This window comes from Carassius carassius, chromosome 12, assembly GCF_963082965.1.
Source record: "Carassius carassius chromosome 12, fCarCar2.1, whole genome shotgun sequence".
NCBI lineage: Eukaryota > Metazoa > Chordata > Actinopteri > Cypriniformes > Cyprinidae > Carassius > Carassius carassius.
In genome coordinates, this window is record NC_081766.1 from 7,652,708 (window position 1) to 7,941,065 (window position 288,358).

The 288,358-nt window shown below is 37.9% G+C and overlaps 9 protein-coding genes and 2 long non-coding RNA genes across 19 annotated transcripts; 8 read left to right on the forward strand and 3 right to left on the reverse strand.

Annotated features, from left to right (window-relative positions):
* Nucleotides 1–249: 249 nt before the first annotated feature.
* Nucleotides 250–19,786, forward strand: LOC132154665 (helicase with zinc finger domain 2-like). 4 transcript variants are annotated; one of them, XM_059563308.1, is made up of 19 exons: nucleotides 250–353; nucleotides 1,940–2,527; nucleotides 2,992–3,099; nucleotides 3,213–3,733; nucleotides 7,705–8,349; nucleotides 8,827–9,619; nucleotides 11,476–11,548; nucleotides 11,751–15,834; nucleotides 16,081–16,166; nucleotides 16,672–16,809; nucleotides 16,967–17,122; nucleotides 17,197–17,341; nucleotides 17,569–17,688; nucleotides 17,831–18,023; nucleotides 18,396–18,530; nucleotides 18,607–18,828; nucleotides 18,983–19,148; nucleotides 19,264–19,431; nucleotides 19,600–19,786. In XM_059563308.1, the coding sequence occupies exons 2-19, from the start codon at nucleotides 2,030–2,032 to the stop codon at nucleotides 19,710–19,712; spliced, it is 8,364 nt and encodes a 2,787-aa protein (XP_059419291.1). In that variant the 5' UTR covers nucleotides 250–353; nucleotides 1,940–2,029; the 3' UTR covers nucleotides 19,713–19,786. The 4 variants fall into 4 exon arrangements, 3 of the variants coding, with proteins under 3 accessions (XP_059419291.1, XP_059419292.1, XP_059419293.1); XM_059563309.1 differs by lacking the exons at nucleotides 18,396–18,530; nucleotides 18,607–18,828; XR_009437181.1 differs by lacking the exons at nucleotides 17,831–18,023; nucleotides 18,983–19,148; nucleotides 19,264–19,431; nucleotides 19,600–19,786 and having other exon boundaries at nucleotides 18,607–18,735.
* Nucleotides 19,787–35,383: 15,597 nt separating this feature from the next.
* Nucleotides 35,384–35,956, forward strand: LOC132155390 (interleukin-27 subunit beta-like). Its single transcript, XM_059564252.1, has 2 exons — nucleotides 35,384–35,542; nucleotides 35,714–35,956. Exons 1-2 carry the CDS (start codon nucleotides 35,384–35,386, stop codon nucleotides 35,867–35,869), a joined length of 315 nt encoding a protein of 104 aa, XP_059420235.1. The 3' UTR covers nucleotides 35,870–35,956.
* A 933-nt stretch (nucleotides 35,957–36,889) lies between these two features.
* LOC132155391 (outer dense fiber protein 3-like) lies at nucleotides 36,890–37,536 on the reverse strand. Its single transcript, XM_059564253.1, has 2 exons — nucleotides 37,521–37,536; nucleotides 36,890–37,410 (listed from the first exon to the last, which is right to left on the reverse strand). The coding sequence occupies exons 1-2, from the start codon at nucleotides 37,534–37,536 to the stop codon at nucleotides 36,890–36,892; spliced, it is 537 nt and encodes a 178-aa protein (XP_059420236.1).
* A 4,764-nt stretch (nucleotides 37,537–42,300) lies between these two features.
* On the reverse strand, nucleotides 42,301–60,797 carry LOC132154668 (cytokine receptor-like factor 1). Of its 2 annotated transcripts, XM_059563312.1 has the most exons (9): nucleotides 60,709–60,797; nucleotides 54,642–55,165; nucleotides 51,553–51,831; nucleotides 49,426–49,555; nucleotides 48,543–48,712; nucleotides 46,757–46,914; nucleotides 45,283–45,451; nucleotides 43,810–43,991; nucleotides 42,301–43,030 (listed from the first exon to the last, which is right to left on the reverse strand). In XM_059563312.1, exons 2-9 carry the CDS (start codon nucleotides 54,781–54,783, stop codon nucleotides 43,007–43,009), a joined length of 1,254 nt encoding a protein of 417 aa, XP_059419295.1. In that variant the 5' UTR covers nucleotides 54,784–55,165; nucleotides 60,709–60,797; the 3' UTR covers nucleotides 42,301–43,006. The 2 variants fall into 2 exon arrangements, with proteins under 2 accessions (XP_059419295.1, XP_059419296.1); XM_059563313.1 differs by lacking the exon at nucleotides 60,709–60,797 and having other exon boundaries at nucleotides 43,806–43,991; nucleotides 54,642–55,304.
* Nucleotides 59,889–73,465, forward strand: LOC132154667 (kelch-like ECH-associated protein 1A). Its single transcript, XM_059563311.1, has 7 exons — nucleotides 59,889–60,295; nucleotides 66,976–67,591; nucleotides 68,769–69,125; nucleotides 69,993–70,669; nucleotides 72,428–72,633; nucleotides 72,866–73,042; nucleotides 73,162–73,465. Exons 2-7 carry the CDS (start codon nucleotides 67,382–67,384, stop codon nucleotides 73,335–73,337), a joined length of 1,803 nt encoding a protein of 600 aa, XP_059419294.1. The 5' UTR covers nucleotides 59,889–60,295; nucleotides 66,976–67,381; the 3' UTR covers nucleotides 73,338–73,465.
* Nucleotides 73,466–73,488: 23 nt separating this feature from the next.
* Nucleotides 73,489–75,624, forward strand: LOC132154669 (uncharacterized). The gene is made up of 2 exons (XR_009437182.1): nucleotides 73,489–73,935; nucleotides 73,978–75,624. It is a non-coding gene; the product is annotated as an uncharacterized LOC132154669 (long non-coding RNA).
* An 18,436-nt stretch (nucleotides 75,625–94,060) lies between these two features.
* Nucleotides 94,061–165,222, forward strand: LOC132154670 (single-stranded DNA-binding protein 3-like). Of its 4 annotated transcripts, none has more exons than XM_059563317.1 (18): nucleotides 94,061–94,292; nucleotides 108,631–108,703; nucleotides 110,723–110,784; nucleotides 114,223–114,307; nucleotides 145,561–145,650; nucleotides 156,410–156,493; nucleotides 158,642–158,701; nucleotides 159,028–159,094; nucleotides 159,190–159,257; nucleotides 160,082–160,146; nucleotides 160,277–160,322; nucleotides 160,567–160,602; nucleotides 161,176–161,230; nucleotides 161,727–161,797; nucleotides 162,732–162,810; nucleotides 162,922–162,950; nucleotides 163,047–163,148; nucleotides 164,208–165,222. In XM_059563317.1, the coding sequence occupies exons 1-18, from the start codon at nucleotides 94,237–94,239 to the stop codon at nucleotides 164,367–164,369; spliced, it is 1,290 nt and encodes a 429-aa protein (XP_059419300.1). In that variant the 5' UTR covers nucleotides 94,061–94,236; the 3' UTR covers nucleotides 164,370–165,222. The 4 variants fall into 4 exon arrangements, with proteins under 4 accessions (XP_059419300.1, XP_059419298.1, XP_059419297.1 ...); XM_059563314.1 differs by having other exon boundaries at nucleotides 94,063–94,292; nucleotides 164,029–165,222; XM_059563315.1 differs by lacking the exon at nucleotides 156,410–156,493 and having other exon boundaries at nucleotides 94,062–94,292; nucleotides 164,029–165,222.
* Nucleotides 165,223–169,160: 3,938 nt separating this feature from the next.
* On the forward strand, nucleotides 169,161–173,059 carry LOC132154671 (cytoplasmic 60S subunit biogenesis factor ZNF622-like). 2 transcript variants are annotated; one of them, XM_059563318.1, is made up of 7 exons: nucleotides 169,161–169,280; nucleotides 170,342–170,896; nucleotides 171,143–171,397; nucleotides 171,473–171,635; nucleotides 171,897–172,012; nucleotides 172,243–172,386; nucleotides 172,596–173,059. In XM_059563318.1, exons 2-7 carry the CDS (start codon nucleotides 170,344–170,346, stop codon nucleotides 172,727–172,729), a joined length of 1,365 nt encoding a protein of 454 aa, XP_059419301.1. In that variant the 5' UTR covers nucleotides 169,161–169,280; nucleotides 170,342–170,343; the 3' UTR covers nucleotides 172,730–173,059. The 2 variants fall into 2 exon arrangements, with proteins under 2 accessions (XP_059419301.1, XP_059419302.1); XM_059563319.1 differs by having other exon boundaries at nucleotides 170,342–170,889; nucleotides 171,142–171,397.
* Nucleotides 173,060–173,696: 637 nt separating this feature from the next.
* Nucleotides 173,697–175,800, forward strand: LOC132154142 (uncharacterized). The gene is made up of 3 exons (XR_009437080.1): nucleotides 173,697–174,207; nucleotides 174,932–175,056; nucleotides 175,198–175,800. It is a non-coding gene; the product is annotated as an uncharacterized LOC132154142 (long non-coding RNA).
* A 5,217-nt stretch (nucleotides 175,801–181,017) lies between these two features.
* Nucleotides 181,018–188,389, reverse strand: LOC132154673 (activin receptor type-1-like). The gene is made up of 11 exons (XM_059563320.1): nucleotides 188,235–188,389; nucleotides 187,069–187,144; nucleotides 186,406–186,485; nucleotides 185,182–185,433; nucleotides 184,675–184,889; nucleotides 184,006–184,105; nucleotides 183,476–183,622; nucleotides 183,089–183,364; nucleotides 182,465–182,662; nucleotides 182,188–182,318; nucleotides 181,018–181,537 (listed from the first exon to the last, which is right to left on the reverse strand). Exons 3-11 carry the CDS (start codon nucleotides 186,470–186,472, stop codon nucleotides 181,403–181,405), a joined length of 1,521 nt encoding a protein of 506 aa, XP_059419303.1. The 5' UTR covers nucleotides 186,473–186,485; nucleotides 187,069–187,144; nucleotides 188,235–188,389; the 3' UTR covers nucleotides 181,018–181,402.
* A 1,353-nt stretch (nucleotides 188,390–189,742) lies between these two features.
* Nucleotides 189,743–199,252, forward strand: LOC132154674 (otolith matrix protein 1-like). Its single transcript, XM_059563321.1, has 9 exons — nucleotides 189,743–190,466; nucleotides 192,827–192,963; nucleotides 193,203–193,305; nucleotides 193,436–193,621; nucleotides 193,843–194,017; nucleotides 194,712–194,779; nucleotides 195,301–195,485; nucleotides 197,579–197,750; nucleotides 198,644–199,252. The coding sequence occupies exons 1-9, from the start codon at nucleotides 190,388–190,390 to the stop codon at nucleotides 198,652–198,654; spliced, it is 1,116 nt and encodes a 371-aa protein (XP_059419304.1). The 5' UTR covers nucleotides 189,743–190,387; the 3' UTR covers nucleotides 198,655–199,252.
* The last annotated feature ends 89,106 nt before the right edge of the window (nucleotides 199,253–288,358 follow it).

Consider the following 288,358-nt stretch of genomic DNA (forward strand, 5'->3'; position numbering starts at 1 on the left):
CAAAACGTACTGTAGGCTATATCTAAATATTTGTTTAAAAGTATTCCACACTGATCTTAAGGGGCGTGTCTTTCACTATCGTATACTATAAACAAGTGAATGAGAAAGACAGTCATGTAGATGGAAGGACACCCATTTGTTTTTACATTCGCTCTCTCGTTATGCAAATAGAAAAGGGGAAGGGCAAACATGATCCATGACGATCACCTCTCACTCCAAGGAAAACGAAACTCAAGCGTATACGGTATCACGGTAATGATGAGTACAGGATGATGAAGTTGGTTTTGCGTGCACTTGATGGAGATGTTTTCGAGCGCAGATGACCTCACTTTTCTCTACTCAAAAATGTAAAGGTATGTTAAAAATGAATTAAGCGTTTTATTTGTGTGGAAACGATGAGTAGCGTTCTGTTTCAGGCGTGCCTTCTACGTCAGGCATCTAATTGCACAGCGCGCGCTAATGCAATATTGTCGTTTCTTTGCATCAGCCGTTGGGTGCGACACTCCAACAGCAAGTGCAAGTTTAATTTACAACAGTATCATGCAGAATAATAAGCAATAAGCCTAACTGTTGTTATTTTGTCGTAATAAGCCAACCCAACGTCTGAAAACTTAGTAAATCCAATCGAAAAAGGAACTAAAACGAGGACAACGGCTCCCCGACTGTTCTTTATTACGCTTTAACAGAGGCTACATAAAAGTAGCCTACTACAAAACGTTTTACAACGTGCAAAGTGCAGGTTCAAAATTTCACTGCACATTTATTGGGAAAACTTTCCCTTCATTGGTGAACAGAATCAGGAAATAGTAGCTGTTCCTCCTATAAACACCCTCTCTCTCATCTCTGAATGTGTGGAATGTGATGTGTGATAAGATGTGTATTTATTTTTAGTGTCTGAAGTGGTAAACCTTGTTATTCAATGATGAACTGCCTTTAACTGTCATTTTGCATTAGTGACACACTGTTCTTCTAATGAATGTTGTTCAGTTGCTTTGACACAATGTATTTTGTTTAAAGCGCTATATAAATAATGGTGACTTGACTTGACTTGACTTTAATTGGGACCTGACTATTCAAAAGTAATCAAACTGGTAGAATTTCCTGGTGCCAGCACAAAACCTTCTGCATACTTGTGACATGAGGATATATGATGGTAGTATTAGTGTTGGGCACTAATAAAAAATATGTATTTTCTCTAGGCTGAAGCAATGGCCTCATAATTAGACAGAGCTGCCCAACAATAAACAATGTGCTTTGATATCTGACCCCTGTGTGTGTACCAGAATATAAATATGCAATGAAATTAATCCTTATGTGTATGCATTTTTTTTGTGTAATGCATATGTGCAATATTTACAAAGGTACTGTACTTTGCATAGTTTTTCTGGAGAGTTTTTCATTACACACTGACCTGAAATAGTCCTTACATGATCTAAAGCCATTTTTATACACTGTCATATTGACGTGAAATAATCCTAACATGTCCTAAAACTCTATTTATCCACCCTGAGAAATATTTGTATTGTCATTCAGGCTACAGACTAAAGAGGTTTTAACTAGAGTAATATCAGTTTAAATGCCTGACATAAAAAAAACAGTTCTGTGGAGTTAAATTCCCTTGTTTTCATGTTTTTTCATGCCATTTAAATCTGGTTGCTAGACGTTGTGAGCACTTGTCAAATGGGAAAATAAGTCGTTTTGTCTTCTGTGCATGATAATCTTGACCTTGCATTGTACACCCCCACATTTTCTTTCTCACAGGACCAGAACAACTCTGTCTGACAATTACAGAATGCTTGTCTTTCTGCTTTCCTATAGCTATTCAAAGGTCAAAATATAGCATTATTTTTTATAAGCTTGAATTATATTTGCATACTCTCTAATGTGAGCACTACAAGGGTCATCTGATGAGCTGTGTTCTTCTCTTTCCTCACCTTAGGCTGAATCTACAGCAGTATTTGAAGCTGTGAGTGCCAGCTGAAGGCGTTCATGTCAGACTGTATATGTGTTATGGCTTGAATCTGTGAAAATGTCTACAGTACAGTCTAGAGATGCTCAGCTGCAGGAGTTTATGCAGATGTATGAGCTGAGAGCTGCTTGTAACGTCTGTACTCATAAAAAGTCACACGTTTCTTACTCCATCATTGCAACACCTCACCGTTGTTCTCACAATCTTTTGCTAGTCAGAGCAAAGGTCAGAGGTCACAAATGGAGCCCTGTGTCTGTGCGGCCAGCTTACCCACAACCTAGTCGATATGAAGTGTGTTGGTACTTTGAGGAGGATGCCGGGTGCTATATGCATCATAACCGTTGCACTTTTGCCAGTAGCCCAGAAGAAGCCGCAGTGTGGAACTTACAAAAACACACAAACTTTGATCACAAAACACTGATTCATCTAATAACTCAGAGAAAGCGATTGGTTGAACAGAGCAGGCAAGAAGATGTTCAGTCGAGCTCTCATGAACCTTCATCTTACCAGGAGAAACTCCTGGAAGAATACAGATGCAGCAGCAATGAGATTCTTATTGTAAGTAAAATAAAAAAAATCTACACAAGAAAATTGCACTTAATGCAACACTGTACAACTAATGTTTTAAATATACAATTTAGTTATTTTTCAAGTTAGTAGCCAAGTAAAATAATTCAACAAATAGTTCACACAAAAATTGTATATATTTTTATAATATTATAATATATATTATATATATTATAGTATTTTTTAAGTATATTGATAATCAAACAATTGACAGCAGCCATTGACTTTCACAGTATAATATGGAAGTCAATGGCTGTGAGTTCTGTTACTCTTCTTTTGTGTTCAACAGAAGAAAGACACTTATACAGGTTTTTGAACTTGAGGGTAAGTGATGACAGAATTTCCATTTTGGGGTAAACTATCACTTGAATTATTTTGCTTACCTACTAACTTAAAATGGAACAAAATCCACAATAAAATGTGTACACCTAGACACATATATGTATATTTTGCAGATCTCTGAGCAGGTGGATGATGTGTGTGTTACACATGATGATAATCTCTGTATGGACTGTTTACAAGAAGATGGTGAAATCAGATGGAAATTCACAATCACCACTGAGGTCAGAAATCAGAACCTGCCTTAACCAACATCATCTTACACTCAGCCGTATTGCACACTGGTTACTGATTACCTTCGTTTTCTTGTGTGTATTTGTGTTTTATGTTTGTGTAGAGGTCTTTGGCTCATGTAGCTCTACTGAAAGCAGAAAATGGTGCTGTTTTCTCTTTGAGTGACAGTTTAAAGAACACCTTCCCCCCAATCACATACATCGCAGGCCACCACCTTCACTCCTCTCACTCCTACCAGCTGAGTGTGTCTTTTCTCTCATTCCGGCCCGGTGTGTATGAGCAGTGGTTGGTATTTGATTTTGATATGCGACCGGTTCTGCTCAGGAAGCTGAAGGTGAGAGTCGGTCAGCAGTTCCATGTCCAGCCAGATGAGGCAGAAGAGAGCGAATGTGCTGAGATTCTATTGGATGAGCGCTGGAACAGTGGAAACAGGGTTATCGTGCCCTTCTTTGCCAGAAAGGAGAAGGATGAGCAGTTACTTAGTAAATACAAACCACCCCAGATTAACCTACAGTTCAATCCCTATGCAGATCACAGTTCCCCACTTCATCGTGACAATTACAGAGAGAGAGCACACCACTTCCTTTTCAAAGAGGAAATTGCAGAGGAAGAGCTCATTAGCAGGTACAGATAGTTTGTAGAAATAATACACCACTTGAAACACCCTTGGGTTATGGGTTAGTGCTTGTTTCAGAATTTTTTATTCCAGGAATGCCCAGTCCTGTTCTTGGAGATCTACCCTCCTGCAAAGTTCAGCTCCAACCCTGATCAATCACAGCTGAATAAGCTACTTAAGATCATCAGAAACACGTGATAATTACAAATAGGAGTGTTGGAGCAAGGCTGGAACTGAAGTCTGAAGGTAGATCTCCAGGAATAGGATTGACCATCCCTGGTTTAGGAAATCAACAATGCTGAAAACAATTAAATCTTCAGAATCAGCTGCAGTGAATGGTAAGGCTATATACACTACTAACCAGTATGTTTATGCTTGCAATAATAAGTTCAAACTAGATAAAAAAGTTTGTCAAGACAAACTTTAAGTTGGCTTGAGAAAGCCTGACCAGAAAGTTTGAAAAGTTTACAAAGTTTGAAAATGTGAAAAGTTTGAAAATGTGAAAAGTTTGAAAATGTGAAAAGTTTAAAAAGATTTAAAAGTTTAAGAAGTTTAAAAAAGAAAGTGATTAACATATTGCTAGCATAACAAGCAAGAGACTACCATGTCATTAGCATGATTAGCAAAGTTGCTAGCATGTTGCTAGCATGATTAGCAAGTGACTACCATGTACTTAGCATGATTAGCAAGGTATCTAACATGTCGCTAGCATAATTAGCAAGTGACTAGCCATGTCATTAGCATGATTAGGAAGTTACTAGCATGTTTCCAGCATGATTAGTATGCGACTAACAAGTTTGCTAACATGATTAGCATGTTTCTAGCATGATTAGCATGTTGCTAGCATGTCGCTAACATAATTAGCAAGTGACTAGCCATGTCGTTAGCATGATTAGCAAGTTAGTAGCATGTCGCTAGCATGTTGTTAGCATGATTATCATGTTTCTAGCATGATTAGCAAGTTAGTAGCATGTCGCTAGCATGTTGTTAACATGATTAGCATGTTTCTAGCATGACTAGCATGCGACTAGCATTTTGCTAGCATGATTTTAGCATGATTAGCATGTTGCTACCATGTTTCTAGCATGATTAGCATGCGACTAGCATGCTTCTAGCATGATTTTAGCAATATTAGAATGTTGCTATCATGTTTCTAGCATGATTAGCATTCGACTAGCATGATTAGCATGTTGCTAGAATGTTTATAGCATGATTAGCATGCGACTAGCATGTTGCTAGCATGATTTTAGCATGATTAGCTAAAATGGTTAGCATGGTTAGCATATGCTAACATATGCTAACATAACATATGCTAACATATGGTTAGCATGTTTCTAGCATGTGACTAACATGTTGCTAGCATTATTTTAGCATGATTAACATGATGCTAGCATGTTTCTATCATGGTTAGCATACGACTAGCATGTTGCTAGCATGTTTCTAGCATGATTAGCATGTTGCTAGCATGTTTCTAACATGATTATCATGTTGCTAGCATGTCGCTAGCATGTTTCTAGCATGATTAACATGTTGCTAGGATGTTGTTAACATGTTTCTAGCATGATTAGCATGCAACTAGCATGTTGCTAGCATTATTAGCATGTAGCTAGCATGTCGCTAGCATGTTTCTAGCATGATTAGCATGCAAATAGCATGTTGCTAGCATTACTACCATGTTGCTAGCATGTCGCTAGCATGTTTCTAGCATGAATAACATATAGTTACCATGTTGCTAACATGTTTCTAGAATGATTAGCATGCGACTAGCATGTTGCTAGCATGATTTTAACATGATTAGCATGTTGTTAGCATGTTTCTAGCATGACTAGCATGCGACTAGCATGTTGCTAGCATGATTTTAGCATGATTAGCATGTTGCTAGCATGTCGCTAGCATGTCTCTAGCGCGATTAACATGTTGCTAGCATGTTTCTAGCATGATTAGCATGCGACTAGCATGTTGCTAGCATGTTTCTAACATGATTAGCATGTTGCTAGCATGTTTCTAGCTTGATAAGCATGCGACTAACATGTTGCTAGCATGACTAGCATGCGACTAGCATTTTGTTAGCATGTTTCTAGCATGTTTCTAGCATGATTAGCATGTGACTAGCATGTTGCTAGCATGTTTCTAGCATGACTAGCATGCGACTAGCATGTTGCTAGCATGATTTTAGCATGATTAGCATGTTGCTAGCATGTTTCTAGCATGATTAGCATGTTGTTAGCATGTTTCTAGTATGACTAGCATGCGACTAGCATGTTGCTAGCATGTTTCTAGCATGATTAGCATTGTTGCTAGCATGTTTCTACCATGACTAGCATGCGACTAGCATGTTGCTAACATGATTTTAGCATGATTAGCATGTTGCTAGCATGATTAGCACGTGACTAGCATGTTTCTAGCATGATTCGCATGTTTCTAGCATGACTAGCATTTGACTAGCATGTTGTTAGCATGTTCCTAGCATGATTAGCATGCGACTAGCATGTTGCTAGCATGATTAGCATGTTGCTAGCATGTTTCTAGCATGACTAGCATGTGACTAGCATGTTGCTAGCATGATTTTACCATGATTAGCATGTTGCTAGCATGTTGCTAGCTTGTTTCTAGCATGACTAGCATTCGACTAGCAAGTTGCTAGTTTGATTAGCATGTTGCTAGAATGATTTTAGCATGATTAACATGTTCTTAGCATGTTTCTAGCATGACTAGCATGCGACTAGCATGTTGCTAGCATTATTTTAGTATGATTAGCATGTTGCTAGCATGTTTCTAGCATGATTAGCATGTTGCTAGCATGTTTCTAGCATGACTCGCATGCGACTAGCATGTTGCTAGCATGATTTTAGCATGATTAGCATATTATTAGGATAGATAGATAGATAGATAGATAGATAGATAGATAGATAGATAGATAGATAGATAGATAGATAGAAATAGTCAGATTGATGGATAGATGTATGTAGCTTGAACGGTCTAGGAGGAATTAGTGTCCAAAAATTTTGCGGCCAGAAAAATAAGAAGAATAATAATAAGTTTAAATAGGATTTCAGTAAGTTGGCTTTCTCAAGCCAACTTAATAAAATAACAACAAATACCAGTTAGTAACATCAAGCAGCATAACCCACTGTTTTTGCACCTTTATTTTGGCTGTGCCGGTTAAAAATAAGGTGGATCTTTTTATAATTTTTATTCAAGGACACATTGTTTGCCCATATTTACTTCTTTTTAAATGCAAATTCAATCCTGTTCTAATTATAGTATAAAATGTGGCCAAAGTTCAACACTAGATAAGACGGAGATGTGTATAAACAGATTCAGGTTTGGGTTCACTGATAGATTCTATTATAACTATTGGTTTTGTTCTTCCTAGAGATGTTATATCCTTATGGAAACAAATATCCAATATGTAATTGTAAATATTACCACATGCTTATCTAAGTCCAATAACGTATTTTATATCATATTGTCATCCACAACCACAGACATTTTTTCCTTGGTCCCTCATGATCATTTGCATAGAGAGGAGTCAAAGACTACTTAGTATGGGTCACATGTAAACACTGTAAACAAATTAATCATAGAGATTTTACTTATTGAATAGAATCTCTACATCTGAAATTGTGTATTGTAATGTTACTTATTCCTCATCACATGAATTTGAGCTCATTCAGGGATCAGAGACACTGATATCACAGAATGTAATGGCCTCTGAGTTCGATAATACTAGGCAGTTATATAGTCTTCACCCAAATTGGTTCTGTGACCTTCAAACCAAGCCAAAAATAAATAAATTGTTTATCAGTAGAGATACACTGAATATCTGCTTCATATTGGGTTATAGTCCTTATTAGTGATTTAAAATTGATCAATATTGGATATTTAATTGTGCATGCTCATTTCCTCTGTTTTTACCTTTAGATTACATATGCAATATATTAATGGTTGGTCCTGTTTTCTTTTCCCACACTGGTAGATTAAATGTTTGTGGGAGAGTGTTTCTCTCTGACCAGTTGGGTGATGGTAAGTTTTACGCTGCTGCAGGGAAGCTCTTTGCCACTCTGAAGGTATCCTGCTCTCTCACACCAGACTCTCCTGAAGGGCTGATGCTTAAACGAGGGGTGCAGATGGCTATGGTGAACTGCATACCAGCAAAGGCCAGTGTGCCTGTAGATCGCAGAAACCATGTGTACGAGGCATTGGTGCTCAAACAAGCTGCTGGTGAGGGTCACATCGGTCTTCATCTGTGTGCACAGTGTGTGTCTGAGCTACAGCTGAGGAAAGAAACCTGGTGTAAAATGGAGGTTCAGTTTCAGTTGGACAGACTGACATTCTGTCAGATACACCAGGCTATTGACCACCTACCAGACTTGCACAATGTTCTGCCTGACTTCAGTAACTGTTGTGTCCCTGTGAACATAACCAAACAGTGTGAATTGAACAACAAGCAGCAAGTCGCCCTGAACTTCATCCTTGGCAAGTGCGAGGTCAATAAATTGGCTCCTCCCTTGCTGATATATGGGCCATTTGGCACTGGAAAGACACTCTGTCTTGCCTCAGCAGCAGTAAAGCTGGCCCTACATTCTCAAAACAAAGTGCTCATCTGTACATATACTAACAGGTAAGTTTCTATGTTATAAATACGTTTGAGATATGTTCATTTTACATCATTATTAGATGATGAAAGAAACTGGAAAAGGAAAAATCAAGCGTAGCATTAATTCTGGCAGGTCATGTGAAGCTTCATCGACTGACTCTCAGCTGATCCACATCTATATAGAAATACAACACCAGTCATGGCATTCCTGTATAGTCTATTCAGTATTATACTGCAACAGAATTATAATTTAGTGGTCATTATACAAAAGTATTTGACTACAGAACTGACAAGATCAGAATTCATTTTTCAGAAGAATGGCATAAACAAGTTACTTATGTGTTCTTAAAATACAATATTATCAGTTTTTTATTTAAATTGAGATAGCAACACTTAATTTGTATAGATATGCTTTGCAATATTTCCCTTGTGAATATAAAAGCTCCTGTCTATTAAAATGTACATTTAAGAAATCAAATTTTTTAACTTTGTTTCCTGTAGTTCTGCAGATTTATATGTCAGAGAGCACTTCCATCCATACATTGCAAATGGACACCCAAACCTAAAAATACTCAGGATAAAGGCAAACAGAGGTGGGGCCTCCATCAGGGCAACTGATGACATCACTCAGAAATATTGTCTTTGCTCTCCAGATAGACAGTCCTTCATCCACCCAGCACGCTCTGATCTAGAGTCACACCGCATCATTATAACCACCACATCGATGACAAGGCATCTCCGTGAGCTGAGGCTTCCTGAAGATTTCTTTAGTCATATTCTGATCGATGAGGCATCTCAGATGCTGGAGGGTGAAGCACTTATGGCTCTGGGCTTAGCAGACAAACGCACTCGAGTGGTTTTGGCAGGAGACCACATGCAGATGGCTCCAAAACTTTTTTCTGTAATTGATGACAAACGATCAGAGCACACATTGCTCAATCGTCTATTCCACTACTATCAGGATGAGAGCAGCAACATTGCCAAGAAAAGCAGGGTCATCTTTAACGAAAACTATCGTTCCACTGCAGAAATAGTGGACTTTGTATCCACTCACTTCTATGTAAGTGATGGGATCAAGGCCAAAGGAGAGGTCCCTCCCCACCCAAGGTTACACCCCCTGATGTTTCAGCATGTCAGAGGAGAATGCCATCTAAATTCCACCTCCATGTCTTGGTTCAATCTTGCTGAGGTCAACAGTGTGATAAACATGGTGCAAGAGCTTCTGACAGACTGGCCAAAGGAATGGGGTGATAAAGAGCCAAGGCAAATCTGTGTTCTTAGTGAAGGCCAACAGGTACAATTCAAAGCATTTATACATTGGACATATGGCAAATGAGTTATGAATAAAATTATTAATGCCATACTGTAAGTGGTTGTTCACACAGAATGCATATTTGCATCTAAAATAATTGTTTTAAAAAAGCACAGTGCAGAATGCGAGGGTCTCGAGATGCACTTTTGAGATATAATCCAGTAACGGATATAATAGCTGTGTCTCATTTAGAAGGACACATCCTCTGGAGGTTGAATCCTCTAGGATGCGTATACGGTGTCCTTAACCCTGGGATTAAACGAGACAGCCTTCGTAGGACGGACGGAAAAGGAAACAGGAAGTATCACGTTGCTATGCCAACACATAGCGTCGTTGGGCTCTCACACTTGTTAAAGAAAAAAAATAATAAGTATTTCTCGCCTTGCTAGCAAAGTACTGTTAAACTGTAAAAAAAAAAAAGAACACTAAACACTTGTAATCATGTTTACCACACTTGTAATTCAACTTTTAAAAAATGAAGAACTTTAAAATACTAACATTTAAACACCACATCTCCACTTGTGTGTAGATCCATACATCAAATGTGATGTCTAGATCTGTTGCCGCCATTTTTTCAAATAAACAATGGTTATTTATGGGCGACGCAAAGAATTGTGAGTTATCTGTAGCAACAAAGGATGCACCTCATGTATCCTTCGAATTCTTGAGAAAAAAGGTCTCTTTCGGAGTGTGCTACTTGCTTTTCTGAAATGAGACAACCTCGATGACATATGCAGCCTTCGAATGCGACCTTTGGAGGGCGCAGCCTTCCAAATGAGACACAGCTAATAGTGTCTCCTCCAACATGTTTCCAGGGAGTAAAACAGTTGCTAGCCAACTTTCTGTTGTAAACAAAAGCTCGCAATGCTTGTTCCTCCTCCAGGATCTTCTGATTGGTCCACTGTATTGGAACTAACATTGATGAGCAGCACTGTGTGTAAAAAGTTGAACTTCTCTTAAGTCTTAAAGGGGTCATATGATGCGATTAAAATTTTTCCTTTCTCTTTGGAGTGTTACAAGCTCTTGGTGCATAAAGAAGATCTGTAAAGTAGCAAATACTAAAGTCTCAAACCCAAAGAGATATTCTTTATAAAAGTTAAGTCAACCACACACCCCTAAAATGGCTCATTCTAACATGCCCCCACATCTCTACGTCATGGTCTGGGAAGATTTACATAATGCTGCTAAATGTTCACTCAAAGAAAGAAGGTGTAAATTTGATTCTCGTTGTTGCCACCAGCGCCATGTTGTGGAGATGCTGTTTCGTTGTGAAAGCAAAAATACTTTGTTTGGCCTTCCAAAAGAGGACACAACTAGAAATCAGTGGTAAAGTTTTATTTACATCACTGTTCCAGAACAGTTCATCCAAATATTTAGTGTGCAGCACATTTTATGGATGACTGTTTAGCAGCATCATATGACCCCTTTAAAAATGTGGTGCTCATGTCCAACGATTATATGCGTCTGTCTAGCATGTTTACATAAAAGAACACAGGAAAAGTTGCGCATTGGAATGGAAAAACGCATTCTGTGTGAATTCTAAGTGCTGTATGATGACATGCTCCATGAACAATAATTAAATACCCACTGTTAATCTCATCATGCAGGGATGAGAAATCTCAGGAATTTAACAATTCTGCTTCCTCTTAATGATTATAATTCCTTAACAGTTTGATTTAAATTTCTTTTTCAATTTGAGGAAAAAAATATTTTAAAAACACTGCAAAATTATAGTATACTGATAATATAAAAGTTTTTAAAGGCTTTAATTTGGTTAAAGTCACAATACTGATCATCAAATACATCATCAAAACATCCTTTCTCTTTCATTTCTTCAGCTTGAGGTCATCAAAAATCATCTCCGCCAGAAAGGAGCTCATGTTTCTGTTCAAAATTTAGCAAACATTCAAGGTACTGTTTGGTTCAAAACAATACTATCTGCTGAAGCTCAGGAAACATGTTTGATTAATCAAGAAAAAAGTGAAATAATCTCAGTATTATCTTTTATTTCACAATAATGTCACAATTTGTGTCTGTTCATACATTATTTAATGTTTTATAATTGTAATTATTTCTAAATTATAACTTTCCCATTAAATTTCTGTGTCCTTAGGGAAACAGTTCAGGGTCATCATAATAACAACAGTTCAGACAAGAGACAGGCTTCTTCAGTCAGAGTTAAGCTGCCCAGACTTTTTTGATGACATTCGTGCATTGAACACTGCCTTGACCAGAGCCCAATCACTGGTGATTGTAGTTGGAGATGCTGGTGCTCTTTGTTGTTTTGGAAAGTGCTCAATAATCTGGAGGTCTTACATAAAACACTGCATCAGCAAAGACAGCATGAAACCAGAAAATTTTACCTATGACATCCTACAACAGGAAGTATTGGAAATTTCTAAATTTCAGAAGACAGAAAAGGTAGACATGTCTGAGACTTTTGTACCTCTCCAGGCTGAAACTGATGCTATTTTGAAAGAGATGGATGACTATGGTTCCGATGTACAGGACTCAGATGAAGAGAATGAACAAAAGAGACCTTTATTCTCTTCCTCTGAAAAAGAAAACTTATTGGAGCTGGTCAGGAAACACCCTGCTAAATACAAGCACGGAGAATTGGTGATGAAGGCCCACCAGTCAGGTTATGTACTACCCTATGACAATCCATCTGAACACATTCATGTTAAAGGAAGGAAAAACATTGGCATGACTTTCCCTGGGGATGAAGTTGTGGTTGAGACTGGACGAGATGATGAAGGCTGTCTTACTGGGAAAGTTTTAGGTTTCACAAACAGACAACGTACATCCTCTGAATTTGTGTGTTTTTTAGAGGATGAAAATTATCACAAACGAACACAGAACACTGCCAAAAATTTGGTGCCAAAAATGATGATACCCCTCAATAATAACACCACCAAAATACGCATCTTGACAAAGAAAGAGACTTGCGATTTGATTCCAGTATGGAAGTATGCCAATGGCAATTGGACAATAAGAAGACATTTTCTTGTTGATGAACAAATAAAACAGGAGTATGTTTTTGTTGTTCAGATTTTGGGCTGGAAAGAACACTGTTCATTTCCGCTAGGCAAAGTTATTGATATTCTACCAATTGGGACATCTTTAGAGGAGGGACTTGAGATTTTAAAATCAGAGTTTAAATTAACACCTCCTCTACTGCAAGAAGATACATGTCTAGAGATGAAAGCTGATGGAACTGATGACGAGAAAAGAAGAGATTTCAGAGGTTTACAAACCTTTACCGTTGATCCACCCACAGCTAGAGACTTGGATGATGCCATTAGTGTTAACAATCTGGGAAGCTGTTATGAAATAGGCGTTCATGTTGCAGATGTGGCTAGTTTCGTGTCTAAGGACAGTTCACTTGATAGCTTCGCAAAAGAGATGGGAGAAACTTTTTATGATCCTGGAAAAGAACCTGCATTCATGTTCCCAAAACATTTTGCCACCACGTATTGGAGTCTTCTCCCAGATGAAGATCGCAAAGCCATTTCATTAATTGTCACAGTGGAAAAGGAAACAGGCCTTATCAAAAAAAGGACCTTTTACATCTCTAAGGTCAAATCTAAAAAGCAACTGACCTACAAGGAGGCTGAGTATATAGTAAGTCAGTGTGATGGCGAGCTAAGATTTGATACTTTAGAGGACTGTGTCAGAGTGGCATACCGTTTTGCCAGAAGCCATCAAAAAGCACGACTTAAAGAAGACTGGAACTATGCCCAACCTGATAAACACCGGAAGCCAGGGGAGAGAGAAGCAAATCTAATGGTTGAAGAGTTAAACATAATGTTTAACCATGAAGTGTCAAAATTTCTGACAGAACACACAGACACTAAACTCTGCACCCCTCTGAGGTGTCAGGCTCCTCCTATGGCAGAACAATTAAAGATGATCAGTGATCGACATATGGAAGTTCCTTTGTCCTCGCACTTGACATTCCATATCGACAGAAATCGAGTGGACCTGAATAACATGATCACATTCACTGTGTATTCTCCAGGGTCTATAGATGTTTACCCTAACAATCATCCTTACCCTGATGGTGACTCCAGCCACCTACGAGATGCAATCTCTGTCAGTGACTCTGAATGTCACTTTGAAATTGGTGTTCACAAAGTAGATTTTTTTAGCTATGTGTCTCAGGACAATATTCAGAACTTGACTGCACAATCAAACATGTGGAGTTTTATGCCAGGCAAAAATCGTCGTGCTATCTCCTTAATTCTGACAATGGATAAAAAAAAAGGCAAACTAGTCGAGCAAAAGTTAGTGCTTTCCCGCATAAAGTCAAGCAGGGCATTGTCCTACAATGAAACTGACAGCATCATCATCCAGCCAGGTGAAAATGAAATGAAGTGTGATTCTCTAGAAAGCTGCATCCTTGTGGCTTATAGATTTGCACTTGATCACAAGCAAAAGAGACTCTCTGGACACGTGGGCAGCTACAGTCCTGCTGATCTCAGATCATCAGAAGACAGCAAGTGTAGGTTAATGATGGAGGAGCTGATGCTGATGTTTCAAAAAGCTAGTGATCAGCTGATTAATCAAGAAACTCCATTACCGAACACTTTTAGCTATCCAGTGACAGCTTCGCCTGAACTGGTGGGGAGACTGAAGAGAGAAAATGAGGAGTTTGGGTCCCTCCATGCATTGGAGGAACGTCTGGATTCAGATATTGGGCAGAACTCTGGCAGTTTCATCATTCTTACATCTGTGTGGCAAAAGATTGAATCAGCAGCAATTACATGTGACTTTTACAGAATGGCTGATCTAATTTCTACAGATGACATTCATCCACAGTTAGCTCCAGCAATTGTTCAATTAAGGGCCATTACCAATAAAGCGTTCTTCATTCGTTCACTCTCCTGCAAAGATGCTTTACTTGGGCACTATTCGTTAAATCTGGAATCATACACACATGCATCCTCACCCATTCGCCGGTACATAGATGTGGTTCTTCAGAGGCTCATGCATGCCGTTATCAGTGATTGTCCTGTTGAGTACTCTCAGATAGACATTGAGCTGATGTGTGACAAATGTAAAACAGGAGAAATGAGGGCACGGGAGTATGAAAGCAAAGCAGAGTCACTATATCTCGCAGTCAACCTACAAAAACAAACCTCATACAAAGTGGCTTTTGTCACCATTGTTCGACGTGACAGTAAAAGTTTCAAACTATCATTTCCATTTGACAAAGGAACTTTCCCGGACAAGCTTCCTGTTAAGTACAGCAATTTACAACTTGAGGATCAACCAGTATTTGACAAGAATCAAGTGACACTTACTTGGAAAAAACGGATGTACTCTCTGAGCATGACCCAGACACCACTGCAGAACTTGAAATTCTGTTCAGAGATACAGCAAAACACCTGGCATGCCATTGTTGAGGCAGTACGAGATGAACAGTGGGAAGAGGCAAAGTCTCTTGTACTGAAAGCAGATGTGAGAGATCACAGTGATACAAGTGAAGTGCATATCTCTGGATTTGATCCTGATTGCACTTTTATGTCTGAAGCGGATCATTACAGGGACTTCGCACTCTGTCTGAAGGCTGGAGACACTGTGCAGGTCCAGCTGACCTCAGAAAGGGACAGGGGCTACTGGGTGCCTACTGTACAGTTATTGAGTGTGAGTTCAACCTTTGAGATCTGTGTGGAACATACTGACAATCCTATTAAGTGCTTTTCCAAACGTGCAAACTGCCCATCCAAAGGTTACTATAAGGATGTAAACGAATATGTGGAGATATGGAAGCCCCTATGTGACATGGAGTCTGCAGCAACTGCTGTAGATGACAGTGATTGTGTTGTCATAGAGAATGTGCACATAACTTGGATTCCATCTTCTGATGGTTCCAGACTCTCTGGAACTTTCTCTCTGCCTGTGGAATATGTCAAGAAGTGGGCAATTGAATTTAACCTGGCCAGGTGTTTGCTCTGTATCCGAAAAAGAGAAAGCAGACAGCAGAACCAAGCAGATCAGTCAGAGCTGGATCCAGAAATCTTCACTTGGGTGGCCCATGGTGTGACAACTAAGTGTTTGGATCCTTCGGAAAACAGTGTGAATAAGTCCAAAATTATTCACTTTATCATAAAATATGCATCCATAAACATTCCAAAGTTCAAGAGGGATGCCACATTTACAGTGGAGATGATCCCAAAACTCATTCCAGATATGTAAGCATGAGACTCATCACACCACAACCACCATATTATAAGTTTTCAATACTCTACAACTAAACCCTTTACATTACAAGATACTGGATTATACCAAATCTCATTATTCAATTTTTGTATATTTATTTATCGGTTCTTAAAAATATTTTGTTCAATATATAGATGCAAAGTTACGACAACCATGATATGTAATGATGCCTATTTTTTTGTTGTTGTTCTGTTTTGTTTTTTGCTTGATTCATCCAGACGGAAGGAAAGTGCAGTGAATAATTTAACAGCAGCTAATGAACTTGTTAAGAACATTGCACTAAGACACCGGATTCGGAAAGAAAGTATGCATTAAATTCATATACTGTCATATGTTGAGTGAGAGCATGAACAGCAAGATCCTTAAGCAATGCCAAGTGTGCATCATCAAAACCAGTTCAAACACATAAAACCCCTATAATATAGACCCAGATTACAGACCTCTCATTAGCTGTACATATATTTAAGTGAATCAATAGCTAATGTGAAAGTATTAAAATGCTGATTTCATACATACTGTATGTGAACGAGACCCACTGTTCTTTTTCAATTAATTAACTACTTTATCTTTTGTACAGTGCAGTATATTCATCATCATTTTGACTTCATAAGAAACAGTACAATTTTAGATTGATATAGTATGCTTCTGTTTATTTTTTTATAATATACCTAGACAGGATGTTAGTGTCTTATTAGCTTCTCTTTTTTATGTACATTTGAACACCACAGTGTGAGTGAAAATGTATACAATTACACTGGTTTCATTAGTCCCTTGGTTTTTAAGGTACTTTCGGTTCTATCAATCCACAGGCTCTAATCCAGCTGTATATCTATATGTGCTTATGAGAGAGGAACCACCAGCAGGTCTGCCTCGACTGAATGAAAGTCAGTTTAAAGCTTTGGAGCAAGCTCTGAACAGCAAATTCACCGTCATTCAAGGGCCTCCAGGTTACCCATTAACCATATACAGTTTTTAAAATTTATTTTAATCTTAAAGATCCCAGATAGACTCTTAAGTTTATGGACTTAGGAAGGGAATTTTACTATAATTTTTCTAAATGTTTCTTAATGTGATTGAAAAGTGCCTTTTGTTTATTCTTAATAGGAACAGGAAAGACAGTTGTAGGAGCGTACATAGTGTACTGGTTCTCACAGCTGAACACTAAGAATCCCTGGAAGCTGAAGGATGTGAAAGACAAAGAGAAAAGAGAAGTTATTCTTTACTGTGGACCGTCAAACAAGTCTGTGGATGTAGTTGCAGGTAAGTATTTTTTTTTAAACTAGAATTTGTGTACAGGAAAAACTTGTATTTATTTGATTGTGTTGTGTGTGCAGAATTCCTGCTCAAGTTTGGACGTAAGCTGAAGCAACTACGCGTGTACAGCAGACAGATGGAGATGCAGGAGTTTCCCTACCCCGGCAGCAACCTTCAGTTATCACAGAAATCACTGCGCCAAGAGCGATCAAAACCTGAGCTCAAGTACTACCAATTACCTAAATATTGCCATATTGTGATCACCTAACATCATATTTGATATTGTACAGTTATTTAATCTATAATGAAAGAGTTAAAAAAAGAACAAACTGTCACTAACTGAATTTTTAAGTACAGAGGGTCAAAACTGAATGAAATACTTTTTCAGTGTGGAATAATGTTTTTGCATAGTTTATCTGTACAGTACTCAATTTTTACATCCTTTTGTCTAGGGAAATATCACTTCATCACAGAATTCGAATGAGTCATAACCCTTGCTCTCAAGAAATAAAGAAATTTGATGAAAGAATTGCTCATAACCCCCATTCACTGACAGATGCAGACATAGAAGAGTAAGTTCTAATGCGTCTTCCCCCTTTCTTCCTTTACTTTTAGCATAATCTCCATTGTCCATCCATCCTCAATCTCCATTCTCATCAGCACATCTCCGTATTTAACAATATGTGTGTTATGTAAATGCATGTGTATCCTCAGATATAAAAAGCTGCTAAATTCTGCACGTTTGCATGAACTGGAAAGGCATGATATTATTCTATGCACTTGCACGGCTGCTGCCTCCCCAAACCTCACCAAGACACTCAGTGCACGACAGATCCTCATTGATGAGTGTGCCATGGCAACAGAACCCCAGACGCTTGTCCCATTGGTCAGCTTTAAACCTGAGAAGGTCAGTGTGACTCTTGACCTATAACAAACAAGCCAGTCAAAAACAATATGAATTATACAGACTGGACATAAAACTTGCCTGCACAGCCTAAATTATTCATTAAAGTATTTCAACTGGGCTTCGGAAGAAAGCTAACCTTAAAACACACCCTTTATAGCACACTACACAAAGACTTCAAATGAAGCTGCTGGACACAAATAACTCTTTACCAGCTCACCTTTAAAAACAGTACACTAGAAACTTAGAAGCAGAATAAACAAAGTTTGAAAATCACACACTGCACAGCATTATGCTTAGTTATTCATTCAGAACCTTCCATGAGGGTTTTCAGTTCCTGACCTTGTCATACAATAATATATACTTGTCTTGCAGGTCGTGCTGTTGGGGGACCACAAGCAATTGCGTCCGATAGTGAAGAATGAGCATGTGCGGAGACTGGGAATGACACGCTCTCTCTTTGAACGTTACATGGATAGAGCACTACTGCTTGACACCCAATACAGAATGGTACAAGACAAACACATACATGCTTCAAATTCATGCTTACATACTGTACACATTTAATTTGGGATTCTTTCTTCAGCATGAAGAGATCTGCAAATTCCCATCAGAGGCATACTATCTGGGTAGGCTGATAACTAAAGTGGATGAACGGACCAGCGTGCTACAGATTAAAACTGAAAGAACAAGACAAAGCAAACACATTCTTTTTGGAGACATACAAGGTGACGAGATTAGTTTGGTTGTTCCAACTGCACGGGGGAACGAGAACTCAAAAGCCAACATTGAAGAGGTTAAAAAAGCTGTAAGTAAAAGATAAGATATGAAACCTATAAAAAAAAGTACCCTGAATAGAACTTACAGTATTTGCAGCTACCTTATAAAATACTTCAAATAAAGTTTAGAAATTAGAAGTTAGAATTAGAAGCCCAGATGTGTTTGAATGTGTTCTTATGCAGGTTGAGATTTGTCATCAGCTGGTGTCAGTGGGCCGTGTGAGGCAGGAGGACATTGCCATTCTGTCACCATACAATGCACAGGTGGCCCAGATCAGAGATGGACTCAGAAAGTCCAATGACCCCCAGATGGAGAGAGTCACAGTCACCACCATTACAAAGAGCCAAGGTGACGCTTTTTATTGAAGACTATTGTATTTGGTCTGTTACATAAAATTGTATTAATGTTTGTGGTCATATTCAACCTTCATTATAAATAAGAGAGCATGATAATGTGATTGCAGGCAGTGAGTGGCGGTATGTGATTCTGTCAATGGTTCGCTCCTGCCCCAGCAACAAGATTGAACCTGTACCTTCAAGGGAATGGCTCTCCAATCACATTGGCTTTGTGGGCGATGAAAACCAGATCAATGTGGGGATAACAAGAGCACAGGATGGGCTATGCATTCTGGGTATTCCATATATTACATTCATCTAGTTTTTTAACAAATGACTAAATACATATACAAATATCTAAAAAAAAAAAAAATTTAAATTCAGTTTTATGGAAAATAATTATAGAATCCTTGCTACTACCATTTCTTTTTTAAGATATTAATATATTTAATTCTGTGCTTTAGGCAATCAGGAGGTACTGAACTGCAGCACAGCGTGGAAGAAACTACTGAAACATTATTCAGGTCAAGGCTGTGTGGTCACTGCAGACCAGATTACAGTACACAATGTCCGTTAAATCAGTTTTAAAGTTGAATCTTGAAGCATATTACACTTAGTGTTTTTTAAGACTTTATTTTTACCCATACAGTCTAAATTTCTAGTATCATTCCACCACATTTTTTAATGGTTATGGTCATCTTGATGAACTAACAAATGTAAAAAATCTAGCCATTCCTCACATTTTAATTAATGTAAAATATTGGCAGCTTGAGAGAAGAAATTACATATATTTTGTTGCTTATAACTATACCAACTCTTGTTGATTTATTGTTTAAAAAAAAAAAAAAAAAAAATTATTCATACATTTTCACAAAAAAAAACATTTGTTTTTAAAATTTTGAAATATTGTAACTGTTGATCTGCTGAGCCATTTCTTGGTCTATCATTGCCGTATCTGCATTTTTGTTATTTTTATTTTTGCTTTAAATATAATAGTAAACCAGTCCTCTGCAGTGGGAAAAAAAACTTTCAGAATCTTTCTATAATTTTATTATTATTATTTTTTTTACATTGCTGCTAATGACAATTTACCACAGTCCTACTGTAGTACAAAATGCAACAATGTAAGTTCAGCAGCTATATTTGTATGAGTGCTATATCATATTCACTAATGAAAAGAATATCTTACAAATCACAGATTTATAAATGGCTTGTATGTTTTACATTTTTGAGTAGATGAAGAAAGTGATTTTTAAAAAGTTATTTAACATTTAAGCTGCAAAATGTCAAGCACCTGCGTTAAAGGTCCCATTATGTTTATTTTTTAGGATTTTTTTTTTTTTTTATGCTTTTTTTAATGTTTCCTGAGGTGTACTTATATTGTTAGTATGATTTTTACATTTTAAATTTAGAAATAAAAGGCATTTTCATATCCTGATTTTAGTCCTCTGGTTTGAATGCTCTGTTTGAATGGGCGTGTCTGCTGTGAGACTCTTGTTGTGATTGGCTGACATCTTTGCATTCGAAATACGTATTACATGTGGAACCCCTCTCAAATACTTTTACTACGTTTTTTTTTTACTATTACAGCTGTCGAGATTAACGAATCGTGGAAGTGTTGATTATAGCATTATTTTTTTTTAGCTTTTCACATCACATGAAAGGCTCCGGTGATGAGCATTGAGTAGACAGTCTTTTTATTGCGTGAATGCAGTGATCTCGTCATTGCAACGCATTTGCAATGCATAAACAGTATTAAACTATTTAGAAAGAAAGTCTGTGTGAACTTGAATAATTTTCTACACATTATAAATCACTGATCACAGATCAGGCATTAATGAACACTTTTACTCACTGTTTGTTGCGGTGCTGTCGAATCCAAATAGTAAAAGTCTGTTTGTAACGCCTGTGCTGACATTGCGACCGTAACGTAAATGTTTGGGCGGGCAAAGCAGAGAAAGGGGAGATAACCTTTCCCGTTATGACAACATATGACGACATAAAGGGAAGATTCCAGATCAGCCAGTCTGAGCTCTCATTTTCTCAAAGGCCGAGCAGGCACCCAGAGCTTGGTTTACACCTATTGAAATTTCTAGCCACTGGGGGACCATAGACAGGCTAGGGAAACTCATATTAATGTTAAAAACCTCATAAAGTGAGATTTTCACATCATGGGACCTTTAACATTCTCTGGTATTAGACTGATCACTGTATTACAGGTGTTTGTTGCACTGATGTAACTTGTGCTGGATACCTTGATGAAAATACCAAATTTGTCAACATAGGGCTTATGAATGTTGTATAGAGAAAAAAGTACGGTGGCCGAGAGAGCTCAACATGCTGCAACTTAAGAAAACACATGCAAACTGAAAAAACACCAGCAAATGAAAAAAACATCTTCATTACTTTTACAACACAAGTGTTGCAAATCATCACAATACATGCATATAGCGAAACGCGCTGCAAATCATCACAACACATGCATATAACGAAACGCACTGCAAATCATCACAACACATGCATATAGCGAAACGTGCTGCAAATCATCACAACACATGCATATAGCGAAACGCGCTGCAAATCATCACAACACATGCATATAACGAAACGCACTGCAAATCATCACAACACATGCATATAGCGAAACGTGCTGCAAATCATCACAACACATGCATATAGCGAAACGCGCTGCAAATCATCACAACACATGCATATAGCGAAACGTGCTGCAAATCATCACAACACATGCATATAGCGAAACGTGCTGCAAATCATCACAACACATGCATATAGCGAAACGCGCTGCAAATCATTACAACACATGCATATAACGAAACGCGCTGCAAATCATCACAACACATGCATATAATGAAACGTGCTGCAAATCATCACAACAGATGCATATAATGAAACGCGCTGCAAATCATCACAACACATGCATATAATGAAATGTGCTGCAAATCATCACAACACATGCATATAACGAAACGCACTGCAAATCCTCACAACACATGCACATTAAGAAACAATTAATGAAGCATTGCAAATTTATGTTCATTAACCTTGAAATTATGTTTAGCTGAGGATATTAAAGTTAGCCATCTTAAGTAACGTTTTACATTTAATCATGTAATTATTCAGCTTATTTAGGCTAATAATATCCAAAAGATAAAGGAATCATGCAATCAGGGTGTTTAAAAAAAAACTTACCTTTCAGTTCACCAACAACTCCACTGACCAGTAGCCACTGCATGATAAGCAAATCCCAGCCGGGTCCGACATTTTTTGTGGTCAGTGCTATTTGCAGCAGGATTTGCAGTGTTTCTTAATTTACGTGTGAAGGATTTGCAGCGTGTTTCGTTATATGCATGTGTTGTGATGGATTTGCAGCGCGTTTTGTTATATGCATGTGTTGTGATGATTTGCAACACTTGTGTTGTCAAATTGTTGAAGATGTTTTTTTTTATTTGCCAGTGTTTTTTCAATTTGCATGTGTTTTCTTAAATTGCAGCGCGCTGAGCTCTCTCAGCCACCGTAAAAAAGTGGATTCCTTAATTCCCACAACTAACCACCAGGGGTTAGCACAAACAGAGAAGAGTACTAGAATTAAGTTATTATTCTGCTTATACCAGCTACCTACCACATATTAATATATTTTACAGATTTTGTGGCAAGAAATTAAGATATCTGTCACTAAAACACTCTTTTTACTACTCTCTTATGCTACAAATTCAGAATCCTGATTATTCGAAACCAGCATTCCTATATTAAATTACTCACCCAAGCTTCCTATACTGATTTGAAGTAGTTTTTTTTTTTTACTGCTATTTACTTTATGCGCAACTGAAAAACTTTGACATATGTTCTATTGTATGTCAGTTATATGGCAATGAACGCACACTTGAATTGAAGCTCAATCTGATGGCATGGGGTAGTGTAACCTGTTTGAGACTTTATTTATTGGGCATTGGGGGAACACTGAAGGATTCTTTTCCTTGTGTAGATTGGTGAAATGTTATGAGTATGGTAAGGCTTAACATTGTGTTGTACCACTCACAAAGCTATTACATTAGCAGATAACTCTAAATGGCCATCACATTACATCCATTACCATATTATAAACAAGAAACAGATTTAAAATTGTGACGAAACCAAAGTTAAGTTTTTTCTTCCATTCTGTGATGTAAATTGAGTGTAACATATCAAAAATATTATGCCCTTCTGTGGAGGCAGGTAAACATGAACATGAAGGGGCGGGGTTTAACCAGACTGAATGATGTCCTATATACAATTCACTCTGGTGTTGTCTAAACTCCTCTGTTTCATACCTCAAAAAGCATTTTGACCTAATGGGAACAGCAGCTAATATACAGCAGGGTCACCAAATTTGAAAAGAGAGCAATGCAGGTTTACCGAACTGTACCGATCGGTTACTCCTTTCGATTTCTCACAGTATGGCTTTAAAGTTACCCAATTTACTCTGGTCATTTTCAATCTTCTCTGTTATATACCTCAAAAACATTTTGGCCTGATAGGAACAGCTGCAGATATACAGGTGTCACCAAAAGCAACAAGGCAGCATTACAGGTTCCCAAAATCTGTTACTCCTCTCTATAGGGAGGGCAATAGGCTACCACTTATTTTGTTTTTGATACGATACATATACTTTTAAAGTATCGTTGATATCAATACTGATACTTCAAAGCGGAACTTTTAAATTAAAGAAATGTATTAAATTACTAAGAGTAAAATGGGTAATGATGCCCACTTTATATTAAAAGCAGCCCTTTTTGAATGCACTGTCAGATGTGAGTGAACGAATAGCCTCTGTGATTGATTGATAGTGGCTTTCAGCATTTGTGTGTTCAGATGAGCAGGAAAATAGTTCTGTCACAGTAATTCATTAATATGTTATTTGTCCAATTAAATTCATATTGTATTTATTTCTAAATAAAATCACTTGTAAAAGACACACTAGAGTACATTTTTATTCGTAATTGATACTTTCGATACTCGCATCGGTAACATTATTGATATATCGATACTTAAAGGTACAATTTGTAAGATATTTGCAGTAAAATATCCAAAAACCATTATATATATATTATATTTTGTCCAGCTGATTACTAACAATATCTCTAATGTTTTCAACTACTTGTAAATCATGAGAAAATTCCCATTCTAAACAGTGACACGGGGCAGTGGAGTCGCCTGTCAATGACGTTAGTTATCCTTTGTTACCGCCTTTACTGACGTAGAAACCACATGACAACAGTTTCGTGGACAAATGCGGAAGTAGCTTCGCGACAAACTTCAACTAGAAAGAAATGCCGATCTCACTTGTGTTTTACTCGATAGGTTAGTTAGTTGTTTTGATTTGTATCATTACAGAAAACGTATGCTATTATAACGATCAACAAGATTAGTATTATGGGGCATACACGCCAAATGAGGAGCATCGCGTCTCTAGACCCGCGCGAGGACGCATCTGATCCATAGTCTGATCACGTCTTTGCATTGACTTTGTATGTAATCTACTCGTGCAAATCGTTGAACTCGCGTTAAATCCATGATTTATCTCTTCGTCTGGTTGATAGCCGTCAGCGGTTGGGTAGAAGACAACAAATACCATCATTCCACGCTCCTTTTTAGCGTCATCAAACCACGGGATTGTTATTGTTTTGGTAGTGCGCCCTCTAGTGGCAGGTCCTACAACCTGTACCTTTAAGGATCGATACACCCATCTATAATTACAGACAATATTTTAAATATTTCAATCCACACAGGTTGACTGAAGATTATAAATAAATAGTGGCCTACATCAGGGGCCATTCTAGGGTCAGAGCTTTAGGGGTGCTGAGCACCCAATGAGCCCCACTGCCACCACCCACCCTCTTTTCACACAAAAACAAAAAATATGTCTATTGAAAAATAACTTTATCATTATAACATTGATTCAACTAACTCCAAAATCCAGATTTTTTTTGAGACCTTTTCAGAACAACAGCTTAATTGTGAGAGTACACACAGACAGCCCCCTGTAACAAACACAAAACCTTCTTCACTCAGCTGGTTTTACTGACCGTTTACTCCATGTGCCTCCTTTTGTATCAACAGTCATCAGATTGGTTACATTAGATTCAACTTTATTGTCATTGAACAAAGTAACAGGTACTTAGACAACAAAATGTAATTCATCTTCTGTAAATTATTTACAAATGGCCATCTCTAACATATCTGGATGCACGCCTGTCTGAACTTTCATAAACCAATATCAATAAATAATAATAAAACAAGCTTCATATCAAGAGCAAAAAAAAAAGAAAAGAAAAAAAAGAAGGTAAAACCAAAAAGTCCAAAATATCCAGATTATTTACAGAGGTCTTGAAAATACTTAGAAAGTAAAGATATAAAAAAAGAAAGAGAGGGAAATCTTTGAAGAACTTCCCCTGAATCCCCATTTGGCTCTACTTTGGGAGAGTTAATCTATGTCGCCGCACTTTGAGGGTGGCAAACCTGTCAATGACCCTTTGGTGTTCAATTTTTTCAAGCAACTCCTTCTCAATAGACATCACAGCTAGGTGCTGGAGTCTGCTTTGGCCTGTGGTCCTCCTGAGCCAAGTATGGAGCCGACGCAAGGCACTAAAAGACCGCTCACATGTACAGCTGCTAACTGGTATTGTCAAGGCAACCTGCATAACAGCTTTCAGTGAAGGGAACATTTTCGAATCTAGGAGTTTGTACACTGCTAACATTTCCTGAACTGTACCAGCCTCACTCTTGCGCTTCAGAAAGTTTTTTGCAACTATCACTTCCTCTGACTTAAGTTCAATATGGTAATGCAGAGCCAGTGCTGTCAGATGAGGCTCAGACAAGAAATGGCGTGAGGTTGGACTGCATGCCTGAATTCCATTGACCACATCCTCATTCACACCAGAAAAACGCCTCTCAAGTTCACAGATCATTCTGTCCAGACAAGGAAACAAAAGTTTCCTCTTTAGATCTTCAGACTCTGAAGAGCCACAGGTTTCACTGCCTGCCCCACAAGCTGACTCAACAACATATTCATCCATTCTCTTTGTCTTACGCCTCTGTCCTGAGGATGATTCTACTGCTATCTGGTTTGCCTCACACATAGCTATTGTTCTGGAGTACAGATCTGCAGAAGTGGTATCACTGCGTTTCTGCTTCATGGTGTCAGTTACTGCATTTTTGTATGTCACTGCTTGGGCAATGTCAATGGTCTCCTTCTGTAGGTATCTGTGTAAACCTGCTGTTACAGACAGGAGAGTGTGGAAAAACCATCAGCAAATACACTGAGGTGAATTTACTGAGTTTTGCCCTCAATCCAACTGCTGTAGGTGTCTTGATTGTGGTGAGGCACTCAATGATAGCAGGGAAATTATCAATCACTGCAGTCACTGAATGAAGCTGGCATGCCCAGCGTGTAGTTGACAACTGCACAAGTTCTCTTGGCTGCAACCCTAACTTCTTTTGAGTGTCCACAAACTTATGGTGGTTTACAAGGGAGACACTAAAGAAAGAATGGAGACTTTCCAGCATGTTGAAGAACTCTGTGGCTTCAGAGACAGCTTTGCATGTGTGACATAAAACAAGATTTAACTCATGTGCATAGCAATGCACATAAATTGCCTCAGGGTGCATTTTTTTAAAATGGGCTTGTACACCCCCAACATCCCCACTCATGACAGCTGCCCCATCGTAGGTCTGTGCCACACATTTCAACTGATCAATTCCCTTCTTTACCAACTGATCTTCAATCCTCAACAGACACGTATCTAATACAGAGTGCCAACTGTTCTGTCTTTCCATCCCTGGCCTCATCAGCCATAATGGCATACATATTTGCTCCCTTTATCTCACTGATGATATTTTCTGTTAGTTCTTGTGAACAGCACTCTATCATCTCATTTTGGCTATCAGATGAGAGGTACGTGGTGTTTGAAGGGGCTGTGTATCTCTGCAAGAAGGGATCAAATTTGGTCAAAAGTGACATGCACTCTAGGAAATTGCCTTTGTTGTAACTCTCATCCATTTCATCATGACCTCTGAATGCTATGCCTTGCTTCCCCAAGAAGCAGGTTACTGCCATAATACGCTCTAGGTACTGCCTTCTTTCACTAATTTCAGTGGTACTTGCTGCCTCTATCTGCTCTACAACATTCCCTTTTGACAGGCTTGCTTTGTAGCTATTCCAACAAACCACACTGTCCTTATGTGACTGTGTTGTTTCATGTTTTTGAAACTTGCTAAGTGCCTTTTGCCAGTTATTAACTCCATCATTAACAAGTGCATCCCTTCTAACATTTTTGCCAAATACCCTACAAGGAAAGCAGAAAGCAGCATTTTGTCTAGCTGAGAATTCCAGCCATCTGAAACTTTTGAACCACTGTTCTTGAAAGGCTCTTTTTTGTGTGCCAAACTGAGTATGAGGGTATTGAGACAGCTTTAACTGTTTATGACCAGTGTCCTTATCCCCTAAGTCTGAACAGCTCTCTTCTGTCTCTGCTGCTTTGGCTTGGTGGTCTCTATGTTGCACTCCCTCTGTCTCTTCATTTCTTTCACTAGTCAATTCCCTCTCATCCCTTATGGACTCTCCCTGTTGTTTTCCTCCTCCTTTATTATGAAAAAATGTGGTGTAAAATAATGTTACAAAAAAAAAAAGTAATATAGGCTACTTAATGCCAATAAGTTTGTATAGGAGTACGAGTAGTTACTGTTTTGCTTGCCACTATTCACTATATGTCAATTTATTGCTGTTGTTTCCTCACCTGGTTGTTCCTGCATGCTCTCCCTTTCCCCTTCGCCATCTCCCTCTCTTTCCCTTGGTACTGACAATCATACACAAATATATTGTAGGCAGGAGAGTTGAGGTCAGTTTGTCATGTCACAAAAATGAGACCATGAGACCATTTACAGATTCTAAGGATATGATCAAAAGGCACACAGAGGCGTGTCATTTTAAATGTCTTTTTTAATTATTATTATTATTGGGCTTATAAACTTTTTTAAATGACAAATTCCTTTCACAAGAGAGGCTTGTGAGTTTGAAATAAATAAATAAAAAATAGAAGCAGGGGACCATTGCCTAGATAAGTAATTTGATACAAAAACAGCGGGTTTGCTTTATCTGTTACTTTAGCTTAACTCTTTTCAGCAGAAAACAACAAAACAAAAAACAAGACAGAGGTCATTATGGACTGTCCCTAGTCTCTCACCTGAATCTGTCTTTTTTCTTTTAAAGAATTGTCGTATGTCCATTGCTCACTGCCAGGCCACAGACACAGACACACACACACACACACACACAGAGAGAGAGAGAGAGAGAGAGAGAGAGAGAGAGAGTAATGCTAGGAGTTCAGGAGTTAAGCCTGGTTCAGGTTAAATCCTGTGTGTGATGAATGAATAAATACAGCAAAAGAAAAACATGAAACTTTCTTTTATTGTCTAGTTTGATAGTCAGCCACAACTGAAAAATAACAGATATAAATCTAGGAATTAATAACAATTCATTTAAAAAGCCACAGTGAGTGTTTTCAGTGATATGTCGTTTTATGTAGCCTACGTTTTAAATATGTTTTCACTTCAAACGCCAGGGCTTCATGTTTCCATGACGACTGACCAGAAAAGACGCACGTGACATCATGTTTACATGACTCCCGATTGTTAAAATGAGTATTAAATTAACGATAAACTTTAACAACAGAGACACACGTACGCACTACACAGGTACGCAGGTTATTTGTCGCGCTTCTGTTTTTGTTTCACGCTCTAGCAGTTAATACACAGAACTGCATGCGTCTAGCGGAAAAACATTAACCGGCGTTACTTCTCTCCGTTTATGACTATGGACGAGTCACCCAGGTCCTGTGCTACTCCACAGCGGTGGCGACCGGCCGGACTAAAATAGTCCGAAAATAAACACTTATAATAGATGTACCACCATGGTGACTCCAGTACTCACCGATATGGTTTCGGAATCGGTGAATTCGCAACTTAGTTGCATCACAACCGATCACAACACTACATCCCGGGTTCTCACTCTGTTTGTGTTTCGCGCTGGATGACGGTCGTGCTGAGCGGTGCAGGTACAGAGGAGAAGAAGAGAAGAGGATGACACCATTTGCTATGCGGAGATGTTTTCATTTTCCTCCTTAACACATACATTTTAAACCACAAACTACGGAGTATGTTTTGGACATTATTTAACCGTGTAAAAGACAGCACCCCTAAAAAGGGGCTAGCCTCGCCCATGGCCTACATTTTTGTGTGTTCCTCAAAAAAACCCTTAGAATAACTGTCTCACCAGTCGTGTGGACAACCTTATTGTTTTTTAAATGGATAAAGGCTCCCCTCGCGGGTGGACTTCTGAAAATGGTAAGTTCCCAACAAAATGCAATAATGTCCATTAACCACTAGATGGTGCCTAAAGACCCAAGTTTGTTAGGTCTTTGTTTCTTTCTTTCTGTCTTCAATGTTTAGGTTCAAAGGTCTCAGCCGACTTTGAAAATCTAATTTAAACCATATTCTAATCATGCTGGAGAGCATGCTCATCAGGTTTATGCAGACTTCTGGAGTTCAGGCAGCTTGAGCACTGCTGTCATTAAAGCAAATGCTCTTCCACAGAAGAGCCAGAAGCTTCTGTTTTTAATCATTTAAAGGTTCTGTTGTGATGTCATAAGGCTCATAGATAACATCTTATCCTTTACAACAATAATAATCAAAATTAAACTGATTGTTTGCTGGCAGCTGATACCTCTTACCTCATCTGAGATTCGGAAAGACACAGCAAGTAACATACATAAAGCCTTAAAAAAATAAAGGGCTGGTAGAGTTTGATCTTCCAAATTTTCTCATCAAATTCTTCCAAGACCAGATTATCTGGTCTATGCTATCATTAATTTTAAAGTTCTTACTTTAAGAATTTAGGGTCTACTTTAATTAAGCAATTTTTTTCTGCTTATTTTCCCTGAATAATTTTTTAAGTAAACAGCTACCTAAAAGATGATTATTAAATTAAACATATCCAAAAACTCAGTTAATCCTCTTGAGGCATGAAAGTGCAATTTTAAGCAATAAATTTTACTTTGATAGCATATTTTGGTATCTGTTGGAGACTTCATAAACTTGTCAAACAACAAATCCTGCATTTAGTCTCCAAAATGTGTAAAGAAGTGACAGCAGGCCTCAGTCTGTAACAGCATAATATTAAAACACATCAGAAAACAACTCCGTTCTGTTCATCTTATGAATCCCTCAAACATTTAAAAATGGCCTTAATACCATCTGTCAATGTATTTTAGTCCTCGGTTCTCAGTGATACTAATCTCAGTCTCCTTTAATTCTCAGTCTTAGCCAAAAATCTCAAATGCAAAACATGTTTTCATTTAAAGTTGTTGCACTTTCAAGGCTTATGAGAATTAAGTCTTCACTGAGGGTTGTGAATATACATGGAAGAATGAGAACAGTCCCACACACTCAATAAACAAGCACATTGTGCTGTTTACAAAAGTATTCTGACCTCATTATATCACAGTTCACATGGTAGCCGAAAACCACTCACTGAATCCTGCAGTGTGTATTTTCTAAGTTTAAATTATAATTGATGGGCTGGATAAAATCTTTTATGAATTATAAGGCATTATATAAAACACTTTGTTCACTTTGCAGTATCAATTGTTTGAGGAAACTGTGATTTTAATATTTCATAACCCTTTATCAGTGGTTATTTGTAAGCTATGCACTGACCCGGTAGGTAGTAGTAGTAAACATTATTTTAAAGGAATAATTCACCCAAAAGTTTACATTTGTTGAAAACTTACCCACTGGCCATCCAAGATGTAGATAAGTTTGTTTCTTCATCTTAACAGAGAAATTTATCATTACATCACTGGAACAGGCTCTTTACTTCAGGACATATTTCAATACAAGGACTGGAGTATGTTTGCTTCTCAGGCTGCCTGTGGCTCACACACGGACATTGATATCTATACCTCCTCTGTACTGGATTACATCAACACCACCATTGACAGTGTTACAACAGAAAAACAGATCACAACATACCCTAATCAGAAGCCACGGATGAACAAGGAGGTGCGACTTCTGCTGAAAGCCCACAACACTGCCTTCAGGTCAGATGACGCTCAGGCCTACAGCTAATCCAGGGCTAACCTGAAAAGGGGCATCAAAAAGGCCAAGTACTGCTGTAAGCTGAAGGTACAGTAGAGGAACACTTTTCCAACTCTGACCCCCGACACATGTGGCAGGGCATACAGATCATCAGCGACTACAAGTCGAGCAACTCCACTCCAATGGTCACAGACGTCTCCTTCCTTAACGAGCTAAATTACTTTTATGCTCGCTTCAACAGCAACAGCAAGGAGACGGCCAACAAAATCACACACTCAGCAGACCACCAACCCCTCAAACTCACCTCCACAGATGTCCACACTGCATTTAGCTGGATTAACGCACGCAAGGCTGCAGGCCCGGATGGCATTCCTGGTCATGTGCTTAGGGCATGTGCAGAGCAGCTTGCAGGGGTCTTCACAGACATTTTCAACCTGTCCCTCACCCAAGCAACTGTGCCAACATGTTTTAGGTCCACATCCATTGTGCCAGTACCGAAACACTCCTCCCTGATGTGCTTAAATGACTACCGCCCCGTAGCACTCACACCCATCATAATGAAGTGCTTTGAGCGACTGGTTCTAGCACACCTCAAGGACTGCCTGCCACCCACACTGGACCCAGACCAATTTGCCTTGGTGTGGGTCCAGACTTGGAGACCTGAACATTAGCCTTTAGGTGACCTGGACATTAGGTGTTAGGTCAGGCCAAACCTGGTCCACCACCATCACACTCAACACCGGCGTACCACAGAGCTTTGTGCTGAGCCCATTCGTTTACTCCCTTTACACCCACGACTGCAAGCTTGTGCATGGATCCAGCTCCATCATTAAGTTTGCAGATGACACCACTGTGATTGGCCTCATCAAAGACAACTTTGAGACTGCCTACAGGGAGGAAGTACAGCACCTGGCCGCATGGTGCACTGACAACAACCTGCTCCTTAACACCAGTAAGACAAAGGAGCTCATTGTGGATTTCAGGAAGAAGAAAGGAAGCACGCGCGACCCCATCCACATTAACAGGATGGTTGTTGAAATTGTCTCGAGCTTCAAGCTCCTGGGGACCACCATCTCAGAGGACCTGTCCTGGACCACAAACACCTCCATCCTGGTCAAGAAGACTCACCAGCGCCTCTTCTTCCTCAGGACACTGAAGAAGAACCAGCTGTCTTCAGCCATCCTGGTGAACTTCTACCGGTGTGCGGTTTAGAGCATCCTGACCAGTTGCATCACAGTCTGGTATGGGAATTGCTCAGTTGCTGACCGCAAAGCACTGCAGAGGGTGGTGATAACCGCCCAACACATCACAGGGACAACACTTCCTGCTTTGGGGTCATCCAGAGAAAACGCTGTCTACGTCAAGCTCGCAGCATTCTCAAGGACTCCTCTCACCCTGACCACAGACTGTTTAACCTCCTGCCCTCTGTGAGGTGCTCCAGGAGCCTCCGGACAAGGACCGGCAGATTCAGGAACAGCTGTTTCCCTACAGCTGTCTCCTTACTGCCCTCTGACACCACCCAACGGCCCCCCACACCATACACACAGACTCCTCACTCCTCCTCATCACTACATCTGATTTATTTATTTATTTATTTACAACAAGCAAAAAACAGTAAACTTGTTATTACTTGCACTACTGTCTGTTCATCCAGAATATTGAGTAATCCATTTGCACACTGAAATATTTTCTATGCACTTTACTGTCCATTGCACTAGTGTAAATGATGTTCATATGTTCATAGTTTCTGCCTATAGTGTACATACACTTTTACATAATCCATCTGTTCTGATAAAGAAACAAACTCATCTGTGAGTACATTTTAAGTAAATTTTCGTTTTTGGGCAAGCTATTCCTTTATTATCAATTCATCATGTAATACAGAGGGTTATTAAACGCATGCTTTTTGGCTTCAGTTTTGCCTTTGGTTTTGGAATACTCATTTTTGTCTTTGTTTAGATATATTAATTTATTCAAGAAATAATTAGAATTTGCACATGATTTAAAAACTAAATTGTTAAAAACAAATAGTTTTGTTGTCTTTTCCATTTTTAGCATCTCATATGTTTTGATGTGTTACTGAACCTCATAAACGTATACATAATTTTTTTAAATTTCATGTATTTTTACACTGGTACCCAACAGTAGAGGGTTTATGTTTTTGTGAGCATAAAACACCAAAAATGTGCTTGATATACAGTACAGACCAAAAGTTTGGACACACCTTCTCATTCAAGGAGTTTTCTTTATTTTCATGACTATGAAAATTGTAGAGTCACACTGAAGGCATCAAGGGCTATTTGACCAAGAAGGAGAGTGATGGGGTGCTGCGCCAGATGACCTGGCCTCCACAGTCACCGGACCTGAACCCAATCGAGATGGTTTAGGGGTGAGCTGGACCGCAGACAGAAGGCAAAGGGGCCAACAAGTGCTAAGCATCTCTCCGGGAACTCCTTCAAGACTGTTGGAAGACCATTTCAGGTGACTACCTCTTGAAGCTCATCAAGAGAATGCCAAGAGTGTGCAAAGCAGTAATCAAAGCAAAAGGTGGCTACTTGGAAGAACCTAGAATATGACATATTTTCAGTTGTTTTACACTATTTTGTTATGTATATAATTCCACATGTGTTAATTCATAGTTTTGATGCCTTCAGTGTGAATCTACAATTTTCATAGTCATGAAAATAAAGAAAACTCTTTGAATGAGAAGGTGTGTCCAAACTTTTGGTCCGTACTGTATGTTTTTGGAGCACTAGCTATAACAAGTGGAGTTTTAGCCAAGACTTGACAAACTTACAGCCAGAGATTCGAGGTATGCTTTATTTGTTCAGAAAACACGCTGTTACTCTCTCATGCACAGACACCTCTACACACACACACACACACAGAGTGTTGGATCTGTCCAAGCCTGTTTCTTTTCCTCCTCACCTCCCTCAATAGACCTGTTTGTAGCTGTGGGTTCATCTGTGAAGATACCATGCAGTGACGGAGAAGAAAAAGGGGTGGAGATTCAACAGTTCAGTGCTTGTCTCAAGCACTGTTCTTTCCATACAGAACACCAGTTTGAAGGACCAAGGCATCTACACCTGCCACCAACCGAATGGAGATGTAGGATTATGCATATTTTCCTTTAATGCTGTATATACTCAACATTTTAGTCTGGTAAAATGTCTCACAATTTTCTCATGACACCGAGAGCTTGAAATGAAATTTCACTGCGTGTAATGTTTGCTCTATTCAGATCCCCCCTCTCCTCCGGATGTGCATTTTTGGTCTCCAAGTTACCCTAAAAGATGCTCTTGGACACTGACTTCAGACCCAATACTTCTAACAGATTATATACAGTAGCTACATACAGGTATCCTACACTCTTAAAAATATAGGTTCTTTAATGGCATTGATGGTTCCAAGAACTTGTAACATCCATGGCACGTTTCCATTGCACAAAATTATCTTTATTGTGGAAAAAAAGGTACTTTAGATTATTAAAATGTTTTTCAGACACACACAAAAAAAGGTTCTTTTTAAGAACTGTTCACTTGAAGTAATGTTCACTTGTATACAGTATGTTAAATGCTTTGTTAAAACAAGCTTATTTTAAAAGTTTGAATTATAAATGGTTGCTTTTTTTAAATGCTATTTTTATGCTTTAAAAAGAATGTGAAGGCACTATAAAATATCAGTAAATTGTCCATTTGACTAGTGCTCTATATTCCAAGTATTCTGAAGAATCTGCGATAGCGAATCATTCAGACTGGTTTTGTGACCCAAATAAACTGATTTATTGAAAAGATCCAATTCAAAAGAATGATTTGTTCATCAATCGGACATCATTTTTATAAATGGGTTTGGATTATCATGACCATTTTGAGTTCTTGAATGAACTCTTCCTTTAAACGTAATGTTAGAGATTGTGTATTTATATATTGCTTTGTTTTGAATATTGTGCTGTACTTGAAATTGTACACCTGTTGTAATAGCTCTAATTGTATAATTCTGCTTTTGCAGTATTTTAAAGATTTTATCAGTGTTTCATCTTGATGCGTATGCCATGAGCTCATATCGAGTGTTTAAATTCTTGTCCTTTGTTGGTCTGTAATGAAACCTGATCCTCCGGTGAATGTGAGCGTGATGGTAATGCCAGACAGGAAGTTGTCTGTGGAGTGGGGTCCACCACCCACTTGGCCGGATCCTTTCAACTTTCTCCTTAAATACACAATGAAATTCCACTGGGGCAGACCTGAGACTACAAGAACTGTGAGTTTCCTGTGAAGCATGTTCAACTGTGTTAAAAAACAACTAAATTCCTAGCTGTTAAATACTGAAACAAAAGGCACCAAACAGAACTGTTTGAAAAGTCACTTCATGCTAAAGGAAGGACATACTGTATGAAGGTCATTTAATTATTTAACATTCTTTGTTTTCTAGCTGGGCCCTTACGGGTCTAATAAAATGGTTTTGAGTGGACTGTTGGCAGGAAGGACTTACTACATCCAAATATCTGCAAAGGACTCCCTGGATGATGTACAGAGCAGTGAGTGGAGTACACCGATAAATGCCACCATGTATCAACTCATGTGGTGAATCATCATTACACTTCGTTAACCAGAAGTGTTAGAATCGCAGTGTTTATTGTGTCACAAAAGGATAAATTTGTTTGACAGGCTCAATGTGCAGAATCTTCTAAATTAAAAAAATAATGAACACACAGCATGGCTCCATGTTAAAAAAATTGTATAGCTTTATGTAATGTAATCTTTATTATCTTACTGATTTTAACTAGTCTGTGAGTAAAAAACATAATAATTATCATAAATAAATATAAATCACACATTTTCTAGCAGCCCAAGAAATAATGTAAAAAAGTAACAAAGCTGTACAGAAAAATGTATTATTCTGATTTCACTGGAAAATCACTTGAATTTTGAATAAAACGTTTTTTAAAAGAGGTATGTTGGTGTTTTTTTTTATTATATTATAAACAGTGGTAAATAGAATTTAATAATATTTTAAATTAGCTCTAATTTCTATATTTTCAGTTTTCATTTTCATTTTAGTTTAGGTTTAAGTAAGTTTGGTACATACTTTGCTCATTTTTTTCTTAGTTTTTTTAGTTAATTTTTTATTTAAGTTTTAGCTATTTTTGAATTAAAAAAATCATTTAAGTTAAAGGTTCTTTGCCTAATATTTATACTTCATTTTATTTATTTACTTTTTAAATATGATTTATATAGTTTTATGATTTCATAATTTTAATGATTTAATAGTGTTTGATTTTGTAATATTTCTCTTTAGCTTTAATTCATTTTTAAGCTTTGTAATTGGTAATTTAACTTAAAATGTATTTATTTCTGTTAACTGCAACTTATTTAAGTTAGTTGCCAAAGCAACATTTATAATTTTCATTCAAGTTAAAGTTAGGGTCTTTGATATTCATATTTTATTCGATTTTTATTTCAGCTTTATTTCATTTAACAATTTTAAAATGTTCGATTTAAAAAATTTTTTTTTAAATAATAACCATGTTTATAAACCCATTCAGAAAAGAATTAAAGAAAATGTTCCAGATGTCAGGTAAGGGAAATTGTAACTGTTCCTATATCTTTATTTTTCCCTTAACAAATCCTTTTTTGTAGGTGCCAACAAAACGTCAACAATCAGAGGTGTTACAAACTCTGAGTGACGAACACCCATGGAGAAAGATGGTGCACGATGCAGGTATGCCGTCACCTTTTCTGGGCTGTGTGTGCCTGGGCCAGGTTTCCGAGTGGCATCGGTGGGAATATTAAAACGGCTGTGCATAGAGAAAGAAGGCTGTCTGTTCAGGTAGATGCTCGGATCTGTGTTGTTGTAACGGCCGGGCCCCGGGGTCATGGATAAGTCCTCCGATGGGCCGCCTGCTTTCCTGCGTGCTGACATGGTGAAGCTGGCGCTGGAGGGTTTGTGGGGAACGTGAGAGCTGAAGAGGTTGGGTAAGGTGTAGCGGTTGGGGGCCGGTACAGGATCCACACTGCGGTAGCGTGTACGGAAGGCCATGGTGTAAGACGGAGGTCTGTGGTGAAGGTTCAAAGGTGGAGCTTTCTCAGGACTGTAGGCTCCGGGTCCCGGAGTCTGGAATGTATCACCTGTTCAAAAACAGAGAATCAGCAACTTCTGTATGATTATGCATCCCCTCTTAAAAGTTAAAGGGAATATGACATAAAATGATGCTATTTACTTTCTGAATACACATTACCATTCGTATTGTGCATGATTTATCGAAAAAGTGCATGTGCATATTATTCCAAAAATACAAATATTGTAGGGAGAGGGATATTTGCAATGATTCATGGGAGTAGGTGGGCACTAATGTTTGCTTGTTTCAAATTTCTTTGAGGAATCATGAGAACTTTGAAATAAAAAGGTGAACATCTAGAGTCAGATATGAAAAAACCCCACCTGTCTTCTTTTTGCCCAGCATGGAGTACGATGGGGTACCGTCTCTGCCAAAGCGTGTCATTTTGGCATCTACATGATACTGCGGTCCTGGGCTGGAATCCACGGACACCACTGTTCAAAAGCAACATTAAGAGAAAACGCATCAGAATTTATTGAATTGCAGTTGGCAGAAACATGCAAATCAACATCCTAGAAAGAAACTGGTAGAAAAGCTGTCACTGAGATGGAAAATGTATGCTTTAAAAGGTTTTAATATGTACCATTTAGGTACTAATAGGTAATAGTATGTACCTTTAAAGTATTAAAATGCACGCTTTGAGGGTAATTAAGGTAGCCTACAAAAGTGTGCCTTTTTGAAAGGGTGCCATCCCAGTGGCAGATTCTGCATCAATTTTTGGATTAAAATCAAACGTGGATTTTATTATCTTAATATGCTAGTGAAATAACATTAATCATTATATTGCATGCTGTTGTTTGTGATATAAAGTCCAGATGTGCAAGGTTTTTAGTATGAATGATCAGACTGGTTGTTCTCAGTTCCTTTTTTTTTGACTGTGTATGTAAATCCACCTAAAATTTTAATACTGCATAATAGAAACTAATTAATCTAAGAAATTATCAGTTCATATAAGTGCCATGTTTATGTATATGCATTTTATGCATGAACATGCATGTTAAAAGCGTTCTCAGATGATTGAACCCAGCATTAGTTAAGTGGATCATGTCATGTGTCAGTGTGAGAAGTGTTAGATTTCATCTCATGTCACTCACTGTTGCTGCTCATGCGGCTGTGGAAGGAATAGGCTGGGCTGCTGGGTTTGGTGTAGTCATGGTTTATGTAACCGATAGTGGGCGGAAGAGAATAACGCCCCGGTCCGGGCCCTGCGGTCATAAACAACAACATAGAGTGTGCATTTAATTAATGTAATTAATGGGAAATAATTAGTAAATACATTATTTGTTAACTTTATGGAGTAAAAAAAAATGCTATACTATGATTGTACATACATGTAGAATTATTATCATTAACTAAAACTGAACTATTAAAAGAAATTCTGTTAACTGGAATAAAGCTAAAATAAAATAAAAAATAAACGAAATGAAAAAAGTTAAATAGAAAATTTGAAGCACAAAAATTACTGACTGAAAATAAATAAAAGCTGAACTTAACTAAAACTGAAATAGATTTTTTTTACCTAAATAAGAAGAAAAATGAAAAAAACATAATAAATTGACTAAAAATGAAAGGCTTCATACTGTAATTATTTATACGTAAATGACCATATATTAGCTATTAGCTAAAATAAAATACAAATAAATAAATATGAGAAAATATAAATTAAACAAAAATTCTAAATGTTTCCTTTCCAAATAAATGAAATGACGAGCAACCAACTGAAATAACTATAACAAACAAATGTAACCTAAATAGTAATTTTAACAAAATAATAATAATAAAAATGGAAAAACAAAATGACTAAATTTGAAAGTAGCGTGTATTCTGCAGGTAAGGTTATTATCATGAACTAAAACTAGAACTATTAAAAACATTGTTTTTAAATTGCAATAAAGCTATTAATTAAATATGAATATCAGATGAAAAACTTGAAACTGAAAATAAATTAAACCTAAATAATATTAAAACAAACAAATAAAAACTAATAAAAATTACAAAAGCACATGACAAAATGACAAATAAATTTAATAAAATTAATTATAAAATTATAATAAAAATGTATCAAATAAATGAAAATTATAAATATAAGAACTCTAATAAAAATACAAAAATCAGGTCAGTCTGCTTAGATGGATTCATTTTGTTAGTCAATGTAAGGTATACATCTGCTAATTGTGTTCCTCAGAGTAATTTCCTTTTTTATGAAATCTAAAATAAAACTATGGAATGTGATTCATGTGAGACATAAAATCTCACACATGCTGTGCACATTTCTAAAATGCAGGAGAACCTTGGCTGTAAACTTTCATTCGAAATCATTTAAATTTTGCTACATAGTTAAATATTGTTTTCAAAGCTTTGGCCAAAACAAGAAAAGAACAGACAAAAGATGTTTTATTATCAGAATGATATAAGCAGGTGTTGCAATAAAAAACTTAACTGACACTTTCTTTCATCAAACTACCATTCCAGACTCAAGAGCCAAATAGGAGCATGCAGTGCATGTTTGAAGTACTTACAGAGCCTTGTGCTAAAATAAATCATCTGATCTCCTCACTTTGCTGAATAATTCTTTCGACGCAATCATTTGCACAAATTAATCCACTGAAATGTGCTATCACAAACTCACCTCTTTCCCTGCCAGCAATGATGGGGCGCCGTCTCACCACTTCCCCCATGCCGCATATGTTTTCTGGTTAGCTTAAAGAGCTGACAGCAAAATCAGCAGCAAGAGTACTCAAGGAGGTCCAGGAAAGGTTGAAGTTTCAGTTTAGACACACTGGAGAGATACAACTGCGGTCTGAATTATGAATGACTCTTACAAGCACAAGAAACCTTATCCTTGTCCAGGCTACAAGAACATCCATCTCAATAACTTAACGCATTACAGATTTCCAAACATCCATCACTGACTACAAAGGAAGAACTACAGTTACACCTTGGCAACTTGTCTGTAAACGACAGCTAATGAACTAATTACATATTGTGAAATAGACAGTCAACAACTATTTCATTCTTTTGAGATAAGATTTTATATTAATAGCCACCTCAAATGTAAATACTGAGAGATATTCTGTAATTAATTTCATCAACTTGTGATATATACCGTGAGAAAATAAAAAATATTTAAAATAAATTTTTCTGAGTGTGTAAAAATTCCTGAGTGTGGATACTCTTTCAAATATAAGTTATTCAAGGTATTTAAGTATGAAATGAAACTTCTGGAAAGCTGTTCTTGTTTCTGTGGCATAGTTTTACAATAGGATGTTCCATATCATGTTTCTCTGTAACATTAATTACTTTGATTTAACAGTCTGAAGCTACTTCCAACAAACATGGCATCACTTTAAAACAATCTGCTTCTCTTTGGCAGCTCTAAACTGCAGCTTTACTTGGAAATGTAATTAGCATGCTAAGAAAGTGTGTCTTGTGAAAGCTGAGATGTCATCCCTGACCAGTGAGCAGACATTAAACATTAACCTGCTCTATCTTCAGACTGGGTGACTCGTGTAGAAGCAGGTAACACTACAGATGACCTCTGGCAGAAGGCCAGAGAAGACTATAAGGAGGTGTAGGTCAAGTTACACTGGAATATGAATTTGTATTTAAACATATCCGTCACCTGGTTTCCATAACGGTGGTACATTAACTCAAAATCAACATATGTTTCAAGAGCTGGATACCTTAAGAGCTTTGAATTAAAGCAGGGAATGTTATTCTGCAATTTGATATCGAGCATATTATTGATCTCTGTAGCATGAAAGTGCCTGAGGACTCACTTTACACACACTTATTTGTGAAACAATACTCAAATAAGTAGTAGAGGGATTACAGTTACAGTAAGGCCCATTGTTACAACCCTTAGAAGAGCATTGGCCGTATTTTGTTTTAAGTCACATGTTATGAAATCACAGGGCTAAAATGTTAAGGACTCTAAACTCAGTGGCCTAAAGCTTTTTATTTTTTGTTCTTTGTGGGTGTCACTTAGGGAAAAGTGAAATACTGACCGTGGAAGAGGCCAGTGTAAGAGCACTAATTAAACCAGACAAAATGCTCGTACACACATTCATCTTTTTCCCTGTAGAGAATCATGCTCTGGCAAAAACACTTCTGCTTTGTGCAATTGTTTTTTTTTTCCTGCCATTTCTGGATCTGTTTGTAATTGTTTTCTTGTACTGTACTTCTTAAAAAGTTAGAAAATACAAACAATCCAAAAATAAGTTCAAAATCAGTAGTTTTCTTGTTTTCATAAGTAATTAAAGATAAATGACTGGATTTATTTTTAAACTTGAAAAACATTGTTTTCAGAGAATATACCTAAATGTTGTAAATTACACAATGTAATATTAAAACAAAACAAGAAAAACTGAAATTCCAATGTGATTTTTTAAAAAAAGGATAATCTCGGAAAACTAGTAAATTTATCTTTCTTTAGCGAATGTCGAGATATTTTTACAAAGCAAAAATACAGATTCAGAGCCTGTTGTTTTTTTTTTGTGCTTGTTTTTGGTCAAAAAGGACTAAGTTCATAAGTTTTATCTTAAAGAAGGATTTTATGAACAATATTAGGGTTTAACAATTCAGTCAATAATAATATAATCTACCTACACATAACTTAAGAGTCAAAACATAACTTTAAATTTAAATATGCGGATACAATTCAGTACAAAAATAAAAGCAGTAAAATGTCTCAATATATAAAATTATTTCCAAACAGTTCAATGCTACAAACACAGTTACAGTTTTGTAACTGCAACACACATATATAAACATGAGAAACAACATTAAATGGCCATTTTCTGAGTCCACTCTACATGTTTACTTTGTTGTAGTGTTGATCCTGAATATAGTGAATTTCTGTAGGTCCTCCTTTACGACGGCAGCGGGACTTATTTTAGTGAGAGGTTTATTTCTATGTATTGATATGTTCAGCATTGCATTGCATGTACCAGTTATTTAAAAAAAACTAGGAGACTTAAAAGTGGCAAGATGTTCTGTGAGGTATACCTGTCAGATTTTTAGGTAAACGGCTGTAAGTGTAGTCACCATTGTAACTCAAACATTCATCAAAGTTACCTTTGGTAAAACTGGATGGTCTTGATATTCTTCCAGTTGTCTTGAATTTGCACAAAACTCTGGCTGAAAAAACATTCGGACATTTTCCATTTGTCCATGAGGAACCTCTTTAACCTACAGGTCGGCTAAAGTTTGCAAGGTCACGGGTCCACATTTAGACCATGTGTCACGCCGGCTAAGCATGGCTTGTGCATAGTCATCAGTAAATGTGCAAATTATGACCTTTAATTAATTGCTCCCCGACACAATCAAGAACTTGTCTCCATGGATAGCGAGTTGCGAGGATATGGTCCATGTGATCTCCATGGCTATTATCAAACACAGTTTGTTTTCCTGTATAATAAGGCATTTTAGAGAACTGCACAACCGAGGTACCGAATGCCCGACACCCTTTGTTGTTTGAACATCCCGTTTTGAGTCCAGCTGTACTTTATCTTTTCGGATCTGAGCCAAGCAGCAGTCTGGAAAATGTGAATTCTTCCACAGTGTGCTGTTGTTGTTTAATGTTTCTGCCTGCCAGGAGCGACGTGCTATGATTTATCTCCTTGAAGAACCTGAAAACAGACAATATTACAGTAATCAGATAAACGCCCACAGAACATGAAAGGCTTCAAATAGCCATTCAAAAACAATCCGAGGCCACGGTTTCGGCAGGGATAGTGATGGCCAAAAATGATAGTTAAAAAGTGTTTGCATATATGCGGTTTAGAGATTTGGATATTCTTAGTGTAATTGCTACGGGTTTATCTCTTGTTGGTCTTGTCATGACGTAGCAGAGGGTCATCCAATGTGAAGTCAGATCTTTCCACGAGCATTTGGGTCATGTTTTTTCATACAACACTGATCACAACACACTAGGGACACATGAAAGTTGGGTATATTCTCTCGAGGTAAGGACTATCCCTGTCATTTCCAAAACAAGATTACTGTGGACTCTGAAAGATGTGAGCTCCGAACCGAATTCATATGTTGAATGATACTCGGCGTGCAGAACTTCATTACTCAAGTTTATTTAAATAGTCTGGTTTACTACGGTGGTTTATGAAAAGTTACCTGAAATCATATGAGTCGCCTCATGTTATTTACTTCTGTGGTTACCGAGCAAAACACAGGAAACTCGGTACAATAACACCAGAAGCACTTTAATTCAATTAACCCAGGCAACTCCAATTACTCAAGGGCTTGGATCCAGTCTCACAGAGTTAGGAGAGCTAATACTCTTGGCATAACAGCTGAAGAAACTAAAGCTGAAGAAAACCAGACACCTAAATGGTGATTAACGGGGTTTGGGGTCAAAAACAACTAGAATGCGAATAAAAAGCTCCTTACCTACCTGGTTGCGTGTTTTGTGAGATTTCTGCAGCCAGACCCGCCACTGATCATAAAGTTTGATACTCATACCGCTGCAACCGTAGGCGTGTTTGCGCACCCAGCCAAAGAACTGCTTCAAATCCCGCCGCAACGTGGAGTTCTGCTGCCCCACCTTCGAGTCACATGACCCTGTCAGCAGTCGCTCTGCAGGGGAAAGACAAAAATCAACACGTATCCATCCTGGGAGACAAGCACCTATCGTACACGCATCAAGCTTATCACAGATACAGAGCACAGTTTACACAGCCAACAAACACAAGTTGGGATAAAAATAAATCCTTTTTCCATTTTAAATAAACAACAGGTTTCTGAGCTCCAGATGTGGGCTGCCCCAGAAGAGTTAATGTGCAGAGGAGTTAATCTGTTAATCTTCAGAAACAATCCTCTGAAAAAATATATCCAACACCCCCCGTGGCTCTCTGGCAAGCCACAAAATGAGGAGATGTATGACTAAAGTAATGCGTTGCATCTGCTAGTTGGTGTCTGCTGGACTGAGCACAGTCTTGGAAATATGTATCTGATTATAGGATGGACTGCACGACACATTCAAAATGTGAAAATATGATGAAGGACAGCGAAAGCAACATCTCAATCCAACTATTCCTGCTACCATTTAACTAGTGTCACTGGTTATATATTTTTTATTTTCTATGTTGCTTTTTGGCCTTTATGTCATTTTTAATAAGAAAAAGATGGGAAATAACTATGCGCCGGATTTATATGTAAGATGAGATGTCTCCCACATGAGACCTGTTGCGCAAAAAGACTTCTAGGCTATGAGTCTACAAGTCCAAGTTTAAAATAATTATAATTTCATGAACTGCATGACTCGATATTCAAATGTGTTGGCAGACTTTACTTAGCATGAGTTAATAAAAATCTAACCGTTCATTGTTCATGTTATTCCATTAAATTTTATTATCAGACACAACTTTTGATTTTAATCATGTTAAAATAAATAAATATATAAAATATTATAAGATTAAAAATGCTTTAGAAGTATTTTTCATTGTTCACTAATGTAGCTAACTAAGGTTTAGCTAACTAAGGCTTGGTTGATTAACTTAACATTTTGGCCTTGTGTGGTTGCCAAGCACAAGCAAAAAAAAGGCACATTATCAGAATTTGTGATTATTTGTGTGTATTTACTTTTATCTGCATTTAACAATGGTTTTGAACATGGATCATCCATCCATCCATAATCAATCAAGAGGTCAAATTTTGGATGTATTATTATTTTTATTTTGAGTTCAAAACTCAGAAATAGTATTCTCTACATGTAATTATAAACTATGCAAACTTATTTAAAAAAAAGCAAAGTGAAATCCCTGTATTTACAAAGTACTTGAAAAAATACCACGGTAAACTTCCAAAAAAAATTGTTTCCACTAAGTACCTTCTTTTGCAAGGATCTCTTAAATGATATTTCTCTTACCACTGTGCGGTGTTGAGGCTGCAGTTGGGTGACTCCAGTCACTCCAAATGCCAGCTTTCCTAGATCCCAGAATCCCTACCGGATTACAGCGCACCTGCACAAAATACACTGTGCCTGGCCGCAACCCAGCCAGCCTGCAGGAAGTTTGGTTTCCAACATCATCCACCACCTGCAGAGAAAGACACCCAAAACAGTCTATTAGATCAAACACCTACAGTGACCACATACCACACACACACTGTTACCCTAACGGGCATATTTAATGTTCTCTATAAGAAGGAAACAAAGCCATTCACTTTCAAAATCCTTAAGCAAGTTCACACAAGCTCATCTACAAAGACGTAGAACAAAGAAATTTCCCTATTTTGTGTTCCTAGGGGATATACCAACATATATCAGAGACAAAGACAGGAGGTAAATAACAGGGACACACACATAAATAATTGGCCTGCCTTCTGGCTCTACATATACGCAGAGAGCACTAACACTGAGAGAAAATCTGATTAAGTAATTGCACGGGTGCAGACAGCATCATTAACATGTAAGGCAAGGCCATTCCAGCCTCAGTTCTTCCTCCTTCCTGTGTGTTAAAGCAGAGGTATATGGGATTCAAATGCAGGAATGTCGAAACGGCCTGGGCCCCCTGTAATTATTTACAATCCCAGTACCCCTGAATCAGTCCCTTTCCACGGTCCATTTCCAGACTCACATTTCAAAAACTACAAACACGGTTAATATGCATGGCTCCGTAATCCGAGGACCATCATTACTATTGGAACGTGATGAGTGGCAGAATGTTAACATCATCAGGTTGCCGTGTAACAGGCACGCTGGGTAATTATTTCCCTTCGCACAGGCTATGTAAGCAATCTGTGGGGTTGAGAATGGCCCAGGCGATAATACACCCCACGCTTTGAAAACAATAGTTCGGCTTCTGTCATGCGTTTTTGATGGTCACTGTCATATTTTGACTTGGTTAACTATGTAAGACTGTGCAACTGACAGCACAATGATGGGTAAGTAAAGAAAAAATAAATTATGTAACCCAACTCTGTCCAGCTTCAGAAGGAAACCTGCCAACTGATTGGATCCATATGAGTGAAATGGGGACAGCGAAAGCTTAAGTTTATTTGAAGCCCTAAAGTTTAGCCGGACTCTTCCGTGGCCAGAGGACTGGAAACCATGTGCTGTTCTGCTACAGCTGGAAATGACGTTTTGGACAAAGTAATACAAACACGGCAAATTCTACTGAAACATGGTTATCTTTTGAACCACTCTAATTAATCATTGCGCCACTCTACAAATGCTTTAAAATTGAGAAACTGACACTAACTCACAAGCATACACAGTTTGCATGACAAAACAAGTGGGTGTAGAAGTGAGAAGATGGTAATAGTAATCAGAATAATGGGCATCATAGAGAGTAAGGAGCGAGCCGATGATGTGTGCTCATTGATCGAGTGTGCTACTGTACCTTCCAGTCACTGCTTTCCTCCAGTCTGTATCTGATCTGGTATTTGGCCTGAAAGAGGAAGTCTTTTAGTGCAGGTGGTGTCCCCCAGCGCACGGTCAGCTGATCCTCCAGGTCGCCCACTCGGCTCACAGTCACATCAGTCGGTGGGTCTGTCGTCACTGAGAGGAAACGACACAAACAACATGTGATAAGGTTGGAGTAGCTGCAACAAAAGACTTATATTTTTAACTTATTCTTGAAATCTTGATATGAATTTGAATTGAAATTACAAAGAAAAGCAGTTTATTGAACTGCAATTTGACAATTCTAAAGTTTTCTTCCACCCTGATCCACAAGCAGTACATTCATTTACATTCAAATATTATGAAAAATCTATCTATCATCCACTCGTGCAACCATTCATCCATTACTGAAATTCTTTTAAATTTGTACTCAGTTTCATTATTTTACATTGAATTTACAATTAAAATTCTGCATCTTATGAACTTTAGGTTTGTATGAAATAAAGAGGTTAAAATAGTGTAATGCTTCAATTCTTGACCTGGAATTTGAATTGGAATGACAGAAAGGAATTTATTAATCAGCAATTTAAATGAAGAGATAAAGAAATTTCCACTCTGTTCCACAAATGTTAATTTCTTAAATATTGTGGTCATCAAAATATACATATGTCTGTCTAAAATGACTGAATAATATATAGTTCTGATCTCGTGGATATCTAGTTTACTCGCTACAAATTTGTATGAAGTCTGTTTTTAAGAAAAAAAGTTTTGTAAGTTTTGTAAAACTAGCCAATCACAAACTTTTGCCATTTTTTGTGTGCAAAATGCACCAGCTTGGGCGGTCTGCAAGCTGAGACTAGAGACTTTTGATCTTGTGATTCAACTAAGATGAAACAAAGGCTGCTTCTCGATATTCAAGCTGACTAATTTTTTCTGTATTTTTCCGCTTTGCCTGCATTTTGTTCAGGCTGCTATAAAATGACATAGCACTGATAGTGCTTCAAATTCCAAGTAATTGGAGTTTTCTTGGAACTCAAAGCTGTTGTTTAATTAACTGGTAACTAAGATGAGCATGGTCTCTTTTGCTATGGAGGTGGAGGCACTAGGTGTGGTGGCTGTGTCATAACTATGGCATGTTTCGAGGAGCACCCACCTTCCTCTTAATGCACTTTCCATTGAAAAATCACCCTGCCTCCCCCGTCAGGTACAGTTACACTGATTTACACTCACAAGATATAAAAGTTTATAACCTTTCTCATCAACTTTTTAAGGATGGAGGCTTAAGTGTGTGTTCAGGCTATTTAAGTTTAATTGCAAATACTTTCTAATGTCTTGCCAAGACAAAATGCCCCCCAACTTAGGTCCTAAAAATTCTAATTCCATTTTTATGAAGATGTTTGTTGTATAAAATGTCTGTTTGAAGAGATTATGTGCAAGCTTGGCTTGCACTCAAAGCACATAAGATCTTAAGAATTCAACAAAACAGACTTCAACCTATTCCTAAACAGTAGCCCCAGGCAGGTCACGGTACTGGGATTAGCGAAAAACTTCATAAAAATTCCATTCGTCTGTAAAGGAAGGCTTTGCAGGTATGTGTGAGTAGGTGGGTAGATACTGAATAAGGCAAAGGGATAGTGACGCTGCGATGGACCGCTGCAATTCGTCATGCCTCCACCCAGTTTTTACAAGGAGTGGCGCTCTCACGTTGCACGCGGTCTCCTCGTATTGTGTGCTGCCCATGAGGAGAACACCTGGGGCTGGGGTCAAAGGTCACGCACACTCACCCACATCTAAGATATCCAAGTAGATGATATCAGACGTTGCGGTTCCTAGTTGGTTGGAGGCCTCCACCCATATCTCGTAGGGTGTGAAGAGGGCGAGGTCGCGGGGGATGTAGCATGTGTACGGCTCTCCAGCGCTGTAGTCCTCACACTCCTTCTCTCGTCCATACCATCTATAGGTGCACAAACATGGTTTATTTTCTGATGCGTACCGACAACTGCATGGACACAATATATCTGTAGTCTGTGCGGGTTCCCTGTATGGAGGCTTTTAATGTTAAGAGCCAATGGACAAGCCAATCATATAGCCTCAAATGTGGGGATGATTATTTAATTATGGCTTATTCCTTCTGGTATGAGGACAATGGAAGCAATCAAAATCAACAAAAGAGCAATGATATACAAGTGCTTTAACAAGTCTCAGTTAGCTTTACACAGTTCACATAGCAAGGGCTATTAAATAATATAATTAAAAAAAAATACAAATAAAATAGAAAAAGAATAAAGCAAGCCAGTGTTAGAGGTCTATTTTTGCTTTTGTTAATTGTATAATAAATGAAAAAAAAAACAGATAGAATACAAAAAGATTAGAAAGCTAGTTTTATATATATATAAATAAAATGCAAAAGATAATGCTAAAACACACAAAAAATACTAATTTAGACCAATTTTAATATTAATTTGAACTTCCCTGTCACAGAAAAAAAGTGTATGGCATGTGCTTATCAGGAGGAATTAGCAAAGATGGTTGGTTTGAGACATCCTTAAACATCCTTCCACTGTCCTCCAGTGAAGGGGCATGTAAGAACATAACATATACAAACAAGATAAGGTGTGAATTTGGGAAGAGGCATTGACATGAGTGTGAATGACCTGTAGCACTGACCTGAGCTTATATTTGAGTGTGTATCGTGTCTTGATGAATGTTTCTCCCTGGCCCCCAGGGGCCCATTTACAGGTAAGGTCTTTGGTGTTCCTGGACCAGCAGGTAAGATCCATGGGTTTCTCAGGAGGCACTAAAAAACAGAAAAGGACAAGGAGTTTTCACTTAGCTGTCAAAGTGAGTTAGTGGAAAGTGACTCATGCCTCTCATAACACCTCATTTCACGAGTACACGCTTACATATAATTAGCTGAAGTATGATAATGCGTATTTGCCATGCTGTCTGGGGAAGGCCTCAAAGTACAGGAATGGCCCGAACCTAAAATACCCACCTCCCCATATAAGTGTAAAATGAACTCGAAGTGAGGAGATGGGGCAGGGGAGGGATGCTGATAAAACGTCAATGGATAGAGGCAAGTCAGCTGTATTTATACTATGGTGTTTCTCCACCGGTGTTTAATGCGCTCCTACCGAACCTTGTTAATAAAACATCATTAAAGGTACATGCTATAAATGTTGGTAAATGCTGAGGTAGTACAGAAAATCTGTCAAAAACAGTTGCTTGTTTTGAAGTCAACATGAAACAAAATACAAAAATGAAGGAAGAGACTTGATTTTACTGAACTTAAAATATATATTTATATTTTATTTAAATATTATATAAATATAATTTTGTATAATTTAATTCTATATAGTATAATTTTTTTTTTTAATTTAATAATTCTAGGTAGATGATAGAAAGATAGATACACAGACAGACACCATAGATACATTAAACTGAAAATATATATATTATATATATATATTTCTTTATTCTATTATATAATTACTCATAAATATAATAAATTATATAAATAATAATAATAACAACATTTAAGATAATACAAAAATATACCAAGAATACATTAAACTGATTCGAAATTACAGAAAAACTTTTTTACCACTGTTTTTTTATTCTTTACATTAAAACAAAATAATCAAGAAATGTATAAGCAACACAACCATTTTCAACTGTTTTATATTTCAAAATAATACTAAATGTTCCTGGGGAACCAAATCAACATTTTGAAATGAATGATTTGTGAATGATCATGTGATATGAGTACATTTTAAAATACATAAAACATTTTTTAAATTGTAATTAAAATATTTCACAATATAACAGTCTTTTACCGTACTGTATTTTGATAAAAAAAAAAAAGTAATAAAAAAAAAAGAAACGTTAAATTTTGATGAAAGGTTATGAATACTATCTTTTTTGGAATAATGTGCACAGATGAATCATTCACAATGAGATGAGGAGCATGTATTAAGAAAGTAAATAGGGTCCGTTTTGACTTTGTGTTGACTTTAAGTATTTTCAATAATGGATGAGTGTCTTCAGCTGTCATCCTCATTTAAATTCAGGAATGGGGCCAAGATTCCATTCAGATGAGAACAAAAGACACTGCGTCTAAGTGTAAGACTGTGATTATGTGAACCAAACCTTACAGAGAAGACCTCAGAGACATAGAGAGCTTGAGTCAACACAGCACTTCACTCTCACACACACACACACACACACACACACACACACACACACACACACACACACACACTTATCGTAACCACATCTCTCCATTTCTGGTTTTCAATCTTTTTTCCAAATGACCAGACACTCGCTTCCTTGACTTTGTCTCGCTCTTGTGTGTGTGTGTGTGTGTGTGTGTGTGTGTGTGTGTGTCTGTGTTTGTAATTTTCCATACTGCCACAATTCCATGTAACTTGACAAATGCGGTACATTTGTTCTGCCATACATGTCAGTCGAGGAAAGCGCCTATAATGGACCACACAGGTGCTAAAAGCATAACAGTAGAACAGATAGCTATCTTAAGAGGCTTAAACAACTGTCTAGTTCATTGGTGGACAGGCAGAAAACATTAAATACTGCAACAACTGTGGCTCAGTGGCAGGGGGTCAATTCATAAAGACTGTCTAATACTTCCACGTCTGACCCATATTCCCCAAGGCTCCAGGCTTAACCACAAAATCCATTTAACTGTATTTAAGTTGGATGCGTGCACATTCGCCAATTAAACACTCTTGGTAGTTATACAGGAGTAAATACAAACAATATGGTAGACATACTCACTACCAACATAGATGCAGGAGCCAGCAAGCACATGACCCCCACTGTTATGGCACACAAGGTTGTCTCCGGAGTGTTGGCGGGACCCTGAGAGACGCGGGAGGGTGACACTGAGCACGGTGGGGCTCAGTATGCTGTAGGTGCTGCTGGGAAGACGCTTTCCGTTCAGTGTCCAGTAGAGTGAGCCTGCGTGAACGCCATGGTCTGGATTCACTGAGCATGTGGCTGTCAGGCTGGAGCCGATTGGAAGGGCCGGATCTTGAGGGTAGATTGTAGCCACCTCTGAGGGAGGGTGAGATAAAGCAGGTTAGAGCTGGAAAGAGGCAGCATGGTTATTACAGGCTGTCTGGATATGGGTGAGCTCACATGATATATGACATTAAAGGAGGAGACAGACAGACCTCATGACTAACACATCAAAAAAAGTTGAGAATGACAGCCTAAATCAAAGCAATGTGGGATACGCAAGATGATTACAAAAGAAAATAATAGGGAACACATACAGTCAGATGGTCCGTCTTCATCTGAATGTACATTATCCCCCTTATTAGATGCTGTTTACTAAATAAATAAATGAATTAATATTAAATAAATATATGCACAAGAAATATTGGCTTGAGGTTATTTTGTGAGAAAAAGTTAAGTGTTCATTAAAAAAGTATTTTATCATTAAATGCACGAAAAAAAATCATAATAAATGAACATTATATATATATATACACACATGAAATATTGGTTTGAGATTATTTTGTTGAGAAAAATACATTCTGCCGGGGTCAGTGTTTAAATACATCTTTGGTTTAGTGTCCATTCAAAATAATATTTTACTATAGAATGCACATACAATAAATAAACTAACATTAAATACATATACAGTATGCACATGAAATATTGGTTTGAGATTTTTTTTTTGTTATGTGAGAGAGAAAAAAAGATATAAAGCTGGCAAAGTGTAAAAAATATTGTTTACCAGGGTCAATGTTTGAATACACGCATGGTTTAGTGTTCTTTAAAAAAATAAAAGACCACAGAATGCACATCGAATCATTAAATCAACATTAAAGAAATACATAAACATGGAATATGGAACATTACACACTGTTAGATTTGACATCAATCACTGCCCTGAACAATCCCAGATAATTAGTATAACACGTACTCACATACATTTATTATTTTGTAAACCCTTTTGGAGTTCATTATCACCCTTGTAATATGAAAATGTGGAATCCCTCAAAATAAATGTGTCAGTGCAGCACAACTGAGTAATAGAGGTGATGAGAGAACTGTCATGTGATTACGTGTAATTACATCAAGATATATAGATAGACATTTCACTTCAAACCCTTTAATGACAGGGGAAATTACAAGTATCTAGGAAATAGTAAATGAGCAGTAAGATATTTGGTTTCAGATCAGAAGGTCTCGTGAAGTAAGCCTGCATCCTGTCATCAATAATGCAATAATGCAATGCAAACTCAGTAAGGCCTGGATGCACATCTTACCGCTGAGACGGTGAACAACGGGACCACCCTTTGGACATTCACACCGTGTTGTCAAACCGCAATTACCTTTTAAAGGGTTACTTCTGTCTACACAGTTTTTTTTCTTTTAACTCTGTTTATATCAAACTGGGGCTTTTGCATTTAATGTTACCTAGAGAAGAGGGGAGTGTATTCTGTCAGTGGCTGTATTGCACTTCACTTTCTAAATCCCCTGCCTGGCACTGAGGGTGTGAATGAGGCAATACTTAATTAGATGTAATTAGTCTCAATCTTCCCTTCCACCAACACCTGCGAATGTCACGTAAGGGGAATGTGCTAAATGCTTGCATTGTAAATGTATTTCACAATAGCTATTAATAATTTAGCCTTGTTATTTACAGCTCAATTATGCCCATTGATCCGGTTACATTGTTCTCTGCAATTCATTAAAAGTAAATTAAACTTTCACAAACACCTATATTTGACCAATACTGAAAGTAGCTATGAATAGAATCCATCGTCTCTGTGATAGAGTTGACTTGACCTCAACTTTTCATTCAGTCACATATGCATAACAGAAATAAGCTTTAAGAAACATGATGTCAGGGTTTGTTGTGGTGCATAAGGCTGAACCCTCCACATGTTAAATTAACAATGCTCTGACCTTTTGACATTTTAACCCTTAGTATGCTTTTTCAATACAGTGCCATATATTCCACCGATATAGATATCATCAGTTGTTCAATTCGTTAAACCAGGCAATTTACTACAACAGCATTGCAATGTAAATAAAACACTGAATGCTGTTGTCTTAAAATCTTGTTTACAGGTCAATGGCATTCAGATCTATTAAATTTATTAAATAAAATACATTAAAATAATAGATTAGAAATTTCAGTTAAATGATTAACTTTTTCAAAAGCTCAAGCTTTCGATATTACAGCATAAACAAAACAACTTAATAAATAATAATATTACTAAGAATTTTTGATTACTTTGAAATGTTGTGGGGCTTAATTTAGACTGTAAAAAAAGAAAGAATTTTTTTCTTAAAATGTTGGAAAAACCTAACCACCAGATTAAGGTCCGGGTTAACCAACATGTAAATATCCAATTTCATTTTTAATGTGCGAACAAAATCATTAAAAAAAATAAATTATATCACAGAAGATCGATCTAAACCATCATGCCTATGTGTAAAGATTATTAAATTTTTAAAATATTTTATTATATTTGTTTATAAAAACAGATGTTTTCTTTAGGTAAAAATGAGAACCATTGTATTGCTGTAAAAATAAAACCTACCAGTCCATAAACATTACAAGAACATGGCACGTTATTGACCTATATATAAAAATACTCTGTTTTGCAGATGCTGTATAGTTAAAAATTGACTTAGATGATTTTGTTTCATTATCACTGTAAATAACTTAATTTACATCGTATTAGAGTTTTAACTTTTTACCTATTCTATTTACTAATTTAAATTCAATAGCCTGCTGAGCGCGTCAAGTTCTGAAACGAACCCCATTCGATGAAGAAGGTACGTAAGAACACATGTAACACACAGACACACACATGTAGAGAGGGGGCTATAAATGTACTCACGGGTGGAAGACGACAACACGCCGGCAGCACAGTGGAGCAAAAACAGTAACCAGATCATCTTACGAAATAAGTTCGCTTTCTTTCTTTTAGTACAAGAGAGTGTATTTGGACTATGCAGGAATAGTCTATTTGATCCACGCATGCCACACCGAGTCCAGCTTCCACTGCACCAGAAGAGTTGATCCCAGCGTCAGTTCCTGAGCTGCTGGCGTCTCGCGGATGTTCCAGAAGACTGAACTTTACAGAATATCCGTCAAATGTTCAGTTGATGTCAGGGTGCATTCGTCCTCTTCATTTACTTTTGGCATCGTTTACCGTGCTGAGGATCTCCACTGCCAGGAAACATCCAAGTTTATACTTTGCAAGCTCCTCCCATGTCTACTCACATAGTTCCAAGTCATTTTTGCCTCTTTCGTTTTATTCCTCCCTTCCTTCTGTCTGTGCCCTCCTCTTGTCTCGAGCAGGTCTTGTATCTAGAAGAGTGTAATATCTGTTTCCTGGTGAATCCCGAAGATTTGGCCTACCTGTGGGCCAGAAGAATCTCTTAATGGGAAATCTTACCTTTAGCCTTATTATGGACAGTCATTTAAGGCTGAGCAGTTAAATTCTTTGGCAACGGACTGGAAGAAGTAACAACTTAACTCACCTTCTGTACCCCTTATCTCTGAAATGTCTCTTATACATATTATTATATTTGAACAGAATGGAATAAAGGGAGATAATGTGACTCTAATAATAATGTATTCTCTTCTGTATTCCAAATTTTCTATGCAATATAAAAAGAAAATAAATGTTATTTTGATTATATTGTATAGCATTTTGCCAATTGTTTTGATATGAAAAAGGTGTGATAAAAATTATGGAAATATTTAATATAAATATAGATTAGGTATGAATGTTAATTAAACTATAATTATATAGAATTATGCAGAGAAAGAATTATATTGACAGTAAGTCAGAATAAAAAAAACATCTCAACAATCATACTGCTAAAATAAAATAAATTGCATTAAATAGAATTATTTAAAATAAAAAAATACAAGAGAATAGATTTCCAAAAACATGAAAAGCTTAACACTTTTTATTATTTATTTATTTGCTGTAAACGGTTTAAATCGTTGGAAAATGATCAATTCAATACAAACATCTCAAAGTTGTCATGACTAATGTTTGACTAATGGTGGTAATGAGCAGTTGGAGACGTGGTCCTAGTCATTGAGTCACCCACTCAGTAAGAAAATATAATTTTAAACAATAACCATGACAGTCAGTTTGCCTGTGGGTCAGCAAGCCACAAAGCAGCACTTTATCTGTTGTACAAAAAATGCTTGTTAATGCCCGGTTTACCGTTAGTTCCTCGCTGGTTCTGTCTCGTAAATGAGTTAGCAGACTTTCTTTCCAGTTATCACCATACAATGCTATAACAAGAGGGATGTCATCCAAAGTCTTTGAATGGGGACAAAGGCCATTCATCTCACAGAGCCCTCAAGGGAAGGGAGAGCACATTCATTAATTCTGCCTTTATTCTATACTTTTATGCCTATGTCTTCTAAACAGCCGGTCTGCACTTCTAAACACCTTGTTCCTAAATATATTCTACACTTCTAAATAGTTTACTCATGCATATGTATCATGTCTGAGTCAATGCATTCGTAAGAACGTTATATCATATAAATAGCGCACCTCGGGAACTTTACATTTACAAATCAAGATGTTGTAATCACAACAACCTCAGCAGGCTTCAGATGAATGAAAGCCATACAAACGGATTAACAAGGTATATAATTATTTGTGAATGAAGTAGCTGTTCCTGGGAAACAAACGACTGTAGGAACTGACATGCGTGGTCATTTTACACAGAAATAAGCTCCAGATTTCAGAGGAAATGGTCTTACTATCATCTGCCTCAGATCTTTAAGTCTTTAGGAATATAATCCAGTCCATTAAATGACTTTGGATCAACTTGAAGGGGCGAGAGTGATTATACTTTTCGCTAAATCCTAAAAGATGGGAAAATAATCCAAAACATTAGCTATGCAGATCAACTAGAGGAGAGGAAGGAAAGGAGTTCCTCCAGTATTACGGTATCTGAGTGATGTGTTGAAAGAGTTCTGCTTTGGAGACAGAACAACAAAGATAGTTAGAAACAGAAAAGCAAACAAGAACTTCCTCTCAGCAAATTAATTACAACGTAAATCTCTCGGCCAATTCACTGACCGCATCTGATTGGACACATACTCAGCTAGGTGATGCCTATCCAGAACATGACTTAGACTTCAAGGAATTGTCTGTATCTAAGAGGACATTTATCCTCCAGAAGCCTTCTCTGAGACAGCACAACACACCATAATGAGACAGGGAAGCATTGATTACCGGGACCCTGTGATTTAGAGGGTAAGCTCTGGCATGTGGAACAAATTATCCCACCATAAAGATTTCAGGGGGAATTCTCTTCGGGACGGAGGCTTGGACTCCGAGCATTCAAGCCGAGTGTGAAAGTATTGGCTGCTATGTTTTGAAGCACTCCAAGGACCCCAAATTGGACATGCAGTAATATAATGATGATTACCCAAAGGGGATTAAACCTTAGTCCAACCCACCTCAGCATTTTATGTCCAACACAGAGACCCTCTCAAAAATGTCTGGAAAGCTGGGAGAGGATCCAGTTCTGCGAAACATGTGCTGAAATCACTGTAAATCAAGCAATTTCCTCTTAATACACAGAGACAGTCACTGACCCCAGCAATACAATCCACACTGATTGGGAGAAAATGTTTGTTTGAAGTAGGGTCAAAGCATTTCCAGATTCAGTTAAGCTTTGTTTATATTGTAACGTATGTTACAATGCATTATTTCTTTAAAGAATGGATAAATGTGAATTAACATGGAATGAAAAGTCAAAGAAATATAAATCAGATCATCGTTTCTGACGGATACCCCTGACATAGTTTCTAAAGCCAGAGAAGCACCTTTGGCATCCCTCCCAATAATGCATGACAGATGTACAGTATATCAACCATACACTCGGTGTTGGCAAGATCTTGCAAATGTGAACCCAAAATTCCCAAGAGTCTTAGAGTTGTTAACTTGCTCTTTCTACTCATTCCATCTGGATTCAATGTGCTGGGTGAAATGCGTCGACAATCGAACAAGAAATGGGTTGAGAATGTATATTTCACCATTCATTCTCTACCTTTGCCAATTCTTTATTCATTCCCAAATGCTGTACTTACTTCCTCTATACTCTTTAGGTTAAGCAAATCTTGCAATATTTCATGCACTCCTGGCATGTGTATAGTCATATCTGTGCTATACAATCTTTGAGAAAATGAAAATATTTGGAAAATGTACTTTTCAATTCAAATTCATGACTCAAAGTCCTAAATATCCAAACATGCCCCTAAAGTAAAATGATATTTTAAAGTCAATGCATACTAATATGAACATATATGTATGGAAGTCGGAATAATAATACATAAATATAAACAAACCAGTGGTCTTTTTCATGCTCTAATTGTTATGATGCTGCTCAGATTTTTAATTTAACACAATGATACTCAAAGCTTTTATTCTGCACTTTCTTCAATATTACAATCAGCTATTTGAAAGTATAACAACAGATACAAAACCACTAGTCGCAGTGCACAATAAAATTAAATATAGGCAAATGAGCTGCATGTCATTCAAAAACAACCATTAGAGGGAGCACAAACACAATGTATTTAATTCAATTTGAGAATTATTTTCAGGATTGAGAATTATAAAAATTAGAATTTTACAACAACTGGTAATACAATCTCTAAAGTTGTGAGGCTATCCAAATCATCTTAAGTGCATATAAAAAACTAACATGTTATTAAGCACATTTTCAATTGCTAAAAAAATTAAGAGTTTAATTTGGTTACTCTTTTTTGTGCTAACTAATCAATATGGAAATTATTTTGATACACATTACAAAATAATTTGTGAAGCAATCAAACTCAGTGGGTTTCAAATAATAAAAAATATCAAATAAGAAACAAGTAGGGAGGGTCGCATAATGGGGGGAGTGGGTGTCTAAAAAAAAAGTGTTGTGCATGCAGGTTGTGCATTAGTAAGGTCTCATGTTCTGCTGTGTCACTGTGCGCTTTTTTATTCTCTTGGCACTAACTGTGTAAGTGAAAGAGCAAACCTAATGACCTGCACACATTGCAAAGAAACAGTTGGCATATTATACAAAGGACAAAGTCCATTATCTTCTTGTGCAATAAGAAAGAACACTAAATAACAAACAAATTATGATATTTGATTGTGGTTCTAAATGGTTTTACTGTACCAAAGTGTGCATAGTAAGCATTGATAGGTGTTATGTTAAAGATGAGTAGATTATTATAATCATATCATAATTAGCATTATCAATAAATGCTAATTGATTCAATGTTATAAATGCTTCGGCAGAACTAAGAATGACTAATTCAGTGCAAACACTGCCATAAGAAAACGCTTTGCATATGCACCTGATCTTTGTAACATTAAACTTTGCTGTCCTTTGTTGGAACATATTTGCTCTTGCACCTCAAGCTCTAGGTGGAAAACACTGTTTTACATGGAAAACAATGTTTGTGCTTCAATAACTTCCTTAAGATCATGACAAGGCAAGAATCAGTAAAACAATCCTCACAAATGCCACTAAGGTCAAAGACCTGGGTGTAACCCAACAAGAACTACGATTCAGCCTTGGAGGAATCCTTACAGTAAAATGATTTGCTATCTTCCAGAAATCCATAAAATCTGATATTCTATATCTGTATATAGCTTTGTGTCAACACTGTTAATGACTATGTTTGAAGGGGCAAATGTGAGGCTGAAGTTCCCCTGTTTGAAATGTGGATTAGCTTGTTTTATTGTGGAATGCCACTCACATTATATTCTGACTCACTAAAGCCTCAGTGACAATTAAAATCTCAACAAGCCAAAACATATACAAATTTCATCTAGGATTAAGAAGAGGGTTTCCCAGTGGGTGTCTGTTTGCCTCTTACATAACAACCTGAAGGATTTTTGGCAAAGAACATGTCAAATTCTCTGGACTGCGAAGCATTCAGAGATGGGTTATCTGAGATGTATATTTAAATAACAAATGAGATTAACTGACAGTCCTCGATATCTTTGCTTTCGGTTTGTCAGTCAGCCTGTGATAGGTCCCACTGGCGTTCAGCTGAACAGAGGAGTTGCACAGTCATGCTGATGTCAATGGCACTCAGTGTTTGGAACGCTGCCAGCGGGAACGCGCGCTAGTGAGTGTGCACGAGCCTCCTTCACACAGTCATACTGCGCTGTGTGTTTGGAACTTGGAAGGCTGCTTACGGGCGCGCAAGCGTTAGTGAAAGCGTGTGCGCGCGTTTCCCATCGCAGTCAATTGACAGCTGGAAGGCAGTCGAGCTTTGCCTCACAGCAAACTTTCGATTTTTTTCCTCCCTTCTGTTTTTCTTTGACGTTTTACGCGCCAACTACTGGAACGTTCTGTTCGTGAAAGCGTTCGGAGGGCATTCCCTTCTTCATTTATTCATCTCTTATTTGAATTTTAACAGCATTGTTCTTTATATAAAGCACATATGACAGCACGTAACTTAAGTGGAAGTAAGTGAAGAACTGTCGCCGGTTCCTGAAACAAGGTGAGTGCTTTTAGCGGGTGTAGATAGAAAACTGCGTTACATTTGTGTCGATGGACACCAGAACGCTCTAGAAAACGCGCGCTTGACAATTGTCTAAACTAATATGTTATTTTGATTCTTGCATGATCAGCACAATGTTATCAGGGGTGCGACAGCCAGCCCACGGTGTGATGTCACAGTTCCTAAAATCATGAATGAGCGCTTCATGTTTTTTTTTTCTCCCCAAACTAAAATACTGACAGAGTAGGCTAGTTTGGTTCTTTATAATCCTTAAGCAATATCACACGAGCAGTGCTACTGTAGTAGCATTGCACAGATTCAGCAGTAACGTTAGGTAAATACAAATAAAAACTAGCATGATAGCTAGTGTAATATTATGCAGTAACGTTAATTATAAATATCGTGTAACTTACGTTTCACACAAAGATTGGTGAGTTAGTTTGTATATTTCTTCTTAGTCAACGAAAATTGTTCCGAACGTGCCAAAGTTGAAAGCTTTGGGTGTCACCAAGCAACGCTCATGCTAAAAGCCGGAGTGGAACAACGTGTATTAGTGGAGCGGAACGGCCCCTCCCTCGCTCAATGCTTTCTGTAATCACTTACTGTAGGTCTACTCCAGAGTTTCTATGTTCTGGGCTCTGTACAAGAAACCCGTTCCTGACGATCGTGGACTGAGAACTCCCCGTGCTGCATGCAGTAATACATCTCTGAAGTAGTGTTATGTCTGACACCGAAACTTATACATTTGACTGAAACTGAAAATTGCAAATTTTATGATTTTTTTAAAGTGTCAATACACCCAAACAACTTATAATCACCTTTGATAAAAATGTTCTGAAAGAATAATTTGCAGAGATAATTTGCTGTTCCTTGCGTAGCAATGTGATAAAAAAACAAAAACCTTTGAGTAAAAATTTTCAATTTTTACGTTTGCTAAATTTTGACTTCAGAAATGATAAATTAATTCTAAACGTTTTTTCTTTTTACTTTTTTTTTCTTTTTCTTTTTTGCAATTTGCACAGTGGGCTCTACCCCTAAAACAGTAACATTGAAGGTCCAAATTCAGTACACAACTTATTAATAAAGCATATTTATAGACAAGCAGAATAGCCCAGAATATGGAAGCAATAGCTTACATTACACGTAAAGGGTTACTCCACCCCAAAATAAAAATGTGTCATTAATCACTTACCCCCATGTCGTTCCAAACCTGTAAAAGCTTTGTTAATCTTCGGAACACAATTTAAGATATTTTGGATGAAAAGAGGGGGGCTTGTTACTGTCCCATAGACTGCCAAGTAAATTACACTGTCAAGGTCTAGAAAAGTATGAAAGACATCGTCAGAATGGTCCATCTGCCATTAGTGGTTAACCGTAATGTTATGAAGCGGCGAGAATACTTTTTGTATCCGAAGAAAACAAAAATAATTACTTTATTCAACAATTTGTCTCCTCTGTGTCTCTCCGCATCACCGTGGTGCCATTTTGAGGAATATCCGCTGAACGCAAACTGTGTATGCTCTTCTGTGTCAGCCGTGACACAAGGATATGTTTTCTATGTGTATTTACACTTTGATTTAAACAAAAACAGCACATTTGTGCAGGGAAAACAGTGGTGTAAAAAGGCCAAATTTAAACATTGTTTATGTTGCAGACTATATACAGGCAAGCATACGTGGCTGGAATATGAACGCAGCAGAGTCTCATATTAAGCATTTTCCTCCCATAAAAAAAACATGGTTTGAAAATGCTTATGCATTAAAAGAGTGATATTAAAATCCAAAACTCAGCATATACACCTTATCATACTATAGACTACTGAAAATCCGAAGAGCCCAGAATATGAATGCAACTCGCAAAGTTACACGTTAAGTGTCTGAATAAATATTCAGCAGATACAAAGCACAGCATTTAAAAAAAAACGGCAGCTGAGCATATAGTAAATGTTTATAAATTATTTGCATATAAAGTAGTTTTTACAGCAAGCTACATACCACAAATTATGTAAATGGTCAGCAGCTGATACAAGCTGCCGCTGCAGACACTGCCAAATGAAGTCTGTGGCAGCTGGCAGCAGGAAAGTGGAAAGCGTGGAAAGTGGCAGCTAAGCATAGCATAGCAGATGTTATAAATTACTAGGTCTACATGTATAATGTTTTTCAAATATAGCTTTAACAGTTCAAACATTACCTCAGATTATATAACTGGTAGCTGATACAAACTGTGGAAAGTCTGTGGCAGCTGAGCATATAAATGAGTATAAAGTACAGTCCTGTGAAAATGCTTATAGTTATACAGTATATCCACCGAAGATATATCTATGTAGACAGATTTCCATTTATGAATAAAGCTTAATGTTTTCACATATCTCTGGTGGTTATATGTGTGTGTAAGGCAGATGTGTATAAATAGGGCCATGTTTCGACTTAATGTGCAACTTAGCGTGTTGCATTCATATTAATATTCATATTCTGGGCTATTCTGCTTGTCTGTAAACAGTAGCCTATGCTTTATTAATGAAGTGTCACTGTTTTTTTAAGCAGGATACACATTAAGACACATGAAGCGTTTGTGGCACTGTCCGCGGCCACACACTTGCACTAGTGGTACAGCCCACACTGCAAATTGCAAGGGAAATAAAATTGGCAAAATAGACAATCGTTTAGATTTCATTTATTCAAACGATCATTTCTGAAGTCACAATTTAGCAAAAGTAAAATAGAAAAAAAGGAAAGAAAATGGTAACTACTAATTTATGAATAACTGATTTTTCTTTTTTAAATGAGCGTATGGTTTAAATTTTTTTATTTTCGCATTTGCAGCATATGGCATAAAATTGTATTGTAAAGTATTACACGGATCTTGATTGTGCTGTGGCTTTAACCCCAACTGTTTTCATTGACAAAGTAAAAATAGACAAAGTATATGGCAATATTGTGTCTAAAATGTAAGATCCTCAGCCTTAACTGATTGTTGAAGTTCAGAACAACAGCACTCTTGCTTGTGTGATATTGCCTAACTATATGATTCTATTCTCCTTTTTAATTATGTGTATCCCTGCTGATTTGAGAGGTTAAAGTGCTTCATTGCTTCATGCAGAAATGATTGAAGTCGTGGGAAGGGGAAGTCGTGGCCTAATGGTTAGAGAGTTGGACTCACAATCGAAGGGTTATGAGTTCGAGTCTTGGGCCGGCAGGAATTGTGGGTGGGGGGAGTGCATGTACAGTGCTCTCTACACCCTCAATACCACGACTTAGGTGCCCTTGAGCAAGGCATCGAACCCCCAACTGCTCCCCGGGCGCCGCAGCATAAATGGCTGCCCACTGCTCCGGGTGTGTGTTCACTGTGTGTGTGTGTTCACTGCTCTGTGTGTGTGTGCACTTCGGATGGGTTAAATGCAGAGCAAGAATTCTGAGTATGGGTCACCATACTTGGCTGAATGTCACGTCACTTTCATTGTGTTCATCTCTGTTACAGTCCTCGCACCCCCCCCCCCCCCAGCTCTGCATATTCTGCACGTCTCTCTTTGATAATCAGCTAGTTAGAAGTGAGCTCCGTGCATGAACTATACTCCCATTGACATGGTCCTTATAGTGCTCATTTCTCCCTACTCCCTGAGCAGGGGAAATCTGTTGAATTTTCCCTCACTTCGGAGCATTCATTCACAGATTTGCGCTGTGCAACGTCTTCACACACGGACATATGTGGCATCATATACCTCGGTAAATAAATACAATTTAAATTCATATCTCGAACACTTCAATGCACTTTGATTGGAACATATACGTTTGCTTCGAACTGGAATCATGTAATGCCTCCGTCTATGTGCAGTAGTTTACTTTTTATTTAATGTTATTTACTCACCAGTAATAACAAGAACTTATGTAAGGGATAAAGCACAATTAGCTGGTTGTTATTGTGAAATAAACCTCAGACTGGGTGACCAGGACCTCATAAGACATAGTGGCAATGCAGCACTGATCTGACTCTTTAGTCAACTGTCCTGAAACTCTCACAAACTGGCCCAGGGCCATCAGGTGATTCATATTGTTGAGTCCTTAGCTAATTGAACTATCGTTAGTCATCTCTGTGAGTCACACTGCAGTACATTCCTAAAGTGTGTGTGTGTGTGTGTCTGTGTGATAAAGAGATAAAGAGAAAGAGAGCGAGAGAGAGAGAGCACATCTGACTCTTTCTAAGTTAACTAGTAGATTATGAGAATTGTGCAAGGATTTCAGTGTACTTTATCGGATCAAAGGATTTCCCATCAGTGATCACCGCCCTGCCATGTACCCAGTGTCTTTATGATTCAGTTTTCCTCATAGTCATGAACACTTTCCAGAGTGCCCTTAAACTGACTCACTCTTTTATCAGGACAATGGTAATGTGTCATGGTGCAGTTATCAAGATGTGTTTTGTACTCTTGCTGACACAGTGGAACTGCGCTCTCCCTCGCTCTGTCTCTCTCTCTCTCTCTCTCTCCCTGGAGTGGTGAGGACTTTGTTTTATTAAAGGCATAGCCCACCCCAAATTGAAAAATTTGTCATTATTTACTTACCTCATGCCATTGTCAACTTGTTTGTTCTGCAGAGCACAAAAGTAAAAAATTTCAAGATAGTTTTTATCAGTTCATGTGACCATGTCTGTAAAGCTCCATACAGTACAAAAACACTGCAAAGTAAAGTGGACACATAATAATTTTTTTTTCAATCTATGCATGAGCAGAGGCTATAGACAATTTTTTATTGAAAAGGAATGTCAATAAATAATAACTAAATACGTCTCCGAAAGACTTGGATTACTGAACACGAATCGCATTACTACTTTTATGTGTTTTTCCCTTTTTGGAGCTTGTCAGATGTGGCCTCTATGAACTGGAGTTTACATGCACTCTTATAATGCCCTTAGAGCAGTACCCCAGTCAAGTTAAGAGCTCATGTAAACAGGGTACTGTATGTTAATGTGATTATGCTTATAATCTGAGTAACCATAATTGCAGCAAATTGCACATTTTAATTATACTATATGCTTTAATTACATTTATTGCACTTTTGCCAAAGTGTGCTTTTTATTAAACAAACAGAAATGATACTGTACAGACACTTTCAAAGTACAATATAGAGCATCTACAGGAAATGTCACATCTATCAAATAAAAGGAAAACACACACACAAAAGGGCAAACATAAGCAAAATGAATGAATACAAAAAATACATATAAAATACATAAATGTTTAGATATGGTGTGAAAAATTATAATGAAAGGCTCCAAAAATGTTTTAACATGCTATCACACAAAAACGAGATAAACAATAAATTAATAAACAAATAGATAAAATAAAATGGAAACATTGATAAGAAGAGGAAAGCAAGCTATACCTTACCAACTGGATCATCAAAACATTGTTTCAAGAATGTATCACATTTATTTATTACAACAAGCATGCATCTGCTAGTGCTGCATAAGAATGAGGATGGCTTGGAACCCTAGAACATTTTGCATTTGACAAATGAAATCAGCAACAAACAGCATTTGAATAAAACATTTCATGTTGTAGGTTGGGATACAGATAAAACCACATTTATTAGGGAGTATTCAAAGTAGCATTGAAAATTAGGATTGAAAATTTATCTTAATCCGAGTAATTCCTCACTCTGACTAATGGTGTTCATATTAGCAATGTATAGAAACTGCTGTGTAATGGTTCTTTAAAAATATCAACTGATTTGTTCCACAGACACAGCATGTGTGTTTCGAATAACATGAGGGTGGGCAAATAATAACTATTCATGTAACTGCATCATTTTCCAAAGTGGTAGTTAACAAGGACAAAAGTTCCAGCTTGTCACGTTCTGTTCTATAATTTATCAAATAACCTGACACTCAGTGTGTTAATGATTAATCCCACCAGAGCCATGGTGCTAATGTGCACAGCACGTTAATGTTCTCTTTAAAGTCCAGCTTAGCTATATGGTATGTGGGAGCATGACACAATGAGCCTTTATGAGGGATGGAGGCAACAACTGAAGGAGCTTTCTTAAGAAGCCGTGGCTGGCAGCGTTGTCTTGTGATAAAACCTGCTTTAAGACAAATAAGTGTGTCCTCGGCACTCTGGATTGTGCAATAATAGCAGCAGAGATGACCTACAAGTATGGGATGTTACATAACCTTTGAAAAAAATTTGCCTCTGATGAACTACAGCATCAAGACTGATCACCAACAGAGACTTTGGCCTTCTCTCGAAAACCATGTTAGTGTACACAAAGGTCTTTTGATACAGAACTATCCCAGCATGGTTTTCAAAGTATTGTCAGTATTATGCAGGAAATCACATGTTGCGTCTGTGAATAAGGGTGGGGCTTGGCTTTTTTTCTTTTTTTTTGACATCCGTCAAGGAATAGGGAAGTGAAACATGATTCAGCCAAGTCTGTGCAGCTGCCTACATAGACTGTAATTAAAGACAGTTTCTTGTACTTATTGTTAGAGTAGAAATGGCCTCTTCCGGATTTGTGTAATGCTGCCTTTGTATTCCTTGTATATTGCCTTTTCCATGTAGTGTTTGTTTAGTTTTATCATCCACGATCATATTGGCTATATTGAATTATGCATTTGGTAAATAATGACAGCACTGGAGGGGATAAACAAAACATTTCTCAAAGTTGTTTCTCTGTTTTTTACAGGGTGAAAAGAACACAAACCATCTCAGAGGACAATAACTTTTTTGGAAGAAAAGAATATTGCCTTTTTAATGCGTGTGCTTAAAATACTTTTTTAGATAAGATAACTTCGTTTGTACATCCTCTAGTATAAAAATGACCTTTTCCCTCATCTGTACAAGCCAAAGAGCAACATTTGTCTGATTTAAAAGAAACAACAGAGTAATATTTTAACAATGCCAACTTGGCTTGATACAGAAATTTGGTATGGTGGACTTCTAACCAGGCAGAAGAAACATGGCTCTCTATCCCCAAGCGATCATCAGTTGTGCCTGTATTTCTTCATGACACGTGGATGGATATAGACATTGTTCCACTGCAGTCGCCGTCCATTTCCTATTTATATCAGTGACATTCTAGGTCTCAGAGAATGATATGTCCAAGAAAGAAGAGGCCCATCAAAGATGAGGATTTCTCTGCCATCGTGGTGCCCTCCATGAGGGGTCATGGTTACTTGGATTACACGGTTGAAAGTCATCCCTATAGAGCCATGGAAATCATGGACGAGTTCCGCCATCATGAGTTGCTCTGTGACCTGGTTCTACATGTGACTTACAAAGACAAGATAGTGGATTTTAAGGTAAGAGATATGGAAGTCAGTTCTTAAAAGTGCAAAGGTCCAAGTAAGCTTGAATAGCAAGTTTGACTAATATGTTTAAAAAAAGAATTAATGCCATAGAAAATATTTTTGATTGAAACCACAGTGCAGTGAAATAATGTTCTCACAATTAACAACTTATGCATAATGGAGAACAATGTTATCAGGCAGTATTTATTTTTATTTTTTTTCAGGGGCTATTTTGGTTGGCTGGGTTTGAGTCAACCTCATGCACTATACAGTTCTCGTCTACATCAGTATCTCAGTTATTCATAAGACAGTGAGAATACACTGTCTCATAATTATTCATACATGACTGACAGCTTTGAAATATTTTGCAAAAAATATTACGTGAAGGTTTCTCAATTTGTAGAGGGGAGGATAAGAACACATTAAAGTTCAGTGTGAACAGATTAAACTACTTATATTTGTGAATTAGTGTACTCAAAGGTTATTAAAAATATAAAACAACATTCAGATACAGTAAGGTTCATAAGTGTGAGGCTAGTAAGATTTTTTTGTTGTTGTTGAAGGAAATCTCTTCAAACTCACCAAGGTTGCATTTATTCAAAAATACAGTAAAAACAGTAATGCTGTATAATATGATTACAATTTAAAATAACTATTTTAATATTTTGTAAATGTAATTTATTCCAGTGGTGGTAAATCTGAATTTTGAATTTTTACCGACTTGCTGACCATAAACCTCTGAATGTTAGTATATATTATCTATGCAGAGTACAAAAGCAAACATTATTTTAAAAATGAAATATTACACAAAAGCATTACATTATTGCTATAAAAGGGTCTGAGTGTATGCATGTAATTTATTATGTGCTTTAAAAATATGTTTGTGCATTCTTCATTTTGTACATTCAAATTTTGTGATGCCTAAATTCAAGTGTAGCTTTTAGGTTTTAGCTTAAGAAACAGGTCCAGCATGTTTTATTTTTTAATATGGTATATCCTTGGCACTGCAAATTACAGTGCACAAAGATAAATTGTCCTCATTACAAGTGCAGAATTATGTTTGTACATGTTAAGGCATTTGATTTTAATTACGAGAACACAGCACATACAGCTCTCATGATTTAGTTTCAGGTGTGTCCTGTCTGCTTTCTTTTAATGCCAGTCATAAACAAGTGTCTTCATTTCCCAGGTGCATAAACTGGTGCTGGCTGCCTGCAGTCCTTACTTCAAAGCTATGTTCACCAGTAATTTCAAGGAATGCAACGCCTCGGAGGTCACCCTGCGAGACGTGTGTCCTCAGGTTATCAGCCGCCTCATTGACTTTGCCTACACCTCCCGCATAACAGTGGGCGAGAAGTGCGTTCTTCACGTCCTCTTGACGGCAATGCGCTATCAGATGGAAGAGGTGGCCAAAGCGTGCTGCGATTTCCTCATGAAGAACCTGGAGCCGTCAAATGTCATAGGTATCTCGAGATTTGCAGAAGAGATCGGCTGCACTGAGCTGCATCTTCGCACAAGAGAGTATATCAACACTCACTTCAATGAGGTGCGTGCCCTGTGGACTCCATTCACCGAATTGTCAGTTAGCAGCGATCGATAGTTGCCACCTGCTGTGCCCTCTTGAGTAACTGTACTGAGCCATTGACCTGCAGCAGTTAGTCTTTGAATGAATGAAGCCTATAGAGAATGGCACTGTGTAGCTAATTGATTTGTCAATGGAACTCTGGTCTGTCTTGCAGATGGATATTGATTTGTATAAATTATCCAGCTGTCAAATGAATCAGGCATTACAGAAAGAGTTACAGGACCCAAAACTATAATTTTATCATCATATGCTCAGCTTCATGTCACTACAACCTGCAATATTTTCTTTCTTCCTTCTTAAACTAAAAAAACAGATGTCATTTAGAATGTGCAAGCTGCTCTTTTCCATACAAGGAAATTGGATGGTGATTAAGACCGAGGTAAAAGTGGTCCACATGACTCCAAGCAATGGAAGCAGTGTACCAATTTAGCAGACTGCGATTCCTCTGTTATTAACATATCAAATCTAGCATTGAATGTTTTTTTGTTTTTTTTTCACTTTTTCAAAGTTTGGTCACATTAGAAACTTTTCAGTGACATTTTACGGACAAAAAAGGTCCATTGTCTTTAACCAATAGTGTAGCAATATATAAAGTCACTTTCGAACCAAAAATCCTTGTCTTGGACAATGTGGCAAATCTGCATGACCCACTTGAACCCATTGCGAAGTCTGTGTTAGGAAATCTTTTGCCTATCAAAATGACATAATTTTACCCCCAATAACTGGACGATCAATAATTAATGTGAACGCGCTTTTATACTGACATTTATTTTTGGATTTGTAATTTACATATGTCCATATATACATGTATACTTTTCTTTATCACAGGTAACCAAAGAGGAAGAATTCTTCAGTTTGTCCCATTGTCAGCTGCTGGAACTGATCAGTCAGGACAGTCTAAAGGTGCTCTGCGAATCCGAGGTGTACAAGGCCTGCATCGACTGGGTCCGCTGGGATGCGGAGAGCCGAGCACAGTACTTCCATGCCCTCCTCAACGCGGTCCACATCTATGCCCTGCCGCCCACATTCCTCAAAAGGCAACTGCAGTCCTGCCCCATCCTCAGCAAGGCCAACTCCTGCAAGGACTTCTTGTCCAAGATATTCCAAGACATGACTCTTCGAAAACCCCTGCCGCCTGCTCCTCATCGTGGGACACAGCTCATCTACATAGCGGGAGGTTACAAGCAACATTCTCTGGACTGTCTGGAAGCCTTCGACCCACGGAAGAATGTCTGGATAAATCTAGCTGACATGGGATCTCCTTGTAGCGGGCTTGGGGCGTGCGTGTTGTTCGGGCTCCTTTATACGGTCGGCGGGCGGAATCTCTCTCTGCAGAACAACACAGAGTCTGGATCTTTGTCCTGCTACAACCCCATGACTAACCAGTGGACCCAGCTGGCTCCGCTCAACACACCGAGAAACCGAGTGGGTGTCGGGGTCATTGACGGCAGCATTTATGCCGTAGGGGGTTCACATGCCTCTACACATCACAACAGCGTTGAGAGGTGAGTCTGAGACAGGAAGAAAACTCGAAAAGGTTTTGTGTTGTTTCTTTTCGCTGTGGGGTTTTCCCCCTTTATACTGTATTTCCTTTCCTTTATATGTATGCTAGCGGAAACAAAACATTAGCACAGTGCAGATTGACAGATTAAATGTTGGTTGAAGGAGTTTGTATGACACCGAAGACTGCGTTTGCACACCTGTCCAACAGAAGAACATTTACACAAAATGTTCTTGTACGAGATAAAAATGAAAAATTATGCAGAAAGGTTAAACGTTGCACTTGTGATACATCCCTCATCGGTTACAGAAAGTGTTTTATTTTGATTTAAAACAAACACTGTCTATCAGGGTGTAGAGATCATTTTGCTCAGTTCTTTTCAGAGCAGTCACTCTTGACTAAAAAGCTCCAGGCAAATCCGTTTCATAACATTCATTCCACAGCACAATAAGTGTCCCAATTTGAATATTTTATATGTATTAAATAGTAAGCATGGTGACAGATCAGGGAAGAAGATATGCATGAACTCTAAAGTATTTATAGAGTTTCATCGGTGACAAAACAAAAGTGCAGTGTTGTTTGTCAAGTACTGGATGACAGTGCATCTAAATGTCACAACTGAAAGGAGGGACTCTATAGTATTGTGAGAACTACATTGGTTGCTATATTTACCTTGAACAGGTTATTGGAACATCAAAACATTTACATAAGGAAGCATTGTCTAAACCTACTAGATTAATGCTCTTGCCAATAATGATAAACGAATGAATTAGGTTGAATTAGTCTTGTTTATAAAGGGGTTAAAATTACTTTGCTACAAATGAGTGGATATTTCCATTTTTTCAAAAGTGTTGTACAGAATGAAAAATTACATGAATAACCAAAGGCTGGAAAACAAAATTAAGACTCTGAACTTACAATAATCAAAAGTACAGTAAAAACAGTAATATTGTGAAATATCGCTATTATTTAAAATACTTATTTTCATATTCCTGTGATGGAAAGCTGTATTTTCAGCAGCCATTACTCTTCAGTGTCACATGATCTTTTAGAAATCATTCTAATATTCTGATATATTTGTTTTTGTAACATTCTGTACTTTATGATCAGTTTAATGCATCCTTTCTGAATAAATATATTTAAATATATAAAAATCTTACTTACCCCAAAACTTTAAAAGGTAGTATGTGAATATATAGACATCCCAAAAACAAGATACATTTATGCCACAAACAGAATATGTAAGTGGCATAAACCTCATTAACTTTGAGTTTTTGAAAAGCTTTCTAGTAGATGAGCACAAGTTCAGATTCATAACAGAGCCGCGTGAATCTTATTGAGGATCATTTATGACTGAGTGAGCAGCTCAAAATCGCAAAGTTAATCTGTCCAGGAATGCAGAGAGAGGGCGTGTATATTCTATTTCCATCTATAATTTCAAAGATGTGTGAAATTCAAGCCTCAGTATGTGCCTCTGTTGTGCTGGGAGACAGAAACTCTTGGGACAGTAACAGCCTTTTTAATTGTGACATTCTGTTGGTTACATATCCACTAATGAGAATTGCTTGCAGTTATGATTGGTATTTGGCACTAGATATCATTGTTAGAAACAAAGGACAACAAATTCTTGGAGTCATGAGCCTGAGGCATTTAAAGAGACAGATTGAAATGTGTTTTGTGTTGACATCCTCATTGCTGTTTGTTGGAAATCATATTCCTTGACAGCTGGTTTGTAAGGACTTCCTGCTTGTTGTTTTCACAGGTATGACCCAGAGACAAACCGCTGGACATTTGTGGCCCCTATGTCAGTAGCTCGGCTGGGGGCCGGTGTCGTCGCGTGTGGGGGAAGTCTGTATGTGGTTGGAGGATTCGACGGGGACAACCGATGGAACACGGCTGAGCGCTATCAACCAGACACGAACACCTGGCAGCACGTGGCACCTATGAACACAGTTCGGAGCGGTGTCGGTAAATGTTCTATATCATTTATCAAATTAATGAGTCTCTGGGAATAAAGGTGTCTGCTTAATAAATAAATGGAATAATAAACCTGAATCAAACATAAACTTTCTAAGTAAATAAAAAATACATTGTATTTTCATTCATAAGTTAATAAATTAGGTTTATTGTATTAGTGAAATAAACACTTGTGATTTTGAGCTAAGCTGTCTGGTTTTTGTTTTTTGGTTTCTGTTTGTAGGGGTGGTGTGTATGGATAACTACCTCTATGCAGTGGGTGGCTATGATGGTCAAACTCAGCTCAAAACGATGGAGAGATATAACGTCACTCGAGATGTGTGGGAACCCTTGGCCTCTATGAACCACTGCCGCAGTGCACATGGAGTAACGGTCTACCAATGCAAGATTTATGTGTTAGGTGAGCTGGATTGGTGGAAGGGAATGCAACTGATAAAATGTATACCTTAAAGGCACTGTAAGTTGCTTTGGATGAAAGCGTCTGCTAAATGCATAAATGTAAATATTATTCCATTTCAGGTGGATTTAATCAAGGGGGTTTCTTGTCTAGTGTGGAGTACTACTGCCCAGACAGTAATGTATGGACGTATGTAACAGATATGCCTGTTGGGCGCAGTGGAATGGGTGTTGCTGTAACCATGGAACCCTGTCCTGTAATCCTGCTAGAGGAGGATGAGGACGAGGAGGAGATGTAATGTTGAAGTTTGACATGTGAACTTTGAACATGTGCCATCTTGAAGACAGCAAGTGCTGCATTTCCTTCAAACTTCTTAATGCATGTGATGCCAATAAGGAAATGTCCTGTAATTTAGGTTAATTATAATGATTTACCTAATGATTTGTGTGATTTAAAGAGAGGTGCGTTGCTAATCACTGGACTAATGAACCTCTGATCACTTTATCAGGGCTAAATGAATATTCTGTAACAGAGACGCACACAATCGTTTTGTCGAACTGCTGAACATGTCATTTTGTGAACTTGTTCTATAATAATTTTTAATGTTTAATGTACACACCTGATAAAAACACTGAAATCTTATGAAGGTTTGGCTTTCATTTCTGACAACTTTAGGATCTCTGCTGTTTGTCAGGAGTGTTTGCAGTAACATTTTCTTTGAAGCCATGATATATATATAATGCATTTAAAAAGCTATTAAATATTCTGAAATTAATTTGTGAAGTCTTATAATACACTTAATAATCAGTTGAATGTTCTTCTAAATAATTAAAGAGTATACTGATAATTTCATGTTATAATACTTAAAATTCTTCATAGGGTTTAATGATAAATAGGTAAATATTATATTACATATAATTTTGAAGTGTAATATAAAGCGTTATCATGATTACTATTCACCACTAGGTGGCGGACTTCTACTTGCAAACGCAATGGGAGCACCTAGGGCAAGCCTCAATACTTGGGGCCTTTACACTTGACCGCTTGTGTACTTACATGATGTATTTTCTATATTTGGCCCAAGGGGGTGTGAAGACCCCAAGTCTTTGTAGAACTTTTGATTAGCCAATCAGAAATACATATAACACTGTGTTGTAAAAATGCAAGTAAAGGTTTGCAGAACTTCCACATTTGGATTTTCTTTACTTTGCACTTTAAAATAAGATTCTAAAAGTCTGTATATCAGTAACAGATGACAGTACAACAGTTAAATTGTGGTGCTTCTAATTAAGTAGTTAAAAGTGGTTACTAACATTTTACAAAATACACAGATTCCTCTTTGCATCAATAAACTACTTTTACTGCCAAATTATATATAATATCTATGCAATTTAACTTGTATATGTAATTATATGTAATATCTATGCAATTTAAATTGTATATGTAATTATATGTAATATCTAATTAATTTTCAATTTAAATTTTCATTTGCTTAGACTATGCTTAGTCTAGAGATTTAGTGTGCATTAAAGGAACTGAGCTTTGCCATTATTCAGACTTGGAACAGTCTTGTGCACTATGTAGTGGCCAAGACAACAAGTGTGGGTATTGGAACAGGCCCTTAGTACTGAATGAAGAGATGTAGCTGTATAGTAAATTGACATGATGTTTATTTATTGAATAAACTGTTAATTCATGAGTATATATTCTGATTAAATCTTTCACAGATTAATACAGAAAAAAATATAAAAGACAGTTTATGTACAATTTATTTATAATAGAGACAATTATTGTTGCGATTTCACAATATTAGTCATGCGTTATAGGCTTGTTTACAGAAACTGGCAAGCCTCTCTTTGCTTTGTCTCATTCACAGGTTTTAGTGCTTTTATTTCTGGATGTCTCAGGAAAACCAGCAGAAATGGAAACTTTTTTTAGAAATCATAATAATGTTAAACATTTGTATTGTTATGGACAGGTTTGTAGCTGCTGTGTTAGAGAAGGTTTTGTGTTTAATACTGTCTCCACATGTTATAGTTTAGTTACATTTCCACGGCGAGACACAATGGTTTGTTTACCTATAACTGTTTAATCCACAAACGCAGGGGCTCCACTTTATTTCTGTAGGTTCCTGGCTTTATCCGTATCAAATCATGAGGTGTCATGTCAACACTGGCATACTGGGCAAACAGATTCCAAACCTTGGGCGGCTGGCTGGCAAATCCTCACCATGTGGCAGGATGTAAGATGTGTGATCAGCGGGCAGTGGATTTGTCACACACAAACACATGCTGAGAGACACATACGAGTGTGAGTAAGAACCCAAGGCCTTGTTTTGGCTCATCCTGAACTCTGATTGGATGGAGAGCAGGGGCCTTCTCTTCCCGAGCCTAACAAAATATCTAATGACTCACATAGCAAAGTATGACACATTCTTCAGTATGCAGACACATCCACATCCACGCTGACATGTGCAACAGCCCCTAAATTAATGCTCTGGTTGGACACACAGCTGCCTTCTATAGAGTGTAAGGGACTTGAGACAGCATCATAATGCTCAATGCATGAATGTACTGACTGGTCAAGCAAAGCAAAGAAAGCTCAAGAGTGTCTGAAGTCAATGTGAAAGATGCAACATATTATTGCTACAGTGTGAAATGGCTGGATGTTGCACCACACAATATATATATGTATCATTTAATGCACTTTTTCTATAGGCTAAACTCATTTACAGTAAAAAATCTTACTTCCGTGTTGCAAATAAAGCTTGGTATTTTAAATGACAGTGTTCATTAATGTGTTAGTCTTTACATCCATACATAGGAGGCGCTAGGATCCTTGCCTTCTTGGGAGACGGCAATGGCAAAATTCTTGGTTCTTGTCCTCGTGGGGGAAAAACAGCCATTAATGTCACCCCTTCGTTTACTAAAGAAAAAATATCAGCTATATATCAGTCCTGCTTAGACCTCTCATACACCAATTTTGTCATAAAACTGCATATTTAAGTTTGAAACTACTTTTTAAGGCTTATAAATAATGTGTATTTTTCGTTGTCATCTTAAGTTGTGGACTACAAATCCAAATGACCTTGAAAAATGTAATATTTCTGTACACTTCAGAAACGTGAAATCCTTAACTGTAGCCTAACATGTAAATGGATACTAATAATAATTGGTTTGAGGTTATGTGTGGGTCTTAGGATATATATATATATATATATATATATATATATATATATATATATATATATATATATATATATAGGGCTGGACTGGAGCTATAATTTTTATTATGTCTATGCAACAGCCCAATCGCTGTCTGTATCTCAGCTGACAAAAATAGTCATTATTTCCCCCTTTTTTATTTTTATAAATGTACACATAACAAATCTATCCTTTAAATAATCCTATATTCCTTTTAGAAAGCTGCTCCCTGAAAGTCACTGAATAATTCGCACACTCAATCTGGCGTTCCACCGCTCTGCATATTTCGCACGTCTCTCTTTTTAACACACCCTCGGATTACCAGCTCGTTAGAAGGGAGCACCATACATGAACTGTGTTCATTGAAGTGTTTATTGCTCCCCACAAGGGAAATCCGAAGTTTACTTCACTTCGGGAACATTCATTCACGGATTCGCGCTATGCCAGGGCCTGCAGCGTCTTCACACGCAGATGAAACTTACTAGAGAAGTGTGACATTATGTGTCTGCAAATAAATACATTTTAAATTCACATCTTGCACACTTTAATGCTGCCTTCATTTACATTTCATTCATGGTGGATCAAGTGGTAGAGCATTGCGTTAACAGCGCAAGGTTGTGGGTTCGATTCCCAGGGAACACAGGTTAGGAAAAGACTGTTAGCCTGAATATATTGTAAGTGACTTTGGATAAAAGCATAAATTTATTTATTTTATTTTAATTTATTTACGCTCCCTTCGAACTGGAATCATGTCGGAATATCCTGTGATGTCCACTTTGCAGGGTACTTACTTGTCGAATAGAAAACGCCTGAAGCTAAGCGATTAGGGATGCATACAAAATGTGCATTAGTAGTACACGAGGACTGGAACTGACATCCATAGTAAAGCATGCTAGTTTTAAAATGCAACACTCGATTTTACGTAACGTGATCTTTTGTCTGCATGTCCTTGGCCTGGTTGAAGACCCCTGACTTTCGGATAAAATCTACGTTTTAATGTCTGAGGTTTTATATAAGTGGTCCACAACATTTTTTATCATATCAATTATTATAACAGATAAGAGCATATTTTTTGTATATTTTACTAAATATTTTAATTACATTCTGAACATGACTTTGAGTGCAAATACAGACGCCCGTCCAGCCGAGGATGACCGAAGTCACCTCATGTCAACCATATCTTAACTCGGAGAAACACCAGCTGCATAAGCACGAAGAAAGATGGTTATCTCGTTGGCAACGTGCGATACGTGATTCACGAACAGCATCTACTCTACTCAGTCTAATAAACGCTAACTCGTTTCATCATACACGACATCATCATCTCTAAACGGTATTAATATGGAGGCCGTGTGAAGTGGCGAATGATTGAAATGCTGCAAGCACGTCGCAATCTTCTCTCGCAAACCACATCGTACAAGTTTGAAATCCAAACTGTGTTCAAGACTTATTTTTCCAAACTAAGCTGAGAAGCATGAGTGGACGGTTTCAAGCTCCCCACTGTGTGAATTGATTCTACTATGGGTCTGCTTGAAAGAGAGCTTCCGGAGCCGGGAGAAAATATAGACATTATTCCTGGTGACGCATTCAGATATTCAAACTATATTCGATAAATAATTGAATTGATCACTAAATTGGTTATTTAAATAAGTTCCGTCTTTAATCATACACATTACAGAAGGTTACGATCTTATTCATGGCATACATAACCTTAAGCGTCCCTGCCTGAGAAAAATGGAACATTCCACAATTTATTCCAGGGAAAGACTGACAGTTTTTTGGGTCATGAAGCAGCTGTTTAAATCAGTGTATTACCCTCCCTCCGCGGAAATAAGAAATTAGTACATTTGAAATTAGATAACCAGGATTTAAACTTACAAGCAAATACAAATTTCGGAATGTTACATACGGATGATAATAATAATAATAATAACAGTAACAAGAACAACATTAATAATAATAATAATAATAATAATAATAGGGCATATGTGGAAAGCAATGTTTATTTATATTTTATAAATTGACAGTATATATAATAATCGATTTTAACCCGAATTTACTTCTTGGTCAATATTTGTAAGTTATAATTACCGGTAATACTAAAATATTTTATAAAACCACAATTTGTATTTTCTTTGGAAAAAATAATTGTTTGTTTTAAAATGTGTTATTTACATTGCATGGCCAGTCGTTTTGTCATTTATGATGCAATGACCATTACTTAACATCTTCGTTGAAATGGCAATGGGTACATGCCACCTCTTATGCCAATAATTTCTCATCAATTATTCAGATGGGAATGACTTCCACTTGCAAGATTACAGTTCCTTTGCCTATGGGACATGCAGTGAGTATCAGCCACAAGATATGCATATTTCACTCAGGACGATGGGACAATTTTATGCATATTAGCGTATCTGTGCAGCTAGTACTTGACGGTGAGAACTGTATAAGGCACTGTTGCATGCTGATAGAGTTTGGCATGAGAATAAATGAATAGTGCACAAGAATCTAAAAGGATGAGGGAAAGATATGGTAAAGATGTGTATTAATGTGAGAAGAACTTTATGTATTAATGTGAAAATCCAAGGCATTTATTTAATATTATAATACACAATACAGCAACATTATGAGTCACAGTGAAACAAATGCTAAATAAATTTGGAGTCCTGCCTAATTCTCTCTCTGTCTCTTGCTCTCACTCCCTGCCACTGTCTCTGCATGAGAACAGCTGCAGATGCCCACTCTGCGTAAGTGGATAAAAACTATAAAGCAATCCCTAGAGACATGAGGACATTGGTCAATTGGAGTTAGTTCAGATAAAGATTTAACCTGGATAATCGCTGCTGCTGTCCCTGTTAACATCTTCTCTCATGATTTCTCTCTCTTTGCTTTTTACTAGAAAATCAATTTAGTTATATCAGAAAAGAGAACGCAGATGTTGGTTTTATATAACCCAGGTTTGTGATGTGAAATCATCTAACATATATGACATAAAGTAGAAAAAAATGCAAAACAAAAAAAGAAAACGAAATCTTTCCCTTAATCTTTCATTTAATTCAAAGCCTTTTCACACCAAGGCACCGAACCCCCAACTGCTACCTGGGCGCCGCAGCAAAAAATGGCTGCCCACTGCTCTGGGTGTGTGTTCACGGTGTGTGTGTGTTCACTGCTGTGTGTGTGTGTGCACTTAGGATGGGATAAATGCAGAGCACTAATTCCGAGTATGGGTCACCATATTGGCCACATGTCACAATCACTTTCAATTAAATTTGCAGATCATCAATATTACAGATAGAATTTGACATAAATCAAAGCACAAAAGAAATGACCTTGACTAATTTATGCTCACCTTGGTCATTTCATAGATATATGTGCATCTACACTCTGCCGCCACCTGTTAACACTTACATCGCCCTCAGTCAGTGCAAACCTGCTCTGTTAGACAGTGAGGGGCGCAGGGTCCCGCAAGGCCCTGATAGAGATCATATGTAGAGTCAGCATGTAGACAGAATCCAAGACCTCTGGCCGTGCAGAAAAAAAAATCCTGTCAGCAGCGGATCCTGGCCAGCCAAACGGCTAAAAGGCTGAGATTTGATTTGATGACTTTGCACCTCTGCCTCCTCTTTGCACTTAATCTTTTTTTCTCCTCTATCTAACCTGTGGTGCCGAGGTGGTCGAAGATGAGCTGTCTGCTGCAGGGTCCTAATCTAATATAATTATGGCTTCTCACCAAATCATCTCTCACGTCTTTGGTTTCTCTGTGTGAGATATGGTAATGGTGAGTGCTCGGACGAGGAGGCTACAGAATTGGTTTTGAATGTCCACATTAAGTGTCTGGGCTCTTTACAATAGAGACAACACACTCAAGATTCATGCGACACAAAGTCCAGCTTCAGATATTGTTTTAGAACGGCGTAACTAACTTACTTCCTTTCTTGCTTTTGATTGGCTGCTCTTTCTAAAGCATCATGACAGTATTATGTGATATAGTAATAGACATTTTAAAGGCTATTGTTAAGATTCATAAATCAATACATACAGACATGTTGTGCTCACCAGCAGCTTTGTTGTTGTGTTTTGCAATACTCTACAAAGTAAGATTGTCACACATGACAGGCCTACTGTAATGCTATGGGTCTGCTTTTCTGTGTTAAACATCCAAAATATTAGTTATTACAAAAATGTCAGTTGTAATCACAAGAAGCCTAGAGTTATTGTAACTAACTGTATTGTAACTAACTAACTATATATATATATATATATATATATATATATATATATGTATATGTTTGTTAGTGTGTGTACATGCCACCCCTGACTGCGTATACCTTTAATAAGACATGTCATTCATCAAATCTTCCCAAATGGATGCCAATGAGATGATGGGTGCAGAAAGGATAAACAGTGGCTGAGACTTTAATCTAGTGCCGAAAGAGTAGGACATGTGTGGATTACTGTCTCTCTATCCCTCTCTGTATCTCTCCTCTGCTCTCTCGGCACCTTATGCCATTTCTAATTGAGTTAAATCTCATTATTCACGGCAGGCTTTGGGTCTGACACCGCATGCATCCGTGTGTCTCAAAACAGATCACCGTTACTTGCCACTGTGGTTAGCACTCTGCCTGTTGGTTGGAAGAAGAGAGGGATTGGTTACTCCGTTGAGAGTGCTTCCTTTATTTTCCCAGACTTCTCTCCCTCAACATTCCATTGAGAATGTGTCCTCGAGTGTGTTTTAGCAAACACTAGAATTGCTCTGAATAGATGAAGGTTTTATTCAGAGAAATCTGTGAATGAAATACTGTAATATACTTCTCCGTTAGGAGAAAAAATATATAGACAAAAATGACAAATGGTACAAATAGTGATGTCAAATTATTGTAGAAAGCATAGTGCAGGTAAATTGGCCTTGAACAAATTAATTGAGAGAATTATTTTTAGTTTCTGTTTAAATCTGGCACTTTTTGGATTACATACTTCGGTGTCTTGACTTTACTTGTAATTATGATTTTATGTCTCACATTTGTGACTTTACTCTCATAATTGCAGGTTTATGAGATTTCCTCATCATCGCAAGTTTACTTTTATGTAATTTCAACTTTATTTTAAAATGTAAAAAAAAATTTTTTGTTGCAATTTGAATTGTTTTTTTTGTTTTTTTACAATTAGATTTTTTTTCTCTGAAATCTAAATGGACACATTCTTTTGTTTTTTGTTTCTCAGACAGAATAAAAATAAAAAAGGTAATTCCGACTTTTCTTTTTCTTAGAACTGATACCAAGACAATTTTTAATTGCGAGAAAAAAGTCAGAATTGTGAGATATAAAAACCTTTTTTATTTTTTATCCTGTTGTGGAAATGGGCTTCTGTGTCTTACATTTGCATCTCTATATCACACAAATGCAGCTTACGTTCTCATAATTGGGGCTTTATGTCTCACAATGTAACTTTCTTGCTTCATTTCTCTTCAATTTTGATTTGATATCTCCTAATGAGTTTTTTCAATTTAAAGTTCATCTAACAAATACTTGTTTTAGTATTTACTCCGAGTCTGAAACAGGCTTGGAGTGTTTATAAGTTTAAACCACACAGGCAAACAGACACCATTTCTTTCATTAGGCTTACGCTGCTGTTTGTTTTAACATACGGCTTAAGTGTGAACGATGAAGACTCCTGTTTGTGAGGAAAGAGCGTATTGTAGGGTTTTTGTGAAGTGCTGTCAGGAGTACTCCAGTGTTAATGGCTGAAGAGACAAGACCTGGCCCTTTGTACCTCTCGCTGTCTGTAGTTTGTACTGTACACATGCTGTGTGTGTAAGGGAATGGAGGCGGGGGGGGGGGGGGGGCATGGAGGCCCTGAAAAGGGTGGATAAGAAACTCTACAGTACTGACTCAGGGAAGATTGCCAACAATATCAAGATGAAACACACAGGCCTACAGCAGGGAACTTCATTCAGATCACTTCAGAGACATCTGCTTGTAATGTTTGTCAATGCGTGAACATGTCACACCAAGGACTCATGGAAAATAGTCTAATGTTTCCTTAAGATATAGGATGAAAGTTGGTTTGAATTTTTCATTTATGCTACTCAATAGGATATATTGTTATTGCATTAAATATTTGATGTTAATGTAAAAAGTATTCAGAGAAAAATAGTAAAAACTATTTTAATGGATTTGGTTTTAAATGAATGGAAGTCAATGCAATTTCATTAAGGAAAAAAAAAATCACAGCATGTTACAGGAAAAATGTCTAAATTTATTTAACCCAGCGTTATTATTGTTAACTAAAACCATAAACATTTTTTATATAATAAACTGCAAGGCAACATTTCTCCTCTTCATTTAGTTTAAGTGAAATAATGAAATAAAAATAAATAAAAAATACATGCGCATTAAAAAAATTACAATAAATTGATAAAAATAGCAAAATTACTACAATTTTAAGAATAAAATGAAAACAGAAAATATCAAATAAAAACTAATTCAAAATAATATCTATGAATAGCATAATGTATAATGAATAACATGTATAATGATACTAAATAATAAATAATAATAAAAGATTAATTAAATTAAAAGCTATAATGATATTTGTGCATTTTACAGAGCTGAAACATTGGTAAATAAAATGACTACTGTCATCTCCTTTGAAATGCAGTGACTCTCCTAAATCTGTCATTTCTAGGTCTGAGTGGAGGAAAGGCCACAGTCAGAAATAGGCCAGGTTAGGTCAGGCTTTGTTTTATAATCTCACACTGACCTCTTTACTCAGTACTCTCTCTCTCTCTCTCTCTCTCTCTCTCTCTCAATCTCTCCTTCCAACCCCCAACTCTCTTTTTCCCTCTAATTCTCTTTTCCTCTTCCATCATTTTCCCCACTCTGTTCTCTCCACTGCTTCTAACGGATGTTTATTTCAATCGTAGTTGAAAAAATATATAAATATTTTTTTTTTCTAAATGCACAAAAACAGATACCGGTACCTATTTTTATCACAGCCAACTTAAGTCCCTCCACCACCGACTCATAACACCGATAACTAAGATGCAAGGCATTTTCTGGCCAGCTAGTCAACATACAGATTCACTGATCTCATAGAAAGTAAGTAAAGTGGATGCATGGAATTGTAAGTTGGATTGTCCATTGAAACACAGACCATAACCTCTGGAAAAAAAAAATGCTTTTTTTATAGGTCTATTCCAACAAGAGCCATTTTTTTGATGTCAGCATCCAAATTCCGTCTGTTGCAGGCCTACAGTTTTTATGAGGTCCTAGGAACTGGCAAGCATAGAAGTTAAGACGAGCCAACAGGAAAGACCGGCAGTGCAAACATGTTCATGTGCTGCAGAGGAAAGAGAAAAATATCTGTAAACATATACAACACACACACACAAGTTTATTTTGGTAGGGACTTTCCACTGAATATTTTGTTCGAACTGTTCTTATACTTTTTACTCTAGTCAATTATTTTAAGTTTTTTTTTTAGTTATATAACTGTTGTTTTTGTTTACAACATTTATACATTTAGGTCATTTAAAAATATCTATATTATAATATTTAAAGTCAAAGTCAAAGGAAACTGGACCAAAGATACAATTCATTATGTAAATCCATTATGTAAATGTACTGGCCCTTTTTATGTATTTCAGCTAAGAAAAAAAAAGTTTGGGGGGGCAGAATTTACAAATACTGTTTGTTTCTGTTTTATGTTTTTAGCTGTTGAAATCACATTTGTGTAACCAGACTTTTGAATGAAAAACCTAAAGACTAAAAATGTCCCCGTATTATAAAAGGTTTTCTAAATTATTTTACTTCCCCCTAGAGACAGATCTGTTCTTTAAACCGCTTTGAAGGTCAGCAGCGATGCATTTAATTTTTTTTTTTTTTGTATGTGTAACTGTGAATGCATCCTCTGGAAAGAAATCACAAATAAGCTGATTGGCATGCAAACAAGTCTATTCAATTAGCATGAAATCTTAATAAAAGCACTTTGAAAATGCAGTATTGGAGCTGATGAGAGATGCAGGTCTGTAATTGAGCATGACCTATGAGGAAGTGCTGATGAGGGTCTTGACCTAATGATGCTGGAGGGCTTTTTTTTCTTCTGGCATCTGGGCAGGAGCAATTACAGCGTTGCCATTTAAATAAATAAATCTAGAGAGAGCAACAGATCAACCTCCGTTTAATGCCTAATTACAAAGGCTCCTCCTCCAGAATACAGGCCCCAGTTAACTATGCAAATAAACCGGCTCCTAATGGTACTCCCACCTAACATTTAAAAATGCCTATGTATGGTAACATCTGGTTTTACTCAAGTCAAAAATTTTATTTTCATCAAGAACCAACCTATATGCATTACATCATACTAACAAAATAAATGTTTATGGGTTAAACCAGGTAGAAATAGCTCTCTATGGTAACACCTTCTCATCATTTAGAATAAAACATATTTATATATATATTTTTGGGGCTCTTTTTTATTAGCACTACATGAAGTGTGTGTGTGTGTGTGTGTGTGTGTGTGTATAGATCTTTCTAGATTTTAAAATTATATACAATTTGAAAATTATTTAATATAATACTTTTTTAATTAATTAAAAAACTACAAATGATCTTTTTATACATTAAACTGCCTGTCACCTTAGCATTATAAAGTTGCTTTCCTCTTGCTTTTGCATCTTTTTTTTTTTATTATTATTAAGCATTGATTTCAATATTTATATCCCTGATAAAACATGTAAGATATGTTGTCTGTTTATCTCACAGGGCATAAGTAGAAACTTGCTGGATGTTTAAGGGTCATAAACTCTCCCTGATCTCTGTCATTGCTGTTACACCCAACCTCCACCAGCCCCCTCCTCCCACCTGTAATGGGATGCAACAGAAAGGGTGTCATTATTCTACTAGGTGCCTGGGACCACATTCAGTTAAAATGAGCTTGGGAGATGGGGGTGATAGTGCTACGTTGAGTTCAGCCTAACAGAAGTTTCAGCACTGCTGGTGTTAGTGGACTGGTGATGGTGTGTGTGTGTGTGTTTGGTGCAAGGGTATGAATTTCTGAAGTTAAAAGTGGTAGACTCCTTGATGAACAGATGCATCCTTTGAAATAAAAAAAACAAACATAGCTGATTGTGTGTAGCAATCGATTCCGTCTAGTTACACGTCCTCATAAAGCATCAGCACGTTTTCGCCTGTAATCATGACTGATTCTGATTACAGAGCTGTGAAGTTCACACACTTTTAGGAATATACTACTGATTTTCAATGGTAATTCACTAGTTGTTTTTACATCACTTTACTAGTTTCTGAGTATACAGCACATTTTGGTCTCATAAAATGCATTAGAATTGTGTGTTTATTGTGGAATATTGTGGAATATTGTGATCAGTTCTCATATATACAGTTATGAGGATAAGAATGATTCACTTACAAATCATTTGTTTAATGTGTGTAAATATGTCAAATAGCTGAATCAGCACAGTACCAAATAAAAAATGACATTTGTATGATGATTTTTACAATTTAGTACTGCTCTGATGCAACTATTTGACATATTTTCATACATTTTAAACAAAAGATTTGTAAATTAATCATTCTTTTTAGTAAAATTATTTTCAGTGAATTGGTTGATCAGTTCCTAAAACTAGTTTTAATGAGTCATTCACAAATTGAACCAATCGATTTCTTAAACTCACTAAGTTAGTGATTCACGCCCTTGGTATTTTGTACTGTGGAATATATTTAAATATCTGTTTTGCCAGGACAGTGCTATAACACACACAGAATACTTCCTTTAGGCTCAGCAACAAGGCTCACTAAACAGCAGACTGTCCTGACTCTCTCAGACACACACACACACACACACACACACACTATTTTCTTTCTTTCTTTCTTTTTCTAGAATAAAGCTAAATAGACTAAGCTAAATAGACTCTGCCAAGGGTGGTTTACGAGAATGCATTATTTGTGTGTGTTTGTGTGTTTTAGATGTTTTGTGCAGAACAGTGTATTATAGTGTGTATGTCTGTCCACAGAAAATCTGGAGAGAGATAAAATGTTTATGTGTCCTCCTTGAGCCAGCACAGCAGGTTATTTCTGCATGCATGGTGCATCCACTTATTCTATGAAGAACATCTATCATTTTATCCTGTGATTAATGGCTGGCCTGAGCCCGGCTGCTACTAACACAAATGCACTGAGAGGGAAATGACGGAGAGAAATACCACCAGCAGCATAACGCACACACACATGCGCTCTCTTTGAGACCTGTAGACTTCAGAACAGTATCATTCATTCGAACCATGAAATTCTGCATATTTTAATCAGGTTTTCCAGACAGTGAAAACTCTGCCATGGAATTAAAAGTAGAGAGATGTAGTTTAGGCATCATTAGAGATCCTTAACCATTGGTCTCCATCACGTGAAGCTAGTTTCTCAGGTTCTGTTACCTGCTCATAGCCCCATCAGTGAAAAAAACAACAACGTGAGTGGTCCCGCTGCTCTTGGCCCCTGAGAGCGGCACAAGAGGCCCACCCATCTCCAGTTTAATTAAATATTTCCCTCCTGAGTCTGTGAGTTGATGCCATGAGCATTATAAATCAAGAAAAGGGCATCTGCTGATAGGCAAATGAAAACAGACTCGCTGAATAGACAGCACGGGATGAGCGCAGCAGATTAAAATAAACAAAGAGCGTGACGTAAAAAGATCTTCATCTTCTCTTTGTCTCAAGTCACTGCCGCTTATTTGTCGTATACACAAATATGAGTAATGTTAATGAGATACTGGCAGTGTGTGTCTGTGTGTTTGTCTAAGGTATGTAGTTCACGTTTCCCTGTTATACCTCCACCTCTCCTCAACCTCAGCTGGGGTTGTTATGATCTGGATTGCCCTCACCAGACATACACGAATGATATCTATTGAACGCTTGCACACTCGTTAGAATGCACAAGTACATGCAAATAAGCACCCATTTGCATGCGTAGATCCACACATGTAAACTATCGCTGGTGTCATTTATCAAAATCTTTATATATATATATATATATATATATATATATATATATATATATATTAAATTGATGTTGTACAATAACTACACAAATAATTATATAAATAAATTATAAAATACAATAAAAAAACAACACTAATAAAAATTATATAGACATATTAAAAACTATAAAAAAAATTACAAAAATACAACAAACAAAAACTTTTAATGGACAATGTAAAATATACAACTTAAAACTAGATATAAAAAATAACTAATTAAAAATATTAATAAAAAGAAAGAAAATCATATGTGTTTGCAATGGCATGAACGTGAGTAACTGATGTCTACTATGATCTTATTTTGGCCACATGGTATATCCACATTGTGAATTTAGTCCCATAATGCAGTTCAATGAGCTATGAATTTTTTTTTCTTTTATGTCTTATTACGATTCGTCAGAAATAGTAAGAGTAATATGCTATTTCCTATTCAGTTATTGCTTATAAATATACTTTATTCAGTATTGGAAAGCAGTGTTTAAAATGCTTAAATCTGACAAACAATGAATTATTTTAGCTAATGTGTGGTATGTATTCTTACTAGCACATCACACTGATAACTCAGCATCATGCATATAGATGCTTTTATCCAAAGCAACTTACAGAGCATTTCTGATACACATATATATATATAATTTTTTTTACCAGTATGTGTGTTCCCTGGGAATTGAACCCACAAGCTTTTGCACTGCCAACACAATGCTCTACCACTGAGCCACAGGAACACATTATAGCATCAAAGTAGTGTTCCAAATAATTTATTCATGAGGCTCTAAGATGGTTAGTGTGCTGCTTTAGAAGCCACCTAAGTATAGGCAGGTCGCACTAGGTTTTGGAACTGTGCTACTGTGTCTGGCGTCATTTAGTGCAATACAGTCAACATACTGTATACTGCATTCCTAGCTCACAATGTGTTAGCTTACTTGTCTAACTCACTTAAACTCTCTTTCTCCCTTTTTCTTTTTCTCAGCCACGCACACACTCACACAGAAACATTCATGCCCCCCTCCTACTCGTCCAACACCCACAACATGCAACCGAGAGCAAGAAAGCTATCTCACTGGCACTAATAATGAGATCCTTTTCTCAAAGACTACCCCGACCAATCCAATTCAATATGGAAAGCACAAACACATTATGCACAACTGTCGTGACGAGAATCTGGCTACTGTGCCCACACTGCGGATGTCAAAAATGAGGCACATTTCACAGAGCACTGAAACTACTTTGTGCAGCTTAGCATTATAACTTCAGGGTACATTTAGTTTTAATTCTTAATTTTCTTCATTACAGTGCTCCCAAGGCAGTGCATTGATAATTCTCAAACTTTCTAGTTCGGGGTTGTTCTAAATCGTTAACCTTAAGTGAACTTATGTGAATAACTCATCCTGAACTGCATAACATTAAACACTCAAGTCTTAAAGGGATAGTTCATATTCTTTTATGTATCACAGAAGAAAGAAAGTAATGTAGGTTTGGAGCGATATGAAGGTGAGTAAATGTCAAGTTGTTTAATATTTGGTAAACTCTACCTTTAAGTGTAGCAATTTTGGGACTTTGGAAACTTTATACTTATAAAGAAATGTAAGATTACATATGGCAAATCTCCCATTTACACTGATAGAATAACATTCTAAAGGTAACTACATCAGTGATGTTATTATAGCATTTGCATACTACGTTCATTGTGATTGCTCTTCTATTATTTGTATACTGTTTTTTACAATACACGTTATTTTTTTAAGTAGCTACTGTATACAGAAATTTGTGATGATAATATTTATGATATCTTAATATCTTCATGCCTTTCACTGTTAATAAAACAAATTATTGGAGTATGTTTTAAAAGAAAATACTCAGTCTTTCTACTTTTAAAATTTCATGTTTAATCAATGTATTGCATCCAGATTCTTTGAAATTATTTGTGAAATTTACTAGCAGTTTCTGAGGGAAAACCTCTACACTAAATTTAGCATTTACCAGATTAGAGCTGCATACTAGTATTTGCATACTACATTTGACTGGTCATGCAATGATGCATACATTTACCTATTTGTAGATGCCTTTAAGTTCCATGCACATGGCCAGTTGGAATGGAAACTAGCGTTTACATGAGATTCTTTGATTACTTTTCACATCAGGAATATTAAATACTACAAAAATACTTATATAAGCCACCCTGGAGGTTTAGCATTTAGCTCAATGAACACTTATGGGATTCAGCAGCTGATTACATAGCGAAGTATATGTCCTACCCACCTCACTTCCATGTATCTTGTGGCAGGGTTGTTTACAGGGGAAAGGGGGAAATCATGTTACTGTTTATTGACTGCAACAGTGCATTACAGCAGACTCATAATGACATATTCCCAAAAATGGTGTTAACATTGATCATTAGATTCATATTGAGTAATTTTTCCACTTTAACAGAGAGAAAGTATGTTTGTTCTGGAAGGAGAATTGTGTGGATTGGGTGATGAGACAGAAATTAAGTCTGTGTGTTTGTGTATTATCTTCTTTACTTATGAGTCTGAACAAATCCCTATGACACCTGGAGAAAGCTTTCCATTAGCATTCACATTCATCTCAATGGCATTTGCTCACTGGTGCATGACAGTCTTTGCTGAGCATTTAGTTCTGGACTCATTACTAAGCCAGTCACCTGAACTGTAAATGCCATGTGACTATATAGTCTAGAGTTTTTGATTGGCAGATGATGCCATAAAAATTCACACGGTCCCAAGTCTTTCATTTGCAACTACCATGATAAATAAATGCTGTTAAATTAACTTTCTGTTCAACAAAGAACCATGAATCTTTTTAAACATTAATTCACACAATTGTTTTCAACATTGATAAGAAGAATTGTTACTTGAGCAGTAAATCAGCATATTAAGAATGATTACTGTAGTATAATGTGACACCCAAGGACTGAGATAATGGCTGCTGAAAATTCAGCGGTGCCATCACAGGAATCAATATATATTTTTAAATTCAATTCAATTCAATTCAATTCAAGTTTATTTGTATAGCGCTTTTTACAATACAAATCATTACAAAGCAACTTTACAGAAAATTATGTTTCCACAATATTTAGTAGTAGCTAGTAGTTTGTGCACGTTTGACAGGATTTTAGAAAAATAAAAAAAATAATATTAATACAAGACGTAGTCAGCTAGATAATGGACTATCAATATTATTAATTAATAGTAATTATAGGATGCAGTCACACATGTAGCAATAATTGTTAGTTCTGTTTGTTGATTCAAGGTTAGGATCATCTGGGGTCCTCTGAGGGTCAGCATCATCTCTTCTCAGGTGTTCTGGATCCAGACTGGAGCTTGTGTAAATCCTAGTTACCACGGGATGTAAATCCTGTGGCAAAACATAGAAACAAAATAGAGACATCATTAGCATAGCTGCTGATCCAACAAAGTAAAATTAGTTTAACCCAAGCTAAAGAATAAAAATGCAGATGCAACTACACTCACAATTTAAGAGATACATTATTCGAATGCTTGGCGAAAGAGATGCGTTTTTAATCTAGATTTAAACAGAGAGAGTGTGTCTGAACCCTGAACATTATCAGGAAGGCTATTCCAGAGTTTGGGAGCCAAATGTGAAAAAGCTCTACCTCCTTTAGTGGACTTTGCTATCCTAGGAACTACCAAAATTCCAGCGTTTTTCATTATAATAATGTTTTACAATATTCCTGTTTTTATAGTTTTTAATCAAATAAATGCAGCCTTGGTGAGCATAAGTGACTTTTGTAATGCTAGTGTTAAATACATATATTTGTGCTAAACAAAACATTTGGTCAGAATAGGCTACATGGCTTCTTCTGAAAGGCCATCGATGGAGAAAGATACATTTTCCAGCATCTAGCTCACCTGCCCATGCTAACCAGCCAAACTTAAACTTGGTACATTCAAGGAATGCTAAAGAGAATAAGATAGAAGAATGAGGAACAGAGAATACTGTCAGGCATTTTTTAATCTCATTCCTAGTGACTTTGCCATGGTCATAAAATACTGAGCCTCTGAGGTTTGGTGCGTTTCCATGCAATGATGCCATTCACCACACTTGTTCACAGCGCAGCATTTTTCCACAGTCACTTCTGCACGATCTGCCTTTACTCCCCAGGCAATTCATAAGCAGAGACCCTTTCTCAGCGGTCAACAGTCAATGTTGTGTCAGAAATGCAATTGCACCCCTGATTGCCATTTAACTGGGTGTGTCTGTTTATACTTTTCATCACATTGCATGATTAGGAACAGAACTCCATTTGACATGCCATTTGATGCTGAAATACACTTCCTCATATCGGCGTTCATTTGAGCTTTTTTTATACAGTATATATAAAACATTCAAGGATAGAAGAGGATAACATTTTGCTTGATTTTTTAAAATGTTGGATGTTTTGGTCTGATTGTTGTGGCACTGCTTCAGAGGTGGAGAATACAGGTATTTGCTATTCTCAGAGTGTCTCGCCGAGTCGCTCTCTCCATCTCCCTCGCCCTCCATCTTTTGCGCTCTCTCTATCTTCGCATTGCCCTCCATCTCTCTTTATATCTTTTCTTTTCTCTTTCTTTCTCTCTTCATCTCTCTCCCTTGCCCTCTTTCTCTCTCTAGCTCTCTCTCATCGGGAGACGCCTGAGGAATATACTCATCAACATGAATTTTTTCCCCGCTCTCTGGAAGAGGAAAACCCTAACAAACATGTAGTCAGCTGCGCAGTGGCTCTGCCTTTCCCACAATCAAAAACAGCATGAAACATCACCTCGGCTTCGGCATCCTGCTCTTAACTCTTAAAGAGACACTTAACAATCAGTCACGACTCTGCTTATTTTCAGATGAAGCAAGTGACCTGTTTTGTAACAGGTAGATAAGGTGTACATTATCCAACATGTCGCCTGGCTTACATGTATTGGTATTTACAAGATTTTGCCAGAGCTATTGCCATAAACATGACTCAGCCAGGCCTCATGAACCACAGGAGGAGGCTGGAGAGTGTGGAGGAACATTGGGTAAACATAATTTGTGTAAACTGAGATGATATGATTAACTGTCCTAAATAGGCCTCCACTGGTGTCCTTATTGACCTACAGTAGTATCATAATGCACCCTATACATGCTGTCAATCAGAGCCTGACAAATGCATTTCAAAACACACGTCAGTTTTTCAACTCAGATTGCTCTATTCTGAATAAACGTTTAACACTTAGAATAAATGTGTAAATTAAAATACCCGTGTGTATAGGGGAGAAAATGGTTGATTTAAATTAATTCATTTTGCCAGTAAAATAATATCAATATGAAGCCTATGCATCATTAATTAATTTGTTTATCATTTTTATCCTGACATTGAATCAGTGTAATATTATGACTTATACTTTATATTAGAATGGCCAAAATTAGACAAGAAAAAAATATTTACATTTTTATGAATAAAAATAGTTGCTATGATAAAGTATTACATTTGTTATTCTAGACTGAACCAAATGGTGGGATAAAGCTTGGGAATGAGCTCTGTCTGGTAACGTTTAACAATCTAAACACAAGTGATCGGTTTTTGAGTGTTTAAATATCTAGTGCATTTGCTTGATGGGCATTTTTTTCCCTTTATTGATATATTTCCTTTTGAAACAGGAAGTTTGGGTGGGATATATTAAAGTTACAATGAAACAGAAGTAGCGGGAGATCTTTTCTTCCATATTGTGACATACATCCGAGTGTAACTGTAGGCTGGGGACTTTAATTCATCGATTGTTGATCGGATTCTGAGATGCACTGCACTCAAATATTGATGTGAGATTAGCTGTGTCTCATTTCAAAGGCTGCGTCAACATGAAGGTCACATTTTTCTGTCATCAGTCAACAAGGATTATAAATGTAAAAATTACAGAAAAACTTCCATGAAATGATACAGCCTCAATCATAAATGGCTGACAAATGTGGAATCCGGAGGGCGCAGGCTTTGAAATGAGACTAAGTGTCGTTTTCACAGGAAACTCACCAGAAAGTTCTAAAATTTTAACAACATGGGGCTAAAAACCCCCCCAAAAACACAAGTTCTACAAACTGCATTTACAAAAGATTTGATTTTATGCAGACTTTAAAGGGCTTGTGTCTCCCTTTTATTTAAAGAGCCAACAGGCTTTAGTTGCATCACAACCACAAACTACGATTTATGGCTGCAGTGTTTTGGGGTGAGGGAAATTTTTATTTTAGAAACCATTTAACTAGACATAAATCTGTATAGTACAAGAATTTAAAAAATCTAAATTTTTATCTGTATTCTTTCTAAAAATGAATGACTAAAACTCTAGATTTGATACTGCGTAGTCTTTAAAATTGTCACAATGAATTTCAGAGAGAAAAAAAAGATAAACAAAGTATGGAAAATTATGGAAAATTTTTCATAAATTTGCTTCTTCAAGCATTACAAATAAAGAACCTTGAAAAACAAATCATATGCACACTTGTTTCAACATGAGATGGTAGATGGGACTCTGTCTTCTTTTGATAAACAAATATATTTATTGCTGAATCATTTTTACAATTACTTTTTAATTCTACTGAGAGTCTAAATATTAAGATCTATTAACACTGTTTTTCAGTTAAGTTTGTTACATAATTTACACAAGTCTAGACAGCACAACAATCCAACGACTAGAGCGTGCCTTCCCCTTTAAGGAGCCCCCCCTTTTCTCCGCAGCAGCGGGAGGGTGAGCATAATCCTGGAACAGCGATTGAAAAAAAAAATCCACCAGTAGACTGTTTCAAGTTCCCCCAGCAGAAGCTGTGCCTGATTTGTGGCCAATGCTGGAGATGTACGAAAAGGGAGGAAAACACTAAGCGGGTAGCTATGGAGATAGACCGTTTTCCTGGCCGCTTTCTTTGACAGGTGTTGAGTAGGTTAAAAGTCTTCAAACAGAGTCCACCATGTACGCCAAAGGGAAAGGAGCTGTCGTTCCATCCGATAGTCAAGCCAGAGAGAAGTAAGTAATTTTGTGCATTGTCACATACAGAGCAAAAACCTGCACGTTCTCTGATGCCTTCACTGCACTGCACGAAAAGGCTAACGAACACTTTGCTAAGTAGTTTCTTTGCAGATTCTGTGCAGTGTTCATCTAGATGTGCTGCACATCTCTTTTGAGGTGTTTTTGTTAATGCATGCCGCTTGTGCTTGCTTTGGATCAACTTTGTCATTGCTTTCAGGTAGTAGACGTTACATGAAGGATTGTACCATGTAGATGCAGATGAAAATTTGAGGATCAATGCGTGATGTTGATGCTCAGATGCTTCTTGTGCATGAGACATACAGATCCCAAGATCTCATCTTTGATGCACGTAATCATGTTAGAGCAGCTGTACAAATGTAAAAAAAAATAATTTGATTTGATGAGTGAGTTTGTGACAGTTGAAGATTTTAACGTTAAGTTACTTGGTTTAAAACAACCAGACTTGCGCGATACTGTTATTCATTGATCTTAGTTCCTCTTTAAGTTGCTATAAGTTCTCAATTTCTTACGTTTTGTGTTGACTTTTTAGGTTTGTTGTTTTAAATACATAAGCCTTTGTTTATGTTTTGTGCTAAATCAAGCGGAGTTGCAAGAAATACAGGTAAACAATTAATTCATAGTATGTGGACAGTGTAGTTTAAACAAGGTTTCCATAAGCACTGAAAACCTGGAAATATCAGGTGACATTAAAAGTATGATTTTTCACACAGAGTCATAGAGATTTCTATAGGTATATTTAAGCTCTGCCATGTTTAAGCAACCAGATATTGGTCTTAGGGAGTCAAACTTGCCAGAGGATGTTGAGGTCTTGTTGAAAACATGTACACTAATAAGTTTAATTGTTTAATTTATTCATTCAAAAGCTTGATGCCTCTGAATGGGAAAGTTGTTCTAGAAATCTCAATGAAATTATTTTTAAAACCCTCATCTGGCAATTCTGAACGACTGGAAAGGTCATGGGTCGAAAAATGCATGAACTCAATAAAAAAAATGTAAATCTCAACTAAATCTAATACCAAATGACAGCATATACCTGTGGGAGTAAAACTTTGATTTGTTTGTAAGGCTGTCTAAAAGCTTCTTTTTTTTTGACTGTCTTTAACTCTAATAGCTGGTAAGTGTCCATATAGCTAGTTTAAGACATTGCTGTTCTCATAATCTATATAATTGTTTTAATAGTTGCTTTGTTCTGATTGGCTGCACCTGTGATCAGCTTCAGTTGTTCTTTTAAAACCTCTGAATTCAGGTTGTGTTGATAGTGACCACTCAAAATGATGAGGATCAGAGTCCCACAACACACTTTAAGAGGCTTAAATGGAAAGTACGAGATGCTCCGTTTAAGATAATGAGCTAAAATCACATCCACGGTTTTATAATGCTCATTTTCATTTGTGTTATACTGAATGTTCCATGACGTTTTTATGTCCAAAAATGGCTTGAAAGAATGATGCACCTTAGTAAACGCAATTCCTGCTGATCTCAGATTTGTTATTCAGTTTGTATTCTCAGTAGTCAGGAGTTTTTATATCTAGTTTACATTTTTAATTACAACTTGTGGAAGGGCATTAAAGCACTATAAAAACTGATTTATGAAAAATGGATCCATTGGATGTACTACACCGTCTCTGGCCAAAAGAGCAGATGGATTTTCAGTTTGGCAGCTTTGATGCAAGGTTGCGGCGCTTTGTTTATTTTTTTTGTCAAGAAAACTTTTTAGGAAGTTGTCATTTTCACCCTTTTCCTTTGTCTTGTACATCTGTGCTGGGTGAATAATTAATAGGAGGGATGAAAACATGATTTCCTAACGGTGCCTTTGTAGGACGGTTATGTGTGATTCATTCATGTTTAAAGATGGTTTTATCTGAGAGCCTCGGGCGAGATGTCAGGTGTGCTCAAGGCATACATTTGGCAGATTTCTTTGATGTGAGGACTCCGTGTGGGCTGTGTTGTGACGAGATCGGAACGTGGGGACCTGTTTATCTCTGGCGATACATTTTAGACATTTTCCTTTGGAGCTGTATTGAACTGTCATCTGATTTGTCCTCGCCTTGGTTCATGTCTAATGAAAAATGTCACATCCCTGAGCGAACTCTTCCAAATCGAGGTTTCATCCAAAACATACTTATTTACCCCCATGTCCTTTCAAACTGTTACGTTGTTTATTACATGGAACACACAATGAATAAAACATTTAGAATAATTCCAATCCCTGTTTTGTCATACAGTGACATAATGACTAGTCTGTGAAGCTTCAAAAAGTTTGTAAATGCACCATGAAACTAGTCCATATATATAGTCCAGGGTTTATTATATTTTGATTTTTATGTTATGTTAAGTTTTTTAATTTTTTGTTCAAAACATTCAAGACTTTGTGGTTGGTAAGATTGTTTTTAAAAAAAAGTCTCTTATGGTCAACAGCAAAATTACAAATGCATAGTACAGTAAAGATACATACTGTTATTCCATTGATAATTATCAATGATGTCAAGTATCAGATGCTAATATTTTTGTGGAAACCATGTTACATTGTTTCTTCTTTTTTTAATGAATAGAAAATTCAAAAGAACAGAATTGATTTGAAATAGAAACTTTTGTAACATTTTATGTTTTTACTGTCACTTTTGATCAATTTAACGTGCTGTTGGACTTGCCAAATTTTTTAAAGATATTGTACAATTTATCAGAAACTAAAACTATTTTTTTATATTACTATTTTACAATTTTTTTCCTTCTATTGTTTTTAGTTCGGTTAATGGAAACCACTTATTTCTGAATCCATATGATAACTTAATTTTTTCAAATTGAATAATTCATGAAACTCTGTGTAGGGGAATTTACAGTTAAAACCCAAGGACCAGATATGTCGCAATGAAGACCAGGAGTCAGAGATGAGTTCAATTAATAATAATAATTTTACTTGAAGAAAATAGTTTGCAATTTCATCAGCAGAAGTCAGCTTCAGTACTCTCGACGGAGTTCGTAGGCCGCCCCCGTACAACTCAAAATCAACCACAGTTATACCCTGACAGAGGATACTAATTGCGTCAATACATAAGTCAACAAAATTCTGATTGGTTCCAAAACCTAGATAAACTCTCCAAAGAAGTATATCTGATACGCTGGACACTGGCAGTTGATCGTTTGTCCTGGGACTGTCTGAGCTTCTCCCTGTACAGACAGATACTAACACACATACACAGAGAACTTATCTAAAATTCAAGGCTTTCTAGCACTGGCGAGTGTCTTATCATTATGGTTGGATACACACACATAATATGTGGACATTAATCTTGAGGAAAAGAAATACAGGGTAGAACAGGATTCTTTAATATCTCATAAGCGCACATAAGGTTACACATTTCACTCTTGCCATAACTTGATTAATAGTCAAACAAGAAATCATGTAATTAATATCAGTATGAAGGATATGGCAACCCGGCATCCACTCCTTCATCTGTATGTCTCAAATCATATTTTTCACATTATAATGTCAGGTCGCAAGACATGAAACCAATTATTCTTGATGTTATTGACATCCAGCCTGTGCCGTATTTGATCTAAGATAAATCTATTTTTTTAACTATTCTTTTAACGGGCCTTTTGCTTCTCTGAAAATAAGGGGGAAAGTGCTATGAAAATAGTGTTTCGCACCTGGTTTATATTGTAGGCCAAGCAATCTGACCTGTGTTTAATATTCCCAGTGCGCACAAGACTCCCCACAGTGCTACAAGGAGTCATGGTGAGGCTATTTTGCAGTAAGACCTTATGTTCCAGCAGCACGGTAACATCAGCTCTTTTTACCTCACTGACCTCAAAACAAACCCACCTATACTGAACTATTCTAACACCACTGGACTTAGCTCTTCTGAGCACCTCTGATTGGCAGAGCTTTCTCCAAAGGGAGACTGTAGATCTGCAGAAAACTGGGAGGGAACGGGCTGAGAGACTCGTGAGTTGTCCCCCTGAGCATTCCCTCCAGCAGTCCAATTTTTGGGGCTTTTGAACAAGGAGGCTGAGCTTTAAGATGGCATGCTGCAGGCTCCAGAGGCCCCAACGGGTGACAAGGTCTCCACCACCCCCTCCCCATCTCCACAATATAGCTCTTTATATGTCTTGTGCTCCTCTGGAGAGAGCGCACCATTTAAATTTTGCTGATCAGGTTTGCATACATTAACACCACCATTTGGATATGAGAGAGCCTGGCATATAATGACCGATGGATTTGAATGGTGTGTTTCAAAATAAAATAGAATGTTTTGCTTTTTTTGTTTTTAGCAGTACCTGATAGACCAAGAATCACTATTACTATTGCTTGCACGTTTCATATTCAGTTTGTAGCCTTTCTAACACTGTTTGTGCTATAAGCAAGAACAGTATCTACAACATAACAATTATGTTGCTAAATTAGCAAATGTAGGCATTGCTTTTCTAACTGAATTAGTTTAAAATTAATATTTTTACTTAGTTGGTCACGTACAAGTGGAAAAATTGCATAGATGGAAAGGCAACAGCGAAAATTGAATGCAGCCAGGGTTGCCAGGTCTACTTAAAAAAAATTTAATAAATCAGCCCAACTGGTATTCAAAACTAGGTCCTGTTTGGAAGCCCAAACACTTAGAGACATCACAAAGGAATGGGAACAGGGAACTACAGCTGATGGGATGAGACCATGAGAAGCGGGCAAGAAGAAGTGTCTGGCCTGGCTGCATGGCTTTCCGGGGGAAAATGGCTCCAATTGCTCCGAATTTGTGTTCCGGGTGTCAGAACCTCCTTCCACAGAGTTCCATCTCAGTCAACCCATGACTCAGACTCCATCTATCCATAGACTAAAGCAGCATTATAAAAGTAGCCCAGTTCTGTGTGAAAACCATGTAATGTAATGTAATTTTTTATTGTTAATATTATTATTATTTTATTACAATGTAAGTCAAAACCTAATCTTTTTATCTCAGCATTGCTTATATTGTCTGGTCTTGCAGCCAGGCTTGACACTTCTTCTTGCCCACACCTCATTGTCTCGTTCCATCAGCTGTAGTTCCCTGTTCCCATCCCTCTGTGATGTCTCTAAGTGTTTGGGCTTCCAGACAGGACTGTAGGAATCCATAGGCCCTGTTCTTGGCTCTCGCACTCAATGTTTCTGACAACTACACAAGGTGCTCCTTGAAGGCGCAATTGAATGAACGGTGTTCAATAATGCATCAGGGCCAGGTGATGGTACCCTGTACCAAAGCACACAGTACACCCCTCCACCCAGATCACATGGGCCTCCCTGCCATGAAATTTTTATAAGCCAACTCCTGGGAATCCACTGTGTGATCCAGATCATCTCGTGCTTCCCTCATATTTATGCAGATGGCAGCTGCTAGATGTTTTCTTCAAGCCCAGAGGTCGAACCCCTTTGGTGTTCCTAAACCTTTTGTTAATGGTAAGACAGGTAGTGAGCTTAGTCACTAGCAAATCACGAAGTGAACAGTTGACTTGACTAAATTGGTCATGCCAGTCAGAGACATGTAACTGTGGTTTTTACTTCTTCAGAACCAGTGTTAGGCAGTAACTAGTAGTTACTAGTGACTAGTTACTGTAATAATATTACTTTTTGCACTAACTAGTAGTGTAACTCATTACTAATAAGATTTCAGTAATAATATTAGTTACCATCCATAAAACAAATACATAGTTACTTTTGATCCCTTACCCCCTATTAATTTGAAATCCAACAATCCAATAATTGAAACTTCCTTGATATTTGTGTTTTAAAAATGTTTTTGAATGACATTTGGACTCTTATCCATTTTTATAATTTTTTTTTATCTGGGATAGTTAAAATTATTTCACACTACCAAAATCTGAATAGTGCCTGGCCGAAGGGCTACCAGAGATAATTTTGAGAAATTTTGTGACACCTAAATATAATGAGGTACTGTGTGACTATACACTAACAGCCTCATTTTCATTCATGTAAAATTAAATATTTTTCCTGACTAAGCTCTTTACCAAAGCTTGAATGAGTGTCGTGGGTGCAGTTCAAATGTAAGGCTTTGAAATGTATAATGATATTCACTGAAATGGCCTTTGCTAAATAAATAATTATGCGAGGATTCCAAAAAACGAAAACAAATAAAAGGATTTCGTAATGTGAGTCCATATGAATCATGCAGCTTAATACAAGTCTTGTAAAAAAAAGGTATGATAGCTTAAGATACAGAAAATATTTTATTTAGGCTGTTATTTACATTATTTACATTGAAAGGTTGATAGGAGGGTGCATTAACAATCACAGCATTTCGATTTTTTGGTGAACTAGCCCTTTAAAAGCCAACATAAAAAATTAACTGTGATAAGATTGGAAATCATGATATGACATTTTTGCCATATTGCCCACCCCTGCTTCTGTTTGTCACGGTAAACCGAAATGTAGCTTAAGTTTATTGCTGACATGTTAATTCTGTAGATCCTTTGTGGCAGTAGGACCTTTAACTGGACTTTGTTTGAACCTCTCTTCCACAGTTTTACTGTTGTCGTTGACTCCCCCTCCATCGCTGTCTCTCGGTGGGAGGCATTGTCATTCTGGTCACTCTCGCGCATCAGTGTTTGTGCAGTGATGGAGCACTGGATCTCCTCCCTGTCTTTCATACAACTTTATCACAGTCATTGACTGGCTGATCAGAGGGAGCTCTCCTCTGCTATTTATGAGCCTGCCACCCTGGGCGCCTCCTTCCACTGACTCATTCACCTCCTCGCTGATGCCTGGGAAAGCTTCCTGCTCACACACAAATACACGCTTCTGCCCACTGGATGTGCGTTGGAGAGAAGGCTCCATCAAAAAAGTGCTATCTTAGTATCATATATCATATATCTTAGTAATCATATATACTATTATAGTTTTTATTACAATTTGAAATGTTTATATTTTCAGTTTTATGAAATTTATTTTTTTATGATGATTTTTTTTATTTTTTTTATAGTACTATTTAGGTTTGAAATAGTTTCAGATGTGTTTGATCTTAAAGGGATACTCCACCCCAAAATAAAATTTTTGTCATTAATCACTTACCCCCATGTCATTCCAAACCTGTACAAGCTTAGTTCATCTTCGGGAACACAATTTAAGATATTTTGGATGAAAACCGGGAGGCTTGTGACTGTCCCATAGACTGCCTAGTAAATTACACTGTCAAGATCCAGAAAAGTATGAAAGACATCGTCAAAATAGCCCATCTGCCATCAGTGGTTCAACCGTAACGTTTATGAAGCAACGACATACTGTTTGTAAGCGAAGAAGACTTCAAGGATGCACTGTTTTCTTTCAAATCAAAGCATAAATAGACGAAGAAACAGCACATCTTTGTGGCGCGGCTGACACAGAAGAGAGTAGGCAGTTTAAGTGATGTGGAGAGACACCGAGGAGACTGTTGACAAAGGAATTGTTGAATAAAGTCTTTTTGTTTTATTTGCGTAAAAAAAAATATTCTCATTGCTTCATAATGTTACGGTTGAACCAATGATGGCAGATGGACTATTCTGACGACGTCTTTCATACTTTTCTGGACCTTGACAGTGTAAATTACTTGGCAGTCTTTGGGACAGTCACAAGCCCTCCCGGTTTTGTCCAAAATATCTTAAATTGGGTTCCCAAAGACGAACAAAGCTTTTGCGGGTTTGGAACAATATGGGGGTAAGTGATAAATGACAAAATTTTCATTTTGGGGAGGAGTATCCCTTTAAACTTTTTTTCAGTTAGTTGCCAAGGCAACTTTTCTAATTTTAGTTTAGTTTAAGTTTTCCTTCGAATATATATATATATATATATATATATATATATATATATATATATATACAGTACAGACCAAAAGTTTGGAAACATTACTATTTTTAATGTTTTTGAAAGAAGTTTCTTCTGCTCTTCAAGCCTGCATTTATTTTATCAAAAATACAGAAAAAAAATGTAATATTGTGATATATTATTACAATTTAAAATAATTGTTTTTAAATTTATTATACTTTAAATTATCATTTATTTCTGTGATGCAAAGCTGAATTTTTAGGATCATTATCACATGATCCTTTAGAAATTATTCTAATATGATGATTCATTATCAAAGTTGGAAACAGTTCTGCTGCTTAATATTTTTTCTGAACATGTGATACTTTTTTAGGATACTTTGATGAATAAAAAGAAAAAAAAAAGAAGCTATGTTTTTTTAAATATAAATATTTTGTAATAACAATATAAACTACTGCTCAGTAATTTGGGGTCAGTATTTTTTTTTTTTAAATAAAATCAATACTTTTATTCAGCAAGGATGTGTTAAATTGATAAAGTGATAGTAAAGAAAATATATTATTAGAATTAGGGCTGCAACTAACGATTATTTTGATAATCGATTAATCTGTCGATTATTTTTTACGATTAATCGATTAATCGGTTTATGTACTTATATTTTAGTTTTTTCCATTTTTTCCCCAAGTAAATTATTAATAAATGGTCTTTATCCTTCAGCATAGATTTTTAAGAGATTTTAACCATTTTGCACTGTCATATCCTCATCAAAAATATACCTGGAGTTGTTTTATTGTGTTAGTAATCCTTTGTCGAACTCTTCTGCAATCAGAACACTGACCTATACTCTAGGAAATTTCACAAGTAGATTTCAAATAATGTTTTCACCATGGCAGTCCTTAGAGCTCCTAAAGTAGTTTAACATCCCGAACAAAGCTTATTAAGGAATCTTTCAGAACATATTTTCACGAAGAATAAGGATAAAACAGAATAAAATTGCAGTGCATTGTATTTTATTATTTACTGGGAAACAGCTTTAAAGCTTTTGCTGTGAAATTGTAAACAATCCTTCGAAAAAAGTGCCAATGGCATGAAACCTGAATGGAACTCACAATTTAAAGTAAAATCCATCAGAAGGTTGTCCAGAAAAAAAAATTGGACACAATTTAGAAAAAAAGTGCATTTCAAATATCTTTAAACATTTACCTCTCTCATTCAGTCATAATTAGGCTGCACAACTGAATTTTGAACTGGTAAACGACAAACTGATCACAGAACATGTTTGTAAAGCTTTAAATGTTAACTGTTAAAAAGCAATGTTATCAGCTTTTACGACTAAACATTTGCAAACAACATTGTACTGGAGAATCTGCACAAATGAAAGTCTTAGGGGCCGTTCACAAATCGCGCCTAAAAACGCGTGGAAAACGCTAGGCGCACCGCTTTCTCCTTCTTTCCAAAGCGCTCGGGCAGAAGCGCCCCTGAGGCGTCTGCCTTTGCTAAGCAACCATGACGTGCTCTCTCCTTGAAGACGCGGAAATTTCAGCAAAGGATAAATGGATTTGCAGCTCAAAAAATCGGTTGCAGTAGCTCTGCTACTAAATTTATTTCAAAATGGAAATCCATATACAACTATGATCAGCTGTTCCTTTCATCTTGACTGAGCTTTTAACATTGTTACGGGAAAGGATGAAGCTGATTGGTTAGTTCTTTGTGGCTTTGTGGATTGGTGGCTCATTACTGCCACACTTTGGTCACCGCAGATTTGAAATATGCACGAAATGAGCCGCTTACGACAAATAAAAGTTATCTAGCAACGAATCGATGACTAAATTAGTTGACAACTATTTTAATAATCTATTTTAATCGATTAAATCGATTCGTTGTTTCAGCTCTAATTAGAATATATATTATTAGATTTTTTTGTTGTTGAATAAATGCAGTTCTTTTTAACCTTTTATTCATCAAATATATTAGACAGCAGAACTGTTTCCAACACTCATAATAAATCAGAATATTAGAATGATTTCTAAATGATCATGTGATGATCTGATCATGTGATGTGAGACTGGATGTTACATGTGACACTGAAGGGTGGAGTAATGATGCTGAAAATTCTGCTTTGCATCACAGGAATAATTTTTTTTTTTAAGTATATTCAAATAGGAAACTATCATTTTAAGTTGTAATAATATTTCACAATATTACTGTTTTTTCTGTATTTTTGATCAAATAATTGCAGGCTTGATGAGCAGAAGAAACTTCTTTCAAAAACATTAAAAATAGTAATGTTACCAAACTTTTGGTCTGTACTGTATATATATATTAGGGGTGTCCCCGACTAAGGATTTTCATAGTCGAATCGGATTTTTGAATTTTGCCGATATTTGACTGACAGTCGAATCATATGTTTGGGGGCGGGGCAAAATACATTAACAAGAGTCAAGTCAGGCATTCGACTAACATAATTACTGATTTTAACACACAGGGAATGAACACCTTGCAGATATAAATGGGGTAAATAATGTTTTATGTTCTGATGAACAGATAGCTAACACTTAACATCGGCGAAACCATAACAATTAACATTTTTTTTTTTTTTTTTTACACAAAAGTGCTCTTGCCATAATGTTAGCCTAAAACATTAGCAGTTAATGTTCTGCATTTTTTGTTTTGAGCTGGGCACGCTGAAGATGACAAGTAGAGTGACGCATTTGATAGCAAGTTTTTAATCAATGGGATCCAACTCATAATTTCATATAGAATACGCTTCGTTATTTATACAACATAACGTTTTAGGCTATTTGCAAAAAGGGCCCGAATACACATGAACATGTCTGCGGGGCTCTGAATGTGAACTCCTTTTGAGGACGCGTTCTTCACGAAAAGATGTGCAGAAATACAGCAGCTAAACTCTAAAAATTCATAGCATTTTAGTAAAATGGTCTTCTCATTATAATAGTATGTATATAACAGTCCCAGTCATAGTTATTAATATTCTGCATTGTAGTTTGACCTGCTCGCGCTGTGTGCTGAAGAGATATCACCGTAGTACTACAATGAAGCGCTTGACTCAAAACCAAATGCAACTTATGTCAGGTAAATAATATATTCACGATATATATACACCAGCTGAAATGTTCTGAAATCACTTGTAGTCTACCTGTTCGAAAAAAATCCAGTCTCTGCCTGTGTCAGTTTGAGTTAGTGCTGCAACGGCGCGTCGACGTCATCGATTACGTCGACTACAAAAATACGTCGACATGCGTGAAATGCGTCGACGCATCACACTGTTTACATCTCGCGTAATGGCATACTGGGAATGGAGAAAATTGCATTCTATCACAAAAACAGAGACCACTGTTATCAAAAGTATGGGAATACTTCAAACTGAGGCCAAATAAAATGGCCATTTGTTCCCTTGGAAAAACCGATATGGTGTACCACGGCAGCACAAATGCGATGCACGAGCACCTCAGAGGAAAACATCCTGGCGCTCTCCGGTGTTACGGTTTAACTGGTTACCGTGTGATATGATGACCGACTTCCTGGTTCAGGTCTCTGCTGCAGATGTGATGGAACGACCGCAGCAGATTCGGCGATTCTAAAAGTACAAACTGATGTGATATTATTAAGTGTCTAATAAATGCAGACTTGCTCATTGCATGATTCTGATATTCTTGTAAAGATAACAAGTTATTGGTATGATCATCCGTAGCGGCTGAAGTAAGGATAAAAAAAATACATAAAGTAAGTCTGTGTCGGCGAGGGTTTCGAATACGCGTTAGGGGCCGTTCACATATCGCGCCTAAAAACGCTAGTCGCGCCGCTTTCTCCTTCTTTCCAAAGCACTCGGGCAGTTGCGCCCCTGGGATGTCTGCCGTGGCTAAGCAACCATGACGTGCTTTCTCCATGAAGACGCGGAAATTTCAGCAAAGGATAAATGGATTTGCAACACTAAAAATCGCTTGCAGTATCTCTGCTACTAAATTTATTTCAAAATGGCAATCCATATACAGCTATGATCAGCAGTTCCTTCATCTTAACTGAGCTCTCAACGTTGTTACGGGAAAGGATGAAACTGATTGGTTAGTTCTTGTCACATGACCCGCGGTTCGCTTGCAGCATTCTGAAAAGTTTAGATGTTTTTAACTCGATGTGGTGCTGACGTGCCTGTTTTCGCATGCTCGTCGCTTCCATTATGAGCGCGCATACCGCGCCTACATTGGACATAACGAACTTGATCGTGCAAAAGACGCGATATGTGAACGGCCCCTTAACAGACAGCGCGCCGCGAGACAAAAGTCACAGACCACCGAGCTACCCAGAATCAGCTCCAGATCTCTGGAAACCATGCTAAACCATAGCAGAACCCTGACTACATTTTATGGTTTGTGATGCTAAAGAACATTTTATGACATCTCAGACAACTGTAAATTTGTGGATACTGTGGTTTAATTATAAGCGCTATCGTAAACTAATATTTACCATAGTAAAATAATTTTCTTTGCCTCTTTATTTATGTATACTGTAAAAACTTCAACCACATTGGTTGAAATCGAATAAAGGTTGAAATATTATATTAGAAGTTGTACTTATATTTTTTTGTAAAGTTATCCAAAGGATTCATTAGCTAATCAAAAAAAGAACATAAATTATTTATTGTAATAAAAATAATCGTTAGAGTAGTCGACTAATCGAAAAAATAATCGTTAGTTGCAGCTCTAGTTTGAGTCTTGGTAAAGTTTTAAATCCCTGCTGCCAAGATGCTCCTCTGTCGTCACGGATTATGGCAAGGGAAACATAAATCTATAGGGGTGGTTGGATTTATTCACGCACTTTAAAATATTAATTTGAAGCAGATTCTTACAGCTTTATCATAATAGGTTGATATTAACTTATTAGGAGAAAACCGGTAGTTCTATGTGAAATCAGACATTTGAGCTCCCCCATATATCAATCAATAACACCCCGCGACTGTTAGATTGGTAGTCAAATCAGGCTCCTCGAATCAAAGCATCGATTCGTCAACTATTCGGGGTGACCCCTAATATATATAATTTTATTTTTTAAATCTTTATTTCAAAGATTTATTTCTTTTTAAAATGTTTTTGATAGTTTTCGAAAACAGTAAAAACCCTGCATTAGATTACAAAATTGCCAATGGTTTTTATATTCTTAAATAGTAATGGTTAGCACACATGCTTCAAAACACTGTGAGTTGTGGTGCTCAAGTTCGAATCTGGCTCACAACATGTTCTGTTTCCCATTTCCTCTTACTGTATCTATTCATAAAAGTGGAAAAAGTCCAAAACAATCTTAAAGGGATAGTCTTCTATGGAACATAAAAGTAGATTTTTTGAAGAATGTTTTAGCTGTTTTTATTTACACAAGTAAGTGGGATCTATAACAACACTGGACCCTTCTGACCTTCATTGTATGAACAAAAAACAGTATTCCAATCAAATTTTGTAAAATATCACTGGAACATGAGTAAAAAAATGGTGGCAGAATTTTCATTTTTGAGTGAACTATTAGAAGTCATCTTTCCTGTGTAATCAGTGTTCAATATTACATAAAATGACCAAACCTGTTATCTCTCTGTTGAAACATCAGATTTGGACATCAGCGCACATCCATATGGAATAGTCAATCTTGTGGATGCATTGCCTTACCCATGGTGGAAATTAATGTTTTTGCCCAAATGTGCCGCAGCTAGGCTAAAGCTGTGTTTCTACCAAATTGTGCTGGTCTCTGAATGTAATTTTGCCAGGAGAGCTTTGCAGTGCTATTTTCTCTCATGGCTGATGGAAGGGAAAAGGAAAGGATAGGAGCAGAGGGATGGTACAGTTTCAGCCCTGCGGTACACTGGGAGCTGAGTAATTGCTAGCCCAAGCGGCTAAACAACAGACATAATGGATACAGAAAATGACAAAAACACAAGAACCACAATGGTGCCGTCAGATTGCAGTGACAACTCCAGCTATGCATGCTTTGGCTGATCTTTCTGTTCTTTTCACAGTACAAACGGGCTGTGGAGATCGCACATGCGTCCGCTGCGGTTGATGGGTGTTTTGTATGTGTATGTGTACTTGTGTAATCAACAATCCCTATTGTTGTTGATTATAGTCACTGATTTTCTTTCTGAAACTGTTTGAATGATATCCAGACTAGAGTGACAGCAAACAGTTAGGCACTGAAAGTCTATATCTCTGTTCTAAAACCTTGCAAACCGCCTACATAAGCAGCTACCTTCTAAGGCTGCATGAAAACCTATGCTATAAATTGTCAGCAACATATAGCAATCTGCACATGGAACTTAGTTGATTTTCATAAAGTTTGTCATAAAGTCTGATGTCAGTGTGTTACAAAGATAATCATGCAAAATTCAGAATCAGATACACTTAAAACTACTTGGCACACACACTGCTTTTTTTATTGAATGAAGTATATGAAAGTTTATTGTTTATATAAAAAATGTTCTTATCATCATGCCCTGAATAAAACTTCTGTTTCTCTCTTGTTCTCTTATAGGTTAGCTTTATACGTGTACGAGTACTTATTGCATGTTGGGGCCCAGAAATCAGCACAGACCTTCCTTTCCGAGGTAAGACTTTGGTTTTACACACACACACACACACACACACACACACACACACACACACACACACACACACACACACACACACACACACACACACACACACACACACACACACACACACACACACACACACTTTAGATTCTTTGACTAGATTCTATGACTTTAGTACAGATTTTAGTTAGAAAACACTTGTAAATTATCATCCATCAAGCTGCCTTTTTTATAAACAATTAATATAAATATAAATTTCTAGTTATAAAAATACATAATTGTGGTGATATGGTATCACTTACAAAAGCATGTTTTCTATCAAGCTTGTTCTTTTCTGCAATGCTATAAAATCCTAATTGAATCCACTTGTTCCATTTGAATGGGGCGGGATGTTGTGCGGCTGCGCTGTACTGCCACAGTAACATTTTCTAAACTTTTTTTGCTCCACATTTAAATGAGAACATTAGAATCCTAATTTTGTTGTTTGTGTCAGGAAATATCGTACTTTAATGTATTCACTTTAATGAGAACATTGACACTCTGCATCAATGTATAGTTGATCTTAACTATGCTGAACCGTTTGCTTTTCTCAATATTTTTACTGTCTCAGAATCTGTGCACCAGTATTTGTGCACCAACCATGTGCAAAATTATTAATTACCCATCATATATTTTTAGGTAATAGCTGTTTATGATACGCCTTTTAACAGCAGGAATTTTTAGTTGCTGTTTGTTTGTGAGCAGTCATTTCCGTCCATTGCTATGTAGCCCCAGGGTGTTTTTCCTCCCTGTTGGCTTGGCGGCATCTCTGCTGCGTGGCGGCATTGTTTTCCTGACTTTCTGCAGCACTTCTCAAAAGCACCACAAGTTGGTCAGATGTTTATCTTGCCGTTTGGCAGGCCGACGAGGTGAAATTGACTGATAATGTGTTCATAACCTTCAGACCTGCTTCGGTAATCCACTTTCAGCTGCAGTGAACAAATCATCCTCTCTATCCTCTTGGATTTTCTTTTTTTCTCACTACATTTTCCTGTGTAATCATCCACATATAATTGTTATAATAGGCTAATTCTGTCCTCACACTTTCCACGGTCAGTTCAGGTCCCTCTACTCACCAATTACAAAGGAGAATGTTTCTTAAATACACTGAGATTATGGCTTTAATGAGAGTCGCCCTGGTCATTTCCACACGAGCAGAAAGGATGGGGAGTGAAAGTGAGCCCCAAAGCCTGAATGATGTGTTGGAAAAACAGAAGCCATGATTAATTTTGAGGGTCATGAGCTGTAGGTCTCCACATTAGTAGATTGACCAGGGTGGGGCTGAGCAAGAATATGCGATACCTTTAAATCATTTTGCAGTAGTAAATGAGGGCATGTGAAAGGCACCAACATTGTAACTACCAGATGGAAATCTCTGGATTTTCTGGAGCCCTGGCTTTCCAAATCAGGTGTGTCTTACTTAGTCAATCATGGCGGAACCATTGCACTATGAACTGTTTGTATTGTGGACGCTGACTTCTGCGAAACAGATATATTTTGAAGAATGTTTCAACTGGTTTTGTCCATATAATGTAAGTCAGATGGGCCCAAAACAACATTGGACCCCATTAACTTTCACTACTTTTTCTCAAAATATCTTCTTTTGTTTTCTACAGAAGATAGAACATTTTGAAATGGTTGGAAATGACTTAAGGGTTATAACACGTGCATGGCAAATAAATTTATCATTATTCTGTTAATATTCAGATCAAAATTACTTCAATGCATTTCACATTGAAATTATAACTTGTACATAAGAGCTTCCCAGAAGGACTTTCTCCTCTCTGTATTTAACATTTTAAGCTCTAGTGTCGTAGAAGGATGTGAGGAAAACAAGTCTGTTGTTTAGTGGAGAAAACAGGATGATATATGGGCTCTGGATTGGGTCAGAGAGCAGACTGTGCAACGTCTGACAGGAAAATGTTACATTATCTACAGTCTCAAAACCCCTCTTTCTCTTTCTCATTTCTTCCCTCTCACTGCTTGTTGTAGATCCGATGGGAGAAGAACATTACGCTAGGGGAGCCTCCTGGATTCCTCCATTCATGGTGGTGGTAAGTGTTATGTGTTTTATTTATATTTTAAACATACTGTCTTACTGTCTGTGTGCAAGCTAAAGTAGTACTAATAAGTGTGTATTTAAAAATGGACAACATTTCTCTGACATCTTGTCTGATCTAGGCACAGTGCAAGTTATTTTTCAGTCCTTGCTGAAAGCTCAAATGTTGCATGAAGTTACAGAATTTACAGCTCATCTGCACATTTTTAGCAGTGCTTACTAAGGCAAGCATCACTCCTACTGTTATCCAGACCTCAAATATCTTGTCATTAGCCGCTCGTTATGGCTTGTTTAAGCAAAAACTTAGGATAAGATTTATTGCTTGTCACTTTATCGCATTGCACCTGCAGGACTCAACAAAAAGGATTCTGCTTGTCAACTTTGTAAACTTGTCAGCTAGGTACAGTACATCTAGCTTGTTGACTTATGAGATTTTGTGTTGCAAAGAGTGTGTTGCAAATAACAAATCAGATAGTAATGTTTTTCAATATACGTTAATGTCCAGACAATAAATGCTTTTATGTGCCTTTAAATAATAATAGTAATAATAGTAATAATAATAATAAATATACTTTTTTTAACAATTTTATAAATATAAAAAATGTCAATTTAAAAATGTTTAAATGTTTTTTTAAATGCATTTTTTTTGTGTTGGACAAGGCAAGTTAAAATATGAATGATACACTTAACCTGAAAATATCCTCACTGTTAATACAAAAGCGACTCCACCGTGAAAGAGAGTATATCTGTTACAGACCATCTACAAGATTGTTTGTATTCTCTTTCACTGTATTGATTTATACTAATCCAGACTTACGTTTGGCTGTGAAACAGCCGTCAAACAGTATGTTAAACCTGCTGTGGATTGACCTGTGCCAGGGGTGTATTATTGGGTCAGACACGTCTGCCAGGGCCTGGCTCTCCCACCCCACTCCTTCAGACAAAAGCCCAGATGGTGTGGCAAAGACATGCCCATCCCTCCTCTAAACCCCTTTCACCAACCTTTGTCTCTGCTGCTGTCCTTTGTTCCTGTTAAAGATCCCAAACACAGATTAACTCTTTGCATACTGTTCCCCTTTGTGGCAAGTGTCCGAATCCCCTGCTGGCCCAATTTGGTTATATTCTTCTCCATTGATCGGGGACCAATGACAAACTGAGGGCCAGCGGGAGGCCAGTGGGTCAAGACAACTCACCATTCGGCAGTCGTCGTATAGGATAAAGGGGAATGAGTGCAGATTCGAGGAAAGAACTTGAGTCGTTAAACCTCTCCTTCTGTTTGTTAGTGCCTTGTAACTCTTTGTGCTGGCACGAAACTTCACGAATGTGCCAAGCTCACGACTCCCCTGTAATTGCTTCTCTAAGATTGCTCAGGTTCATTTGGAGAGGATTTCCTATTTGTCATGATTTCGTTATTTGCCATAAGCCATGCAGATGTTCAAGTACCTGAGGTCAGTGGCTGCCCGAGGGTCAGGATTATCTTGTTTCTCAAATGCAAATAACATACTACTGTACTCCTAATAATGCACATGCGAAAGCGCTGTAAGGTCCATATACGTATGGATGTGGCCGTATTACCCCTGCTTGTGTCTCGTATTGTCTTCACCATTAGGACTGGCTTAATTGCCCCCAGAGAAGAGCTTAGTGTTTAAGAGAATCTATTAACATGAGAATGTAGTTCCCTCTAATTAGCATCAGAGGCACGCGTAAAGCCCGACTCATTGTCATTACGTTGTATGACTCACAAGGAAGCGCCTTGGCATAATTCGGGCAAACCTGCAGGTGGTGTGTTGAGGTTAGACCATGTGTACGAGTCAACCGTAAATCATTGCTACACAGTTTATTTGGTTTTAGAGGGACCCTTTTCCCTATATCAAATTACAGTACCATTCAAAAAAATTGGGTTTAGTGAATCTTTTTTTTTTTTTAAGAAATTATTACTTTTATTCAGCAAGGATGCATTAAATTGGTGTAAAGTGACAGTAAAAACATTTATAAAGGTAGAAAATATTATTTTCTATTCATTAAAGAATTCTGAACAAATGTGTAATGGTTTTCGCTAAAATATTTGGCAGTACAACCGTTTCAAACACTGATAATAATAAGAAATGTTTCTTGAGCACCAAATCAGCATATTAGAATAATTTGTGACACTGAAAACTGAAGGAATGGCTGCTGAAAATTCAGCTTGGTTATTAAGAGGAATAGATCATTTTTTTTAAATATAGAAAAAAAGAGCTCCAACCAAGTTGTCCAAAGTATGGGCAAACTTTATATGAAATACTTCAATGTTAGAAATTCAAAGTCAAATAAACATTTACATCTTGCAGAATGTCTATATATAAACAGTGGCTAAACCATTGTAATTTGCAATTATCCTGTACAATAGAAACAATATGGTATTTTGGTATTTCTAAGGGTTATTTAGTTTTTATAGTTTAACATTTAAGTGTCCGTGCATTTAGAAGTTTGCCATTTTGCCATTTTATAAATGTAAAATCACCTTAAATTGTGTAAGTCTGTGGTTACATTTTGTTATCTAGCCATTTATCTGGAGTTTTAGATGTTTCTCTCTCACTTCCTATCCCCCTCTTTCTCTCCCTCCATTTTCTCTGTCTTTCCATGTCTGTTTCTAGTTTCCTCTTCCCATTAATGTTCCCTTCTCCCACATACAAAGGGTACCTCATTTTTATCCTCTCTTTCTCTCCTTTTCCTGTGTAACACTTTCACTTGCTGTACAAGTGCTCAGGAATGTTCTTTATCCTGGTAAATGTTTGCAAGAAAAAAACACAAATAATTTCCTGCACTGGCACGAAAGCAGTCATATCAACATGTTACCCAATTCAGGTCTTTAATATCACAGAATAGTTTTGTCTGATATAAATATATCGTTTCTTGGTGAGAGCAACAGCATGTGCGTGATGGGTGGTGGTGGTTAGTCTTTAGCCTTCCCACCACCGGGTTTTTTTTATTCCAGGAGATTTTATAGTTTATCCATTAAATCGATATCGGAAGACCTGGAGCGATCTAATTTGGGCCAGTTAAACAGGTGCTTAGCTTCAGTGATTCAGTAATTAAAATACCATTTGGACACAAACCTTGTTCCCCTTCCAAACAGCCCCGCAGGACCCAAAGAATCTTAATTGAGGAAATCCCTGGCTTAATTGATCTGTAACCTGCTGTTTGTGCCAAGCGGGTGCGAGTGAAAAAGTTTACGAGTCTCAAGTTTGACTGGACTTCATTTTTACCATGCTGGCTTTGCTGTGATGTAACTTTCATAACGAATAATCACACTCAGATGAAGTCAAAGCAATTTATTGACTGCTTGTAAATGTTTTTTTGTGCGGTAGGATGCTTGTAGTGTGTGTTTTCCAAAAGGTTTGACTTCATAAATGTTGTATTTAATGCTCACATTCTCTCCTGTTTCCTGTTGCAGTGTATTCTGGGATTTGTACTGTGCCGCTCCAGACCGGCGTGAGACCTGCGAGCACTCCAGCGAGGCCAAGGCCTTCCATGACTATGTGAGTGACATCCAGACATGTCTTTTGGCTGAGCCTCAACTTCTCCTCCAATGGAGCTGTGTTGGGGGCGAGGCTTACCTTCAATCTGTTCTCCAAGTTTATTGATGTGATGGTGTTTAGTGAAAGACACTATATAGATTTGCTTACCAAAGTGTCACAGGATACAAGCGCTCCATAAGGTTAAGTGAGCTGAATAGAGGGTTTTCTCGTGAATTAGTGTGTGTTAGATGCTTTATGTGTGTATATGAGTGTTTTGTTCCAGATAATGTTTCTTCCTGGTTGTCCTTTTGAAAAATGCTCAAATGCTATGTAATTGTGTGCATTAGAAAGACAAGTATGGGATGTTTATTTCCGTTTATTTTTCGAGGCAGTGGCTTTCATAAAAAGCCACTGCCACGAACACAGATTTGCGGGGCTTTTTTAATTTGTACAGACAGACATGTAATGCTGTGCATTCACAGATGTAATATTTCAGTAATGGTGAAAGGCATAATGAAATGTCAGTTGTTGTTGCCGGGATGCCCGCGGGAAGGATCGACGGATGGCTCAGAACAGGTTGACTGTAAATGTCTGCTTACGCATACTTTGTTAAAATGAAGGTCATGTAAGAGTTGTTGACTCGGTGTTGCAATGCAATTTTTAATGCAAGTTATGATTGTCTTAGTCTAAATACAAATAAATAGAGACAATAATACTTGTCTTACAATATATGAATACTTATTTTACTTACAAAAAGGAACAGTTCAACAAAAAATTACAGTTTACTCACCTCAACCCATCCAAGATGTGGATGAGTTTTTCTTCATCGGAACAGATTTGGAGAAATTTAGCATTCCATGACTTGCTCACCAATGGATCCTCTGCAAGTAATGCACATGATTCCAGTCCATCAGTTAACCTCTTTTGAAGCAAACAGCTAAACAAATTCATCATGAATACATTTTTAACTTCAAACCATTTTTCCCGGTTTATTGGTTTCATTGGCTAAAGCTATTTAATTATTAATCAGCCAATATTTGTCCATTTTCAGACTATCAGTAAAATGAAAAAAAGACCAGTGATAGTTCTTTAACTTGTTGTGTGTTAGTTTTGTGTGTGCGTATAGAAGTCAGTTCTACAAAACTATGTTCAAACATCTGATGAAGAAGCTTTAGAAATCTCATGTGCACAAGCTAAGACAGAATGAGAGCGATAAAAAGAAAATGTGAATTAGTGGATAATGGGATCAGAGTTCGTTCAGAGGGCCTGACCTCTAGTCTATCTACTGAACTTTTACTGAAGCCTTTTATGGAGACAACAGCCCAGAATGGGCCCGCTTAGATTCAGGAGTTATGTCAACATTTGTAAGGAAATAGAACCAATTTCATTCCAGCGACCAACATTGCGCTGACTTGTATAAAACTAAACCCAAATATTTGACTAAAATATTTCCAGAGGAAGATGTGATTTGCAGTATTCTACTAATAGCTAATCGCAAATGCTTCATGCATATCATCGCTCATTTATCTTATATGTAATACTTGTTTAAATGACTTGGTTAAACATGATTAAATATGCACAGCCTTTCCATTAGAAATGCAAATATTCCATTTTCCCAAACAACCAGAAAATGTTCTGTTCATGTTCTGATTTTTTTTTTTTCATTTTGTATTTCCGAACATTATGTTAATATGCTTAAAGGAATAGTATATTTCAATCCTCATGTCATTCCAACCCTAGTATTATTTATTTGTATACTTTTTATTTATTTATTAATATTTTTAATTGGCTTTTATAGTCATTTTGTTATCTGCTCATTTAGGGATGTAAAAATTGTAATAACACAATTAATTGATTTTACTCTTGTCATTTTTTTTTTTTTTGATTTCTATTTAGCATCAGTTTATTTTTCAGTGTAATTTTAGTGCTTAAGATTATTTTGTTTCAGTTAGTTGCCAAGGCAACAGTTAACAAAATATTTCATGTCTTTTTTTCTTTTTAAACAACAGTTCGTAAGTAATAAGGGGGTTTAAAAATAGCGACAACAACAAAAAAACACCATGATGGTTATCTGTACACATGCATAATATTCCATGTCTTCTAAAGTGAAGGAAAAGTTTATGATCAACAGACCCAAATTTGTCACATTTATTCAGATAGGTAAATTTAAGACATCAAACCTGTGCCATAGGCTTCATATTTATTTTGTATGTCTGTAGAATATAGAGTACGAGTCAGTGACTATTTTTGGAGGTCTATGTTACTATAAACTGGAGGTTTTCAAGTATTCCACTGAAAAAAGTATTTTGTCAGAATGCGTGTGTGTGTGTGTAAATGCACTCATGTGTGTTGTAGAGCTGCACTATCATGTGTGCCAGTCTTGACAAGGTCTTTGCGGCTACTAGAGTGTCCTTGAGTTTAGTGATTTATTATGTTCTTATTCTGATCCCTTTGCTTCCTTGTTGGGTCACAGCTCTGTAGAGGCCTGTGCTCTGTGTTTTTTGTATGCGTGTTTGTCTTCAGGCTTGCATTGCCCACACCTTTTTGGTTGCTTTTGCGCTGAAATCAAGAGAGTCAGGAATCCTCTCGGTGTAAGATAATGGAATATAACGGTCTAATCCTCTAATCCCAGGAATGGTTTGGGGCTAATCCAAGGATTTTGTGGGATTGGTATCTTGGCAGTTGGGATGGAATTTTGGGACGCAACACCTCTAGATGCCAGAGTCATCTGTGTACTCTTCACTGAAGTCATAAAGCTTCGTAATGAGCATTGATTAAAAAACGGTAAACACTACAGATCTGGTTGACGATCCAAGTACACTGCATAATTTTTAAATAACATTTATTATGTAGTATTGTTATTAAATATTTATTGAATATAAAAAGGTAAAAAATCTTCACAATTTAAAAAAAATAGTGGATTGCGATTTCACTTTTTTAATGTAAGATAGTTTGTAATGTTGCAGTTTGAGCATAAACAATATATGCAGTGTTGCAGCTCTGAAAGTTCTATGCAAACGGAGATATCATCTTTTAAAATTCTGGCAGGTTTAATGCCTGCAAAAATGGCTGGTAAGGGACTACAACAAGCTTCTTCCCAGGTCCGTCATATCACAAACCTAGATAAACCCCAACCCCTGGAACATGCAACAAATGGGGCGAAGGCCATGTTGTGCTGCTTTAGAGAGGAAGAGAAAAGTAGGGGTGCATGTAAAAATCTGTTCATATATGAATCGCGATTCTGTCTTCTAATGGATTCTGTCTTCTAAAGTTTCAAAACCAATGTTCTAAAGCAGCGGTTCTCAATTCTGCTCTGCATCTCTCTCTCTCTCTCTCTCTCTCTCTCTCATTCAGATTGTCAGATCAGCTCAAAAACTGTTACATTTATACACTAATTTTCACAAAGTAATGAGAATCATTATACATGGACGCATGTACGGTTGCTGTGCTGTATTCAAGCTTTATTCAGAATAAAACAGTATATTAAAAGCTAACAGAAGCAGTAGCATTTACAAACAACAGCGTATTTAAAAGTATGAGACAACAAAAAACAAACATGTGCTTGCACATGTTCTGTGCGATCCTCTTCATTAATATCCTCTGGGTTTCAATCGGACTCAAATTGATAAGCAAAATAGAGGACGTCATTGTTTACAATACAACCGGAGCACATTCTGAGCTTGAGAGGGGCGGGATGTTCTGACGCGCTCTAGAGGCGGTTTAGCCAATCACAACACACTGAGCCAGCTGACCAATCTCAGCCCATCATGTATTTCTGAGGGAGGGGCTTCATAATAACAGAAAATAAATTGAGGCGTTTGTCAGAGAAAGGACAGATCGGTGTGGAATAATGCTAAATTATGTGAAAAATAATGCGTTTTTTAAAAAACGAAGCATGAACACAATAGACTGCACCCCATAAACACAATCAAGCCTAGAAAAAGCCCATTAAACCACCCCTTTAAAGGGACTAGAAAAAAATGGCAAAAATAATAAAAATATGTAGATCTTTTTTTATTAACTTGATTTAAAAAGTAGGGGAAACTAAAACTAATTTAAAACAAATTGACCTCAAAAGTGTTTTTCACAGTATGTCAGCCTGTTATGTTGTACATTTTTGAACCTGGGGTAACACTTGGTGAAACAGGTTTTTAGTGTGCGTGTGTGTGTTTTCATTTGTGTTGCTGAAATGTTCTGTTTCTGCTTCACCTGCACAGTTTCTCCCTTTCTTTTTCCATTTTATAATACATGGTAGTGTTGTCATGGTACCAAAATTTCAGTATTCGGTACCGATACCAGTGAAAATCCACGGTTCTCGGTACCAATTTCGGTACCAAAGCAAAACACAAAAATATGCTAATTTAAAAAAAAAACTACTTTTTAGCACTAAAAATAAAACCAATGCCATTCTTTATACTTATTTACAATTGTGTTTAAAGTTTTTCTACAAGTTGTATAATTATGAAAAACAGTAAACAAGTTTCACCAAAATTTAATTTGTCTTTTGATTTATGAAATTTAAACACATTTTATTTTTGGTAAATAAAGAGGATTTGCTATTAAAATTAAAACATGGAAGAAATATTGTGATTTATTTCTTTAAAAAATAAAGTTTTATACATAGAGAGAGAGAGAGCGTGAGAGAAAGACCGGGCTAGAGAGAGAGAGAGAGCGTGAGAGAAAGACCGAGAGAGAGAGAGAGAGAGAGAGAGCGCGAGAGAGAGAGAGAGCGCGAGAGAGAGAGCGAGAGCGAGCGCGTGCGCGAGAGCGAGCGCGTGCGCGAGAGAGAAAGAGCGCGCGCGAGAGAGAGAGAGCGAGCCCCGGCCGCACACTCAAAGTCATCAAACAACACGAGCGCTGTCTTGCTCTTTCTCCATCGCGCATATTAATCAATTGACACGATGGTACCGTCACATTTAAATTTTTTTAGTACCGACTTGGTACCGAAGTACCGGGTCTTTTGACAACACTAATACATGGTTTACGACCTGTTGCCTAGTCCTTTTCATGTAACATTTTTTTTATTTTCTCTTTAATATTTGCAAGCAATATTTATTCTTCAGATTAACGGTTTGTTTACATTTAAACAGACGTTGCTTCATACGCATTGAGGTCCGAGCCCTGCTTGCAGCATATCTCGATCACAATCACACTCTTTGTCCCCAGTGTAGATATTTCTGTAAGTGTCATTGTGGTAGTCTAGAATATTAGGATTCCAATTAATCATTCTGATGGTTGGCGGCTGGTATGATTTCATCAGGAAGATTACTGTAGTAAAATATGGAAATTGTATACTTTATATAGATATTGTTTATGCGTGTCTGCCTTTCTTCTGAAATTTAAACACATTTTATTTTTGGTAAATAAAGAGGATTTGCTATTAAAATTAAAACATGGAAGAAATATTGTGATTTATTTCTTTAAAAAATAAAGTTTTATACATTTTTTCAACAGTAGTAGCAGTATCACATACATTTTACTAAATAATAGTAATATTTCTAGCACAATGCCTTTATGTAAAAATTAACTTTTAGGCCTAATGAATGCATATTTGTCATTTTAACAATAAGAGAGCGTGAGAGAAAGACCGCGCGCGCGCGCGCAAGAGAGAGAGAGAGAGAGAGAGAGAGAGAGAGAGCGAGCGAGCGAGCGCGTGAGCGTGAGAGAAAGACCGCGAGAGAGAGAGAGAGAGAGAGAGAGAGAGAGAGAGAGAGAGCGTGAGAGAAAGACCCCGCGAGAGAGAGAGAGAGAGAGAGAGAGAGAGCGTGAGAGAAAGACCCCGCTAGAGAGAGAGAGAGAGCGTGAGAGAAAGACCGCGCTAGAGAGAGAGAGAGAGCGTGAGAGAAAGACCGAGAGAGAGAGAGAGAGAGCGCGAGAGCGAGAGCGAGCGCGTGCGCGAGAGAGAGCGTGAGAGAAAGAGCGCGTGAGAGAAAGAGCGCGCGCGAGAGAGAGAGAGCGAGCCCCGGCCGCACACTCAAAGTCATCAAACAACACGAGCGCTGTCTTGCTCTTTCTCCATCGCGCATATTAATCAATTGACACGATGGTGTCGATGTTTAAATCATTTAAAATGAGAATGTAAGTGTGCTCACCCCATTTTTGTTTGTAAGAAAAAATTAGATTAGATTTCATATCGCAATATATATCGCAGAAAAATAAAATATCGCAATGTAATTTTTTCCCAATATCGTGCAGCCCTAATATTAATTATTATTAAAAGATAATACTACTACTAAATCTACTATCATACTAATGTATATACAATGCACTTTGAATTGATGAGCTGCTGGGTTCATGAATATTAATCACGTTGTCTGCGTTCGGTTAAACTGATTTGCTGAAATCAAAACAGGGAAGGTACTAGATCAGCGCCAGCTAATGAAATTGCCATTTGCGCATTAGCTCCGCCCACTACCGGAGAAACCGGTATGTCTTCTGCTTGTTCGAAAATTAATATGAATAATTCTAAATGAACTCCATTATTTTGACAGGAGAAGACAACAAAGAATAGTTTACATATAGCGTGTCGATTCAGCGTGGTAAGACTCTCGCTCTCTCTCTCTTTGCATGTGTGAGAAACAGCGCTATCAGTAAAGCGACGGTGAGTCGTGCTCCTTCACAAAGATGCTGAAATTAATGCAAGCGTCATGCGCTTCAGTCTATGTAGTAAACAAACCCGCACGTCTCTGCCATTCATTAATTCACACAGAGACGTGCAGAACACGGATTCATATTTCAAACAACTTTTGCGGCTTAACATTTACAGATACTGGTCCATATGGAGATTTGATTTGATTAATTTATGCTAACTTTGACAAATTCCATGACTGTCCATATTAAAATGTAAGTTTCATTTTTATGACTGGATTTTGAGATTCCGTCCTCGTTTTCTGCTTTGCGGAAATCATAGCGCTGAACCAGGTTTGAACGGGACCTCGGTACTACCGGTACTTAAAGAAACCTGGTACCGTCACATTTAAATTTTTTTAGTACCGACTTGGTACCGAAGTACCGGGTCTTTTGACAACACTAATACATGGTTTACGACCTGTTGCCTAGTCCTTTTCATGTAACATTTTTTTTATTTTCTCTTTAATATTTGCAAGCAATATTTATTCTTCAGATTAACGGTTTGTTTACATTTAAACAGACGTTGCTTCATACGCATTGAGGTCCGAGCCCTGCTTGCAGCATATCTCGATCACAATCACACTCTTTGTCCCCAGTGTAGATATTTCTGTAAGTGTCATTGTGGTAGTCTAGAATATTAGGATTCCAATTAATCATTCTGATGGTTGGCGGCTGGTATGATTTCATCAGGAAGATTACTGTAGTAAAATATGGAAATTGCATACTTTATATAGATATTGTGTATGCGTGTCTGCCTTTCTTCTTCCCCTCCCCCTCATTCCCTCTTGTTCTCTCTGGGGAAGATTGATTGGGTATTCTTGCTGTTTCCCCCATGATGCCGTTCGCTTGCTAGCTTGGGGGAAGGAGAGGCAGTGCAGGCAGTATGACGACACACAGGAATAATGATAATGAAGGAACGCGCACTCACATGCACGTTTGCAACGGAGGAGAATTAAGGCTATTTGTTAAGAGAATCCCTAGTTAAAGAATCTATATTGAGAAGAACACACATGTCCTAAATTATTTTCTCTCACATACTCTCACCTGTCTTTTATTATCCTATGGAAATTGCAGGCCGAACAGAAGAGAGCTTTTTTCATTATTTTGTCAGCAAATATGAAACATAAACACATAGGTTTAAAAAAAAAGTATTGTTTGCTTGTGCATGTTGGCGCACTGCCGTGAGTTAAAAGTTAAAGCCACTGGCTGTTTATGATTGCTATCCAGTGAGGCGCACAGGACTGCACTGAGCATGCTCAGTAGTTAATATTTGATCTAGACTCTCTGAAGGAGGACTGGAGTTGAGTATCAAGAAGGTAACAGAGGGTAACGAGGAGTATTTGGAAGGGTGCATAGTCTTATAAGTGAAGAGATCTTTTCTGTTCCTAATCCATGTCCTAACTAGTCGTGATCAGGCTTTAAGGAGCTGGATTTTGGTCCAATCAGCATAGAATATGGGTGGAACTAGATTTAGATTACTTTTTTTTCTTTTGCCACAGTAGCAGGTAGGGACAGAAACTTAAATTAATATGGAAGAGATGTTATGCTTGATGCTTTGTGTCAGGAATTTCTGATTCTTTGTGCATATGGTATACAGGCACTACAGGTCAGCACTTATTGGACGAGATGGCACATCAGCAGATTTCTTCACCACACCCTCTTATGACCAGCACTGCGTCAGCTTATTACGGCCGTGTGTGTCATGTCTAAATGACAAGAATGACCCTAACACAATTTACAGTTTCTGCCTCACTGTGTTGATCACATCCTGATGGTTGAGCCTTCAAGGTGAACTGTCTAATTTTTTACAGTGTTGATTTTTTTTCTCCCATTTGAGCTTGAAGTAAGAGACAACAAAGTATAAAGAAGTTGTTTTTTTTTGTCTAACATTTATTTTAGTTAAAAAAAAAATATATATATTTTTCTTTTTTTTAATTTTCAATTAAAAATGCTTTTAGATTTTCTCAGTTTTAGTTTTTTGTAAACTAATAATACTGAGTCAGTTGCAGGTGATATTAAGAAAGGGACATTCTCGTTTCAAAAAACCTTTTAATTGGATAAATCAGGGGCTACATTTATATGCACCCAATTAATCTGTTTGTAATCAGATTGACGGCTCAATCGGATTGAAAAACGCTCATATAAACACTTTAATCGATCCGATTGAGCTGAATTGAATGATTGAAAGGGGTGGTTTATTCCTCTTCCAATATGATTTAGAGTGCATGTAAACACTTGATTGGATTGAACCACGAAACTGAAAGAACTGCGCATGTGCAATGATGCAGAAATAATGTAATAATGTATGACGCACGGAATGAGCAGCTCTTCCTTTTGAATAAAGCGTTGTATAAATACATGTCCTGTCATTTTAAAACTCTCATTTCACTTGGCAAATGTGAAGTGGAGCAGGACAACCTTGTTTTCGATACTCATCCACAGGCAACCTGTTTTGGCCGCGGGTAGCAGCTTTTTTTTTTGCATGATAAATATGAGCAGCACAGCACAGCGGTTTATATGTATATTTATCCATAAACTGGTAAATATTAATTCTTCTGTTAAAAACAAATAAAGAAACCGTGTAGAAGAGTAGTTATTAAGTGCAAACAGTGAGAAACTCTATATTATCCATATGTCACTTTCACTTTTCACTTTCACTTTCACTATTTGAGCAGTGTGCACGTCAAGAAAGATCTATTCCAATTTGAAGCTTGTGACATATAAACGTGCACATCAACCCAATCACTTTATTTAGCGTTCATGTAAACACTACAATCAGATTCATCAATTGTAATGAATTCAGTCCGATTGAACCAAAAAGTGTGCATGTAAACGTAGCCAGCGTAGTGCAATATAAGTCATCAACATGTTTGTTCTGTTTTCCTTGAAGATAAAGAATTCAAATGAACTTTAAGCAGATTTTGTCAACTTTTAATTATAGGGCACAAGTGTCACAGTTAATAAGAGATCAAACCTGCAACCTTTCATATACCAGCCCAGATCTTTCACACCAGACTTCTTTTTCCCGTCTCTTTCTCCTGGTCTTCCTCAATCACTCTGAAACCCTTTACTCCTCTACACTCGTTCCCGTTAGCCTCTCTCGTTCTTCAGACAAATGTTCTTTCTCTCTGGTAGGGTTGGCAGGCGGTGCTGGCAGGATGCTCTTGGCGCGGCGTGCGTCTGGTGCTGTTGTAGCGTGTTGGCTGGTAGCAGCTTGTGAGGGGTGGCGCCAGTACACCAGACTCAAGTACCAGCTGGGCATCCAAACCCATCCCTGAACCAATAGAGGCTTCCATGGATTGCTTTTCATTTCTTTGTGTGTTTGTGTTGGTATGAGTGCCTGTACACACTCAGACATGTTCGCATATGCTGCATGTTTATGTGTGTTTGGACACCGGGCCTATGGCAGGCTGTTTTCTCAAGAGGGGTGCAACACTCTACATCTGTGTACAACGCAATCTATGCTTATTCAGAAGGCACATGCGTGTTTTACGTAGCCCCTTTCATCTGAGAACCTCTGCTCCGCCTCGACTAATGGCAACAAACGAGAGTATCAACACAACAGATTACTCGCTTTCCAGTTACACTGTTACATTATAGCTGTTGACACGAGTTGTGTTCGTTAGCTCTCATCGAGGCAGTAATTAATGGGACACATAGGGAGAGGAAATGTTCATGATTGAGAGTGAGAAGCTCAGCTGGTATGGCTGTTGTTTCTGTTTTTTCTTTAATCCAGCCACATGACTGCAATCAAACCACCAGGGTTCAAATTAATGGTCACCCAATATGTCTGTTGCTAATGATTTTAGCAGAATGACCAGTGGGCAGTATAATGCTGAGATTTTATTAATAATAATAATAAAATGTTTTTCAGTTTAAGCATTGCTTATATTTAATAATAATATAATAATATAAATAATAATATAAAAAAGTGCTTATTTAATTTAATCAAAATTGATGTTTAATAATATTTGACAAAAATGCTTATTTTAAGTAATGTTGATATTTATATAATAATAATAATAATAATAATAATAATAATAATAATAATTTTAAATAGTAAAATGTAATGTCACTTTGTAAAGTATGTAAAATGTAAAGTTTCTTAAACACTTTTTATTATTTATAGATTATAATAAAATGAATGCTATTTTTAATCATAATAATAATTTTTTACAAATAATAAAAACATGTTCAAATTAAATTTTATATATATATATATATATATATATATATATATATTGTTTTTTATTTAACCAATTTTAATGTGTATATTATTGTCATTATATTAAAGTAGCTTAAGCAGTTAATTTTATTATTTTAAAAAAATATTACTTATTCATTTTTTATTTAAGAAATTTTTGACAAGTGCAAATAGGGTCTAAATGTCTTTCCATCTTTGCAGTGTGGTCTGGATGCTGAAATCGTGTACATTGTAAAAGGTGTCAGTTTTGCAGCAAGATGATGATTCCTAGAGATCTTTTTTTTTAATCTGAAGTTGTGTAGGGTCTCATATATTATCATTATATATTATATATACAGTCTTTCATATATTGCAGCCAGTGACGGTAATACTGTCTGATTACCTTCCAGCAGCATCTCATGGTTCCCTGATGATTACACCTGCACCGTTACGTGTGTGTGTGTGTGTGTGTGTGTGTGTGTGTGTGTGTGTGTGTGTGTGTGTGTGTGTAAGAGAGCAAGAGCATGTGGTCCCTTCGGCCTCGCTCTGAACCAACATTTGAACTTGGTGGTGTTGACTTTAGTTTAAAGAGAACTGCAGAAGAAAAAAAGAGTTTTATCAGTCCAGACCAATTAAGGAGGCAGACAATGACAATTAATTTACCAATAAAAAATCCAGACGTTAAAGGCACTATTACACCTTAAAATATTTCAAAACACACCAGGCTTAATTTGCAATAATACTCTTGCGCTGTTTGTCGATACTAGGTTGGAATAGGGCTGAAGCGTGGCAGTGGTTTATCACAGCTGTGGTACAGCTAGATCTCAGGCGGAGACCCGCAGTAAGTCTCGCTACACACCTCATTTACATTCTATACCACACTGAAACCCCAGCACACCACTCGCTCTTTCCTTGACCTACTGTCCTTCTTGCAGCATGAGAAAAGCGAAGAGAGTGAGAGAAATGGAAATAGACATAAAGCAGAAAGGGAAGGAAAGAAATGAAGGAAAAACAAAGATCCCAGATTTTTTCTTGCTGCAAAAGCACCACTGCTTGCATAGTGTAACCAGGCATAACACGATTAAAATCTCTTCTGCAATAGAACATTTTGCCAATCACCTGGTTTCCATTTTGGTGGTGTTGCACTAGTTATTCCTCTGTGCAATTTTAGTGGCCCCAAATTTTAAAGGGGACATAACACACAATCTCATTTTAATCTTGAGGTCCTATGGAGTAGTACCGCATCCTTCATATCTCTGTAGAGTCTTTAGTTTTATCAGATTTCTGAAATAAAGATACAGCTTTACTCTCCTCTCTCTGAAAACAGCCAAGCTCCTGGAAGCGTGCCATGAACAGAGCTAAAGAGTCGCGAGCAGGTTTTTGTTGTTAACATTATCTGCACTTACGTGTTGATTGCCAACAAAACACAGAAATGTAATTAGTGGTCGACCGATATGTGTTTTTTGACAGCTGATGCCGATATCTTGGAAAGCAGGGTGGCTGATATAAAGCCGACATAATTTTATTTATTTAAATTAATATTTAAGAAATGTTAAATAATTTGAAAATTGATTAAAAATAAATAAACATACTTATACATTAGATGACAGTGGGCAAATGCATAAAGCACAGCATAATTTGAAATCACGAGTTTACAATCGCGTGTCTTTAGTGAAACTGAACTGTCCTCCTGTCAGCATTCAATTCACACAGACCGATCATCACGCCGAGAACGCGATCATGCAGGATACGAATCATGCAGGATCCGGGTCGGGTCCAAATCTATTACTTCAGGTCCCGGGTCTGTTTAACATTGTGTGTAATACCCGTGCGATCAGAGTCATCGGTCTCTTTCTGCCGTTAGAGCGCGCAGACTCAGAGTTAATGCAAGTGCATGCACGGTAATAATCATGGACTGTATAAAAACAGGTAATTATGCTTGCAGACTTGACACACTCATATTTAATATATTTCAAATCGGCAACAAAATCTGAGGTGAACTGTCACATGAATGTTTTCTATGACGCTCAAATTGCATCAAAAGCATATTTTAGGATGATCCGGCTAGCATGCATGTGCAGTTTCGAGCACGTGTCATGTTTCTATGGCAACCAGTTTTTATAATAAGAAGTGAAGTGAAAGTGACATTCAGCCAAGTATGGTGACACATACTCAGAATTCGTGCTCTGCATTTAACCCATGCGAAGTGCACAGACACAGAGCAGTGAACACACACACACACTGTGAACACACACCCGGAGCAGTGGGCAGCCATTTATGCTGCGGCGCCAGGGGAGCAGTTGGGGGTTCGGTGCCTTGCTCAAGGGCACCTAAGTCGTGGTATTGAGGGTGGAGAGAGCACTGTACATGCACTCCCCCACCTACAATTCCTGCCGGCCCGGGACTCGAACTCACAACCTTTCGATTGCGAGTCCGACTCTCTAACCATTAGACCCAGAGCAGAGAGCACAGAGATGTTAGCAAATAAATAACGTCAGCGGTCATGGCACTGAACGAGCAATAGTTATTATAGTTCAAAAGGGCAAACAGTCGAAGTTATTATGCGAGTTAACTCGAGTCAGAATGTACATGTGCACAGTTGCATTTGTCATCCGTCACCGTGACATCAAGTGGACTTTTGAAGCTAAAATAATGAGTGGATTAAGCTTGGACTTGGAATAACATGGATAACTTTCTTGTCGGAAGATTGTAATGCATCAGGTACAAAGAAGAGAGACTACGGCTATTAGGTAAGACAAAAAGCTGTATTTTTTGCAACAGGTTTTTTGACTTGTAATAGCAATTTAAGGTGGAATATGTGACAATCGGGTCCAGTCGGGTCCGTGTCTTCGTAGCTTTCAAATAACAGACGGGTCCGGGTTGGTTCGGTGTAGTACATTTACAGGTCTCTTTTGGGTTCGGGCATAAATTTTTGGACCCGTGAAGACCTCTACCCTACAGTCCCTGTTAAGACAGTATTTCTTTTCATTTCCGGTTGAGATGCGATGCTTGTGTTTCTTTTCATTTTCCTTTTTCTTGTGTTTGCCTTTACTTTTTTTACCTTTTTCCTTTCTTACAGGTTGAGATGTGGTGCTCATATGTTTCTTTTCATTTTCCGTTTACATTTTTCCTCATCCTTTCTTTTTGCTTTTTTTCTGTTTCTCTTTTTTATTTAATTATGATTATTATATAACAATTTTTTTCCCTTTTTCCACATTTTCCTCTTTTTTCATTTTTTTGAGCTGTGGTGTTCATGTCGGTGTAACAAGTTTGAGTGCAGCTTGCAACATTTCCTGACTATATTTTGCTTTTCTTTCTCCTTCACTGTCCGTGGATCAGTTTAAAGTTTTAAAATCTGTTCAAGATCTTTTAAGACAATTGGTCTAGTTCCTCATGACTTCATCAGAACTTAGCTGAGAATAACGCAGTAATGACTAGAGTAATGACAATGTTTGTAAAAGCTGCAAAATTAAAATTTTATTCAACAAATGGATGTATTTCTCTTTTATCCAAGTCATTACTGTTACGGAGGAATGCGTTTCCTCTCTGCTACCTGATGTCTGTGAGCTTCACCCCCAATGAATTATTGAGGATCTTCTTCATGGAGACGTACAGGAAGGAATCTGCTGTTTTAGATGTGTTCTCAGCCATTCTTCAACCTCTGGAGTTGTTTTTAAAGTCGGCATGAAATGTAGTTATCGGAGTGAAACGGCTTCTGGAATGTAGGGTGGGATTTTATCGCTTTGCCGGGAGTTTGATTGACAGGTGATCTGAACAACAAGACAGAGCAGGTTACTTTTGGAAGTCTTAGCTTTCAAATTTGGTCATTTTTAAAGAAATAGAAAGAATGAATATATTTTGTGTGGCTCTTTAATGTGACCTATCACTGTAGTGCCTCAGTTCTTGCGGTTCAAACATGAAATTGATCTCTTCCTGCTAGTTATAGCATGAAATACAGATGAATAAACATCAAAATGTATGTCGTCACAACAGTGGAAAGACTTCAATACACCATGTACAAGTACGACTACTGGCGTTAATCTATTAACTTAAATAATTTATAATAAATACTTCAACACTGTCAAAAAATTAGAATTGTCATTTTTGATTTCCTGGTGACTTTAGCATGGACTTTTCTTGTCAGTAGGCTATAAGCAGATCTTGCACACACAGATAGGCTCAAATTGGCCGTGTCTGCATGTACAGAAGGCACACGTTGGGCATGGTGTCCATGGTAACTTTAATGTGCAAAATACTGCTGTTCTTATTGCTCTAGACCATCCTTTGCTCTTCACTATCTTCTGTCATCCAAGGGCATTGTTGTCTGAAATTCTTTACCTCACATGATGACACAGTTATTGTGGGAATTTATTCCATGTTCTATTTTTGTTATCATAGTAATTCAAAGGTCATGATGGTCAACTAACTGACTAATTTAAAGAACACATAATCGATCAGTGAGGTGCGCCTCAACCTATGTTTTACTGTGATAATTCCTTTTTGCGACCTAAAGAAGACTTCATTGTATCATAAATTACTCAAGGTTGCAGGTGTGTGTCAGAGAGGTCACAGGTCTGATGTGATTGTCACGACTAACATGATGAACAGGCTCTTAAACTCACACAAACATGCTTACACTCTGCTCTCAGTTAAGGCTAGATTCATTCATAAGAAATTGGCCTCCTGAACTTAAAACTGAAGCATTGGTTTACAATTTATACAAATTTTATTGTATTTTTCTTGTAAGTTTTGGTAAGCTAGGGTATCAAAAAAAAATTTTTTCAGCATTTGTCATATTACTGTAATTAAAAGCCACACTTGTTGAACTATGTTTTCAAACAGTAATTGTTTTTCAATGTCTATGTTGTACTTTATAATTTCAGTCAACCTATTTGACTTTTTCATTATTCTCAACTGATTGACTATTCCAACGCCCAACAGTCATTTAGTGAGGTCAAATAATGATCAACAACTAATAAATAATTTATTCTGAATTTTTTTCTTGATTCTTTTCTTTCTTTTTGTATTTTTCAGATTGTTTTAATTTCTTTCGGATTTTGTTTCTTTCTTTCTGAACTTTTTCTTTACCCCCCCCCCCCTTTCTAAATATCTTTCTGAATGTCTTCCTCTGTGTTTGTTTCTTTCCATCTGAACTTCTAAAACATTTCATTTGTCATTTTAATTTCAGTACATACTAGCCGTAGCATGCGGACAGATGTCTTGGGGCATTGCATTGTAAATCTAGTAGTTTAAAATAGACCAAAAATGTTTCTCAAGGACTCTGTGTTCTTTCAATTTGACAAAGTTTAACTAACTCTAATAGTTGTTTGGACAGTAGAAAGCAGACCCACATGAAATGCAGGCAGGCTGCTGGTAGTTCCAAATTGTTTGCCGCTTCGTTCTTGTCCTCTACAAATCAGAGATGCTGTACCGAAAGTGTAGATTAATACGAATCCATCAGTGAGCAGTCGTGACACACGTCAATTTCATACGTTCGCATGTTTGGTCTTCCCCGCCAGCGAGTGTTATTAAGGGAGGGCTGATTGTATACACACCCTCTCTTCTGCCCACTATAGCAATGTGTGATGTGTTCTTCTCTCTTTATCTGGCAGCAGTGTGAAGCAGTCACCTCCTGGCATCTTCTGTTCGGTTCCTGCTGTCATCAACACCATCAGACTGACAGCGAGAGATCGTGTGTGTGCAAACAGTGTTCTCCCACCTTGTTCCTGTTACGATACGCACTATTTTTTTTTTCACTGCTTCCCGTGCTCCTTGTCCAGCTTTCTCTCATACACACACACACACACACACACACACACACACACACACACACACACACACACACACACAGACTGTCTCTCACACACACACACACACACACACACAGACACACACACAATCTCTTGCACCTCCTTTTTTATCTTTTTCCTAATTTATATTTATGTTGGAGTGTCTGGAACATGTGCGGTTTGTTTATAACGGAAACCTTACTCCCCCTTTCCCCCCTCAAGTTATAGTGTGTGTTTCTCTGTCTTTTCGGTGTGTGCGCACACACACACACACACACACACACACTCACACACGGATCTGAGGACAAGGGGGTGAAAACCAAGCAGATTACAAAGCCAGTTTAATCTGGCTAAGGCACAGAGGGAATTTTTCTCTCCCTTTTGCTGCCCCCCCCCTCCTCCATCACTCTCTCCCTCTTTCTCCTCTGATGGTGACAGAGAAGGTGACTGAGGAGCAGAAGCTCTGATTGGTTCAATTATGGTACAGATGAGCCGACCAGATGCAAGCAAAAGTCATCCGTTATCTCGCACAAGACCTCCCAAGCCCCTGCATTATCATCCATTAATGCGCTCACTTCATATTCACACAGGAGTTATTGCTTCAGACTTGCGTAAGGGAAATGGAGTGACTTGGCTGAGCTATTTTACCTTGCTTTACCTCGGCACTGAACACCTGAGGGGCGCAAATGACTGTTTGAGGTATCACGGTTTATGTAATGGAGGTCTAAAACAAAGTCAGAAGTCAGCGGACAAAGACATCTGTTATTTTTCCTCAGGCCAGACCGCCGCCTCCTCCTCCTCTGTTCTCGTTTCGTGTGTTTCAGAGTTTAAAGTGACATCTCTCATGTCCTGTTATGACATATCGCTCCCTTAAACCAGAGCAGGAAACCCCCTTTTGTTCTCGCAACTGACTTCTGTTAGCTACTGGAAACAGACGCATTGAACTTCTGGAGTTTACAGGGTGCAAGCTGATCAAACTATGTCATTTTTGACAGCACGACAGAGTTTGATATGTGATCCGACTGGATTGAAGTGCTAATGATACTTTTACGATGGCACTCTTCCGTCACTAGTGTGTTTTGCTGTCTCATTTCCTGTCCGTCATCCATGGCAAAGTAGGATTTTCTCACTAATGGTCAATGCTAATTGACAAGACGATTGACTAAGTAGCAGTGGAAGTCTGTCGTATCACTCTACTGTCTTTTTATTCCTGCATAATAAAAGCTCTAAATTAATATTTAATGTCCATTTATTTATTTATTTGGTAAGTTGGTGTGATACAAGCAGGATAATGTTCAGTCAGCGGATCATTATCTTAAAAAAAAAACATAATGGTGATAATGATCATCCTGTTGAGTTCATTATTGCATATTTAGAATTTGATCAAAGCAATCAATATATGCGTGTGTGTGTGTGTGTGTGTATAAACAGTCATTTACTCCAGTTTTCTATAAATATTACTAAAATAAACTAGAGTATTTGACATTATTAACATTTATTTTACTCAATATTTACTGTAGTTTACTAAAATCTTAACAGATAATGTGCATTATGCATTGACAATGTAGGAGTAGCACCCTAATTGGCGGCAAGTCAATAAGCCCAAATTAGCCAAATATTGGCCATACCAATGCAGTTCTTTTCTCAGTTGCACTGATTCTTCTTTCCTTCTTACTTTCTGTTTTTCACACACACTTTTGTATTTTCTTCTTTTCTCACTCTTTTATCCCTCTATTTCCCTCCTCTGCCTTCTTGATCTGGGATGCTTGGGGGACGGAGTGCAGACAGGAACTGTCTCCATGGCAACAGCTTCTGCAAGCTGCTGACACCCATCCCCTGTTGGGAGAAGAGGGGGGTGGGGGTGTTCGGAGGGGGGGGGGGGGTAAGAGAGGGAGGGAAGGAAGGGTAGAAGCAAGTGACACTATTCCTTCTCTTGGGACTCAGCGGCCTGTGTATTCACTCACAGAATTAGCATAGAGCAGGAAGGGGGAGGGAGAGCTTGGAATTTTCTTAGGTGTGTGTGTGTGTGTGTGTGTGTGTGTGTGTGTGTGTGTGTGTGTGTGTGTGTGTGTCCCTCTCTCTCTCTCTCTCTCTCTCTCTCTCTCTCTCTCTCTCTCTCCCCCGGGGTCTTAAAGTCTGTGGTTCTAGGTCAGTCTGTAGCCTGGAGGTTTGCACTGTCATTGTTTGTATTATATTGTGTTGTATTATTTTTCTAAGTCATAATGATCCATTTAAAAATATACAGTGGTAACCATTGTTTCTGCAAGATGTTATTGTTAGTTATTCTAACTAAAACTTTAGAGAGATAATTATTATTGCTTATTAATAATTATATACTGTTCAAAAGTTTGGGGTCCGTAATAAAAAAAATAAAAAAAAACTCTCTTATTGTCTTTATAGTCCTCTTTTGGATGTATTTATTTAATTATCAAAAATACAATAAAACCAGACATTTTGTGAAATATTACAATTTAAATATGATCATCAGAAGTCATTTGAATATGCTGATTTGGTGCTCAAGAAACATTTCTAATTTTTTTTTTAATTTTTTTTTTTTATTGGGTTCATCTTGGGTCTGACAGAGAGTAACAATAACATGTTATATAGCATAAATAACAGGTACATGTACACTCGTAATGTAACATACATTAAGTAAGATTATAAAATTACAAAGATAAATATAATTGTATGCATACAAATACACACACACACACAAAAAAAATAAAAAAAAATAATAATAATAAAAAAAAATAATAATAATAAAAAAAAATAATAATAATAAAAAAAAAAAAGAAAAAAAAAAAAATATTAAGTTGTTGTTAACTCCTTAAAATACTCTAGGAAAGGGCCCCAGACTTTCAGAAAGAATTTTGGCTTTTGTTTCAATGCGAACCGAATCTTTTCCATCCTGAGAGCATACAGAAGATCAAAAACCCATTGGCGGTAAGAAGGGGGAGCTGCTGCCTTCCAATTCATAAGAATAAGTCGCCTAGCCAGTAAGGTTCCAAAGGCTACACTATCAGCTTGCAATGCGTTTAGACTAACAGATTCTGGCAAAATACCAAACAGTACTGTTAATGGGTTAGGGTCTATTGTTAAGGAGAAAATAACCGAAAAGCACCCAAAGATTTTCCCCCAAAAATCAGACAATTTCGGGCAGGACCAAAAAGAATGTGATAAGGTAGCTGGTTCAGTTAAGCAGCAAAGTCAGGTTGGGTCGAAACCAGGAAATATTCTGCTTAGTTTAGCTCTAGACCAATGAACTCTGTGCACTACCTTGAATTGGATGAGGGTATGCCTAGCATTTATAGAAGATGAGTTTATACGGGCAAGAATTAGATCCCAAATATTTTCCTCCAGCGTCAAATTCAATTCCTCCTCCCAGAGCGCCTTCAGTGAACGCACTGAAGGGGATTGTTTTGCATTGATTATGGCAAATATTTTAGAAATAGCCCCTTTCAAAGGTGTATGAAGGTCTAATATGTTATCAAAAACATTTCTTATTTTGATCAGTGTTGAATGGAAACCATGATTTTGTTTCATGATTATTTGATGAATTGAATATAACATTTATTTGAAACTGATTTTTTTTTCTAACAATATCTTCGCTATTAATTAATCAATTTGAAAAATTTAATCATACTAACTTCAGACTTTTGAATTGTAATATAATATTACAATTTTCTACTTTATTGGGTCTGTTTTGTTGTTTTTATTGATGTTATTATTATTTTTATTATATCAAATATTTACAATGAATGTCAAAAATTATAAAACAAATGAATAATTGTTTCTGATCAGATCTTAAAATCTTATATGTAAAAATATTTAGCCGTTAAGAAACAATTTAGGTTAGTCACTGTTATTAAATTCTAAAGCTTCTTGCACTTAGATTCCATACAGATTTATTATGATTTTCCAGATTAAACAATTGCAATATTGGATTTGTGGCAGTAACTATGGTTATTATGGTAAAATTTAGTAAAGGCAAAGTTTCCCAGTTTGAGACTGCTGGTTTTCCTTAAAAACATGCTTTTATAATGATGTTTCACAAAATGGGAAAATAAATCATGTTGTATTGAAAATACACTCTTAAAATGATTTGTAGCAGTCGTACCATGTAATGGCAGTGTGTCAGCATAGATATGATTACAAATGACATGGAAGTTCCTTTAAACGTTCAAAGTGTGCGTGCATGAGCTGTACCTCAAATCAGATCCAGAAGTTAGATGGAAAAGGAGCATCGACCGTAAGGGAGGGGTTGAACATATAAAGGAAAACAGAGATCACTCTGAATGTATAGTTAATGCCTAACACACCCTACAACACACTAAGACACACACACTGTTGCTGTTCATTGCGTAACGCTGTCTAAAGTACCAGCATAGCAGAGGAAAGAGAGATAGAGGGATGAAATTCCATGACATTGAGGCAGTGATAAAGCTGTATTTGCTGTTGTGTTTGGCATGGCCTGCAGGGATATTTCGAGGTGTGTTGTTATTTATTCATGGAGACGCTGGTGCAGGTTGCCCCAATGACATGCAAGTGCCTGTTCGCAAGCTGCCAGCTGCTGAGAGGAAGCCCTGACAACTTCATTCGACTGCACTCTCTTTATCTGCAGCATATGATCAGGGCCAGAGCAGATTTAAATGCCACACGTTTGTTCTCCCAAGTATTTTTTAAAGAAAATATAAAATGAAGTTCAGTAATTATTAACTCATCCTCATTCTGCCTGACTCTCTTCTGTAGAACACAAAAGAAGAAGAAAAAATTTAAATATCAACTTTGAGGTTTCATAGAAAAAAAGAAAGTTTTCATACATATTTTATGTCAATTAATGAGGTAATTTGATTTATTTACAGGCAGGTCATACAGCATGAAATGCAGGGAAGTGTATTTGCTGCAGAGCGCCCCCTGTTGCTTTCAGCTCTATATTACAGGCGGGCAGTTTCATAGACAACCAGTAGCATCTGTATGGACTAAGATGTTTATGTCTGCTTTCCTGTCAGTCCAACCTTTGAGCTCTTGCACTCTTTACGGGTTTAGATCCAGCTTTAGACTGGATTAAGAGATGTTGTGGCCGGCTGTTTATCTGACCTGTGTGTTTGCACCCTGCGTTAGTGGAAAGCTAGCTTGGAGCACCCGGAGTTACCACACAAAAAAACGGTCGCTTGAAATGTGTGCTTGTCGAATTGGTTTTTGTCATAGTGAGGCCAATGAAATTCAAGCAAGGCTGAAGTGAGCAAGTGTAGCAAAATCTGTACCATTTGACTGCCAGTGGTGAAGAATGGCTGATGACCGAAAAGTTTATTTTCTTTGCGATATTGTGAACCTAATGAAGAAGTCTTCCTCTCCTATAACTTGTTTTGCCTGTTAGAAGTTTCTTGAAAAGTCCTTCTGTACTGTAGTTCAGTTTGTTTGTATGGGATTGGTCATAACTTTGCTTCTTAATAAAATGATTTTGGTTGTGGTAAGTTAGTGAGAAGACACACAATTTTTTAATCTGCTCCCATTTATAATCAAATTTCCCACAGTGTTCACCCATATTTATTTACAGTAGTGGCTCGTTGTGTCGCTTCAAAAGTGTTGAGGAGGATTTGTTGCATGTTTGATCTCAGGTCAGTGTGTAAGGAGGAGTGTGTCGCTAAAGGCTTTTGGGTGACAAAAATTAGTTTGGATGGCTCATTCTATGTTAGTTTTATATACGTCACCATTTTTTCTCTCTCTCTACCTCTCACACAGTGGCACAGTCATACCTTGGTTTAGTATGGCATAGGGTGTCACATACCAAAATTTCAGTAGCCACTTTAAATAGCTGTGGAATTAAATGATACTGTGATGATGCAATTGTTAAACATTAAAGTTAAATGTTGATATAAATAAAGAAATTCAATCAAAACAGTAGCTGGGTTTCCATCACACTGCTTTTATGCACATTTTGAAGTATCTCATCAGAATCGAGTCATGGAAATGCCTAATTTCAAATAAAAATGCCAAAACGCAAAAAAAGTTTTTATGCTTGCTTGAGGTGGTTTTTGACTTGTGCGAAAAAGGGTTAATGCGAATAATGGGAGATGGAAATGCATTTTGCTAATAAATTACTCTAGGCACATCAAAAAAGTCATGTGACTTTGCACTATGGGATGGTAAATCATGACTAACCAGAGGACCGATCTTGTTCCTCAGCATCTGAAATGTTGTTATATGGTCATTCGGAAATGCCAGAGAAAGTCTGTCTGTCATCAAAATATTTTTGTATAATTGCCTCCCAGAACTGTTAAACAACTGTGTTCCCAAACAGCAGCATCCACCTCCAAAAACAATATCCGCATTCATTGTGTTTGGTCTGCTCGTTCCGAGGTGCAGATAATTAATTATACAGGAAAATTATAATATTCAGTAGTTTCTCCTACTTTTCTTGGTGATGTATAATTTATCAGGAAGTGAGGATTTTGTTCTCTTGACTCATTGGATGGAAACAGTGCTTGATCGCAAATGTTTGGTGCGATTATTCCAATTCTGCGCCTAAGTTAAATTCGCAGTTTTGGATGGAAACCCAGCTAGTGACATGTAACCTTCAAGTATTACTTAATTAGATGTTTCTTCACATTTTTAGTTTAAAAGATATTAATAGCAGTTGAGTAGGTACCAGTACTTTTGAAATCATTGTAGCTGTCGGCACTGATAGCCTCAAGGCAGCACGCTGACATTTAGCTCTGTTGCACTACTGGCGTCCCGAGTTCGAGTCCTGGCTAATGGACCTTTCCTGATCACTGCCTGTCAACACTTACTGTCCTATCAAAATAAAGGCAAAAGGCCCAAAATAAATATTAAAAATCATTGTAGCTTTGTACACTGCATATGTATATATATATATATATATATATATATATATATATATATATATATATATATATATATATATATATATATATATATATATATATATATATATATATATATATATATATATATATTAGTAGTGCACTAGTGTTGTCACGGTACCAAATACCAAATATAATGTTGTCATGGTACCGATACCAGTGAAAATCCACGGTTCTCGGTACCAATTTCGGTACCAAAGCAAAACACAAAAATATGCTAATTTAAAAAAAAACTTTTTAGCACTAAAAATAAAACCAATGCCATTCTTTATACTTATTTACAATTGTGTTTAAAGTTTTTCTACAAGTTATATAATTATGAAAAACAGTAAACAAGTTTCACCCAAATTTAATTTGTCTTTTAATTTATGAAATTTAAACACATTTTATTTCTGGTAAATAAAGGGGATTTGCTATTAGAATTAAAACATGGAAGAAATATTGTGATTTTATTTCTTTAAAAAATAAAGTTTTTCAGCAGTAGTAGCAGTATCACATACATTTTACTAAATAATAGTAATATTTCTAGCACAATGCCTTTATGTAAAAATTAACTTTTAGGCCTAATAAATGCATATTTGTCATTTTAACTGAACTTAAGACTGGTGGTGATGCTTAAGATATTTTTGGTCATTGAGGGTTTCTGTAAAAAAAATAGTAATAGATCATATTAATTATTATTAAAAGACAATACTACTACTAATTCTACTATCATACTAATGTATATACAATGCACTTTGAATTGATGAGCTGCTGGGTTCATGAATACTAATCACGTTGTCTGCGTTCGGTCAAACTGATTTGCTGAAATCAAAACAGGGAAGGTACTAGATCAGCGCCAGCCAATGAAATTGCCATTTGCGAATTAGCTCCGCCCACTACCGGAGAAACCGATATGTCTTCTGCTTGTTCGAAAATGAATATTAATAATTCTAAATGAACTCCATTATTTTGACGGGAGAAGACAACAAAGAATAGTTTACATATAGCGTGTCGATTCAGCGTGGTAAGACTCTCGCTCTCTCTCTCTTTGCATGTGTGAGAAACAGCGCTATCAGTAAAGCAACGGTGAGTCGTGCTCCTTCACAAAGAGTTTACAGAGCATCAAATACAGGTGCGCTGTGCGTCCATTGAGATGAACTGAAAAGTTCAGATCGCTTGATGGAGAGAGAACTCTGAAGCTCAGATGCTGAAATGAATGCAAGCGTCATGTGCTTCAGTCTATGTAGTAAACAAACCCGCACGTCTCTGTCATTCATTAATTCACACAGAGACGTGCAGAACACTGATTCATTTTTCAAACAACTTTTGTGGCTTAACATTTACAGATACTGGTCCATATGGAGATTTGATTTGATTAATTTATGCTAACTTTGACAAATTCCATGGCTGTCCATATTAAAATGTAAGTTTCATTTTCATGACTGGATTTTGAGATTCCGTCCTCGTTTTTCTTCTTCGCGGAAATCATAGCGCTGAACCGGGTTTGAACGGGACCTCGGTACTACCGGTACTTAAAGAAACCTGATACCGTCATATTTAAAAAATTTTTAGTACCGACTTGGTACCGAAGTACCGGGTCTTTTGACAACACTATAGTGCACTATATACATTTATCATGTACTACTAATCAGAAGCTTTGTTTTTTTTACTAATTCAGTTAATTAATTAATTTTATTTTTCATGCATTTAATTGATTAGATAAGTTTTCACAAAAATATTAAGCAGCACAATTTTTTTAATAATAACAAATGTTTCTTGAGCAGCAGATCACACCATATATATACCGGTACATGCATACATACTGTATATTGTCCCAACCCCAGTCATACATCTGTATGTCAGTCGGTAGAATACAAGTACAGCCAAACTCATCATGTGTTTACTTCTTTGCCTGTGGATTAAGGGAGCAACCAGTGTACTGTATGTAATATATAACTGTATATAATATGCCTTCTTTCAGTCCTCTTTTGTATCTTTTAGCTGGGGCATTGCCTGTAACTCCCCCTGCAACTACGAGTTTAAAAGTGCACTGCCTTATTTTGCATTGCGGATTTTCGATGGACCTAAAGGTGTGCTCCAAGGTGCTGTCGACCCCCTCTTACCCGGGTCACAGAGGAATCGGACACTGTGAGCGCACACCAGAAACTCCTCGGTGCTGTCCCTGTACTGTTCTCCATCCCTCTCCTGTTTCTCTTTTGCATAACTGCTTCCCTCCCTCTCCCTCCCTCTCTGTGCCTAATTAATGGCATTAATTATATCCAATTAGCAGTGTGGTTTTGGCAGCCGCTTCTGTCCCCTCATTTCTTTTGTTTCACAGTGGTCTGTGACACAGTATTCTCCCTGTGGGGATGTCATTGGCCTAATGAAAGGCTACAAGGCCTGGCTTTCACCTCTTTTTTCCGTCTTGTTCTGTTAGAGTACTTCAGCACATTAGCCTCATTATCAATAGTTCACAGGGCCGGAGTTAAGTTTGCCGAGATGGATCTGCTGTGTGTTTTCCTACACAGGTGTTTGTCTCTGTCTTATCTGTGAAAGGTGAGAGCGAGTGGGTCAGCACTCACCGACATGTGCGGCTCATGTGAACAGACTCGCTCATGCTATCTGTATGTTTGCGTTAAATTGGTTTCCAGGCCACAGATCTGAGCTGAACGTAATGACCCGATGAACGTGCTTTGGCTCAGAAAGACAGTTTTGGTTAACCTGCTGTCACTAGTCCAATTATCACTTTATAAAGTAACATGTCAGCGACTGTTTTGGTAATCAATTTTATTTGGACAGTGATTAGGCTAGTTTTGAATATCAATTAGGGTGGTTTTGTTACACAGACCTGGCAACCATGATTACCTCACTCCTCATAAATTCTACTACATTTTCTTTCTTTATTGATCTATTACACATAATTAAAAACCAACATTTTAAACAGACTAGAGAAATCATTTTTAGGCCTCCAGAGTTCACATACACAGAAAGGATATAAGGTCCTGCTAGCTCTGTGCTTGGATAAGATTTAGTTGGTGGACTAGCCTCACCTCACGACTTTCACTTCACTTTTCTTCACACCTTCTTATACTCGCACATCTCCCATTCAGTTAACCACACATCTGTCTGAAGCTTGATTATGCATGTAGGTCTCTCCAGCTAATCTTTATAGACTCAACTCCAGCTACACTGGAGAGTACGAGAGAGATGGGAACAGAGTAAAAGGGATGAGACACACACGGGAATGAGCGAAAAGCAGGGATATGGAAGTCACCAGAGAGAATGCCAGCAGGAGAGAGTTGGAAAGGAGGAGATGTGAAAGGTTAAGGATGCTGGACTGAGCTGAAGGGTCAGATCCTCACCTGCCTCTTTGCACTCTGCCAGCTGAATCATTTTTAATAACCTGCACAGCTGCTAAGAGGTCCATCCTCAAAGAAGAGTGTATTTACAGGAGCAAGTCATTTAGGGATGCCTCAGGTCCCGCTACTCTACCCGATAACATTTAGATATTTTATTTTTTTATTATTTATTATTATTATTCTCACACTTAGGAAATGCTGAGGTATGTGTATATGGTAGTCACAGTACATTGGTGTTTCTGTCTGATACTCATAGTATACCATGGTACACCCACAGACCTTTGAGGTCCATTTTCAAAGAAGAGTGTATTTACAGGACCAAGTCATTTAGAGATGCCTCAAGTCCCGCTACTCTGCCCGATAACATTTAGATATATTATTATTATTATTATTCTCACACTTGCTGAGGTATGCGAATATGGTAGTCACACAATACCATGGTGTTTCTATCTGATACAGATGTCATAGTATACCATGGTACACACACAGTACTTTTCATCAGAGCCACGTGTGTGTCTATTTTCTCAAGCACTGGTTGCCGAATATTAGTTTTGCAACTGGTGTAAACCCCAAGTGTTTATATGAACATGCTCGAGTGTTTGTTTACTTATGCAGTGGGTATTGAGTACCGTGTTGAAGCGTAATACTCGAGAGAGCATGTTGTGTGTGTATGTTTATGTTTACATGAGTACTGTTATTTAGTGGCTGGTGTAGAGGTGTGTATACCAAAATGAGCTGCTGTTTAATGGCTTGATGAGATGATGGCAGTAATCAGTGAGAAACGAGACGAGCGCTGAAAAGCTCGGTCCCTCCCTTTTAACACGCATGCACGCACACACACATACACATGCACATGCTCTCCCTACTGGCGGGTGATTGACGGCCTGAGGGTTTTAATGGCACTGTAGAGGGAGAGCTGAGGCTGGAGTTGTCATGGCAACAAGGCAAAGGAGGCCTCGTTCTCCCCCTCTTCCTCACTCTCTTTATGCACCTGAACAGAGCAGTATCTTACTCGCAGGTCTTGGTTTACTCTCTCTTTTTCACACACACACACACTGCAGTTTTCGTGACCCTCCCCTCTGTCTGCAGTATACACAGCTCTTTGTGTGTGCGTGTGTGTATGAAGCCATATCTAGCCACCGCAGTCTTTCTCTCTCTTCGTAAAAGAGCTGGAGCCCGAGCACTAATACTCTCCGGTCGCCCCAGGTTACGGTTCACCACACGCCCCCCTGTACTGCTGTATTAGCTGGGATTGGTTGGATTGGCGAGGGGGGACCGAGTTGTGACTATGAGTGTGTGTGTGTGTGTGTGTGTGTGTGGCACAGGGGGTGATCCATAGATCTCAAGGTGGAACAGGTAACCAGACACTGTTCACAGACACTCACCTCCCCTGAGTATTTGATCGGTACCAGCTGCCAGTATCACAATGTGTGTGTGTGTGTGTGTGTGTGTGTGTGTGTGTGTGAGAGAGAGAGAGAGAGTATGTGTTTAGGAGCAAACTCTACCTCACTCTTCCTACTTGCCTGCCTCTTGAGTGTGTTTTCGTGTGTTGTGGCAACATAAGATGAGAAGAGTATAGCTTGATATTTTTCAACCTTTTGACAAAGTATTTTTTTCTCTCTCAAAAAGAGGAGATATTTTTTCCAATCATTTATTATTGCCATGTATTTTCAAAAATGTGTGTATATATATATATATATATATATATATATATATATATATATTATAAGTAAAATACAGCTAAAAAAAAATCAACACTCCTAACCCACAATATATCTTCATATTTTTGATGATATCAAGGTCCTTAGCTGTTGATTGGATGGAGGCAGATCTGAATGTGACCTTTGTCGCGGGTGGAGCACAAGACAGACACAGTGGGCGTTGCGTCAGGCCTCGGAGAGGCTTTTATTAACATAAAATCAAATAAAGCAGGGGATAAAGGTGGCCAAAGGGGAAGAGTGTCCAAAATTAACAGGGAATCTGGTGTCCTCGTCGTGCTGCGGGGTTCGTGTGGGTCGGGCAGTGTTCATGGAGGAAGGGTCCAGGTAAGGGAGGGAGTCCGGCGGCCGCACACGCTCCCCTCTTCGGTCTGGGGCGTGAGGGGCGGCGGCTTCCTCTAGCGGCCGCATCACTCTCGTTGGCCGCAGCGCTGGCAAGGGATGGACGGCCCGGCATCCTGGCCCGACGGCCGTGTAAAGGGGTGCGGTTCCCATCCGGATCGCGGGTCCGGCAGCTCACGTCTCTAGTGGCGCGGGAGTCCCTCAACACATCCTTCCTGGACCCACGAGGACACCAGTGTTCATGCACGGGGAAGAGACCGGTCTCCCGAGGAGAGGCGCGTCATAGTTTTTAATTAATTAACTGAAAATGACAGGTTGAGCTAATTCACAGAAATGAATCAACCTCGCCAAATCTAATGGCAATTTTGCTACTGAAGTCTGAATTACTGTCTTAGCACCGTCATGCTTTTGAGAAACAAGTGAAGGTGGAATTGTGAAACTAGTCTAATGACACGGTCTTTAATGGCCTAGTAAAAAGCACATTAAAATCATCACAATGTTGCTTAATTTTATATTGCCAGCAAAATCATTTTCAATATTTAATATTTTAGAGTGATGGTGCAAATGAATCAATGAATCATAGTTTTGAAATGATCCATTTAAATTGACAATGAAATAAATTGTTTCACTGAAATGGCCAATTTAATTTCAATTATTTTAACTGCTTTACAGAAATGAATCAACTTTAGTAGCTGTTTTTGTTTTGTCATTATGACAACATTTAGCCATATTTGTGAGATGCACAACAAGGAGTGATTGTAAAAGTAGTCTTAATTGGTAGGAAACTTAATTTTAAAATAAAAGGTCATTACAGTGTTGCTTCATTTTATATCAGCTGCAAAATCCTTGAGTATTTCATACATCAGGCTTCCCCAGCATTTGTGTTTATGGAGTAAATAGGAGGAGTCATTCCAAATAAGCCCCGCCCACTGACCCCAAGGCTCATGTGTGTGTGAGAGAGGCTGTGTGAGTTTGTGTATGTGTGTGTTAGAGTATTGTGTGTGTTTGAGGTCAGAGGTGGCGTAGATGTTTGTGCGGCGGCTGTAGAGAGGTTTGAGTTACAGCAGGGGGGAGGGAGTGTGTGAGCCGACTGCCAGCTCTTGCTCTTTAATCCTCCCTCTTTTTTACTTTTTCTTACTTTCTACTTTATCTTCCCTCCTTGTTTAGTCTCTCTTTCTCTCGTTTTCACTCACACATACACTGACACGCACAATGCGCCTGTCTCCTTCTCTCTCTCTGATAGAACAGGGCAGACTGCACACACAAGCCCCCAGCAGCAGACTGTTAGAGAGGTTTGAAAGAGGGAACGGGGCCAACGGAGGAAAGGGGCTCCAGTCTCTAAGTGTTCCGCTAGCTCAGGAGATTACGCTTAAGGCTCAGCTCTCTCTGTTTGCTTGTTTTATGCCCCTTTTACGAGGGGATGTACACAGATACACAAGAGCCGAGCTGTAGTGCAGGCGTTTTTTCTGATGCAAATAAACGTCTCGTGTTAACACTCTCTAAGTTGAATGTGCGGGTTTACAGAGAGTGATCTTACTTGTATAATTGCTCACTGATACTTTGCATACTGCTCTGTTTAATAGCCATGTAGTGTGTTTGTTGTAATTAAACAAACGGCATTGTATTGTATCTGTATTGTATTGTATCTTTTCTGTACAGTTAGAATTTAATAAATATATTTTAAGATTTATTGCTGTGATGCCAAAGCTGAATTTTTAGCATTGTGCAAAATATTTATTGAGGTAAACAAGTTTTTTTTTATTTATTTATTTTTTTTTATTCTTTGATGAATTAAAAATTAAAAAAGAACAGAATACTATTTCTATATTCTGTAAAAAAAATCGATATATTCTATATGAAATCTATAAACTAATCGATATATTAGTATTAAGAATAATAGTACAAATTTCATTAAAATACTATTTTTGTAAATATTATTTAAACTATTTTTTTGTTTGTTTTATCAAATTTATAATTTTTAAAAATGTATTAACCCACCTTAATTTTATTTACCAATTAAAACAATGTTCTCTTTCAAGTAAATTTCAAAGAAAATGTAATATTACTTAATGAAATGCCTGTTTTTAATGTTAGACATGTTAGACATGTCAAAAATAACTTATATCATTTTCATGTTTACAAATTGTGCATTTAATATTTTAATCCAATATGTGAAGATATGATTGAGACTTGTACATTTACTGCATAACACAAAGGACCCAGTTATTATTTTTGTTATTGTGTTTCGAAACTTTTTTTATTGATGGACCAAACAAAGCACTATAAATCATATCAAGACGAAATCAAAGTAGCATTCGTGTAATATTTGTATTGTATCAGGGTTGTCTAATATCTATGCTAACTTGTTCTCTCTGTCTATTTCCTAGAGTGCAGCAGCAGCCCCCAGCCCCGTAATGGGCAACATGCCCCCCAATGACGGCATGCCAGGCGGACCAATGCCCCCTGGTTTCTTTCAGGTAAGCACAGCTGGTTTCATTCTCTTCCTTGCCTTCTTTACCATTCATCACCCTATCACACCTCTGCTCCATTTATTCAGTCTCTCATTCTGTGTACGCATGTGCTGCTGGTGGGTCTGTCTGTGGCTGTGGGCAGCTTGACAGCAGCCTGGAGCTCTGCTGTCTGTGTGAGATCATTCTGACCTTCTGTTTCTTCCCTCACCGGTAAGATGGAGGCTTAGATCGGTAATTGTTAGTGGAAAGTAGCTGTAGTTTCTTTTCTGGAGCTGTTACACTTCCTGTCTCAAGTCTTTGAGATCCCAAATTGAAATCGGCATGGTTACTAAACGGTTAAAATCTGGAGATTATTGACTGATTATCAATTAACTGTGTTACAAAACATTTAACTGGGATTCTGAGAGAGAATGAACGAATGGCATTTTGACTCTTCATGTGCTTCTGATTGAGTTTGTTCCTCTTTTAAATATTTCGTTGTGTTTCTTTCTTCCCTACTAAGCTTTCTCCTCCTCTTTCTTTCTCCCACCTCCATCCATCTGCTTGCAGCTTTATTCATTCCATCCTGCAGGCCGTGATGTGTTCATGAAGGCTTTATACGTGATTGGTTTCGTAAGCCATTTCAAACGGAAGGCCAATGAAAACAGATCAAGCTTCACAATCAGTCTCTACAGGAATGTTGAGGTTAAATTAGATTTGATTTGTTCTGAAGAAAATGTGAGCAGTATTCGCCTGTGGAAACATTGCTGCCATTATGCTATGGAGTTGCTTTGCAGTTGCTAAGGAGTTCTGAGTGTTTTTAATGGTTGCTAGGTGGTAACTCTCTGACACAAGTCAAAATAAGCCAAGTCTTTATGATATTATGTTCCCTAGATATGGTCCCTCCCTTCATTCTCAGTTATTTGCCTGTTTTATTGTCCGCCAGATTAAAGGCCACTTGATTTGAGTCGCCATACATGTATGTCGTACAAACAGTGCAAAAACTTTCAATTTTTAGTAGTGATGCATGAGAAATCGGTATCAAGCTATTGCCATTTCTAAAGTTTTTATTTATTATTATTTAATGGAATTGGCTGATATTGGATGTTTAAAGATGTAACTGATTTCATTTATTTTTACATTTAGATTACCTTTTCTGTCATCTAAATGTACCCTAAAGTTAATCTTTAAAACACTAATACAAATCTCAAAATTTTCACATTGTGCATTATAATTATAATGATGAATATTGAATTTATTTTATGTTTTTTTATCTTTTAACTTTTTTAACAAAATATTTTAGATATTCTATATAATTCTGTATAGTTTTTGTAGAATTTTAATACTTGCCATTTATAAGCTATCGGCCATAAGATGAAAATAATTTAGTTATTAGTTAATTAGTGACGCCCAGTATTTGAATATTGTTACATCAATAATAATAAGTGGCTTCAAATTTCTAATCTTAAGAGTACTAGTAATGGTGACAATAATTATGACATGCTCAGATGCCAGTTTTTCATCTGAATTTCCTCTACTTGTCTTGATTGTGAGGTTTTGGATATATTGTGTTAAAGGAGTCATTACCCACAATTTTCACTTTTCCACGAGAATCAATGTATGTTATGATTGCCTAACGATTATACACTGGCCGGGAAGCCGATATTTAAAAGTGAAGCGTTTGTTTACCTCAGGGTTTGTAAAATAGCCCACGTGCACGCGCACTCAAATACGAGATTTTGATTTCTTCCCCGTCTTGACGTCAAGACGGGGCAGGATATACCATATATGGACACCGCAGCAGGAAGCTCGCCCCTTCCCCTCTCCCCCTCATATTCAGTCGCGAAAGATGCTGGAGTAGTGCACACGTGAGTTGCTCTGTGGTTGACTGCCAGAATCAACATGTAAATGTGTTTTCTCTACCAAGAACGAACCTAGCTATCAGAGACCAGTGGATTAAATTCATTTTTAATGACGCGGTTCCTTCAACCCTTCCACTGGCTTATCGTTACGTGTTTGTGCTAAACATTGTACGCCGAAATCCTTCACAAATTTGGGGCAATATCAGGCGAAGTTGGCATCGAAGCTCGGGAAAAGCGCCATTCCAACAAAATTGCATGCAATTGAAACGGTAAGACTGTGTTTTTATTGCTCTACTGTGTGTAACACCGGGGTGGTGTTAGCGCAGTGGATAAGACGCATGCCTGTGGTGTGGGAGACCCGGGTTCGAATCCACTGTGAACCGCCAGTGTGTCCCTGAGCAAGACACTTAACCCCTAGTTGCTCCAGAGGCGTGCGACCTCTGACATATATAGCAATTGTAAGTCGCTTTGGATAAAAGCGTCAGCTAAATGAATAAATGTAAATGTAAATGTAAATGTAACAAACAGCATAACTGCTAATGCAGCTATTGTATGCTATTGCGTCTGTCACTAGACAAATAAATGAAAGACTGGAGGTGAAGTAATTATTTATGTTCCCTGTAAACGGACTGCAAAAACGGACTTTTGACTGCATTATAATGATTACTTAATTCAGAATATGATCAAGATTGCGTAGGTTGATGTGTTCGGGGAATTTGCCAGTTAATAGTAACATTTAAAGCCCCTTAAATGAACGAAATGACTCGAAAAAAGATTTGTTCATTTTGATGAACTAGTTTGAACAAGAGAGTCTGGCGTTGCCAGATTGGGTGTTTTTTCCGCTGCATATTAAGGCCGGTTTACGGTGTGTTTTAGGTGGGTTTTCGCCTGGAAGGCTTTATAGAAATCTGGCATCCTACTGAACGAAGTTAAACTGAGAGAGCGTGGCGTTCACAGACACCAGAATGAACGACTTCACAGTAACGTTCATCAGGCAGTAATGCGGTACGTTCAGTTCATGTTCGCCCAAAATATGAACGAGTTCATGAACTATCGTTCATGAACGATAGCAGCTACAGTGGAATAGGGTGGACCTCAATGACACAATGACTATTTGTTACTCAAATTACACAAATTTTACAATATGGGATAAAATCACTATACAGTTCAGATAAGTTAAATGTGATTGATTGTTAGCCAACAAATTCATGAATATACAACAAAATACATTTATAACAAGCAGCTACAATGCCTATTGCAAGGAAGACAAATATAGATATTGTACTGCTATAAGACCACTGTAGCAAGATTACAATATGATTTAAAACATTAAAATATAACATGTCTGTAATCTATATAGCCTACCAGTCAACAGTTTTTGAAGAGTAAGATTTTTAAGTTTTTTTTAGAAGTCTCATCTGCTCACCAAGCCTGCATTTATTTGATCAAAAGTACTTTTAATATTTTTAAAATATTTTTAATATTTAAAATAACTTTTCTATTCGAATATATTTTTAAATTAAATTTTTTCTGTGATCAAAGGTGAATTTTCAGCATCATTACTCCAGTTTTCAGTGTCACATCCTTCAGAAATTATTCTAATATGCTGATTATCAATATTTAAAACAGCTGAGTACATTTTTTCCAGGTTTCTTTGATGAATAGAAGGATCCAAAGATCAGCATTTATGTGAAAAAAAAAGACTTTGCAACATTATACACTATATCAGTCAAAATCTTAGAGTCAGCATAATTTATATTTTTTGGAAAAGAATACTATATTATAAATGAATACTTTTATTTAGGTAGGATTCTTTTAATTGATCAAAAGTAGTGATAAAGACATAATTTTACAAAAGTATTATATTTCAGATAAATACTGTTCTTCTGAACTTTCTATTCATCAAAGAAAACTGAAAAAAATTCTACTCAGCTGTTTTCAACATTATCATAATTATTATTATTATATTTTTTTTCTTTTGAGTAGCAAATCAAAATATCAGAATTATTTCTGAAGGATCATGTGACTGGAGTTATGATGCTAAAAAAATCATTCAAATAGAAAACAGTTATTTAAAAATATTTCACAATTTTACTGTTTTGGTGTACTTTTGATCAAATAAATACAGGCTTGGTGAACAGAAGAGACTTGACAGGTAGTGGATATGCAACTTTAATTTTTCTCTCATTTCGATCTTTTAATTGGCTTAGAAATATATAACTACTGGACAATAACAAATAATAATGATTTTTTTATATACTACAAACTTTTTTTTCACATAAGTTATAATAGTTTCTATACTGTAATAAATTATATGTCAATTAGCACTGCATTGTTCATATACTTTATTTATCACCTGCTGCTGCTGGAGATGAGTTGAAAAACAATATATTGTTGCAATTGTATGTTAAATGTCTTCGTGTTTCCAAAAGTGTCTGTTTTTCTGTGATAACAACTGTTTTCATACAGCGATAGCTGAACGCTGTTGTCCATATTAGGAGTTTCCTGTTATGACTTTCAGCGCGAGAGCGCGCTCCGGCTTTGAGTATGAATGAAACACACTGCAGGAGAGTTTAGCGCTCCGTGATGTTCATATCGCCTTCTGGGTCCGAATAAAATATCAGGTCATGCGCACACTATCCTGTCTCTTTAAGTTTAAGTTTAAATCTATATTTATGCATAACCGTGATTGTGAGCGTATGCAGGCTTGTGAGCGGCACCAAATGAGTAACGTAAGCAGGGGCGTAGATTACGCGGGGGGACGTGTCCCCCACATTTTTAATATCATGGAAATTCGTCCCCCGCACCTTTTCAGTCAAATCCTCAAACATAGTGTCATTTAAATGACGACAAATCTTGCAGTACACGGCATCGTCTTTTATAACTCTAGAAATGCGAACTTTGTGTACCACTTAGCAGCAAAATGTCTAGACTTGCCGTTTATTTTGCGCGAAAACTGGCGTAAATGCAATTACTCCGTAAATGGGGCAGAGCAGGTGGTTCATCAAGTCACGTGTGGATAAATCAGCTGGTATGTTGATGGGTTGATGTTGATGTTTCAGGTTCTATTCTTGTTTTTTATATATATATTTAATTAAATATGTCTGTTTAGTCATGCTCGTCTTGTGTCATGCGTGTTAAAAGTTTACTTCGCTAGCAGACGTAAACTCATCTTCCCACCCACCCCCCAACTATACGCGATTGGCTAAACAGTACTGGCTGTTGCAGTAAGGCAATTATATGAAAAGGTTTTCGCTCTACAGTATTTTTTTTTTTTTTTATGAAACTGTGTTTAAGTGATCAGTATGTCACATATGCATTTTTTTTCAAATTTTTTTTTTGTCTGTTCTGATTGGGTGGGCCAGCCGTCAATTTCAGTGGGCCAGTGCCACCCTGGCCCTTATGTAGCCTCGCCCCTGGTACTTAGTATATATGTAAGCGTGTTTCATATGTGTGCGTGAATGAAGTTTGATTTAAGCCCTAAACGGCGCTGGCCGGGAAGCCGGGAAGCCGGTCGCGTTCATTCACAACTTGCGCCATGATATCAGTTTGTAATGATATGCTAAAGCGTTACCTGCGGTGTCAACCCCCCTCCTTCCTGCAACCAATCAACGTGCCCCTCATTTGCATTATTATAATGACCGTCCACGACAGCCAAAATATCGCATCAGATCTCGCGAGACAATAATGCCTACAGAGATAAGGGTCTGAGGAGCTCTGTGTTTATTTTTTTTCCAATTTTCTTTTTTAGAAGGGCCTGAAAGACTATAATACAGCAGTAGGTATCCAAGGTAATACGAGGGTATGACTCCTTCAAAGAGGATTTTTTAAAAATTCCCATTTCCGTGTTTACATGAAACATCCCGTTCACATAAGCACATGCATACAAGCATGGACACTTACATTTGAATATTTACACACATCCACATACAGATTTAACTGATTTCTTTCCCAAATTGCACTGACTATTCTGAGACATACAGCCCTAATAATTTCCGGGATGCGGAAATACAGTCTGGTTCGTAGAGTCCAGTCATAAAAACGAAATGCCTAACGCGGACGGAATATGCCACATTTTGGATGACTAAATCAAAAGTAGGTCAGTACACTTGAATCAAAACATGACATCGACTAGTGTCTGTGAATATAAAGCCCCAAAAATGCAATATATGACTTGCACATTCTGCGTGTCTGTGGAAATCAGGCGCGGACTGGACACCGGGAGAACCGGGACAATTCCCGGTGGCCTGGCAGCCGATTTTGCCCTCTATTTAATATCATTATTGTATAATTGCCTGCCGAATGTACTAAAGTGATCATTTGCGAATCCGCCATTTGATAATTAAATCTCTAATAAGTCATGAATTGTTATTAGTCATGACTCGCGCGCTCTCCGCGCCTCCGCCAAACGGTTTGGATTAGACTCCGAGTAATCAACGCGAGAGAGAGGGGAGAGGGGGGGGGGGACTGCTGGAGCAGAGAAGCAGAGCTACTGTTCAGGGTTTCAGGTCAGTTTCATCTGTAAAGATGCTTTTTTTTGTCTTTGTTTTTTATTTATTTAATCAAGCAGCAGCACGTTGCTCATCAGTCATCACTCAAAATACTATATAAAGGACATCATTATTATCTGTTGTAATGTTACAGTAGTAATTTATCTGAAAAAAAAATCCGATTTTTTTATAGGTTTAGGGGGAGCTACGACAGACAACAACACAACCCTTACGAAAATTAACATTTTAATATTTAACTATAAATCCAGAGAAAATGGTTACTATTGTTTAACTGTGGTAACCAAAAATGTAAAATTATTTAATTATTTAATTATTTAAAAATAAATACAAATCCATTTGCAAAAAAAAAAAAAAAAACAAGGTTATTTTACTTTTATATAGGCTAATAGAAGCAAGGTTAATTTTTGTAAGGGATAAACATGACTCGTGTACAGTATTAGGATTTTTCCATAAAGATATTGTAGTATTGTAGAGTATTGTATTGTAAAGTATAGTTTTGTTCAATCTTGAGTATTAAAGTCCTGAGAGAGATGGATTACAGGGCAAAATAAAGAGACTGAAGAGAAAAATGGAAGTGAAGGTGCAGTTCAGGAGAGAACTTTTAATTATTTTGCATGTCCCCAAATTAAAGATTTAAACCTTTTTTTATGTCAGGTCCATACAAAAAAATAGTTTTGTCCATGAATTTGTTTGTATGAGTTTGAATTTTCCAGTCTGAATTTTTTCCCCAGTCCGCTCCTCCTGTAAATTAATGGCAAAGACATGGTTTCATTTACTACACATAGGCCTATACTAAAGCTCGCAGTGTTTTCAACCTCTGCTGCCTCAATATAGGAGTACACGAGCACATAAACATAATTTCTAGAACTGCTCTGTGTCACTTCATGTGCATTTTACTTATTTTGAGAAAACTATCATCATATACAGAGACAGCAGTTTAAAAAAAACACCAATGTTTCATGAGTTTAGTACACAGAATACGTCACATGCTTATTAGATAACTGTATTTAAGTTGATGTATATGCTTTTATTTATTATTCTTTAATTTTCACAAATTTAGAAAAGTAATCAAAAAGTACTCAAAAGTAATTAGTTACATTACTTTAATAAAGTAATTGAAAAAGTTACACTACTATTACATTTTAAACAGGGTAACTTGTAATCTGTAACCTATTACATTTCCAAAGTAACCTTCCCAACACTGGTGATAAGGCAGAACCGATGGAGGAGACGCTTTCTGCCTCTGTCTGGAATCTCTGTTGTATGGAGAGGGAAGGGTTGGGAAAGGGGGAAGGTTTGAGGAGAAGGAGGGTACAGAGAGGTCTGGAGGAGATTTTTGGAGAAGCAGAGGAGTGCTATTTATATCAGCTCAGCACTGGGAGAGGGAGAGGGAGAGAAGAGGTGTGAGGTGTTCTGGCATATGTTTGTGTGTATGTATGTGTATGTGTGTGTGTGTGTGTTTGCTGTTCCTCAGATGGGTTTCTACCACATCATTGAGAAAACAGGACTGTGTGGGATTGGGTTCATTCATTAGTTTACTAGGGATGCACAATATAAAATGTTTTTTGGTATAGCATATAACCGATACAGTAGCTGAGATTATGATCCATGCTATGCTGTGGATTAAATAAAAACATTGCTTTAGTCCAAAAAAGCTTTTTATTTCCAGGTTTAAATCTGATTGGGTACTCCAGATTTTCCATATATGAAATATGTAATAATGTTTGTAAAGAGCAAGTATTTTTCTAATCACACCAATAAGTATAATTGATTTTTTTTTTTTTATATTTGCCAATATTGTGGATAATATTCCATGCTTTTATTGTGTAGTAAGTCAGGCGGAGTGGAAGTGAATGGGTGTTACTGAAGATCCAAGATTGTTTAGCAGAAAAAGGCAGACAGCGAGCTGCAGAGTGAGCGCTAACACTGCTGTGTGAGATGAGGTGTAATGAACAGTCATGACCTCGGTGCTACTGTGAGTTAAAAAGGCCTTGAGCATCCCTAGACCCTCTAATCCTTCCCTCAGACCCACTCTGAAAAAGGCAGTCAGCCAGGGAAAACACACACACACACACACACTCACACACACATGTATTCCTGTTGTATCTGCACATGGTTTCTGGGACAGTCAGTGGAGCAGCTCTCATGCCAGACCCGGCAGCGATCCACTCTCACAGGGAGGTTAGAGACGGGTCATGGCTAAATCGGAAACAAAAATCTCCCCAAAACCAGCTCAAAGAGTCCTTACCTAAGCCGCAAGTGTTTAGTAGTGCACATAATTCATGCATGTGTTTATAAACAGGCTGCTTATATCACTAAATGAATGTTGTCCCATGCGATTAAAATGCTTAAAGGGATAGTCCACCCAAAAATTAAAACGGTCATCATTTACTCATTTCCAAACCTGTGACTTACTTTCTTCTGCAGAACATAGTAGACACATTTTTTAAAGAATGTTGGTAAACAAACACTTTTCATCCCCATTGACATCCACAAGATATTTTGAAGAATTTTAGTTACAAATATTTTCAGTTCCCTCTGACTTCCATTGTGTAGACAAAAATGACAAAGGAAGTCAATGGGACCTGAAGCATTTAAGTTACACACATTCTTCAAAAATATTCTTTGGTTTTATGCAGAAGAAAGTAAGTCCTTAAGGTTTGGAATGACATGAAGATAAATAAATAACAGAATGTTTATTTTCAGGTGCATTGTTTCTTTAATTCTCTAGTATGTTTTAGGCCTTTTGGTCACTTTTATTCATACAGACAGTAGAAAAAGAAAAGAAAAAAAACTTAATTTGTGTATAAGAGCATCTGCTAGGCTACTTGTCAGACTCTGAATGTGCTGTATCTCGCTCGGATGGGTTATTTTTGGTCAGTGTTGCACCCTGGGCAGATGTGTTGTTCTGCGGCTGCGCTCTGTGTGGCAGCTCTGGTCATCAGCGTGGAGATTTCCGGTCGTGTCGGATGGATGGTTTCCCCATCTCCTCTGAAACCAGCGGGAGGGCTTCTCTGAGGTCTGAACAATGGCCAGAGGTCAAGAGGCGGTAATAAGTGCGGGTCACTCACAACCACATATACAGACTCGACAAGACGGTGAAAAAACTACTGAAACAGCCTCCCCTCGGAAGATTATTTTCCTTCTTTCGTTTAGACACTAAATTGCAAAGATGATCCGTTGACATCAGTATGTTTAGCATAGAAACGTATGCATCTGTTTACCGTGCATTTTGAAGTGAAGACGATCAACGCTCAAACAAATAAATAGTTGCACTTCTGTGAGAAACAGGAACGTGTCTGCTGCTGAGAGCTTAGCTTTGTTAACACTGCCCCCGAGTGGACGAGAAGCGCTATTGCAGCTGTCCAGCGGCCGTCATTCAGAGTGTATGAATACTGTCAAACTAACTGCCCCTTTAGGGCCTGAGAATGGAGATTGAAGGGCTCTCTGTTGATAGCCATGATGGTAAGAGGCAGGTTATTATCTTCACAATGTGTCAGAAGTGATTTTTATTTATCGCTGTTTTGAGATCCTTCCCCAATGAGGCAGGACTGCAGAGTTACTGTGATTGGATGAACACTCTGTAGGGACCCTAATATACTGTAGGTGGACGAGACCCGTAATGCCATATGTTTCGCATTCAGGCTTGTTGTTAAGGGAGAGAGAGGAAAAGAAGCTTAGCTCCTTTGTTGTTTGTTAGTTATTAGTCATATAGTCTCATGTTCCTAACAGAAACCTTTTAGACCTTGAGCTCAATAGATTGTTGATCGTTAATGAACAGTAATAGAAGCTCTGTGCTAGAGTTATATGGAGTAAGGAATTTAATGGCTTTAATGTGACACATTTCATGGAAATATTTCTGCCGCACATACTGTAGACAAACAACATGGCTAACTATTTTTTAGTTGTTTTGAAGAAAACGTATGTGGCGTTTGCGCTTGCAAAACTCGCCACCATGCTAAAAGGGCCTTGCTATGTGTTTGCTAAAGTGAGTGCATCCTTTTTTTTGAAATGTCTGTACATATTTTTAATTATTTAAAACTAAAATAAAGTTTTATTTTATTTATTGTTATTGGTCAATATTGGATATTTAAATGTGCATTTCAGATGAATTTGAAGACTCACTTATCAGTCTCAAACACATATTTATTCAAAATGATGAAGTTAATCTATCAAATCCTGCCATGTTTTGTTGAGAACTTTGTGTAAGAAGTAATAGTTATTCAATTCTCATAAAAGCCATTTTTCATTGAACTTCACACACTAGCTTTAGATTTCCCAGCAGTATTTAGTATTTAGTGAGTTTGTGTCTTGACTGTGTTAGTCGTGATTGTTTGTGTATGGGCTTCGGCAGCAGCAGGCCTCACTTGAAGGCCGTCTGTGCATCTCTCATCTCCCTCTTCTCTCTTAAAGGGGCCTCCCGGCTCGCAGCCGTCACCACACGCACAGCCTCCCCCACACAATGCCAGCAACCCCATGATGGGACCACACGGCCAGGTAAGACACACATACACACCATGTCCTTGCTTGCACACTCGGTATAACACACGGTCACACTTGCACGCATGAGAACTGTTGGTGGCGCTGGCATCAACTTACTTGGGCAAGATGAATGGTGTAAATTACATGGTTATTTATAATTATAATACTCTTGGTTTGTTGAAGTCCTCCTCGTATACACATACACAGAAACACACATTCCTAGAACAGTTGCAGAGTTTTACTTGTTTGTCCTATGTATGGACTCTAGTCAGGGTTAATGCCATTTGTAAAGAAATAGTTCAGTCAAAAATGAAAGTTGATTTCAGTTTCATGTTACATGTTGTTCTAACTCAGTATGCCTTTCTATCTGTGGATCACAAAGTCGAAATTTCAAAGAATTTGCCGGCCAATATTTCCATGCAACTGAATATTTCAGGCTTCAAAAAGAACAAACAAGCAACATAAAAGTATGAGCCATTTGACTCTTGTGCTAATATTTTAAGTCTTCTGAATATAGATTTGATTAAGAAAAGACAGCAATGAAGCCGTTATTAACTGAAAATCTTCAAATCTGCTGATTCATGATGTCTGAATCATAAATGAATGGTGCTTATGAATCTGACTCTATTGTCTTATTACAGCTGCTTTATAGCAGACTTTGTATTTGCCTCATTTTTGAAGTATGCATCATTGATCCTGTTACTTTCCTTTTTAATACTGTGAAGATGCTTTGAAACGAGCTCTACTGTGTAAAGTGCTTTAAAAACAAAGGTGACAAAGAATCAGTTAATCTAGTTCAAAAAACTGGTCTGAAGATTCATTCATGAATTGGCCTGGGCTGATTTTTGAGACTTTTTTTCCAGGATTTTTTGTTGAAAGAAAGTTTAAAAGAGTGGCATATATTTTAAGGCTTTTGAAATCTCTTGAAACATTATTGTCTTGATTATTAATTATTAATAGACATTTGAATGTCTTTACTATCACCTTTTTGATGCTCCCTTCCCCATTCATTAAAAGTGAATGGAAAGGAGCAGCCAGAACAGTATTCAGAATATCTTTTTTTGTGTGTTGCAGAGGAAAAGAAAGTCATGCAGGCTTTTTACGGCTTGAGAGTGAAAGGATGTTATAAATGCCGATTTTTAAATTAACTAAAAGCAAGACTGTGAGGAATAGAACTACAATTGTTGTACTCTTGTGTCTCTCATTTAGCCAAAAAAAGTGGAAAACATATGTTTGAAAATTACATTAAACTGTACATCCATCCCTCACAGCCTCGTTTTCATTGGCCGTACACTCTAAGGTCCATTCCTCCTTCGTCTTCTCTGTTTTTTTTTTTCTTTCTTCCTCCCTCTGTTTCTCTATCCTGGGAGTGTGAAGTATCCTTTATACCACCCACCGCCTCGGTGGAGAGACGACTCCCTGCGAACCAGATAAATAATTCAGTCTCCTCCTCGTTCTTTGAGATGGGTCTCCACTCCTGGCCCTCACCCCACCCCCCATCAATAACACATTAATATTGTAGAGTCTCCCGCCACACAGCACCCTCGCAAACACATACAATACAAAGCACACTGACTGCGCAGAAAACCAAAACGATTGTGTGTAGATGTGAAAACACATACGACATATCCCTCATCCGTTCAGCGCTGACATGTTTCAACAGAGCCCTAAAAGTTGCCACGAGTCTCTCAGGGAGCCTTGACCACAGAAGTGGCATCAGTTTTCGTCTTTAGACGCACAGCCACACGGCTCTAATGGTTTGTATGTCAGGATGCAGGGTCCTCGTTTGGGTTGTTGTGGTCTCTTCCCATCCCGGCCAGACTTTCACTTGAGAAGCGTCTAAGTGTAGCCACTCGAGGTCTGATGTTCCTGATGCTCTCCTACGTGTTCGTTGAAAGACTACAAGAGTGTATGTGTGTGCACGTTTAAAATGCAGAATGGGAGGAGTCTGTGTTGATGGACAGAAGGAGTGATGTCAAATTGTACATATTTGATGTCCTCTTGTGTTGGCTTCTGCTCTCCCGTGCATCTGTCTGTCTATTCCATCTGCTATAGCCTGGCCTGCTGCACTCATTCATTCTGGTCTTTACAATGCTCTCGCTTTCTTCTTAAATAGGGCAACATGTTGCTAATGATGCCTTTTTCTTCTTCTCCTTCTCTTAGCCTTTTATGTCTCCACGGTACCCTGGTGGACCTCGGCCGTCTCTTCGCATGCCAAATCAGGTACAGAAAACATCATCACACCGTCATGTTGAAATTGCATACAAACCATTTTTACATTTTTACAAACCTCTTAAGGGATTAACAAAATCAAGGAAATCGTGTTATGTGTAAAGATTTTTAAGGCCGGTTGTGTAAAAGTTTATTGAATTCATAGTTTATAATGATGGACTTCCATTGAAAATAAAGAATAAAATGAATTTGTTTCTTTTACATGATTTTAGTATAGATAACTAAGTTTGTCACCTCCAGAGTAAACATTATGTACGTTTTCTGTAAAAACGCTTCCATGTATTTCACTGACGTTCCTTCATGTATGCCCTCTTCAGCCTCCTGTAGGGGTTCCAGGTTCACAACCACTCCTGCCAAACAGTTTGGACCCAACCAGACCACAAGGTAGTTTGGTTCTTGGTCCAACACTTCATAACCACAGAGACATTTACATGCAGACTGATGAAAGACATATTATCGACTGTGTAATATTTTAACAGGACATCCTAACATGGGCGGTCCAATGAGAATGAATCCTCCCAGGGGGATGGGTGGCATGGGCCCTCAGGTAGGCACACTTCTCTCTCTCTCTCTCTGCCCTTCTCGTTCTTGGCAAACAGTGCCGCACAAATCAGCAGCTGGTACGGCATCTGACAAATTGGGAAGAGTGCAGAACAAAAGCTTGGGCTAGAAAGCCTCTGTCACACTTTGCCCTCCACCCACGGGCAGCCAGACAGGTGGGCCGCTGTCTGCCTCAGCAGAACTCCGTTAGCATAGTATCATTGGCATCTTAACCTGTTTGGTTGGATCCCCACCACTATGGATGACAGTGGATAAAGGACAGGGTTTCCTGCAGCACATAGTTGCTGCGTTTTCAGCCCCACAGCAGAAAAAAAAAATATTTTTCCCAAATTGTGACCTTGATACCACAAAATAATGCCAAGACAACAACACATCTCTTCAATTCGGTGTGCATTTTACATTTAAATATGAATTAAATATTTTTAAAAGTACATTTATGTATTTATTTTAATAAATGTTTTTGTATATAATTATTTTTCATGAACAGTATATACAAACACACACATTTTAATTAGAATATAAAATGTAGTTTATTTTCATGTATTTATATGTAATTATTAAATATACAGTTATATTTTATATAGTAATATTTATTGTTTTAATTTAATACATTTATTAGCATATAATAAATTTCTATATATACAGTTAGAATTACAGTACTATATAGAATGTGTTTGTTTAATTATTTATTCATGCATGCCTGCAGTTATACTGGTGAATGTTAATGCTAGATTCCAGTTCAGACAGATTTTAAAGGTTCCATAAAAAGGGTTGAAATGTTTGTGTTTTTATTTTCTTTGCCCATTGTAGAACTATGGTGGTATGAGGCCTCCTCCCAACTCTCTAGGTGGTCCAGGCATGCCCGGAATGAACATGTGAGTTCTCCAACATGAGAACACTCCCTTTTGCCATTTATTTAATCCTGTTAAATCATGTTTGTTAACCTCCTTCTGTCTCTGTTGTGTATTTCTCTCCTTTTTTGCTCTTCACCGCCCCGCCTTACAGGGGTCCTGGAGGACGTGGCCCCTGGCCAAACCCCAATGCTAACTCGGTACATTCACATACATTGCTATCTTTGTGGCTGCAGACAAAAATGGCATGCATTATTGCCACACTGACTTTACTTCTGACAACGTACTGTGGATGCTATCAGATACCTTGCTACTTTATTATATACCAAAGATTATTAAATTAATAAATCATAGTATTATAGTATCATAGAATTATAATTATTAACTGTTGAAGTTTTTTGTCTTAAAAATATAATGTATTAAGGTTTTTTTTTGGGTTGACAGATAGCATACTCCTCCTCATCTCCGGGCAACTACGTGGTGAGTACCTAACTTAAGTCAACATTTTTGTAGAATATATCAGTTGTCTTAATGCATAAAAAAGAAACAACTTCCAATTTGTCTTTGTAATATTTCCTCAAAATCTAATAACTTGCCCTGAAACTACATACATTTTTGGATGATGTGGCAGCAATGTTTCAGGAGGTCTTATGGAAATGATATAAAATTGTTTGCATATGCACTTTCAAATTGACCATTCCAAGAGCATGTTGCAGAGATTTTCAGCTTTTTGCCTCTGCCATTAGCTTAGAGAAAAAGTGCCAAATTGAGTCATTCCTTTTGGAAACTTAAAGCATAACCAAGCAGATATTAAAGGTTCTAAATGTATTGATTTTGCTTTAGCAATTAAATTCCTGCTTTGTTTTGCCCCTAGCATTGCCTGTCTTAAAAGTAAAATATCTGCACATTAGTTAAAGCAGCTTAATAGCTCCCCTGTGCCCAGTGCGTCTTTGATTTAAAAACTGCTCCTCCACTAGATCTCTGATAGTACGGCGGGTACTATTACATACTGAAAAGTTAAGCATGTGTTTGTGTGTGTGTTTCGTCTCTCAGGGTCCTCCCGGAGGAGGTGGTCCACCAGGAACTCCCATAATGCCAAGCCCAGGAGGTACAGTAGATCTGTTCTGCCGCTATAATCAGCATAGCCAGAAACAGTTTGTGTCTCTCCAGGAAAGAAAGATGCTCAGCACTTCACAAACACCCTATTTAACACCCTCTCCCTCCCTCCCTACCCAGCAGCCAATATCACTGCAAGGTTACCTGCACTTCCTCTGGCAGGCAAACCAAACGTGATCAGCGCCACCCCTCCCACTTTGTTAACGTAATTCCACTCTGATTGCTTGTGTTTGTGATGTTGAAGCAGATATTATAGGTGTGAGCAGGGTCTCCCTCTCTCTTGCTCTCGCACTCTTACTTGCACACAGGCCATAAATCATTAAAGAATCACATTTATTATGGTGATAAATCCCATCCAGCCATGTTCTGTATTGATCAAGTGTGCTGTCATCCATATATGCTATGAAGTGATTCTGGTCTCTTATTTTGGTGAAGTTCTGGTCTTGGAAACTAATTTAAAAAGCTTTCTGCTCTCTCTTCTCTTCTAGACTCCACAAACTCCAGTGAAAATATCTACACAATGATGAACCCTATTGGACCAGGAGGAAACAGATCCAGTGTATGCATTACTTCTGCCTAGATATGTATTTTCCAGAGGAGTTACAGTGTCGTTCAAAAGTTTGGGGTTATTACAATTTTTTAAGATGTTTTTGAAAAAAGTCCCTGTTGATTTGGTGCTCAAGAAACAATTTTTGGTTGACCGTCGTTTCTTAATGTGTTTCTGCACAAACCACAGTACTTTTTTGGTTAGAATTCTTTGATTAATACAAAGGAACAGCATTTTATTTAAAATATGAATCTTTTCAAACATTACAGGTGTCTTTACCTTCAATTTTTATCAGTTTAATGCACCCTTGTTAAATAAAAGCATTAATTAAAAAAAGAATAATAATCAAACTCATCCCAAACTGTTGAACACCAATGTAAATATTTCTCCACGTAATGATTATTTTGTCATTTGTAATGTATTTACAAAGGCACAGCTACACATTTTGATTGATTGCTAAACTGTAGAATTGATTGTTGTTTGATTGCCTTCATACAGTAGCTGTGCTAGTTTCTCTAGAGCTAGACCGTGCTAGCGCTCATATCACTTCAGTGGTCTCTTTCTTCTTACGTAATGCTACAATTTGAACTCAAATCAATATTTAATGTCCAATTATTTATTTATTTGCTTAAGTGGTCATGTAATAAGCTTGAAAATGTACAGTCATTCAGTCGTTATCACAAAATAAACCCCGTCAGTGTGATTTAAGACCTGTCTGGATTTACTTGTAATAATACGTGCCAGACTGTACATTATGCTTCATTTATATTAATTCTAATTTTCACATTATGACGTTTGTTTTCATAAAAACGCAGACATTCTCTTAGTGAAATCAAAGGGGACATGCTCATCCTTGTCAGCTGAATGTTTCCGCAGGTTTGTTTTACTCAGGGCATTGGATGTGGGATGATTTGGTTCAATTTGATTGCTTTTCTGTGTTTCTCAGTTCCCCATGGGTCCTGGTCCAGATGGCCCAATGGGCGGCATGGGTGGCATGGAACCCCATCATATCAACGGATCGTTAGGTACGCAATAAGAATGCAATGTTAATCAAAATAATATCTATATCTGACTTTAATAAACCACAAAAGGCATTTATTTAATAATATAATATATACTATATTTCTTTATTTCAGGCTCTGGTGACATGGATGGGTTGCCAAAGGTAAAGAAGGATTTAGTTTGCGAATCTGTATTTTTTTTATGTGTTTTCACATCTCATTCTGAACCGTTTTTGTCAAATGTCTCTGTTTTGCTTCAGAACTCCCCCAACAACATGGCAGGGATGAACAACCCACCAGGCACACCGCGGGATGATGGAGAAATGGGAGGAAACTTCCTCAATCCATTCCAAAGTGAAAGTGTGAGTAGATTCTGACCCAAACCCAGAGACCTGTCACTCCCCTCACCTGCCAATCATAAGCACTACCGTCCAAAGGTTTGGGGTCAGTCCTAATTAATTGTTTGTTTGTTTTTTAAAGAAAGATATTAGTATTTTTATTCAGCAAATATAAAATCATCAAAAGTGACAGTAAAGACATAGTTACAAATTATTTCTATTTCAAATAATTGCTTTACTATTCATCAAAGAATCCTGAAAAAAAGAAAATTCCACAAAAAGATTTCTAAATTTATAAAAAGAAATGTTTTTGACCACTAAATAAGCATATTAGAATGATTTCTAAAGGATCATGTGACACTGATCATGGAGACTGGAGTAATGGCTGCTGGAAATTCAGCTTTGCCATCACAGGAATAAATTACATTTTAAAATCTATATTAAAATAGAAAAAAGCTGTTTCAAATTGTAATAGTATTTCACAGTATTACAGTTTTTACTGTATATTTGATCAAATAAATGCAGCCTTGGTGAGCATATGCTTCTATGATTTAAAAATCTCTCTGACCCCTAACTTTTGTAGAGTAGTGAAGCTCCTCCCAGCAGGCACTCAGAAGGCCCTTATAATAGGCCAGAATCATCTAATCAAAATAAAAAATACAAATTTAAGAGACTTGTAAGTGGTATTTAAGTGAGTACTGGAAATATTTTTTTGTATTATAAAAGACCAGCAGTTTCCTGGACAGACACTTTTTAAAGTTTTCTGTCCTTTGGTCATTCATGCATTTGCTTGCTGTATGTTTGAGACGGTAATGACATAACCATCCTGTATTTGCTCTGTGTGGAGTTCTCATGATCTCACATCCACTATATACCCCCCCCCCTCCCCTTTGTCTCTTTCCAGTATTCACCCAACATGACGATGAGTGTGTGATTTCTTCTTATTTTATTGTTTTATTTGGGGTTTTCTTTTTTGCTTTGTTCAAACTCCCTTCGACCGCCCGCTCCTTTTTTAACCCCATCCCTCCCCTCGATCAACCCGCGGCACCCTCTGCCCACGGAACTCTGGCTTTCTCTGCACAGCCTTCTGGGATGCCCCACGAGCAGAGGACTCACATGAAAGTGGCCCATCCCAGCTTGTGCAAAATGACCACCGGCAACAGGAAACAGTCCCAGAGCCACAGGAAGAGCTTGTTGAGTGAATCTCCCTGCCTTCCAGACTTCCTCTCTGGTTCAGGACACTAACGGGGCTGAACACACACAGGAAGGCAGGCGTGTGTGTGTGTGTTTGTGTGTGTGTGTTTGAGCAGACACATGCTTCCCCGAGCTGCTCACTTTCTGAACTCACACCACTTTTTTGATTCATTTTTTTTTTTTATCTTGAATGGATGCAGTGGTTTTTACAGTGGAAAATATCTGCACCTTTTTCCTCCATTAAATTGTGTAAATGCAAGGGGAAACTCATTATGATGGGTTCGGCAATGAACGTTTTCATTACTCTCTGTATGTATTGTATTCTTATCAATTGTTGATTTTATTTTGATTAATATTGTATTGATGGTTATTGTTTAGGTTTGAATCTTTTTTTGAAAGGGGCACATTATATGTAAACCGCAAATTCGACCGAAAAAAAGCACACATCCATAATGCACAGGAACAGACTCGTGACTTTTGTAGGAAGTCTACACTACGTTTTGTGTTTGCTGTGAAATCTTACCTCCGGCAGATTAAAAAGGTAGCCGTACCTTTTCTTCTACATCTCTAATATATATACAGGAAATGTAGTTTCATTGTCCCAGTCAAGTGAACGTCTGAGGTCAAGAGGCGCAAGGCCCAAACCAGCAGCCACTTTAACCTCTCAGACCAGCCTGTGTGTCCAACAATGGGTTTTGGAGTCTCAGTCTATCTGTAGAGAGGAAGTGATGTCATTACAGAGCTGAAAACATACGGTTAAACAACCAACCAGCGCTGAACTGGACTCCAACACATCACCGTGATTCACAACTTATTTATTTGTTGTTTTCGTTCATGAATTGATTTATCCTGCACACTTCTCGCATGCGATCCGTCACCACATATTGTACACATGTAAATATGCCAGTCTAAGATACCTCCTGAAGATTTGTATCATTCTGTCCCTCGCCGGAGACCCACATGCTTTCCTTCTGCATGAATCTGAACAGGGTGTCTCTAGTCACATGACATTTCAGTACAAAAGAGGTTCCTGTTGACTTGGTGCTTATCATACTGGATTTTTTTTTCAGGTGCGGGAATAGAGCATTCCTCTTCAAACACATTTTGTTAAGTATGTGTTCCATATTATGTCTAATCATCTTCAAAAATGAGATGTCAGTCATATCCTGAGTTTATGAGATGAGGGGATAATAATAGGACGTCCAGGGACTACTGAATGAGGGTTATATGAACTAAACGTGCTCATAGACTGTGTTTCATAATATTGGCATGCATTTTTTTCATTTTGTCTTTTGCATTTGGTGTATATTCTGTCGGTCTTTTAAAGGGATAGTCCACCCCAAAATGAAAATTCTGTCATCATTTATTTATGTCGTTCCAAAACTGTGACTTTCTAACTAAAGAGTTTCGATTGCCATTGACTTTCATTGTACACTGATTTATTTCAAAATATTCTTAAAGAAGATCTTCAGTCTGTCTTGTTAAAGAAGATATTTTGAAGAATGATTGTACTTGTTTGGGCTCCCATTGACTTCCATTGTAATTCTTGGCCATACAGTGGAAGTCAGTGGAAATCAAACCTTTTTGGTTACCAACATTCTTTAAAATATCTTCTTTTATTTTAGGTTTGGAATGACGTGAGGTTGAGTGATTTTTGGGTGGTCTTGTCCCTTGAAACGAAATGTGTTTTTGGAAGTAGGGGTCTCAGTGAAATGGTTATTAGGGGTCAGAAGGAACCGGTAAATATCAGAGCTAAATACTAAAATCCTCCTGCTGATTCCATACACACACATATTAATCACACAGCACCTGTTTTTAAGTTCTCCACAGCTGGATGACACGATGCACACAGAGAAACACATTTATACAGCATCTATCTTATTTTATTACTTTGTTTGTAAATACTGTAAAATGCATTTTGATATCATTGACATGTTTTGATATTTCAGTCACTACCAATGAATACTACAAGATCTTGGGGTTAAAAAAATGTAAAGGAAGAACCCATGTTTGTAGTCACCATTCTCTGTCCTAGACTCTGTACAGATGTACTAAATCATGCAAATGTAAAGTTTTTTCAGCCTCTACTTAGTAAACAGCATCTGAGCGCTCATGTTTTAGGAGAAGAGTAAAGTAAAGGGTGTTTGAAGCAGTACCGTTCACTCCTCGTAGACCGGACACTTGCAGGAGGACGTATGTGGAGGGCGAAAGCCTCACGATGCATCCGTTCTCTCTTGGACGTGTCCTCACTTTGCACTTTCCAGACAGCAGCCCACCTTTTAACACATTGCCTATGTGGACATACATGAACACAGGATTTGTCTCTTTATGTGCAAAAGGGACCACCCATTGCAAACTTTACTATGAAGGATTTTTATCTATTTAAATTAAAAAACTAACAAACAAAAAAAGGGTTTAAAACTTGTTCAGATTAGGGATTTAAAACAAGGTCATAAAAAGGAGGGAAGTGTCCTTCCCGTTCTCTTGAGCTTGTGTTTTCTAGGTTGCGGTTTCTTCTCCTCGGCCAGTACTCTGTATGTAAACCACTCACGTCGTTGGCCATCTCTGTAATTCTATTGTGATGCTGTACGATACTGTAACATTAGCGAGGAGATGCGGTGTGGAGGGGCTTCAGATCCTGGAAAGAAAAGAAATCCTCCTCCACTGTTGTTCTTTCTGACAAATGCAAAGCAGTATTGAGTATAAAGCAGTCTGTCTCCTGGGTTTGCTTTGTATTTCATGTTTAGAGTAGTTTGGATCCTTGTCTTTTAGGGACTCTTTCTGTCTTGTGTAGTAAATTAAGATGTTCTTTCTTTATATTGTAAAGTTTCTTTTAGATTTAAAAGTTGCTTATTAAAAAAAGGATGGAAAAAGTGCTTCAGTAATGTATTTTTTTTCCCTCTCTCTGGTTTTGTTTTTTTCATGGAGTTGTCGCTTATATTTTTGCTTGTCCCTTCGTTGTAGATACAAATTTAAGACTAATAAAATAACATAACCCCTTTTACCAAGACATTTTCTTCTCTCCCAGCTCTTAATTTATTATTAAAACAATTTACTTTGAAATGTGTGTGTTCTTTTTATGCATCCTGTTCACCTGCTTTTTTAGTTTATTATGCTCACATTTCATTCCATTTAGTTGATCAAAAATTCATTAAAAACATGAATACTGTGAAATATTATATAAAATAACTAATAACTCTGTATTAGTGTAATTTATTTCTGTTATGGCAAAACTGAGTTTGCAGCATCATTACTGCAGAATTCATTGTCACATGATACTTCGGAAATCATTTTAATATGCTGATAATTTTTCATCAATGTTGAAAACGGTTGTGCTGCCCAATATTTTTTGCAGAAATATAGATTTTTTTTCATGATTATTTGATGAATAGATAGTTCAAAAGAATATTTGTTTGATAAAGAAATATTTTGTAATAATATAAATGTCTTTGCTGTTTGTTTTGCGCAATAAATGCATCATTGCTGAATAAAAGTATTAATGTAATTAAAAAACAAATAAAAATGACCCCAAACTTTTGAACAGTTGTGTACATCTGTAATCAATGGGGCATTTTCAATATTTTTTTTTGCATTTAATTTTTCCCCAGTCAACTTATGAGTATTTACATGCCAATCTTACACTGATTATGCAAATTAATCTGATAATATATGAGATCATAAATGCATTGGCTTATATGATGTTCTTTTATCAGGAAAAAGGTCATAAATCATTTTTAAGTTCTGTAATCAGATTCCAATTTGCATTCCATTGCATTTTATTATTGAAGAGGTCAGATTAAATTAATTTACTTCAAAGGTGCAAGGAAAGACATTGTTACAAATGTTAAAATTGTTAAAAATCTAATTTAGATTTTCCTCCTATTCATATATATTTCACAATATCACATTTTTGATCAAATAAATGCAGCATTTGCAAGTAAAAGAAAACTAAATTTTTTACAATTATCTTTATCAAAATGTTTGAATGTAGTGTATGTTATATTTCTGATTATTGCGCTTCTATGGCAAACATTGTGAAGGTGTGTGTTTTCTGTGGACATTTAAGCGGTCTCTGTCAGAGGTTTCTGGTTTCATCCTCTCTCTCTCTCTCTCTCATCCCCTGAGAGCTGTGTATGGCACCAACATCAATCTCTCAGGCAGGAAGTACCCTCTCTCATGTGGCTGAAGAGGAGGGAACGGCCGTTATAAATCACCACTGCTTTTCTCATTAATTAATGTGGTGAAACAGTGACCCTTGGGCCACAATTAATTTCAACTGAGTGGTGCCAGCGAGAACTCATACAAACAGCATTAATGCTATTAAGACTCCAAGGTTATGATGTCCCTGAGATAAAGAAATATTCCAACTTCCTGATATACACGATCATCATGATGAAAAAGAAAGTGCTGATTGAAATGTCGCCTCCAAAGATTTACCAGTGTCAGGCGCACGGGAAACACACACCAATCCAAATTTTCCAGACTTCTTTCTTTTTTTTTTTTTACCTGTAAGTACATCTGATTAATGCTAAAGTCTCTATTATTATTTGTTTATTTATTTATACCAGGGCTGTTGCCACTTTTAGGACCACATTAAAGAAATATCCCCTCTGATATTCAGATAAGTGGTCAACAAATATGGGGTTTCAATTAACTATAATCTTAAACTGCACTGCAATGTTTTACTGTCACAGAAAATTTGAATTTTCTATAGGCCTATTATAACAGTAATTATAAATGAGTGGATTTGGGAAGCATCACTGTTGCAGAGTAAATCACAGATCACAAAGAAACAAGCATATAAATAAACGTCGTTTCTCCTCCATACCGCAGGGCGGCGCAGTGTCCGTCAGTTCACTTGTGTCCCGGTTCAAAGTTTAAGGTTGTTGTTTCACCATACTCGACTCGTGTCGTCAGAGCTAGGAGGCTGTAAACATCATTTGGGAGGATCAAATAAACCAAGTAAGATCACATTTTCTGGTCTGTGAAAGTTACTTATATTGAAGTTATTCTATAGAGATTTACCACGTTATTCTTGTTGTGAGTATGCACAAACATTACGTGATTTAATGGGTTGGTAACACTGTTATGATGCTATAAAGTAACGTTACGTATGAAACAAAACTTCTTTTTTATCTCTCGTGTGAGTATCTGTCTTATATAATGTAGCAGAGACCGGAGATTGTTGTCGTTCTTCAGTATTACATAATAATATACAATAAATACAGGTTTTGATTCAAACGGTCCAATTGTACACTTTTATTATCTGGTTTGGTATAGTTGTGACAAACTTCAAGCTAAATATTGTGTTAAATTACAATAGTTTTGTCAAATATTATAAATTGTATCTTATATTGTTGCTTTAGATGCAAAAATACAGCTGTTATTCCACTGTTTATTTGATTACATAATTTTGGACAAAACAATATTTTGATATATTGTTTTGACGTTTCTGTTCAAAATAACTTCACAGAATTCAGCATAGACACTCACACATAGCAACATTTTAGCACATTTTTATAGCATTGCACAAACCTTATTATTATTATTTTTTTTAAACAGCAGCTTTTGATAATGTCTAAATATTTGTCCAAATGCAGAAATAAGTAATTACGAAAAGTCTATTCTGTTCTCAGCACCTAGGAATTGCACAGCTTATTGTCTCTAGAACATAGTAAAAATTATTATTTTTTATCACTAATCTGCCACCAGACGTTCAGTATTAAATGCAGTTGCTCTATTTTAACTTAAATACTGTTTTAATTAATAAAATAATATATTATATTATTTTAATAGAAATCAATAGTGTTTACTTTAGAGGTGGATATTGTTTAATAGCATGAAAAAAATGTAAAATATGAAATTAAAAAATTTATTAAACTAAAATATAATACATTAAATTCACTGAAATATGTAATGCTTATAGTCTTAGGGCACGTTTGACTGCAGGATCACAAGTGTGACCCAAATGTAAAAATACTGTGATAGAATTTGATTCATAATCATTGTATGTTTTTGTGCAGTCATGTCGTACACGTGCATCAGCTGCCGTGTGCAGTTCTCTGATGGGGAGGTCCAGCGGGCACATTATAAAACAGACTGGCACCGCTACAACCTGAAGAGAAAGGTTGCAGACATGCCTCCGGTTACCGCAGAAAACTTCCAGGAGCGAGTGCTGGTGCAGCGGGAGGCAGCCGAGCAGCAGAGTCAGAGCGCCGGACACAGCTACTGCGCCACCTGCAACAAAAAATTCTCCACTGACAATGCTCACAGCAATCACATCCAATCCAATAAACACCAGCAGGCTGAGAGGAAAGCCCTGGCTGTCGCCCAGGAGACTGTCCAGCGAATGAACGAGAAGAATCTGGAGAAAGGTGCGGAGCTAGATAAAGACACACAGAACGAAGCGCTTCAGAAAGCACTCAGGGAGCAGCAGAGACACACCCCCTCTAAATCCACAGCCACAGAGAAGCGGCTTACAGTGCGGCCGGACAAACCGCCTCGGCTGCAATGGTTCGAGCAGCAGGCCAAGAAGATCGCAGCGGAGGAGGGTGAAGAAGAAGAGGAGGAGGAGGAGGGTAAGAACGATTTCAGTTTTTGTCGCCTTTGGCTTGCTCTATTATCTACTGACGCCCTTTTTTACAGATGAAATTTAATTAGTTCCATAATTGATGAATTTGAAAACATAAAAGCTGCAGTTGTTATGTTTTAAAATTGTCATAAAGCTGCTTTGAAACAATCCGTATTGTACAAAGTTCCGTTTAAATAAATCTGACTGATTTGCTTTGAAACTGCTAATTAAGTATCTTTGTTTTTCTTTGAAGAATGGGAGGATGTTGATGAGGATATGGATGGTGATGAAGAAGAAGAAGAAGAGGAGGAGGAGGAGGAAATGGAGGAGGACTCCACATCTGGGGTAGCTCCGGTCCCCGGGACAATCCCAGTGAAGGACTGTCTGTTCTGCGGACATCATTCACACTCACTCACCCGAAACATGACACACATGTCCAATACACACAGCTTCTTTATCCCTGATATTGAGTATCTGGTGGACCTGAGAGGACTTATTTCATACCTAGGTAAGCCAGAGAGAAAACGAACGTTATGAACTTTGTTTGTTTGTTAGAATATGTTATCAGTGTGTTTCTCTGTAGGAGAGAAGGTTGGTGTTGGTAAGGTGTGCTTATGGTGTAATGAAAAAGGGAAGTCATTCTATTCTACTGAAGCGGTTCAGGCACACATGACCGACAAGAGTCACTGCAAACTATTCACAGACGGAGACGCCGCACTGGAGTTTGCTGACTTCTATGACTTCAGGTACACAGACATTTGTTAAAATCCTTTGAACTGGTGTTTTGTTGCATTGTCAATTTCCATTACATGATTTGTAAGTAAATAAATAATGACTGTGAGAGTTTTGTTTTTACTTTTCTATTTTAAATAGATTTGTCATGTCATTTAGGATAGTTTCAGGATAGAAATGGTGTTCACCATCACTGAGGTTCTGGGTTTAGACATAATCATCAGTAATAGAATATTTAAATGTGAGCGATAATCATTGTTCCTCTAAATATACAGGAGTAGTTATCCTGATGCTAAAGATGGAGATGATGTGGAGATGAAGGATGGTGAACTGGTTGATGAGAAGGCTGTAGAGTTTGATGATGAGACGCTGGAGCTCACGTTGCCCTCAGGTACTGATGGATAGCTGTATTTACAACATTTCTGTATAATGGTTATGACTTTTAATTGATATTTAGATTAAATATCAAGCATGCCAGGAAATATTTACATTTGAAGAAGAATATGAAGAACTGATTCCATCAGGATTTTACTCTTGAAAGTAAATTTCTCCTGACTTGATCCTTTAAATTGAAATAACAATGCATATAAAACCAAACTTTGTTTTTGTTGTGTATTCCAGGTGCTAAGATTGGCCATCGCTCCCTGATGAGGTACTATAAGCAAAGGTTTGGTGTTCAGAGGGCGTTGGTTCCAGCTCATAACCAGAAGGCTGTTGGTCGAGTCCTTAAACAGTACAAAGCACTTGGATGGGCAGGAGACTTTGGTAAGTTGGGTTTGCAAAGTCAGGACTGTCAAGAGGTGCCCAGTAAAGGTTGTAGTGATGGTCCAAGCAAGGATTTATCCAGCATTTGGTTTTGTAGATGTGGCAGATCACATGGCTCTTCTTTTACTGTTCTTGGTCTGGTATGTTATTGTGGATGAATAACTTTATTTCTACACCACTGACTGTTTAAACCGTGTCTTCTCTTTCAGGTAAAAGCTTTGTGAGCCAGCAGCAAAAGGACATGCAGTACGTGCGGAGGATGAAGTCCAAGTGGATGCTGAAGATGGGCATGAACAATAACGCCAACAAACAGACCCATTTCAGAGCTCAAGTCATGTTCTAAACCAATTAACCTTCAGCATCATCAGTAGACATTTCAGCTTTCCAGAGTTCATAGCAGTATTCTGTGTTGATTCATGTAAATTGGTGCTAAGGTGGAACATCATACATGAATGTTTAAGGCAACAACATCCATAGTGTATAAGGAAACATTGTGCTTTAGATATCCAAATCATGGAGATCCAAATTATGTGCTTTTCTAGCATCAAAATGAGATTGCTGTTCATAATGACCTTTATTTCCATTTCCAAGTTGAGTACTCCTTGTAAAAGACAAAACATTATGTAAACCAGCTGTATAAATTATCAATAAAATAAGCAATGCTTGACTTGAAGTTTGGTATTTCTTTCAGAAAATAAAGATAAAATATTGTAAGTTAAAACTTACACAATGTTACTATAATAATTGAGTCTGGAACCAAACACTTATCCTCTGAATTAATGTCTGCAATTGTACTCTGATAAACCGTGCTGTTTCACCTTGTAATCATGTTGCAGAAACTCAAAAATAACGAGGAAGTTAATCATAGCATTTGAGCAGACCTGTGTTGAAGGAAAAATGTTAGAAGATTAAATATAATGTGAAATTAGCCGAAACTCCCGTCACCTCTGACACAGTAGGTTTCCTACCGAATATGTATTAACTCCAGATTTTGAATGAGCGTAACGAATGATAATTAACTAAAGGATCAAAGCACCAGAATGTTTATTAAAGCTTTTAACCCTTTAATGTAACATGCAGACAGAACCATGGGAAATTGGATTTTGTAATTTTTTGGGTCAATATTTTGTTGTTATGAGTCTCTACCAAACTGTTTGCGGCCCATCAATAATGTTATAATTCTGCAGTGATGTAAAAGACTGTCTGAAGATAATATATGATATAATCGTTATAATCTGATAGAAACATATTTAATATTATTACTATATTCTACAACATGTAAATGGATAGCCATCACCAGAATAAAATATGATTATATTGTATGCTGTGATAATTTTAATAGATTTGCCGTTCATTATTTAAACCATTTATTCCTTAACATCTCTATGTAGTAAGACTGAAGTTAATGTGCAATTGTCCGTCCATTTTATGATATTTAAGTACAATATTTGCAATTAGAAATGTAAGGTATCTGTGTCATGTTCTCTCCACAACAGATATGGGGATCTTTCAGAAGTTTGCTAGACTTTCTCTGAAGTCCACATATATTTGGTCACTGTGCCCACAGTACAGCACTGCTCTCAGTGTAGTCGGCAGAGCTCTGATAGTGCGCTCCAGCCAGCTGATTCAGCATCGATATGTGCACAGCAGAGGGTTTGGGAGCCAGTCCAGCCAACCCGGGTGCTGCCCCACCACGGTTACCCTTCTCCACGGTCACACAGGAAGCCCTTGCTTTCTTTAGAACACTGCTGCCTGGAAGAACCATCACTGATACAGACCTGCTGAAGTCCAGCGATGTAGACTGACTTAAGACAGTGGAAGGTGAACTCAGTTTGAATTTGCTAAAGAATAATTTCAGAGTTTTATGTATGATCTTTCTAGAAATGAGTGCTTGTCACATTTTAGTTCAAAACTTTACAGGAAGATTTAAAAAAAAAAAGTATGTTTGTTAAATATTATTAAAATTTTAAAAAAATATATATTTTAATATATAGTAACATGTAATTTATTTCTGTGATGCAGAGTTGAATTTTCAGCATCATTACCCCAGTTTCACATGATCCTTCAGAAAGAATTTTTTATATGCTGATTTTTTGCTCAAGAATAAATCCTTGTTATTGTCAATGTCGAAAAAACAGATGTGCTGCTTCATATTTATGTGAAAAAAAAAATCATTTGATGAATAGGAAGTTCAAAAGAACAACATTTGCTTAAAATAAAAATCATTTGTAACATTATAATTTTGTCTTCACTTTCGCTTTTGATCAATTTAATGCATCATTAAGATTGGGGGTTAATCTTAATCATAGTACATTACATTAATCTTAATCATAGTAATTAAAATTAAAGAGTGGCAATCATTCACTTAATGGGTGTGTTTGTCTTGAAGGTAATAGTGAAGTACTCTTGAGACCCAAAACAACAGAAAATGGCTCTCAGATTCTTAGCTCAGTTTTCCATTATCACATTGAATTTTACATCTTTATTTTGTTTCATGAATTGTTTTAACAAATCATCCAATTTTTTTCACAGGTACTGTAATGAGCAGAATCTGGCGGTGTGTCCAAATTGAGGAAACAGGTCTGGTTGGAGGAAGTGTCCCTGTTTTTGATGAGATCATCCTTTCCACTTCATTAATGAACCAAGTCATCACATTCGACAACATCTCAGGTGTGTTTGCTAGATCACATTGTTATCTATTATAACTGTTTATGAAGCATCTATCATTAGTGACATATTTGAATATAAATAACCCGTTCAAAATCCTATACCTTAAGACATTTCATAAAAAGAGTATTGTTTGGCTTCCAGGTATCCTCACTTGTCAGGCAGGCTGTGTGTTGGAGAACCTCTTAACTATCTAGAGGAAAGAGACTTCATTATGTCGCTGGATCTAGGGGCGAAGGGAAGCTGCCATATTGGAGGGAATGTGTCCACTAATGCAGGTGGTCTCAGACTGCTGCGCTATGGGTCGCTTTGAGGGACACTTCTAGGGCGGGAAGTGGTGAGGTCCTCCAGTTTAACAGAAATGAACACCAACATTAGACGCTTTTGTAAGGATGAAAGAACCTGAGATACTTTGATCTCCAGAGAAACAGACAATACAAACATACGTGGGCATCTTCGAGACCTTGCAGGAGACCTTTCCCTTCTGGCCATTTGTTTCATTTTAAATCCCTTCACCCATGCTTCCTTCTACTCAATCAGCTCAAAATGATTACATGAAATTGTCAATGCAAGTGAACTTACAGTCATGTCTGGTATCATTTGAAATGTCTCAGTGTAACTAGTACAATGGTCTCAATCTTACAAAAGTAGATTAAAAGATTATACAGATCCTAAGAGTTAAGATATATTTTGCCTACTGTAATAGGAGTGCCCCTTCCCAGGGTCCTCCATGTTCCCATTGAGTTGTAAAATCACCCAGGCTTGGGACCTGTCTCCATCTCAGGGGATGTTTGTCTTGGTCTGAGGTATTTAAACAATTAAATACAAATTGCAGCAAAAGGATCAGGGCGATTCTGTAGCCAGAAAGCCCGTATACACTATAGTGTATTGAGTGTCTCTTCACTTCATATATGTATTTTCTAAGGTCAGGTATGCATATTTTATTTTTAGATTAATCTTTGAGAATTTGATGTTTTGTATCAATATGCTTTGACATTTGATTTTGGTTTGAATTGGATATGTAATTACCAGAATATTTAACTGACTGATAATAAATTGTTACATTTGATTTTATTCTGTTTTACTCTGTAATTATTGACTCTAGTAGATTACGTTGAATCGTTGTTAGCAACATGAGCACCCGAATGAACAAGTTAATATTAAAGTAAAGAGTTAACTAGAATAATCAAATGTCAGAAGAATACTAATTAAAAAGGCATACAACCAATTTGCATTTCAACCTAAATTCGAGGTCATACTAAAATGGAGTTAGATTAAATAATAAAATGGAGTCAGAATTGAGTTTAACCTAAACTGAATAACTCTACGCACTGAAAGACCGAACACGCAGGAAACCTTCATCCAGCACCGGATACCTTCCTTGGGCCGAGTGCCTGGACCTTACACTTTCCAATTGTGAATATGTGATTGATCAGTGGGTCTCAATCTTTTCCCACTCCAAGCCCCAAATTACATTTGAAGGCCCTGTGACTAGACAGGTCTTGTTGTTTATTTACTTGATGAGAATATTACTTACAGTTTCTACCAGATAAAATATTTAAACATGTATATTCATAAAATATGTTACAATTTGCATGGAATTATACATTTTTATTATTTATATGACATTTCCAGATCTAGAAATCCCATTCTCAAAATCAGGCAGCCTCATGAATCCTTGTTCTTTAAAGAAGAGAAATAGTTGTTGAAAGAGAGAATTAAAATGAGAAATATCTTGATTTTAGTTGTTTCAGCATATTTTAATAGTTTTTTTGTTTTGTTGTTAATCGTATTTAAGTCATCTTGAGGCACCCTTGAACATCTGCTGCTTAGTGTATTTTTGAATAAATAAATGTTAGAGATGACTTTAAAAATCATTAAAAAAATCTTACCAATACCAAACTTTTGAACAGCAATGTACTTATGTGAACAAACCCAAACAAGTGGCAACATGAAGCCAACAAGTGACTAAAACTGTAATTCATCGACTGGCCGCTAGAGGCTGGCTCCAAAAGGGAGTCAATCCCATAGAATCCCCATGTTAAAATTCCCAACTTTACAACAGAAAAAAACTTTACAGACTGATACAAAAAATTATTTTGGTCTATATAGCTAATTTTTCCCTTCATGACAGCTGTGAGGGGGGTGAATTTTTTTTATAACTCATCCGTTTTAATTTTATTAAGCCTTAAAGTTCTGCATAATTAAGGGCGTGTCACTTCACTCACTCACTTGAGTGACAAATGGATTGCTGCTGCTGTCTCCACCGTCGAGATAGGTGGGTGTGGCTTCAGTAACCAGCTCCCGCCTCTTTGTCCATTTTCGATGTCCCAGGAGTTATCCACGGTGATGCGCTGCCAAGATGGCAATGGCTGGATCCGCCCACTTTGAGCTTCAAAAACGCTCTTCATACAGTCTGTGGTCCCAAATCGCAAACTTATGCACTATTCTATGATGTTTTTTAGTAGAACTAATGCACATAAGTGCGCTTGTACTAAAAATTCCAAAAATATTTTTTTTTACCATTTTTAAAGTGCACTTTAAATACCCGCATGATGCACTTAACTGAAAATAACACCGTGTGGAATGTTGGACACATCATGCACTCAACTGCTGCAGATTTAATTAGTAGTGAAGGGGGAGGGACAATCAGACTCTGAGTGGCAAAATAACCGGTCACTAGTCATCCAAAAATATTTTTAATGATATTCGGGTCGCTTGAAATAAAGATGCCAATTAAACCTATGCCAATTAAACCTTTGTAATTTATATAGTACTAGTACTATTTTGAAATACACAGGCATACACACATTATGAATAACTGGCGCGAATAGAGTGACCACCTGTCCCGCTTTACGTTGTACTGTACAGCAGTTTTTCCCTTTGACCTGCCGCTTTTTCATTCGACCCTGCCTAATAAATACACGGATACGTCCATAGGCGTACTGTTAACTTATGTCCAATAGTTCAGTGGAGAGCAATAAAAACGTTAGTCGATAGGCTGAGTCGTACGTCAGTCAAACTATTGACTGGTGCACGAACGCCTCCTCAACATTCAACATTGTCAACAATCTCATTGGAGAGCGCGCCACGCTGTTCGGTCAGGTTAAGCAGTCATGGCAAGTGTGGCCCCGAAAATTACATAACGTAAAACAATTACGCTACGTAAGTAACAAATGCAGTGTTAAAAATTATGAAGTAAAAATCATTATGCCCTTTAATAAATTAGTGGAGAATGTGAGCTAAAAAAATAATTTTCATTCATTTTAGTGACTCGTTTTCTGGAAGATATTGACAGAAACTGAATGCAGAAAGCGCTCCCTATTTCTTTTATTTTTTTATTTATCAGGTTTTTAAGATATTGGCAGTGTAGGCAATAAAAATAATAGACTTGTGTATTTTTTCAGTCATTATTAAATGAAAGAACTAGGAGTTTCTCTTTGTAGCGTATTTTCTAGGTTTGATAACTTGAAAAGTAAACTTGAAAGTAAAGTAATTAGTAATCTGATTCCTTTTAAATGCAGTAATCAGTAATTTAATCAAATTACAATTTTAAAGAATTAGTAATTTGTAGTGGACTTTTTTTTTTTTTGAGTAACTTACCCATCACTGCTCTCCTTAAAACAAACAAAACAAGTCCTTTAACTAAATTATATTACCCAATACCCTCATATTATACAGACAATGTTATTTCTTTATTTAGGTATATGACAAACAAGCATGGACAATTGATGAAAATATACATAGTTATCAAATGCTTACCATAGCGATTTAGGCTTAGGCAAAAACATGGTTGAGATGGTGTGCGTGTTATGATTTAAATTTGGTTGATTTTGAAGAAAAAAAACACAAAGAATTGCTGCCTCTTTGAACATTCATAAAAACAGTAGCTTAACCATTGATTTTTTGGAAAGAACTACCTGTTGAAAGGCGTACAGAATTGACATTATTCTTGGAATTTTGTTTGATGATGCATTGAAGCTATTGAGCCACATCAAAAGAAGACCATCTGAAGTTTTAGCTTGAGAGAAGAATTAAATAAGCACTGAATTCTTCAAATAAAAGCCCATTTTTTTGCATTTAAACACACCAGATTTTGTCTATTGTTCCTCACTAACAAATAATTGTTCAATCCATTGAGACAATAAAATATTGTAGTTAACAATGGCTGTTAACCTCCCCACCCCCCATCACATACAAATTAATTCATAAAGGATCCGCCCATCATGCTAAATGAAAAACAAATATTGTTCCTTTCTTACAGGAAAACTACATCTGGAAGAATGCAGTGAAACTACATTGAAGCTAATTTCAGAGCCAATTTTTAAAGACAATTACTAAAGCGGTCCACTACTGATCTTGTGTCTGTCGATTGGCATTTACGTTCTCATTAGCTTCAGCAGATGTGCTACCAGCTCTAAAATCACTGGTTATCAGACAGATGCTGCAGACCTCATGTAAACATCACTACAGATAAGCAGGCCATTTCCCAGCAGACTCAGACAATGGGGAACCTTTCCTAAGGCTTCATTTAGCTCATCTCCCTGTACAGGAAAACTCAAGACAGATGCATGATAATCCACAACCCAATTCTAGAAATTTACGGCTAAAAAGAAAGCATTTTCACAGCATGTGAAACCTTTTGTTAAGCACAAGGACGTGACAGAAAAAACCATTCCACTGTTGTAACGAGTGAAAAGAGCAGATTATTATTTTTTGTTTAATTCATAACCGTGTCTTGCATTTATATTCCAGTAACATCATACATAGGGTTTCTTCATTATATTCACAGTTCATATTGCAACAATTCCTGTAGTCTAATTCCTTACACTGTTCCCATGTAGAACACAAATATGTAAAAGTAAAATTTTTGGAAGAGCAAAAGTGACCAGTGTCGAGCGGTATGCAGCCGTCTCATGTAGTGTCTCATGACAACATTAACAAATTCTTAATAAAGCGTCACACAACTCAAACCAAGCCTAAAGCAACGTACACAAACCATTTCGACTTGGGACATAATGATAGTGTTTTCCTTTGTAAAACTCATAAAGCCAATATTAGAGTGATGCTGAACTTTCAAATAGTCAAAAATGTTTAAAATGTACAAATCTTCAGCATTCTTTTGGTTTATGGTGAATGTTGAAAACTAATTAAAAAGCGTGAGGGTAAACAAATATGCAAATTCACAAAACCAGAGACCGTTTATGACTAGCTCTGCTAGTGTGTTGACAAGTCACCTTGAACACTAATAAGTAGGGTTTTGTATATAACTTTAGCATATAATTCAGGCCCTACTTGGACAGCGGCTGATTGTCAGTGAAGAAACATCAAGTACGCATGCTGGTGAGGGCAAAGAGAAAGACAAACTGCTACAAAAAAAAGCACTACGATGTGCTACAATGGCTTTTATCAGGCAGGCATAGAGGCAACAGGTCAGAAAGGCCTTATGTCAAAGGAAGCCCTCATAGGGTGCTCTGAGCTTGACCAGACTGGGAGTAAAGGGAAAGTAAATTCTGTCCCCATTTACTTATCCTTATGTTGTTCCATAACCCATATGACCATGTATCTTATGTTTCTTTCACTTTCAGGGAGTTCGTCTGTCCCTGGTCACTAAATGCACTCACTGTATGGAAAAAGAGCAGCATGAACATTCTTTAAAGGCTGATCACACATTTTTCAATTTTTGGTGAACTCTCTCTAACCTCTCCATTCTGATCACTAAACAGGCCTAATTAAAGACACCAGTCTGTAGTTCTCTATTGTACATAGTGGCATTTTGTAACCAAGGAGCTTTATAACACAAGTCCACTATAGCAAATTCAAAAAACTGACTGATTTTTGCCTATTTATCTACAAGAACCTTTGAAAAGCTCAAAAACATCTGATTTCTAAAAGCAATTGACATTACAGCTATAAAGTTCTTCTGGTTGTCATGCGCACACACACACACGGGTACTGATTGCATTTCAGCGTGTTTCTGTCCTCTTCGTTTTCCCAAAAAGTACAAATATTAAACATTTGCCAGTGGTTAAATAGACAATGTGATGGCGCTAAAAATAACTCCATGAGGGAAGGTTCAATTCAAGGCCTGTCAGACCGTATCCATATTTTTCTGCTTTATGCTGTTTCTGGAGGGGAAGTGGGAGTCCCGCCGGGTTCAGTGGGAAAAATAATCCATAAAAGTAATTCTCTAGAAAAGGTTTTTAGGTCAATGGAGATGAAGAACAAAGCAAATGAACAGCATGTTAGAGTTGGGACAGATGCGAGCGCTTGAATCCAATGGTCTGGTTATACACAGTGTCTGTATAATGAGCGGGCGAGCGGTCAGTAGTTCTGTGGCTCTCTCTCCTCAGCAGTCGGTTTTGCCCTTCTCCAGTGAGCTGTGGATCTTATCCAGAGTCTTTTTGATGCGCAGGGCAGTGAGTCGAGCCGAGGGGTTCTGGTACCAGCACTCTTTCATCAGCTTCACCAGAGCAGACAGGGTCTGTGACCAAACAAAAACACACAGACGTTAGTTTTCAGATCATAGTGAGGATCTCCTGTCGACTACAAACATTAACATTTACATATGGAATATAAGACATTAAGTTCCTTTTTTTTTAGCATAAAGATGGTCTGCTATAGAGTGCTGCAGGGATGATGTATTTTCACAAGCCAATCTTGAAATTAGCATCACCCTGGTTCGCTCAACAAAAACCTGTAAGGATTTTTCCGTTTTGTTTTTGTATTACTGCAGAGAATAAACTCTGTGACCAACAAAATTGTATTATTTTGACATATTTTGTTCACATTATTTATGGTTATTGAAGTCTAAATACAAATCACCAGAAGTAAAAAGCTAAAGTTAGGCTATAAACAATACTAATTCCCCCTCACATGACTTCAACAACACCACCAGCGTTCTACAACTCTTTCAGTATTTACTTCAATCAGAACAGTTATAGTTTAAGTTAGCATAATTTGCAAGATTGCGATTTTAAGCACAAAGAGGCTGTAAAAGCTGGAATTGCAAAAATGCAAACTCATTTCTGGCTTTAAGGACTCATTCCTGCAGTACTGTATATGACTATTAACACATCCACTGCAAGGTAAACACGTTTACAGGGATACAGAGAGTGTTTCATCAGTACTTACAGGATCTGAAAACCAGCGGTTGGGAATGAACGGCCTTTGTTGCTCCACACAAACCACTTTCCTCATGTCATCAAAGCTGGGGTCATTAGGCACCAGGTCATAGAAAGGCGGCTTGTATTCCTCTACAATTCCTACAGGATCAAAGTGTTTAAAAAAAAAAAAAAAAAAAAGAGTCATTGAACATTTAATTGGAGAACATTCTGATCTATATTGTCCTTAAATACTTATAAAATACAGAAAAGGCTGTGCAAATCTGAATAGAATCCAGGTAGCTGACCGTTACTGATGGTCCTGCGAGCGATCTCCCACAGCACCAACCCAAAGGCCCAGATGTCCACCCTCTTATAGGCATCGAAACAGTCTGTCTGAATGGTCTCATCCAGAACCTCCGGTGCCATGTAGCGCTTGGTTCCCACTTTAGGATTATTTCCCACATCTAGCTGATTATCAGACTGCGTGTGTGTTACTGCCAGACCTACACAGAGATACAAGCAGATGAAGAGCAGAAGTGTTAAATCACCTGATTGTCTTTATTATCATCATACACTACCATGCAAAAATTTGGGGTCAGTAAAAAATATATATTTTTAAAGAAATTAATATATTTCTTTGGTAACATTTACTAATGCATTATTCAAATCAAAAGTTGTGCTTGTTAACATTAGTTAATGCACTGTGAATTAGCATGAACTAACAATGAATTACTGTATTTTCATTAACTTACATTAACAAAGATGAATAAATACAGTAATAAATGTAGTGTTCATTGTTTGTTTATGTTAATTAATAAATTAACTAACATTAACTAATGGACCATTATTCTAAAGTGTTACCATTTATTTAATATTCATTACATTCACAGGGTCACTTATGATTTAAAAAAGGGAATGCAAGAAATTACCCAGGTCAGCGATGCAGCACTGCAGATCTTTCTTCACCAGGATGTTCTTGCTCTTCAGGTCTCTGTGAGCGATGGCCGGTTTGCCCTCAGTGCCAAAGATCTCCGTGTGCAGGTGCACCAGCCCGCTGGCTACTGACGCCGCCATGTGCAGTCCATCTGCCATTTCCACGGCAACACGCTGCAGGTAGTCATAGAGAGAGCCGTTTTCGTGGTAATGTGTGATGAGCCACAGCTGAGTGCTAGAGTTTCGGGAGGTCATATCAGAAGCCATGAATCCTGCAACGAAAAGAGTTTAAAATAACATCATCCTCACTGTATTGAGCTATTTTTTTGTTGTTCTAGCATTAAAGATGCTATTATATGAGATAACAAAGATGTCCGACTCACCTAATATATTTTCATGTCGCAGTAGAACAGTGTTGTATATTTCAGTCTCTCTAAACCATGACTTCTCATCTCTGGAGGAGAAGATCTTCACAGCTACATTCTCTCCTTGCCACTGACCTCTCCACACTTCCCCATACCGTCCCTTACCTGAGAACACAGGACACAGAGAAATTCTAGCACATACATCAAGATTAATTAATCGTCTAATGTGTTGTAAAAGCTGTGAAACATCATAGTCAAAGGCCTGGTTTCATAGACAGGGCTTAGCCTAAACCAGGATTAGGCCATAGTTCAATTAAGACATTTAAGTAATTTTTATAAACATGCCTTAGAAAAAACATTACTGGTGTGCATCTTGAGACAAAACGAAGGCACTGATATATTTTAAGATCAATCAGTACAAGTTTCTTTCATTTGAAACAACTCAGACTTGCATTTTAGTCTAGGACTAGGCTTAAGCCTTGTCTGTGAAACCGGGGGAAAGTGTCATAGTCTAATATGAACTAAGGTCATTCTATGATTTGTCGTACCAACACACTCTAGAAGGCTGATCTGCCGTGCTACCGTCCTCTGCACCAGGAAGGGCAGTCCTGAACCACTGCCTGATGTGCAGGAGTGATCCATCAGATCCTAGAAAACAACAAGACTAATGAGGCCTTATCTAACGGTTAAAGACTGAAAACGGAATAAATTCGGCTAAACTACTGCAACATTCAAAAGTGTGGGGGGAGTGAGATTCTTTCGTTTTTGAAAAAATGTATACTTTTATTCAGCAATAAAACGCTTGATTGTTAAAAAGTGACAGTAAATACATTTACACTGTTAAAATTCTAATAAAAGCTGTTTTAATGTTATATTCAAAGAATCATGAAAACAATTATGGAAACAGTGATACTAAGTAGCACACATGTTTTAACACTGATAATAAGAAATGTTTCTCAAGCATCAAATCAGCATTTTAGAATGATTTCTGAAGGATCATGTGACACTGAAGACAGAAGTTGTGATGCTGGAACTTCAGTTTTGCTGTCACAGGAATAAATTACATTTTAAAACATTCAAATAGACTTTTTAGTATTTCATAATATTACTATTTTTAAAGTAGCAGGCTTTGGTGAGCACTTATGAAAATTCTTCTGAAAAAGAAAAAAAAAAAAAAGATCACCTGAAAGTTTTAGTAAACTATAGAAATGAAATACCGCAAGTGTGCTGTCTCCGACATTAGATGAAATGAGCCCGTCAATGGCCCCCTGCTCAGTGTCGAACTCATGCAGTCTTTCCAGACGCCCATGATGGAGTCTACGGCACACCAGCAAAGCCAGCACAGATAGCAATCCCAGAACCACAAACGGCCCCAACACAAAGAAAACCAGCATCTCCTCACGGTAATGCACAGCTGCCTTTCCTTCTGGACCTTTTCAGAGACACAAATACCATCAATGTATTTAACTATTAAATTATAAAAGTATAAATAAATAATAAAATAAAATAATAATTGGGCTCAAAGATGGCCCAATGATTTTTGGATGACAATTTTTGGTATACAAAGCTGTTTAATGAATTTTCTTTTTTTTTTAAATAATGAAACACACACACACACACACACATATATATATATATATATATTTTTTTTTTAAATGTTACTAAAATGTCTTAAATTATAAAACAACATTTTTAACAACTTTGTAAAGAATGGATGGACTTACTTGTCAGCAGTAGTCGAAGAAGGGTCTCTTTGGAGACGTTGGCGTTGCACATGTGCTGGGAGCAGCATTCAACGACATGACTAGCAGAGGGTGTTGCGGTGCAGGTCATGCGCTTGCTCTCCGACCCAATAAGACAGCCACGTTTAAACGTTGTCACATCGTTGCTAATGATAACAGAGGTGTAACACTGGTCTCCAGTGCACTGCTGCTCATTACAATCACTGCCGACACACATGCAGTCAATGGAGACATCTGGAGAGAGAGTTAAATCATAAATAAAGGAAAAAGGGACCCAGTCTGTATCCATTTAACAGTTGTCACTAGCTGCAAAAACTCTGTGAACAATGAAATTAATTTAGGAAGAGCAGCATGACGCCACACCGCACAGACGAGACTCTCTGCCTGATAACTGAGACTGTTTTCTTCCCTTCTCCCTGCCTTCATTTCCTGTGACAATGAACTGTCGACTTTACAAATTGACTACACAGAATAAAGGCCAGAGAGCATCAGTGACACAGATCAATTAACCCAGCATTCATGTTTTATGCCCTCCGTGAGACACGCTAACAGCCTGAGGAGAGTGGACAACGAAACCTAATGAAAGTACAAATACGACTAGGTACACCAATCCTACAGCGTTGTGGCTAGATGTTTTAACTATGACTTATTGGTTAATGCCACTATAGTCTCAGGCATGCTATTTCCAGTTGCCAAAGTGAAACATATATTATCAGTTCACCCTTAAAGGGATAATACATCCAAAAATGCTCATGAATGCTGCATTTATTTGATAAAATATACAGTAAAACCAGTAATCTTTAACCTTTAAAATTAAGCAATTGTAGAATTTATTTTAATATATCTGAAAATTTAATTAATTTTTGACATGGCAAAGCTGAATGTACGGTATTACTGATTTGATTCTCAAAAAATATTTAATATTATTACAATTGAAAAAGGTCTCTTTAATGGAAAGTTCAAAAGATTGTTTACTGTAATCAATTTAATTTATGCTTAAGTATAATTTTTTTTTATAAGAAATTATCCCTTAAGGATTACTCACATCACATATAAAATAAATTAATAAAAATAAATAATAATTATTAGTATTCATGATGATAATAATAATAAAACTGTACAACAATAAAAGTAAAATGTAATAAGAAAAATTTAAGAGGAAAAAAAAATATCAGAAAAAGGGATTTACGTTTGCCAGGTCTTTACCTTTAGCTGATGTCCGTAAGAATTGAAGCAGGAATAGGATGATGATTCGGGTACTGCAATGCCCCATTTGGTTCACTGCACTGTAAGGAAAGCAAGGTGTTACAAATGCACATTTAAACCAAGAAACACCACAAATCACCTGCTTAGTTTAAAGTTCTACAGAACAATGGGCAAGAATCAATTACCAATAAGAAAACAAAACCAAAAAGATGACAGATCATTTCATTTTTTTTTTGAGAATGCAGCAGTGCTCTGCCTCTCTCACATGCAACAAATATATCCACACACACAGTCTGTGTGTCAGACAGGGGGCTGTCTCCGTGGCAACCGTGGTGAGAGACATACCCATTATAGAGAGACATCAAAGAGAGTGGAAGAGCACTTTAGGAAAGACAGAAAGGAACAAGCATTTTGGGTGTGTAGGACTCACCATTACTTTGTAATATTAATATTACATTACTATGTAATAAAGGACACAATTCAAAAGGACATCATGACTAATTATAGAATGGGAGTTCTTCGAAAACTGACTTTTAAATTATGTAGCATCATTTTATTCAATGTCTCTTCAATCGTGAATACCAAAAAAAAAAAAAAAAAATCAAAGTAATTTCAAAATGACCAAAATGCATTTTTACACAAGAGCGTCAAGGGCGGTCTTACTTGTATAACTTCTCAGGTGACTCTCAGTACAGCCTTTCAGTATGTGCACAGCCAGACTCTGTCTACCCATTGGATCCTAAAAAAGATGGAAACCAAAGCAGAATGCTAAACTTTTTCCACAGCAGTGCCTTTCTCATGGTCATTTCTTCAGGAAGGAGTGAGTGACAGGATAAGAGGGGTGCTGGAAGTCTCCACACACTGATAGTCAAAGAGCTGGAAATGACTAATGGCTTGATTCCCTTTTGCTGCTAACCATATTGGCACAAGTTTTTTTTTTTCTTTTTTTGAAATGCAAAGGATCCCAAAAATACTCCTATTTTGCATTTATATGAATTATTTATTTTATTTTCGTTAATTTTATCATGAACATTTCAGTTCGTTTCATTTCATTCAGAAAAGTTATTTTATTATTATACAAATAATTAATATGAATTTCACTACTTATTTTGCTTAACAGACAGCAGCACATTGTGCGTCGATGTTTATGACATAACTTTAAATGGTTATGATTCTGAAATATACACTTTACAAAATTTTCTAATTTTTAATCTGGATCCTGTTACATAGTGTTCATATAATTTTATACACACACGTTACAATTTTCTAGCCAGCAAAATAGTCTAGCATAACTGAAAAAAGTACACACACACACACACGCATATATATATATACTTTTTTTCCAGACCTGGATATTTCCAGGTTTTTAGTGACTATGGGAACCTTTTCAGTAAAGATCAGAGAGAGCCTTTATTGATATGATCTAAAAGCAACTTGACAATCAAAATGACTGACATGCAATGAATCACACACAGAGCTGTTAATAGAAACTTGTTTTAAACCAGCAGATTGTTTAGATTAGGCTCTTGTGCTCAAGAAGGTGGCTGACAAATCTACAGATGATCTGCTTTAATAGATACAAGTGCCTGCATGTAATCACATCGCCAACAGCAACTATCCAAACACAGGCAACAAAAACAAAAAAACAACAACAACAAAAATATAAAATATCACGCAAAAACCTAATCCGTCGACATACCATAATAATGTCTGCATTATAACTTTTGTCTAATAATCGGCCTGTATGCTAACTGTGCTAACAAGGACTATTATTTAACTCGTCGCTTTTATTTCCAACAAATCAAAGTGCCATTAAAGATCGCTTTTACCTTTAGCTGCGATGTAGATTCATGTTTGTGTTAATGTTCCGTGTTTTCACTGTTTTATTCGAAGTCGTGTGTTAGACCCTGACAGACTGTCTGCCGCCACCCAGAGAGACTGAAAAGACTGCGCCGTGACGTCACCATAAACAAGCGACGCGCTAGAGCATTGTGGGATACCGCAGGTCCGCCGAAACTTTGATTATTTTGTAACGACACATTTCTATCTCAGACAACCTCTCATGGCTCAACCTCATGAAGAAAAGAATTTTGCTTGTCAAACAATTGTACAGAGCTTAGTGATCACTATTCTCTATTCAAAGGAATAGTTCAATCCAAACTGAAAATTTACTAGCCCCCAGGATTCCAAGATGTAGATGAATTTGTTTCTTAGTTGGAACAGCGTTATTACATATTATGGACTTTATTTTGACCAGAAACAACGGTTTAAAGCTTAAACACCTTAATGATGGATTTGTTCATTACAAACACACAGCTTTTACATGACAAGATGTTAATTAAGGGACTGGAAATATGCTGGATGTTTATATCAGCTGTTTGGACTCTCATTCTGACGGCACCCATGCAGAGGATCCACTGGTGATCAAATGATGTGATACTAAATTTCTCTAAATCTGTTCCGATGTGGAAACAAATGCATTTTGAATGGCCTGAGGGTGTATGAATAAAAAAGCTCAGTTTAATTGTCCAGTGAACTATTCCTTTAAGACAAATCTCAAAGATCAATATTATAGCAAAATAAAAATGCTGATCAGTACAAATCTGCTACACACAACCCTAAAACACACTCGACTGCATCAACCTTGAGAAAATTATATAATACCTGGTCTTACAACACCTCTTCATTTACAATTGTAGGTAATGTTCATCAGTTCAATGTACTTTATCAATTTACCTGAAAGTGTATGATAATTTATATTACTATTTACAAACTGTTAAGACACACACACACATAGGTGCTTAAAGAAAGCAAAATGTCCTTGGCATGATAGGAGTAAATGAGCTAGTGGCCTGACAGTTTTTTGTTCTAAAATAGCTTGTTGATTAATGGCCATGTCATTTTCTATATGGGGAATAAAGGATGGGGAGTCAGGGGCTCCGAAGGGCAAGGAGATAAGGCGTCTGACAGCCCTCAAGTGACTAGCCACAATTCCTTTCCACTCAATATCATAGATTTTTCATGTATAATCAAAGGAGTGCAATTTTTGGGGGCATTTATGGCACAGAGGTAAATGTTGTGTGGAACACAATTGCACCTCTGGGGGAAATGCACTCTTGCTTTTTTCCTTTGCTTGCAACAACTTGAAAAACATGTTACTCGGCAAAGAGTCTGATTTACAGATAAAAATATTGAACCAGTTGCTATTTTTTAAAGTCTTTTTATTCTACTGATTTACTATTCTAAAATAAAATTATGTTTGTATTTATTAATCAATATTCTTTCTTACATTTATAAACAAGGATTTTGTATTGTTTTGGCTACACGTGTACCTTTATAGGTTTGTTTTTGGCTCTGAAATCATGTCCTCTATCTCATAGATGACTCGTGTCTCCTTAAATAAAGCATTGATTATGGGGAAGGTGATATGAAAATTAGGATGCAGAGGAGGTATCAAGCGGCCTATATGCTTCCTCAATTGCATAGTGGCACAAAAGAATCTCCTGTTGCCCCTTCATCCATATCTCCAATCAAACCTGGCTTGTTTTGTACCTTTGGTTTAATCATGAGGTGCTTTAGGGGCTGACCACAAAAAGCTATTGTATCTTACTTAATTATAACCTCAGAAATGATCTGACCTGCCTGGTGCCAGGTGCAGTGAAGTGTGCAAAAGCTTGCATGCCATGAGGTCCCACTGGATAAGAAAAAGAAACACTAGATGCCCATCGTGATCGGATAAGTGGAAAATAACCTAACAATGTTACATCTGAGAAGAAAAAGAAAAAAGGCTGAGAAACTTCGGTAAAGACCTAATGGAAAGTTTTTCCCTCCCCTCTTGGTTTCTGAGACTTCTGGGTACCCTAAAAAGGTAGCAATATGAGCCCCAGCGGTTTTTTTCTTTTTTTTCTTTTTCTTTACTTTACTTCCCATACCACCTCTGTGTGTCTGAGCCCATTTGGAAGGTTTCTGTTCAAAAGTCAGCATGGATCATCCAGGAGGACACCTTGCTGTGGTTCTGTTCCTACTGGTTCTGGTTTCTATGTCCACCGAAAACAACATTAGTAAGTACTGTATTTATATGTTCTCAGCTTTTTTTAAATCTTATTATGACATTGGCTGTTTATAAAATAAAATATTCTTGTTTGGATTGGCTTTCTGCACTTGATTAATATGATATCAGAATTAACTTGGGGAACTTTATATAGCAATAAGATTAAGAAAAAGTTTGAACAAACTTATCTGAATTTATGTTTCTCATCTTTTAATCTAAACGTTTATGCTTAAATGCTTGACAGTATTTTAATAGGTAAATATAAATTTTGCCTACCTATGGATTTCAGTTAAGTATTATTTTATTCTATTATTTTAATTCATTTATTATTTTAACTGTTATTTTATTACGTAAATTTTGTTTAATTTAATTTAATTTGTGACCCTGGACCACAAAGCCAGTCTTAAGTGTATTTTTTTTTTTATTGAATAAATAAGCTTTCCATTGATTTATGGTTTATCAACTTAATGAGGCAATTGCAATTGCAATTAGACAATATTTGGCCAAGATACAACTATTCGAAAAATGTGGAATCTGAGGGTGCAAAATACTGAGAAAATCGCATTTTTCAAATGAAGTTCTTAGCAATGCATATTACTAATCAAAATTTTTTTTTTTTTATATATTTACGGTAGGAAATGTACAAAATATCTTCATGGAACATGATCTTTACTTTATAACCTAATGATTTTTGGCATGTAAGAGGAATTAATAATTTTGACCCATACAAAAAAATTTTTTGGCTGTTGCTAAAAATATACCCCAGCAACTTAAGACTGTTTTGTGGTCCAGGGTCTAAAATTTAATTTAAATTAATTGCAAAAGAAGATCCAGTATACATGAGAACTCATTCAGTACTGTTTGCATTGCAATTGCCTCATTAAGTTGATTAGAAGTGACTTCTTTAAAGAATCTAAAATATAAAATAGATTTTTTTTAAAAACTTTTTTGGTTTACTTTACTATTATTCTAAAATGAAAACAGTCAGGCATGGCCGCGGGAAGTGGGGGTGCTGCAGCACCCCCTAGTGACGAGAGGGAGATTCAAATAAAAAATGTAGGCCTATTAAAATATTTTGCACAATTTATAAATTCCTTATGAATATTTTAGAAAATTATTTTGACACACGTAAGTTATTACGTATATTTTGGATTTTAATTTCATATTTTGAGGCCTAATCAACACAGGTTCGGAAGTTACGTTGTCAACGTCAGGCAGGCAGGTTTGGTCGCCGAGTAAAGAGGTTTCCCGCTCGTTCCATGCAGAATACATCCATCTTTGGCAGCAGCTGACTAGTAAATTTACACACCTTTCGCTGATGCATACCAACACAGACATTCTGAACTCCCTGGACATTCGTCCCCTCGTGAGAGACTTTAGCTCCACGACCCTAGAGCGCACCTCGACATTTGGACACCTGTAACCAGGGCACCCCGCCTGCATGTAGCTCAGGTAAGAGCATGGTGCTGCCGCGCTTGTAACATTTATTTTTTTGACAACAAGTGTGGGATCAGCTTTGACTAGCCAAGCAATTGTAAGTAATTCACTATGGTATTTTTGTAAGGTGGTGGGGATGGAGATGGAGAGTATTATTTCGTTCGTGTGTTCTTTGCGTAATGGTTGTGGAGAACTGTTAAATAACGTTTAAATAGTCGGAGATTATTTCATTGTGGTTTGTGTAAAAAGGTTGGAGATGGAGACAGAAAGCTTTATACTGTGCGTGTGTTCTTTGCGTAATGGATGTGGAGAACTGTTCAATAAACAAATTGCTTAAATAGTCAGAGATTATTTCCTTGTGGTGTGCGTAAAAGGATTTTGGAGTTAATAGAGTTGCGTGTGACATAAACGTGCAGTGACTCAAGCCAGCTGACCAAATCGATTGCATTGTTTTAGCGTTATTGTGAAGTTTGATTAATATTATATTTTGTTGTAATATTATTTGTTGTATCTAATTAAGTTGCATGTATGTATAGGCTATCTGAAATTGTAATGAAAGTAATTATTTCGTTTTCTTTCGATTATTAAACTATTATTTCTGATTCTGCTTCAGATTAATAGCGCATTGCGCATATCTGAGAACTGATGTCTATGTGTTTATGACAATAAAGTAGTAAATCTTAATGTATTTATTTTTAAAATGTATTTTAAATAGGCCTATAGGCTCATAGGTTTTTTGTCAAAAAAAAAAAAAAAAATTCACAGCACCCCCTGTTCAAAATTACTTCCCGCGGCCCTGCAGTCAGGTGAGAGCAAGCTTTTTGACTGCCATTCTAGTGCAGTAAAAAAAAAAAAAAACTTATTCTGAAATATATTTGATGAAAAAGTACACATTTTGAATTAAAATCAAATTTAAGTTGATTTGCTTTGCAGTCAGATGGTGCACAGTGTCTGATGCTGAAGAGCAAAAGTGTCTGGATCTAGCTGGGAATGTCACAGCCAGGAACATCCGCGGACAACTCCTTTGTGTGAGGGGCCAAAGTCCCACTGACTGCATGAAGCAAATTAAGGTTGTAGGAAATTGCTTCCCATGAAGCAAATCAAATAAGATATGGTGCTTGAAAATGACTAATATTACAAGTTTCACATATTTTTCCTCCTCCTTTTTGCTTTTCTTGCACTCCTTTAACTTCTCAACTGATTATTCAGTCTTACAAAATGTTTGGTATGTTTTGCTTTTCCATTAAATCGAAAATGATGGAAATGTCTCAGTTTATGGTTTAGTATAACTTGTCTGTGATGTAAACAGAATGGCACTGCAGATGCCTCCACTATGTATCCGGATGAGATCTACACAGCTGGGTTTTGCTATGGCTTAGATGTGGCTGTGGGAGAGTCTTATAATGGTGTGGGTGAGTATGTTTAAACTATTAAAACCATTAAAGCACCAGTCAGAGATCTGATAAAAAATTATTTTTAGTCAAAGAGCTTGACATCAATGCATGTTCACGTGACTTTACCAATGTTTTGTGTCTGACACAGATGGCATTAATTATTACGTGGTTGCACTGGCACGGACATCATCCAGTGATCTGTCATTGCTGGAGATGCATGAACGTAGCTCCTGTCACCCAGGGATGCGGACAACAGTGGGCTGGACCGTCCCCATCGGCTTCCTGGTCAACACATCGCAGATCAGCGTGGATGAGCAGTGCAACTTTCCCCATGGTGAGATGTTACCATGCTGTATTTCACTGTGTATAATAGTTACTGATATTATTTGATAGATTACAAAGCTCTTACCATCTAGTTTAATTATCGGTGACATACTTACAAAGTAATGCTTTCATTTTTTTTATATAAGTAAAATATAAAATGCAAATTGAGAATGTAATTGCACCCTTTGGCAGCAATTTAAAAAGCTATATCCGTCTCCCTATGGTTTCCAGCGGTAGGAGATTTCTTTGGATACAGCTGTGTGCCTGGAGTGAAGGACCCAGAACATGATCCCAAAGGAAATAACCCAAGGAACCTGTGTGAGGCCTGCATTGGGGACGAGAACGACCACCACATCTGTGTCAATAACCCTCGGGAACGGCACTTCGGGGAGGCTGGAGCTCTTAGGTGCTGTATGATCAAAGATGCAAGATAATGCATATGTTCTAGTGGAACCATTATTCAAAATATGAATATGCTTTTTGTAGCAAGAATATTGGATTGCGCAATGTATTTCGGACAAAAAAATAAATAAATTCTATATATATGTATAATATTACAATACCATTTAAAAGTTTGGGGTGAGTATGGTTTATTGAAAAGTGTTTGAGAGAACATTTACCTAGGCTCCATTAATTTAATCAAAAACAGTAATACTGTGAAATATTATTACAGTTTAAAATAACTGTTTTCTATTTCAATATATTTTACGTTTTCCCTTTTTTTTCTGTAATGGCAAAGCTCATTTTCCAGGAGCCATTACTCCAGTTTCAAGATGCTTAAGAAATCATCTTAATATGCTGATTTAGGGCTTAGGAAACTTTTCATCTCATTATTAGAAAATGAAAATGGTGGGGCTGCTTAATTAAGAATGGAAAGTGTATTTGGAATTGTTGTTTTCCTCATGATTTTTTATGAACAGCAAGAACAGCATTTGTTTGAAAAAAGAAATCTTTTGTTACAAATGTTTTTACTGTTACTTTTGATTCATTCAATGCATCCTTGTGCAATAAAATGATACATTTCTTTAAAAAGCTACTAATTACAAACTTTTAAATGGTAGTGTATATATTTTATATCTATCATTATTTAAAACATACAGGTGTGTGGCCGAGAATCTCGGGGATGTTGCTTTTGTTAAGCACACTACAGTCTTCGACAACATACAGGGTAAGTAATGCAGGCTGTAAGAAGAGCTAGTTAAACAGGAGGGCAAAAATGCCCAGATGCAGTAAGAATTTCCAAGTTGGTTTATTATTAAGTTTTTTAAGGGACTGAATGAGGACAATTGTAGCCTTTACTTTATGATCTGTATCATGTTTCACTGGCTGACAGACACAGGGGGGCAGTATTTCACAACAATGCATCTCTTTGTGTGCCTGATGGGATCTGTGAAACCCTTATTTAGTCTCAGCAAACCCTGTTAGCCAAGTTCATGGATTATGGATGCTACAGTAGTTTAATTGATATAGATATATATATATATATATATATATATATATATATATATATATATATATATATATATATATATATATATAATTATTTGTTAATGAAAGTCTGGATGACTCGCAAGTTTTCTTAATTTTATATTTAAAAGTTTCATCCGGACAAATGTTTCATCATGCCTTATGTTTTAGAACCTGTCGCTGTCTGTACGAAATCTTTATCTGGCTTATTATTCATGTAAGGTAAGAACCAGGAGTCCTGGGCGTTGGACCTGGAGCTGGAAGACTTGAAGCTCTTGTGTCCTGACGGGAGAGAAGCTAACCTGTTCCAACATGAGAGCTGCCACCTGGCTGTCGTGCCAACCAATGCTGTGGTAGTGCGTTTGGAGGACAAATGCCGCGTTTACAAGTTCTTGGAGCGTGTACAGGTCAGGAGAGACGGCCACACAGTCACACATTGGAGTCCAAAAGTTTGATAACAGTCAGAAAATCCAGGATATGTTTTTGCACACACACACACAAAAAAAAAAACTGAGAAGGAATAATGTGAAATAGGGTATGTCAATACATTGTGTCACAATATATCACAATACAAAAAAATTATATATAGTACTGTAGATAGTGACAATATGTATCATGTATATTTCTCCCAAAAATGAGAGATTTATTAATGATAATTAAAAAAAAAACACACAGTGTCAAATATGGTAAATTAGAAAGCTCACCCATTCGCTCTACCTTGTTTATTCATTATTATTAATTAATTAAAATATATTATTTAATACTGTATTGCAAGTATAAGTTTCTAATGTAGAATAATGCATATTTCCATTCTGGTTAATTAACAGCTCTTTTTGCTAACTGTTCATCATAAGCATTAGAGGTTTATAAAAAAAATGTTTTTTGGCTTTGTTTAAAGTATTGTGAGAGTATCTTATGGAGAGATCAGTATTGAGTATCATGACACAAATGAATTGTTACTCCCCTAATGTGAAATGAAGAAGTATTTAATATTCTGCACTATTTTTAGACACTATTTCTAGGTCTTGGCAATTAAATGCTTTCCATTCAAAATTTCATTCAAATTGAAATGTTTTTAATTTTTAACTAAGAAAATTTTTAATAAATCAGAAACATGTAAGGATGCAAAGAGATACAATGAGATATGATTCAAACTCACAATGTGATATGATTGACAATACGATTTCATTATCTCATGATTTGTTTTTTTTTTTACAAAATGAGATTTAAGGCAAATGATAAATTAAAAAAGTTTACTTTTATTATTGCTTGGCCGAAATGCTGCACATTTCTTTTTGAAGTTGAAATATGTAATTAACAAAACTAAATTTAAATGTTTAATTTCAAATCAAATAATTAAATATTACAAATAAAAGAAATATATTCATATAAATAAACTAAGAATTTTCCTGTGTGCTTTCCATTTAAAATTAGAGGCAACCACTGCATTTTAATCACAATTCAAACAAAGATGCTGCATACATGCAGCATGAGCAGTTTTTGATTCAAATTACATTGTATAATTTCCAAATTTGAAGCAAAAACAGAATGGTTTGACTTTAGCTTTGTGAAACTATACTACATAAAACATCTTCACGAGAAAAAAACAGAAGACACTCTGTATAAGAGCGCTTATAGGCAAGATGAAAAGAAAATACCATCTAAACTTTTCTATAACAGTCTGTTCCTCTCAGAGATACATTTATATAAACCCCTAACTGTATCACGATTCGTTTAATATCTGAACCCATTTGAATTGTCACATATTTGTATCGATTTTCATCTGACTTGGGGTGCATCGTTACATCCCTAAAAAAGGTTTCAGACTTTTGGAGCCCATTGTGCAGCACACGCACACAAAAATGCCACAGATTAAATAATGACATTTATACTGCCAGAGTTACACTGTCTGTGGTTTGATTCACATTTGTATTACATTATCCGTGAAATAATATAAAATCTGTGAATAGAAAAAACCTGAAATCCTTTTTGTTCAATACAGAGCATGAAATTCTCATTGGAAGTGTTGTTCCTGCACATTAGCGGTCAATGGTATGATTAAACGAGCCCTGCCAAAACCTATATTAACAGTGGTATCTCTGAATGTCTCGAGCATTACACAGATAACATCAGGCTGACCTACAGTACGCGTTCAATACATCCATCCTGAGCCCTGTGGCGATCATTGATTTTCACAAGACACCGTATCACTATACAGTGTGTCATTCGGGGAGGATGACACTACAGTGAGCTCTGTTATGAAAGCAGGACTAGCACACACACATATTGAGCAAAGCACAGTGCAAAATATGAGCAAAAATTGCCAAAAAGATTTAATATTTGCAAATGAAACCAATATACATCTTTCAAACTAACACCCACTCCCAGTCCTTTTCTCTTTTATTTGCTTCTAAGAATATAGAATATAAGTATTCCCTAAATTCTGCTTGATTGTATTTTCTCTTTTTCTTATTTTGTTTTACACGTTTCTGTCTTCTAGAACGCATTTGCTAATGCTACTGAAGGATTCTCTCTATTCAGCTCTGTGAATTATGGGCAACCTGATGTGCTGTTCAGCGATTCCACCAAAAAGCTGCTGCGTGTTATGGGGACCTACACGTCCTGGTTGGGGCCCAGTTACACCACCATACTGAAGGCTTTTGAGTGTGAAGGTACAGTGGAGCAGAGCTGTTATGCAGTTACTGTATTATGCAAACGTCAATATTGTAAATGTTTCTACAGGAGATTGTATTGTCATATCATTCATTTTTTTTATTTAGGGTCTGCTTATAACATTAGTGAATGTGCATAAAAAATATTTAAATGACCATTAAAGGCACATTTCCAAATAATGAACAATAACCATTTAACTTTGTTACTGTACTTTTAAGACTAACAAAATATCTTCCAAAGGTTTAAATGGTCTTTTTTTGTGATTGAGGTTTTGAGTTCTGAAAGCATATTTACAAGGCATGTACTGGTGCATCGTGTCATTTTTCTTATATTATTTTGGATGGATGCATGAAAAGGAAACAACTAAAACTTTTAAAATTATTTTCTTTACAGATACAGAAACAGTACCATTCATATTTATTTATTTTTGAAAGAAATTAGTACTTTTATATAGCAAGGATGCATTAAATTGATTTCTAAGGATCATGTGTCATTGAAAACTGGATTAATGAGTCCGCCATCACAGGAATAAATTACATTTTAAAATATACTGAAAAGGAAAACAGTTACTTTAAATTGTAAACGACTGTCTTTTTGATGAAATAAATGTAGTCTTGATGAGCATAAGAGACTTCTTCTAAAAACTTATTTAGAAAAAAATCGAACCGACCCCAAATTTTTGAACGGTTGTGTGTCATGTGCTGTGCAGTTTTTCAAAATGGTCAACAATGACACTGTACCTACAGATAGTTTTTGCATATTACATTAGTTTATTTTTTCAGTATTTTTTCATAATGTGATTGAAGTTGTCTATATACAGTAGCAGAAATTGTGTAAAGATCCCTTGCATTGCACGGATGAATTAACTCCTGTCCTCTGTCTCTCACTACAGGTTTGTGTTAATCTGATGAGGAAAGAGGAAACTATAGATCTCCCCTCCATCCTTCTCACACTAACTCTAAAGCACTCTCTATTAAGTGTGTTATTCTCGTATATGGGCTGAAAGCCAACTGTCGCCTTTACTTTGTAGTACTATTACTGTTCTGTTCTCACAGTGTTTGTATGGCTTCATATATCACATATCACCTCTTTGGGTCTTTGCCACTAAAACTAGGTACTTGCCATGGGAAAAATAAAAAAATAAACACGAAAATGTCTAATCTTCTATGCAAAAAAAGCATTGCAGGGGAACACACAGCAAACCATGAAGGGATTCTGCCTTGACCATTGTTAATAAATCCAAATAAATTAATTACAAACCAGCTGAGGGATGCAAAATACACATTCTGCCTTCAGAGCCAAAGCATACTTTATGCAAGTACATGAAAAAGTTTAAAGGCGGACAGACTTATGGTTGGTTGTGACATAACAGGTGCTTTAAAGGTGCTGTTTCCTGTCCCTCCAGGATAAGATATTACCAACTTGAACTTCAGTGTAAATAGTCATGTCACTCTTAGATTTATAGAACCTTCTCTTATTAATAAAAATCTATGTTGACAAACATTTGCAATCCTCATTTTTATATTTTAGCCAACATCAACTCTATGACTCAAATGAACTTATCCAATAGGCTACATAAACGCTGATGCGTATACACTAGTGTGTGAATGCTAATGTATTATTAATGACAATAGCGTCTCTCATGAATTCACAATGAGCTGTCTATGACATTGCTAATAAACATTAGTAATTGAGATTGCAGGTTAATTTAGGATTTTTTGTCAATGTCCTTGAAAATGTTTGTCAGAATTTTGTACGCTCACATATCTAATTATTGTCTATCTCTGTGTTTTCAGTGAATGTCTCATAATTTATTTATCTTTAATACAAGTTTAATTATCTTGGCTCTCTCAGGCTCTGCGGCAGTACATCCTGCTGCTTAAGGAGCCTCTGTTTAAGCCATTAGTACATCAGTAAAAATGTCCAGGTGGACATTTTCAGTTTGCACTGTGTCAAACATAGTAAAACATTGGTCGACCATTGAAACTGTAGAGACAGGAAAAGTATTTTTATGTTTCAAGAAGAAAGTTTTAATGGTACCAGATGGTCCTACAGCTCACACATTGAGTGTGTCTGTTTATGTACGCAGGCTTCATTAATCTTAAATGTAGCTGACACTCACCAGTAGCGGTGCAAGATGAGCCAGTCATCACAACTGCTGTGACTGCAGCGTATATCATTAACACAGACACAAGTTAATGAAGTCTGAAGCCTTTTAATCCTTTTGAATGCGGCTTTCTGCAAGTATACACCCCCTATAAATCATTACAGACATTTAATACTTGTGTTAAAACTTGGGTTGCTTATTGTCAATGACTCAGTGAAGCCTTAAGGGGAGTTTACATGGACAATGATTCGGTTGCAACTGTGAAGTGTTTTGTTTTCAAAGAAAGCTGCTGCTTTTTTAAGATGTAGATTTTGCAAATATGCATTTAGTAGACACTTTTATCCAATTACAATTTACCACAGAATACCACATTTATTAGAAAATTAGAAAACAAGCTTGGACAGAGGAGAAATGAAAAGGAGTAAAAAAAAAATTGCTTTAGGGGTGTGGAGTGGTTCTGACAGAAAAATTCATCTGCTTTTTGTGATGGTTTCATCAGTTCAGGTGGAGGTTGATAGCTCATTCCACAGAGAAGGAACAGAGAAGAAAAAAAAGTTTTGGAAAGCGACAACAAGGGAACAATAAGGCTCGTCTTGTTTTGTTTTGTTTATTGACCATAGCTGATGGAGCATGCTTGAAATGTCTACTGTCAACAGCTGGAATATTTAATTGATTTAATTGCTTTAATTGCCTTAAACTGACAGAGCAAAGATATAACTATGATGATTAAATGGATTATATAAATTCATATGCATCGTATGGACATCAGAACTATCAGAGCATATGACCATCCACATTTGAATATCAAGATATCATGAACTTGGCAGAGGCTTTGTTACTCATTATACATGCAAAAGGTTAGGAGGTCATTTACAAGCAGGGATTAGAAAACATCTTTGTTAATAATTTTGTTCCTCTCTAAACACAATATACATCCAGACTTTGGTGATTCTCTATTGCATAGCAGACTCGGTCCAGAGAGTAATCTGGCACCTGCTTCGGTGAAGGATTAAGATGTGGGCAGCTTCACTCATTCCTTCAGGATAATCTTTCCCTGCATGGGCAAGGCAGGGTCTCAGGTACACCTCACATTTCTGCTCCTCACAATCCCTTCCATCATGTTTCATAGTCTTATCCTGGTAGGTGTGGGCATTCCTTGGAGAGAGGGGGTCTGACAGGGTCAAATGGACACAATCTGGATCCAGGGAGTGGTTGTGACCAGTAAGGCACAGACACACTCAATGGCAGCGTTCACTCAAACTGAAAGGCCAAGTGCTAGATCTAAAATAGCTAAACCTCTAGAGACCTATAACCAGAGGTGGGTAGAGTACCCAAAAACTACTCAAGTAAAAGTAAAAGTACTTCTAGAAATATTTACTCAAGTAAAAGTAAAAAGTACTAGTCTTGAATAGTTACTTGAGTAAGAGTAAAAGAGTATCGGATAAAAAATCTACTCAAGTAGTTATTTACTAGTTACTTTGGGTCATATATACTGAGCCTATTTTTATTTAGATATATAGATACAATGTATGTAATGTATGTGTGTGTGTATAAATGTATATATTTCATCAGCCTTTACTCTAATTTATAATTTTATCTTCCTCAAACAGATGCAAAAGCCTCTAAGTGCCATCTGAAATTTTCTTATGAGCTTTTTTTTTCAAGCTCGTATTTAAGTTCAGTAATTTAAATGACAATTAATAGGTAATTTTCATTGCCAGTAATGTGAAATAAGTGAACATAAACATACAAGCTTGATAAAAACGATCATTATTGAAGGAAATTTCAGATGGCACTTAGAGGATTTTTCATCTGAACTCTTCATATTTAGAATAACCTAAATAACTGCATCAAACAGAGGGGCGTGTTTTACTAATAACTTGTTTATTTTTGCACAAGGCACTACATCGTTTTAATTATTTTGGTGTTATCAGAATACATAACACTTTAAAATTAAACTTACCAAAATAATTGAGTAAAAATTCAATAAAAGCCAATGTCATGTATGTATTTGTGGTGGTATGGAATACTATTTTATAAAGGTTTCGAGGAAATAAAAAAAGTTAAATTACTTAAATAGTTAATTTATAAATATTGTTATTTTTAAAGTTTAATGTTAACTTATTTCTACTCCGTTTTATTTATTAATGTACCAGATGCAGTTACTCAGATTTACTACATTTTTTAGAGTGTATCCTCCATCTGTTTGCATCTGTAGATTTCTTCTAAATTCACCAATTTAGATTTCTAAATTTCAGGGGGAAAGGCTCTTGATGTAAGTCAATAACTGGGGACGTTCTGTATGCAAATTAGGCGTCAACTAGTTAAAATGCGCACATTTGCATCTAATTGACAGGGAAATGCAGGTAAATAGGATAAACAAAATAACTAAAGCATATCACCTGGTGGTGATATATGCATATTTTATTAACGTATTTTATTACATGGCTTGGTTGAATTCCAATGTAGAATGCGGTCTGTTATAACCAACAGACCGCTGTGCAGAGTAGGCCTATAACAGACCGTTGCCATGAAAAACAGAGCGTTGCTATCGACTCACAAGATTCTAACCGTAGAGACGGAGCGGACTATTTTCTTTAGCGGAAGCAATACAATCGGGTTTAACAATCGGGGGAGAGGGAGAGGGAGCGCTTCAGAACTCCTGACCTGATATTTAGATACTATATTTCAATAAATATATTTGTTTGACAGGGAAGCTGTGTGCAAACAGAAATATATATTATTTTTCAAAAAATAAAAAAAAGCATCCCCGAAAAAAGGGCACTTTCTCTCCAGGAATAAAAAGGGCAGGTGTTCAAGCCCCCTTTCATGTCTATGTGTGCACGTGCCTGGCCCAAGTTATTACCTGTTAAACAGTAGACAGCACACGCGGTGTTCATCTAATAAGGATCTCCATCGCTAGCAAATAATAGCCTTTGCAAATCTGCTTTCAATTCAGTGCAGTTCCATAGCCACGTTTTCAACGCTGCTGATGTTAAACGTTACAACTCCGAGTGAACCACTTCAGACGCTCAGCGCGTGCGGCAGGGAACTGAACGACTCACTCAAACTGATTCATGAACCAATTCACTCGTTTGCCAATTGGTTTGATCAAGCCTTTGAACAGAATTGACTCAAAAGAATGAATCATTCGCGAATGGGCATCGCTCATTGCCCAGAGAAAAGTAGACGGCGCGTTTGGAATAAACTGAAGCAGTTATAACATTTATTGCATTAAGATAAAGTAACGAGAGGAGCGTCGCGCACAGTAACGAAGTAAAAGTACAGATTTTCCCCCAAAAATTTACTCAAGTAAGAGTATAAAGTACCCATCTTTAAATATACTCCGAAAAGTATTAGTTACCCCAAAAAATTACTCAAGTAAATGTAACGAAGTAAATGTAACTCGTTACTACCCACCTCTGCCTATAACCGTAGACTTTCACTGTTTGATTCATTTGTTTTGTCAAATGTTCATACACTGCAAAACAGAAATATGAACCTGTCCCAAAAGCTCAGAAGATTTAAATGGCACACACACTTATTAGCAGAAGAATTATTATTTTATATCCTCTGTATTATTCAACACGGAAGTATGGAAGAGACTTCCGGTTCATTAGCTGCTGTAGGGAAATAACGAGAAGAAAAAACAATGTGCCGTAAATGGTAAAACTGTTTGCACTACCAACCAGTGTGTTCAATATTAAGATAACACATTAAAATAATAAGGTAAGACACACCATTTTGCAATATCAAGCAGCAAAACGAGCTGTTTTGTAAAGCTTAAAATAGCTGGACGCAGATGAAATCGGAAGCCAGTCCCATAAAAATTACAAGTGGCTGCGTCCACTTTAATGGGATGAACGGGGCGGATAGCGACTAGCAAGAGAGTAACGTTATTATTTAAATCATGCCGACTTTAGTTTAAATGTGTGTACTGTACAGTTGGTCGTCTGTTTTCAAACAAAACAAGCCCGATTCTGAAAAATGATTCTTTTGAATCGGTTCTTTTCAGTGAATCGTTTGAACCAGTCTGAATTAAAGGGATAGTTCACCCAAAAATGAAAATTTTATTTTTATCAGCCTAGCCCCAGGGCATCCAAGATGTAGGTGACTTTTTTTCTTAAGTGGATGAATCACGAATAAAACATACAATAAAACTAAAAAAAAAACATACAAAAAAACAAAACCAAATTAAACCCTGCGGCTCATGATGATACATTGGAGTGTAAGGACACAAAACAATCACCCTGTGCAAGAAACTGAACAGTATTTATATACGTTTTCACCTCTGATTCATGCAATGTGCAAACAAACTCTCCTAAGCACATACTCCTGAGCCCGTTCTCAAGCAGGCATGTGAGGCGTCTTTTCTTCGTCTTGCTTTATGGCGGATCACAGACTTATAAGTGCATTACCGCCACCTATCTCTCAAATAGACCATTGACACTCTATCTACAATCTCAATTTGGAGTGTCAGTTGTCCACAATCGTCCAGAATTGGGTGAATTCCAAATGGAAGTGAGCGTCCCTATTTATCGATCGGATCGGATCGGATCGGATCAGTTCCAGTGGAAATGACGCACTCTTAGTTCAGATTTACTGTCCCACAAATATCCAGAAAGCGCAAATATTTTGTTGTCTATGTTGTAAGTGATTATTTTTCTTAGTAGAAGCTATAGAGTGATTGACTTTACCATGATTTGTGAGTGAACTAAGGCTATGTTTACACGACAATGATGTAGTCATAAACTGAAATGTTTTTTTCCCCTTGCGTTTTTAAAAAGTTTCACTTATACACGACAAAGTTTTCAAGCCGATTCATTTTTACACATTTTACATTTACATTTGAAAACGGCCAAAAATGCTGTATCACGTATGCCAGGCCAGCAGTTGGCATTGTCACTTTGTTAGTAAACAGTACCTGTAGGGAAGTATATGTTTTATATGATGCGCCTCCGCCGTTGGTCGTATATTGGTGAAGTAAATCCACACTTTGTGATCCACACAACAGTACCGTGCACTCCTCCATTGTTGTGTATGTTTGTTCGTGCTTGCCTTTAAAATTGACACATACTGCGCATGTCTACATACCTAACATGTACTACGCACACGCATGACATCACCATTTTCAAAGATTCCTGTATTGGGTGTTTACGGTTGCATTTTCAAAAACTTGCACTTTGAAACCCATTTTCAAAATAAAAATATAAAACAGGACTGACAACCATAGGCCCTCTTCTTTGTGAAGTTACGTTGAAAACGTAATACTATTAGCATATACAGACATTGTGTGTAAGTCATAATTATAAATGCGTGTTATAGTTGGAAAAGAGAGAAAGAGAAATGTGTCATGATGATGGTAGCTTTGATTACAGTCTCTGAGAGGGACACTGGGTTCAGCCGGTTGACTGACAGCAGAGGTGAAGGAAGGCTGCAGTGAATTACAGAGAAGGAAAATGAACACCCACACATGATGGCTCCTCAGGGCAGCAGACAGCTACTATTATGTCTGAAGGATGAAATCTTAAAGAAAAGCAGAAAAGGAGATGTATAGTGAATTTTTGAAGTTGTTAATTTTAAATTAGAAAACATTTGTAAACATTTTACCATAATTTAACTTCTTACTTGTATTTTATGCTAGCCTATAGATTTTATTGTCACAGACCCAGACTCTCAAGGTTAGGCTACATGAAAATCAATCATATATATTAAATTAAAATTAAAATTAAATTCATGCACTTAGCAGATGCTTTTATCCAAAGCGACTATAAATTTTTACCTATCATGTGTTACTGGGGAATCAAACCCCCAACCTTGCGCTTGTTAATGCAATGCTCTACCACTTGAGCTACAGGAACACATATGTATATGTTTGTTAAAAAACTATTTCAATATTTATTTTATTTTATATTAATTTTATATATATTCAGTATTCATACACAAATTATTACTCCTTCTCTCAGGCACATTTTCCAGTTAGTGACAAACATGCTTGAGATGAAACAATGAGATGTGTGAAGAAAATGAAGAATCAAGGTAAACATTGCACATTTTTAATTATTTATAAAATATGAAAACATGTCCTTGTATGTAAAATGTCTACAATTCAAGCTATGAAATTAACTGTAAAATATAATTTCCATCACTGTTATTTCAACAGTCTACTGGAAATGAAACTGTGATTTCAATGTTTATGACTTTCAGGAAAATTACAAGTGAGAATGAAAAATGAGTGACAGATGATGGAGAAAAAAAAGAGTCACTGACAAACCATCTAACATATTCTTACAGTTTTCAGTGTTCAAAACAAGCATTCTGTTCCCGAAAACTTAAATTCCCACCATATTCCCACTCCTAGAGTATATAGTTCTCTTCAGACCACCCATGGGGCCATCGTTTCTAGTCCCCTGAGGGAATAAGCTGGTACCATTCACACAAAGCCAGATCTGTGCAGAGTAGATGGCAAAGAGGCCCTTTATTTGGAAGCTGTCTTGCCAAAGCACTTTGCTCCAGACCTTTCAGGTTCCCTTGTGCAATGATCCTCACTTGTGTGGGAGAGAACTCTGGCCGGCTGGTGTACCCAGTCTCAATATTACCGCAACCAGGCTCTGGCTCCACAAATGGAGCCTTGAGGAAGTGTAACTCCTCTAGATTACATCTTGAGATCAGGCAGATACACTATACATATACACTACATGGTGATGTGTGTGAAAGTTATTCTGCTCCTTCGCTGTCACACATCATTTCAGATGAAGTGTGGGGTATGATAAGGGATGCAAGTACAATTGAATGTGACTGACACAGGATTTTCTCCTTCCGGTAAGTTGAGCTCATGCACTTATCAAAGAGCTTTTGTTGGATGTGTAATGTATCAGTAACCGCAAACAGGCCTGCTACACCTGACCCTCAGCTTCCACACACACACACACACACACACACACACACACACACACACACACACACACACACACACACACACACACACAGTCTCTCTTTTTCTCCCTCTGCCCTTCATACTGAGGCTTTGCACTTGGATGGCACAACAGGCGAAGAGGAGCGGTGGATATTTGATTAATTAATGGATTAATTATTTGACTCACTGACTGATTGACTGTTGATTGAGCAAATGGCTGATTGATTTTCAGTTAGGACCATAATCGAATTTCCTGAAGGAAACAGCAGTGCCTTCAAGGCAGAATGAGAATTGTTAAAGTGTTAGGTAAGCTTAAGTTTTAGGCTTTGCTGCGGTGTAAATAAAATACCATATCAGAGCTGCTTTGCTGTTCTAAGACTCAGCATAAGTTTTGTTTTCATTCGGCTGCCCACAAGAATTGACTAGTGGTAGGAGGATCAATCGTGATATATTGATACTTCCGATGCATAATTATATTAAATGTTTTTTTTTTCTAGTTCATGATGTTTTTTTTATGTTTTGAGGTTTTCTTTCTCTCTCTCTCTCTCTATCTCTCTCTATATATATATATACAGGTGCATCTAAAAAAAATGTGAATATCATGGAAAAGGTCTTTATTTTTTGTAATTTAATGAAAAAAAAACTCTTATATCCTAGATATATCCTTATATCCTTGAGGTTTTTTATTTTATTTTATTCTGATGTTTACGACTTACAGCTTATTAGTAGGATTATTAGTAAAGCAGTATCTCAGAAAAATTTTATATTCCATTTGAGCTTGTTTAGTTTGATTATTTTTGAGTATACATACTGGGTACCTCTTGGGCTAGTGTAGAAGGGTAAGCCACAGAAGGTCATTGCTGAAAGGGCTGCCTGTTCACAGAGTGCTGTATCAAAATATATACATAGAAAGTTGACTGGAAGGAAAAAGTGTGGTAGGAAAAGGTGCATAATCAACAGGAATGACCACAGCCTTGAGAAGATTGTCAGGAAAAGGCGATTCAAGAACTTGGGAGAGCTTCACAAGGAGTGAACTGAAGCTGGAGTCAGCGCATCAAGAGTCACCACGCTCAGACATCTTCAGGAAAAAGAGCTACAGCTGTCACATTCCTAGAACCAAGCCAGTCCTCAACCAGGGGACCGTTGCTCAGTGGTCCACAATCCTCAGATGAAAGTAAATTGAGATGAAAGTAAATCCTCAATTTTCAGATGAAAGTAAATTCAGCATTTCATTTGGAAATCAAGGTCTGGAGTCTGGAGGAAGACTGGAGAGGCAAAGAATCCAAAGTCCAGTGTGAAGTTTCTGAAGTCAGTGATGATTTGGGTGCCGTGACATCTGCTGGTGTTGGTCCATTGTGTTTTATCAAGTCTAAAGTCAATGCAGCCATCTACCAGGAGATTTTGGAGCACTTTATGCTTCCATCTGCTGACAAACTTTATGGAGATGCTAATTTCATTTTGCAGCAGGACTTTAGCACCTGCCCACAGTGCCTGACCTGAACCCTATAGAGAATCTATGGGGTATTGTAAAGAGGAAGATAAGTAACATCTGACAAACAATACTGAGGAGCTGAAGGCCACTATCAGAGCAACCTGGGCTTCAATAACGCCTCAGCAGTGCCACAGGCTGATTGCCCCCATGCCACGCCGCATTGAAGCAGTAATTCATGCAAAAGGAGCCCCAACCCAGTACCAGTGCATAATTAAACCTGCTTTGGAGATCTTGAACATTTCTGTTTTGCAAATCTTTTTTTTGATTAATCCTTGAGAAAATATTCACATTTTTTGAAATACTGAATTTTTTTTCCTAAGCTGTAAGTCATAACCATCAGAATTAAAAAAAACAACTTTTGAAATATTTCAGTTTGTGTGCAGTGAATCTAGAATAAAAGAAAGTTAGATTTTTTTTTATTAAATTGCAAAAAAAAAAAAAACCACTTTTCCATGAAATTCTAATTTTTTGAGATGCACCTGTGATGAGTGGGGAGGGGTGATTTGGAAATGAGTGACACCTGCGCCACTCACCGGTCTCGAGTCCCACGGAGATGATTGCAAGGATACAAAAGAGGAGCTACGAAGGTGAAGGACAAGAGAGGACTAGACTCTAGACTAGACTATTATTTCCAACCCTCTGTCTGATTTTTAAATTTTTTTTTTTTTTTTTTTTTTTTTTTTTTTTTAAGGGACAATTCCTTTAAAGCTTATCAGTAAATGGCCACTGTTTTTAATTGGCTAAAAAGTATTGACACCCTATGTATGTCACTTCTCAAAAACACTGACAAGGATTGTGGTTAAAGTGTGTTGTGTAGTTTTTACAGCAACCCCTTTATGTTTATAATGTTAAATCATTTTAAAGTTTATTCGTTTCATTAAAACACACTGAGTATTTTTATATCACAGCTGGTGAACATGCTAAGTTCATTCCTTTGTTTAAAAAAAGTGCATCAGTCAGCTGTGTTTGTGCTCCCTCTGCAACACTTCAGCAATAAACAGAGACATTAAATTAGATAAAACCCAATATGAGTATAATTGAAGTGAGCCCTAAAGTATGTCATGAATGATGCAGAATCATAGTGGATGTAAGCCAGATACACAACTCCCTGCAGCTACTGAGGGATGAAAACTGACAGATGACAACATGATGTAGAAGAGTCATCCGTCAAATGTCACGGCTGTAGTCAGGTAATGCATGCTCAAGGTGTGTGATTCTTTGCTTTAAATCATTTAGACACACACACACACACACCCTCAGACGCTGTTGGAATTTGCAATATTTTCCACCTGCCTGAACTCATCATTAGCACTACGATAATTGCTTGGATCTTAGATTGCCCACTCATTATAGGACTCAAACGATCCTGAATCCATTTAGAGACAAATCTGCTTCTCATAAAAATGTAACTCTCCCCTTAAATGTATAATTCCTCTCTATTTAAATTATGAATCCACAGGTAAGATTGGTGCAGATGCCATGTCATACATATTTATTGAATTAATCTTAGCTAAATTAGAGGCTCATGATCAATATTTGATAGAGAATATACTCTACAGTTCAAAGGTTTTGGGTCAGTAAAAATAAAAATATATTTTTTTAAACTGAAAGATTAATTGAATTGTAAAGAATTGTTATATATATATATATATATATATATAATTTTTTTTATTTGTAATTTTTTCCCCAAAAACTGTTCTTTTGAAATAAAAAATACATTTTAAAATATATTAGAGTAGAAAACAAGTGATATATGATAATATGTAAAACATTTCACAATATTACTTTTTTACTGTATTTTTACAGTAAAATGCAGGAAGTATGCATCATGTTTGAGTAAGCAATGTTATATAAATACTTCATTTTATAATCAGTTATATACTTGGATTTAAATGTTTTGCTTATGTGTCATTTTGCGCAACTATAGCTGCAAGTGCTTCCCATAAATTTAACAAAAACATGTTTAGAGTTAGAAATTTAAAGAAAGATGATTCTTTAAGTCACTTTACAGCAGTTCTCTGTATTCATAATCTATATGCAGGAGCAGTACAACAAACACCAAAACGTGCTATTATGCCAAGAGCTCCAGATGTTCATGCATCTCCCTCAGAGACTGCATGCTCATCTGATTTACATAATTATGTATGTCACAAATTAGGCTGACATTTACATAAGACTACAACTCAATCAGGCCTATGAGCTTTGCATACCAGAAATATTAGGTGGTTAAAAACAGGCTTTGAAGTGAACGACAGATCCTTGTTAGTGCTCTAGAAAATAGAGGTTGAAATATAAGACTTCAAATAACTTTATTCACTAGGTGGCGCCATTTCAACACTCAGCGACTCTCCAGGTGATGGACATGCCTGGCTCAGCTCAGCAGCACCATAATGATGTTACATGTCATGGGCATGTGTAGAAGTATCACTGTGTACAAATTATCAACACACACTGTCATTGTATCTGCCTCCGCCTGAGTTCTGTCACAGTGGCCCAACCAAACAGCCACCAACCACATCCTTAAGGGAAATAAGACAAATGTCAAGCAGACGAATGTGTGGAAGGACACGGTGATCTATCGCTGAAATCATGGCCTGCCCACAGATTCCAAAGTCAATCTAAAGAAAAGATCTGGCAGGCATAATGGTCTGTAGGAGTGTTTAAGGATTTAGAGTCGTAATGTTGATGAGTGCACTAACAGCAGGAAATGAGGGCGGCAGGGGAGAGAGGACTCAGTGGAGGGGAACACAATCTCCCACTTCCCGACAGATGACTTGCTGAGTCTCGCCTCCACATTACCATCTCAGGCTCTGTCTTTGTGTATGTGTGTGCGTTTACACATGTAAGGCCATAAACCAAGCCTCTACCTCTTTCAGGGTTTCATTTTAGACCCAGCTAATGGAGAAAGGTTCTGGAAAGTTCTCTCAAAGCTATAAACAAATGTTCTTTTAGTAACTTCATTAGAGCGTTCATTCAGAGTTACTTGTTTGGTCTTTGATACTGTTCTCAAAACGTTAGCACATCAACGTTTTTTAAATTTTTTTTATTTAACTCATTCCCCACCAGTGTTTTTAAGAAAAGATGCCAGCCACCACTAGCTTTTTTGATTATTTTCCACATCGGATTCAGAATGATGAACAAAACATAGATGGAGTAGATTGCTTTTATCAACACCCCCAGTGCTTGCACAGTAGTTTTGATTTATTTGCTATTAAGTGTTTGATGATTGCATTATTTTACATATGTGTCTGCTTAACATATGTGATCACTTGTTTTTGCTATTTCATGAGATTCAGAACCGTGCTCTTTTTTTAGAAGATGTGTAATAGCGCCTCCTACCTTATAACAGTGAAAACACTGACAGGTGGAAAATTGAATGTTGGGAAGTGGTGGAAAATCCTGTCAGTGTGTGAACATTCAGAAATGAGTAAGAAACAACATTTTCATAACTTTATGCAAATGTTAATGGAACATTGTTAGCTGTGTAGACAGGCAGACTCAACTCCCACAATCCATTGCATCCTATTAAGTGAAGCACATGTCAATATTGGCAAATCATGTTGCGTTTTGCTTGGTTACACTCTGTATTTTGTAGATTATAGCAAAATAAAGTATAAGAGTGTACAAATGTGGCCAGTCTGATGGAGGGATCATTCTACGATTTTGTGGGATGATTTGCATAATCAATACTCAACTCTGCTGTTCAAACATGATTATTACACATTATGGGTCAAGCAAAGCATGATCATAGAAACAGAAAATGGAAAAGCCTGTGTTTGTTTCACACGCTAAACCTCAGTTCCTCATAAAGAATATTGTCTTAATGGATTTTTCTTTTGTGCGGGGGTCTGACTCCCCCGGTTGAGATCCATTCTCTCTCTGTTTTTTTCTACAGTGACTGTCTAATTCAATTAAAATCCTGCACAGTGGCTCCGCTGTATTTTGGCCTGCTGATTTACTTTGCTATTCACGGGCAGCTTCATTCTGAGAGCTCAAATACTGAAAATAAGCCGATCCCAGAGGACAGTCTTATTGCTTGGAGGTTGCTCTTTCAGAGCTCATCAGGAAATCTAATGGAAATCTCAGATGTTTAATATCAACTTTGTTTCAGATGTTTCTACTAAAATTCCTTTGGAGAAATGAAAATAGAAAAAAATGAAACATCCAGGAATACGGTAAGAGTATAGAGCTATAAAATATAATTTAAATATTTTACTGTAGGACAAATTTAATGAGTTTGTTTAGCTTCCTAATATAAAATTATTCTTACATAGAATTCTACCTTCCTAAATTCACTAATAATTGCTATGCTCAGTTAAATTCTCTTTCTGAAAAAAGAAGAGTATGCAAATAATATTTTTTATTTTTAACCAAGACTATATTTCTAACCTTACCTCAGAGACATCTAAACTGAAACAAAACTGATTCAATGATGAGCATCAGTCAGCAGACACAGAGTAAATAAGGCGTTAATATTTCCCTGATCAGAGATGCCTTAATTGATGCTGAATTAGAATGCAGTTTCAAAAGAGGCTGGTCTCACCAAAAAAACAATGGCAATCTGGGTGGACCAAGAGCAAGAAAGGCTTTTTTTTAATGGCAAATCAATTACTCATTTGCTCGGCGCCTCTGATTAATTACCCAGCACTTAATGTTTTTAACGACTTTGTGGACTAACTGGACTATTTAATCACCCGCAGCTCAACCCACAGGCAAATGCTGACTTTTCCCATTCCATCACAGAGAAGAGATGAGAGACGCCATTGGCCGGCATCCATCACTGTTTCCCTCCCTCTACCTGAACAATCATTAATGGAGAGAGGAGAGAGTGGGGCAGACTGCGGATCAGCCTTTCTTCTGGTTTTGTTAGAGGAATTGTAAACATCCCCACAGCCATTTGTTGGTGCGTGTTCGCTCTCTAATAAATAATGGGCGGCTCTTGTCTGAAGGGCAAAGCTGCCGTTTCTTGTTTGTTGTCTTTCCACCTACAGGCTAAAAATCCAGCATCCGGTAGATGTACAACATTCCAACTGCCAGAATATGAAATCATATTTCATAAAATTAGTTGCTGTTTTTTTTCTGTCAAACTCTTTGTGCTGTTAGCAAGATTTTGTATCCTGAAAAATATCAGCACAGACTGGCTGAAATATGAACCCGCTCGCACAACAGATCTGTGGCGCATCATTAATTTCACAGAACTGCTTACCCTGTACTTGGCACAAGGATATTCATATTTCCATTCATATGCCACTGGATAAATCTATTTCTCTTTGTATATCAAACAGAATGGCATCTGTAGTTGTTATCTCTTGTGAGCAGGACAGACAATAAAACCACCAGGGCAGACAAAGACAATAATGGTCAAACCCTTCTAAAACAGACCAGGATTGGCTAATCCAGACCTCTGTATTTCATTTCACATGCGGGCAGGATTACCGTGAATGACTGATATCAGGAATCCCTTTGTTTTTCCAAATTCTATCACAAAAGTCTGTTTGTGTCTGAGTAACAGTGGGAGTTTTATACCAGCTCTTCGCTGCAAACGAACAAAGCCGTCTGCACTGAAATAACTTTTATAGGTTTGTTGATTATAATGGAAGTGTAGATGGCACATTTTGGGTAGTTATGAATTTTTCTGGAGATAATCTATTCTGTTCAGCACCAATAACACTTTAGCGCAATATATATTTTAGGAGGATGTGTGTGACCATGCACTAAGATATATGTGTGAGTGTGTGTGTGTGTGTGTGTAAAGCTGTCAGGGGACTGAGATGGGGGCTAATGAAGCAACCTCTGCTCCATCACTTGTGCTGGTGAAGAGGGATGGCTTCAGGCACAGTTCCTTAAGTCAGCGTTCTGCTCAAGGTTACCAGACCTTAATGTATTTAATGCTCCATAATACCTGAAAGAAATGTGCAAATATATCACACACCCACACCTGGCAGATTTTATTCATTCAAATCGCACCCCTAGGAAAATTATGTACCATATAATTTAAAAAGGGTTCTGGATGGTAAATAATTAATGAGGATTCTTGATCTAATGGATTTTAGGATTTAAGAACATTTTATCAGGAAGGTCAAGTGGTAGATGCAGTGTTGGGGTAGTTACTCAAAAAATGTAATTAGTTACTAGTTACTTCTGTAAATTGTAATGAGATTACTTTACTAATAACTGCATTTGAAAAGAAACTTCACTACGTATTACTTTATTTTTTACATTTTTTGGGGGAATTTTCTCCAAATTCCGTTTAAATTTTTTGGATTCCATTTTTTTCTGCTTTATTTTTTTCTCAACTCCTTTTTAATGGTCAAATTTAATTGTATTAATCAAAAACCATGTCTAATTAATTTAAATCATAACACATACATTTTCACAGCAATTTATTAAAGTTTTAAAAAATTACATGTTTAGGGCTCTATGAAATGTTTTATTTTTTCTTCACCATATGTTTGCTTTTTTTAGCATGTGTAATTATTTAAATGCAGTAAAACAACTTCATTTTTTAAATTTTTCTTAAAATAGCCTTATGAAATGTTTTTTTTCCCCTCAGAAATTCTGTTGTGTATTTAAATTTAAATGAAGGCATAAAACATTCATTTAGATTTTATTTTAAATATTGAAAATTAAGCAAACTTTACTTTTTGGTAAACGAATGGGATTTACTATTAAAGATAAAACATGGAAGAAATGTTAAGCAAGAGATGCTTTAAAGTGCAAGAAAAAGAGGTTTCCCCAATAACAGCTCGAAACGAAGCAGCGCTGAGCTCACAAACTCTGCTTTATCAGGCATATAACATGCAAGTCTTTCTTCAGAAATACAGTGATATAAAAACACCTGTGTCTCGTTTTGATATTTAAACATAAATCTAAGGAATTATTATTATTATTAAACGTGCAGTACGTGCTCATGTTTATTCAACAAAGCCTTTTGGAAAATCGTTTAGTTTTAAAATCGTGGCGAGTCTCCAAAAATGAATAAATGTATGGGAAACACATCCCACATCACAACCACCTGACCCCAACTTCAGTCTACTCATCACCTTAATTTTAACTGCGTTTGTAGAAGGCACTGCAGCCAGACCGATATACACAACACCGACCGGAAATTAACTTAGGGCCAGGCGCGTGCGCCCGATGAAACAGTCTATAAGATGACATTTCAGCACTTGACAAACGGAGAGCGACTCCTACGCAGCACTTGAAGCACAGCTGTGCGATTGGTTTATGTGCAATGTTGGAAAATGCACGTCAAACAATAACGAACGATCGTAAAATTACGCGTAGAAAACACTCTTAAGCGCTAAGATCAATCGTTATCGGGAAACCCGGCCCAGAACTTTACACACAGGCAAACACGGCATGTGTAACGCAGGAAAGCGCATTCCTATAGTCTAGTAAAGTAGTTTAGTTACCAATATTATTAGTGTAATGCGTTACTTTACATCGTTACCTAAAGTAATAGTTACTGTAATGCGTAACTTTGTAACTCGTTACCCCCAACACTGGGTAGATGTAATACTTCTCACCCTTTTAACCATTTTAACCCCCTATGAATGCCTTGTGTTTACAGGGGCGCTGCACAAGATCCGGGCCCTATGCATAGGCAGTCCTAATGGACCCCCCCCCCCTTTAAAATATATATTCCAGACTTTTCAAGGGCCCTCTCTTCCTTTGGGGCCCTGGTAATCAGTACTGGTTTTACCCCCAGTCTGGCGCCCATGTGTGTTTATAAAAAACATCCAAATGAATGCATAAAAAATATTTTTTTTTTTATTTGGAATAACATTCGCTGATGAATCGTTAATAGTAGGACCATGAACATGCACAAAGAAAGTAAATAGCATACATTTTGATTTCATGTTGACTTCTCTTGAAAACCACATTTGCCTCTTGCTATGTCTCCGACTTCCATTAATACCTCAGTCATAATCAGATTCTAGATTGCTGTGCATGTCTACAATGACATTTACAACTTGATAAATATACAGCCATTTAAACATAGGCCTTTTATTCATAATAGCAAATGCACAATCACATACAGTAGACAGGCACCTACTGAGATGGAGCTTCATAATGAATATGGGCTTAATTGTTTTGTTTTATAGGGATTCTAGAGTTTGGCATTTAGCTAAATGCTTATCAGACAGATGAGTTTGATTGTAACAAAGTGTGACAGAATCACATTATTGCTTAGGAGATGAGCTGAGATGGACGTTGACAGAGACTCGCACAGAAGGGAAAGAAAGTGCAGAGTTGCATGCATTGTCATAAGACGAGGAGAAAAAATTCGGTCATATCTGCTGGGATTTCTCACAGTGACACTTTAAAATAACCCATTAAAATCATTAACAAAGATTAAGTAGCTCATAAATCTGAATATGCATAAATTACGTTTAAGGCATTTTTAATGGCTTATATGAATGTGCATTGACTGATTCCGTTTTGACAATATTGGCACAGAAAGCATCATTCAGAATTTAATTTAGGAAGTAAACATGATTTAGATTTGTAATTCAAATTTTAACTTGAGGAAGGAGAAATAAACTATTGAAAGCATGGAAAATGAAAGAAAATCATATAACTGCTGTAATTGTATTTTTTAGTAATACATTTATTTTTTTGCAGTAGGAATTATCCATAACATATGGAGCCTGTCCAGAAATATGTGTGTGTGTGTGTGTGTGTATGTACACACACACATATTTCTGGACAGGCTCCATATGTTGTTTATGGATAATTCCTACCGCAAAAAAATAAATGTATTACTAAAAAAATACAATTACAGCAGTTTCTGTGCCAATATTGTCAAAACGGAATTAGTCAATCCACACAATCACACACACACACACACACACACACACACACACACACACACACACACACACACACACACACACACACACACATATATATATATATATCTACAACATTTATTTTACCTAAAATAATAAGACAGTTTAGCCAATTTGGCCAAACCCTATTAAAGAGAAGGGCAGCAAATGATGAGGAGAAGTGAGGAAAACAGGTTCGCAAAACGGCATGGGTCAGATTTAAAACGGCATGAACACTATGATTTAAGAAATCTTACCATAAGGCCATGGTTCCGACATCAATAGATTCCTCTTTTTGCCACTAGAGATACGTCTAGCACCATGTTCACTGTCATTCTGTCTAAATTGCATGCACTATACTGTATGCCTGAAGGGAGAAGAACACTATGCGTGTTCAGTATCTTTAGAACATAATATTAAAGGCTCATGAAGAAACTTGAAACGTTTTGTTCACACACAGACAGTAAATATAAGATAACATCTGAAATCATCCGCTTACATCTGAAATGTTAAATATAGATGCAGTCAAACAGAACTTGACAGTCACAAATACAAACACACAAAGGTGCTGTCTTCTTCTCTATCAGTGCCCAAAGCCAGCTGATGTATTTGGTGGTAAAGAAAAGGGCATTGATAAAAGTATTAATCCCTACAGTCAGAGCCCATCCACATTGATTCCACAGCCATTCCTCAAACAGCAGGAGTGGACCTCTATCCTTCCTGCCCATCTCACACACTGAGTGGGAACATTTAGTCCCTGCCATGCTGGCCATGCTGGCCAACTTCAGCTGGTTACTTAAGCACACGGAAGGGACTGTCCAATCTCAGTGGCATGGTTTAAAAATACACCAGGCATGAGATTAACATGTAATCACATTTTACGCAATGATTTTGTCTCCTAACACACTTTGGAGAGTGCTGGCAGCAGTCGTCTGCCCTCCGTTGCCTTCACCTTACCTGGTGCTGTTTATTCAAATGAGATTACAATGACAAGTTGGCCTGCAGACATGGATATCGCTCTCCCAATTTTTCACAAGGTGCAAATGAAATTATCAATTTTTAATGTTGTCAAAGTTAATGATTATGTTCCCCTAATGATTTGTTCTCGCTTCTGGAGGACATTGATGGTACCGTGGTCATTATCAGCATGCCATTTCTGATTACATCTGATTAGACTCCAGGTAGTTGAGAGCTGAAACCACTCGGCCGATGAGTGCTGTAAAAACTGATTACCATTGTGATGAGACATTGACCCGCAAACAGTTGCATTGAGTATTACAGCTCATTAGCAATTAGATTGATAAAAAGAAGGGCGGGGATGGAGAAGAAAGATGCACAAGCTTAAAGGGACAATAAGTAACTTTTTAGGTATTTTATTATCTAAAATCAATATTTTATTCATAAATATGCCCTCAATGGTGTACAAATACCTATGCCAATGTTTAAACTAATCCTCGTAAATGAAGAATTTATTATCTTTATATACATGGGACGGGTAGGTCGAAGGAGGCTTCCATGTAGTTCCGCCATCTTGCAAAACTATAATAGCAGAGAGGGACAAAAAGTACTAAGCCAACGCGTTTCCACAACGCGTTTTCGGTCAGAGCCAGAAACGCAGGTGCAGAGCAGTGAGAGGCGCTTGAAACTGCACCGGCAAGTTTAAAAGTCTGGATTGCATTCTTATTATGGACCATACATATGCCGCGCCACAGGAGAAGAAAACATCGTCGCCAAAACGAAGTGCTATTAGAAGACATCCTGTCAAAGCTTTTTGGTACATATCGCCTACCGTAGATGCAACGCACATTTGAAAAAGCAAGGCGCTGGAGAGCAAAATTAGTTTGAATACAATTTCACCACTAGATGGGAGTAATTCCTACTTACAGTCCCTTTAAAAGTACGACTGAAAGAGGATAAAAAGTGAACATGAAAATTTATAATGGCTTTATTATGTTTTTAGATATAGTATCACAGTTTTAAAGAATTTGCCATAGCAAAATATATATTAAGTATATGTGTCAAATTTGATATGCACATTTCTAAGGCCTCTAAATTAGCAGGATGATTAAAACTGTTATAAAACCTGTTTTACACAATCTACTACACTGTAAAACCCGACAAGTTAACTTAACTCAAACCGTTTGAGTAAACCGATTGCCTTGACTGTAACACCCGACAAGTAAACTTAACTCAAACGGTTTGAGTAAACAGATATCCTTAAGTTATGTTAACTCAAACCATTTGGGGCAACCGATTGCCTTAAACCGTTTAAGTTGAAAAAACTAACAGTTATGAGTACTCTGAACTTAATTCAGTTGAGTTCACTGAAAGAAGATGTACATTGCAATTAAGTAATTAAGTGATTAATTGAGTGATAATTGACCTTTAGCGATGAACACCTGCTGTTAACAAACAGAATCAATGAAGAAAAGAGAGAAAGGAAATACAGCTGGCTTCAGACACAGCCTCACTCAAACCTGACAAGTTATGTTAACTCAAACCGTTTGAGGAAACCGATTGCCTTAAACCGTTTAAGTTGAAAGAAAACTAACAGTTATGAGTACTCTGAACTTAATTCAGTTGAGTTCACTGAAAGAAGATATACATTGCAATTAAGTAATTAAGTGATTAACTGAGTGATAATTGTGAATTAGTGATGAACAGCTGCTGTTAACAAACAGAATTACTGAAGAAAAGAGAAACACAAGAACTACTACAACTGACTTCAGACACAGTCTTAGATAAAATCAACTGAAATAAAATACATGAAATCTCTCAAGATCTGATTAAACAACCCCACAAACAGCATCACCAGCTCCACTTATTAATAACCAGACTGACTTTATTTCTGTCAGACGTCTACAGAAGATCTTATTGAGAATGAACTAAGGTTTAGATGTTGATTTATTGTTTCATTTGAAGTAACCATGTTAGAGATCAGTGTTCGCTTTAGTTGGGCTCTTGACCCTTGACTTCTGTCTTTGTGTTTTCTCTGGCTGTTATAACCGTGTGTTTCTAAAACACATTTGCTGTAATTCAAAAGCCCAGAAGAAATGCCATCAGGTGTTAACCTGTACCTAGGTGTAGGTTGTTATACTTTATATAGGTGATGATAATTATTAATTATTATTCACAATTGTTGATCCATACGCAGTCTAATCTCTGATGAAGTAGGCGTTGTGTAATTAGTAGAAGTGGACCTAGTAAAAATGACACGAAGAGCCAGTGGTTATGTGATGACTTTTTAAACATTTTCTACACATAAATTTTTCTTCTATGCCTGTAGTTGGTCAAACACAGACATTAATAATCAGAATATGAACCTCTACAATGGTGACGAAAAAAAACATGCTGCAATGCATGCTGGGTACTATTGAAGTACAGAACTCATCCATGGCTCCCAGCATGCTCTGCAACATTTTTTTTTTATGGTCACTATTGTTGAGGTTCATTTTCTGATTATTGATGTCTTTGTGTGACTGTTTGACACCGTAGAAGACCACACTGTTTGAAAAGTCATTCATAGTAACTGATTATCACATAACCACTTGCTCTTAGAATCACTTTTACTATAATCAATCAAATTACACAATGCCTATTTCACCAGACTCCATACAGTTCAATAATTGATGATTATCATGAAGTATAACAACCTACACCTAGGTACAGGTAAACACCTGATGGCATTTCTTCTGGGCTTTTGGTTTACAACAAATGTGTTTTAGAAACACACGGTTATAACAGCCAGAGAAAACACAAAGACAGAAATCAAGGGTAAAGAGCCCAACTAATACAAACACTGATCTCTAACATGGTTACTTCAAATGAAACAATAAATCAACATCTAAACCTTAGTTCATTCTCAATAAGATCTTCTGTAGATATCTGACAGAAATAAAGTCAGTCTGGTTATTAATAAGTGGAGCTGGTGATGCTGTTTGTGGGGTTGTTTAATCAGATCTTGAGAGATTCAAATGTATTTCAGTTGATTTCAGTTGTAGTAATTCTTGTGTTTCTCTTTTCTTCAGTGATTCTGTTTAACAGCAGCTGTTCATCACTAATTCTCAATCAGCACTTAGTTAATCACTTAATTACTTGAATGCAAAGTTTTAAAACTTACAGGGTTTAAATCAAGGCAATCTGTTTACTCAAACGGTTTGAGTTAAGTTAACTTGTCGGGTTTTACAGTGTACATGCCTTCTTTTGTGTAATTGAACTTTTTTGGGCCAGTAAAAATACTTTTAGTATAATTATAAAAACATCCTCGTCCTGGTCATTGTACACGTCTTTTTTTCTGTAATATCCTTAATGATTTGTATAAATTAACATAATAACATTTATATTGTTAGTAATATTATAAAAATATTTATAAAATAATATAAAAAATATTTTGTCAAAAGTTTCCACAAAAAAAAAAACTTTTCTGATTGTTATTTTATATGTTAGGCTTTAGAGGTTGTTTATTTATTTTATTATTTGCTGGCATTATGTTGAGTAAATCACAGATAAGATATCTTTATATCTTTGTGTCAGAGCACTTATGGTAATTTTTCTATTTGTCCAAATTAAATTCCAATTAATAGGGCCACATATTAACACAAACATGCATTATTATGACACATAACATCAGTGACAAAAACAACAATAAAAAGACTAAACAAACCAAATCCTTTTAACAAGGTTTCAGGAGAGGTAAAAACACATTAGCTTGTACAAATGTCTCCTGTCAGAGCATAATGGACCAATTAGATTCCCCACTTGAAAAATACAGTCATGACATATCTTTGGCATGTCTAACAGCCGATGAAGAAGTAATTCTGACAAAATGGCCCTTAATTGTCCTTTGCCATATGAGGTCGTCCGCCTAGGGAATCTGGGGAGAGGCCGTGCCTGCAACAGCAATAAAAAATGACATAAAAACGGTGAGTGGCCTACATAACTCAGGCCTCATTATGCCTGATACGGCCGCTTCCCTCAGCTCTGCCTTCAAAGAGCAAGCACAGATCCAGGCCACACTGTGCTGGGCCTGGGCTGTTTTTAGCTATTCTAGTAATCCTGCATCCCACCTGGGGTAACAATGAAAGAGGGAAAGGGAGGGAGAGACGGAGACAGCAGAAACATCACATGGCAGATTTAATGAACAGACTTGTCATGATGTGATAAATGTTGCAGGGTGACATTATTAGATGTCTCTGAAGGGAAAGACCCTTGCAGTTCCATCATGCTAGCATCATGCAATTTTAATGCGAAGCCGTGTCGCAGGAAGGGCTGGGAATTTATATTCCGAGCTTCCTTTGGCCGCTTATGGTGGCAGACAAGCAAGTCCATGACAAGAGCTGGTGTGATGTATGGATTTGATTTTACAGATGCTGTCAGAACCGAGAATCTGTGTCCTCAAACACAGTTCAGGCAGGTCCTTCTGGCTGTTATCAAAATGATTGCTGCCTCTCTGACCAAGTGCATCAACTTGTCAGAAAAGAAATAGGAACAGACACTTTAAAGCAATTCCGTGATCGATTCCAACTAGCAACTGGCCATTTTTCCTCCTCAATAAAGGTATGAATCAAATTAAACTCAGCTTCTGTCCCGCTTGCTACGGTAAAGAATAACATCTCCAGTGCCTTAATGTGTGCACACACAAGAAATTTTTATTTCACAATTACCCAGAATCCTGCACGGTCTCTCCCCCTGAATCCTGACAGAGCTTTGCTGAAAGGAAAAGTGAAATCCCAGAAGCAGAATGAAGGCAGATGAGTATGTGGTTAAGGGGACATCGACAGCAAAAGTAAATCGGAACATCAAACCTCAGGAGCTTCCTGGACTTGGAGATGGTATGTTGAGAGCATGATATCACAAAACTACTTTGACAGCTTAATGGAAAAATACCAAATGCTGAGATTCTCTCCGGAGAAATCATCTTTTGCTCCTTTAAAATCCTGGCAGACTTCCCCCACCAAATCAGTTATATTATTTTTTCTAAATAGCTGATATTTTTCAAAGAGATGTAACATTGCAAGTTCTGCATTCAAAGTCTAACCAAAGGTGAATTCTTGTCAGGATTAAACATACATCATACTGCAACACTCAAAGCTACAGAGCAGGAAAACACACAACAACTATCTTTGTTTTCCAGTAAAAAAAAAAAGTATGCATAAGTATAAAGGTATTATAGAAGTATTTTTTAAATCATGTACACTTATGGGAAATGAAGACTCTAATAAATGACCCAAGCTATTTTATCAAAGGGTACATTTACACACCAACAACGTACTAAAAACAGAAAAGTTTTTTCTTGGCTTTTTGAAAATTTTCATGAACAAATGAAAATGTTGTCAAAACAATCTCTGTCGACACTAAAAACTAAAACACTATTATGCATGCCATGCCAGGCCAGTACATTTTAATTTTCTACATTTTCTTTAGAAAAAAAGTAGGCTACATACTTATAGGGCATAGGATAAATAGGGGAATTGGGACGCAGCCCATTAAATCTAGCAAAAAAACTGCGAGGGCCAGAAGATAAAATTACATTTAAATTCAAGATAAATTCTCTGAAAACAAACTGTAAAATAAAATAAAAGCATAAAATTGTAAGCATAAATTAACCAAATTTAGTGTGGTTTATGCTTTAAATTAGAAATAAAATTGCTAAAGAAAAAATCTATAAACTATCTTAAATCAAGATATACAATATTCAAGTTAACACAAATCTGCCTTTCAAATAAATTGATCCAGTTTAAGAGATGTTTAGACATTTTACTGGTAAACAATACAAAAATATTTATCAAGAAAATTATGTATTGCACTTTTTACATGCAGAAAACTGTTTCCACTGGTGAGTATTTTCCTCTTACTGCTCTAAATTTAAAACAGCTATGTTTACTTCTGAGCACTTATTAATACGCTGCAGTGCAGCAAAAGAGATAATTGCTTTGTCAGTCACTGCTGATAGAGTTTAATGTGTCTCAGTAATGACAACACTGCACTGTTTGGAACAAACCTGCACAGGAGGAAAGACAGATGACAATATCTCACACCGGGTTTCATTAGAGGCTAGTTGGTGTATTTCCTATTCCAAATGCTGAAAACAGTCGGTTGCAGGGGCTGCAACTTTTTTTGGGGTGAGAGCATCCTATTCCTGTCTGCTCAGGAACACTTCTCAATCTACAGCAGCCCACGTTTCATGCATCATCATACATACATAACACACACCGAACTGAGACTCAGAACCTGGAAGCAGACTGAGCTCTCGTCTGCTCCGCAGACGTGGGCTGGGTGACAATCATCAAACCGCACTGATTGTGAACAGAGAGAGATAAGAGGGGGAGGAAAAGAAGGTGATGAGGAGGATGTACGTAAAGATGGTGAAATGTGTTGATCGGGATCACAGTTGGCTGAAAGGGTGAATAGGGTTGAGAAGAAAAGGGAGCTGTAATAACAAAAACTCCATAATCATCGGGAAGAAGGAGGCGGGAACCGGCGGACAATCAAAATGAAACTTTAATAATCTCAAAATAAACACAAAACAGCGCATCAGCCCCTCACGGACAAAGTAAAACCAAAACATAAAGTAAAGCCCAGGCCTGGTCCTCTCTCGTCCTTCACTGTCGTCGCTCCAGTTTTATATCTTCCATCTCCTCTGTGGGACTCGAGACCGGTGGTGGGTCGCAGGTGTCGCTGATTTCCCAATCACTCCACCGGCCTCACTCGTGTTCCCACATCCCTCGGCCCCGCCCCACTCGTCACAGGAGCTTATAGAGAAAATGTCAGTAATGAAATCTGAACAAATACTCTCTTTAAAGTTGTGTTATCATTCATCACCTTTAAAAGAACATTCCACATTTAAATTAAAGAAGAATGTACTCAGAAGCTGTTCTAAACCTGTATGAGTTTCTTTCTTCTGTTTAACACAAAAGATATTTTGCAGAATGTTGGTAATCAAGCATTGTTTTCCATACTCCGGAAGTCAATGGCTACTGGCAACTTGGCTACTGTTGTTTCCCAACATTCTTTAAAATATCTTCTTTTGTGTTTAACAGAAGAAAGAAACTCATATAGTTCTAGAACAACTTAAGGGTGAGTACATGATGACAGGATTAAAATTTTTGGGCCATTCTTTTCAATATAATGGAGAACTGTTGCTGTCAAACTTCAAAACGGCAGTTTTATAAATGAGGCCCATGCACTACATTCTCAGTTTTCTGAAGCCATATGATAGCTTTGTGGGAGAAACACACAGAAATTTAAAGCAAAAATGGTCAAACAATATTTTGAAAGAGATTTTTCCACATAGCCTAGGGCTGTTAATACAATAAATGTACTGTAATGAAGCTTGACTGGTTCTTAGGTAGATGTGGTCATCGCCATGGTGTGTCGGTAAGGACACGGAGACAGGAACCCCATTTAAATGACTTAAATGTTCTTCAAGTTTACTGGTTACATTGGTATGGTCTTTAGCATGTGCACAAGTGTTGTTTTCATGTGTGTGTGTGTGGTCTAAACAAAGGAAAGGAGAAATAAAATCACATAAATTAAATGAGTCTAGAATAAACAGGATAACATTACCACATGTAAATTAACATATGTAAAGCTGTACACAGCACTGTTATACAGTATCTAAATAATGGGAATCCTTAAACTTGTAAGCTTAATAAACCAAATACCAAATACACGGCCTATGTATTCATAGGAAAATATTAAGTATAGATTTAACAGATTAATCACTCTCACAACTAACTATTATTTGAATTAGGCAGAAATATCACATAATAGCATTAACAGGTTCACATTAGACGATTTTGAATATACATATTAGATTTAAATCGCTTATGTTTACACTAACATTCGCTGGTGCGGAGCCGCGGGTCTTCCGCGCATCTGCTTAATCTTGTATATAAACAACTCGGCAAATAATCTTAATCAGCAGTAGGCTACAGCAATAAACAGAATGAACAAACACTTACTTTTAATCATTGACGCACACAACTCTAGCAGGAATTAGGAGGAAACAACACACGAACCACCTCTCTATGATCGAACTAAACAAACTAAAAAGTTCTGTGCACTGTTCTGATTGGCTGTCCATTCACGTGATCAGGGCATGATCAGGCTCATCCTGTATGATTGTTAAAAGAACAAATAATAATAACGTCCAGCAGAGGGCGCAGCTGGACTTCCTCTTCTACAGCCGCCCCTACATTTACTGTGCAAATGTACTTTCCTTCTTCCTTGTTAGTCTGTTGTAGTGTCGTTCTCTGGGATGGGGGGCAGTGTGATGAGACGAGACACTGGTCGATGGTAGTGTTTGGTTTTTACTTCAATCTTTGCGGAGCGTACACGGCCATCCGATCCAGGGTATGTGGTTATTACTTTGCCGACAGGCCATAAAGCTCGAGGAAGTTGTTGGTCTATTATCATCACAACAGTCCCAGGTGTGAGGTTGCTACAGTCACTCATCCATTTTTGACGTGGTTGTAGGGTGGGCAAGTAATTCTTAATAAAACTTGTCCAAAACTGATCTGCCAATACTTGTGAGTGTCGCCATCTTTTCCGACTAAGGATTTCAGATTCTGGATAAATCACTTGCGGTAGTGATGCATCTGGCCGCCCCATCAGCAGGTAGTTTGGTGTCACCGGATCTGGATCCGCTACATCAGAAGAGACATACCCCAGTGGTTTTGCATTGAGTATAGCCTCAACCTCCGTAAGGAGTGTTCGAAGGACCTCCTCTGTAAGGATCTGAGACCCCACTATGGTATGTAGGGCAGTTTTAACTGAGCGGACTTCTCGCTCCCACATACCTCCGAAATGTGGGGCATTTGGAGGATTGTAATGGAACTGTATCTTCTGTTTAGCTAATTGGGTTTGAAGATGTGGACTCATGGAAGCGAAAGCTGACTGTAGCTCTTTTTCACCTCCTCGAAAATTAGTGCCCTGATCTGACAGGATTTCAGAAGGAGTTCCACGTCGAGCAACCATACGCCTAAGAGCCAGCAGAAAGGAGTCTGTATCCATGTTACTCAGTAGATCTAAGTGGACACAGCGGGTAGTCATGCACTTAAAAATTATTCCCCACCTCTTTTCATTGCTCCTTCCTCGTTTTATAAGGAATGGGCCAAAGCAATCTACTCCTGTGGAATAGAAGGCTGGTTTTCTTAGACGGAGTCTGGCGGGAGGAAGTTCTGCCATCTTTGGAATGTTAGGTCTAGCTCTCCACCTTTGGCATTCGACACAGGAATGTTGATGGCGACGTATTGCTTCTCTCCCTCTGAGGATCCAATAATATCTTCGCATTTCTGCAAAGACCCTTTCTGGACCAGGATGGCAGAGTTTGGTATCATATTGTTTTATGAGGAGTCGGGTAATAGGATGTTTTGGGTCCAAGACTATGGGATGTAGAGTACTGTAACTCAAGTGGGTAGCTTGGCGTAGCCGGCCTCCTACACGGATGAGTGTAGTCGTTTTATCCAACTCTGGTGACAACGTGAGCAAACGGCTGGATGAAGGGAGCGGCTTATCAGTTGTAAGAGCCTGATATTCTGTGGGGAAACTGTCTAATTGGGCCTGCCTCAATAAACTAGTTTCAGCTTGCTGATACTCCGGTGCTCCTGGATCACCTATTTTTCCTGCCGCCCCGTGTAAGGATCTGCAGGTAGCTTCAAGGAGTTCCTCAAAGGTTGAGAACTGGGTAGCATCTGGCAGTGGTGATCCAGGATCAGTCAAAGTGAGGCCACAAAACTTTGTTTTACGGAGCTCAGAAGGGTCCTCATTCAGTCCAATGGCAGGACTTTCTGGCCATGATTCAGGTGGTAGGTAGAGGAAGTCCGGCCCTTTACACCATCGATTGGGTTGGGATAATTCAAGCAAGGTTTTGCCACGTGTAATGTCGTCTGCAGCGTTATTTTCTGAATCTACATAGCGCCAGCAATACCCTTCAGTAAGTTCTTGTATCTCAGTTACTCTGGTTCCTACAAAAACTTTGAATCTGCAGGACTCTGATTTCAGCCAGGTGAGAACTGTTGTTGAGTCGCTCCACAAGAATGTGTTCCTGATCTCCAGTGAGAGCTCATTATGGAGTAACTTGGCTAACTGTGCTCCAGTGAGAGCTGCGCAGAGTTCAAGCCTAGGCATTGATTGTTGCCTTTTTGGAGATACTCTTGATCTGGCATGGATGAATGCTAGCTCAACTTGAACTTGGCATTCAGTACGGAGGTATGCTACTGACCCATAGGCTGCCTCAGAGGCGTCGCAGAAGATGTGAAGTTCTCGTTCCACCTCTGGGACATCTAATGCGGCTGACACATAACACCGAGCTATACTGATTAGTGGTAAGTGTTCCAGTTCTGATTCCCATTTTTGCCAGGCCTGCAGCAGCTCAGAAGGAAGAAGGGGGTCATCCCATTCTCGTTCTTTCTCCCACAATTGTCTTACTATGATTTTAGCCCTGGTTGTGAAAGGTACTATGTAACCCAGGGGGTCGTACTGGCTGGCGAGGACCCGGTAGATGTTCCTCATTGTTATCTCATAGTAGGATAGCGGACGATGGCGGTAATGGAGGGTGTCTGGTACGCAATGCCAGTTTAGTCCCAGGGTCATTTCTTGAGGATCTGATTGACTGCGAGAAATCCACAACTCAGTGTTCTATGATCTAGCCTCTTTGGGGAGATGGCTAATCACTGAGGCCTCGTTGCTTGCCCACTGACGGATTTCAAACCCGCCTGAAGCCAGTAGGGACCTTAATCCATCGATTAGCTCACGGGCTTCAACTGAGGATGCAGTGCTCTGTAAACAGTTGTCAACATAAAAGCAGCGTTCAATCGACTGTCGTATCTTATCACCCTGCTGGCATTGGGTGAAAACATGTCGCTGTACTGCAAATGTCGCACAACAGGGGCTACAGGTTGTGCCGAATGGAAGGACCTGCCACTCGTACACGTCAGGTGGGTTCCCAGGCTTTAGGTCCCGCCACAAGAACCTTAGAAGGGGTTTATCTTTGGGGAGCAGACGGACCTGGTGGAACATCCCTTTTATATCTCCACTGATGGCTACTCGATGTTCTCTAAAGCGGATTAACACTCCAAGGAGAGAGGGGCCCAGAGTAGGTCCAGGTAACAGCTGCTTGTTTAGATTTTCCCCATTGTAGGTGTATGAGCAGTTGAACACCACTCTGTGTTTCCCGTTGTGGGTCACAATGTGGTGGGGCAGATACCATGATTCTGTAGACAGGGCTGCTTCTTGAGGTGGAATTTTAGTGGCGTAACCCGCTTCTTCCAGTTTTTGGATCTCTTCTTGGTACTTGTTAGCTAATGATGGGTCCTTAGCTAACCGACGTTCCATGTTACGGAGGTGGCCCATCACAGCATCCTTTGGAGCATGTAACAGAGGCATGGTTTTAACTCTCAAAAGTGGGGTGGCATATCGTTCAACTCCATCCACTTGCACTCGCACTGTCTGTGCCTCCAGCATGTTCACTGCCTCTTGGTCTTGTTGTGATCTTATGACCATCTTTTCACTGCGATAAGGCAGGGTGTCCATCTGCCATAACCTTTCAACTTGACTAAATAGTTCTGCAGACTGGGGGCAGTTAGACGTGAACAAACACTGCGAGACTGGGAGTTGATCCTGCAGATGTTTGGAGGGGCCTTGCAAGGTCCAGCCAAGACGAGTTCTGACAGCGGCTGGACCCCCAGGTGGACCCAATCGCACTGGTTCAATTGGGGTGATGAACTCAGCGTGATCTGAACCAATAAGCAGTAGGGGACAAGCTTTGACCAGAGGTGGTATTGGTATCCCTCTGAGGTGTCTGTACCTTTCCTGCAGGGTACTTACTGGGTAGGTGTATTCTGCTAGTCCAAATTGATCAGCTGTAAATGCCCCCTGAATGTTGAACCTTTTCGCGGGGTTGCTTGGGGTGGATAAGCTGAAGTTCACGGAAGTGCCATGCAGTGTCTTGATGTCTTGATGCACTGTCCGTAAATTCAGTCGCTCTGGTCTGCCCTTTAAGCCGAGGTGTTGTGCAGCTGTGGCGAGCAAAATTGTACGCTCTGAACCATCATCAAGTACAGCAAATGTGTCCAAAGCTCTGTGCTGGTGATGGATGGTAACCTTAACCACTTTCAGGAACACTTTTCCACCGCAACGAGGTTGGTCTAAGTAAAGAGTTTCTGTGGTGGAGTTATATAGGCTATTGCTCTCACTGGTAACGTCACCTTTCCTTTGGTTGATGTCATGGAGTATGGAGAGGTGTTTGGCTTGGCAAAGGTGGCAAGGCCTCTTTAGGTCACAGTCTTTGGCCATGTGGGAGCGTGCACATTTCCAGCACCGTTTATTGTCTTTGATCCAGCCAACCATTCTCTCTTTGGTTAATGCTGTAAATACTGTACACTGGCTGAGGTAATGTTCTGCACTACAGTATGGACAGATGGCTTTGGGCTTAGTAAGTACTTTGGGATGAACAGCCTTGGGTTTGGTTAGTGGTTCCATGACCCGTCTTTGTTCCACACCATGCAGTATGGTAGTTTGTTTGCTTTGTCCCCAAATTGCTGCCCTTTGATCTCGCTTTGTGGCTTTTGTCCCATCAGTTGGGTCAAATTCCATGCAGTTGGCTTCTAGCTGCAGCCAATCTGCAAATTCGAGGAGGGAGAACTTAGTCTTATCTGGATTCCTCTTGAGGTGATGCCTCCTGAATTGGGTTTGTTGTGAACGAGGAAGACGGTTCAGAAGGCGTTTCACATTTGACCCACTGTGCAGTTCTTCAATACCATCCGCCTTTAGGGCTTTGAGCATGCCGACTATTGCTTGTACTCTGAGAGAAAAGTCATCGAATGCCTGCTCGTCACCGACACGGATAGGTGGCAGGCTCTCCAAAATCTCTATTTCCTTCAGCACGAACTGGTAGGGCCGACCATACCTTGTGTCAAGGGCTTGTACTGCATTAGTGTAGGGCATGACTGACTCTGCATGTTCCAACACCAGCCTGTGAGCATTTGGCACCTTCACATGCTTAAGAAGGATGGAGTACTTATAATGTTCTGGTAACTGTGGGTGGAGCAGGTTGTCTAAAGTGATCCTAAGTTCCACGTACTGGGCTCTGTCCTCTTTAGTGAAATCTGGGAAGGTAGGGCCTTCTACTGTTGAAAGCCAGGAGGGATGGGGGCTGTATGGTACAGCATCAGCCCTAAGCTGAGATGTTGTAACTGGGTACAAAGTTCTTGGTATTGGCTCAGTTTCTGATGCAAACTGACTGTGCGCTGGATAAGCCTCTGGGGGTGCTACTTGATATAAAGGAAGCTGGGTATTTTGGCTCGGTCTCTGTTCAGGGAGAGGAGGCAATGGTTTAATCCAGGGTTCTTCTCTGTGGCACACTTAGGTTCTGGTTGGGTCTGACGAGGGGCTGCGGCATGGTGAGGCATACCGATGTTCAGACAGGGTAGTCTCTCTGCTTACAGGAGGTGGTGACTGGAAATGAGTGTCTCTGATTTGGGTTTTCCTCAGTACTTGTGAAAGCTCCTCAATGAAAGGGGGTTGGGTTTTGGCAGGCTGTGGCCAAGGATGACGGTCTGAACTGACATCATCAGGGCTAGCATCAGATTTTAACTGCCCCTTCTCCACTGATTTCAGGATCTGGGTTCTAGGTGTCTGATGCCGGGATGATGCTCGTGAGGAGTGGGCAGATGCTTGAGGAGTACTGTGTAGCAGGACTTTCTCCAAGAGTTCTGTTTGACGCCTAGCAGTCTCACTCTGTTGCTTTGTAATCTCCATTATCTGCAGCATGAAGTCTTCTGATGAACCAGCTGTTCCGAATGGGTGCTGAGAGGAGATAGGGGTTGAAGTCACCATTGCATTCTCTTTTGGTCTAACAGCCTGCCCTGATGGGTTCCCAGCATAGTCGACCACATAGTCATCTAGGTAGACAGGTCTCTGGATTACTCTGCGTGGACGTCGGGATGAGGGAGGGGCAGACTTCGACATTTCAGACTTTGGGGTTGCCATGGTAACGACCTGGATCCGGCTCGAAGGACCATTAATGTAATGAAGCTTGACTGGTTCTTAGGTAGATGTGGTCATCGCCATGGTGTGTCGGTAAGGACACGGAGACAGGAACCCCATTTAAATGACTTTAATGTTCTTCAAGTTTACTGGTTACATTGGTATGGTCTTTAGCATGTGCACAAGTGTTGTTTTCATGTGTGTGTGTGTGGTCTAAACAAAGGAAAGGAGAAATAAAATCACATAAATTAAATGAGTCTAGAATAAACAGGATAACATTACCACATGTAAATTAACATATGTAAAGCTGTACACAGCACTGTTATACAGTATCTAAATAATGGGAATCCTTAAACTTGTAAGCTTAATAAACCAAATACCAAATACACGGCCTATGTATTCATAGGAAAATATTAAGTATAGATTTAACAGATTAATCACTCTCACAACTAACTATTATTTGAATTAGGCAGAAATATCACATAATAGCATTAACAGGTTCACATTAGACGATTTTGAATATACATATTAGATTTAAATCGCTTATGTTTACACTAACATTCGCTGGTGCGGAGCCGCGGGTCTACCGCGCATCTGCTTAATCTTGTATATAAACAACTCGGCAAATAATCTTAATCAGCAGTAGGCTACAGCAATAAACAGAATGAACAAACACTTACTTTTAATCATTGACGCACACAACTCTAGCAGGAATTAGGAGGAAACAACACACGAACCACCTCTCTATGATCGAACTAAACAAACTAAAAAGTTCTGTGCACTGTTCTGATTGGCTGTCCATTCACGTGATCAGGGCATGATCAGGCTCATCCTGTATGATTGTTAAAAGAACAAATAATAATAACGTCCAGCAGAGGGCGCAGCTGGACTTCCTCTTCTACAGTACAACCCGAATTCCGGAAAAGTTGGGACGTTTTTTAAATTTTAATAAAATGAAAACTAAAGGAATTTCAAATCACATGAGCCAATATTTTATTCACAATAGAACATAGATAACGTAGCAAATGTTTAAACTGAGAAATTTTACACTTTTATCCACTTAATTAGCTCATTTAAAATTTAATGCCTGCTACAGGTCTCAAAAAAGTTGGCACGGGGGCAACAAATGGCTAAAAAAGCAAGCAGTTTTGAAAAGATTCAGCTGGGAGAACATCTAGTGATTAATTAAGTTAATTGATATCAGGTCTGTAACATGATTAGCTATAAAAGCTTTGTCTTAGAGAAGCAGAGTCTCTGAGAAGTAAAGATGGGCAGAGGCTCTCCAATCTGTGAAAGACTGCGTAAAAAAATTGTGGAAAACTTTAAAAACAATGTTCCTCAACGTCAAATTGCAAAGGCTTTGCAAATCTCATCATCTACAGTGCATAACATCATCAAAAGATTCAGAGAAACTGGAGAAATCTCTGTGCGTAAGGGACAAGGCCGGAGACCTTTATTGGATGCCCGTGGTCTTCGGGCTCTCAGACGACACTGCATCACTCATCGGCATGATTGTGTCAATGACATTACTAAATGGGCCCAGGAATACTTTCAGAAACCACTGTCGGTAAACACAATCCGCCGTGCCATCAGCAGATGCCAACTAAAGCTCTATCATGCAAAAAGGAAGCCATATGTGAACATGGTCCAGAAGCGCCGTCGTGTCCTGTGGGCCAAGGCTCATTTAAAATGGACTATTTCAAAGTGGAATAGTGTTTTATGGTCAGACAAGTCCAAATTTGACATTCTTGTTGGAAATCACGGACGCCGTGTCCTCCGGGCTAAAGAGGAGGGAGACCTTCCAGCATGTTATCAGCGTTCAGTTCAAAAGCCAGCATCTCTGATGGTATTGGGGTGCATAAGTGCATACGGTATGGGCAGCTTGCATGTTTTGGAAGGCTCTGTGAATGCTGAAAGGTATATAAAGGTTTTAGAGCAACATATGCTTCCCTCCAAACAACGTCTATTTCAGGGAAGGCCTTGTTTATTTCAGCAGGACAATGCAAAACCACATACTGCAGCTATAACAACAGCATGGCTTCGTCGTAGAAGAGTCCGGGTGCTAACCTGGCCTGCCTGCAGTCCAGATCTTTCACCTATAGAGAACATTTGGCGCATCATTAAACGAAAAATACGTCAAAGACGACCACGAACTCTTCAGCAGCTGGAAATCTATATAAGGCAAGAATGGGACCAAATTCCAACAGCAAAACTCCAGCAACTCATAGCCTCAATGCCCAGACGTCTTCAAACTGTTTTGAAAAGAAAAGGAGATGCTACACCATGGTAAACATGCCCCGTCCCAACTATTTTGAGACCTGTAGCAGAAATCAAAATTGAAATGAGCTCATTTTGTGCATAAAATTGTAAACTTTCTCAGTTTAAACATTTGCTATGTTATCTATGTTCTATTGTGAATAAAATATTGGCTCATGTGATTTGAAAGTCTTTTAGTTTTCATTTTATTAAAATTTAAAAAACGTCCCAACTTTTCCGGAATTCGGGTTGTACATATAAAAATAAATGAACAATAATTTAATTCATATCTGTCAGGTATTATAAAAAGAATCCTTTTACTGAGGTATAAATATGAGTGATATTTTACAACTATATTATTTTATATGTACAGTATTATATATAACAGTTTATGAATATTACTGTAATATACTGTATTTTTCGTTAGTCCTTATTAATCTGATTTAATTACATCAAACTATATAAATGAAAAAATATAGTCTTAAAGACAGTGTATTTTTAGGTCAAGCCACGAGAGGCAGAGCAGGTAGTGGGAGACTAAAGGCTGTGTTGCTGAAGTCTGGATGATGAAGCCCCGAGAAGAAGGCTTATAAAACTAATATATTTAAATTAAATTAAATTTAAATTTATGCATTTAGCAGACACTTTTATCCAAAGCGACTTACAGTGCATTCAGGCTATCAATTTTAACCTATCATGTCTAATATATAGCATGCAGAACATACTTGTAACCTGCTCCTGCAATGAGGTGGATTCTGGTAGCACTGCATATTATATAGTCTTCAAACCTCATGAATATTACTCCAGCCTTTTCATGCAGGGAGAGGCAAAAAACTTATAAAACAAACACAAAATCAGACACTGTACATTGCTATTAGTTGAATCATACATTTCATTTTTTCCAATTGGAGCATCAGTTTGATATGCAAGATAAATAAACACAGGTCGGTGAGTGCATCTAAGCCTTTAATACCTAAAAAAGTACAATAGATACCTTTAAACAACAGTAATGCTGTACTCATTGCTGTTGGGAGTGAGGGTTGTTATTATTATTCTTATTTTTTGTAATGTTGATGATGTGTTGACAGAATTCTATCTAAGCCTATTTGAAGAAGACAGAAGCCCTGGAGCTTGTACAAGTGCAAGGTTTAGGGTCACTTTCTGTGTCACTGAAATCAATCATCTATGAACACTTTGTGAATCAGCGACAGACATTTTCATAAACCCTCCACCCCCTGGGCGCCAGCCTGCCAATGAAAAACAAGATTCTGCCCACACTATGGACATCATTACCCTTTAAATGCTCCTTTTCGCCAGAACGCTGGGCTGACATAGGGTGGCTTTGAAGGACAAGCTAGAGAAGATTACAGCTGTAAAGCAAATCCTTGTTGGGGAGAGAGAGGGAATTCAAAGATGTGCAACCTATTGAAAGGATAGCGGATATTTGAAGGAGGAAGATAAGCCCCTGGCCAGGCAGCTAGACAAACCTTCCTCCAGGGCTGGTGAGGATGAAGACAGTAGAGTCTGCTTTTGATGTAGAATGATGCCATGGTGGGATTTTCGACCTTGTGGGTGTGATTCTCAACCTGAACACGGCCCAGATCTTTAGTAAACCTAATATTCCTCCAGCCTCTCCAGCCACACTATCGTTACAGGTGACCTTGTAAGGGCTCGGGGGGCCCTGGTGGTCAGGTGAGGAGATAAGCCCTGGACTCGTTTGATTTACAGTGCTGTCTTCTGAAGGCTCAGCCTGCTTGCCTGCTGTCTCTCTTAATGGATAATTCCATTCCTCTGAAAGTTACTAAATCCTTCCATCATGGCAGGAACCTTGATTCACCGCTGTATGACCCTGCTCTCTTTCTCCATGACAGCTTCTGCGCTCCTGACCTCTCCTTGGCTTCTCACATCCTGCGAGGCGCCTGGTTTTAGTCTAGCCTCGAGCGCTGGGCAAATAGCATGGTTCTGTTCACAATTAAATGTGAAATTAAGCACAGTGCCTTTTTAAGTTAATCAAATTCACACAGAATACATTCTTACAGGGACCTAAAGTAGAATATTATTATTATAAGTTTAAATTTAAATATTGTAAGTTATTATGAAATATGTTGTATTGTAATTATGTTATATTGTAATTTTCAATGAATATATTAAATTGCATAATGTTTTAATTATTATTAATATGAAGCGCCAAACAGGAAATAGTTATATTAAATCTGAATATGTACATGTAAATTGTGAATATATAGAAGTAAATCTGAATGTAAAGTTATAAGTCTGAATATTAGTAAACTAGAATGTATATTTAAAAAATATGTGTAAATTATGAATATCTAGATGTAAATTTGAATATATATATATATATATATATATATATATATATATATATATATATGTGTGTGTGTGTGTGTGTATATATATTCTGAATAAGTGTTTGAATATAAATATATAAGTTTGAATATATAAATGTAAATCTTGAATATGTAATTATAATTCTGAATATATAAATGTTAATTTTAATATGTAGATGTAAGTCTGAATTTATATATGTAAATTGTTTATATATGTAAATCATGAATGTATAGTTATAATTCTGAAAAAATAATTGTAAATAAAAATATATAGAAATATTGAGATGTAGACAATATATATTCCGATTTACAATTATATGTTCAGATTTATTTATATTTCTTACATTTTCAGATTTAAAACCATATGTTCAGATTTACTTTTATATATTCATGATTTACATTTTATATTACAATTTTTTATATATATACAGAAATAAAAGTATATATATTCAGATTTAAATTTATATAGTCAGATTTATAAATATTCTGATTTAGATTTATATATATTCAGATTTTAATGACATATTCTGTTTTACATTTATATATTCTGATTTATATATATTATTAATAAAGATTTACTTCTATATATTCACAATTTACATGTATATATTCAGAATTATTTCCCGTTTAGCCCTTCATAAAATTTGCATAATATTTTATAGTATCTTGTATTAATATAATATGTATATTTATTAACACACACACACACACACCCACACACACACACACACACACACACACACACACACTTACACACGTATATATATATATATATATTTATTTTTTTTTGTGCACACTGATGACACATAAACAGGAAAAAGTGAAATCATGCGTCACTCGCTTCATATCATTTTACTCACGAGCCATTTAAAAACACTCCCTCCCATCTTCAATCCCATTTACTGACAGAAAATCATAACCGTAAATGTAATCATGTCAAAGCGAGAGTTTTGATGTGGCGTGAACTGAAAAGGTTATGTTAAATTGCAGAGTGGATGATGGATGTCAGAAGCACTCACTCCGTGCTTTAGGACTGCTGGCATGATAGACTCGCCAACCTTCATTACACATTCATTTTTCATTAAAGTGCTGTTTTAATTCATTCCTCTAAAATTACCATTTTAGTGAGGTCAGTGTGTAATGGTGCCATTAACATAGAAAACTTGCAGCATAATTTCTAATCACATGTGGCCTTTTATTAGAGAGACACATTAGGTTTTGCTTTTAGCGCATGTTATTGTGCAAATGCCAGAAGATATTGAGCCACTTTATTTTAAATTTGTCAACTCATCAGTCTGCTATCTGGAGGCCTCTCAGAAACAACAGTTACACAGGAAGAACAAAACTGCAAGTTACTAATGTAAAGATCATTGTTGAGAAAAATGAACTAAACAATCCCAAATTGCTTGATTGTGCATTACATTTGTCAGTGAACATAAGCACATGGAAGATGTCAGCAGGGAATATAAATGATTTGATGAACCATTAAAAAATGACTTTGCTAGACACAACCAGGGGTTAAAGTTGGGCTAGTTAGCATAGTTAGAAGCTGTAACTACACAATTTGTTTCAAACAAATGACATTGCTCTCCGCTGACATGTTAAATTTGATTTATATTTCCCGATGTCTGCTGCATTTGACATCACAGCCCATAACAGACTAGTAAAATTGTCATGTGGCTCCAGAGTAAGTCACATGTCATTTATGAAGCAGGGGAAAAATGTGCACCTATTAGCAAAGATGGCACTTTACAAACAACTGAGGCCTTGTTCCAGCAGAGTAACAAGTAATTTCTCTCGATATTTTAGGCATCCCTGGGTAACATACGATAATATTTGCAATGAAAACAAAGGTATACAACACAAGAGTATGATTTAGGTCACAGTACATAAGCATTTCTTTGTTGTACACAATTACCCTGGAGAAATCAAAACAGGAGATTAAGGTAAGTTTGTTTTTGATTAGAAAGAATACAGTAAGAATTTTAGGGATGTTGCACATTATGTGTGGACGTTGCAAATTATTAGTATATTTTGTTTCTATGCTACCATTAAAGCTACAAGAGTTTTGTTTGTCCTAGGGAACTTCAGATTATTAATCAAACATGATTTTAGTGCAGAATTTTTGATAGATGTTTTGATCTTGTGTTGTTGGCAGATATTTTTGGCTGCTGTTGTAGTGTTATCATTATTATTTCCTTCATTTTTGTGTCCATCTGAGTCATGCTGTGACAGAAGCGTACCACTTAACTTCCGCAGCATAAATCTAGTGAACTGACTGTTAGCCTACATATAGAATTCATCTAAGACTATAAGATTTCTTTTATTTAAAGCACTCTTGAGAGAACATTGTATTTACCTTACAGTACAAAATGATTCCATGCATGCTTCATTATTTATTTAGACCCAATTTCCCGAGCATCTGATCAATCAGAGGACTATTTCCCTCCGGGCATATGAAAATTTATATGATTTGTTGAGGTTGTGGTAATTCTAGCAGTAATTATCTGCAATTTACTTTTTTTTTTAAATATCAAATTGAGAAGTGCAGCCTGACTGAAGCAAACTAATAAAGCTTCAGATGGCTGAGATGAGAGTAAATGCAATAAAGGCAGGAGTGAATTATCTTGCAGGAACTCAGTCCCCACTGGTGAAATACATTAAGCTCTTCGGCAGTGAGCGATTCCTGGTGTAAGGATGTCTGAGATTTTGTTTCAGCCACACTAACAAAATAGAGAAACAATTTATGTTTCAGATTAGCAGTGAATATAACAAATATGTTCTGCAAACAGCTTTAATTTTCAGTGTTATCTGTGGTTTTCTGTTTCTTTGGACCAACCATGTCAGTGGAGTCAATTTAACTAAGGCTGATTAGGTTATCTAAATAATAATGATTTTTTTTCTCTTAAAGTGTGTATGTGTGTGTATAAAAGATATATTTACAGTATTAGCCTGACAACATGCTTTTGTATTTTAGATTTATGTTTCTGTATTTGGTGCATTTGATTTCAAGCTGTGGCACCTTACCCTAACTTATAAAAAAAAAAAAAAATATATATATATATATATATATATATATATATATATTTTAAACCTTAAATGTTACATTTATTTATTTATTTATTTACGTTTTCTAGTTTATTATTCTTTTTTAGTGCTAATTTTCTCTTTATAAGTTATTCACTTCTTATGGCTTTGAATGCTGAGCTCCAAGGGGCTTTTTGAGCGATGCAGGGCCGAAGAACACAAGACCCTGGCGGGTGTGAGTGTAAGATGGCGCCCCTCTAATCTGGTTCTCCGTAACCGTGAAAGGTGAGCTCCAAGAGCTTTTTTGAGTGATGTACCCTGTGAAGATGAAGATGTTCTTTTGGGTATTTTTAAACAAAAAGTTATTTTGCTTTTTTAGAAAAATGTTTTATTAACACTTCAAAAAAAAATCTATAAAACAACGAGAACCACTGTTTTTGTGCATTGCAGCATTTCCATTTGAACTTTCTTGGAACACAGTAGATTGTGACGGATTACAGTTCGGAAGTTAGGGGGAAGTGCACTCATATCTTTCTCATTACGCTTTTGGATCAGGTGGGATGTGTAAAGATGGAATTATGATGGGAGGCAGATTTAGGATGGAGAAAGAACTGTAAATTTAATGTGCGGTATGCTCTTTTCGTGTATGTATGAGAGCTAAAAGAAGACTGAGAGAGAGAATGGAAATGTGGAGAAGTGACAGTTGGCAGAGAAGATGAATAGAGCAGCACGTCTGAGTTATCTTCTGCTCAAAAGCAGAAGCTCCCCTGCTGATCAGCAAGCTTTAGGTCTCATCATGTACTTAGACTCTAAAAATATACACTCAGATATCTCCGTCGACACACCTTTGCCTCTCTTTACTCGCTTATCTCCTGCCATTTTTTCTATCTGATTTAGTATGCATAAATTCTTTCTTCTAGAAATGATCTGAGGGAATTTTCATAAATTGCTTGCTGATGGCTATTAAATGTGCCATTTCTTTTAATTTAATTGTGAAAACACAAAGCCCAAAGAGGTTACAGATGTCCCTTTATGTGTTGCTCTGTCCAGACACAACATTACTTTATGAATTTGCTGAAAAATAGCCAATTAAGTCTCTCATTTGGTGACTCAGATATGGATGATGAGATATCTATGCAAAGTGATAAAAATGTGGTTAGTGCATATGTATTGTTTAAACTTATTTGATATATGGTGTTTTATAGTAATATTGGCATTACTTCTTGATCAGTCTTGTGTAAACATACTTTTGACTGTTAGTTTTGGTCCAATCCACTTGCTATTTTTTTCTGGCCTTCTTTTTGACTGACATGTTAATGAGATCCACCACAATTTGTTTCGTTTTTAAATGCAATTTAGCGGATATATCTGAACTTTTTGAGGCCTTAGTAGTTAGTTATCATGGAAAAAGCAAAAACAGTATTCAAAACTATGCATATCTTGCACATTTAGTTTACTTACAAAAACCCCTCAAATTAAATTCTGAATGTTTTACAAGGATTAACTTGCTTTATTTAGCCAATCTAGTGAGTAGTGCTTTGTCAGAAGAGCTTTTTACATTAAATGGATACATATAAATTTGTATGAATACTACTTCCATAATAGCCCTACTGTTCAAAGGTTTGGGTTTAGTAAGATGTAATGTTTTTTAAATAAGTCTTATGCTCATCAAAAATCTGGTAAAACTGTATTACTGTGAACTATTATTACAATTTAAAATATATATTTTACATTTGAATTATTTTTAAACGTTATTATCTTCAGTGTCACATTATCCTTGAGAAATCATTCTATTATGCTGATTTGGTGCTTAAGAAAACATTTCTTATTATTATTTTGAAAACTGTTGTGCTGCTTAAAATTTGTATGGAAAGCATGATACGTCAGGATTCTTTGATTCTTCCTGACCCTGATTTTTAATTCAAGTAATTAGCTCTTCATATACTAATGCAGTGATGCAGTGACTCACCAAAATTCTTGGGTGAAGTCCGAATTTTATTTATTAAATTAGGTTCATTTTAAACCAAGAGTATTCATTCATGCAGTGACATTAGCAAATCATTTTGTAGTATTACAAACCTTAGGAGTTTATTTTTCTCACTTCAAGACTTTAACTAAAAATAATTGTAGCCTAAAATTTTATATAATGTACCTTTCAGAAACCAAGCAAATCTCTTTTATTGTAATATATTATATAATGTTTATTGACTGCAGTGCAGTTGTATGTGTACAGAATTACATAAGGAGGTCAGAGGTTTACTTTCACCGAGAGCTAACGGTCTGTGCCATTTTGCAGATAACAAAAGAAAAAGCTTGGAGTTCTGTCACTGTGATAAAGTGTCTGTGTAACCGCGAGGATCAACTACTGTGCCGTCAGTAGAAAAGTGCTGCTGAAATCATTGCTATTGGCAGCTAGGCAGGATGTATTGGTCAGTGAGGACATAACAGTGAATATTGTGCTCTGTAAGATCTAGCTGTGTGCAGTGACTTATGCCCTTAATTACCCACCATTCAACCCTTTACAGAAATGTGTTTTGAACACACTGTGCTACCAATAAACAAACAAGTAATGACTTATTAGCATTGCCTCGTTCTAATGACTGTTGCGTGCCGGTTTGACAGAGTAGAGTAATTAATTTCATAAATGTTAAATATGGTAAATTAATGTTGCTTGTGTCCTGCATAGCTTGAAGTGCGTTATTTGACGGGTTTGCCAACCTCCCTCTAGCAACATCTGAATTTGAGTTATGACTTAATTTGGCTAGTGTTTAGATGAGAATATTTATTTTGTTTTGCTACTAATTTGAATAGTTCATTTCAGTTTATATTCGTTTATTTTGGCTGGGGACAGATAGACACACTGAACGTTTGCATAATTTCATATGTGAACCACCATCAACCGACAGGCTGATGAATCATTTTGAGGGCTTTTTGCAAGATTTGCTTATCAAAAAAGTGAGGAAATGACAAGAATGGGGGAAAACCGGATTAATGGTTGAAATGGGCAACTATGTGATCACACATACTGTAGGTCATAGCAGTCAAGGTTTGGAAGGTTAGCATATACATATCCCTTGATGGTAGATGCCATAACTACAACATCTGAATTCTGTTTCTCCAAGCTGTGTTTCTGACAATTTCTTGCAAGCATTATTTTATTATCGTTAAGAATATATACATTAATTAGACAATTTGTGCTGTAATCATGTTGTCATACGTTCCAGAGTTATTTGTCTCATGGCATCACTATACAGTACAGTCGAGCCACTGCTGAGTGGGAATGCTAATTAATGGTTTTCTCCAGGTATTATAGACCTAGAAGGGAAAACATTGGCACATGCACAATACAAGTGAGAGAGAGCAGAATGTTATATGTAAAAATTATTTGCAATTGTTAATTGAAATGCATTTTTATGGAAAGGGTGTAATCACAATGTTGTCACATTTTGACTGGTTTGTAATTTGACTAGTTGACTTTTATGATCAAAAGTGAAAGACAAATGATGTCAGTAAAGACATATGATGGTACAAAAGTTCTCTTACGAGAGCTCTCTCGTACTGCGTCTTAGCTAAGAGGCTACGGGAAAAGTCTCTTTTCACGAAATACTGAAGCAAAAAATTATCCTTAATTTTGTATTTTTGTAAAGCGCATTTGCAGCAGTACACAGCCATAGGCGAGACGGCTCGTTCGCTCATTGGCTTGTTCTGCGGCAACTGCACAGCCTATCGAGCGCAGGCTGATGCAACATCAGACCAATAAGGGCGCTTCGTGCCCTTCTTGCCACTTCCCGCCGAAACGGGTGTGGCTCAACCTATAAAAAGGGCTCGAAAAGGCTGACTCACCTGATTTTTCATCTCTTCAGCGAAGCTCACGCATCGCTGGATCACGAGGAAGTAAGCGCCGTCTGGAAGAGCATATCAGCAGGACGAGCCATCCTGAAGCCGCTGGCACTGCCGCCTTCCACTGCCGTTCCTGCTGCGCCATCCGGCGCCCATATCCTTTACAATCCTTGTTCTGTAATATTCTGTGTGTGTGTTCGCCCTGCGACGCACATTCACAAAAGAGCTGCGTCTTTTTAAAGATGCCTTCGTGCGGCTCGTGCAGAACCCCGCTCAGCGAAGGAGATCGTCACGTCATCTGCGTCTCCTGTCTGGGTGAAGACCATGCAGCGCTCGCGCTCGCTGATGGCGGATGTCCTCATTGCGAGTTGATGCCTATGGTGACTCTGAGGACTCGCCTGGCATCCTTCTCGAAGCCTGCATCATCCGCTGCGCCGCAGCGCCGTAAGAAGCGCCGCTCGCAGCGCCTACCAGAACCGCCTCCAGCTCGGCCGAGCTCGCCGGTTCCCCTCCGCTTCGCCGGTCTCCCCTGCATCGCTTCCCGATGCTCAGCGTCCGCTGCTTGCCGACGCGTCATCGGAGGAAGTGGATCTCAGGCCCGCGTCGGAGGAAGAAGACACGTGCTCTCTGCTTGCTTCGGGCAGTGAGGGTTGGGCGAGCTCCGTGGATCTCGCGCCCGCTGCTCAGAGGCCCAGCAGACGGGGGGATATCGATAAGGAGCTGATGCGTGTACTCTCGTTGGCCGCGGCGAGCCTCGGCCTCGGGTGGTCTGCACCAGCGCCCCCTTCACATTCCCGGCTGGATGGTAGCTATCTTCCGGATGAGCGCTCTTCCTCAAGCTCAAAACACGCCCCTTTTCTTCCTGAGCTTCACGAAGAAGTGGCGAAGGCTTGGGACGCTCCATTCTCGGCGAGAATCCGCTCATCTGTTTCGTCAGCATTCTCCACACTGGACGGTGCTAAGAATAGAGGCTACCTGTCACTTCCGCCGGTGGAACAGGCTATAGCAGCGCACCTTTGCCCGCCCTCTGCTGGACAGCGGACAAGGGGGCGTTGCCATCCAAAGCCTGCCGCATGACGTCATCGCTGCTCGCACGGATATTCTCTGCTGCTGGGCAGGCTGCGTCTGCGTTACACACCACGGCGACGCTACAGATTTTCCAGGGCAATCTTCTCCGCAAGCTGGATGAGATGGGACCTGAAGCGATCTGTCTCGTGGATCTGAGGAGTGCTTCGGATCTCTCCCTCCGCGCTACTAAGTCCGCTGCACAGGCCATGGGACGGGTTATGGCTTCCGCTACGGTGGCTGAGAGGCATTTGTGGCTGACGCTTTCTGACATCAAGGAGTCTGAGCGCGCTGCGTTTCTTGACGCTCCGCTAACTCCTGCCGGCCTCTTTGGATCTTCCGTCAACGAGTTTGTGGAGAGATTCGCCGAGGACCAGAAAGCTTCACAGGCGTTCAAGCACTTCTTGCCGAAGCGCTCGAAGCCAGAAGCCCCGAAAGCATCCTAGCACTGCTGGGAAAGCGCCGGTGTTCGAGTTCCGCTGCGGTTTGAGCTCTCACCCAAGCGCACCGCTGTTGCAGTTCCAAGAGTTGTGACTGCCTCAGTGTCTTCTGCAATGCGCAAGCCTGCACAAGTGCCCGCTTGCCTGCACACAAAAGCCGTTATCACGGCTACCCAGATGTTTCACAAAAAGAGTGTTTTTTCTGGTGTTCCGGCCACGGCCGATGGTGCTATAAATGTTGTGACGATGCCCACTCCTCAGTGCCCATCTCCACATGTAAGCACAGCCCTACACACAGGGCCTGCGCCCATAATGTCGGCTCAAGTCGGTCGTGCACACTACATAGTAAACGTGCCCACCCCTCAGTGCCCACAATTACTATGTCACACGCGTCATCTGGTTTCTGTAAAAACGAAACCCGTGCACGCTCGTCCGGCCACGGCCGATGGTGCTTTAAATGCAGTGACGATGCCCACTACCCAGTGCCCATCCCCGCATGTAAGCACAGCCCTGCACACAGGGCTAGCGCACATAAGATCGACACAGATCGGTCGAGCGCGCCGCATAGTAAACGTGCCCACTTCCCAGTGCCCACATACACTATGTCACTTACGGCGCGGGGCTTCTGTAAAAACGAGGCCCGTGCACGTACATTCTGCACAGGCAGACGGCGAGTTGAAAGTGGTAAAAGTGCACACATGCAGCCCACGGTTACTCGCAGATATATCGAGTCCCACGGGACCCGCTCAGCCTCCCTCCAGTCGGTTAAGCGCCGGAACGGGGTCGAGGATGAGCGATCTGCCTGCTGTGATCAGCGCGCTCCCCGCCTCAGATGCGCAGCACACTCGAGCGCCGCCGTTGCCCAGTCAACAGAGCGCGTGTCGCATCCAGCCCTTAGCCATTCATGCAGATGCATGGTCAGCGCTTCCAGGGGTTTTTTGGATTGGGTGCTAGGCATTATAAAGAGAGGCTACTCGCTACAGTTTTCTCGACGCCCACCGCGCTTTTCAGCGCGCGTCGAAACTACGGTCAAAACAGAAGTAGCACACATACTTCGGGCCGAAATATCAAAACTGTTGAGCAAAGGGGCTGTAGAGCCTGTGTCTCAAGCTCAAAGCGAGGGGGGGCTGTACAGCAGATACTTTCTGGTGCCCAAGAGAGACGGGGGTCTCAGGCCCATACTGGATCTAAGACAGCTGAACAAGGCATTGATGAAACGCAGTTTCAAAATGCTCACGACCAGGAAGCTCCTCGCGCAGATTCACAGAGGGGACTGGTTCATGTCAATAGATCTGAAGGACGCGTATTTTCAAATACAGATAGCGTCAAACCACAGGCGGTTTTTGAGATTCGCCTTCGAGGGCCAGGCATACCAGTTTGCAGTCCTGCCATTTGGCTTGTCCGTAGCTCCTCGTACGTTTACGAGGTGCATGGATGCAGCGCTCGCTCCTCTCAGACTCAGAGGCATACGAGTGCTGAATTATTTGGACGACTGGCTGGTTCTGGCCCGATCACGAGCGGAGCTCGTGGACCACAGGGCCGTTTTACTCGATCACCTCGAGAAGCTCGGCCTCAGTGTCAATTGGGCGAAGAGTTCGCTGAACCCCAGTCAGACGATTCTGTTTCTGGGTATAGTTCTGAACTCGTGTTCCATGACGGCGCGACTGTCACCACAGCGCACGATGGGCATTAAGCGCGCAGCGAGTTCTTTCCGCTGCGGCGCGACTGTGTCGCTCAAACACTGTCAAAAGATGCTGGGTCTCATGGCCTCAGCATCTCCGGTTCTGCGGCTGGGCCTGCTCCGCATGCGCCCCCTGCAGTTCTGGCTGAAGGCTCGGGTGCCACGCAGAGCGTGGGCGTCTGGCCACCTGCATTTCAAGGTCGATCAGAGCTGTGTTGCGGCTCTAGCACCTTGGACAGCGAACGGCTGGTACCGATCAGGTGTAAGCCTGGGGACTTCCCCGAGTGTGAAAATGGTGTCGCCGGACGCCTCCACTTCGGGATGGGGAGCGCTGCTCGAAGGCAGACCGTCCTTTGGCCTATGGTCAGAACGGGAAAAGCTCCATCATATCAACTGCCTGGAAATGCTGGCAGTGGAGAACGCGCTGACGCGCTTTTGTCCCCATATCAAGGATCACCACGTCGTAGTCCGTTCGGACAACATGTCCGTGGTGTCCTACATAAATCGCCAGGGCGGTCTCGGGTCCCGAAACCTGTGCAGGCTGACGGAACGCCTCCTGATTTGGGCTCAACGCAACGTGCGCTCGCTGAGAGCAGTGCATGTGCCTGGACTGCAGAATCTGAGTCCAGACAGGCTGTCCAGAGGCAATGTCCCTACGGGCGAATGGTCTCTACATCCGCAAACAGTCCGGCTGTTGTGGGAGAGATTTGGCATGGCGGAGGTGGACCTCTTTGCGTCCCACGAAAACGCTCACTGCCCCGCGTTCTTTTCCAAGAACGAAAGCGCGCTGTCACAGAAATGGCCGTGCTGCCCGCTTTATGCGTTCCCTCCCGTCTCCCTCCTTCCGCAGGTGATAGAACGGGTGAGAGAAACGAGATGTTCAATACTGCTTGTGGCACCTCTTTGGAAGAACCAACCATGGTTCCCAGATTTGATGCAATTAGCAGATGTCGCCCCATGGCCGGTACCGTTGAGGAGAGATCTCCTCTCGCAGGCCAAGGGCTCGATTTGGCACCCTCAACCGGAGTTGTGGTCCCTCCATGTATGGGCACTCAACGGTTACCCGCTGATCTCGCAGTGGGAGTGCTAAATACCATCACTCAGGCTAGAGCTCCGTCGACACGACGTCTGTATGCCTCGAAGTGGTCGGTGTTCTCCAGCTGGTGCACAGCTCGAGGTTATTCACCCCTTAGTTGTGAGGTGACGGAGGTCCTCTCCTTCCTACAGGAGCTGTTGGATAAGGGCAGAGCCCCATCCACGCTCAAAGTTTATGTGGCGGCCATCGCGGCGTTTTCTGAAACGGCGTCCGGTCAGTCAATAGGAAGGAACGATTTAGTCATCCGGTTCCTCAGAGGAGCTAGGAGGCTGAATCCTCCCAGACCTCCGTCAGTCCCTATGTGGGACCTCGCGGCGGTTTTGGAGGCCTTGAAGGGTCCCCCTTTTGAGCCTATCCAATCGGTTAGCCTTCAGCATCTGTCGTTCAAGACAGTATTCTTGTTGGCTCTCGCTTCTGTGAAGCGTGTGGGTGATTTGCACGCGCTCTCGGTGAGCCAGTCGTGCTTGGAGTTTGGGCCCAATGACTCAAGGGTCATACTCAAACCTAGGCACGGTTATGTGCCGAAATCCCTCAACACACCGTTTCGGGCTCAGGTTATTGCCCTGTCTGCCCTGCCGGTGTCAGGGGAGGATGGAGACTCGAGTCTTCTTTGCCCTGTCAGGGTTTTAAGAACTTATGTGTCTCGCTCTGCTGCCTTTCAGCAGACGGAGCAGCTATTTGTCTCGTTCGGTGGACGTTCCAAGGGAATGGCTGTTTCGAGACAGACTCTATCCAGATGGATAGTTGACGCCATAGCGTTAGCTTACGCTTCCAGGGGCCTTCAGTGCCCGTTGGGCGTCAGAGCACACTCCACAAGAGGCGTCGCCTCGTCGTGGGCGTGGTCTACTGGGATCTCCTTGCAGGATATATGTATGGCGGCGGGTTGGGCCTCGCCGTCTACATTTATCAGGTTCTATAACCTGGAGGTTCCCGCCTTGCAAGCAAGGCTGCTGTCGGTATAGAAGAATCGGGGCCCTGAGGGGAATTCTGAGTTCATGAGCGCTATGCGCTGCCGACTGTTATATGGGCAGTATTGCGTAAGACCCGCATTGCCACATTGGTCAGGCCTTGCCTCGGCTGTGTGATGTCATATTGCCGCATCTACGGATGCTGCTAGATATGGGACGGAGGGCTTTCCCCCTTTTCTGTCCCGGACTCTCTGTGAGTCCCTCAGGTGACTGTGCACTGTAAAATCCTGGGCGTTGCTTCGGGTTTATTGGTGTGTGATCCCTGCGCGCACGGCGTTTTACATCTGGTTCCCGTAGCATCTTAGCTAATACGCAGTACGAGAGAGCTCTCGTAAGAGAATGTACTAGGTTACTAAACGTAATCTCGGTTCTCTCTAGAAGAGCGAACGAGTACTGCGTTCTCTGCCGTGCGTACGATTCACTCTGGTTCGCTTCGGCGATGAAATAAATCAGGTGAGTCAGCCTTTTCGAGCTCCTTTTATAGGTTGAGCCACACCCGTTTCGGCGGGAAGTGGCAAGAAGGGCGCGAAGCGCCCTTATTGGTCTGATGTTGCATCAGCCTGCGCTCGATAGGCTGTGCAGTTGCCGCAGAACAAGCCAATGAGCGAACGAGCCGTCTCGCCTATGGCTGTGTACTGCTGCAAATGCGCTTTACAAAAATACAAAATTAAGGATAATTTTTTGCTTCAGTATTTCGTGAAAAGAGACTTTTCCCGTAGCGTCTTAGCTAAGACGCAGTACTCGTTCGCTCTTCTAGAGAGAACCGAGGTTACGTTTAGTAACCGAGTACGATTTCTATTTCAAAGAAATGCTGTTCTATTGAACTTTCTATTCATCAAACAATCCTGAAAAAAGTATCATAGAAGATATAAAGCAGAACAGCTTTCACGGGAATAAATTAACATTTTAAAACAAATTAAATAGAAAATGGTTATTTTAAACTATTAATACTAATAGTATTTTACAGAATAATTGTTTTATTGTATTTTTGATCAAATAAATGCAGACTTTGTTCAACATGAGGGACTTTTAAACATTAAAACGTACTTACTCCAAACTTTAGAAAAGTAGTGCATAATATTTTGTGCAAGAATTTGTGTCATGTTATGCATATATCTGATTAATCTCACATATACAATACATTTGAGTGAGTTAATTAACTTGCTAGAAAAGATAACTGGTATTCATTTACTGTTTGCTTCAGCTCATTTACTGTGATAGAACTTCAAACAGCCATTTTCTTTCAGATTTTTTCTTCAAAAAACATTTTAATTCATCCCCAGTATATTGCAGTGTTATTTTCTTTCTAGCCAACAGTATCGTTTAATTAAAATAATTTAATTATCATCATGATTTTTCCCCTCACCTTCGTTTCTTGAACAAAATCAAAATACCCTTTGTTTATGACTATTTCCGTTAGTGATTTTGTTGATAAGATTAGCACTTATTGCTGAACTTTCAAAAAATGCACACATTAATCAACAAGCAGTAATATGCATGGGGACACAGAAAGATATATTTACTTTCTGTCCAAATAAATTGGACAAAAGCAATGTCAGTCCTCCATGTTTCCACAGACTACTAAGCCATTGGAGTTGATTGGACTGCCCAAACACCCGGGTCATAGAGCCAGTGATATCTGCCTTCCAGTTTGCCTTTCCAGTGGCAGGAAATTGGACATTCTGATCCACTGTCTGTCCAAGTCATATTGGACCTGGGAGTCCAGGCGCTCCGGGAACACCAGCCTTATCAGAGGACAAACACACCACTTGCACAGCTGTCCCTGTTCACCAGCACTACATAAACTTCTGTAATAACCAGCCCATTGTGGTGCTCTATTCCTGATCCTACCCATCCTCTCAGCTTAGTTGTCTCTGGTGAAAGCAATAGATTTCTTTACATGGCTAAACAATGCAGGATCCTGAAATTGCATGAAAGCATGCTAATGTAATCTCTCATGCCTGTAAGCTATCTGGTTTGCTGCTTGCCAGCACACTTATTAGAGAAATATTGTGCGGATGTGTTTGGTTGGGTGTGCGTCTTCTCAGAATTCATGGATGATGAGTTTGAGGCATTTGTTTTTGCAGCAAACTGTAGTGTGGAGGAAATCATAATGTGTTGCCTGAGCTTGACATATGGCTACTAATGACCACAGAATTTGTTCTATATATCTGTAACAACATTAATGTTTTCAAGAGCCTATAAATGTGCAGTCTTTCTTTTCTTTTAACCCTGATAGATGTAGGAACGCTTTAGGCCTTTCCACTGTATGCCAGACCTGTTTACACTGCTTCTTAAAGAAAGAGTTCATTTAGACAAGTAACCTTACATCATTTTATTTAACACACACGCTCACACACATACAGGTGATAATCATCAGTTATGTTAGCCCTTTTCTTTGCACTTGTACAGTCTGACCTTACACTTCCATTATCCCCTGGTATAAAGGCAAAGCAAACTTGCCCTAGGCGAGCCATATTTCACAACTCTTCTGGGACTGGCATGATGGATCAGTCCTTCATATAGAAAAGCCTGTTGTTTATGTGCAAGCAAATGAGTATTTGTGTTTCATGCATGTGTTTGGAACGATGAGTGTAGGCATGCTTGTCATATTTACATGTTTCCATAAATTATTAGTTAGTATGTTTGCATTTGCAGGTCACTAGTCGGGTTTCCAACTGCATATTTTCAGGTGAAATGTGGAATAGTGGATTAAAATTTGTGGCAATACAATTTTCTAAATGAGCATAAAAATCATATTTGCTTACTTAAAGTGCATTTATTGTTATTCTCTCTCGCCTTGGGCACCAAATAACCTAGAGCCCTGAGTGGTGGGCCGTTATCGGCGTTAACGTGCTGCGTTAACGTGAGACTATCATCGGGCGATAAAAAAATATATCGCCCTTAATCTATTCTCAAAGTTGGGTTGGGAGCTGGGTCTATACTAAGCAAGCTATGATGATTTTCACCTTGATATTTTATATAACCGACTGGCTGAGGCCAGCCTAAAAAGATGCTCAGGACAGTTGACGGGTCACTGCTGTGCATCGTCACGAAAGCTTATCTTTTTCACCTGTTTTTAAGCCTTACCGCTTGTCGATTTAAACATTAAAGCATCCAAAAACAAGACGCGGAAAAGCTGAACAGAGCAGCTGGTTACTCGCACACTGTGTTCGGTGCGCACGAGAGAGAGAGCCGCGTATCACGGACAGCGACACTGAACCGAGCTCTCTTCTGCGAAGTTCTCCTCGAAGTCCCTCATGCACCTGAACGAACAAATACAAATCGCAGTTTGAACAAACAAAAAGATGTAAAAGAGCCCAATTCAGTTCTCGCGGTGTTCTGGTGTTCAGGGCTCACGCAGAGAAAGGCGTCTCAAAACACTTGAACATCGAATTTGCTTATTTTTGCTCTTGTGCCGACAAATACATACAAAATATGTCAAAATATCCACCTTGGAAATTATGCTCGAAAAAACTGTCAGTTATTTCTTAAGTGAAAGTAAACAGTTGAGGAAAGAAATGGGATGTGTATTACATTGGATGTGTTCATCGTCTCTTAAAGTGACCGCGCCTAATTTAGCTACTGGCTGCTGTAATGTTAATCCAAGAAAATGAAAATGAAAATCACTCACTGCTCTTGACTGAATTACTTTGTAGTTTTATAAGTCAAACCAAAACTCATTCAGACACCAGATATAATTTTTGATATATATAGAAAATAAACTGTAATAATATGAGAAATGTTGAAGGTGTCTGAATAAATGTAGGTTTGATTGTATATTTCATTTTTACATTGAAGACTATCCAGTGCTATTTTACATTTAATTATTTGGTTTCTGTACCTGAACACCTACAAACTTGAAAAAACTTAAACATGTGTAAATAGCACAACTAAATAAAAATAAACAAACATACAAATTAAACAATTTCAAACTAAACAAACATACAAATTAAACAATTTCAAACAGGGCCCACTGGTACAACCTCCACCGGGTCCCCGTTGACCCCAGCTACGGCCCTGCTCACGCCTGTTTCACACATACTCTGTCTGCAGTGTGTATACAGTCCGTGTGCATTACGTATGTGGTGCAGCACGGACTCGATGTGCTTTCACACAGGACGCGTTTGCAGTTCGCTACTCGGTACGTAAACGATTGCTGCACTGCTGCAGACGCAACGCTCCTGGAACGCAACTGGAATCCGTTAACATGGGTGCCTAAAAAAATATGCAACGCATACGCACTGCAGACGGAGTATGTGTGAAACAGGCGTTAGGTTGTTTGCACCTTGTGCAATGTGGAATTAGTTTACAGCTTTTTCAAGCACTTTGTGATGCATTTTGGAAACAGGAGATGAGCTCCTTTTCTAATGCACCACCTAGCTTGATAAACCCCTTCTCAAAAACTTACTGTTTGTCAATTTTATTTGGGTAACACACATATTCTGAATGCCTTCGGCAGAATTCGAATGAGCCATTTTAATCTAGATTAATCTGGATTAATTTCAAGATCACAGTGAGATTAATCTAGATTAAAAAAAAATTCTATGCCCACCACTAATATATATATATATATATATATGTATATAATTTGCAGGCAGCTGCTCCAAGCTGCTGTGGTCATGTTTGACATTTCCCATAGGATACTCTTTCAGAGCCGCTGTGTTTTGCAGGGTTTTAAGAAACATCCAAATTCAATGCAGTGATGTGATCAGAGTCATCTTGTTTGTCAAACATCAAAACTCCACCAATCAGAGCTATAACTTAAAATGAGGTTGTTTTGCTGGGTTGTGAATACTCTGTCCTGTCAGGAAGGTAAATACAACCTTGGAAAGGTAATGGGAGTTTCTCTTTTCCCAGCACACTTCACATGTGCAACTAGAGGTTAGTAGACTTCTGGTGAACTCTATTAAATAATGTGTAATCGCCTGGCAAGAGTGTCTTTTGTTGCATCACTGTTGAAAAAGCTCTCCATGGAATTGCCACAGATTGAATGAATTGATTTTCCTCCCATTGCGATTATTTTTCTGTGTGAATTCACCCCCAAACCTCCCCAGCCCCATCGCTCCGGGGTCATATTCACCCCCATGGGGCACTTCTAGGCCCCATTACCCCATCCATTTATCTTCAGGCCACAGAGAAGTACATTCACCTTGACTCCTCATGCACAGTACATTTATGTTGCTAATAGTGTACTGGTATCATTGCATAATGTTTTCTTGGCCAAGCGGTTGCATCTCTCTTCATAACGTAAGTGAGGCAATAAAGCAACTCTCTTCAGCTGAAGACATTTACATTTATTCAGTTCAGTATTCAGTTGGCTGATGCTGTTATATAGAGTCAGTTCTAAATATACATTTTATCAGCATGTGCATTCCGTGGAAACCAAAACTATGGTGTTGCTAGGGAAGTGCTGTACTGCTGGTTAGTTAGCGTTCTCCAGTTACTGTAACCAAACAAAAGTTGTAATTCAGGTCACCCTGAAACTCTTTCAGAGGCCCCTGGGGCATATGGCGGCCGCGGTGGCACTTACACCGCTCGGCCTATTAAATATGAGACCGCTCCAGCACTGGCTTTATGGCCAAGTCCCGAGGTGGGCGTGGAAGCCCCACTCACCGGGTTCAATTTACACCGGCCTGTCGCCAAACCCTCACCCCGTGGTCAGATCTTGCATTTCTCCGGGCAGGGGTGCCCCTAGAGCAGATCTCCAGGCATGCTGTGGTTTACACTGATGCTTCCACCACCGGCTGGGGGGCCACATACAACGGGCCCGCAGCTGCAGTGGCACATCAATTGCCTAGAGTTGCTAGCAGTACACCTTGCCTTGAACCGTCTCAAAGGTCTCCTACGAGGCAAGCATGTGCTGGTCCGAATGGGGGACCGCGGGACCTACGCAAGTATGCGTTTCCCCCAGTGAGCCTTCTCGTACAGACACTGTGCAAAGTCCGAGAGGATGAGGAGCAAGTCTTGCTAGTAGCGCCATACTGGCCTACTCGGACCTGGTTCCCCGAACTAGTGCTCCTCTCGACAGCCCCTCCTTGGCCGGTTCCTCTGAGGAGGGATTTACTGACTCGCCGAGAAGACCCCCGAAGATGCCCGATTGTGGTCGTGCTATCCTTTCTGCAGCAAAGGCTGGAGCGAAGGATGTCTCCCTCCACCCTCAAAGTCCAGGTTGCCGCTATTGCTGCTTACCATGACCCCGTGAATGGGAAGTCTTTGGGTAAGCATGACCTCATCGTCAGGTTCCTTAGAGGGGCCAGGAGGTTAAATCCTTCCCGGCCCCCCTCCATACCCCCTTGGGACCTGAATCTAGTGCTTAAATCACTACAGCAGGGTCCATTCGAGCCTTTGCATTCAGTTGAGCTAAAGTTTCTTTCATTGAAAACTCTGCTCCTGCTTGCACTGGCCCTCCATCAAGAGGGTAGGGGACCTGCATGCATTTTCGGTCGACTGTTCGTGCCTAGAGTTTGGGCCGGCTGGCTCCCAGGTAATCCAGTACTTGAGTACTGTTAAAGCAGTGGTCACACTGTTCGAGTGGCGCCGATACAGGATGGCTGCCTCCGTGACGTGCTCTGCAGTTGTTTTTGTGTTTTTGTTAGTTTGTCCTGTCTTTAGTTATATTCCTGCAATCAGTTTCACCAGGGACGAATTGCTGGATATTCGGCAACACACATCTCCCGATATTTCACCGGTTTTCGACTATTCTGATGTTTTGCTGGACATTCTTGTCGGCGGAGCGGCTGCGCTGATCACACGCTTCAAGAGGACGCGCAGACGGGGAAAGCGAGCGGGAGCGCTCGTGAGACTCAGAAAACGCAGATTTCGAACGCCGTTGCCTAGCATCCATCTGGCAAATCACCGCTCTCTACCCAACAAAACGGACGAACTGCTTCTGCTCTCTCGGACAAATAAAGATTTCTCTCACTCTGCTGCTCTGTGTTTCACGGAAACTTGGCTGAATGACACCATACCGGACAGCGCGCTCCATCTGCCGGGCTTTCAGCTGTTTAGAGCGGATCGCGACGCAGAATCAACGGGGAAATCGCGCGGCGGCGGGACATGCTTTTACATCAATGAACGGTGGTGTACAGATGTAACTGTGTTAAAGAAGACGTGCTGCTCAAATCTCGAAACGCTCTTCATTAACTGCAAGCCGTTCTATTCGCCGCGGGAGTTTCACTCGTTCATTCTGGTTAGTGTTTACATCCCTCCTCAAGCGCACGTGAGCTCAGCTTTACAGAAACTCGCTGAGCAGATCACAGAGACAGAACAACAACACCCAGACTCTGTTTTAATCATTCTTGGGGACTTTAATAAAGCCAATCTCTCCAGTGAACTGCCAAAATACAGACAGCATGTTACTTGTCCCACAAGAGACAGTAATATATTGGATCACTGTTACACAACAATAAAGGATGCATTTCACTCTGTTCCACGAGCAGCTTTGGGACGTTCTGATCACCTTCTGGTTCATCTTATACCGACCTACAGGCAGAAACTAAAATCAGCTAAACCTGTATTAAGGACTGTAAAAAGATGGACTAATGAAGCAGAGCAGGATTTACAATCTTGTTTTGACCTCACTGATTGGAGTGTTTTTGAAGCTGCTGCCACCGATCTGGACGAACTCACAGAGACCGTAACATCATATATCAGTTTCTGTGAGGATATGTGTATTCCTACCAAGACTCAACTAAATTACAACAATGACAAACCGTGGTTCACTGCAAAACTCAGACAGGTCCGTCAGGCCAAAGAAGATGCTTACAGGACGGGGGACAATGTCTTGTATAAACAGGCTAAATACACCCTGGAAAAGGAGATCAAATTGGCAAAGAGGAATTATTCTGAAAAAATAAGGACTCAGTTCACTTCGAACGACTCCGCATCAGTGTGGAAAAGTCTAAAGAAGATCACCAATTACAAGACACCACCCCCCAGCACTGTGGAAAATCAACGACTGGCAGACGATCTGAACGAGTTTTACTGCAGGTTTGAAAGAACACCACCCCACACAACCATTCACACCATTCACAACTCCTGCAACCAACCCTGAATGCCTCTCCAAACAAACGTTCACACCATTCACAGCTCCTGCAACCCATCCTGATCACCTCTCCAATCAACCGCTCTCACCATTCACAACTCCTGCAACCAACCCTGAATGCCTCTCCAAACAACTGTTCACACCACTCACAACTCCTGCAACCCACCCTGAACACCTCTCCAATCAAGCGCTCTCACCATTCACACCTCCTGCATCCCCCCTCTCCCCCACATCTGCAATACAGATCAGCGAAGATGCGGTGCCCCAGGTCTTCAGGAAGCAGAAAAGGAAAAAAGCACCAGGCCCAGATTGTGTTACACCAGCCTGTCTGAAATCCTGTGCTGACCAGCTGGCCCCCATCTTCACACAGATCTTCAGCAGATCACTGGAGCTGTGCGAAGTCCCTTCATGCTTCAAACGCTCCACCATCATCCCCATCCCCAAGAAACCCAAAATTACAGGAATAAATGACTACAGGCCTGTGGCTCTAACGTCTGTAGTCATGAAGTCATTTGAAAAACTGGTGCTGGCCCACCTGAAGGACATCACTGGACCCATGCTAGATCCTCTTCAGTTTGCCTGGAGAGCAAACAGGTCTGTGGACGATGCAGTAAACATCGGACTGCATTATGTTCTGCAACACCTAGACAGACCGGGAACCTATGTGAGGATCCTGTTTGTGGACTTCAGCTCTGCCTTCAACACGATCATGCCAAACCTCCTCCTGCCCAAACTAACTCAGCTCTCCATGCCCACCTCCGTCTGTCAGTGGATCAACAGCTTCCTGACAGACAGGCAGCAGCTAGTGAGACTGGGAAAATACACATCCAGCACCCGTACAATCAGCACCGGAACTCCCCAGGGCTGTGTTCTCTCCCCACTGCTCTTCTCCCTGTACACTAATGACTGCACATCTAAGGACCCCTCTGTCAAGCTCCTGAAGTTTGCAGATGACACCACACTCATCGGCCTCATTCAGGACGGTGACGAGTCTGCTTACAGACAGGAGGTTAAAGAGCTGGCTGTCTGGTGTAGTCTCAACAACCTGGAGCTTAACACGCTCAAAACAGTGGAGATGATCGTGGACTTCAGGAGAAACCCCCCTGCACTCCCCCCACTCACCATCATGAACAGCACTGTGACTGCAGTGGAGTCATTCAGGTTCCTGGGCACCACTATCTCTCAGGACCTGAAGTGGGACATTCACATTGACTCCATTGTGAAAAAGGCCCAGCAGAGGTTGTACTTCCTTCGCCAGCTGAGGAAGTTTAACCTGCCACAGGATCTGCTGAAACAGTTCTACTCCACCATCATCGAATCCATCCTCTGCACTTCAGTAACTGTCTGGTTCAGCTCAGCTTCTAAATCTGACCTCAGAAGACTACAGAGGGTAGTCCGGACTGCTGAGCGAATCATCGGTACAACCCTCCCATCTATTCAAGAACTGTACTTATCCAGAGTGAGCAAAGGGCTGTTAAAATCACAAAATCACTCTGGACCCCTCACATCCAGCACACTCCCTCTTTGAACTGTTGCCATCTGGTCGACGCTACAGAGCACTGAGCACCAGAACGACCAGACACAGGAACAGTTTCTTCCCTCAGGCAATCCATCTTATGAACAGCTGATAATAACTGTGGGACACACTAAACTATTTATATTTATATACACTACACTTTTTATCCAACACACATACTTAGCGTACACGTAAATCTTTTGCACATAATATACATGTACATACATGGAACACACTATACTACTTATATTTATATTTATATACACATACACTTATTTATCCAAACACACATACTTAGCGTACAGTTAAAATTTTTCCACATAATATACATGTACATACATAAATGCTCATTTTAATATACCTGCCATACATTGTCAATTTGTATATTGTCAATCCTTACCCACCTATTTGTATTTTTTTGTATTTTTTATTCCTTATTGTGTTTTTTGTTCTGTCGCTGTTATGTTGCACTGCGGAGCTCTGTCACGAAAACAAATTCCTCGTATGTGTGAACATACCTGGCAATAAAGCTCATTCTGATTCTGATTCTGATTCTGATTCTGATCCTGAGGCCCCGGCCTGGCTACGTGCCCAAGGTTCCCACTACATCCTGCAAAGACCAAGTGGTGAACCTGCAAGCGCTGCCCCTGGAGGAGGCAGACCCAGCCCTGGCTGTGCTTTGTCCCGTCCAAGCATTAAGGTGCTACGTAGACTGGACACAAAGCTTCAGGACCTCAGACCAGCTCTTTGTCTGTTATGGAGGCCGGCAGAAGGGGAGTGCCGTCTCTAAGCAGAGGATGGCCCACTGGATTGTGGATGCCATAACCCTGGCTTATCAGGCTCAGGGTGTGCCCTGCCTGTTCAGGTTATGAGCTCACTCAACTAGAAGTGTTGCATCCTCCTTTGCGCTGGCTCGTGGCGCCTAGCTGACAGATATTTGTAGAGCTGCGAGCTGGGCGACCCCTAACAGGTCCCTAGAGCCGGTATCCTCCTGTGTTCTCACCTCAAACGTGTAGTGGCACTGAGAGGCCCTGGTTAGTGTCGGCTTGCTTAAACTGCTCCAGAGTCTCGTACTGTAGATCCTGTTGAGATCCTCCATCACCCTAAGCAGCTGGACGCGGCAGAACGTCCAGCACCAGACCTTCATGATGAATCCGTGAGAACCATGTTCCATATTGAGACCTGAGCGGTACTCGTATGTGTATAGTCCACAGTATAGCCTTAGAGCCCCTGTTTCCCCGGCAGACTTCTGCCTTCCCAAGAGGGTTTTAATCACCTCAAATTTCTCCGTATACTCCTAAACGGATGCTATATGTGTATTTGCCTCCTAGACCTTCTTCGGGAAGGATGGGGCTTCCGCAGCGTCCCGGTTCCGAGCGGACCGGGTACGTTTTCCCAGTGTTATCCAATCTCACCCAGTGAGGTAGTGCTTTGACAACGGTGAGTGGAGCTACTTGTTCTGAGCCCCAGCCTACACCTAATAGGGGCGCAGGCGGCTCGCACAGGGCACTGGAAGGGGCAGCACCCATGGCGCTTTGATAGGGATCCCATATTCGTCGGTCACCGACGTGGCGTCGAGAGTGACCGACTGAAAGGGAAAGTCTCGGTTACGTAAGGTAACCCTCTTTCCCTGAAGGAGGGAATGGAGACGCCACGTCCCATCGCCATGGTTGCTGTACCACCACTGAGCTCCCGGGTCCCCGGCTCGGCTCCTCAGCGAAAAACTGGTATGCATTGCACCTGTTGCCTTCTTATACTCACGCAGTGATCAGCGGCAGCTGGATGCAATAATTGCATGCCAATGTTCATTGGCTCGTTTAGTTTACACTCAAAGTAGATTGGTCTATCGAAGCGATATCCCATATTCGTCGGTCACCGACGTGGCGTCTCCGTTCCCTCCTTCAGGGAACGAGGGTTACCACATACATAACCGAGACGTTTTATAGTACTTTTTTGGCTTTATATGTATAAACTCTATATGCAAAATGCCTTAAACCTCACAAAAGCAAACAGTGTGTCTTTGTAGATAGTATAAGCAACTTCACTCACTGTGAGCAGAATGACTTTCTAACTCCCTTATTTTAACGAGGCATGTGTCTGTAAGGCAAATAATTATACCTTTTCCCTGTACTCATCTTTCTGTCATTCGCAGCTGACAGACTGTTGTGTAGCTGAACTCAGGTGCCAATTAGAGAGGACTCTTAGCTGATACCAGACAAATGAACTACAGAGGATGGAAAGTGTGAGTGTGTGCATTTGCTGCATGTTTTTTTGTGTGTGTTTGACAAGGCTGTGTGTGTACATGGGTGGGTATATGTTCACTTTATCTTTCAACAAGACCAGAAAGTGCTGTGATACATGAAAATCCCAAATAATTCCTCATCTCTGCAGCATCCCAAAGGAAAGAGTAAAGGGATAAACCTGAACCCGAGGAAATACAGCTGCTCAGATGACAAATCACCAGTGTAATGGAACAAAATGGGGTGTCCTGTGTAGAATCACAAAGAGAGGACAAAAATCTCCCAGGAATTGAAGCAATTAACAGGTTTAAGCTAATTACTTATATTTCTTTGTCTACATTTGGTTTTGCAGTGATGAACTATGTGAGTCCGGTTTTATGCTTTTAGGACTAAATTCTGTTTGATTAAACCATTTTCAATTTGATGATATCATCATACTTGCCCAGGTGATTAATCACAGTTCATTAAGACCGTTGTTTTGTATGGCAAGTTTTCTGAACTGCTTTTCTCAATATAATTAACTAAATAAACAATTGTTTGCAAAGATTTCCTGAACAGAAATCTGGATAGTTGATTAAACAAGGTTCAACGCTCTCTAGAGTTAAAGGTTTTTACGAAGGGGATTTTGGATAGCTCTTGGATGTCTTTTTTCCTCTCCATAAATCAGAAAATACAGTCAACAGACAGAAATAGAATAAATATACATGTCATGTTTTAGGAATAAAATGTTGAAAATTATATATGAACAAACAAACTTATAAAACAGGAAAGTTTGATGAATGGAACTGCTACTGAAGTGCTCATCTTTCTAAACTCATTTGAATGAAAATGGCCTTTATTTTTAATTGAAACACACAGAGACAAATAGATAAAGTGTAACGAAATAAGTGTTATTTCCCACTAGTCAGGGAGTGAAATAGTAAAAAAAACAAAAAAAAACAAAAGTTTGCTAACAGTATTTTGTAAGGACTTAACTCAAGATTTTTGAGCAGATAAAAAAAAAAATCATTTGGGTTACATTTTACCCTAAGATTAAGATGCATTGGGTATAATGACCCAACATTGAACACTTTTACAGATAAAAATAATATAATTAATATACATTTTTACATTATGCAATTCTAAAAAGATTAAGATTAATTTTCAAATGTGGAAAGGTTGTTCAATTCATTTATCTATATTAATTTCTACATATACATTTGTAACTTTTCATGTTGCATAAATATTTAATATATTGAAATATTGTTTCTAAATTAACATGAATTAGATAAATGTTAATGAAAAATGTTAACTGTTCATTCATGATACCTAATGCATTAACCAATTGTATACTAAGTGTTGCAGTATTTTCTGTCAACAATAATACTTGTCTTAATTGCTGTAGAAATGTTGCACTTTCTGTAGATCATTTGCTTTAATAATTAATCATTTACCCACAATCCAGGGCACAAAACAAACTATGAATCTCACTGGTGTTCCATCAAAAAAATAAATAAAACAAAAATAAATAATAATAAAATAAAATAAAATAAAATCAATTAATAAAGATTTAAAAAATAGATGCATTTACTTTTTCTATCTATTTTAATGCTTCTGGCTGGTGCATCTTCTAATGAAGTGACAGAAAGCAGCAGTATCCATGGGCCAGCAGGACCATAATGAAAAGTAATTAGAATCATTTGTACTCTGGGTTTAGTGAGAATACTGATTAATGACGCAGCAGTGAGAGCTGAGAAACTGCTCTCCCAGGCACTGAAGATCACTGCTGCCAAACAAGCCACTGGCTAAGCCAGCAGATCAAAAACTCACGCTTTCACCTGCTACTGCCCCACTTTGAAAATGAAGGACAACATAGAGAGAGAGAGAGAGAGAGAGAGAGAGGAATATGGTTTCCAAAGGAAGAAATAGGCTGTACTCATGATACTGGTGAGATTGAGATGGAGTTTCTGCTTCACTCTCATAAATCTAATAAGAGTGAAATTGTTCAAAACATCTTCGAAACTCCAACATTCAATTCAAGTCAGAAAAAAAAGGACTGAAGGAGGACAGTTATGCATTTTTTACCAAAAAAAGTCATGGAGCTTCACACCCTCAGAAACCAGCTACTGCTGTGATCATATTCAGTTTTCTGAATACATCAGTATATTCTTAATGTTCAATAATGTTTTGTTGAATGTTTATTTTATTCAGTTATACTTTCTTTTGTATTATATCATTATATTATTTTTATTTTACCATTGTGGGACCATATATTTTCTTCTTTTGGCAGTTTTATTGATGTGCATTGAATTTTTTTTATTGTTTATTGTTAAAGTGCTTTGAAATTGCCACAAATTATAATGGAGAGAGAGTCTCACTACTCTGCTGAAAAGACCAACAGTCTTATCAGCTGTGTTTTGCTGGTAAACAGGAAAATGGCACTTACCAGCATAAACTAGCTTGGGAGAGAATGTAAACTAATATTACCTAAACTAGCATTTTCTTCAGTATCGTAAACTGTCCACACTCAAACAAATATATTGTTAATCATGCCTGTTAACTTGGTGAGCTCACAAGTAAAAGTAATTCAGCTCAATATTAAAATCTCTGTTAGCCTCTATGTGTCCTGAAATTCAGAGACATTGAGGGATAGTGAGTGAGGCTAAATACTGCTGTCCTCCAATTGGCAACTAGAGTATTTCTGAAATAGTGCACTCTGTGTGTTTGGTGGTCTTATCTGATTCTTCAGGGAGACTTTAATATTTACCGGAAGAACAAAATACAATGTGACACTGGATATGAAATTAATCTCCCTGGAGGAGATGAGAGGAACAGAGCTCCTACTTGAGTAAATTACATGGTGAGATTTGCCAAAACCACTAGTAAATTCAGTGCATTTCTCTGACAGGCTCTCTGTGCTGTAATCTGTTATTGGAGCATGTTGAATCCCTCAAACAGACACACTCTCTCCAGAAAAACAGCATGGCTAAATATTTAAGTACAGGGTCCAGTAATTGATGGTTGAGGTGTCATTTTTATAAGTGAATGAGACAACAGACTGCAAAATTTCATTATCTATCCCAGACAGCAACATAGTGTTGGCCCAGGTCCGGCCTATATCTGGCCCAAGTGAAATCCATGTGAGCCAGATGTGTGCTGAATCTGGGCCGACACTTGTTGCTGTCTGTGTATCTATCTAGCTATACTGTACTCTGTCTGTCTGTTTATCTGTCTGTCTGTCTATCTATATCTTCTAGCTATCGTTTTTTCATTTGTTTTAGCTATTTATTTGTGTTTCGTTCATTCTATCTATCGAGCTGTCTAAACTGAACAAAATTATAAATGCAACACTTTTGTTTTTGCCCCCATTTTTCACGAGCTGAACTCAAAGATCTAATACTTTTTCTATGTACACAAAAGGCCTATTTCTCTCAAATATTGTTCACAAATCTGTCTAAATCTGTGTTAGTGAGCACTTCTCCTTTGCTTGCTAACGTTTCAGTGTAGTTATCATACTACACTGTAAAACAACTTGGTTAAATGATCTAGAAATAATGGCAATATGTTGTAACATTAACATCAGATTTCAACTTCATAATTAATTTTATATAAGATTATACAAGATTCAACAGAATTTTGTCAGTTTAATATAATTTAAGTTGAAATTACCTCATTCAACAAAACACAACAGTGTGTCTTTTTGTCTATTTCTCAATCCATCTGTCTGTCCCCATCAGTGATGCGCGGGTCAATGTATTAATAACCCGCACCCGACCGACGTTTTCAACTAACCCGCCCGCGACTCGGACCACAAAAAAGGAAAAATATTGTATCTACCTGCTTCCTGACCCGCATTTTTTAAAAGTAGTAATTGCTCATCGTAGCGTCATTGGGCCATAGACATAGGAACTAGGCAAAAAAAATAATCCTTAATATATTCTAATTTTGTCAAGAATTATATTTAAAAAAAATCGTCAATAAACTCATAATTTGTTCTAAAATAGTCTAGTCTGGCAATGTCTATTTTGATGTTTCTGTTCAGCAGACAGCGAGGCTCGGGTTTGTTCCGATCAGAGCTCGTGAGTGGAGAACGCATTTCTCCATATATAACGCTCTGCTCGCTCAACCCAGAATGGCCTGCTAGTTCGAAAAAATGCAAGGAGACATTTAATTGTTTAGTAATAAACTGTTGTTTTCTGTGTCTCTGTTAAGATGAAGTTGACGATGCGGACTGGCCATGAACGCCAGAGAGAAATGCACATTTCATATGGATTACATAATCAGAGCCTATTTATTTTGGTTTTAATATTTTCGTTTAAAAGTAGCATTTCAAGCTTTCTGTAATATATAGCCTATATTTCTCAAATAGTGCCAGCGCCTCATTACATTGTCTGCTATATATTTGCTTCTTATTTATAAAATACAGGCAATTGATTTATAAAACATTGATCAAAATTAAGATACAATTTATACAAAACGAAAATCTTTTAAAAAGAGTTTTCTATAAAACAAAACTTAATGAAGTCGTCATGTTTTACCAAAAACAGCGTCTTCACCTTTTCTCTTGCCGCCTCCATCTGTACCTGACTGAGCTTGTGCGTCATATTCGCGCCAGTTATTCAGCCAATAAAGTGTAGGCCTATGTATTTCAAAATTGTGTCTAGTACTATATTAATTACAAAGGTTTAATTGGCATCTTTATTTCCAACGACCCGACCGACCGCAACCCGAATATCATTAAAAATATTTTTGGATGATTCGTAACCGCGGGCAACCGCGGGTGACCGCAGGCAGCCGCTCATTTTGGATCAACCCGCGCATCACTGGTCCCCATGGCCTTTGAAGGATTTTACTAAATATAAAGATTTTTCTACAAAGTAGGCTAAATATGTAAATGAAACTGTTATGAGAATAATCTGCATTATGGTGGATGACTGGTATAATGCTTGCCTGTTGTGTGGCATAAAATGATATTTAGTGTTTTTAACAAAATACACGAACTGCAGAAAGATCTTAGGATAATGCAGAAACTCCTATGAAGATGTCAACATCATGCTTGATGACATGCACCGGACCCAGACGATCCACAAGAAGGTGATCCACAAGACACAGCCATTTTAATGGCTCAATATTTTACTTATGCCGACCATTTACATCCAAATGTTATTTAACTATCACTCACGTTTTTGAACATAGACTTTATAGTGCACGATTCAAACTTAAATTTTTATAATTCATGAATGAAAACATTTTGTAACATGATATTGATGTACCATTTACATGGTAATGCAATGTCTGATTTTAAAATGGGTTTTAAAGGATGAATTTTGAGATTTTAAGTTTTCAGTTGATATATAATTTCTGATGATTTCTAAAATGTGATATAGAAAAAGGCAACGGAGAAGTCTTTTTTTTAAACAAAGGTCAAAAACTGTTATAATGTAGATTTTTGAGGGTGCACTCTTGTCATAAATTAATCTATTACTTTTCCTACATAGTTTTTAACAAAAAACATTGGTAAAATATATATTTGGGAGTCTTAGACCTTTCCAACGATATATAGTTTGTCAAGATTAGATTAAATTTAATTGTAATAATAAAGTAAATGTAGGCGTCCCGTATACGGGACAGGGTGACAGTTAAATGGTTAATTTACACAGAACACAACCTTAAAATAGATTTTAGAATATAAACAGTTTGTCGTCTTTTTTCAGTAGCCTAATACTAAATTGAAAGTATATGCGCCTGCCATTGTACGTTAACTTGAATCAAGCCCACAGATGTCTGTGGATGAATATTCACTCATTGATTTGCTTAATAAAAGCCTCTTTTGAGATCATTTTGACATGTTCATTGTGCATTATTTTCAACGTGTTTATTGCCAAGTGTAGTGAGGAAAAATAGAAGTGCAGCCGTAATTTGCGTGCAATGTATCTGGTTGCCTTGATAAACCTCACACGCTTGCTTCTGCTGCTCTATGTAATCAGAGTGTGAATTTGTAGATTTATTATAGTAAACTAAAATGAGTTTAAAAGTGTGACTGACCAAATCAACCGACTTGGTTGCCCCCCACCCAAGCTCAAACGTCAAGCTACGCCCATTGTACCAACCAAAGTGTGTTTTACTGTTCAATGTTTGTTTGATAAACCGTTTTGGCATTGTGTTCTGTCGCCACCTGACATCCAAAGTAAAAACAGGATCTGCTTTTATTAATTTAGTGTAATGAGGTGACAGTGTGTGCTGATGTCCATTTCCATCGGTCTGGCTCTCAGTGTGAGGTGTTTTTAGTTTGTGCCGGTCCCAGCAGGTGATTTTTGGTTCTTGTTCTGTATGCGTGTGTGAGTTTGTGTTACAGCAGGTACTGCCTCACTACCTCTGTGAGAATGGCTATGTCTGCTTTTAGAGCCCATCAGAGTGACTGGTGACCCATAAGACAGGTGCAGAGTGAGGGAAGAGAGAAAACAGCAGAGGGAAGGCTGGAAATACACAAAATGCATGGCACCTTACAAGGAAAGCGGCAGTGCAGAGCAGTGAAAGAGAGAGATATACTCATCGGAGTTAATGGTTTGTCTGACATAGAGAAAGAACTTTCTAGCACCTGAAGCTGATCTACCCCCAGTCTGGGTGACATGCAGGGGAGGAAACGCAGATGCATAATGGAGGTCCTGAGGCCAGATCCTGCTGTGCTGTCGGGCAATACTGTCAAATGTGCCAGATGCATCAAATTAAAGATTAGCTGCCACCAGTGGGCCTGCGGTTTGACCACAAATGTTTAAGTTTGTATTGATTAAAACTTGCATTCAAATTGGAAGCGAATAAAACACATTTCTCAGGTTTACACATTGACAAAAGCATCTTGTATGGAATTGTTTTTGTTTGTGCTGCTTATTTTGAAGAGGTAAAGAAGGAATTTGCTCTGTAATGACATGAGGCTTTGCAGCTTGACTGAATTGAACACCGATGCCATGACCTTGAGGCTTTGCAGCTTGACTGAATCAAACACGGATGCCATATAGAGCCCTGTTGTTTTGAGCATGTCTGAAACATTCTGCTCTTGATGAGTTAAGCTGGAAATGATTGCTGTACAGTGATTGTACATAGATTCAGGGCAACCACTTGATGGTGCTTGAGGAAAGCATGCCATTGAAGGCCAAAGCATTTATAGTACATCTGTGCATTGAGTGCAATCTAAAGAAGCCAGATTCAAGGACTGACCTTTCTCAAACTACCCAAAATACATTAGCAGTTTAATTTTCTTTACATGCTCAGTTTAATTTTTTTTAATTTGGTATCTTTTTTTTTTTTTTATTGGCTTGTCCATCTTTTTAAAAAATAGCTATCTGGGTAATGTTGTGTTCTCCCACTGTGGTTGAAACTTTACAGGTGTGGAATACTAATGGGAGTTTCTGCAGCCGGGGGAAGCGAGTGATTATTCCAGCCTTCAGCCTCACTGCGACTGGAAGCATTGGGATGGATGGTAGCAGACAGGGACAGGTGAGGGAGGACCGGAGGGTTGTATTTCTATCTTCACCTTGGCCCACTCCCCTGCAGAGATCTGAGGGCATATTACCAGGCCCTGCTGGGAGAGCTCATTGGGTCCTAATCATGCCTTATCCTTGGCCTCATATAGGGAGATGAATGTGGTGTCTGATAAAGGAGAGGTACGGTTAGATGTGTGCACATGTAATATTTCTTGGCAGCTTTAAGGCAAAATTCAGAATAAGTTACTGCTTGTGAGTTTGATATTTTGTTTTCTGTATCTTTGTGTTGTGTGGCACTGCACTGAAAAGTACTAGATCAGCAGATCAAAGAAAAAAAAGAAAAAAGCAGGTGGCAGGTAGAAATTGTGTTTTTGATATGCTAATCTCAATTTGTAGTTGCTAAAGCCTCACCATAAACCAAATTTCCAGTGACAAGTAACAGTGCACTTTGCAAACCCATAAGAAATTATCACAGCACTAATTAACACGCTTTTAACATTTACTTTAAGACATCTGGGTTTTGTTTAACAAAATAAATTACATAGTCATCCATCAAAGTAGCTCATAAGTTGCTACGTAATGACTACAATAGTTGTTCAATTCATAAAATATGTAAAGTTGAATCTTTGAGATATAGCTGTGTTCTTTATTACCAACTTGTTCCAAATCAGTTTTATAGTTCATGTTTGAGTTAACGCATATGAAAAAGTTTCCTCAGGTAATTATTATTAACTGGTGCAATGCCACAAATGATGCTGCAATTTTCTGGATGGTTGACTGGTTTCTGATGTATTTTAATTTCATGGGAAAATTCACATGTAAATATTTAAAATTAATATGCTCAGGAACTAAAAACAAATTCAATCAAATCATGAGTAATGATTGTCCATGGTCCACATCTGTTGGGACACAGATGTCACCTCTGTCCTAAAGGGAGAGCTGCAGATGTGCATATGGTGAATGATGGCCACATTGCCATGTTTCATGGCTCAGATGTTTATTGGCAGTCATCAGCACAGTGTGACACCTTCTTGGCCACATGTCGAGCTGCTTTTTCAAACAGGGCAAATTAATGCTGGCATTCTGTCCTTTCCATCATGCACTGGCACAAAGATGGGCATAGTTGGAGACCTGTTTGTTCCGTGCTAACAGCTTGCTAATTAATAGAATGGAAGTAATGAGCTAATTTATGAGACAAATTAAAAATTCATGCTCAGGTATTAAGAGGCATTTGGAGAATAATCAGAAAATAGACACACAGCAGATACAAGATTTATTAAAAAGTATATAAAAGCCAATTAGGACATATTGTTTTTAATTTTAAAAACAATTTCAAATGCAAGTAAATCCCTCAGCACAATCCTTCTCATAAAAAACTTAGTTAGAACCTAGGATGGAATATAGTTTCAGATAAAAGGTGCTCTTATTGCTGCAATAAACTCCTGAATCAATTTTCCCCAGCCTTTTTTTTTTCCTTCGGTTCTTCGAATTAGTAAAGCTCAATGCACCTTTATCAGCACCAAACCAGAAGTGTGTGCCTTTGTAATACATATCCTCACAAATGAACACAAATGACTAATTTAGTTTAATTTTTAGTTTCCTCCGATGGGTCATCCTGGGAATTACTAAATAATAGACAGAACATATATTTATTTGCCTAAGTCACAAGAAAAGAATTCCAGTAAGTCTCTCTTTTGCTCTTGAGTTAAAACTGAAAGCCACAGTTTAATGTTTGGCTTGCAGTCACATAGCTGCTTATTCGGATCTACCCCTGAGAGATATAATCCAAAGACAAATCCAAACCAGTCACGACTTTCAGAGTGATGCACAAAAGACCTTAGGAAACAGAGAGCTGCATTTCCAACGTGGCAACAGCAGGATCCTGAGGCCAAACATTTCAGCCATGCCAAACCTTCAAGCCATGGGATTGGACACGGCAAAAACAGAGCAGCCAGAAAAATTTCTCTCTCTCTCTCGTTTTCCTTCCCCTGCTCTCTATCCATCTCTCTCTTATCCACACACAATTTAATGAGGCAGCGCTAAAGTGCTTATTGTACTCTATTGAGTTCTTACTAATTGGAGGTCTTGAGGGACAGAGATGGCAGCATTACTTGGTAATTTTATCCTTTATATGTCCTGCACTCACAGGGAGTATTTGTGCTTCTATTGGTATTCAAAGTGTTGAACATCTTGTAAATAGGTGTGAGGAACATTATCTGAAAGAAGGAACAGGCTACTCAGTTTTCTCGAAAGAAATCTTTAGGTAAAATTGTTTGCATTGTTATTTTAGGGCAAAATGTTAATAATGGACTGACACAGTTTGGAATATTTGACTCTAATGAGTCAATGATAGCATCCAGCTGTCAAATAACAACGCTGTTTAACACTCTGTGGTCTGTTTTGTCTTTATATTATTTGTGATCACTCTAAAATCACTTGCACTCATTAACTTGTTTTATACAAACACAACTTGTGCCATTTTGTGTCTCATTTATTGTATTGCAAATGACCTCAGAAAACCTAAGTCTTGATATTACTGTAATGGTGCAGTGTTTGTCTTGTTGTTAGTTTGATTGTAATGGTCTAGTTTTTCTTAGAGGAAGCTATAAGATAATCTACAGGTACAGCACACTCTCAGTCGGGACTGTAAGGTAAAAGCTAAAAGGGACAACTTTGTACCTTATTTATCTCAAATGGGTACATATTAGTACTCCTTGCTGGGTAGCATCTGATTACATGTGATCTGGGTTATGTAATCAGAATACAATTTGTAATTACTATAATTTGTAACTACAATTTGTAAGTAATCTACCAGAATGATGAGCAGCTGACTTTACATTATCCCTCAACGTTCAGTGTAATAACAAGACAGTCCAAAATTCAAACTCCAACAAAACCGGCATTTCTTCAGGAAGAATGAATGTAGGCGAAATTGTTGCCGTAAGTGTAAAATCTTCCATGCTTCTTCATCAGTGTGCCATGGAAGTTGATAAGTGCTCCAACAATACTGCATAATAGGAGTGTTTCCCATACAGAGTGTGAGAGGGGAATAATAGGATCCCTGTGGGCTCATTTGCCATGGTTTTGCCCACAATATCTGCCAGTTTAGGCCAGACTCGCAAACACATGAAGCTCGGCCCCTCTTTGCTGAACCAGTTCAGTCTCGGTGGACAAGTTGATTCTAATGCAATCTATTACACGCTGTTGCAGCACATTAAATGATGAGGAGTGATCATCTGGATATGGTGAAAGATTGAAAAAAAAAGGGTTTTAGAATGCCTTATGGACAAACACAAGTTCATTTCACATGCAAACATGTTACACACATCACATGTGGGAGCATGTATAATTTATGTGTAGTGATATAGTGGGATCTCTTGAAAGTAATGTGAGACTTGAAATTTGCATATGTCAACATGTGAAAAAAAAATCATATTTGAAATTATTATTTTTTTACTGTAACTGATGGATCTTAGCTAAAACCTCAGGGAATCTCTGGGGAAATTATTTTATATTAATTTATTTTATATTATAACATCTCAAGCTGGACACACTTGCCACTCCTTGAACAATGAACGCTATCTCTGTGACCTGGTGCTGTTAATATGCATTCATTAGACTCCTGTCTGTTCAAAACAGACATTAGTCATGTGTTCATTAACTCCACAGAGTTCAATACGTCAGACAGTCCTTAGTAGACCAGAATAATCTGTCATGTTATGTGCATCAATCCTAAATGAGCCTCTTTTTGTGAGCCTGATGCTGTCTAGTATGAACTCCTTGAGCATTTAATCTGCTGTGTTGCCATTTCCAGAAACTAATTTTATGACCAAATTGAACTATTTCTTATCAAGTGTGTGTGTGGGAACATGTAAGCTTGAGGGTGTATGTGTTCAAAGCTGGCATCTATGGTCATTTGATTGTGCAGCATTTCTATCTAGATTGGTTTTTGCTGTTTGCCAGGGCTGAAGGGCACTGCAGTAAATTGCATTTTGTAGCAGTATAAAATGGTGAGATTTACAGTGGACAAACTATTAATAGAGTCTTCTGTCACCTAAATCAACCTCTTCACACCACAACATAACCCACGGAGCCCCTAGTGTGGTGTCTTTTGCAGGTTCTGACAATTTCCCCATAAACTCGCAAAAGTATTGTCTTTTTGTTTATGGCATACAATAGATGTAAATGAAAATAATCTTTGTCTCAAACTCACCACATGCTGATGTAGCCAAATAAACATATGCTGGATATATGAAACATTCCATTCCATTATGCACACCAAAATGACTTTCACTATGGACATAATGTGAAATCTGACACATAGAAATTTGCTCTGTTATGGTTATGTGAATTAATCTTTACAGAATCATACAAAACTGAATCTTTTTAGCCTTCTTTGAAGTAAACGATTGCGATTAGTTTTTAGTTTAGTTGCCATACCATGCTTAAATTAAGGGTTTGTTTAAACATATAGTTCAGTTTTCTTGGTTCTTTTGTTCTAGTCTGCATTTACATTGCTTAATGAACATCTATTTTGACAAATTATATTTGTGTCCCATTCGAAAATCAATCCCGCAATTAGGGGAGGAATAAGGGATTTATATGTCACTCCCTAAACGTTGCTGCTTATACAGGGTATTTATAGGACAAAAAACATATTTTATTCAAATTCAGAACAGTTGATATTTAGCCCAGAGAGTGTGCAGATAGCACTTCCTTCATAATCAATCAAAAGGTGTTACTTACTTTAGTTCATCACGATCTTAGTTCATGCCAATCAGAGGCAAACACAAATACTCACTGGAGCATTTACCAAATCTGTTTCATCAATATCCTAATAAATTTGGTGTGCTTTTCACTGCGTGAGAAAATGGACATGTGGCGTGAGAGCATGAGAAAAGTGTCAATTGCGTGAGTGTCACGCTGAATGTGTGAGAGTTGGCAGCCCTGCTTATTGATCCTGGTTTTAAACACAAAAATAAATTAGGAATAGCACAAATAAATTAATCTCTGAAACTGAAATCAAATTTAAAATAAAACTGCATAGATTTTCTATTTGATATAAAATTTAGATTAATGTTTATTAAAGCAACAAAAGTTGTTCAGTCAAGATCAGTGAGTGATTTTCTTTGTATGGCACAGATGGCTGCGGGAATATTATCCTGCTATATATATATATATATTAAATTGTGCTTTTACCAGCTAAGACTACTGGCCAGATTTAAAAACTTTTCAACCCCTGTTGAGTTCAAGAGAGGAATACATGCATTTATATCTTCTCCTCTAGACTACTGCAATTCAATAGGTATTGGTCATACCTATATAATCTGCTTTCAAATAGTCCAAAATGCAGCTGCTAGATTTCTTACTGGCACATGTAAATATGAGCACATATTGCATATGTTGCCGGTATGTTTTAGAATAGAGTTTAAGATTTTACTCTTTGTTATTAAGGTTTTAAATGGGTCGGGACCTTCCTATTTATCTGCACTCTTGACTGTTATCATATCTGCTAGATGTTTAAGGTCATCAAATCAGAAACTGTTGAAGGTTCCCAGGTCATGGTTAAAAAGAGAGGGAGACTGGGTATTTAATAGTGGGCCCATTCATATAACTAAACTAAACTAAACTAAACTTAACCAAACCAAATTAAAGAGCCACTCAATTGCAATGTAAACCAACATTCTATTTTAAAAAATGTATGTGTCTCAAGGTGAGAAATTAAACATTTTTTTTGTCCTTGCTGCAGTGAATTGAATGTAGTTTTGTAGCTCTGGGCTGGTCCTATCATAGTCTTCTAAACCCCCAGGCTTTAATCAAACTGGCAGCTTCCAATCTATCAGGTCTCTCAGTCAGCCTCATCACCCCACAGCATTCCAGGGGGCTTACACTGATGGACTGAGTCTGTCTACTCATCCAGAGTTCATGGTGTTAAAGTTTCAGAGACAATAAAGTAATTTCAAGGTCTTTTGGAAAAGTAGCATGCAATCTGTCTGATCTGTTTGAGACTTGTGAGGGCATGAGAACAAACAAAGCTATTTGTATGAGCAAAATCACAATTCATTTTAGGTTTCCTCTGCTCAGTTTATGGTCTACGGTGTCTGTAGTGGAAATGTGTGCTTCCTCTATTCCCCCATTACCTAATGATATCCAGCAGCCTAACAGGCTCGGAAAGGGTAGAGTCCATTCCGAAGCCAAATGACTGTCAATCAGAAGTAATGACCTCTTTCCCTAGGCAATCAGAGAATATGAATTGCAGAGGGGGGAAACATTTTAAACTGAAATTGGTTGGTAATTTCACATTGTGATAGACTGAGTGGGTGGAGGTGTGTATGTGATTTGCAGGTCTTGAATTTAACAAGTATTGAGGAGCTGAAGAAATTGTTGAGCCTGTGGAAGAGGGAGACGTAATAGAACTAACTTCAGCTGGTGTGATTTAATAGAAGTCTCTTTAAAAAGAGAAAAATTTATACAAAACATACATTTTATATATGCTAGCCTACCATTCGAAACTTTGGGGTAAGTAGTAATGTTTTTGAAAGAAGTCTCTTATGCTCACAAAAGCTGCATTTATTTGATAAAAAATACAGTAAAAACAAATATTGGGAAACAGTACTACAATAAAACATGTTTTCTGTTTTAGTATATTTTTAAATGTAATTTATTCCTATCCTTATTATTACTATTTTATGGAAACTGTGATGCATTTTATTTTAAAGTTCAAGAGAACAGTGCATTAAAAAAAAAAAAAAACGAAGTCTTTTGTTACATTGTATGTATATTGTAATTTTTTTAATTTAATTTAATTTAATTTAATTTAATTTAATTTAATTTAATTTAATTTAATTTAATTTAATTTCATGTTCAATGTTCATGATTCCCTTTAATCAAAATCGGATGATTTTGCTTTATAGTTTATTAATATTTACTTCATGGAACTATGTGCTTTAATAAAACAGACACCTGTTGCCTGTTAAAAATAGGAAATTAATTGGGCTTGTAGTAATCAATGCTGCACGATAATGGCAGATGTGTAGTATTGATTCCCTTAGAAATTCTCTTTTATATGTTTGTTCACTAAGGTGGCTCGAGCTGAAACATCTGAATTGCAAGAGCTGACAGATGAGAACAAAGAGATTTAGAGATGAGGCATTGATTTCATTATTTATTTCACCCTTTGTTGTCTCAAACAGCTGTAACTTGTCTAGCTTTGGGCTGGCATTAGAGTTCCTGAGCAACAAAAAATAGGTCTGTGGTTAGTCTGAGTGCCAGTGGGCTCAAATGTAGGATGTAAACAGACTGGATATGTAGTGTTTGACCTTTCGTTTCATATTCCTTCTCTTCTGTTATCTTCTAAGGCTCCTCTTTCCTATGTCCTATTTAAGCCCCTCACCAATCTATTCATCATCGCCTTTCCTTGTGTCCTCGTCTTTCATCTTTCTCTAGCCTTTTATCATTCAGACTATCCCTCCATCCCCTCCTCCTTTTCTTCACATTTTCAAGCCTCTGTCTTAGCCCCCCCCCCATCCATTGAAAGCGTGGACCCCCGGCCCTTCCCCCCAGCACACAGAGGCATTTCTCAATGAACACCTGTGTTTGATGGGATATCTGAATGATCGCAGAAGCACATTTGTTCACAAGCTCACAAGAACATGCAGACATGAATGTTTCAAACAATTCGATCAGGCAAAGGTAGCAGAGAAACTTAGATCCCCACTAAGATTAATCTGTCTAGTGATATATTTATATTTCACTTAGTGAAAATTTTATGATATATAATTTATATACACTATATAGGTTAGAATGATTCTAATTAAAGATATATTAAAAGAGGGTTGAGATTAATATTTATTTTCATTTTCAGTGGCTGTCCTGCACTTCGCTTTTGTTTATTGTGGTATTTTTTAACAATATGCCATAGGGTTGGTTATTTATTTATTTATATATTTATTTATTTATTTATTTATTTATTTATCTATTATTTATTTATATATTTACTTATTTACCTACAAGATATTCTTGCCCAAAAAAGTCATCTGATTTTGTAACAGGCAGCATTTAACACATGCTTTCCAACATTGTTTATGACTGTTCCTCATAACAGAGTTATCGTTAAAAAACCTAAACTAAACCCCAAAAATAACTTTTTTGTTACTTGAAATAAGGTAAACATTTACTGAAATAGAATAAATATGCAAAACTAAAACTCTAGAAATTTGTTGTATAAACTTAATCTAAATCTGATTAATACGAATCAATAAATTATATATACAGTACAGACCAAAAGTTTGGAAACATTACTATTTTTAATGTTTTTGAAAGAAGTTTCTTCTGCTCATCAAGCCTGCATTTATTTGATCAAAAATACAGAAAAAAATATAATATTGTGATATATTATTACAATTTAAAATAACTGTTTTTAAATGTATTATACTTTAAATTATCATTTATTTCTGTGATGCAAAGCTGAATTTTTAGGATCATTATCACATGATCCTTTAGAAATGATTCTAATATGATGATTCATTATCAACGTTGGAAACAGTTCTGCTGCTTAATATTTTTTCAGAACATGTGATACTTTTTTAGGATACTTTGATGAATAAAAAGTAAAAAAAAATAAAATAAAAAGAAGAATCTATGTTTTTAAAATATAAATATTTTTTAATAACAATATACACTACTGGTCAGTAATTTGCGGTCAGTAATTGTTTTTTAATAAAATCAATACTTTTATTCAGCAAGGATGTGTTAAATTGATAAAAAGTGATAGTAAAGAAAATATATTTTTAGAATATATATTATTAGACCTTTTTTTTTTTTAATAAATGCAGTTCTTTTTAACCTTTTATTCATCAAATATATTAGACAGCAGAACTGTTTCCAACACTCATAATAAATCAGAATATTTGAATGATTTCTAAATGATCATGTGATAGACTGGATGTTACATGCGACACTGAAGGCTGGAGTAATGATGCTGAAAATTCCGCTTTGCATCACAGGAATAAATAATTTTTTAAAAGTATATTCAAATAGAAAACTATTATTTTAAGTTGTAATAATATTTCACAGTATTACTGTTTTTTTCTGTATTTTTGATCAAATAAATGCAGGATTTATGAGCAGAAGAAACTTCTTTCAAAAACATTAAAAATAGTAATTTTCCCAAACTTTTGGTCTGTACTGTATATATATATATATATATATATATATATATATATATATATATATATATATATATACCTTAACACTGCCTTACGCTCAGTGCCTCATAAACACCGGCTCTTCCTTATGGGAGAATTCAATGCGCGTGTGGGACGTGATGTCATTGCATGGCCGAAAGTCTTGGGGCAACACTCAGTAGGAAACGAGAACACTAACGGTACGCTGCTGCTGGAGATATGTGCGCAACATGAGCTGGCGATCACAAACTCTTTCTATCAGCAGGCGAACAAGTATAAGACCACGTGGCAACATCCTCGATCAAAGCACTGGCACGTGTTGGATTACATCATCACCCGGCAGGAACATCTCAGGGAGGTCCATATAACTCGAGTCATGCGAGGCACAAGCTGTTGGTCTGACCACCGACTGCTGCGTAGTGTGATGTCTCTGGACCTAGCTCCATCTCGTCAACATAAAGCCAAAAGGCAAAAGCGACTGGATGTTTCTAAGCTTTGTGTTGACTCTTGCCATACTAACTTCTGTCAGACTCTTTCAGACAGGCTCAGCACACTGGATAATCAAGCTGCCAATAATGCTGAGGAGACATGGTCCAAAATCAGAGATATCACGTACAACACAGCTGCTGAAGTCCTCGGCTTCACCACATCCAAACATAAGGACTGGTTTGACGATCAGGATGTCGAAGCGCAAGCCCTGTTGAACACAATGCACACAGCTCACTTGGCATGGGTCAATGATAAATCTAGCACTGCAAAGAAGTCAGCATATACTCGAGCAAGAAATACAGCACAGACCTGCCTGCGTGAAATGAAGAACAGATGGTGGCAGTCAAAAGCTGAGGAACTTCAGTCTGCTGCAGACCGACATGATATGAAGACATTCTATCGTGGTCTTAATTCAATTCAATTCAATTCAAGTTTATTTGTATAGCGCTTTTTACAATACAAATCGTTACAAAGCAACTTTACAGAAAATTATGTTTCTACAATATTTAGTAGTAGCTAGTAGTTTGTGCACGTTTGACAGGATTTTAGAAAAATAAAAATAATAATAATAATAATACAAGACGTAGTCAGCTAGATGATGAACTATCAATATTATTAATTAATAGTAATTATAGGATGCAGTCACACATGTAGCAATAATTGTTAGTTCTGTTTGTTGATTCAAGGTTAGGATCATCTGGGGTCCTCTGAGGGTCAGCATCATCTCTTCTCAGGTGTTCTGGATCCAGACTGGAGCTTGTGTAAATCCTAGTTACCACGGGATGTAAATCCCGTGGCAAAACATAGAAACAAAATAGAGACATCATTAGCATAGCTGCTGATCCAACAAAGTTAAATTAGTTAAACCCAAGCTAAAGAATAAAAATGCAGATGCAACTACACTCACAATTTAAGAGATACATTATTTGAATGCTTGGCGAAAGAGATGCATTTTTAATCTAGATTTAAACAGAGAGAGTGTGTCTGAACCCCGAACATTATCAGGAAGGCTATTCCAGAGTTTGGGAGCCAAATGTGAAAAAGCTCTACCTCCTTTAGTGGACTTTGCTATCCTAGGAACTACCAAAAGTCCAGCGTTTTGTGACCTTAGGGTGCGTGATGGGTTGTAGCGTGGTAGAAGGCTAGTTAGGTACGCAGGAGCTAAACCATTTAGGGCCTTATAGGTAAGTAATGATAATTTGTAACTGATACGGAACTTAATAGGTAGCCAGTGCAGAGACTTTAAAATAGGGGTAATATGATCATATTTTCTTGACCTGGTAAGGACTCTAGCTGCTGCATTTTGGACTACCTGTAGCTTGTTTATTGACGAAGCAGGACAACCACCTAGAAGTCCATTACAATAGTCCAGTCTAGAGGTCATGAAAGCATGAACTAGCTTTTCTGCATCAGAAACAGATAACATGTTTCGTAGCTTGGCAATGTTTCTAAGATGGAAGAATGCGGTTTTTGTAACATTGGAAATATGATTTTCAAAAGACAAATTGCTGTCCAATATAACACCCAGATTTCTGACTGTAGAGGAAGTAACAGTACATCCGTCTAGTTGCAGATTGTAATCTACAAGATTCTGTGTGGTGTTTTTTGGTCCAATAATTAATATCTCTGTCTTATCCGAATTTAATTGGAGAAAATTATTTGTCATCCAATCTTTTACATTTTTAACACACTCTGTTAGCTTAGATAATTGGGAAGTTTCATCTGGTCTCGTTGAAATATATAGCTGAGTATCATCAGCATAACAGTGGAAGCTAATTCCGTATTTTCTAATAATATTACCAAGGGGCAACATGTATATTGAAAATAGAAGGGGACCTAGGACGGATCCTTGTGGCACTCCATATTTTACTGATGATAAATGAGATGACACCCCATTTAAGTAAACAAAATGGTAGCGATCAGGCAGGTAGGATCTAAACCATCTTAGAGCCTGCCCTTGAATACCTGTATAGTTTTGTAATCAATCTATGAGTATGTCATGATCTATGGTGTCGAACGCAGCACTAAGATCAAATAAGACTAGAAATGAGATGCAGCCTTGATCTGACGCAAGAAGCAGGTCATTTGTAATTTTAACAAGTGCAGTTTCTGTGCTATGGTGGGGCCTAAAACCTGACTGAAATTCTTCATACAGATCATTTTTATGCAGGAAGGTGCTCAATTGAGCAGACACAACTTTTTCTAAAATTTTAGACATAAATGGAAGATTTGAAATAGGCCTATAATTTGCCAGTACACTAGGATCTAGTTTTGGTTTCTTAATAAGAGGCTTGATAACCGCCAGCTTGAATGGTTTTGGGACGTGACCTAAAGATAACGACGAGTTAATGATATTGAGAAGCGGTTCTTCGGCTACAGGTAACAGCTCTTTTAGTAATTTAGTGGGTACAGGATCTAATAAACATGTTGTTGGTTTAGATACAGTGATAAGTTTATTTAGCTCTTCCTGTCCTATATTTGTAAAGCACTGCAGTTTATCTTTGGGTGCGATGGATGAAACTGAAGTGTTAGACGCTGTAGAATCTACATTCGTTATTGTATTTCTAATGTTATCTATTTTATCAGTGAAGAAATTCATAAAGTCATTACTATTTAACGTTGGTGGAATATTTGAATCAGGTGGCGTCTGGTAATTTGTTAATTTAGCCACTGTGCTAAATAAAAACCTTGGATTGGTTTGGTTATTTGGTAATTGTTTTTCCATGCAATTTTAAAAACTTCCAAGTTAGTTTTTCTCCATTTGCGTTCAAGACTACGAGTTACTTTCTTGAGAGAGTGAGTATTACTGTTATACCATGGCACAGTACGTTTTTCTCTAACCTTTTTCAATTTGATGGGGGCAACAGCTTCTAATGTATTAGAGAAAATAGTGTCCATGTTGTCAGTAATTTCGTCTAATTCATGTGTATTTTTGGGTACAAATAGCAGTTGAGATAGATCAGGCAGGTTATTTGCGAATCTGTCTTTGGTGGCTGGAACAATAGTTCTGCCCAGACGGTAACGCTGAGACATATAGTTAATATCAGTTATACGCAGCATGCACGATACAAGGAAATGGTCTGTAATATCATCACTTTGGGGTACAATATCTATAGCAGTAAGATCGATTCCATGCGATATAATTAGATCTAGTGTATGATTAAAACGATGAGTGGGCCCGGTGACATTTTGCTTGACTCCAAAGGAGTTTATTAGGTCAGTAAACGCAAGTCCTAATGTATCATTTGCATTATCAACGTGAATATTAAAATCTCCCATGATTAGCGCCTTATCAACTGTAACTAGAAGGTCTGAGAGGAAATCTGCTAATTCTTTTAGGAATTCTGTATACGGCCCTGGTGGTCTATACACAGTAGCCAGAGCAAGAGATACATTAGACTTCTTTTGCATGTCTGACAGTGTAACATTTAGCAGAAGTATTTCAAAAGAGTTAAACCTGTATCCTGTTTTCTGGGTAACATTGAGAATATCACTATATATTGTTGCAACACCTCCTCCACGACCAGTCTTAATAGTTTTTACAGCACAAGTACTTTTATCATTTAAGCGGGTGGAACAAAACTCATCATAATAGTTATTAGAGAATTGTCTTACTAGTCACATGGAGCGAAGTGTCCTGGAGATGTTGTCAGAGAGCAGCTCCGCTCCGATTCTGCTGGGGTGTAATCCATCAGCGCGAAACAGCCTAGGACGCTCCCAGAAAAGATTCCAGTTATTAACAAATAGCAGTTTCTGTTCTTTACACCATGACAACAGCCATTCATTTAAAGCAAAAAGTCTACTGAACCTTTCGTGTCCTCGTCGATACGTGGGCAGTGGTCCTGACACGATGATCGTCGCCGCGGGCGTCGTGCTGCGAACCGTCTCGATCAGGCTGCTGAAGTCCCTCTTTAGCGTCTCCGTCTGCTGCAGCGTGGTGTCGTTAACCCCGGCGTGAAGCACGACCGCTCTGGGGCTCTCGTCGACCGTCTTAAGACAGTCCATGGGCCCCTGAGAGCTGGTTCTACACCTGTACGTGCTATTGACGGAACCCTACTTACTGACAAGGCGGAGATCCTCAGACGCTGGGTCGACCACTTTCAATTGGTATTGAACCAGCCAGCTGCTTTTGATGACTCCGTGCTTGGTGACATAGCGCAGCGGCCAACGGCCTCAGATCTGGACGACACTCCGTCGCTCGAAGAAATCGCACGTGCCATTGAGCAGATGCCCCCTGGTAAAGCCCCGGGTTCTGATGCCATTCAAAGTGAGGTGCTGAAGGAAGGCGGACAATCTCTTCTTGCCACACTCAACGCATTATTCTGTAAAATATGGAGCGAGGAAGCTGTGCCTCAAGATTTTAAATACGCATTGATTGTTCACATCTACAAGCGCAAGGGAGACAGAGCCTGCTGTGATAATCATCGTGGCATCTCGTTGCTCTCCATTGCAGGCAAAGTTTTGGCACGAATTCTGCTGAACCGCCTCCAACGACACATTCATGACAGTGAAATCATCCCGGAAAGTCAGTGTGGATTTCGTGTAGGCCGCGGTACTATGGACATGGTGTTTACTGCTAGGCAGATCCAGGAGAAGTGCCGAGAACAACACCTTGACCTTTATATGATCTTTATTGACCTCACAAAAGCCTTCGACTCAGTTTCCCGCACCGGGCTTTGGCTCATTCTTCATAAGGTTGGATGTCCAGAGAAATTCATTAATATCGTCCGTTCGTTTCATGATGGCATGCTTGGTCAGGTTCTGGATGATGGCAAACTGTCTGACCCATTTGGCATCTCCACTGGCACCAAACAAGGCTGTGTGCTTGCCCCACTGTTATTCAGCATCTTCTTTTCCATGGTGCTGTCCGTGGCTTTTAAGAACTGCGACATGGGCATTCCAATCCAGTTCCGTACAGATGGCTGTGTCTTCAATCTACGCAGGCTCCAGGCTCATACAAAGATACATTCAGCAATTCTGCGTGACCTCCTATATGCAGATGATTGTGCACTGATGGCGCACACCCTTACCGAAGCTCAGTCACTATTCGATCGTTTTAGAACTGCAGCTTCTAGGTTTGGGCTTACTGTCAGTCTAAAGAAGACAGAAGTCCTGCTTCAAGTGGTGAACAAGTCAAACTCCAATCCACCGGTAATCACTGCAGGTAAGACAGTGCTGGCGGCCGTTGACAAATTCTGCTACATCGGTAGGATTCTTGCAGCTGATACAACAGCGGACTCCGACATCAGTGCCCGCATCGCAAAAGCTAGTTTTGCCTTCGGTCGACTGTCCAAGAGAGTATGGGATGAGCACGGCATTCGACTGGACACAAAGGTGGCAGTATATAAGGCAGTCATCCTCACTGTGCTGTTGTATGGATCTGAGTCCTGGACCATTTATCGCCGGCAGATTACCAAACTTGATCAGTTCCATATGCGCTGTCTCCGTCGTATTGCACATGTTAAATGGCAGGACAAGGCCCCAAATACTGAGGTACTTCAGACCTGTGGCATCACTGGTATTGAGGCCTTCCTGCTTGCTGCGCAGTTTCGCTGGTCTGGACATGTTGTACGTATGGCAGACTCACGCCTACCGAAGCAGGTTTTTTATGGACAGCTCCAGAGTGGCATGCGCTCTCAAGGAGGGCAACTAAAACGCTACAAGGACGGCCTCAAAGCCAATTTGAAACTGTGCAATATGGACCCAAATGACCTTGAAGAGATGGTTGCAGACAGGACATCATGGCGAGTACAGTGCCACACTGCCATACACTCCTTTGAGCTCAGCCGTATTGTTACTGCTGTAGACAAACGAAGACGCAGAAAGCACAATGCCTTAACATCTAGAACAACATCTAGCCAGTTTGTGTGCGACACCTGTGGCCGGTCATGTGCGTCAAGGATCGGCCTCTATTCACATCGTAGGACGCACCAACAACAACTGTGACGAGATCTGTCGTGTCGACAGCTCAGACCAAGATATATATATATATATATAGACAATAATAAAAAATGAAAATGACTAAGAAAATTATTAAAACACAAAATTAAATCGAACAGTAAGAATAAATATAAAATCTAATCTAATCAAATAACATAAAACATTAGCATAAACTACAACAGTATGTGAATGATGCTAAAATAACTAACTAAATGCTAAAATAGCATTTTCACATCGTCTGCCCTCTCATGACACTGACGGCACTGTTTGTTTGGTCTTTTCCATCATTTGCTCTCTTCAGACGCTACAACTGCATGGATGTTTTCTAACAATCTCTGACACCAGCTTAGTGCCTGTCAGTCAGCCTATTGGATAAGTGCCCCAGTGAATTAATGCCTGCACATTGATCTCCTTCCATTCGCTCCTCTCATTCTGATCTGAGAGAACAGAGGGCAATGGAGGAAATGTCTAGTGTCTGTCAATGTCTCAGCCCTGCTTCATTTGCCCTGAATATCTGTAATTCACGCATCAGAGCTGGTTGGTAGTAGAGTGGAGATCCGTCACTGCTTTGGTTCAGAGTAATTGGGGTATGAGAAGAAAGCAAGACATAAACTGTAGGCAGCCTCACCTCTAGAATTTTGATTCGGAAAATTGTGAGGACTCATGTGTTTTTTGAAAGTTAATCTCTTTTGAAGCAGCAAAAGTGCAACTAAATATTGAGCATTTGAAACCTTAATGTAAACAAGGTCTGAAATGAACACCAGTTGGTTGTCAAAAATGTTATAAAAAAAAAGAAAAAAGAAATCGACACTATGTTTTTTCCTAAAACATGGTTTAATTCACTTCATTTGAGAAGATGAAAGAAATGCTAAATCATGATTATACAGCATGCAGCATGATCATTGTTTGAACACATTGCAGTTGCACAACACTGAATTTCAGATGATTATGACAAAACTGGCAAATGAGCTGGTCAGCCGTTTGGTGCTGGACTTGTGTAAAAAGGACTTAAAGTAGCATCTGCTTGTGAGAATCTGTACTGTGAATGAGTGTCTGTGAAGAGTGTGTCAGTGCAGAAGAGAATGTGAGAGAATATATTAGAAGCTGAAAACCTTGTAATTGACAACTTTGAATTAATGATTCTGAAACCCATCTCAATCTTCAGTCAGTGGAATTAACTTCATCATGAACACGGAGCATAAGGTCTGGTACTTTCATGTCTTACTATTGTTTAGAACAGTATATATACAGCATATTAGTCAATATATACACTATATATACGTTCAAATGTTTTACAAAAAAAAAAATCTATTTTAAGTAAATACACTTAAAAATACAAAGAATCCTGAAAAATATGTATCATGATCTCCACAATTGTTTCCACACTTCCAATTCAGTTATTTTGATGATTTGCCATCATTCTGTAATGTGGAATGGTCATCATAAGTAATGAGCAGGTGTACCTAAACTAATTATTATTAATTGTTGCAATAGCAACAATAACATGTCCATTTGTCTTGGTGCCTAATGTTGAATTTACAAAGCGTGTATTTTTTGTTAAAAAAAGTGGATATTGAAATGAATAGTGAGGTTCATCCGAAAAAGTTGTTACCCTTGACTTTTTGTTTGAGAACTGCAGGATCCCATCAGCATAAAATATGTACTCACAGAAACTTTGCAGTGTTGTTATTCGGCTTTATCACAGGTGGATTTCTGAAATAATGAGAATGACACATACACACCCCCTGGAAGTGTCCTATGTAAATGAGGCTCTCTTGTTGTGTTTCCCTGGATTTATAATTATAGATAGGACCTCAGAATAATTCTACGGTATACTGATGTGCTAGTGACATCTAAATGGCAAATACCTGTAAAGGCACCTTATATCTGGAGGAAAAATATCAGGAATCAACAAACAGGTGCATGGCTTCTTCAGATTTCTCAAGTACATAACAACAGATGAGATGAAGAAGATGGTCACACAAAGGCAAGCTAAAACAGGACAGTCACACCAGAATAAGTTGTGAATGCTTCTTACCTCCTGAACGGTAATGGACTGTCAGCAGATTTGACTCATTGACGGTCTTCTGTAAGAGTAAGTGGCTGTAGGAACTGTCAGGATTCGCAGCGTGGTGTGGCCTAGTGACCAAAGATATTAACAAGTTCAGTCACAATTTAGGGAACACATATTCACTATAAGAGTTTTCCCTTAGTAAACTGATTCAAATTTGCTGTTTATTGATAGTAAGGTAGTCGTTTGTAGTAATTATGATTAGGTACAGGGTAAACGGATCTAGAATGTGGTCATGCATAATAAGGCATTAATGTGCTCTACAATTTAATAAGATCAAATGTAAAGTGTCACCCAGTACATTTTTGGAATTTACTGGTTTTTAATTAATTATTATTATTATTTTTTTACTGTAAATTATAAGATTACTTTTTTTTAATTCTTCCCAAAACAGCAGATTTGACAGTGTTTTACTATAAACTTAAATTAAATGTTTTGGAAAGATGAACGAACAGTTTTAAAATTCGGTAAAACCATTTAACAGGTTTTTACTGTAGCATTTTACAGTCTTTTACAGTTTAAATTATAATCATTACAGTGTAATTTACACAGGAAAAACTGTAATAGATCCAACCTTACATTTCATGTAGGTTTACAGTAAAAAGCTGTTAAATGTACCATCTTTAAAGCAAAAAAAAACTTCTCAGAATTCCCTGATATTTTCTTTAAATAATTGTTTAAGTTTTTGTTATCTGTTATGAATATTAAGGTTTTGTGTTTGAATTTGTTGTTTAATTAATGTTTATTACATTATATTAGTGTAAGTTTTGATACCATAATGGCATGTATGATACTTAATGAACAATGTATATGGCATGTATGACAAATTAATTAGGTAAACTGAATTCAATGATGGACTGCCTTAACTGTCATTTTGAATTATTGACACACCGTTTTCCTAATTAATGTTGTTCACTTGCTTTGATGCAATCTATTTGTTTAAAGCGCTATATAAATAAAGGTGACTTGACACTGTCTGCACATTCTACAGTATATGCTAATACATTCTATAGCTTATAAAAAGCTTCCTATAATATGTCATGTGACTTTATCACCCATGTTATTATGGTGTTTACCAGTATACTGTATGTTAAAGGTACAAATCTGTTTTTAGTAGCAGCATGGCTTTTGTTTGTTTGGTTTATCAATGGCAGTTAAACTAAAATGTACAGGTTGTTACGTAAATGTTTACTTTTTACTGTATTTTGCCATGAATTATTCTGTCAACCACATCTGCCAGTTTTTAAACAGCAGGATTCTTTTGTAGATTTAGATTTCTATTGCATAGCATGTATTTGCAGCTCATTGTAATATAGGAAACTTAGCAAGCAGAAGTCATAATGAATGTACTTCTTTCAGCTGTCGTAAAAGCACTGCTTTTTAATTTTGCATTTGTACCAACAATTAGACATTTAAATGCAATCTTTGATAATTAGCCTGAACGTTTGTAATGTCATCAGGCTGCTCTGAATTTGTAGCTATGCCGAGTGTTGACTAAGGACTCCTGAAGTCTGTTTGTTGCTATGGAGACTGTGTGTGCAGTTTAAAAGAATGAAGTATGACCTTCCGAATGTACATGGCTTTATGTTTCTTCCTACACATAACTCGTTCTTGATAAATGAACACAAAGCAAACAACTTTCATTGAGGATGCTTAACCATGCAGGAGAGAAGCTCTTCTTGTCTATGTGGCTCTGATAAAGTATGCTTTCCTCCAGTGAATGGCTGTCTGCTGCTTTTTTCCACAATCATAAAACATGCAGGCGATTTCAGCTGAGACTACATGGATTAAACCTGCTGAACTGTGTGAATTTATTACATCCAATTTCATGAATTAATTTGAATAAGAAAAGAAATTCACCACTGGACATGATCAGACCGAATGCTACAGAACCACTTGAAATATGCGTATTAAATATTTTAATTTTGGCTTGATTCCCTTGACATTTTATTCACTCAGAAATTATTATACACACTATATCGTCAACAAATTGCTCTCTTGTAAACTGTTGTTTCTTCTTTTCCACTATTGGTCTATTGATCTACTTGCACATTATGAAGAAGTCTAGCAAGTGTAACTTTTAGAAGCATGAGGAATAATTGGTGCCATGGGACACTCTGAATAGGTGAGGGGTCTGCCAAGAAAAGAAGGAAGAGCTAATTCTTCAAAGGCCCCCAAAGAAAACTTTGGCTAACTTTTCACAGTACTGAAGAAAGCTCAGTGTTTTACATTCAAGCTATATCAAGTATGGCTGAACTAATAGTCAGGATGTACATTTTTTGGTCAGACCCTGATAAGATATAGATATAGAAATAAATAAAAAAATAATTGTAGATAATAGTAGTGTATGTATATATATATATATATATCTCTTGAGAGTACATGTTTCAGTTACAGCAGGTAGGACACTGCTGGACCATGAGAGGATATTTATAATTCATTACCTTTTCCTTCATTACCAATGTAATGCCTGTCCCTTATCTGCAATTCTGAATTAGGCCAGGCTCGTTCTAACCAAAGTGATGCTCGAGATAGAACCATAACAACCTGGTGGATGACAAATGAGTGTAATAATTTCAGCATTTCATCCTAAATTAGCAC

Excerpts from the sequence above, each read along its gene's own strand:
- LOC132154673 (XM_059563320.1), bottom strand. The coding sequence starts at position 186,472 with ATGGGGCATTGCAGTACCCGAATCATCATCCTATTCCTGCTTCAATTC. Across the intron at positions 184,890-185,181 it reads TCTTCGACTACTGCTGACAA|GTCCAGAAGGAAAGGCAGCT; the intron begins GTAAGTCCATCC and ends GTCTCTGAAAAG. Across the intron at positions 183,365-183,475 it reads GCGACATGAAAATATATTAG|GATTCATGGCTTCTGATATG; the intron begins GTGAGTCGGACA and ends TTTTCGTTGCAG.
- LOC132155390 (XM_059564252.1), top strand. The coding sequence starts at position 35,384 with ATGAAACCTGATCCTCCGGTGAATGTGAGCGTGATGGTAATGCCAGAC. Across the intron at positions 35,543-35,713 it reads GACCTGAGACTACAAGAACT|CTGGGCCCTTACGGGTCTAA; the intron begins GTGAGTTTCCTG and ends TTTGTTTTCTAG.
- LOC132154674 (XM_059563321.1), top strand. The coding sequence starts at position 190,388 with ATGGATCATCCAGGAGGACACCTTGCTGTGGTTCTGTTCCTACTGGTT. Across the intron at positions 193,622-193,842 it reads GCAGTGCAACTTTCCCCATG|CGGTAGGAGATTTCTTTGGA; the intron begins GTGAGATGTTAC and ends TATGGTTTCCAG. Across the intron at positions 195,486-197,578 it reads AGTTCTTGGAGCGTGTACAG|AACGCATTTGCTAATGCTAC; the intron begins GTCAGGAGAGAC and ends TCTGTCTTCTAG.
- LOC132154671 (XM_059563318.1), top strand. The coding sequence starts at position 170,344 with ATGTCGTACACGTGCATCAGCTGCCGTGTGCAGTTCTCTGATGGGGAG. Across the intron at positions 171,398-171,472 it reads AGGACTTATTTCATACCTAG|GAGAGAAGGTTGGTGTTGGT; the intron begins GTAAGCCAGAGA and ends GTTTCTCTGTAG. Across the intron at positions 171,636-171,896 it reads GCTGACTTCTATGACTTCAG|GAGTAGTTATCCTGATGCTA; the intron begins GTACACAGACAT and ends CTAAATATACAG.
- LOC132154670 (XM_059563317.1), top strand. The coding sequence starts at position 94,237 with ATGTACGCCAAAGGGAAAGGAGCTGTCGTTCCATCCGATAGTCAAGCC. Across the intron at positions 114,308-145,560 it reads CCAAGGCCTTCCATGACTAT|AGTGCAGCAGCAGCCCCCAG; the intron begins GTGAGTGACATC and ends TCTATTTCCTAG. Across the intron at positions 158,702-159,027 it reads CTCTTCGCATGCCAAATCAG|CCTCCTGTAGGGGTTCCAGG; the intron begins GTACAGAAAACA and ends TGCCCTCTTCAG.
- LOC132154665 (XM_059563308.1), top strand. The coding sequence starts at position 2,030 with ATGTCTACAGTACAGTCTAGAGATGCTCAGCTGCAGGAGTTTATGCAG. Across the intron at positions 3,734-7,704 it reads GAGGAAGAGCTCATTAGCAG|ATTAAATGTTTGTGGGAGAG; the intron begins GTACAGATAGTT and ends CCACACTGGTAG. Across the intron at positions 17,689-17,830 it reads ACAGATGCAGACATAGAAGA|ATATAAAAAGCTGCTAAATT; the intron begins GTAAGTTCTAAT and ends GTGTATCCTCAG.
- LOC132154668 (XM_059563312.1), bottom strand. The coding sequence starts at position 54,783 with ATGCGTGGATCAAATAGACTATTCCTGCATAGTCCAAATACACTCTCT. Across the intron at positions 51,832-54,641 it reads CGTGTTGTCGTCTTCCACCC|AGGTGGCTACAATCTACCCT; the intron begins GTGAGTACATTT and ends ACCCTCCCTCAG. Across the intron at positions 45,452-46,756 it reads AGGAAAGCAGTGACTGGAAG|GTGGTGGATGATGTTGGAAA; the intron begins GTACAGTAGCAC and ends CTTTCTCTGCAG.
- LOC132154667 (XM_059563311.1), top strand. The coding sequence starts at position 67,382 with ATGATATGTCCAAGAAAGAAGAGGCCCATCAAAGATGAGGATTTCTCT. Across the intron at positions 67,592-68,768 it reads ACAAGATAGTGGATTTTAAG|GTGCATAAACTGGTGCTGGC; the intron begins GTAAGAGATATG and ends TTCATTTCCCAG. Across the intron at positions 73,043-73,161 it reads ATGCAAGATTTATGTGTTAG|GTGGATTTAATCAAGGGGGT; the intron begins GTGAGCTGGATT and ends ATTCCATTTCAG.